Genomic DNA, 273,533 nt, shown 5'->3' with positions numbered 1-273,533 from the left:
GGCTGCTCTGCCCATACGAGCCCGCCGTGTTGGTGGGAGCAGGGAGTTGTCCGAAATGCACTGTGCCTCTGTCGGGAATGATGGAGCCCTGACGGGCTTTGGAGCACACCAGAAATCTTTCCTGAGCAGCAAACAGGGAAGCTTGAGTGAGGCTGGTCACCATCCAGAGCTGCCTGAGGAGAAACTCCTGCACCCAGGAGCTCTGGTTCTGCTGGGCGTCTCAGCCCCTCGTGGTGGCTGTGCACCCTGTCCCCAGGTGTCCCTGGGGGTGTCCCCTGTCCCCAGGCCCTCGAGGCTCTCTCTGATGGGCTGTGGGTGGACAATGAGGCAGTTTTGTTCCTTGCCTGTCCCTCAGGCTGTACCACATTGCTGTGGGTTGCTTAGTGACCAGCTCCACCGGGTATTCTTCCTGCCTGAATAGAGCTTTTCTCTTCCCGAGAAGTTGGAAGAAGTTTCTCTTAGACCTTTCCCTTCCCCCTCCTCCTCTTTTGTTTCCCTATCCTTTGGGAAGCAGGAAGGGGCTGAGTCCCACTGAGCAAGGATTCCCCAGTGGGTGAGGAGGCTTTGGGGAGGGGCTGACAGCTCCCAGCCCACGCTTTTCCCCAGTGCTGAGGCTTCCCAGAGTCAAGGGAAAGAAACTTCCCAGGAGGCTTTCCCCAGAGCCTGTTCCCTCCAGGCTTTTCTCTCAACATAGCTGACAAAGTTTGATGTTATCAGGGATAATCTTGGCTGGAGAAGGGCCTTTGCTGTGGTCTGGAGTTTCCCAGCAAGCTAAAAGCCACATCCTTTCTGATCCCAGGAAAGCGACTCTGACCTGATGGTCCCCCTCACCTCCTCACTTTGCTTCTGCCCCCCCTGCACCAAGGCATCCCATCCCACTGGGGGCTGGCAGAGGTGTGGCACACACTGGGACACATCCCCTGGAGCACAAGTCCAGCTGTGCCTCACCAGAGCCACCTGATCTCGTGGCATCGGGTCTGGAGTGGCCACAGGAAGTTGAGCGGGGTTGGAGGTGGCATTTCCCGGCCAGCTTCCAGCCTGGCAAAAACTAATGGAACGAAGCCTGTGGAGAGCAGCTACAGCTGGAGCATGCTTGGCAAGAGCCAGGACTCAGGACTGGGCAAGCTCCCAGCAGGGTCAGTGCCCGAGGGTGAAAGCAGCGCTGCCGGGCTGTGCCGCAGTAGCCCCAGCCTGCTCAGTGCCGCTGGGCAGAGCCAGTGCCATGGTGCAGGGCCACCCCAAAATCCAGGTCTCTATGGCTGGCACGACATCAGGATTGTCCCTGTGCCACCAGGTGGCAGCTCCTGTTCAGGGATCTGTCATTGTGCCGGGTCTGGCGCATCCTGATCTGCCAACGTGTCCCGCTGCTGGGCACAGCCCTGCAGGTGCCGGCAATTTATGGCCTGGGGGCTCCCTGGGGTGTGTAGGGACACATGGAGCAGAGGTTTGGTACCTTGCAGTCACAAGGTGTGTGCAAAGGTGTGGCCTCTGCTCCTGCAGCATGGCACGGAGCTGAAGGCAGCACAAGCAGAGGGACTGATGGTGGGATCAGGTCTGACATCCTGAGGGATGCTCAGACACAGCAACTCCTCCTCCTGCACAGACACAATACCCAGTGCCAGCCAGGAGCTCTGGGGGCTGGAGGATTTCAACGAAGACGTTTATTTGGGGGATAAATCCAAATCCAGGCATGTGCTTCAGCATGTCCAGAAGTTGCTGTTTTGTCAGCCCAGCTTTTTTCAAAAGCTCTTGGCAAGTACCATGAACTGTTGTTACAGCTGTGCCAGATATCTCCTGGAGTTCCCCAAGAGTTAACAGCCTTTAAATATTCCCCACCAGGTTGCAGAAACCAAAACCACTTGCCACCCAGAAACTCTCATGGTGTCAACTTTCTGGCAGGGCTTCAAATTTTTTGCTTCATTTCCACTTCTTCCCTCTTTCAGTGTGACTGCTCACCTGTACAGCAGAAGCAGAGACCACCCTGTCCTGCTGTGTGTTCACACAGCTCCTCGACTAGGGATGAAGCAGGAGGAAGCAGACATGGACCTGCTGGGGGACAGGGATGCATCTTGGGTACAAGCGAGTGGTGCAGAGCCCATCTCTACCCTGCTCCTGGTCAGTCCAGCCCTGCTCTCTGGATCCTGTTTGGGTTTGGCCTTACCAGGAGCAGGGACAAGGTGGGTTCTGCACCATGTCCTGGGGTTCAAGGTATCTTCTAGAGGTGGCAGCCAACCCCAAACCCAGCCAGGTGCTGGAGGGAGATACTGTGTGTACCACACACGGCTCCAAGGCAGCCTTGTGTCATGGTGGCACATCCATATTGTCACTCCTGTCTCTTTCCTTCCCAGGCAAGAAACTGAGGCACAGAGCAGCCAGAGCTGGATAACAGCACCCAGCTTCCCAGCATGGAGGTGCTCCCTCTGGATATGTTACTCTCGAGCTTCTGTGGCTGGCTGGATGCTGTGGGAGTGTGGCAGAGGTATGTGCCTGCTCCAGGTCAGCACAAAAAGCTCTGTTCTGGGGACTTAGCAGGTGCTGTTTATGTTCCTCAGTTGCTGAGAGGTTTGGAGCAGGCCTTGGGGGCAGAGGGTGAGAGGTTCTCCGCTGTGTGGACCTTCTCTCTTTCCTGGGGATGTGGTAGCAGGTAAATCCAGTTGGACCAGAAAAACTATTGATAATAGGGGAGGGAGAACAAGATAAAGGAGCAGCCCATGGCTTTGTTGTGCAAAAAGCACCAGCTGAGCTGCCAGGAGCCCTCAGCTCCAGGGGCTGGAGCAGGGACCTGCAGGTAAACAGCTCCAGGGGGTGCAGCAGGGCTCCTCTGCAAGGCTGAGCAACAGGACCTTGGGTGCTGCAGGGCTTTCCCAGCTTGGCCTGGTCAGCCCTTGGGCTGGTAAATTCTGGGAAGACACTTTCTGAGTCCTGGGGATGTGCCAAGATTCCCTCCATCCCCCCCATGGCAGCCATGCAGTGTCAGATAGGACCACACAGGTGGGTGGACAAGGGGCTGGGTCACCCACCCACACTCAAACATGGTGTCCCCTGCCCCCAGCTTTGGGGACAGAGCCTGGCCTGACCCCAGGGACATGTGGCTTTGAGCAGACCTCCGGGACTGGGGGATCAGCCCACATCTGCTCTACTTGGTCCAGAGCTGGCAAGAAGGGGGAAGGCAGCAGTTTGCATTGTCACCCTAATTTCTCAGAGGTGTTTCCTAGCTCTGCACCCCTTCACGGCATAGCTCAGCGCCTCCCAGGTTGCCTCATGCCCGTGGAGAGGGGATGGCCTTTGAACTGTGTGTTTGGCTTATCTGGGCCCTGGTCAGCGGTCCATGGGCCAAGGGCTCTGCCATGTGCAGGCACCTGCGATAAGAGCTGGGCTGGACCAGCAGGGCCACGGGGAGCAAGCCAACATGAGCCAGCCTAAGCCACGTCCTGCCACTGCTCCTGAGGTCCCGACCTGCCACCTCAGCCTATGGCTTCTCCCAGCAACCTTCCTGCTTTGGGGAGAATCAGGAGGGGACTACAGGGTGTGTTTCCCTGATGGGCCACATCCTGCCACGCTGGCACAGAGATCACAGAGTCACAGAACCAATTTGGTTGAAAAAGGCTTCTGAGATCATGGATTCCAATCTTTGAACACCCCCTTGTCAACTAGACCATGGCACTGAGTGCCACATCCAGTCTTTCCTTAAACACTTTCAGGGACAGTGACTCCACCACCTTCCTGGGCAGCCCATTCCAATGCCTGACAACCCTTTCTGTGAAGAAATTCCTCCTAATGTCCAACCTAAACCTCCCCTAGCACAGGGCCATGTCCTCTCATCCTATCACTGGTTGCCAGGGAGAAGAGGCCAGCCCTCACCTGGCTACACCCTCCTGTCAGGAGGAGGTAGAGAGTGGTAAGGCCTCCTCTTCTCCAGGCCTATTAACTCCAGCTCCCTCAGCCTCTCCTCATAGGATTTGTGTCCACACCCTTCACCACCTTCGTTGTCCTTCTCTGAGCAGTTTTGCTGCACCCCTGAGCCCCTTTTCCCACCTGCAGCATGGGGGTGTGGGCAGAAGGGCAGAGCACTGCCCTGAGCGTCTCAGGTCCCGCAGCCAAGCACAGCCACCACCTTGCTGTCACCCCCATCTCCAGGCATCCTCCGTGTGGTCACTTCTCCTGACTTAGGTTGTAGCAACACCCACAAATCCAAGCATGGAGTGTCAGGGAGCATCCTCAGCGGGCGCTTTGCCCGACCCCTTTTCCCCGGGCAGGGAGCCTGGCGAGAGGAGCTGCGGCCGAGCTGCTCCTGCTGCCCTCCCCGCCCCACCGGGCAGGGGCCGTGCCTCAGCCTCCCGGGACATCTGCTGATGAATTTTTCATGCTGCCACGGCCGTGCCTCCGCAGGCAGCCATATGGCCCCGCGCTCTCTGGGGGTGACACAACCACCTGCTCCGGCGGCCAGGCTCTGCGTTTCGGGGACCTGCTCTATGAGCAGATTTTTGGCACTTTCTTAAATGTACCTCTGACCTATACTGAATGAATTCGGATATATAAATCCTCCAGGAGGTTTTTGGAGATCTCATTCTCCCACCTGCACAGTTCATCATGGCAAAGACCATGAGATTTTCCTCCACCAACCTGTGGCTGGCAGCCAGCTGGTGCAAAATGTGTTTATTTTCCTCTTGTGCTCTCTAGCCATGGGGAGGGATTGGGTTCTGTTTCCAAGAAGCAATCACTGGAATAAAAAGCCCAGGCTAAAAATGATACTTGCTGGTTTCCATTGTAATTTCTTTTATGTTCTTTTCCTAATCTTTATTTGGCAACTACCATCCTAAAAGGTTTTTCACACTTATTTAACTTCTAAATTAAGCACCACTTAATTTTGGGGCATAGTCCAAAATGCATTGTAGCACAAAACAAGTGGAGCAGATGAAGAACTGTGCATCTCATTTTCACCCCGCTGAAAATAAAACCAACAGTAGAAAACCATATATCATGGAAACAGAGAGATGTGAAGAAACCAGCTCCTCCAGCCCCTGAAGCTGCCACTCCACCAGCATTTGCATGATTGGGCCATAAATGTTTCCAAATGGCAAATTCCTGACTTTCCCCAGTCACTTCCTCTGGACCATTGGTCATCCATCTGCAGCCAAGCCTTGCTATGTCCCTTGTGACTTACTTGAGCAGTTGGTAATAATTAGCTGTGGTTAACGAAGGGCCAGAGTCAAGAGCACGTGAGCCAAGGCACCGGATCGCAGGGAGCACATCCAGCGGGTCAGAGCCAACAAGGCAGACCCTGAGTCACATCGGGTCAGGACAGCTCCAGGCTGGGGGACCTCTGAGCAGGACCCCAGACTCTTAACCACGCTCTGCTGGCTCTGAGTCTTCCAGAAAATGCCTGTACCCCTGAGGGCTGGGAGCAGCTTATAGTGACAGAGGCAAAAAGCATCAAATCCCTGCATCGATGCACCCCCATTTCTCTGAGCTGCCTTTTGCTCTGGGGTACGTGTGACTCCCTCTTCCTGCTCGTCCTTTCTCAGCTTTAGCTGCAGCTGGGCATTAAGCTTGATTTCCTCCCTGTGTGTCCAAATGGTGATGATCTGTCCTGTCCTTCCAGCTCCTTGCCTGCTCTTTCCTTCCCTGAGACAGCCCATGCCCATTCCTGCTACAGCTCCCAGGGAGGGTTGTCTGCAAGTTTTCTTTAAAATCAGCCTGGCCACTATCCCTTTGTGGTGTCCCAGGTCCAGTGCCCACTCTCCCAGTGGGACAAGGCCAGCGCTGACACCATTGCCAGCCTCAGGCACAGAGCTGCTCCCGTGTTCACACCGCAGCCTGGGCACATTGTGGATGCCAATTCGGTGCCATCCCCACACAGCCAAAATTCCCAGAGGACCAGGGCTGGCAATGGAGGGTCTGTAGTAGTGGAAGCAAGTGGAGATTGAAGCAAACTCCTGTTAAAATGTGTTTGGCTTTTATCTTCCTTTGAACCTGTCTGGGCAGGCTGGAAAGGAAGCGGAGAGTGGTTGGATCTGAGGGGATAAAGGAGTGCTGGAGAAAATGCAGCCACAGTGAGTGCACCGGCCTGAGGGTGCTCAGTGGGACTTAGGAACAGGGACGGAGGTTTGGCCTCAGGTTTTGGGGCTGAGTAATGAAGGAGGGAATTTGTGGAGGGGCTGGAGGTGGGTGACAGCCTGGATCAACACGAGTGCTCAGGGAGCCACGGGCACAGGGTTTGGATGGAGCAGGGCTCACCACCGTGCTGCTCCCCGAGTCTGGTCACTTCCTAAAAGTCCACCCCCCCCAAAATCCCTACAGTTCAACTGAAAAGGCTTGTTTGCTTGCCGAGTCCCTTCCCCCGCTGCAACAAACATTTTGGTATGCATATCCTTTAGTTCACAGGCTGGTTCTTTCAGAGTTGAACCAAAATAACACCAAGATATTCTTTCAAAAAAGAAACTGGAGCACATCCTCTCTGAAAATACCAAAATAATTCATACAAATTTCCCCCCAAACCCGTTTCCCCTTTCCTCCAACCCAAACTCTTTGTCGAGCTTGCCACAAAGCCCCGAAAGGTTTTGTTAGCCGCAAATGCACGCGATCCATTCAGCCAGAACGTGGCCGGGGACCCGGGGGCAGCACCCCAGCCATGTCCCCCCTCCTCCTCAGTGGCAGCACCCCACCGGTGTCCCCCCTTGTCCCCTTCTCCCCCACATTTGCGCCCTCCTGGAGGGTTCAGCGGGTGGCTGCGGGTACGTGACACGGTGCTGCTATCGGGCACCCCAAGGTCCGTCTCGACTTCAGAGCCTGCAGTTTCTGATACGCATAAAATAACCGCAGGCGCCCTCGGACACGCTCGGAGGTGATACCGCGGGGCCGCCGGGTGTCCGTGTGGGTGCAGCCGGCGGTGATCGCATGTCTTTGAGTCGGACAAGAAAGTTACAGAAAGGGGAGCCCTGTTTGTGAGCTGTGGGTGGGTGGAGGAGGCAAAAAAAAAAAAAAAAAAAGAAAAAAAGAAAATCTCACTTCTCTTCTGGTCTGGGTAAATGTTTAATCCCCAGCTCGGAGAAAAAGCAGCTCAAAAGTGCTTTTTTTCTCAGCAAGTCTGAACCAGTCAGCCTGGTGCCTCCTCCCTCCGGCTCACACCCTCCCTCCCACCGCTCCGGAGGAATATCCCAGCCTGCTCCGAAGTGCAGCTGGGCACCCGGGGCAGGACGGAGCCAGTCCACAGCGGTGTCCGCGCCTACGGAGCTGGGAAAGGAGAGGGGCCGGGAAGTTTGTGTGCCCGGGGCCGGCTGCCACGCTCCCGCTCGCCTGCGCGGCTCCAGTGGTTGAATTACCCGGGATGGGGTCCCCGCACTGGAAAAGGCTCTGCCTTTTGCTCCTGGCAGGTTTAACATCCTCCCTGCTCCTCTACAGTCACTACTACGCTACGGTGGAGGCGCCCACCAGCCAGAGGATCATAGCCAGGTAAGGGGGGACGGGGATGGGAGAGGGGTGGGAGGCAGGGATCTGTAAATCCAGCATGAGGTACCGTGCGCTGGGATGGAGGCGGGGAATCGGGGTGCCGGTGTGGGCCCCTTAGCGCAGGTGATCCCAGCTCTGCCCCCGGCCGTGGGCTGGTTTGGAAAATGTGCTGGAAGCAGGCTCTGCCCCCGCTCTGAGTCCTGGGCACCGGCTCCTGCCCACGGCCACCAGCCGAGCCCAGGGCTGCCCACAGCGGGACCCCGAGGCCATGGGGGGGGGGGGGGTCTCCAGGGGTCCCCGCGTGGGTTCAGCCCATCACAATGCGAAGAAACCATTGCTGAGTCAAGGGACGGCTGAGGGTGAGGATCAAACTCGCTTCAGCTGCCGGCCAGAGCCGCCGCGTGTTCCGCCGGGCTGGTGCAGGATCGGAGCCGGCTGATTGTCCCGGGGGAGGTTTGGCCCCCATGGAGCTGCACCGACCCCCCCCTTGCAGGGGCAGGGCACGGCTGCCCCAGTCCCGGATCCCCCGGGCTGCCCTCCTGGATCCCCCGGGCTGCCCCCACCGCTCGCGAACTCAGGGCTGCAGCGTTTTCCAAACTCCAGCAATTTGCAACTCCCCCTTCGTCTGCCTTCCCTGCATCCTCCAAACCTCCCGAGGCACCTTCCTGAGCCTCCCCCGTGCCAAGCGGGAGGGGGTGCTGGGGTGCCCCGCGGATCCCCGCAGAGTGCGGATGAGCGGGCGGGGGAAGGAGCCGGCACAGCGCTTGGGCTGCGGGACCAGCTGCCCTGACCCCTATGAGCATCAGGTGATGGGCCAGGAGAGCGCTGTGTGTGTCTCTCACCTCCTCCCGGGTGCCTTTGGGTGCCATCGGTGTGACGGAGCCCAGCTGCCCGGGCGCTGCCCGGGAGTGGGGGATGCTATGGGGACCGGAGCCGGTCCTGGACAGGGTGAGATTTACAGCGGGATTTGCTGGGGATGCAGCCGGCTGGGCTGCCCTGGGGTTCAGACCTTCTCCCTTCCCTAGCTGGGAGCTCTCCTTGGCCGATCCCAAGGCAGAGGTCCCCTCTGCTGCTGGGCTGGTGGATCACGAGTATCTGCAGCAGCCCGGGCTGGCTGTCGGCTCTTTCCACTCTCGCCGTGCCCGGTGCTCAGCGGTGCCAGCGGCAGCGTTACCGGGAGCTGCCCGGGGCAGTCCGGCTGCGGTGTAGAGCAGCTTGATGTCCACGAGAGGGGAAACTGGGGCCCAGGAGGGCAGCAGAACGTGCCCGAGGACCACGCTGCAGCTGGGAATGGAAACCAGCCGCGGCTGGTTTCCATTCCTGTCCAGGCACAGGGTCTGTGACCCAGCCGAGAGCAGGGTGTGGAGGAAACCCATGGGATAGAAGCAGGGAGCAGGTTCCCCCACCACATGTCAGGCTAACCCTGCCCAGACCTGCCGCAGCCCCAGGTCACCTTCCATGAAAGTCAACCCAGGCTACAGCCCCTTGATGGGACCAAGGGTCAGCTTGTCCAGCTCCAGAGAGAGGCCCAGAGTGAGGTTAACACAGAGCTGACCTGTGCTTCAAAGCTCTCCTGGACCCTCCTCTTGGTTGTAACTCAACCCGTAAAGCTAAGCCCAAGCCAGAGTGTGGCCTGTTGGCTTCGATTCCCTGTGTTTACAAACGTGGCACCCCGTGAGTGCTGCTCGTCCAGACAGAGCTGTGTCCCTGGAGGAATTGGTGCTGCCCTGCCTGGGTGTGGGGCTGAGTCCGGAGCTGGAACTGGGCTGGCCGGCATTTCACACGGCTGAGGTGCCATCACAGAGCACTCCCTTCCCTCTCTCCAGTGGGGACAGGAGGGTCAGGGTCCTCACCTGTGGGTGCAGGTGACTCAGTTTCAGCAGAAGGTTTGTGTGAGCAGTGTCTCCATGCAGAGGTACAGGGGGACGAAGGGGATCAGGAGGAAGCTGATCCCCTGACGGATGCCTGCAACCTTAACCCAGGACCAGCTCCCCACAGCAACGCCGAGTCCCCCTCCAGCTCCTCACAAAGCTGGTGGCCCTATGGAAATGGGCAAAATGCCCTGGTCCCTGCAGAGCTGGGATGGAGGGAGCCAAATCCCTGGAGACCCTGGGGTTCAGCTGAGCACAGCCCTCTTCCACTCCCTTCCCATCCATCTCTTCCAAACCCCACTGGTGAGCTGCTGGCTCTGCTTGTGGCTTTATTGTTAGGGCAGATGGGATGAGCAAGGAGCTCTGCCCAGCCTCGCTGTGCCACTCTGACTCTGCACCAGGGAAAGATGCTTCCGGAGCTCAGCCCTTCATGGTGAGGTGGAGCAAGAGCGGGTTCTTGTTGCTGTTTGAGTTCCCTCAAACATCTCTGTGTGGCCCTGGGAGTATTTGCTGAAGATAAGGCCAGAGTGTGTGCTCACAACACTCACACACAGCGTTATCTTCCGGAAATGAGGGATGGCCATGGACCAGAAACGTCATATTTGTGAATGTCCTGGTGGTGAGGGAGTGCACCCAGGCTTGGCTGGCTCTGCTGCCACCGCCAGTGCCCGGGCAGCCTCAGCCACTCCTTCCTGCAGCCCCATTGTGCATCGGTTGGTCCTGGGCAGGGTCGTCATCTTCTGAGTCAACCAAGCAGCACGAGGCGCTTCACCACATCCTGGCAGGTGACGTCAAAGCGCTTGGCTCCCCATCATGCCGCCGAGCCGCTGTCTGGTGGGGGACCAGCTGCCCCACGCCCTTCCCGGCAGGGTTTGGGCAGCAGCGGTGCTGAGGAGCTGGCTGCAGCACCCACAGCTGGCAAGGAAGTGCAGGGAGGTGCTGGCACTGATTTATCAGTTCTGCACAAGTCCTGGAAGAAACGATGAGCAGGTGCCACCCACTGTGTCTGGCCATGGGTGGAGGTGGGGCCCAGTGCCCTTGGAAGGTCCGCAGGAGCCAACCTACCAGGCTGCCTGTGCCCACCTCCTTCCACCCTGGGCACAGCCAGGCTGAACCCCCTGGGGCTCCCACAGCATCCCTGGCAGCCCAGAAAGTAGCACAGCACCCTCCCACTGCCAGTGCCCAGGGCTTTGCCTTGTGCTGCAGGCACTGGAATGAGGCAGGGAAGGGGAAGGGAAGAAATAAGAGCAGGAGAGCTTGGAGAGCTGGGGAGGGGCTGGGTGGGCAGAGATGTGCATCTGGGGCTTGTGAACCTGATGGAAAGGGCTGGGGAGGTGGTTGGGCTGGGAGAGGCTGTTTGGATGCAGCTCAAGCTTGGCTGTGGTGGGTGAGGGTAACAGCCTCAGGGGGGCTGCACCTCGGTGGCCAGAAAAGGGGTGGATGACCAACCCAGGGGCTTTGCACGTAGGGACTTCAGTGCTTTGCAGGAGCCAGCTCTGGGCTTGGAGCAGGGAGGTTTCCCCAGTCGCTGGTCTGTTGGTGGGTTGGGTGGTGGAGGTGTTGATAAGCTCTTCTGTTGAGGCACATGGGCTGGGGATCAGCTGCTCTGTGAGATGGAGGCAGCACGTGGGGCTGGGCAGCTCCCTGGGGTGAGCTCCTTGCACCCCAGGGCAGCTCCCCAGGGCTGAGCCCACTCAGTGTCCAGAGCTGTGGGACACCTGTGTGGGAGAGCTTTGCTCTGGAGGGTGTGCTGTCAGTGCCTGGGCTGAATGAGCAGCTTCCAGTGTAGTCTGGTACAGCCTTGGATGGCCTTGCCCTTGCTGTGTGCAGACCCTGCTCCCTGCAAGCCAAGGGAATAGGCAGGTTTGCTCTGGCTGGGATTAGTTGGATGCTCTCAGGGATAACAGAAAGGCCCTGCAGAAAGATGCAGCTCTGCATCTCTCTGGGATGGCTCAGTTGCATCTTGATGGACCCTCCTGGGGATTTTCCCTCCCTCCTCTCTCTCCCTGCTCAGACGATCCCAGGATAAGCCTCAGGGATGAGCTGGTGGGGGCCACGCTGTGCTGACCCCTGGGCTGTAGCCTTGTGTTTGGAGTGGTGGGGGCTTTCCAGGACTCTGCTCCTGCTGGGAACCTGACTTCCCATGGGACACCAGGGCAAGACACACAGGCTTGATTTACAAGCTGCCCTGCTCTGCTGCTGGGGCTCAGCCTCCTGCACCCTCAGCATCCCCTGCCCAAAGCTGGCAGCACTGGGATAGTGCAAGGAAGGTGCTGGGACTAAAACCTGCTTGACACTGCCTTTCCATTCACGCCTGGGGAGATGCTCCAGCTCCCAGTGCCAGACCCCAGGCAGGGCGCTGGGCTGTCCCCCCATGTCATGCCATGCCCCCAGAGTGGCACGGAGCAGGATTTGGGTGGCAAACGGGTTTGGATCCACTCCTTGGCAGGGCTGTGGGCGCTGCTGTTGTTGACAGGGGCTGTGGCAGGGACAGAAACCCAATGCCTGCTGTGCCCCTGTGCCAGGCAGTGTTGTGCCGGGGGGGGAGGGGGTGAAGCTCCGCTCCCCACCTGCCTCTACCTGTCCCCAGGCTCCCAGGCAGAGATCCCGTAACAAGGAGCCCTTGTTCCTCCACAATACCCCCCTTCTGGCCGCAGCACCTGCCTCCTGGGCTGGCTGGGGGGCTCTGAAGGGCCTTTCTGTGTGGGGATGAATGGGAGCCTGTTCCCCTCCTGTGGGCTCCCACTCCTGCTTGCCAGGCTGCGACCCTGCCCACCCCCAGCCCCAGTGCTCACCCAGGGGCTGGGTCAGCTCAGCCTGGCCCCGTGGGGCTCAGGGCACCCCAAATTGCTCAGGGTGGGCAGCCCCTGCTACTAATGAAGGATCAGGGCATGCCCCAGCCACTCCCATGGCAGAGGGGGTCCCATGCACCCCGAGAGCCTCCAGACCCCGGTTGCTGATTGCTTCTCCAATATAACAATTAAATGTGTCCTGCTGGTCTGTCCAGTTTATTCCAGTCTGGTCCTCTTGGGACTCAGGGATGGTGGGAAGAGCCACGGAGGTCTCAGCAGGATTCGCCCAAGGCTGCAGACTGGACTGGCTGTGGTTTTTGGTTTGTGGGAGTCCTGGTGGTGGGACTCACCAGGAGATGGTGGCTGCACAGACCCTGCATTTTGCAAAGCCTCGTCTCTCCACTTGCAGATGGGGATGGGTGGGCACAGGCAGCAGTGGAGGGGAGACATGTGGCTCTCACAGGTGGGGGGATATTGGAGTGCTCAGTGTCACCTCCTCAGCTGAGCCCTCACTTGTCTTCTCCCAGCTTGCTGCAGCCGGAGCCACTGGTCCTGGCTCCCTCAGGGACACCACATGGAGCTGGCAGCCGCAGGTGGGCTCCTGGAGGCAGCTTGGACAGGTAAGGAGGGAAGATGTTCAGCCATCCTGGCAGGAACTGGGAGCTCCCTGCCCACTGTGCAGTTCCCCAGTGCCCAAGCAATGGATTTTTAACTCTGCCACATGTTTCCCCCATCCCAGTGGGAATTCCTTCAAGCCCTCTGCCGAGCTGGAGGAGCCGGAGCCCAGCAGAAAGCAGGTAATCATTAGCACAGCACAGTAACGTCCATGGTGCCTCTCTGTGCTGGGTTTTGTTGGTTGAAGAGCTGTGTGGGGAGGCTGAGGAGGAGCAGCTTCCTCTGGAAGGGGTTTACAGAGGAGCAACCTTGTCCCATCCACACGTGATCCTCCCCAGGCCTCCCTGCTGCCATTGCCCAGTGTGGAGGCTGGAGCCAGCATCACCCACTCCCTCCAAACCCTGGGGACTCCTGGGCCAGCAGTCCAGGCTGGAGACTCGTGGGGATGGACCCAGGCCCTGGTGGGGGGACTGTCACTGGTCTGTTCTCATAGAGCAGAGCCCTTTAACGGGGTGCCCTCACCTGAAGGTGCTGAACCTTTCACACTCTCAGGTGACTCTGTAAGCCCTGGTTCTCCCAGCCCCGCTGAGCTGGGTGCCAAAGGCTGTTTTGCCACACGAAGCCGAGGCGTGAGGCAGTGCCCCGCTTGGGTGACCCAGCAGAACGTGTGATGGACAGGGAGCATTTCTGTCCCTGGGTTTGTTCTCGCCTTGGTGCGTACTGAGGGGTGGAGGTGTCACAGGGAAGGCAGACCCAGGCTGGAGAGTGAATGGGGATCCTCCTTCCTCCCTCCCAGCCCAGCCCCTGCCTCCGCTCGGTGATGGCCAGAGCAAAGGCAGACCTCACGTTTCGGGAGATCTTCCACTTCGACACCCCCGTGCTGATGTGGGACCAGCACTTCACCCTGGAGAGCTGGAAAAGGCTGAAGACACGACACGTCCCCTATGGCTGGCAAGGCTTGTCCCTCGCAGGTACAGACCCAGCTGGGATGTGGGGCAGCTTGAGGGGACTGGGGAGCCCAGCGGAAGGGAACGGAGATGTGGGACAGGCAGAGGAGCCCTGCAGAGGAGCCAGGGATGTTGGTTTCTCCCCAGCCCACCTCCCAGGGCAAAGGGCAGAGGGTGCGGCTTTGCAAACACCGCTTGCTGCATCTTGTGACATTTTCCTGAATAAAGGCTCCAGTGTGTCCATGATTATTAACTGGGGCCGGAGGAGCTCGGATAACTCGCTCCATTGTTGTGCACGGAGATTGTTTCCCTTCCCACCCCAAACCCACTCTCTGTTCTCCTCGGCAGCCGCTGGCTTCAATCCCTGGGCTGGGATGTGCTGGGAACGGCGAGCAGGAGAGAACCAGTGGCTGTTGCAAAGAGATGTTGTCAGGAGGGGACGTGGCCACCACAGGCAGCAGCATCTGCAGGGCTGGGGCTGGAGATGTCCGGATACATCCCTGTGCCTTGTGCAGCCTTGGGTGGCCACTGTTTGGAGCAGGGTTAGGAACAGGGGGAGATACGAGGAGGTGGCACCAAGCTGGAAGAGAAGGGACTGTCTGGTGTCCCCATACCCCACCTGCAGACCTCTCTTCCTGCACGGGGGTGGTGTGAGTTTCCTCGTGTGCTGCTCCTGGCTGTGCTGTGCCAGCTCTGTGCGTGCTGTAGCCCGTGCTCACAGGGGTTGACACACACCTTTTCCCCGCTGACTGGCCACATCCTACTCCATTCCAGTGGTGGGCAGCACCCTGCAGCTCCTCAACACCTCGGCCAACCGGCACCTCTTCGACAGGGCCGCCTTCCCCGGGGGCTGTGTCCGCTGTGCCGTGGTGGGCAACGGTGGCATCCTCAACGGCTCACGGCAGGGCAAGGCCATCGACAGCCACGACCTGGTCTTCAGGTGAGGATGAATCCCAGGCAGGATGGGGCCGTGGGTGCTGGGAGATGCCAGCCCTGGACGCGTGTTCTCCGCTTTTCCTGCAGGCTCAACGGTGCCGTGATCAAAGGCTTTGAGGAGGATGTCGGCACCAAGGTCTCCTTCTACGGCTTCACGGTGAACACCATGAAGAACTCCCTCATTGCCTACGAGGAGTATGGCTTCACTCAGATCCCCCAGGGCAAGGTGAGACCCTGAGGGCTTCTTGGGGAGTTGATCCAAATTGTCCCTTCAGGCTGGGCTTGCTTCTGAGACCTTCTTCCCCTCTCGGGAGCCCTCAGTCCTCAGCTGCAAGCGTGGGCAGTGTCCTTAAACCCTCCTGCAAGTGCCACGTCTGTGTCCCTGCTGCAGGACCTGAAGTACATCTTCATCCCCTCGGACATCCGTGACTACATCATGCTGAGATCAGCCATCCAGGGCAGCCCAGTGCCTGAGGGCTCAGACAAGGGAGACGAGTGAGTAGCTCCCCAAGATTCCCCAGCAGCCCTGGTGGCGCAGGCATCACTTGCCCATCCTCACCCCACATTTGTCCCTACTGGGATAAACCCCAAGGAACTCCAGGACTCCCATGACAAAGTTCTGCCCTTCTCCTCGCCCTGCTGCAGGCCACAGAAGTATTTTGGACCGGAGGCATCTGCAGAGAAGTTCAAGCTGCTGCATCCTGATTTCTTGCAGTACCTGACAGCAAGGTGAGGGTGATGAGCACTGTGGCTGCTGTCTGGCTCTGCTCTGGGCTGGGCTCAGACCGCCTGCCTCCCTCCTCTGCTCGTTCCAGTACAGACCAGTACCTGCCCAGCATCAAAGTGCAGTCCCAGTCTCCCCCAGACACTGGAACCACCCCTGCCCTGCTGTCTGCACACAACGCAGAGGCATCTCCCCCCTGCCATTCCTGCTCACTGCAGCACAGCTCACATCCCCTCCTACACCTGCCTGTGCTCACCTTACTCCCATTCCCCAAAACAAATTACATTTTGTCCCAGTCTAACAGGAGCAAAGGTAGGGCCCAATGGGATGGTCTTCTCCTGCCTTTTATGAAAGCAGGTGCCTGGCTTGGGGTGGTTCCAAACAGCAGAGAAGTGCCTTTTACTAATCTCTGTGCAAATGAGCTCAACCTTAGAGCAGCTGTCAGAGAACCCGCCTGAGCCCTGTGTTTCACGCAGTGCTGCTGCCTTACTGGGCACTGGCACCACTGGAGAGGGCAGGGTGGGTGTGGGTCTGGGGGCTGCAGGGCTGTGCCAGCCCTGAGCCCCCACAGCTGCCGTGGCACCGTCAGGTTCCTGCGGTCAGAGCTCCTGAACACCCAGTACGGCTCCCTCTACATGCCCAGCACCGGTGCCCTCATGCTCCTCACCGCGCTCCACACCTGTGACCAGGTAAGGGGCCACGGGGCCACTGTCCTCCTGGGGAGAAGGAAATCCCCCCTTTGGCTGCTGTGCGGCTCCAGTGTGTCCTGGTGGCTGTCCTACGTGTCCCCTGTCCCTGAAAGGAGTGGTGGTGGTGGTGGTGGTGGTGATGGACCACCTGAGGTGAAGCCTTGACCCTGTCCTCTGTCTGCCCCACCTCCCTCCCCACAGGTCAGTGCCTACGGGTTCATCACAGCCAACTACGAGCAGTTCTCAGACCACTACTACGAGGTGGAGAAGAAACCTCTGGTGTTTTATGCCAACCATGACATGATGCTGGAGGCAGCGCTGTGGAGGAGCCTGCACCGTGCAGGGATCATCACCCTCTACCAGCGCTGAGGCTGGGAGGTCGCCCACAGGGGCAAGTTCAAGGACTCTTGTGGCTGTTCTCCTTTTTCCTGAGGGTCACCTTCTCCCTCCCAAGGGCTCTTCCCAGCTGGCCAGCTAGCCCACGGAGCAGACCTGCTGCACCACAGCCAGCAGTGGTGTGAGGATAATGGGGAAGCTGAAGCTGGTGGAGGAATGTTGCATTTCCTTAGGGATCAGTGTGATTGAACGTGGCCTTTGGGGCACCCAGAAGCACCACAGCACATGGCTGTGCCCTGCCAGCCCCATGAACGTGGCTATGGGGCAGTAGTGGCCCCTGTGGAGCACAGGAGGGGCAGGATGATGCTGGAAGAGGATGATGGAAAATGCCCTTCACCTTAAATGCTCGTGGTGGGACCACAGCAGGCAGGATAAATCCTTGCACTGGAGACCAAGTGGCAGGAGGTGGCACGTTTGGAGAACAACTCCCTCCCAGACTGCAGAAAGTCCCAACTCCAGCCAGCTGTGTGGACGTGTGCCACCTTCCAGAAGGATCTGTTTGCCTCCCTGGTCAGTGGCACAGACAGCAGGACAGACACACAGTGGGCCCTGTCACTGTCCCCTTCTTGAGATCTGGTGTTTTCTGACAAGGAAGGGGCTCAAAAGCCATCAGCCACAAGGAGGGTCACAGCAGCTCAGCCAGGACACCAGGAACACGTCCAGGTGATGCTGGCCTCAGCCATGTGTGTGTGGCACTGCGTTTGTCAGGCTTTTCTTGCACAGGGACTCCGTGGTGCCCTCTGAGAGGCAGCCCCACACCAGGTGGGTCAAAATGATGGTCACTCTTTTAATTTCCTTCCCAAAACCCCAAGGGAGAGGAGGGTCCTGAACCTTTCAGCTGTCCCTCATACACCAGCACTGCTCAGGGAGACCCACCTGGGGAGGCTTCTCCAGCTGGTGGGGCTGGAGGGTGGAGACAGAGCAGTGTAATGCCAGACACTTTCCCACTTTCTGTAATTACATAAATGTTGAATGATTGTTTTCCTTAACTCCTGTTTCTGTTGTTTTGATGAACTGGGTGGGGTGAGACACCCCCCCCCCCCTTTTACCTCCCACAGCAGAGGAGCAGTAACAGGGAGTAGAGACTTCAACTGGGGAACAGCTCCAGAGGCAGATGGGGATGGGAACAGGTTTAAATCATGGAGACTGAGACTGGGAGATGCGTTTGCTCTGAGCACAGCCCTTTTCCGCTTGGAATGCCATTTGCTGTACAAGGTTGGTGTACAGAGATGGCAAAAGATACCCGGGCCCTGAGCCAGGGAACCTCCAAACCCCCTGAAGCTCCCAGGAGGCTGCTTCCAGCCAGTTCCCAGACGCAGGTTAGGCTCCAAGCCTGTTCCAGATGTAATCTCTAGCTTGGGGCCCATCTTGTGTTCCCACGTCTCAAATTAACCTTTGTTCCCATCAGAGCCACCTTACGCTGGCACCACAGCAGCCTGTCAGGCCTATTTTGTGTTTCCAAACACTCAGCAAAACCTTTTGTGACACGAATGAGCCTGATCCTCACAGCCCCTGGCCAAGACACTGAAACCTCCTCAAAGCAGCTCTGGCCAAGCCTCAGGTGCCATCAGAGCAGGACAGTGCTGTCATGGTGCTGCAATCCTGCCTGGAATCATCCAGCTCACAGGCACTGCATCAGGAATTAAATATTGGGAACTACAAGGTGCACCTTTCCTTTCCCCTCTCAATAAGGGACATTCCCAGCCAAGGGTGGAGCCTGGTGCTGGAGTTTAACTCCGTTTTAAGGACTTAGTCACAGCTGTACTCCCAAGCACACCACAAGAACCGTTTGGCACCAGACCTTAGCCATAAGTTAGTTTTCTCACACTGTTCCCACTAATTACTTCTGGGACAGAATCTGCAGACAGTGAGGTCTTCGGGTTTGCTATGAAGGGTAAGCTCCCAACTGCCACTTCAGGAAGTGTTTTAATCCAAATCCTTCCTACCTGCAAAAAAACATTTCTGCCCAAGAAGGATCAGAATCATTACAGCTGGAAAACACCTTTATGAGCATGGACTCCAACCTTTACAAAAATAAATAAATACCCCACTTCAACTTGGAAGATTTTCCACAACTTATTTTATTCTGAAACAGAAGAAAGCAGGGAATCACTTTTTCCTCCAGCCACGTGTAGATCAGGTCCTGGTGGGAAAAAAAAAGAAACAAAGACAGTGTCAGAGCAGCTGGAAGATTCAGGATTTGCACTATTTAATCTGGAGTAGAGGTCCCAGGAGACAAAACCTTGCTCCCACCCGAACCACTGGCACTGCTACCCACATCCTTTTTGGTTTTAGTGCTCACTTACCCATGGTGTGGCTGCAGCAACCACTGAGCAGGAACCTGAGGCTACACACAGGTGGCCATTTCACATGACGTATCAGTAGTCACTTGTGACACTCAGTCCAGAACCACCTTCCTTCTAGAGCTGGGAAAAACCACAAACCAAGGCTGTAACTGTTTTCCTCAAAAAGTCCATTCTGAAACAATTCCTGGCCCTCTGGTCTCAAAGCATCGAGTAGCTTTTCCTTTTCCCATTTATCATTAAGCTGCTTCTCCACTTTCTTCTCCCTGTTACACCATGGAAGCCAAAAGCTCCCTGTGCTTGTCCCAGTGCCTGATCCTGCCTGGAAGACAGCTGTGCTGTAAGAGCACCCCTGTGCCTGCTTTGTGGTGCCATTCCCTCCCCTTCCACAAACCAATCTTGACTCCTGACGACACTCCCTGTCACCAGCTCTGCCGGGCAGCCTGTCAGAAGTGTTATTGACCTTCTGCAAACAAAACCAAATTCTGCTCAATAAAGCATAAAATCATTTAGCAGAAGGCAGCTGTCAGCTGCCCAAGACAAAGTGCTGTTCCAGCCTGTGTGTTCAGTGACTGTACATCAAGCAAGATAAAAAAATGCATTTCTTATCTGCCCTTCAACCTGTCACTGTTTGCATAGGGAACTTGAAAGCTCTTTACAGCTCTAAACTGTGCTATGACAACAGCAGCTCTGCAGCTGTGTCGGGGCTGCAGGGAGCTGTGCCTGGGACTGCCCTTGGCTGCTGTCACACATCACAGGGTGGCAGGACAGGGGAAGGGTTCTGTCACACTGGTGCCACTCACGCCTGTGGGCTCTTTGCAAGGAGCAGGGGACCCACTAAGGGAAGTAGCTGAGCCTCAGTGGACATTTTCCTCCTCAAGCTGAGTGTCAGACAGGGATAACAGCACATCACAGGCTCAGTGTCTGTCCCAGCCCTGGCTACACAGCTGTTCTCCCTGGGGTTTTTCCTGGTAAAACTTCAGAGATTAGGCTCAGCAGGTCACTCAATGTGTCTACAGGCCTGGCATATAATTAATGAATTAAAACCAAACAACACACAATACTGAAGAATTCAATTCTCTTACCAGCCTGAAGCCCAATGTAGCAGCTGCCCTCTGGCCAAAGCTGTCTTTGGGCAAGAGCAGCCTCAGGATTCTGCAGGACCATTTCCTCCTAAATACAAGTTGCAATGAACACTGTTAGCACAAGCGATTTAAATAAAATTTGTCCTCTTTTCCTCACCTCTCCTGAAAAAAACCCAGCACTGGATCACAGAGCAAGAATTCGACAAATTCTCCATTCAGAGACAGGCAAATTTGGTCTCACAAACTTAGCAGAGCAGAAACCTGTCCCTCAAGACACAGGGGAGCTTGTTTGCCAGGGGGCTGTCTCATTCAGACAAGGAACTTTGGGAGGTGGATGCTATTTAAATCCTTGCTTAAGAAAAAAAACCCCACCAGCTCTGACACGTTGGTGGTTTGGACCCTTTTAAGCTGTTTCAACCTGACATTCTCCTCATCATCTTCCAGAAACCTCTCAGTCTAACTTGTTCCCTGCACACAAGAATAATCTATCCATCCATGGTGTAATTTGTCTATGGGTTTATCTTGAGAAATGCACTCCTCAGACCTAGGACAGCCACATCCCCTCAGGAGGATTCCTCAGGGTGTGTCCTTCACAGGATGACCCTTTGGGGCAGGAGAGCTGCACCTCCCCACTCCCAGTAACCTGATGCAAGTTTGAAACTGTCCCAGGGCACCTCCAGGTAGGCAAACAGAGCAATTATTCTGTCACTAGGTCTATTTCTGTGACAGATACAGTTATGAGATGAGCTGTGTCAAGTGTCTCCATAATGGGCTGTCATGCAATCCCTCCTACCTCTAATCCTTCTACTCTGGCTCATCTCTGACCATGCTGACAAGCAGGGGCTCTGTTGGGCACCAACACCAGTAAAATTCCCATTCATTCTGTGCTGCTTTTCAGCTTGTGCTCTGCGGCAGCAAAGGGCAGCACACTCGGGTGCCAGCTGTGACAAAGCTACAGCCTTGACTGGCTTAATTACATTCATCGAGACGTTGGGCTTTTATATCCCTCCCAGGAGACCCAGGGTTGCAGGAGGATATGATTTGACACAGCAGAGAGAGTCTTTCTTCCATAACCCACCAAGAGGAGAAAAAACCACACTGTGCCAAGACAGATGCTGCTGTTTCTCACCATTGTGCAGGTGCACTGTCAGTCCAGTGGGTAAATCAGCTCCCCAGCCACGGGAGTGTTTTTACCCCTTCTTGACACGGTGTCGTGCTCTGAAACCGAGAAAGGGGACAAAGTTAGTTCAGATAACAAACCATTCCTTTACCTTTGTGTCTCTAACACTGAGCCTCAGAGTCACGCTTCCACAGAGGAAAGATCAAATTCAGACAGGGATAACTTTTATCATCACTAGCTCAGCTTCCAGAGCAGCTAAAGCGTGCAGGACCACCCCAAACCGCTAATCTGCTCTTGCCCTCGCAGCTATCACGCTCCTCACCCGGGTGGCACCGACACCTGCGGCTACACGTGGCTCCCCGGCCCCGGCTGTGCGAGGGGGCTCTGCCCGCTGGACCCCCGCCTCGCGGTGCTCGGAGGCTGCCCCGACAGCAGCGCCCCGGCTGAGCCGCACCCGCTGCCCATGAAACGCTGTCCCCCAGATGCCGCTGGGGAAGAATCAGCACAGGCGGAGTGAAACCCTGCGAGCTGAGCACCGCTCGGGCCAGCCCGCGGTACCCGGCGCAGCCCCGCCACGGCAGGGCCGGAGCCCGCGGAGCGCAGCGCCCCCGGCCTTGCTCTCTCCATCCACCATGGCGGGGGGGCCGGGCCACCATCACGACCCCCATGCAGCTCTCAAGCCTTCGCTGCAGCCCTACGGGCGGTTCTGGCGGTGCGCGGGAGTTCTCCGCGCAGCCTCCCGCCGTCCCCGCGCCCCTCGAGGCCGCCGTGCCCGCGGATGGCGGCGGATGGCGGCCGTGCCCACTCACCGCACACCGCTCCGCCGCCATGCTGCCTCAGAGACCGCGGGGAGAGAGGGGTGGGCCGCGGGGGCTCATGGGAACTGTAGTCCTGATCCGTGAGGGCGTATGGGAACTGTAGGCCGGCCCCCTGGGGCGCGGGGGCTGATGGGAACTGTAGTCCCGCCCCTCAGGACTAAACAGAGCTTCTGCCCCCCCTCATCCCATTCATTAGTGGCATTTACTAATTATTTATTAATTCTTCATGCCCCCTGTTCTTTAGGGAGAAATGTATGATTGTGCTTAGCACGCCAAATGCTTCAAAAGGCTGAATATGCATTAGCTCATGGAGGAAGGGGCTAATTAGTGGGAGATCGGGGATTAGTCAGAGATTAGTTAGCAAATGTATGTTCCACTCTTTGAATGTGCGACGCTTCCAGGATGTGCTGTGATTGTCCTTTGCTGTTAAAACCTGACGTGAAATCCACAGGATCCTATTTAGCTTGCATATGAAACTATAAATGAAATTGTAACTTATGTATGAAACTATGGATGATTCTATTTCGCTTGTATATGAAATCTGTGTGAACATTAACAAAGTGCAGAAAGAACCAAGGAGAAGAAAAATAAGAACTGCTAATATCTACTTTCTTGCCCCAAAGGCTTATCCATCCTTGCGGTAAAAAGCTCCAGTGGATGGGAACGGAAAGCCAACAAATGGGAATCTGAAAGCAGCCAAGTCTGAGTAGAGATGACAGCCCCAGTGTCATCCCTGAAATGTCTGGAAAGTGTGGGATTCGCGATCCCTTGGGGTGTTTGGCTCAGAGGTGTGCTTGTGGAAAGTTGCCAGGTTCCCACATTCCCTTTGCTCTCCAGAATGGCCCATGCTGTTTCTTAAAGCTTCTCTTAAAGACTCAACAGGCTGCAGGAGGCTTTTAAAAAGAAGATAATTTGCAAGAAGGCTGTAGAGAGATGCCAACGTGCTGGTATAAATAAGCTGCTTCCAACACAAGCGGCTGGCTGTGAGGTGTTCCCCAGCTCTCTGTGCCCCCTGCGAGATGCAGAAAGCCTGAAAGCTGTCCTGGCAGGGAAGAGCAGCCTGCAGAGAGTCCTGGGCTCTGACATGAGTACACAAGGGTCCTCCTGCCCGTTTGGAATGAGTGTTTGGCCTGGTAGGAAGGCAGATGACGATACAGAACAGCAGCCTTCACCGAAGCAGCCTTTGCTCCTTGAAGATTTGGCTGGCAATCTGCCTGGCTGCTTTTAGCTTCCTAAATAAGCAAATATAGCCTGTCTAATTCAACTAGAATTAGCCCTTTAAGTCCCCACGGGAGGCAGGTTTTAAAAAATAAAACAACTAAAATCCCCTTTGTGCAGCGTTCACATCCTGGAAGGAGAGAAGATGTAACTTGGATGTGCCAAGGGATTTGCCACTGTCTTGATTTTTGGGTGGAAGCCGCTCAGCCCACAGAGCCCATGTGTGCCTATAAAAGGATAAGCTCTGCCAGGTACCAAGTAATGAATGGACTCCTCAATTAAAAGCTCGGGAGAACAGCATGAGCTAAGTGTGCAGTCGATTGGCCCTAATTATTCATGGCTGCAGTGCACGGGTGATGTTTCCAAGGATATCTTGGAGTCAGAACAAAGACTCGGGGTGAAGAGGGATGGTCATTGCCTCGCCCATGGCCACGCGTTCCTAATTCTCTGCAACTTTGCCTGTGGGGGGAATTAATCGAGTTTTCTCAGCTCTTCCCTTTAGAGGGCGAGCATGTCCCACGGATCTCCGGTGTGGAACCTTCGCCGGGAGCTGCAGGACGAGGCAGAGCCTCCCCGAGGTCAGCAGGATGTGGTGGCTGTTCTGAGGGTCTGTGAACCTTCCGAGATGTGAAGGAAGTTACAGCCTGCTCTAATGGTTCTGAACGTACTCTCCTTCCTCAGGCAGCTGCAGTGCTGCTCCCAAGGGCAATTTGGACATAATTTGGATAGATTTCCTGTGGCCGATCTCCATCAGTTATGATATTTTCTTCCTCCGGTGTCTGAAAGGTTGAGCGAGTAAGAAAAGCTAAGAAAAGGGCACATAGATCTACACGGGAACTTTTAGGGGCTGCTCTCAATTTCCCTGCAGAGGATTTGGAGGGGATTGCTTCCTCCCACGAATCGTGTGAGAGATCAGTATCTGTCCTGCAAAGCTACAGCATTACCCTCTCCAAAGAAGTCTGGGCTCAGCTGTGAGGTGTTTGGTTATCCCTAGGGCAGATAGCAGGAGAATGGGCAGAATATCTGACAGAGGAGGGAAGGATGGAAAAACAAATGGAAATCAATGACAGAACCACTCCACCATCAGCTGGGCTTTGATCCCACGCTCAGATTGAAGGACAAGGTCACCTCTCAGTTTTCCACCCTTTTCCTCTCTTAGCTGCCTGTAAATCCCTTGAGGGAGAAACTCTCCATGCTTATCGGCAGTAATTTGATTTCCTCCTGATTTCTCCTCTGCCTGCCCCAGTCCCACCCTGCAGACACGGCTCCACAAAGCCTGGAGAAACAAAACATCTGGGGGTTCAGAGATGCTTTGCTGTGGTTATCTTCGATATATGGCCAGGGGGAAGCAGCCAGGGTGTTTGAACCCATTAAAAAGCCAGTTCCCCCCTGGCAGACCCCAAGCCCCCTGCCAGGCTTCAGTGTACAGAGCATGAGGAGATGCTGAATGAAAAATTTCTGTCTCTGTCAGAAATGCTGGGTGCCCAACAAAAAACAGTCCCTGGGGCTAGGGCTGGAGATTGCTTGCTGGTATTTCAGACTTCTGAGAGAAAAGATACTACTAAAAAAAAAAAGCCTGCCACAAGGTCCTCGATCCTGGTGTCAGTTGCTTCAAATCAGTCCCCTGAAATGGCAGAAAGGCTCTTTGGAGCTCAGCAGCAGACAAGCAACATCTTCCCACACAGGACAAGGCACACTGCAAACAAAACATCCTTCCCTGCTCCTGGCAGCAAAGCTCTTAAGCCTTCATTTAATATTAAATACACGTTTAAACCTAAGCCCATTCCTCCTCAGCATGTCTCGTGTGCTTATGTAGAACTTCAGCAGGCTCAGGAATGCTCTGCTGTACTTGGAGGCCTGTGTGCTGAATAACAAGAGCTTTATGCTTACAGAATAGCTGTGCAAAGAAGGGATGTCTTTTCTGGGATGGATTCTGCAGGCTGAGGAAAAGAAACCTTCCCCTTTCTCCTGATGGTGTAGAAGAAATGGCAGCTCCAGCCACCCAGCTCTTCCTCCTGCTTCTTCCCCTTTTTCTCAACTGAGTTTAGGGCACAGTGCAACAAAGCCAACGTCAAGGTACTGTTTATTGAGTGCAACAGAGAATGGATCTTGAGGAGATTGTGTCAGTGGGATGGAGACAAGCTGATCAACACCTTGGATCCTTCAGGTCTGTGTCCCAGCCAGGCAAAGTGACCGTCTCGTCAGAGGGAGCCAGATTGCGTTCCCAGCTCCGTTCCTTGGAGGAGCGACCAGAACAGAGAGCACACACAAAATGTTCCAGTGGCAGTGCGTGCACAGATAAATCCTGGGGCCAGACCGATGCATTTGTTGAACAGTAGCAGCAGGAATCCAGCTTCTTCGTGGATGAGTATGTTTAATTAGACTATACACCCTCCGAGCACACCCAGAGATGGGAGATGTGTACAGCTACACAAATGCACCCAAAGGTGGCAGGAAAACTTTAACACTGTAAAGCTACCAGGAACAGGAGAGAGATTTCCTTTTAGGCCAAGTCAGATGAGCAAGGAAAGCAGAGTTGTCCTTGCTTTGGGCAAAGAGATGGATCCTGTCTCTATTTTCTGTGTCAGCCTGAGCGATTCCAGCATGGCAAGGAGAAAGGGAGTGAGTTGGTATAAAAATACTCAGGTAATATTAATGGGAAACTTCTCAGGCCCTCTTTTATCACAGAGTTTCCGTTTGCTTTTTGGCTGATTGCTCGGCCAACCAGCCATTGGTGCAGCCATCCCAGTCTGCACTGTCCTCTAAGCAATATTTCATCTATCTGGCTCAGATACCAGAAATATGCTGGGCACACACAGAACAAACATTTTCTTGCACGTAATTAGCATAAGCTGCACCAAGGTCAAGCAGTTGTGTCAGAGCACAATGCAAATCAACATTTCTTCCTACTGCAGATGGAAAATGGAGAATTGCAAATGCTGTATCTCCCGCTCACCTCTTGCTTCCCAGCGTTTATTCCAGAGGAAGGAGATAATTGTTTCGAGCTACTTTTGAAAATAGCATCTCTGCTGCTTTCATTGCTTAATGGGAAAGAACAAGTTTAAATGATGAAAGGCCATGTTATTTCAGGACCTTTTGGTTAATTTTTCTCACCCTTGTGCAGGGAAAGCAGGCCTAATGCCTAATTTGACTAAGTCTGAAGGTAAACTGAGGCTTTTCAAGATGACAGAGGGCAGCTGATTAAAGGACAGTGCTTATTCCTCCTGCTGCCTGTAAAAAGGTTTGTTAAGAACAGTTTCCCAGCGACATCTGCTTGAAGGAGCCCTGCTGTGGGGCATCAGCCCAAAGGCCACCCAGACTCGTGTCATTTTTCCAAGAGATGTTCAAAATGAATGCCATGGGAATGCAGAAGTAGCGTGACTACTTATGGTGCATCTCCCAGCACCTTTCTGGCCACCAACCATTCGAGGGGTGCAGATTCTGGGAGCTAGAGGTCAGTTCACTGCCCCTGCTAATGGGTGTTCTTTGGAATGGAGATTTCAGTAACTTTGCTTTCCATGAACTTGCTCAGCCTGCTGTGCATCTGGAACAACCATGGGGAGGAGAGGGACCAGCTTCCTTTTGTTTGCTCCGTGTCTGGCTCCTGGTAGTTCTGCTTGGTGGCCCCAAGTTCTTGTACAGGAAGAGACCATAAATGGCCTTTTCTACCCACCCTCCCTGTGCAGGCTGAACTCATGGATCTACTTATCCTATCCTTGTCTTCAGGCTCACAAGTGTGATCTATTCAGAGTAGATCAAAGTAGATCATGTTGTTTCAAACCATTGTTTTCCTGCAGAATGTCATCTATCCCCTTGCAGATGGCTTTTATGGTCTCTAAAGCCTGCCATGGATTAGCCTGAGTTTGACTGTATAAACATTTCTCTATCCCACATCCTGCTTCCATGGCCTGTCTCATACTCACTTCTCTGTCCTTTCACTCAGTCTAAACATCCTGCAGAAAGCACCCAGCTCTCCTGGACAGCCTTCCCCGCTCCCTTTCCCCACAGGTTGCAAATAAAACTCAGTCAAGCCCAACACAGCCCCCATATTCCTGGAGACCTGCCTACATAAGGGAGAGGCTCACATGCCTTTCTTTCTGATCGAGCCACCACCACACTGCTGCGTTGCTGTTGCTGCAAGGTCGGTCTGCCTTCAGCCATCTCTCCCCCTGCGCATCTCAAGCACTCTCCTCTCTTGCCTCAGCTGTCATCTCCTCGCTGCTGAAGGAGGTGGGCGGGAGAACAGGCACCGCGGGAGATGGCTAATCTTCCGTAGCGCTTGTGCTCGGGGATGGGAGCGCTCAGCTGCTCTGGCATCCTCCTCCACCTCTCCTCCCAAGGTCAGGGGGAGGAAGCCCCACCGTGGCTGCCTGGCACCAGCGTGTGAGCTCTGCGGCCTGGGAAGTGCTGCCGGGGTCTTGGGGGGCTGTTTGGGGGAGCTGGACATGCACCCCTTTATCCCACAAACCAGGGGCTGCACCCAGCACGCTGCAGAGAGGATGGAACTGCTGCAGCAGGACTCAGGGTAACCCCGTCTTCTGGAGGGGGCAGGACTGAAGCTTAGGGGGTCACGGGGGTCCTTTCTGCTGGAGCAGCTGTGGGGCAAGCAAGGTGAGGCAGGGGGAACCAGGACAGTGTGGGTGGTACTGTCACAAACCGCAGCACCTGGTTTTCCAGAAGTTGCATGTGAAGAGCTGCTGACTTGGAGCAGCTGGCAAAAAAACTGGAAACAACCCCCCTCCACCCCAATCATTATTTAAACAGTATAAAGGTCTCTGTAAATGTTTAAAACAACGTGGTTGTGAGGGGAAGGAGAAAGACAAACAAGTTTGCTGTTTCAGCTTTGCAGAAACAGATCTTAATTTTTGGCAGGGTTTTATTCAACCAGAGGATCCAGCTGCTAGCCCAGTTTGGGAGGCTCCAAATTCATAATCACTTCCCAAACATCTTCTTCCAAGAGGCTGCAGTTTGGCATGGGCACCACCTTTGATGTCTGTGTTTGGTCAGTGCCTCATGCCATAGGATCACAGTTCATGGCCAGGGCACTTCTGCTAGCAGTCAGTGCCTGTGAGTGCTCACTCCCAGTGGTGTTTGTCTTTCCCAGACCCAAGATTTATGGTGGTGAAAACTCAGCAGGAGCCAGGGAGCTCAAAGGAGCAAGGTGCTATGGGCTGGCTGAGTGCTGGGGTATCTTTCCTACATGTGAGCAGGGCAAGAGTCAGGAGCCCCTCTTCTCCCTGAGCACCTCTCCCAGTTCCCAGCCCACTGCCCTTCCTTCCTCATCTGTCTCAGCAGCACTGCCAGCACCTGCTGCATTACCACGGCAGAAACCCTATGTAATTCCCATTTAAACACACAGCTGGCACCATGACTTCAACTAATGCAGCTTTTTGCTGTTGAAGAGCTGGAGCTGCATCCTGGTTTGGCTCCAGGATGAGAGGGAATTGGTCTGAAGCACTGGGTGTTGCAGGCTGCTTGAGATCCGTGGCTGCTCTGCAGCCTCCATGCGGATCTGATGCCCTGGGTCCCAGACTCCAAACCCTGGAGTATCGGTCCTGGAGCAGGACCATCATCAGTGTGGGCTCTCAGGGAAAGGAGGGCATCCTGCTCAGCATGAGGGAGACTTTGGACTGTGAAAAAGAGTGTTCATCCACAAGGAAGACATATGAGAACCAGGTTCCTGGGGAGCAGAGGAGGACTGTACTTCCCACCAACTTGCCCAAGGTCTCAGCTTGTCCCCAGCCCCCAGTCAGGTCTTGTTTCTGCCCAGTCCTACCTGCTCTGCTCCTGTCCAACCAGAGAAGGAGTCTGTGCTCCTGCTCAGTTTTGTGTTTGCCCTGGCCCAGTCCTGCTCAGCTCCATGCCCAGCTGTGGGGTAGAGATCCCCTCAGCACCCAGGGCTGGGTGGCTGCTCTCTGCTCTGACTTGCTTTGTCCAGTGTGTGCAACCTGTAGTGCTACAGAAATGTGCTCTGATCTCCTGCATTTGCTCTACAGCCTCTAGAATTACATTCCTGCCTCAGCTGTTCAGTCTGACAATGGACTGTGATCTGAAGATGCTGCTTCCAGAGAAACTCAAATACCTGTTGGGTGGCTAAAGAAGCTGACAGCTGACCTTGCTGCTGCTGAGGTGTGTGTGGCTGTTCCTCTGTAGATATGTGGGGAAGAGGTAAATGGTGGTTCCTCCTACAGCCAGTCCCAGCCTGGCTCCTGCTGCTTCTGTTTCTGGGGTGACCTGATCCAAAACAGAAAGACTGAGCTCAGCTGGGCTGGCTTAGCTCTTGAGCAAGGCTGCTCCTGTTGCCTGGGACTTCATGTAGTTTAGGGGGGGAAAACTCTGATGCTATTTTCAACCAAAGCCTGAAGAGTGATGTGATGGACCAGCTGCTTGTGTGCTGTCCTTCCTCCCTGGAGTCCTCTTCCACTCAAATCAGTAACTGCCCACAGACAGCACCAGGAAAAGCTGTTGCTGGGGTCTCCTTTGCTTTTCTAACTTCAGCCGGCTCCTGTGCAGAGCCTACACTGAGATAAAAGAGACTGACACAGTGTGAAACCTCCCTCCTCTTCAGCAGATGGTGTTTGTGACAGTGGACTTTGCTTGTGTTGTTGTAGCAGAACGGCCTGGGCTAGCCAAGAAACAGAAGGAGAAGCTGCAGTCTAGGCTTGCTGGAACTGGCTTGCTGTGTAAACCTGGCCTGAAAGCCTGGATCACAAAGGAATTCTTGGCTTTTCAAGGATTGGGCTTCTCTGTCATCTCCAGCTTACAAGCTAAAGCGCTGCCGTGACTTGCCTGCAGTCAGTGGCTCCAGCCACTCTGAAGCACTCCCGGCAGTTTCCCGGGAATCTCAGTGAGCAGGGAGGTGATGCGTGTTGCAATGTGAACTTCATGTTACCCTCACAGAAAACCTTAATGCATCTTAAGTGGGGGTAACCTGGTGTTGCTGCCTTAGTCTTTAGCAGATCAGCGCTGTACCTGTCCTAGCTGTGAACTCTACAAGCTTCATGCCTAAAAATCCTCGTGGTCAGAGAAACTGCCCTGACTTGAGTGAACCAGAGTTGCTGCTGGCTGAGCTTGTTCCTGCATATCCTGCTAAAATGATCGCTGAGAAGGTGAAGCTGAACCTCCATCAGACCCATTTCTGTCAGACTGCTGAGCACTAACCGCAGTGGATGATTTCAAGATAATCCTCAGTCTCAATCAGGGTGAACAAGAAAAACATATTGCCTTCATATTGTCTGAAGGCTGCCTTCTGCACCATGACTGAGGGTGGAACCCTGTTATCAGCAAGAAGCAGGTGTCAGCTGGCATAAGCCCTCCAAGGAACTGGCTTGCCAATATTTCTGTCCTTATTCTATCTATCACATTTAAGATGTGAGCGAACACAGAGCAAGTGTTGCTCCTTCAGCTGAAAGGGGCAAGAAGCCATGTTCTTTGAGGCTGCTTGTGTGTCTCAGCAGGCTCCAGGCCTCCAGAAACACTTTCCTCAATTTTCTTCTGACTATCTGTGATTATCTCCCTCCTCCCAACCCTGCCAAATCACAGCAATCTGTGAAGAAACTGGTGAGCATGGCAGGGAGACTATTGCAGGCTCTGTCCCACATTTGGTTAATAACTGGGAAGGATATTAACCTTCATGGGGAAAGGGGTTGTGTTCATCTGGGAGCTCTGCTATTCAAGCACACAGAAATCCCATGGGCACAGATACCTCCACCTGCAATCCATGCTCAGCCCGTGCAACCCCTTGTGTACTTCCCTCCTCGTCAGTCTGACTCCGATAGCACCAGATTTTTTCACAGCACTCGGGGCCAAACTTCTCTTAGTCCTGACAAGCCTCAAAAACTCTTTCACAGCAAGCCATGTGTGAACTTGACGTGCTCCATATCAGCACCATCTACCTGCCTGGTTACAATAGTGACAACGGGCCTGGGCAGGTAGGAGGACACTGGACACAGCTGGATTTGGATGCTAGGGGGTTCAGCCAAAGTGCACTGTTTCCCGCAGCACTGCCTTCAGCTAAAGATCAGATCTCTCTTCACCTCCTCTTTGACTCAAAGCTCTCAAAGTGGTGCCGTATGGATGTGATCACAATGTTCATTAGTCTCTGGCTGAGCCCCCTCATGATGCAAAATCCCTGGAGGGGATGGGCTGGAGTGGGATGGGGTTTGCTGCTGCTGAGATCTGGTGGTTTTTCCCCTGGGGTTTCAAGAAGTTTTGTTCTACCCGTGAGGAGTGCCAGGCATCAGGGGAAGATTTGTTTCTTGGCAGCTGTTCCCGTTTTGCTCCAGAAAACCGATGCTGTGCTAGGAATGCACCGTGACTAAAATTCCTCTGGGCTGCTCAGGTCAAATAGCAACAGTAGAGGAAACAGAGGACAGGAGAGCAGTTCTGCTCAGCAAACAGGAGGGCCGAGCCCTTTCATTCCCCTTTCATCCTTCCTTGAGCCAAATACCTCAGGAGCTGAGTAGTTTGAGGGAGAGGAGGAAGCTGGGGGTTAGCAGGCTGCTTCCTCCCACCTCTGGCAGCCCTGGAGCACAGGCATGCACGCTTGGCTCTGCCTGTTCCTGCTCTGGGAAGCTTTGACACTGTCAGTCTCATTGCTTTTGAGGTGGTGTCTGATCCCTGTGGAGAACAGACCATGCTCTCTCCATTTGTTTTGCCGAGGGCTCAGGAAAGCTTTCAGGATCAGAGCTTTAAGCAAGGGGTGTGACAAGCAGTGACAGTTTGGGAAAAACACAAGCAGCAAAAGGTTTTGGTACTGTCAGAGAACATGACAGGCAAGTTCACAGCCCCTGTGGGCCTTTGGCTTCCTGTTTTCTTTTGCCAAATGGAGACAGCAATCCTGTGTGCGGACAGAATCGCAGGTGGTGACCTCGTGGCAGGCAGGGCAGAGCTGGAGATGCTGAGAGCAAAGTAGCAAGCCTAGGCAGGGACTGGGACAGGGGGAGATGTTCTGCAAGGGCTAGAGAGGATGCTGTGAGGCATCTGGAAACTCAGCTCCTCCAGCGTGCTCAACTCTGTTCACTGCACCCTGGATGCTGAAATTGCTCTCAGGGCATCTCTTCCTGTTGCTCAGAGGCTGCCAGGGTTGATAGGAACCTCTGGGTCTGGAGTGTGGGGGTGAGAGGAGCCCAGATCTTGTCTCCTTGCCCTCCAGCAGCTGAAGATGCCAGGACTGGTTATGGGGCCAGCGAGCCCTGGGTGGGCACAGTGTGGAGGCACAGCCCTGATGCTCCAGCCCCTCAGCGCCACTGCAAAATGGGTCGTCCCATCAAAACAGATCTTGCCTTGTTCCCAGACTAAAAGAAGGGGTTTTGTGATAAAAAGCTGCAGCTGGTCTTTCTAATCTTCCACCAGTGTCTGCATTAACTGTCAAGACAGTGATTTCCTTGATGCTGAGCAATTTTTTTCTGTGCACGCATCCAGCTAATCAATTAAGTTTCTCAGCAGCTTCCTCCAGCATTCAGGCTTGGAGGGTGGAAGGAATTTGTTATTCTAGGCACTGTTGGAGAGGCATGAACTGTACTAAAAGCAAATTGGTTGCGCTTTCCAAGCACTGACACTCTTCACTCACAGCTTATCTTGCTGATCCTCCTCCCTCTGCCTCTTCCCTGCTCTCCTGAGCAGCTCTGGGTGCAGCCTTGGCCCCACCAGCTCACACAGAGCTGGCCTGAGGTACACCAGCTCAGCACAAGCTGTGCCCAGCTGTGGTGGGGCTGGGCTTTTGAGACCCTTGGTGTCCCAGGCAGAGGCATGGGTGTCTTCCTTGGGTAACGTCGTCCTACAGCAGGTCAGTTTGGCTGTCCAAGGGCTGAATGGCAGTGGTTTGTCTCTCACCTGCTTTCCCAGCTGCAGCTGGTACAAGGTGGCGAGGCTGGGTACCACGCCACTGGCATGGGGACATGCCAGGGTAGGTTGGTTTGTCCCTCAGTTTTCCCTCTGCTAAAATAATATTCTCTCTTGATGCTTTTATTCTTTTTTCCTTCTTGTTTTCCTCTTCCTTTGTTGCTCCTTGCCCTGCCTAGGTGTGGTCCTCTGCAGCTGGGAGGCAGATGCCATGGGATGTATGAGGAACCTCGGGCTGCGCCGAGTTGAGCACGAGGCTGAGAGAGGGAAGTGCAAGGATCCAGCAGAGTGGGTGGAGGCACCAAGAAATATGGGGAATGTGGGGTGATCTTGGGAAGATTTATGGAGGGTTGAGAAGAATCTCCTGCCAGATAGGATACACCCTGGCTCTCTTCTGGTGGGAATGGGGATGTTTTTTATGAGTGTTTAGCAATGCAGTGGCTCAAACATGGGAGTGGCAGAGTTGCCGGAGTCAGGAGGGCTGCAGAGGTTTGTTAGGAGCTCAGCCAGTTGTGTAAAACTCCTCAGTCCCCACTCTCCAGCCTGTCAGGACAGACGCACGCATCCTGCCGGGCCAAGGAAAACTTGGCCCCAGCAGAGCAGAGCCGGGTGGCTGGAGGGCAGGGATGGCCACAGCCTGAGTCCAGCCTGGCCTGGAGGTGAGCAATTTTCCATGAAGTGAAGCCTGGCAGCCTCAGGAATGCCTGCTCAAAGGCTTCCCTGCAGATTTGTTGCCCAACGTGCCATCCTGCTTGGAAATCTCAGCACAGAAGATAAGGAGCAATTGGGTGAAGAAAATGAGCCATGCCTTCAGAGGGTTATCTTTATCAGCAAGAGGATTTCAGCCACCTTCAGTCCTGTTGCTGCTAATGACATTCCTTCTGTAGGTTAAATCCCACAGATGTCCTTCTTGGGAAGCGATTTGGTGAACCAGGAAAGAGAACCCAGGACTCCTGCTGCCAGTCTTCTTTCCAAGCTGTTACACAATACTATTCTGGGGTTAACAAACCAAAAACATCTGGGAATAATCAAAGCTATTTAGGCTCTGAGAAAGCATGGATGGAGAAAGTTTGAAGGAAGCAACTTGAAAGCTCAGCACTGTTAAAAACAGTCTGGAAGCCCTGAAAATTAAAACTAGGGTAACATCTACAAAGAGTGAGGAAGTATCAAAAGAAGGATCTAATAATCTCTGAGGAGCAGAGAGCAGCCAGAATGAATTGTAATGCTTGAGCTTCTAAGCTACAGGGCATTAAAAAATTGCTTCAGAACAAACAGATCTGCCTTTCCTGCGGTTTCCACTGGCAAGAGAGCAGAGGGAAAGACCAGGGGTCTGGCTTAAAAGCAGCCTGGGGATTGGAAGTGTGATTTAAAGACAGATAATTGCAACCTCCAAAAGCCTGGTAATGGTGGTGCAGAGCCCACAGTGAGCAGTACCTGCCAGGGCTGGGTCAGGGGGGACACAGGGCACACAGCAGACATTTGGGCCCAGTGGCATCCCTGGCAGGGGGGGCACCAGCCAGTTCAGCTGGGTAAAGCAGGAATGTAACCCACAGGCTTTGCTTTGCAAGTGGCAGGATGTGTGCATGGCCTGACTGGTGGCATTGCCACCACAGGTTGTGATCCCTGGAGGATGCTCCTCACGGAGGGTGACAGTGCTTTGCTGTCTCTCACTGCAGGGATCGTGCTCAGGTCTCTTCTGGCGTGGGAGCTCAAATGATCCTGGGATCATCCTGGTGGATAACCCGGGGCTGGCAGCTGGAAACACTGTCCGTGGGGTGTCCAGCTGGCAGCAGGGACTGTGGTGCTCTGTGTGCTTGCTGAGCTGCCTGCAGCCCTGACCCTGCTCCTTCTGCAGGAACCTGGGGGCTGCTTCCCGGCCCTCACTGATGGAAATCCCCTCTTTCTGCATCACAGGAATCAAAGCCTGTCTCTGGGAAATCTCACTGCTGCTCATTTATAGAAGCTTTCATCTTGGATGGCCTCTCTCTGTGCTTTCCATTCCCTCTCATATCACTTTGCATCTCTGGCTATTCCTGCCTCTGGCTGGGTATGGGGTACATCTCTCTCTCTCCAAGAGATGGAAAGGTAGCCTGGGTGTGGGGAGGGTGAACACACTGCAGGAAGGACAACGGCCACAAGCAGCCACCACCAGAAATTGCTAAAGATTTGGGGAATCCAGATTTTCTTCATCTTCTGTGGCAATCTGGCCTCCCCAGCATCCTTGTAAATGAGAAACCACATAAGCCTCACGCTCTATTATTGCTACAGAGCATTAGAGTCCCTCATTTAGGATAAACATTCTCATCTCCAGCAGAGCATGAATAACATTAAATGAGATAGTTAAAATGTTTCAGGCCAATTATAGCCCTGGTGTAACTTCGGCAGAGTTACACCAGGGATTAATTTGATCCGGAGAGCTCTGCCTCCTGTTCCGAACTGGGATTCCAGCACGGGTAATTACATCCTGCCTCTCTGCACTTCCTCTGGAGTTTTAATTGGGTTGAATGTACTCAACTTCTGCTCTTTTCTTCAGAAAGCCATGAAATTTCCAAACTGCTACATGAGCCAAGGGAACCGTGTGCTGCCTCTCTGCCGTGCTAGTGCGGGCCAGGTCTGCCCTGGCATGCAGGCAGCCTGGCGTGGGTGCACAGCAGCCTGCACCCCACTGTACCTGCTGCTGGTAAACCCACCACCCCAATCTTATGTTGGGGGTCCAGCCCTCCCATCCCAGCCTGGATCCCAGGCCAGGACCCTCGTGCACTGAGACAGGCAGCTGGATTGTCTCCCCCTTCCACTTCCCAGCCCTCTTAGTAAATCAGCATTAATGAGGGACATTTGACCCTCTCTTTCCCTGAACAGCCTCATGAAGCATTTTTGTTCCATGAGATAGTTAAGAAACTTGAAGCAATTTCCTCTCCTTGCTTCTACTGTAGTTTTTTTGGTTGGGTTTTTTGGTTTATTTGAGAAAAGGAGAAGTTATAGGCCACACATAGCCTTTAGGATGCATCAGGAGCGGGAGCAGAGGAGAGACAGCAGGGTCTGATGTGCTGGGGATGGAGCAGACAGGGCAGTTGAGATGAGGTGACCCCAGTCCTGGTCCACTTGGTTTGTCAGAGAGACCACGTGTGCAACTGAGACAAGAGGGTCAGAGCTGGGAAAGTGCACATGCTGGCTGTGATTAGGAATTTAACTGGGGAGGAATTGAATTCCGAGGCATTACCTCACTGAGTTGGAGCAATACAGAGCCATACATCCTCCATAGCCAACTGTATACAGGGGCGACAGCAGAGGGAAGGGTGCTGGGAACGGTCTCCCTCGCAGATTTCCAGGACTTTCTGCTGCTGTGTGGTCCACTTCCCTTCTCAGAGACAAATGATGAAAACAGACAGCCCGATAAACCCCGGGGAGCTGGGCCCAGCAAGGCCCCACAGCTTCACCCTCTCCTCCCGACTGCGTGGGACTGCGGCTCCCACAGCACCTCCAACCCCCAGCTGGGGGTAGCCCACTCAACATCTCGTTCCCCTTTCTGGTTTTTCCCAGACTGTATTTTAGTGGGGACAGAGATGGAAAGAAGAAGAGCAGAGATGTCACAATCCTTCCTTCCTCCTCAAACGACATCTCCACGACAGTGTGACCACGATGGGGGGACCATGTCCATCAGCATCCCTCAGAAAACCGCTGGTGACGCCGTTCCTGACCTGTGAGAGCTGCCACCACCCCTTCTGCGTTTCTCATGAAGTGGAGGGTGGTTTTGGCCAGCAGAGAAGACACAATGAACAAATTAACCCAATTCCCACTCCCACCCACCAAGGGCCTTCCGGGACCATCCCAGATCTCCGTGCAAACAGCAAACACCTCGCCGTGGCCAGCAAGCCTTGCGCAGCCGCTGGCTACAGGCAGACTCACCCGCTCTGAGCTCAGCTGCTGGCTGTGGCTGGCTGAGTAAATAAAGAACATTTCTCATGAAATCCACCCTCTCGGAGGTCCCCAGGCAGAGAGCTGGCCTTTCCATGGCTCAGGGAACCTTTATCCCCCAAATCTACCACACTCCCCTGCAGCTGATGTAGCAAGCACTGTTTGTGCACCCAGGTTTGCAGGGCAGTGACCCTGTTCCCAGCAGCACCGTGACATTTGCAGGCACCATTTCCATCTGGCCCCATGTTGTCCTTTCTGGGAGTTTTTGAGTGCTAGTCCAGATGGGGAGAAAGGTCGGAGTTATTGATGGAAAGGTCCAGATTGAAATCTGGATTTTTGCTAAGCCCAGGATGACTGTGCCTGGGCTAACCCTGCAGATCAGGCTCCAGTGGGCTCCTCTCAGTGAGGCTCTGCTCCAGTCTTGGGGGCCTCATAGCCCCAGCATACACCCCTCATTCTCAGGGCTCCTCTCCAGCCCATTTCTGACCTTGCAGATCCTCCTTGTTGCTCATTTCTGCCCACCCACGCTGAACAGCACCTCTGCAGCTAAGCCCTTAACCTTTATTTTCCCTTAAATCAATACACAAAAGCCATTCTACAGCAGTATCAGTATGTCAGGGGAATCCAGGTGATTCATATCATCAGAGGAGCTGATTCTGCTTTTGAGGCTCAATCCTGGTAAGTTTTTGTCTTTTCAGCTTCCAGTCTCTTCAGTGCTGCCTTCACCACAGCGCTGTACTCATCCCCTGACCCCCCTTCCTGGCATTATTGACTCTCTATCTTGCTTTTAATCTGCTATAAAATGAAGGCAGCTCCAGGTAAAACCAGTTCTATTCCTCCTGATCATAAAAGGAAGGGGAAAAAAATGTTTAACATGAGCTGAGGTTGAAGAATCTTAATTTAAAAACTTGCAGGGAAAAAAATCCATTAGGAAAACTCTGCATACAATTGTGAAATTCTCACTGTGGAGAACCAAGATGCTGGGAGCTCTTGTTCATATGTCTGGCCTTACCTCCAAGGCAGGGAGGTGACCCTACAGCCCCAGGATGGGGAGAGGGTGCTGACACCAGCTGGGAACATCCTGGGCAGGAGCCACACTCCAGGCTTCTTCCCCACCATCAGCCTCTCTCCTTCCCCTACTCCTGTGGCTGTCAGAGCTGGCTGGCTTTCAGGAGGAGCAAACAGCCTGGTTTGGGTGCAAACTGGGTGTATTTGGCACTGAAAATTCATGCCAGCCGTGGTGAGGCCAGAGCAACTGTGCCCACAGGAAAGATTCAGCTTGTGACTACTTCACTCACCAAAAAACCAAAGACCTGTCTCCTTCTGTCTAACATCTACTTGCAAAAGCTTTGGGAGCTGCTTTTCCAGTTAGGTTGAAGCTGATGTTTGCGAGCCCACTGTTCCCAATGACTGATCAGCACACCCCGATAGACTTTTCCCATCAGAGCATTTATTTTTACAACAGGACACCGAGTCCTCAAACAAACGAAGGCTTGCACAAGAAATCGTCTGCCTCAGTTTGGCAGCAAACAGGAATATTTCTCTTTATTCTAAACCCAAATTTTTGTGGCTAAATAGAGCCAAAAATATATCTCACCCCGCTACTTGTCCCAGACGCGAGACATCTCTGAATGCCGAAAGCAACTCTTCTCCTGCCACAAATGGACCAAATAAACCCAGCACGAGACTGGTGCTTAGGAGAAGCCGATGTGCCTCTAATGCTGTCATCTACAGCAAGCTGCATCTGCAAACTGATCTTTTATTAATGGATTTATATCCATGGGAAAGCTGCGGAGCACGTGAGAACTCCATGGCTGGGAGCTGGACCCCCAATCGCTCCATGCCCACAGCTGGGACTGCTGGCCACGACCCAGGGCTCAGCCTTAGGCAGGCAAATTTCCTTCCTGCCCCAGCATTTAGCCCAGAGCCTGGTCCTCCCTGAGCTGTGGGAGGGCAGCTGGGTGGTGTGGGTGTGTTGCTGTCATGGGTTGTTCTGCTGAGGGTTTCGGTAGATGCCGAGGCTGGGATGTGCTCGGTGCTGGCTGCAGAGTGCAGGGGAGCTGCAGGATGAGAAGGAGTCAGGGTTAATTGGTGAATTGTGGTTAATTGCTTGTTGAGAGCTGGGACAGATGAGGTTAGAAGCCTTGGGGGATCTGCCAAAGGGAAGGCAGGGCATGGTGAGTCCCTGAGCTGCCCTGGGCATTCAGCAGTGCCCAGGGGGGAATAGGAAAGACAGCTCTGACCCCAATTTCTCCCATAGCCCAACCCAGTGTCCCCTCACCCTTGATGCCAAAGATTCCCTCCCAGAGCCAAGGCAGTGGTGGGTGAGTGACCCAACCTTTGCTGGGAGCCATAGATGGACACCCCAGAGCCAGGCCTTACTCCCTGGGGTCACTGAGCAGGACACAAAGCTACATCAGTCCCAAATCCCACACAGAATCTCAGTATGGCTGAGGTTGGAAGTGACCTTAAAAACCATCTCATTCCAACCCCCTTCTACTAGACCAGGTTGCTCAAAGCCCTATCCAACCCATCCATCAACACTTCCAGGGGCGTGGTATCCACATCTTTGGGCAACCTGCACCCCTTCCACCCCACCCCAGCTGGATCACCCCGGCTCTGCTGCCTTTTGTGTCCCTACGAGATGCTCCTGGCATCCAGGCAGCAGGCGGGAGGCCACAGAGAAAGGGCTGGGTGTGCACTCATCTGGGAACTGAAATGCTACTGAAAGTAATGCAAAAATGGGGTTTTCCCTTCCAATCCAGCCATTCGAGGTTTCAATTTCCTTTCTCCAGAGCAAGACACTTTTCTTGAGACTTCACAGCCTCACCAAGAGGCAGGAAGACCTATAGATCCTGCGTGAAACACAAAAAAATCACCACTAAAATGCTTGAAGACCGGGCTTTTTGCGCCAAACCAGCACTTCCTTCCCACAATTCCCCCAAAGTTGCATCATCCCAGGTAGCTGCTGCATCCCACCTGGCTTTTACTCCGAAGCACTGTTACGTGGTGTGAGGGTCAGAGCCAGCCTCTCTCCGGATCTCCTCCTCTCCCTCGGAGTGCCTGGGGACAGAGGAGACGGGGTGAGCTGTGGGCAGTGCTGCTGATTGCAGCCCCTGTCTAAAGGGAAGGGATAACTTGCTCCAGTGAAGGGCATTTTTGCACTGAAGAGCGGAGCCCTCAGTAACAGCAAACCCTCCTTTTCCCCATGTTCCCCCCAGCTCTGCAGAGCACCGTGCAGCAGCAGGGATGAATCTCCCTTACAGGGGACTGAGCAGCTCAGCTCCAGTCCCACAAGGAATTGCTGCAGCACAGTTTAGCCTGGAATATGCTGATTTTATCCAACAATTCTCTTCTTCTTCTTCTTCTTCTTTCTTATTTCCCAGGAAATAAATAAATCATGCAAGTCTTCCATCACCCGCTCTCCAAGCAGCTGTCCCTGTATCGCGGCCCATGCTTCCCCTGGGCTTTGGAACTGGGTCAGTGAGCGACATCCAGCACTGGTTGCTTCCCACTGAATTTCATAGAAAGCAGATATGGCCCCTGGAGCCACTTTTGGAGCAACTTTGCCTTTTCAGCATGAATCTCAGCCAGCCCGGGGTGGGCTGGAGGAGCAGGCCATGCCCAAGCACAGCCCTCAGAGGGACCAGGGTGTCTGTCAGCAGCATTTCCCTGCATCCCTCTGCCACACTGGTGCTCAGAGCTTTGCATCTTCGCTACCTGGTAGGGAAAGGATGTCTTTGAACCTCCATCCCCTGCCCAACTTGGCTGAAATAAGCCAGCAGGCTCGAAAGCCATCTGGGGGAGCAGGCACAGAGCACACAGCACTTACTACTGGGGAAACCAGGCAAAAGAGGGAGCAGCTTCATCCTGTGATTGGGCCCTTGCTCTTCTGACAGTTTATTCTCTGCCTGGTTAGACCCCACAGTAAAAGGGAAATTGTGCTCAATGGGTTGGAGACCAGATCTTGGGACAGAGCTTGTCTCATCATAAGGAACGTGGCTGAAACAAGTCCAGGGACCTCCTTAAGCTGCCAAAGCAGCGCTGCAGAGACCAGAAAGGTGGATGAAACCTGTCCCTACCTCCAGATACCATTGGCTTTTCCACTTGTGCTCCTTTGCAGTGCTAGAATTTGGGGTGACTTTCAGTAACTCACTCCAAAATCAGAAGGAAAAGCCAGAGACGCTCTCTGAGTCACTGGCATGTTGTTACCAAGGACACTAAGGTTCCTGATTTTGAAGAAGAGATTAATTACATTCTACAAATAGACATTTTATCTGCATTGAAGAGCAGCAAGAGCAAGTTCTTTTAGCGTGGCTCATTATGTATCAGCAGGTAGTATTGTGACAGATGTAGGAATGCAGTCGTATTGTCACTGGGGTTTAATCATCAGAAAGCTGTCTTCCCCGGGTCAGCTCCCTGCGAGGATTTGTAATATTTACATAGCACTTGGGGCTGGCTTCTTTATTGCTGGGAGTCTGTATTCACTCGTCAGTCTCTCATTATGCATGTGCCAGTATTAATTGCATTTAGAAATGAGATTCTAAAGCAGAAGTGAGAGCTATTTAGACCTCCATTCAGCTTGAAAGACAGCAGCCTTCTGTGTGACAGCTCTCGAGATGTTCTTGTGCTCAGCTCTCTCCCCAGCTGAAAAGCAGGTGTTGGAGGGAGTTGGTGTCAGAGCCACTGTATCAGCACTGCCTTTTGTGCATGCCCAGACATTTATATAACCGACAGGATAATGACTCCGCAGAAGTGGCACAGAATTGACCCTTCTGGTACTGGATTGAAAACAGCCAGGGAGAGAGTGGAGCTGCTCAGCTGCTGTGCAGCTATGGGGGGAAAGCGATGCTGAGCCTTTTCTCCTGTGGAAAGAAGAGGGGTGTTCCCTTGCTGGTGGGTTTGGGGGTAATTTATCGGCTCACCTGTGCCTGCAGCACTTTGGGGCTGTGTTTGTGGCCTTGTTTATGTATTTAAAGTGTTCAGAAATTCGGCTGGCACTTGTCTGTGCCTGCCTGCTGCACGCTGATTGCTCCAGCCCGGAGAAGCAGAGCCGTGTGCCACTGCTGCCAGCTGCCAGCCGTGCCTGGGCAGTGGAAATGAGGAGGTCACGGCCTCTTTCCAGAAGGAAATAAGCTGGAAGGTTAATCCAGATGATGCCAAGCTACCAGCTCTGTTTTCCCCAGCCTGAAGTGCAGAGGGCCTGTCCTTGCCTTGCCGCACAGTGTGTGGGGTGTTCTCCTGGGGGGACATCAGCACAGGCACTAAATGCTCCCTCTCTCCATGGCCCTGGCTCCCAGCCCCAGGAAAACAACCCCTCTGGGGCCCAGGGGATTCATGTGCAGCCTGTTGGGAGGGGACTGAAAAAACCAGCAGCAAAGCAAATCCACGTTTCACTTCCCAAAGTGCCTCCTTTGCTTTGCCATAGTCCAGCACTGCCTCACCGAGCCTGAGACCTCTCCAAGTGCTCTCTGTGGAGGACATCTCACAGACCTGGCTCTTTCCAACAGGCTCCTTTGTGTGACCTTTGTGCTCCTGGACTCCTGTGGGGGCTCAGTGCCCTGCATCCCCCCACGCTGGACTGGCACCAAGACCAAACCCAGCCAGCAGCATCTCTATCTCTCCAAACCCAGGAGCAGGCAGTGAGCAGCTCCTGCCAGGAAGAGACTGGAGGGGAAGAACACGAGAAAGGCAAACAGAGCAGACATCCATAGCCAGCCCTGGCCTCCAGCCAGGACCTTCTCGTTAAATATCACACAAAACAAAGAATAAATCACTGCTTGCTGAGGAAATCCAAGCACTGGAGCCCAAGGAGTCCCTCTTGACCTTCCTGTCTCTTGACAGCAGGTTAGTCCAGGACAGTGTTCCAGTTTGCTTTTCAGCTCCAGCAAGGGACAGGGATAGCAGACCCCACAGTCGGGATGTTGGGAGGAATCCTTTCAAACCTCTTTGTCTGAGGTGGTGGCAGCCAGCTCCAGTGGCCAACACTGATCCCATGGCTGAGCACCCCAGCTCTGCGAGGGTGGGCCAAGGACAACCTGTGCCATTCCTGGCAGCCCCAAGGTATATAAATAGAAGACAAGGACGTGAAGGAGGTCAAGTGAGCAGGGGATTTCACATAATCTGATCTTGCCTGTGCTGCTCATTTGTGTCCTTTGCCCAGGATGCACGCCCTGCTTCACACACGGGGACGTCAGAGGCAGAGGGTTGATCCTGCACCAAGCCAGGTTTATCCCATGGAACATGTGGGCTCCTGACATTTTCTTCACACAGGCTGTTTCTCAGGGATGTCTTTAACCCAGCAGTCACTCAGAGAAGTGCACATATGGAAAATCCTGGTCTTTCTTGCTGTATGGGGTCCTGGTGCCTGACCAGCCTAAGCCCAATCCTCTAGCTGGCCAAAATCCTGTTGGATCAACACAGGACTGGGGCTCTGGTGCCTCAGGTCTGTTCCTGGTCTTGAGGATGCTGCCTGCCCTTCACCAGGGCCATTGTGCCTTGGTCTCCTGTACCACTTCTCCCCAGTCCCTGGCCAGCAGCACATTTTTCTCTTGCTTCTGCTGCTTTTCTTTTCCAGGACATGAAACTCTGGAAACAGAACCTCTCCTGGTGTAAAGCTATCAGTGGAACGGCTCTGATTTATGCCAGCACAGAGAAAGGCAAGTAGATGAATGTCCAAAATAGATCAAGTAGAAAAGCTGTTAATAGCCACTGGTCTTTAATGGTGAGAGCAATTAATCACCAAAAGAACTAATCTAGGAGTGTACGGCTTCTCTATGGGCTGGTGTCTGCACCCAGACCAGCTGCCTGTCTGAAGGCTGCAGCAGGGCTTGGAGGAAGTTTTTCCTGCCCATGCAGCTCTGAGTGTCCCTCATGCTCCCAGGTCCATGCCGTGATGGGAACCCTCATGCTCATTCCAGCTTTTTGCTGCTGGTGCTGGCACCAGCCACATTTTGTCCCTATGCTGTGCTGCTGTCTCACCAGCCACACGATGATGATGATGATCGTGGTGGTGGTGATGAAGCCAGAACCAGGCTATGGGCCCCCAGTTAAAATGTGGTGGAAGGAGTGCTGATCCTGCCTTGAGTGGAGGTAGCCAGGGCAGCACCACATCCCTCCCAACCTCAGCCTTTTCAGCTCCAGGTTCCTTCCTATCTCCTTGTGCACAGATTTGTGCTTTATTCACTGCCTGCTCCTAAGAAGCTGACCCCTCACACTGCTCCCCTGGGCAGGGCTTGTGCTGCAGCTGGATCTGCCTGTCCAGGGCTGGGGCACAGGGCTGTCAGCACACTGCGAGCTCTGGTGCCATCATTCCAGGTGACTTGTCCCCCAGCCCGTTTCTCCTGCAGCTTCCCAAGGGATGGACTTGCAGTCTGCCAGCCTTGCCAATCCCCCCTACCCTCTGCCCAGAGACAGCCCCCACCTCTGCAGCTCGTTTGCTCGGACACTTAATGAGTGTTTAATTCAGCCAGTGCTGCAGGTAGCATAGAGACAGTTGGGGCCACAGAGGCCAGGAGATGCCTTCCCTGCTCTGAGCCTTGTTTCCCCCTCCCCTGACTCAATGGGCTCATTAAGTGCCAATTTGACCTCCCCACTTTCAGATGTCTCCAATCTCCACTGGTAAATAGATTTGTGCGTCTCCAGCGGAAACCTCCTGAGCTGAGCCTGGTGTTGGAGCAGGCGCTGCACAGCGAGCGAGGGCGATGCTCAGGCTCGCTGTGAGCACGGCCCCACTGCCACCGAGCTGAAGCCAAGCCAGTGCTGAACGGGGACAAGACTCCCTCCCAAAAGGCACGGGGAGCTGCAGGTAGTGGAAGCCGCAGCCGCCGGCACCGTGCCCATGGCGCAGCGGGGACGCATCGAGCAGGAGGTGACCCTGCCCTCCAGTCACAGTTTTGTCATTGCCTTGGTGTGGGACTGCAGCAAGTCCCTTCCCATCTGCTCCCTGCCTTCGCCTTGGAGCCAGGATGAGCGTGAGCGTGTGTGTGAACACGGAGCACAGCGCAACAGGGTGCGGGGTGGTGGCTGCTGGCTCTTCTCAGAGCCAACGTTTAGCTGATGCTCTCGAGCATTCCACACACCCAGACACTCCTCCAACCTCCCAGAACCCCAGGGATGGAGCAGGACCTCCCCAGGGCTGTTTTACACCAGCTGGGTCTCAATGGCAGCCTGGTGATGTCCCCACAGCTGAGATCACTGCTCAATCTCCCAAGCCAAGGCATGACGACAGTCAGGCAGCCAAGCTGCAGGTGCTGGACTGCTCCGTTTGGGAAACACCTTGATCAGTGCATGTAGAAGCATCCCAGTGGTTCATCCCTGGCCCTTTGCACCAGACAAACAGGAGGACCAATCCTTCATTTCCTCCTGACTGGCGCTGGTGCATGGGAGAGGAGGTGACAGCAGATCACAGAAGGCTCCTCTCTGCCCAGCTAGAGAAAATGCCTCCCGGTGTCCCCCAGAGAACCAAAACCAGAAGGAACCCAAATATCTCCATGAATACAACATAAGTTGAGAAGTGAGATCCTCCACCCCAGGACCACCCCTCACCCTCCCAGCCCCAGGGCCCTGAGGGGTCGGGAGGGGGACAGGAGAGGACGTACGGTTCAACTTTGTTGCAGAAGCGGCGCCGCAGCAGGAGGACCAGTGGACCCAGGATCAGGATGGTGGTGCACATGGCGCTTCCTCCATCACCACCAGCACCCACAGACCTTCACATCCCTCCCGGAGGCACTGCTCAGCCCAGGGCTGTCACCCGTGCGTGGCTGGCCTGTCACCCCTGCTCATGGGCACCTCTCCCCAGCAACCACCTGAAAGCTCTCAGGGAAGGTTTCAGGAGGAATTAAGGCAGGATCAGATGTAATTAGGAGGCAGCAAATGAGGACGTTCTCCTCTGACCTCCGGGTGGGAGGGACCCCAGAGCTGATCTGTAACACCTTGAGCATTGAATCGGTTTCGGTGTGTGGTGTGCTCCTGCCCTGGCTGGTCCCAGCCCTGCACTTTGGCCAGGTGGGTGCTGGGGCAAACGTGTCATGGACCAGGCCAGTTCCCACCTCATCCACCCCATGGCACCCCCAGTCTGTCTTCCTGCCCCCACCAGCCCCACACCACCAGGGCTGGGTACTCCCTTCTGCTCCCCCCTTTCCCGTGTGCCTCCCTCCCCTCTTTGCCCACCTTCCCCCTGCTCCTCTCTTTCCCTCCTGCTCCTCCATCCCTCCTCCTGCCAGACCTGCCTCAACCCGCTCCCCCCCTCCCTGGCTCCAGTAATCTGACAGGCTCAGACTTGCCTGTAATTCCCTGTGGACTCATCTCAGCCAGCTGATCCCAAGACCTTGTCTGCATCCTTCCGTCACCTGGGCTGGGCTTGCCTCCTTGTCCCCACTCTCCCATGGCTCAGCAGCACACACACCTTTCTTCACAGAGCTGCTCTGGCCCTATGCTCTCCCCCAGATCTCCTTGCCCATCCTGTTCTCTTGCCAGGGAAGATTTCCCTCCACTCTAAGCTCCACAGGCGGTGAATCACCTTCACACATCTTGTCCCAGCTCAGCCCTCTGCAAAGCAGAACATGTTCTGGAGTGACTCTGTGGGTTTAGGTTAAAGAGAACAACTGGGAAGCACCTCTGCAAGAGGGGCAGCGGGGAGACAGCTGTGTTTGCCAGGCAGATCTGTGGACACAGACATGGGGCTCGGTGGTGGTGGTGGTGCTGACCTGGAGAAGAGCCCCAGAGCAGGCAGGGAGCTGCAGACACTGGCTGTGGGGTTTTGCCCCCAGGTGGGGTTTTGCCATGAGGTTCCTCCAGTGACTGCTCTCAGCCTGTCCCACATGGACACTGTGGCAATGGGCTCTGATCCATGGAGTCTAACACTGCTGCTCATCAAAGTTGGGATGTGTCTCCTTTTGGGGCTGTGCACACCATCCTGAGGGTTCTCCCCATGCCCCAGCTCCATTTTGGCCCTGGGGCATGAGACGGGCTGACTTGGGATGGACATTGGCCTCAGCAGGGCAGCTGAGAAAAGCACCAACCTAGGCATTCCCATAACTCAGACAGAAAACAGCTTCCTCCTGCAAAAGGGTTTTGAAACCCAGAACCAAATCCAAGCAACCTTGATGGGTCTGGGTTCAGTGAGTGGTTGGGTCTGAAAGAAAGCAAAACTGAGCTTTCCAGGAAGCCTGGCTTTCCATCCCCATCCAGCCACAACCAGAGATGCCCCCTAAATCCAGCCACGGCAGGGGCCTGGGACAGCTGTTGTTAATCTTCTCCTGGTGGACATGTCCTCTCAAAGTACTCCAAAAACAACAGTCTCAAGCAGCACTTGAAATGTCAGTAAAACCAAATTCCTCTAAGGCTATCCAGTAAACAGTCCCTGCTCCTGAACTTGGGGGTTGGCCAGGAGCAAAGGGCATGGATCTGGCCTTGTTACTGGCACCGGCAGGATGGGAAACCTTGCTGAGAGTGGTGGAAGAAACATCCCAAGTGTGTCCTGCGGTCAGATGGAGACAAGAGTGAATAATTCCTTCCTGAGTGTAAGTCAGGCCGGCCGGAGGGCGCGGAGCTGCCTTATGCAAGGCACCGGGGAGTGCGTGGGGTGGCCAAGCCCCGTGTCCTGGCCAGGCGCTCTGGAGCACGCTGAGCCCCCAGGAGCATGGTCCGGTATGCTGGGAAGTCACTGGAGCCAAACAAACAGCGGCTTCTGGCTGAGCTGAAGCCCAAGAGGCTGGAAGGACCTTCTTTTCCCTGGCAGTCGGCAGCCCGGCTTTCGTAATCCCCACTTGTAAACTCTTCTCCCCTCGCCGAGACCCAGCCAGGCTGACACCAGCAAAGTCCCCATTCTTGCACCCCAGGTGCTGCCTGAGGCCCTGAGCTCACTCCTTCAGGGACTTGTTTAGGTTTACCCACCTAACCAAACAGGGCACCATCACTTGGGCTGCCTGAACCTCCCCCTGTGGGCACAAGCCCTGGGTGTGAAGGGGAGCCCGGTGCAGGAGGCAGTGCCTGAGTGCTGGCCCCTGCACTCACTTGGGTGACCTCTGCAACGCAAAACACATCTTCTGGAATCGATTGACTTTGGCACTGAGGTCACTGGGTGACCTTGGCAGCCAAAACTCGCCCCATGAGGGAACATATCCCCTGCAAACACTCTCGATTGATGCTGAGAGGTGCTCGGTTCAAAGGCAAGGTAATGTGAGCAGATTAGTTAATGCTTCTTACCCTGGCTCTTGAGAGCAGGGCTGGAATGACGGGGCAGACTTAATGGGTTTTGAAGGCTTTTCTTTTTATAATATGAATCAATGAAGCTATACAAGGAGCATGGATAATGTGATCGGAATAAGAATCAGGGCTTGTCTTTGAACCGGAGCGAAGTCCCTGACGGTGTTTACTTCATGTCCTGGCACCAAATGTGAGATGACATGAATACATTAGCTTGCTGGCTTTCCTGAGCAACCCCTGCCATGCTCAGACCAGCTTCAGGAAGGAAAAGAGCAGCAAAGAGAATCAGTTTGGAAGTGTGGACTTGTTTCCCAATAACCCTTGCTTACCGCTGAAGGGTCTGGCTGTGACAGGGGCTGTGCTCCAGGGGGCAAGAGCTGAGCACTGGGGGTGAAGGGGAAGGTGGAGGCAGTTCAGGATCTGGGGAAGTTTACCAGCTGGCAAATGCCTTGTCCAGGAAGCCCTGTGGTGCTGGATCTGTCTTCTGCTTCCTGAGTGTCTCTTGCTTCATCTCTCCCAGCTGCATCACAAGGTTTCAGTTTCCTAAAACCCAGTATGGGACTGGGAGTTTTTGCAATGTTCCCAGTCTGGGAACAGGTTGGTCTGGGTTGGAAGTGATCTCCAGAGTTGTCTTGGCAGCCTCTCACCCTGCCCTTCCCTGCCCTGCCCTGCCCTGCCCTGACTGAGAGCCCTGGGCAGCACCAGCCCCACTCCCAGGGCTCCTTTCTTCCTATTCCCCTGGATTTCCTAATCCTTGGGGGTTTTTGGTTTGTGTGGGTTGGTAGGGATTTTTTGGGGAGGAAGCCAGAAAAGCTGACATAAGGATTAAGGTCAGGGGGAGGTTGTGCTGTCCCCATCACACCCACTGCCTCCCCTCTGCCTGCTGCTGCCAAGGGTCTGCATCCCATGCTCCCTTCCCAGGTGCTGCTGCTGTCCCAGTCCCCAGCATCCCACACCTTCCTGATTCACACATGGGAGTGGTGAACTGAGGTTGGAGTGGCCACAGGGTTTGGGGCCCCCTCTGGGAGCTGGGGGCTCGGGGCAGGGTCCCACTGGAAGGTTTGCTCTGGTGGCACCTCAGTCTCTGCACAAAGCCACATTTGCTGGACAGAGGAACCCCTTGGACCCCAGAGTAGAGGAACCCTGCTCCATGTAAGAAGGGGCTGGTTTGGTTTAAGCACATTCCCCCCAGCTCCGGCAGCACCGCCTGCGGTCTGGATTCCATCGGCAGAGGAATGTCTGCTCCCAGCTTTGCCCCTCACCACAGCCCAGGTATCACAGAGCTGCCCAGGGCTGCGAGGGGACAGCAGCTCCCTGCTTTGGCACTTCCCTGGCACATCTCTTCCCAGCCAAGCTGAAGACATGGGACTGGGGAAATCCCAGTTTCTCGGTACTTCAGGTCTTTCCGAGTAAATTGGTGACCAAGCCTTCCAGCAACGTGGACAATGACTGCATGGTTAAACTGGGGTCACCCCCACCTTGGGATGGGGATTCAGGCAGCAATCCAACCCCAGCTGAGTCTGGGGGGGTCCTGCTGGCTGCAGCCCCTTTTGTCCTCCAGCCTGATCCTATAGAGACAGCTCAGACCACAGGCACTGCTGGCACAGAGCTGGAGCACCAGGATTGCACACGACCGCCCGGGATCAGAGAAGCTGGGGGTAGGAAACCTGCAATAAGCACAGAGCATTTATACAAGCTTTAGGCTAAATCCTTCCCTCCCTGGGCAGCAGCACTGCAAAGCCATTTCCTAAAGTCTTGTTATTCCTTTTCAGGCCAGGGCTTTGCAGTTGGCAGCAGGGCTGGATTAGGAAAAGGGAGAGAGAGGCCTGGCAGGCTGAGGGCATTGCTGGGTGAGCTGGGCTGGCAACCAGAGCCTTTGGTTCAGCAAAGGTCGGGGTGACAAGTCCAATATCTCCAGGTCAGGTACTGCAGCAGCCCAGAGTGGCTCTGGGAGGAGAATGAAGGAGGAACACCCAACCTGGCATGCACCACGCCTTATTCCACTCAGAATCCCAGGACTGCTCCTGTTCTGGCCAGGTTGGTGTCCTGAGGGTCTGGAGACGGGATCCTCGCTGCACCCCTGGAATCCCACCAGCACCAAGGCCTTGGGGCAACTCCCGAAGCTCCTTCCCAAAACGGCCCCTGCTGGATCTCATGTGGTGCCTTCCTGGGACCACCCCAAGTAACAGTGTCTGTCAGAAGGCCCCAGGGAGCTGACATTGCAGGGGACACAAGAAGTGACCTGTTATTCTCCAGGAACCAAATAACAAGGCTGTCCCCATGCACCAGGAAGGGTGGACTCAGCCCCGAAGGTCTGGATATGAGGTGTCTGCCTTCGCCCTAGAGACCGTGGAGAAGTCAAAGGTGGGGATCTGCCATCATCCACATCCCACATGCTGTGGAGCTGAAGTCTTGGGGTTTTTTGCCTTCACCTCCCACTCAAGGATTAGGAGCCAAGTACATTTCTCATTGCACCCAGCACATGAGAGGAGGAGAGGCAACGTGGGAGGGCACAGGGGAGTGGGAGAAGCCGTCAGCAGGTGGGTACAGACCCCTCAGGAACATGGCATGCCACAGGCAGAGGCTTGGAGGGCCTGGAAACCCATCCTCCCCTTCTGCAGCTGGGATGGAGGATTGCCTGAACAAGCACTTGCTCTCTTCATGCTGTGCAGAAGCTCTGGGAGAAGCAGGCTCAGGCTCAGCAGGGACAGGGCACCGCAGTGTCACCCCATCATGGGGACAGGTCCACAGGAAGGAGGTGGAAAGCAGGAGGGCTGTGATGCTCAGCTGGTGAGGGGAAAGGGATCAGGGTGTTGAATCAGGATCTGAGAGAGATGGATTGATTTCTTCAATATGGATTATGCAGGCTGACCCCGTCTCAGTCTCTGCACTGGCCATGGGGACCAATGTTCTCTGTCCCCCTCCCTGAGCCCCATGGCCCTGGAGTGCCCTGTCTGAGCAGCAGGCACTGTGCTGAGCTCCCCTCTGGGCCAGCAGGCAGCAATGGTGTCACCGCAGCATCTTTCTCCTTCTGGAACAAGTCGCCTCCTAACCCCAAGCCCTTGAGAGCAACACTCATGGGAAACCATGGAAACGGGTGGCAGGCACGTGACAGCGTGTGCCTGCACTCCTGCCCTTGATTTATGTCCCACGTCTGGGACGAGACACAGAAATGCAGGGCTGTTGGGATCGTTTGGGATTTTGAGGCAGCGGAGAATCACCACAGCTTTACTCCCCATCTCCTGTTTGTGGAGCAGGATGGCACATGGGAATGGGGCTGGGCTCCTGACAGGGCCAGACCTGAGGAGCCCAGAGGGGGAGGCAGAAACCTGGAAAAGGCTGGGGGATTTCTCACTTATTTTTCTAATATTTTCTAATATTTTCTAATATTTTAATATTTCTAAGTGGAGACTTTTGAGCCCACACCCTTTGACTCCTGGTGCCAGGGAGCGAGGAAGGGCACCCTCTGCACCCAGGAACCAGGTGCCAGGCTGTGAGCCCGGCGTGGGCTAGGACACCAGGTACAAAAGCATCGAAGATTCCTTTTCTTTAAACACACAGCAAGTGATAGCCAACGCTCCACCCAGATTATCCCCCCAGTGCTCATACTGGTCAGAATTTGATTTTTTCCCCTTTTTGAAAGTACTTGCACTGCACTGCAGCTTTGTTCTGGGTTTAAGCTGGGTGTCTCCGGGTTTCAGCTAAGTCTAAAGCACCTCTTCCCCTGCACCTCAAGGGAAGGTGATAAGCTTGGCTGTGCCAACCCGGGTCCAGAGGGGTTTCTCTGCTGCCTGGTGACCACCTTGGGACACTGTAGCTAATATTTGAGCTGGGGCTCATGGCTGCTCATCCCAGTGGCTAATGGACACAAAGTAAATCCAATTTCCACCAATTTGGTGAAAATCTGATGATTCAGCAGCTGCTGGCGGTGTTACTGAACAATTCCTGACCTCTGGCCAGGTCAGGCTGGCCGCACTGCTCTGTTGTCACTCTGGTGGGTTCAGAAGCTCGCAGCTGAGCTTTGCACTCGAGCTCAGGGGTTCATGGATCCGTGGGGCTCCCGGTGTGTCCCAGCACATATTCCCTGGGGGACCCACAGTGGGGGATCTGTGGGCAGCCTGTTCTCCACCAGCTCTCATTAGCTCCGCAAGAGCAAATTTGCTGACACCACCAGTCTGGCGGCTGCTAACGGGGAGGTGGCCGAGGCTGGTTTGGAGGAGAAACACAGCAAAAAGCCTCGACAGCTCTGCAGTAACAAAGCTCCAGCCCCTCCAGGGGCGCAGCCGCCCCCCAGGCCGTCAGAGCGGCACCCGCAGCCCGTCTGTCCGTCTGTCCGTCTGTCTGCCCGTCCGCCCTGCCGGGGTGCGCAGCGGCTGCGGGAGGCGGCGGGGCACAGCCGCTGCTTCGCTTGTCTCCGATCCCCCTCTGGGGGACTCGCGGTTATTACACGGCTCCGGAGGATTTTCCTGCTCTCCGTGCAAATGGACCGCGCTGTGGGTTTAACATGCCGGATTGTCAGGGAGCTGGGAATGGCATTTAGGTAAAAACCAGCCCCAAAAGCACACCCACGAAGGCGGCGGGAAGCCTGGAGAGGAGGTGTTTTCCCTTGCCAAGGCGCTGCCAGCAGCGATGCAATCGCGGAGTGACAATGATACCTTCATTTCACGAGTGCCTTAACTCGGGATCCCTTTCAGCCGGGTCCTGCCACAAGAAGGGAGAGCAAATTCTCAGCATTAAAAAGTCCCCGTGGGACAGACCCTGATCTCTTTTGGGGGGCAGAGGGATCCTCGCAGTGGGGGTGCCTCGTGCTCCCCTCTCGACCCCGACTGTCTCTGCAGCCCGAGAATTGGAGATGAGCGAGGGTCTGTCCTTCCAAACAGCACCTCCTGCAAAATCAGGGAGCGCAAAGAGGAGAGCCGGGGCAGAACTCGGCACAGCCAGCGGTTGGGCTAACTTTAACTCAGCACTCTGGATTCTGAATTTCCTCTGAGCTGTTTACAAAGGGCTGGAAAAAAAAACTTGAAGCACTACCTCCCCCCGCCAGCACCGTCCTGATGTTGCCCAGAACATCTCTCTCATCCCTCCCTCTTTCGGGGAGAAAAAAAAAAAAAAAAAAAAAGGAAAGGAGGGAGGAGTGGGAGAGAGGAGGAGAGAGGGAGAAAGTGAGCTCACGTTCACACATTGGTGAAGAGGCTGGTCTTGCAATGCCTTTGAATATTTTACTTTTAGGCAGTTCCTCGTCAGTCAGCCACACATATTCGAGGCGAGCTGAAGCTAACTACAGCCATGGACAGCACTAGGAGATCTCAAATCTAATCGCACGCATCCTTCCTCCGGGATATTTTTTAAATTCAATATCTAAACACGCCGACAGGCAGCTGCACTCACACACACGCACACACACACATCCATCCACATCCACACGTCGCAGAGCCGCCGAGCAAACACCTTGTCTCCTCTCGCAGGATATACCCGCTAACACACATCTCTCTTTATCTCCTCCTGGCTTCCCGGAGGATCCTGCCGGCTGTTTTTCATGGAGAAAGTCCAGGGAGAAATGGAGATTGAGAGATGGGAAAGAAGTGAAGAGATTTCAGACGCAGAAAAAAAGGTTATTCAAGAGATATGGAGCAGAGTATATGCAAACTGCGAGGACGTTGGGGTCTCCATACTCATCAGGTATTTGAAAAACATACCAAAAAAAAAAAAAAAAAGAAGCAGCAAATGCAACTGAATCTCTTTATAGCTGAGAAAGAGGCAGAACAATATATAGAACTGAGTGGAGATGAATGACAGCGAGTGGGGAGCTGGCTGGGTGTATTTGCTGCCTGGGAGCAGGGATTCACAGCGCTCCTCGGATTCCCACACCTTTGAGCCCGGGTGGCAGCGGCGGGGGGAGCGGGGGGAGCCTTGCCGGGGACTTTGGGGGACGCTGCTTCCATGCAAAGGTCACCTTAACCTGCGGCCGGGGCTGGGGGGGCGGCGGAGGCGGGGGGAGCTCAGCCCCGGCTGCGGGTGGGTTGGGGATCTGGGGTTTTTGCCCCCCCCACCCCAGGGAGCGGCGTGCGGATGGCACGGGTACGTAGCAGGCTGGCGGGTGAAATAATGCAAGTTGGGAGCCAAGATAAAACCCAAGCAGGTGTGTCTCCGAGGGCACCATCTGTCCCTCCGGCGGCAGCGTCGGCGGGAAGGAGAGCGCTGAAGTTGGCGGTGGAAGGGGGCTGTGGGGGGCACGGGCGGGAGAGGGGGCAGTGGGGGACAGGGAGCCAGCAGCCCCGGGAAGGGGGTGCAGAGCATCTCCCGATGGCCATGGGGCACAGACAGCAGCTCGAAGCTCTGCACCTGCAACCAGAGCAGGGGAGATGCTCTGGAGGTGAGGAGCAGACGCAGGTGGGGGGTTTTGTGTTGTCTGGGAGTACAGCCATGTCCAGGTAGACCGGGAAAGCGCCGAGTGGAAATCCCACAGGGTCCCACTGCCACTGGGAGTTTGGGGTATCGGTGGGGTATGGCACAAACAGGCCGTTTCCTTGTTTGAGAAGGGATGGGAGGACGGGCAGGGCAAGGAGAGGAGCAGGTGAGATGGCCTCAATGATCTACTGGCAAACAGCAAAGGTGCTGTCCAGAGAGTCACACCACTCATCGCTGGGGTCAGTAATGCTGGGATGTCCCTGGTCAGACTCCCACCTGGACCAAACACCGGGCACCCCAGGTGGGAGGCCAGAGACTGGGTTGTGTCCTTCCAGTTTCCTCCTGCAGCAGGGGACTGTGGGTGCGCAGGGAACCCCTTGGATGGATGTGCTGTTTATTAATAATCATCTGAAAGTTTTCCAACAGACTAAGCTAAAGCCCCGAGCCCACAGGGTATGCAGGGAGCAGAGCCTCCCTGGACATCACCATGAGCAGAGCCAGTTCCCCTCCAGGCTCGCTGCCAGCACTGCAATGGGATTTTCTCACCAAGACCCCCTTGCAGATTCCAAAATGACATTTGACCCCCCCTCTCCACATCGTTCACAAACATTTCCTTCTCTCAGAGCCAGATGATGGCCGAGCCCGTTCTCCCATGGCCCCCACCCCGTGTAGCCAACCAGGGCAGTCAGGAGGTGTGACAGCCCTGGGGCTGGGGACACCAAACCTACCTGGACTGAGTTTGGCAGGGATCTGGAGGTTACAAAATCCCCCTTAGCCCCATCCCATGAGGTTCAGCTCGGGGTTTGGCCACCAGCCACGCATGGCCAGCCCCTTGCCCAGCACCCGGATCAGGCCATGGCCCCATCTGCCGGCACTGCCAGGTGCCCACTGCCCACAGACACAAGGAGAGTGGCTGTGTGCCCACTGCTGGCACCGACGGACTCATGGCAATGCCATGGGGGATTCACCCAGGCAGCTCATTGCCTTTGGAGCCCCCATGGAGCTCAGAGCAGGGCTGGGCCTGAGGGGCATTGAGGTGTGGCAACGGGGACTGTGTGGCCGAGCTCTGGTCCCAACTCAAACTTTCCCAGTAGAAGTTTTTGGTCCAGTTTGGGATTTTTTTTATCCAGGCAGAGTTGTGGCACTGTGGTGAAGGTTTTCTCCTGCTGTGACAACAGAGCAGGACAGAGCTGCCTGCTAGGGTGAACCCTGGCTCCTTGGGAACCTTTTCATCCTTAGTCATGGCACGCGCCCTGGCACATCCCAGCTAAACCCACCACCTGCTCCCTCAGCCAGAGCTTCCCTGGGACGCTTAAAGTGAGGTCTGGCCTTTCGGTGCATGTCCCTGGGGATAGTGATGCAATTTGGGAGAGGTACCATCCCCTCCAGCAGCACCTCTTGGAGCAGCACATTCCCCTGCACCCGCATGGCACAGCTGTCCCCCGGTCACAAACCCTGTCCCCAAAGAGGGCTTTGTGCCGCTGCCCTGAGCCCCGCTGTGAGCTTTGAGCTGCACCTGAGCTCCCTGGGGAAGCACGTGCCGGAGGAAAGCAGGGCAGCCCTGGCCGGGGCTGGAGCACCGGCGCTGCCGCTCTCCCAGCTGCGCTCGCAGCTGGCAGCAGCCGCCGGGAGAAGTGGGTCATGCGTGGAGGCGGCCGGGAGCCCGGGCCGGCGGCAGCCACTTCCCAAGACATGATTCAGCAGCTCCAGAGGTCGGGGATGGGGAGGGGGCAGTGGGCGGCTGCCGGTGGGGTCGGTGCGGGGTGACCCGCCCAGCACATTTTGGGTGGGCACGCAGACAACGTGCCGGGGGCTGGGAGCTGCCCCAGTCAGCCTCTGCCTCACTAGTGCCCGCCTGGTGTTCTTGCTCACCTAGCTGGGGAAACTGAGGCAGAAAGGGGTTTGCACAGGTGTGGCCAGGGAGAAGGAAGGGAGATGTGTGGCTGTGGACCCCCTTTGATGCAACCCCCACAGGCAGAGTGGTGAGAGCAGGTAAATCTGTCAGCACTTCTCTGGTCGGGGTTGTGACCAGGCACTCAGCTGTGTCTGGTGGCAGAGGGTCTCTCCCTGCTTGCCTGCTCCATCCCCCCTCCATCCCTTCAGAGCTGCTGAGGGCACGGAATTACTTTTTCCCATGTGGGAAGGGCTGGGGGGTTGCAGCACTTCTGAAATGAATCTGGGGCCTGATCCAGGGTGGAGGCAGGGAGGCAGCACTGCCCCCCAAAAGGCAGTGATGAGGGGTCTGCAGTGCTGCCAACCTGCAGGAACCCAGCCCAGCTCCCTCTGCCCCTAACGAGCACCCCACCCCTCCATTCCCAGCCTTTCCATGCTTTGCAGATGGGGAAACTGAGGCACAGAGCTGGGCATCACGTTCCCATCCCTCGTGGCTGCTGCTGGTGCTTGAACCCACAGCAAGCCCCTGGGGTCCTGCCCTGGCACGATGGGTCCCTGTTCTCACAGGGCTCTGGGACCCCGGGGGACACAAACACGGATAATGGGGACAACGGCTGAGCAGCCACCGGATCCTGGGAATCTGCGCTCTGTGGTTGAAACTATGTCGCTAATTGACAATTTCCTCGGTGGGGAGCTTCGCCCCGGAGGAAGCAGTCTCCTCGCCACGCTCATCTTCCTCCTCGGGAGCTCAGGGGCCTCTGCAGGCTCCATCTCACAGCTGCCTTAACCCTTGCTGGAGCTGGAGCAGGAGTTGGGGCTGGAGCTGGAGTCTGGAGCTGCTCGCAGGGGGCTGTGCCTCCTGGCTGAGTGGTTCCCAAGTGGGCCAGCTGGGAGCCCTGGGCTGAAGCTCTTCCGTAGCCTCCCCATGACACCCAGGCTCATTGCTGCGCCTCAGTTTCCCCATCTGTTATTTAGGAATGAGTACTTTTTGAACCCTCCCTCAGCACAGAGCTCACAGCAGGGAGCTCAGGTGAGCCAGGGGAGCAGGGCAACCTTCAGAACCTGCACTAGCCCTCGCTGTACAGTGCAGGAGCCCCTCCAGCTCATGGCCCTCCCTCCCCAAGATCTCCCTTTTCCCCTTCCAACAGTTCATTGGCAACACTCCGAGACAGGGCTGGGAGATGCGAACACCCGGGGCTGGCCCAGCCCTCCGCAGCACCCAGGGGCTGAGAGCACCCAGAGGGGGCTTGGGACTCTCAAATCCTTTGCAGATCCCGACTAAGCCCAGGACACCAGGGCTAAAAACACAGCCTGTCCTGGCCGGCGCACGCGCTCGCTCCCACACCCACACACACGTACCACAGGCACAGATGTGGGACCACAAAACTTTATGGATCCCACCAGGGGATAAAACCCAGGGATAGCTTCTGTTAGACCCCAGGAGAACCTGCACCAAATGTTAATGCTGTGCCAAGTGCAGGCAACGCAACCTGGCTCAGCCACCACAGGCTGTGCCACCTCCACAGGGCTTCACCACCGTTCACTCCGTCTGCACTTCAGATCCATCAGCTTTCCAAATTTCCGCCTTCTCCATCACTCCTGGTGTGCTCTTTCCCCCTCAAGAGATGTAGGAGGGGAAGCAAAAGGTTTGCCAATGCAGGATCAGGCCCCTGGATTTCGACAGCTGCTTAGTCTGAGCAAACACACCTGGATTCAGACAGTTTGCAAAGAGCTTTAAAATATGAAAGCACTCCTTGGATGCCAGACGTTATTGTGAGTTCTAGGTTAAAATAGCAAAAAATCTGAGTAATGAGTCTGGCAATGCAGAAACCCTTTTTTTTTCAGCTGAATCGAAAAAGTATGGGCTGAATCTACCCAAAAATGGCATTTAAAGAAGTGATTTTGCAGCTAGCCCCAAAGCCAATGTGTTTTGCAGAGGTGTCCATAGGGAAAGGCTCCGTTGCTGCCTGGTGAAGGACACATTTCAGGGCAAAGTGGCTCAGAGAGATGCAATATCTCTCTTTGAAAAGGGCCCCCTGAAAAGACTGGCAGCAGAGTCCCTGTCCCACGGTTTGTTCCATGCTCGTGAATGGTTGTGGTCAAGCTGGGGAGACGTTCTTTCTGGGGACAAGGAGAGCCAGAGAGCAGCAGGGCTCTGCTCTGCTGGCACAGGCACACATAAGGGACATTTCCCAACCTAACAACCTCTCCATGAGCAGTGAGGGGGCGAGTGAGGGTTTAGTAAGCTCAGTCTCAAACAGCCCCTTCTCCTACGGCTGCATTGTCTCACTGGTCACAGCTCCCGGGACCAGCCCGTTTGGCTTCTTCATGGCCAAGGCAGCTGTGTGGGGATCCCTGTGGCACACCCCGTACCAACCACGACCTCGGGGCTGCCAGCAGCTCTTGGGATGTCCAGAGAACAGCCTTTCCCGTGTCCCCTGTCCCCGTGCTGCCCTTGCATCACTTGCAAGCCACGTGGGGATAGAAAAATCCCACTCAACACCCCGAGAGCGGCAAGGACATCCAAGGTGACCACGGCAAGGAAAGACACAGAGGGCGAGCAGTTTCCCCGGCCAGTTTCTCTGGCTGTGGCTAAGGATGGGTCAGTTCCAGCCGTGATGATCCCTCCTCCAGAGCCGGCGGCGAGGGCCCGGTCTCGGCTCTGCCAGCCCGCCCCGTTAATGGGGCTGCGGCGGCGGAGCGGGGCCGCGCCCGGACGCGGCTCGGCGAGCGCTCGCCTGTGCAGCTTCAGGGCTCATTAACGGCAGGGAAATGTCAGGATAGCCCTGGCAAGGCTGGCAGGCGCTGAGGGTGCCTGGGGAACGCAGAATGCAGGCTGGGCTGGCTGGCGATCCTGCCCAAGCACAGGCAGGGCTGAGTCGGGGCTGCTGGAAATCGCCGTGGAAGCGTTGGATGGGAGAGGGGGTGGTGGTGGTGGACACCAGCAACACAGAGGTTCTCCGTTTTAGTGGAACATGGGCTGCATCCTTGTGGATGTGTGTTACCCACCTCTCTACCCAACCAGGGGTCTTCTTCCAACTCCAGGGGAGGTAGGTATCCAGAGACATTTGGGAAAGCCACTTGGGCGCTGTTAATTCACTTCTCTGATGACAGCTGTCCTTACCCCTACCCTAAGGGTTCATCCATGCAGCCAAAAGCCTTTGAGCTGAACCCACACATGTGCTTGGGGAAAACACCAGCAGTGAGGACTTGGAGGAGTGAGCTGTGCACACAGGAGCGAGCAGCAGATGCCCCTGGGGGTTTCTAGCTCATGTCCAAATGTATTTGGTGGAATCTTTGCTGCTGAATCCACTCCCAGCCTCACTGGGGTGTCCTGGTCCCTCTGCCTTGGGGCATTACAGTCTCCAAGCACGGTTCTGTGTTGTGCTGGATTCTGCTCCCAAGGCTTTGCAGCGGGGTGCAGGCTTCACCTGGAGGAAGGCCAGCTCCACGTTTCTCTCGGCTGTAGAAGAACTTGAATTTAGCATTAGTGTGTGGATGGGGGCCTCGGCCCTTTTCCCTCCAGCCCTCCTATGAGGGAGCTGGAGATGTTGCCCACCACCATCTCCACCTGTCCAGGAGCTTTCAGAGACAGGACACTGGAGCAGGCAGGCACAATCCTCTTCTTGCTCATTAGGTTTGCCTTTTCCCGTCTTGCTGAGCTGTGGCACTGACACGGCTGAGACCTTCCTCGCCCTGGGCTGGGTAAACACCCAGGCAGCACCCAGAGCCTTTCCCCAGCCTGAAAAGGGGATGATGGGCTACAGGTGTCTGGGAGGAGCAGGGGGAACGTGCAGGCGAAGCGGTGAGACAGCCCTCGACATAATAAATAGCAGCATCACACACCACCTGCCTACCCATTATCAGCTGCTTTGTAGGCACCCGAGCAGAGAGGAGTTGGAAGGAGAGGTTTGAAAAGGGACACGGAGAGGCTCCAGGCTGCCTTAGAGTTTCTCCCACGTAGAGGGACGAGGCGAGAGAAAACATGAAAGCATTGGTAGGTTGAGTCACCAACCCTGGAGGGATTGAAGAGATGTGTAGATGTGGCACTTGGGGACGTGTTTTAGTGGTGGGCTTGGCAGTGCTGGGTTAAGAGCTGGACCTGGTGATCTTAAAGGCCTCTTCCAACCTAACTGGTTCTGTGGAAACCTAGAAAAAAGCAGGCTCCAAGTGCTGGCTGGGGTTCAGCTGAAGCTTCCCAGCAGATCTGAGGGTTCAGGAGTACTTTCACCCCATGGTTTGCAAACAAGGTAGGTGAAGTATCAAGGGTTTAGATGCTCAGGAGGACCAAGCAGCATCCAGGTGTCCTCTTTCCAGCTGGGGAGGCAAGGAGGTGGCTGGGTTTGGAGATTTCCTCCATGCAGGATTTGCTCTGGGGAGAGGGAGGAAGGTGGGGAAGATGGAGGAGCCACTCCTCCTTAACAGAAAACAGGTTTCCAGTAACTGCAGTGGGTTTGCACCTTAATTATTTCCTTTGGCTCTGCTGCTGGGAATGGTTGTGTCCTTAAAGTTGTTACAAGGGCAAAAGAGAGAGGAAAAGCAATCCTGACATCCTGTCCGCTGGGTCCAGATGTAGCTGGCAGAGTACAAATTAGCGGGTGCAGAATGGAATCGCTTAAAAAGAAATTTAATGAGATCGGTGTGCAGGCATCTGGTTCCTATCAATCATCATTTTGTGTGATATGCAATGGTAAATATCATCTTTTAATGACTCTGATGGAGAAAAAGAGCCTAAACCACACACGCGCGCATAATGATCCAAAAAAATTCCAGAGCCCGAGAGGTTTGAACTCTCAAAATTATCTGTAGATGGAAAAACCCCAACCAACACCTCTTCTAACTCACTGTTGTTTGAGTTATTTTATTCCTTTTATTTTTTTTTCTCATTTCCTCTGGTTATATTTAACCTTTGTGTTAGATTAATCTTCTCTGTTTATTAACAACTACCACTGAGTGAGCCTCCTTCCCTCTTCTTTGTGGTTTGACAGCTCCAATATTTGCTCCAGGTAAAAGTTCTTGCTGCATGTGCCTGCTGCTCTCCAGGGAGAGGTGGCTGCAGGTCTCTGGCCATCCATGGGTTTGCTTGAAGCAAAGAGGTTTTGGGCTCCTCTGTTTCAGTTCTCCACCAAGGAAATCCAGCAGACACAGGACTGAGCTGAGGGTTTGCTCTTTTCCATCCCCAGCATCGCTGCTGTCCTGATGGCAGATCCCTTGGGAAAGCTGTTGGGCTCAGCTCCTGTGGGGCCGCCAGTTTGAGGGTCTGCAAAGCAGGGAAAGGTTGGAAACCAAGTACTCGGATCCTTCATTGGTCCAGTCTCACCCAGGTTGGGGTATTTTGGGGGTTTAACCAGTCTTTGCTCCTGGCATATCTGGCCAAAAGTGGGGAGAGGTGGAGGTGATGGTCTCAGGGTCTCCTTTTGGCCCTTCTCTTGTTGGGGACACGCTGCATTCCTGGTGATGCAGAGGTCAGTTCCCTCTTGCTATTCCCTTCCTGCTTCAGAGCAGGAATTTTTCTCAACTCATTTCCCATGCCTCCAGGACATCCTGCCCTTCTGCTGAGATAAAATACGGCTTTTCAGGGAGCTTCCCGTGGTTTGAGGTTCAGAGGTGGAGACATGCAGGGAGCAGCTGGCAGCCTCCATCCCCTGGCTGGGGCAGCAGGTCCTGCTTCCTGTGACATCCCTTGCTCCCAGTGCCTGGGGGGATGCCTGTTAGGGGGAAAGATCCACTAGCAGGGATGGTAAAACCCTTAACTCTGACCCCAGCAGGATGATCCCTGTTGGAGCTGGAGGGCTTTGCTGGGCATCTGGAGCTGCAACAGCTTGAATAGAGGTGGGGGGAGATGGGATGGGGGCAGAGGGATGCTGAGTCCCGTTGGAAAAAATGGTCCCATTAAACCAGACTGGAATGTTTGCCCTTCTGTGGGGAAATGCCACAAATTAAATCCTGGGAATGATGCTATCCATGCAGCCCTGGCCAGCTCCATCCCCCAGCACCTCTCTGACAGCTCTGAGCTGAAGGACTGAGCATCTCTGTGGTGGCAGGAGCTGGAGACAGCCAGGCCTGGGAGTGATTTCTCCCGACAGGGACCAGATGTGTCAGGAGAAGCCGTGCCGGGGGGGAGGAGGCTGCACAACAACAAGAGGAGTTTTGTCATGGGTCCCCTCTGGGTTTTGAAAGCAACACCTTATCTCCCCCCTTCCACCTTCCTTCCTCCCCCACCCTTTCCTCGGCACACTCTTCACACCTCCAAAACCTATTTTGGGCCATCTGATGAATCCCAGATGCCTTGGGGAAGCAACAGAAGCGGCGGTGCACTCCAGGCGCTGCTTCACGCCGCTTCCTTGGCAATGCCCCCAAGCTTTCACAAGCCAAGGGAGCGGGGGAAGGAAGGGAGGGGGGAAAAAGGAGGATAACAAATTGGTGAAGGAGCCTGGTACTCAATATTGCGATTATTCATGGAGTGGTGAGTGGGGAAGAGGATCCCACCTGGTTCTGGAGACAAGCAGTGATGGTTGGAGAGAGAGGTGGGATGGGTTCAGGTTCCCGTGGTCCGGGATGGTGCTTGGGAAGGGGGTTAGGGAGGGGAGGATGCAGTCTGCCTGGAGCCAGGAATGATGGGGGACAGCCTGGGAGCACTCTGCTGCCTCCTGAGCATCCTTCACCAGTCCAGGAGCCAGGGAGAGCCCTGTAGGAGGGAGGGAGCTGGGCAAAAGCAGGGAACAAACGCTGACGTGGTTCTCTCCTGCATAAATTAGGTGGAAGAGGGTGTTTAATGTGACTCAGGTGTCAGCCCCAGCTGCAATGCTGGCATGGGTGGTGTTGGCATTGGTGGCTCCAGCCCGGTACCCTGTCACCTTGTGCCCTTCCACTCCCTGCCCCCTCCAGCCCTCCACCTCCCTGGAGAGCTCAGTATATCAGCTGCGATCGCAACTTCATTTCTTTCAGCTGCATTTCATTGGGGTTGATTTAATCTGGCAGAAAAGAGGATCCCCTGGCCCCCCAGAGGGGCTGGTGAGTGTTTGGGGTATCCTTGTGCTGGGGGAAATGTCACAGATGAGTAGTGCCATAGCCTTAGGTCCTGCTGGAGACTCTGGTGGGGCTGATCCATGAAAGCTGGAGGCAACCTGGACAAGGGGACACTGTTCTGGGTCGCCATGCAGAAATAAAGCCCATGGGACCAAGGAAGAGGGGCAGGGAGAGGCTGAATGGGGTAAAGAAAGGTTTTCATGCTCATCTCCAGCTCTCTGAGGCAGGATGTGATGTTTTGATGCATGTGGGCACATATCCAGCATCTGGCACACCTGGGTGGCATCTCTGGGCATCAAGAACTTAGCCTTGCCTCTGCTTTGTGGATGAATATCCAGCTGTGCTGACCTTGTAGCAGATGGGGTTTGGGAGAAAGGCATCAACCTGCTGGTTTTCAGACAGCTGAATGCTGCAGCTCCTGGGGAATTCAATAGGAATACCAGCCCTGGCTGTGTGAGACGCAGGGGGTGGCTTCCAGCATCTCCATCCCTCCGTGCTTGGCTTTAACCCCTCACCCTGCTCTGCCCCTCCTGATGGCATTTCGTGTCTGTTCTTTCTGGAAGGTTTTTTGTGAACTTCCCCTCGGCCAAGCAGTACTTCAGCCAGTTCAAGCACATGGAGGACCCGCTGGAGATGGAGAGGAGCTTGCAGCTGCGCAAGCACGCTCGGAGGGTCATGGGGGCCATCAACACCGTGGTGGAGAACCTCAACGACTCCGAAAAGGTCTCCTCTGTCCTGGCCCTGGTGGGCAAGGCCCACGCCCTCAAGCACAAAGTGGAGCCCATCTACTTTAAGGTAAGGGATAGGAGCAAAATAATCTTTGGGCTGCTTTAGGAGGAGGGCAGGGGAAGAGGAGCTGTGGTGAGCTGGTGCTGCCTGTTCCTTGGCTGGAGAAGCTTGGCTGGATGTGGGGACTGCTCCCCACACAGCTGCAGTGTCCCACTGTGACACTGTCCCATGGAGACCACTGTTCCCACTCACAGCCAATGCCAGAGCACCCAGTACCTCCCCCTGCCCAGGGAAACACACCTGGCTGTGTCCCGCTTCTTTTGGAAATTAAGCGTGGTAGCAGGGACTCAATTAGTTGGCTAATTAGCTGGTTAGAGCTAATAACACCAAAACGGCAGGTTTGATCCCCATGTGGCCTCTCACTTAAGAGCTGGACTTGATGATCCTTATGGGTCCCTTCCAACTCAGAATATTCTGTGATTCTGTAAATAAATTGAGGTGCCCAGACTGGGGAGATGCTTCAGCCTGCAAGCAGCTCCCTCCTCAGGCCTGGGTCTCCGCCTTGCTGCCTGGGCAGGCTGGTTACCTGTCCTGTCTGCTCCCAGGGGTGTCAACAGACCTCCAGGATATCTGTGTCCTACAGACAGCAGCAGGACTCAAGTGTTTCTGTAGGAAAAAGCTAAATTTGCTGTGAGCAGCTCCCTGGAGAGTTACTAACCCCTTGCTGGCTGTCTGCCTCCCCCCCAGAAACTCACTGGTGTCATGCTGGAGGTCATTGCTGAGGAATACCCCAACGACTTCACCCCGGAGGCACACGGAGCCTGGACCAAGATGAAGACCCTCATCTACACCCACGTGACGGCGGCCTACAAGGAGGTGGGCTGGGCTCAGTACCCCACTGCCACCCTGTGAGCGCCCAGGGGGCCACGAGAGGGGCAGGGAGGGCTTCGCTCACCCCAGGACTTCACTCTGGTCTCTTCTCAAGATCTTTGCTCAGTTTGGGGAGCCCGGTAGGGCCAGTTCTGTCAGCTGCCAAGTCACAATTTGATCTCCATGGGGTTTAAAAACAAACTAACTAAGCCAAAAAACCACAGAACCATGAAGGGTGTGGGTGGGTTGGGGTGAAGCAGTTGCAGGGGATGCTGGAAGGGGATGCAGAGGGCGAGGGGAGAGCGTTGGTTGTTGGCTCCATCTTCCTGTCCTGGCCCGTCCATCACCACCTCCCAAACCCTGCACCTCACCTGCACCATCTCAAAGTCCCTTGCACAAGTGCTGCTGCCCTGTTCACTGCCGAACAACACAACCCTCATTTTCCATGCAAAGCCCCTGGGTAAACCTGGTTTTTGGGGGCATACATGGAGACCTCCGACTGGCACCGAGAATGCTTTGCTTTGCACTTTCTCTATCACCGGGCACGTGGCAGGGCCGGCAGCCAGAGCCACTCTGGGTGCCCATCACCCTGTGCTCCAGGTGGGCAGCAGCCCTCGCCTCTCCTGTCACCCACAGTCCCTGTCCTTGGCTGGCTGCTGCAAACCCTCCTGGGGTGGGAGGGACGTGCTCCCACAGCACGAGAGAGTGGGAAGGAGGGGGACACCTTTGGGCTGCCTCCCCTCGTGGCTCGGGGCATGGTGTGTAGGTGGGATGCCTGTGCCATACGTGGGGAGCTGGTGAGTCCACCCACTGCCCTTCAGCTCCCTGAGGATGGGCTTGGGTGGCACACGATGTGCCACTGCCCTGGCAGCTGGTGTGTGGAGGTCTGTCTGTCCAGCTCTGCCCTCTCAGTGAGAAGGGGGATCAGGCTGTGACCAGGAGGGGGAAAGATGGCATGGACATATTAGGAGGGATTTCTGGGTGTGAGGAAAGGTCCCTTCTCTGTTAAAATTAATAAATACCTTGTACAGAGCAGATTCTTGCCCTCGTGGTGAAACTGGGTTCCTCTGAATAAAGTGCCTGGTAGAAATCAGCCCCTGCAGGAGCTGTGTCCCTCCCAGGGACAGCAGTGCTCCTGCCTGTGCCTGACAAAGGCTTCTCCCACACCCCCCAAAACGTGGCTGCAGGGCTTGGAGCACTCATTCCGCCTCTAACACCGACTCCTCCTGAACTTCTGGGTGAGTCTGCCTGGTTTGTGCCTCAGTTTTCCCTGCATTTATGGAAAACGGAGGAGGAGCAGCCCCGTTGCCTCCTGCCCACATGTGGTTGGATTTATAAGATTTCTGGGAACTGATTGGGCAAGGGCTGAGGATGAAATGTCAGATGTGCTGGGAAGCTTTGGAATCCTTGCCACCCAATATTTCCCTAAAGGCCTCTGCTATTTTTAGAGCTCTAGCATTAAGGGCAATGTTATCTGTTGAAGTGGGAGGAGGGTTCCCTTCTGAGATTTCCTCTGGCCTCGCTCCACTGCTGTCCTGGAGAGCTGGCAGCTCCCTGAGAGAGACCAGCTCCTCTCCTGGATGCCAGCTGGACAGGCAACCAGCCCACAGTTCCAACTGGGATCCCCACAGCTGCCTTGGGGACATCCCCTCACTGTGGGGACACAGCTGGAGGGGGCAGCAGCCACTCCCCCAGGCTGACCTCCCTCCCCCAGAGCAGACAGACAGACAGAAACTCCTGCTTTGCTCACCTGTGCTTTTAATCATCCCCAGGGACAGGTTTATTGTGTCTCAAAATAGCCCCAGGACTCCAATAATGTCACTACAGCCACTCTGGCCTTGCAGTTCTTTCCTTCCTACATCCCACACTACCACTGATGGAGAGGAGCAATGGAGCCTGGAGCAAAGGCACGTCCTGGGCATCCATGGAGAGCTGGGTGGCAATAACAGCTCGGGCGCAGCTGTCCTTGGCATGGCAGCATGCAAGATCCAGGGGCTGTAAAAGGAAGGGACAGGCACAGGGTGACAAGTGATGCTGCTTTGCTCATGGGGTGGGCTGTCAGTTAGAGTCAGCACCCCCAAAATTCAGCCCACCAGCCTGCACTGGCGAAGGTGCCAGCAGCTGCTGCCTCCAGCTCACACTGGAGTGTCAGAGCAGCTGCTCGTCCCTCGAGTGTCAGTGGAGGCATCCCTCAAACAGCTGCTGCTGCCCAGGGCAGGGATGGATGGGGAAAACCTGTTCAGCCATTGACTTCCCTCCAGTGCAGGACTGGAGAGGGATCACTTGGATCAAGACTGTTAGATGATATTTGTGTGTGCACATCACGGGACTCTCTGGAGCACAGCTTTGCTGACTCCTGCCAAGGCCTTGAGGCCAGCAGCACATATTTCTGATGAGTTCACGTACTCCCTGTGCTCTGCGGATGCTGGGCCAGGGCTGTTTCCGTACAGGGATGTTTCATCTTTAGACAAAATTTGCACATAAACCTTTGCGGTTAATAATCTCCAGGTGGGAATTTTATTTTTGCAGCGCAAACCCTTCCCCTCCCTTCCCACAACCAAAACTGGGCTCCCAGTCTGCAGAGAAGCCACTTTGGAGCGCCTGGAAATTCTCCGTGTTCCTACCCGACCTACCCGTGTGCCTTGGCTTTTGGGGAGCAGCAGCAGCCAGGTCCCCCCACCTCCCCTTTAAATGGCACTTGGTTTCTCCTTTCTTTTTTTACATCCCTAGAAAAAGCTGACCCGCGGCCTCGTGCGCCCACGCGTGCGTGTGCTGGGCTTGGGGTTTTTTCCAGGCACTTTTTCCTAAAGCACATCCAGATGTGTGCAGCTGCTGTCCCTCGAGGAGCGCCCTCCGCTCCCCATCAGCCAAATTGCAGGCCAGTCCAGTAGATGCAAACAAAAACAAGTTTATTTTTATCAGCTTCGTAGGAAGTAACATGAAGCAGGAGGGTGGCCAGGGCAAAGCTCGGGAGGGGAGGAGATGGAGATAAAGCGAACGCCCCCTCTTTGCCGCCCGCAGCTGAGGAGGCATTGCTTAAATCCAGGAACATTCTCATCTGGGGAGAGATGAAGATCAACAGAATAAGGAAAAAGTACCATTCCAGAGTGACAGGGCTGATAAATGCCATGTGGAAGAGCAGGAAGGGGGGGGCTGTGTCCTGGCTCTGTGCGCGGCTCCCCGGCACACACACATCCATGCACAGCCATTCCCTGTCGCTGCCAGCCCATTGCTCCCCCCTGATCCCACCACAGCCAACTGGGGGCCCCTTTATCCCCGTTTTGTTCAGGTTTTGCTCTCTGGGGCTTGACCTTTCACTTCCTGGCGCATTCAGGCTGAGCTAAGGGCACTTTGGGCTGAGCTCTGCTCTCCTTGGTGGTGGCAGGTAGGGATCAACTTGCAAAGTCTTTTCCCCAAGATTCATGGGTGAGAAGATGGGGGTCAGGGCATGATGCCAGCACATGTTGGGGGCCAGTTGGTCTCTCTCCTGCCCTGTGGAGGTTCCCTGTGTCCCCCAGCTCCAGCCAACCCCTGGCTCAGCCAGCACCTTGGTACTATCATCAAGGGCTGGGCTTGGAGCTGTGATCCAGGTGGGAAAGCCTTTGTGCCCCCTGCCAGAGGTAGAGAAATGCTGAGTGAGGGGGGGATTTAGCGTCCCTGGAGCAGGGTCCCCCTTGAGCACCTCGTCCTGGCTCTCTTTGGCAGCACTCGCTCATGTCAACCAACTCTTGTCCCCTCCCCTGAAGCTCAACATTTGGTCAGAGGGAGTTGAGCGCTGGAGGGAATGGGAAGCACTGGGTTGGGATGGGGCATGGATCCCTCCCACCCACCCCATCTCCCTCTCCTATGCCCAACATTCATGGCAGGTTTAGCTCTGCAGACACCTAGCTAGAGAGACCCCCCAGCACCACCAGGACCCTTATGGGCCTTATGCCACCAACCTCATCTTCTCTTGGGGGGTGACAAATCCCCGAGGCAGCCGAGCCATGAGCTCTCCCTGGGGAATCCTCTCGCATCTCTGCCACTTTGTCCCAGGAAAGAGGTCACAGCATCTCCCCATTCCCTGGAGCATGCCCAGTGACTTCAGTGGGGACCAGATTTCACCTGGCTGGCCTCTGGTGCCAGAGCTCAGCCTTCCCTGCCCCTTGCCGTAGGGAAGCTGCCCTGGCGCGGGGACGTCGGAGCGAGGGCTGCTCGGGGCCAGCACCATCGATGCCAGACAGAGGGAGAAAAGGGAAACCCATGCACTGACCTTGGACCAACTTAGGGAAAGGGAGGGACAAAACCACCCGCCTGGCTCTGACCTCTTTGCCGGGCTGCGGCGCTAATTATTTTCCACAGCTGAAGTTGTCTCTAATTGTTAGTATGTCTGAACCAGTCCCAGCGTGACCCACAGACGTGAGCTGGCGCAGTCTGATGTAACTCCGTGTCTTTCCTGTTCCTGCTGCGGATCCTGTTCATGTTCGTGTTCCTCGGTGCTTCCGTGCTGGTTTTATACCTGCGTTCCGTGTATATGGGTGTAACTTGTTTTTCTTTTTGTAGGTTTTTAGTATGTTTGTAACCGGACAAAATGGTGTTATTAAACTGAAACTTGTATCTTCAGTGGATAAATCAATCAAACCCCCTCCCGCTCTGCTTGGTTTCTTTCTGATGCGGTGGCTACGAGGTGAAGGGGTGTCAGGGGGCTGCCCCTGGGGGTTCCTGCTCACTCTGAGGGAGCTTTTTGGCTGGAAAGCAGCAGCAAAGGGAGGGGATGTGCCCACCAAGGGTGGTAGAGGTGGCTGGAGGCATATTAGCAGTGCACTCAGGTGGGGAGGGAAGGGTCTGCCCCTCCTCCAGGCTCTTCACTTGGCTTCCAGGTATGTTGTACAAACCAGCAGGGGCTCTCCTTGGAGCAGGAGCTATTCCTGTGCTTTTGGCAGTCCAAGCAGTCCAAAATACTTGCTGATGGCCACAGCATGCAGCAGCCACGACCACCAAGGACTGTGAGACTGTTCCCAGCCTGTAAAAATAACAAACAGCTGCCTGAGCAGCAGCAGCCCAGTTTTCCACGTCTCAGTCCCTGGCGGCTCCTCCTGAGCCTCTCGCTGAGGCTGGATCACGCTGTGGGGGGATGGGTTGCAGCAGGGTTGGGTCACTTTGTGGTTTCCCCCCATGGGTCTTCCCAGCTCCCTCATTTACAAAACGGCCCTCTCAAGTTTAGTTGACACTGGCCAACCTTTCCAAAGCTGTTGGCAGAGGGTGGATGGACAAACAGACAGGCTCATGCTATGGTCCATAAGCCCCATTGCCGTGGGATACAAGGCTCGGAAAACAAATTCAAGCAATGCTGTTTATTGTGCTTCTCTTTACTCCCAAGTACAGAATGGTCTTTCAAGGATGGGAAAACCCATCCCATACCAGCACCTGGCCACACGTAAGTTTAAGGGGAGCTAATCCCAGTTTAGACTGAGGCTGGGGGACACAGTTCTGAGAGGGAGGAGGGCAGAGATCGGTGCCTTGGTGGCTGCTCAGGATCTTGGGGAGCCTGGTGCTGACTTTTATCCTGTTGGGCTGAGGACAGCAATGCTGTCCTCCAGCCCTGCATGTTGGAAAAAACAGCAGTTGAGTGGTGGCATTTTTCCCTGGGCAGGCACTTGAGATACTCTGTATTCCCCAAGCCACAGTGACAAGTGTGGCCTTACAAGGGGAACCCTTGTCTTTCCCTACAGCTTCACAAACCAAGCCCAACCAGCCATGGACACAGCAAAGAGATCCAGAGGCCTGCTCATGTGGGGAGGGGAATAACTGCCTGGTTCAATCTGTCTTCTCCTGCTGTGTCTTTTCTTGTGGGGTAAAAAACCAGTTGGTGTTGTTAATGTGATTAATAAGCCATCCTCAGAGTCTCTGCCACATCCTGTACACACTTCCAGGCGGAAGTGAACAGACAGCAAAGCCTGCACACTGCTCTGCTCCAGATGGGAAACATGGTCTGGGAAACCACGAGCAAAAGGACTCGGCTCTGGAGTGGGGAGGCTGCAGTGGGGACCCGAAGTTTTCAGAACTTTGCACGCTAAGCTGAGAGTAGCCAGGCCCAGCAGTGGCCAGAGGGTGCTAAAATTGGGCTGTTTTTTTCCAACAGCATGTTGAAAAGGAGCAGGGAATTTCAGCATTACCTTGCAGGGAGAAAATATGTACACAGCCCTTCACTTCGTACTAATATTTACCCCCAGATCCTGTCACGGCAGGGTGGCTGTGATGATCACGCCGTGACCCGGACCCGGTGGCCTCGCCAGCGCTCTGCAAGTGCTGGTGGAAAAGGAGACAGGGTGGGAGGCTGAGGCTCACACCACACTGGAAAATCGGCCCAGAGGCTGGGACAACAGGATCACACCCTCACCGCCCCGTGCTCGTGGAGAGCTAAACCCACCTTGTTCCCACTCAAGTGTCCCAGCCTGGGGATGCTGCTCTCCAGGAGACACCCATCGCCCAAGGGAGCTGGTGGACATCCAGCTCTGAGAAAGCACCTTGGCGGCCCCAGTGATGTTTTGTGGGCTGGGAGATGGAGGGAGAGGGGAATTTGATCGCTAAGGCACGGTACAGGGTGTGCTCCTAGTCCACTGTCCATGCTCCAGGAAAGCCCCTCCATCCACACCACTGGCCACAAGGTCCAGTGCTCCTGCCCAGTGCCTGTCACAAGCTGGGCGAATGATGGCCCTACCATCCTGGTGCTGGTGTGGGATCAGAGGTGACACATCTGCACCGTGTGTCTGTATCCTGCTGGCAGCTGGTGACCGCTGAGGGGAGGGCCAGGAGGTCACTGTGAGGGACAGGCAGAAATACAGCTGCAGGGGGAGGGGGTTAAAAAAGAGAATATGCAATAACTGCACTGCAGTTTTTAACATGGCTATTGAAATTCCGATGAAACCCCATCCCATGGAAGCTGGCAGTAAGGAGAAGTGCTCCCATGGGTGTGGGGTGGCACAGGGTGAGAAGCCTTGGGAGACAGAGCTTGCAGATTCCCACCAGCTTGAAGGACACATCCCTTCTTCCTCTCCGTTATCTGCACCAGGATAAGAGCCCGGAGCTCCAGGCTTCGTTGTATGAACCCCGCCATGGCCACTCTCACCAGCGCGGGGGTTTTGGTGGCTCCTTGCTCTAAGAAAAGCCCCCAGGGAGAAGGAAAAAGGCAGGAAAATATCCTCACAGCCCAGTGGGGTTGACACTGAGCAGGAGCCAGCCCTTCCTTCCGCGCCCGGCTCCTCTTCAGCTGCGCTGGCTGATATGGTTTATCTGAGCAGCGCTGAATGTAAACGCTGTCAGCGCCGGCCGGGATTAATTCCCAGGAGTTTGGCAGCCGAAATGAAATAACAGCGCTGCGGGGGGGGAGAAAGGGGGGAAGTGCACAGCTCAGACTGAAAAATCCTCCCGGTTAATTTACAGCCAGGTTTCTTTTCTCCCAGGCACTCTTGAGAGAGAGCAAAGCCGGTGGCAGAGGGAGGATGGGGAGAGGACCAGGAGCAGGAGGAGGGTTCCTGCAGCAAAAGGTTGGGATTCCAGGGAGGGGGGAGGATTGGGAAACCACACTTTCCCCACACGTAGGAGCTGACCCCATGGTGCCAGGGACACGGTGGGGATGGGAGCCATGGCCCACAGCCCCCAGCCCAGCCCAGTCACCCTCAGGATCCCCTGGGTGCCGCCGGAGGAAGCAGCGCCGAAGGCACCGGGGTGCTCCTGGACACCTGAACCCTGAGAGGCAGCACCGTGCTCGGACAGGAGCCCCCTCTGCTCCCCGCTGGCCTGAGGGGCCACTCCCACCCCTCACTGTTGGGGAACAAACCAGCAAAAAACCACATTCCCGTTGAATATCCCCATCTCACACTAAACACCGAGAGATCACCCAAGGATTTCGCTGCTGGGGGGATTCCCAGCCTGAAACAGGTGGGACTTCTACTGCTGTTTATTACAAATCCTTTTCATGAATCGACAAATATATTTTCTTTAAGGGAAAGCTTTGGAAAACTGCCCCGCAGACGCTGTTGTTTTGAGGTTGATGTTCCAAACAGATCCTGAAATAAAATAATCGTCGGGCTCTACCACATTGCTATGGTTTATATTTATATAGCAGAGGGATTCGGTTTGAGGATACTTTTCTAAGGAATAGTGTGGTTTTCATTTCCTTTCTTTAGATATTTAAGTAAATAACCACAAATACTTTCAGTTATTTTCATTGTTTTCTTGGTAGAGGATTGGCTGGGCTAAAAGCCCAGCAGGGCACGGACAGGTAAATTGATTTATTTTAAACTTAGGAAAGCCCATGCCCCATCTGTCTGCCAAGAGCTGTGCATCACTTGGTGCTCTGCAGCCAGCAAATTACGATTATACTCAGGATTTAATATATTTTTATATCTTTTATATCTACCCACATGAAAAGTAGTCCCTGGACTGCATCCGCCAGGGCACTGGGTGATACCCACACCAGGTCGAGAGGTGATGAAAGGGTGCAAAAGGCAGGAAGCAGGTCCTGGAAATGGTACTGTCAGCTTTGGGAACCTGATTTAAAAATAATCCTTGTGGTGGTGGCTGCCTAGGAGGTCAGTGAGATAATGGTTGTTCCCTGCTCCATGAAAACTCCCTGTGCCATGGTTCACTTTGGGATCAGGGGCTGGCAGAGGGTTTGGGGTGATGAGAGAAGGGTTTTCCTGCAGGGCTGGGGTGTCTGCAGAGGTGCTGTGCCCACAGGTACTGAGGTGCCTGTGGAGAGAAGGGGCTCCAGCAATGTGGAGGCTGCTAACGATGCACAGGGGAAGTGTTTTGGCAGTCCAGCTTTGCTCTCTACCAAGCCCCCACCCTCCCTGGGATGCTGCAGCCCCCTGGCCCATCAGCCAAGAGGGGCTGGGGCTGACGGAGCTCTGCTTCCCCCCCAGCCCTGCTGCTGGATGCAGCCTGGCTCGGCTCCGGCGGCAGGCGGGGAACCTCTCTGGAGGTGAATCAGGCAAACACGGCGCCGCAGCCTCTGCTCAGCCAGCCGTGGATCCGCCGAGCCCCGCGCACCGGCAGGCTCGGCAGGAGGAGCACTGGGAATCCTGGATAAATAGCAGTGGGCGAGGAAGATCGCTTCTCAAAGGTCAGCGCTTCCTCCGCTCTGCCGTGAACTCGCCCACTCCCATCCCTCCTCCTCTCCAGGGCAGCATCCTCTGCCCCAGCTCCTGTCCCAGCAGCTCCCGCTGACCGAGCCCCAGAGCCGGGGGGGAAACAGGTCCCCACCAAGCCAAGATATTGCCGGCTTTGTCATCTGACTGGGCAGTCACTGGAAGGAAAATCCCCAAGGCTGGGCCATCCTGGGTTATTTCACAGAGTCACAGAATTTGCTGAGTTGAGGGAGCAGGCAGCTCCCAGCCTCCTGCCCTTTCCTGCTCCACTAAATCACTCCAGAGTCCTCCCAAATGTTTATTCTTTGGGAAAGCAATAAAAGAGGAGGAAACCCCAGAAGACAAACTCCCACCAGCCTGCCTTTGATTACATTTGATATTGTTTTATTTCTTAATACTTTCCCATTGCAGGCTGGCCGAGGAGGGAGGGTGGGAGGGCCAGAGGGCAGGAGGAGACAGTGCCCTGAAAGGGGTAAATATACAAATTTTCCCACTAATATCTGTGGCTTAGGGTGGCTCAGTCAGGATCTGAGGGTAACAGTGGCTCTGAGGATGGGTGCCGGGGTCCCCCAATTGCCCAGGCCGTGAACTCGGGGTGAGCAGGAGCATCCCCGTCTCTGCTGGGGTGCCAGGGCCCTGGGGCAGCTGCAGAGCACGGCACGGGTGGGCAGTGGGTGCTGGTCCCCATGTCCCAGCCCCTCGATGGCTGAGGCAGGGGAGCAGCAGGGACAGGCAGGTGAGAGTGACACCACCAGCTCCATCTGCCACACAGCCGAGTGCCACCGCTGCCACCAACCCTGTGATGCCGGTGGGAAAACCTTGGAGGGGCTTTTCCACGTGCTCTGCCCTCCCAGAACCAGACCTGAGTTCCCAGTTTGCCTGGCAGGAGAAACTTCTCCTGTCTTTGCCTGAAGCACCAAGAGCCACGTTGTCCGCAGGGTTCCTCGTGTCCCCAGGAGCTGGGCAGGGGTGACAGCTGTGACACCCCGCATGGCACCAGCAGACACTGGTGGCGAGGAGGTGACAGGGAAGGGAGCGCTGAGCGATGGCAGAGGCTGAGCATCCCCTGCTGCTGCCGGCACAGCTTCCCTCCCGCTCGGAGCACGGCCACGGCCTGGCCTCTGCCGTTCGCACCGGGAACAGCAGCGCGGCGCATCCAGCTGCGGGACCGGCACAGCGCCCGCAGGGGCTCTGCGGAATTCCAGAGGGCCCGGGGGATGGTGGCAGCAGCGACACGCATTTTGCAACCCTGAGGGAGGTGAGACAGCGTGGGAGCGGGACACGGAGGGTCCTAGCTGGTGGTAAGGGATGGGGCAAGGTGTGTCCTCTCCATGCAGGTTTTTTCCCCAGGGGATGAAGGGATGTGGGGCACAGCTGTCCAGAGGGGCTGTGGGGACACAAACCAAACCCATCTGCCTCGTGTGGGAGCAACTTAAGACAACCAGAGGGGACTCACATCCAGATGGGGAGCTCATAAAAAGACAACAATGGGGGGAAAAAATCCTGGAGAACCTGGACATTTTAGGAAGAAGTTGGAAAGACTGGAAAATCTTGGACTGCAGCCTTGGGATGGGAGTGTGGAGTTTTTACAACACAAAAACTCTGAGGCTGTGGAAACTGGGATCTTTTGTCCCAAGCCTCCTTGTTACGCTTCCTCTGAAAAGTCACTGGAGCTGATGCCAAGCTCCTGGAGCTCCTCCGCAGGTGGGGGCCCACACAAAACACCTTTCCCCCAGTTCCATCCAGTTCCAGCACATCCCATAACACTGACCCTTCCCAGCTGTGTCCACCAGACAGGACTGGAGGTGTCTGGTGAGGGGGAAGGTCAAACCCCCAGGATGCAGAGTTCCCTTTCCACAGGGAGCAGGCAACCTCCCAGCTCCAGGGGGTCTCCCAAAGCACAACAACGGGGTCGATGCCACAGCCTCACTGGCACCCAGGTTTGTTCAGCAGCATCCTTGCGAAGAAAAACTAGCTGCCATGCCTTCTTCCAACATACCTGAAGAGCAATAGAATGATAGAATGGTTTGGGTTTGAATGGACCATAAATCTCATCTGCTGCTACAGGGTACAAGGCCAAGGAAAGCGAGGCTGAGTTTGCCCCTGAAAATCCTCTTTAAAATGCCCTGAAACCTTCACTGCTGTGATTTCTAGAGAAGCCTGACACTGTTCAGATATCCTGCAATGCTCTTCCACATCTAGGGACAGGACCTGCCCTGACAGCAGCCCCCTCCCAGCCTTGGGTGAGCAGTGAGCAGCAGGACCTTGCTGGCTCCAGGCTGCTGGGGACAGATCCCATCCTGGAGGGTTTCATGGAATAAGAGGGATGAATGCCTCTTGCTGAGATGCCCCAGCCCTGGGCCCGGTACATCACTCCGGGGGCTTCCAGCACCCTGCACAGGACAGTCTCCCAGCACTGGGGTACACAGTGCTGTGTCCCCTCCCTGCCTTCCTTGGGGTACAGACCAGCCAGGACACTTCTGGCCAGCCTGTGGGGCTGTGTGCTCCACAAAGGGAAGTGCTCTGCAGAGCATCTCCCCAGCAGTGACGCAACACCCTGTCGTTGCTGCCTTGGGGTTTTTCGGTCATTTCTTTTGCTTCCTTATTGCCCAACGCTCAGCAGGGTTGGCACAGGTGGCAGTCACCCTCCTCTCTTCCCCTCTGTGGGCTTTGCCAGCCCGCCTGGCTCCTCCATGGAGAGACACATCCCGCAGGACACAAGCCTTGGAGCAGGATGCAGGCAGAGCCACGGCAGCAACAGGTTTTGTCAGCCGTTGTTTATCCCACCCAAAGGTTGTTCTGTCCCTTCCCAAATGCAGGGAGGAGTCAGTGCCTGGCACCTTGGCACAGGTCCCTGCTTGCCACCTGCACCTCACCCTTTGCTCACCCCTGAGTCACGGGCAGGGAACACCTCCATCCCCCGGCACTGCCCGCGTCCGGGTGTCTGTGCCCAGACACCCATCCTGGCACCTGCCGGGCTCTCTCTTCTCCACCCGCTTCAAACCACAGCTTCAAAGGAGCCGGCAGGAACAGAAAGCTTCCTCTGCCCTCTTTTCGACCAGGAACTGGGAGCAGATTTGCTGAGCATGAGGCCATGGAAGGTGGAGGGCTGATGAGAGAATGAGCTCAGCGCCCTAAGAGGCATCAGTGAATCCAAGCTGGACCCGAGCTGCACCACCCATGGTCAGGTTTAGCACAGTGGGTGTGCAGGTAAAAGAAATATAAGGGAAAACTGTAGATTTGGATAGCAAGGCATAAAATTCCTGGTCCTGCTTGGTCCCAGCTGTAAATTCAGCTGGTACTCTCCTGGGACTTTTAGCCAGCTGTGAATCAAGAATTTATTTTGTGGCAAAATCCAGGGCACATTGTCCTGTACAGACCCCTCAGCAATGCAGCCGTGCCAAACCCAATCTGCAAAGGTCTCTCCTCAGCCCCCACATCCTGCCAGCGCCGAGTCTCCCCTGCAGGGGTGGAGGGGAGCTGAATTTGAGGCTGTTGTGGAAGAAGAACAACCCAGTGCTGACGATGATGGAGCAGGTGCAGCTCCAAGGGGGCTCATCTCCGCCAGCCCCAGCATGAGCCAAGCTGTGAAGGCCGACAGGACCGGCCCTGTGGCCACTGCTCACTGCCCCAGCCCGGCCGTGCGTCACCGCATCCACCCTGGCCAGAGGAACCTGCCTGGGCCTGCAGAGCCCCCAGGGCTGTGCCAGCCTGTGCCGTGCGTGCCACGCTGCCTTGCACCTCGGAGTGCCCACTGCTTGGAAGTGCGGTCAGGGGGGCCATGCTTTAGAGTCCTAATGGTGACCAGTTCTACTAGTGATTGGCCCTAATAATGACCAGTCCTAATACTGACCAGTTCTTATAGTGACCAGTCCTAATGGTGACTGGTCCTAAGAGCAGCCAGTCCTAATGGTGACCGGTCCCGATAGCTCCCAGTCCTGACGGAGCCGCTTCCCAGCTGCCGGTGCCGCGGGGCAGAGGGGCTCATCCGCCATGGAAGATTCCCCACGGATGGAGCCGGTGCCCGACGGGACCGCGGGAGCGCCCCGGGCAGAGACCCCGCCCCAAGCCCCGCCCCGGCCCCGCCCCGCCCGAGCCCCGCCCGGCCCAGGTGGAGGCGGCGGCGGCTGCCGCGGGACCGGGACCGGGACCGCGAGTGGCACCGGCGCCAGGACCGGGACCGGGCCGAGGTGAGCGGGGCCGAGGAGGGGAGCAGAGCGGGGCGGGGGTCCCGCTGCCTCCGCGCCGCTTCTTTCTGTGACCGCCCGGTTTGTTGCTGCTTTGTGAGCGCCGCGTCCCGCCAGCTTCCTCCTCCGCCCCGCGCCTCCCGCCCGGCCCGGCCCGGCCCTGGCCCCTCGGGGCTGGCTGGGCCCTGCCCCTGCCCACCCCGGACCCTTTGCGGGGCGGGGGGCGCGGCGCGGATCCCCCTGCCCGGAGCCGTGCCCCGCGCCCTGCCCGGCGCCTCCGGGGCGGGCACCCGGACGGATGGCGGGGGCCGGGCTCTTCCTCCTCCTCCTCTCCATCACAGGGGGAAGTGGGTGACCCGGCCAGAGGGAAAACCCTGCCTGCTCCCCGGCCGAGGCAGGGAGGAAAGCTCTAACCTACTTTCTGGCGCCGATGGCCCGATAACCAGGCGGGCGGGTGGTTTTTGTTTGTGTTTGCTGGTTTTCCCCCTCCCCAGGTGAGCGGGGCAGGCAGCGCCTTTCAGGAGCGGCAGCGCCTCGACGCCGCGGGCGAGGGCAGGTGGGCAGCGGAGGGGGCCGGGTCCCTGACCCCGAGCATCTGCCTGCCCTCCCGCCCGCCGGGGCTTTGTTGTTGTAGCTGGTTTGAGGTTTGGTTAAGGGCTCTGGGACGCTCGCACGTGCTGCCTGGAGTGGCGAGTGCTGCCACCAGCCCCGCGCAGGCGAACAAAACCCTTACAGAGCAGGGGGGTCGGGTCATCCTCCGGGAGCAGAGGGATGCTATGCGTGAATGCTTTAGTTAGTTGGATTTTTGCTGTTGGTCCTCCAGGTTTGGGACAGAGGGGTGAGGCTGAGCTCTACCCCATCCTGCCCTGCCTTGCTGCCAGGCCACCAGGACTGGGCAGAGGCCATCCCTCCAGGCTTCCTGCAGCCAGGTCATGGTGCCCGCGGTGATGTGAGACCCTGCAGCTCTCGCTCAGCTCCCCATGCCCACGTTCTGCAGGGAGAAGGGGACCTGAGAGGCTGCATTGTCACCGCTGGGTCCCTGTGGCAAGAGGAAGTGTCCGCCTTCTTCCCCAGTGTGTGGCGTCATCCTTCTCGCCACGAGGAGCCAGGACATTCTCCTGCCTGCACGTTCCCAGTCCCCGGATGGTTGCTCCTGGGGATTTCCAGGGTGAACTCATCATACTGCTGCTGTCCTGGGCACACAGCCTCCAGCCCAGCTGGGGAACTGGGGAGCGCATCCTACCACAGTGCCATGGCTGTCCTGGGCAATGCTGCCCACTCAGCTCACTCCATTGTGCCCTCTGAAGCAGCATCCTTTGCCTCCTGCCTTTTTCCTAAGTGGGAAATAACCAGCTTGGAATTGTCCCACCTCCAAAATGAGCTGGAGAGTTCAACTGCAGCTGAGCCTGGGAGAAACCAGAGCTGCCTCTGCCTGTGCTACCTTGGTCAGCACTGGCTTCACATGTGGCTCCCTGGGCTCCCAGCTGCTGCACCTGGGCTCTGCCCTTCCCAGCTCCTTTGCAATTAATGGGGTGATCAGCGCCTTTCGCTGCTTGCTCATGTGGAGGGCGGCTTCTGCCAGCCCTGCTCCCATTTGCTATAAAGCAGGTGACCGTCTACCACTTCCCTGTCGTGGGGGTTCTCTGGCACCGCCGCAGCTGCGCTGGGACACCTGGAGGTGCTGCAAGCCCCGGAGTGAGAAAGGGCAAACCACAGAGTGGGGTTTGACACCACAGCTGAGCCCTGATGTAAATTCTGCGAGACGGGGCGGAGCCCGGTGTTGCTCTCAGGTGCACGTGTGAGCGCTCAGTGTGAGAGCTCCGGCAGCAGGAACAATAGATGCCTGTGGATGCTGGGAGAGCAGCTCGGAGCTGGGGGTGCAGAGCGTGGGGGCGTGAATCCGGTGGGGAAGGGACTGCCTGTGTCGCCTCTGGGGGAATGCACTCACTGGGGGAGCTGGGGAATGTGGGCTGTGTTTGTCCGGGCTGGGATGAAAGACGAGTATGTGGCTGTCCTCTGGGTCCGTGTTTTGTTCTTGGATGCTGCTGCTGTTTACAGTGAAGCTGAAGGATCCCCCAAATACATCCTTATTCCTTCCCTTGAGGAATCCCTTATTCCCCCCTTGTTCTTGAGCTGAAAACAGCCCTTGGGACAAGCTGGGAATCAGAATAGTGCTCATTACCAAAGAAAGTAGGAGACAGGTGATGGATGGAGAACCAGCTGGTGGGGGAGTTGCAGAGCTGCCCAGACCAACGTGGGGCTCATGAGGCATTTCCATATTTCCCATGGGCATTGGGAACTCAAACTGAGCCAGAGGAGCCAGTGCAGGCTTGGTGCTGTCAGAGGCTCAGCACTGAACAAGTCAATTAGTGAAGGCTGAAAATTAATTACTTAAATCTCTGTGAGCCCACAAGTGATGGGATCATGAACTCTCCTCCTCTTAAGGGGCTTTTTATCTAATGACTTTTGGTTTCCGCTGTCCTGCCGAGTGGTGAGATGTCTGATAAGACAATAAGCTCCCAGCGGAGGTGGGCACAGTCCCTTTTAGTTACAGGGATCCAGGAGTTGTGGTCATTTTGGGAGCATGCAGTGCTTTGAGTTATGGTCATTTCCTGGCCTCCGAGTCAGCATGGAAAGCTCTGTGTGTGCTGGCGGGTATGGAGGAAACCCTTGGCCCTGGTACCCCTTTTCCCCACTTAATCCTTGTTACTTAAAAAAAAAAAAACCAGCAAAAAAGCAGTTGTTTGGTGGTTGCTCCCTTAATGAGGCATTTAGGGTGGAGGATGGACCCAGGGAGGACTCCAGACCAACTCTGCCCTCTGGTTGCCACAGGATCCTTGTGTGCCCCTCATCCTTGGGACTCGCACCCCAAGGTCAAGCATTGTGGGGTGCTGGTCACATTAGCTGAGCACAGGGCAGGGGCAACCCCAAATAACTGCTCTGGGAGGGCAGGGCAGCAAATATTTATGGGATTTGCATGTGAGGGCTTCCCCCTCCACCCTCGTCCTCCAGGAACTCAAACTGGGAGAGCTGTGTGGACTTCGATGGAGAAGGAACCAGCGCCCTGCCTGTGGAGCAGCAGCGGGGTGGGGAGGCAGGGAGCCTTACGGTATAGTGGTGCCTCAGTTTCCCCACTTCTGAAACACCACAAATGAGTCAGAAAGCACAGAGGTGTCCAGTGAAACCGCAGCTTGTCACCTGGGGGGCAGCTTGTGCAGCCACAAGAGCAGGATTGATGCCGTGGCTGTGCCTTGAGCAGGGGGCAGTGCAAACCAATCCACTTGATGCTGTGCTGCCGGAGGCTGCAGTGGGACACAGGACAGGAGGGAGCAGGACAGTGCCCAGGGATGCTCCTTGGCCTTTTCCCAAGCTGCTGACATTGGATGGGAGGAAGAAGCCCACTGGTGTGGAGGGCACATGGTCTCTGTGCTGGATGCCCAGCCCTATGAGAGCCCATTCAGATTGGTGGTGTATGGTCACTCAGTGGATGTTCCTGCCTTACAGCCATCCCACAGGACCACTCCTCCCATCTGCAGCACCCATTTCGGCTGCTGTAGCTCCCAGGGCAATGGAGCCCTCCTTTGAGCAGCCTCTGTTGGCTTGTGTCTGATTGATTTATTGCTTAAAAGTAATATTTCCTCATGTATTCCTGATGTAATTCCTCTGGTCTGACAGACCCACTCGGGGCACAAGAGATGTGGCCAGTGTCCCCCAAGATGCCCAGTGTGCCAGTGCCCCCTCCCACGCCATGGTCTGGCTTCACTCCCTGTGTGTCATGCTGCAGCTTGTGCTGGGGATCTGATTATTCCTGTAATTTGCCAGCCTGCAGGAACACTGGGGCAGGGCTGGGAGTTACATGTGAGCCCAAAGGCTGCACTCTGTGCCCGTGGGCAGCCAGGGTGAATCCCCAATGCTCGGCGTTGCCATGTCTCAGCTCCTCCATGGAACGAGCAGGGGAGTGTCACCAAGGTTGGCACCGTGCTGTTGTCATATATGGCTTTTCCAAGGGTGATCCCATAACCAGTCACCTCCTGTATGTGATGACTTAACCCAGTCCAAGCTCTCCTGGGGAGGACATGGAGGTGGCTCCTTAAAAACCAGCCTCTCCAGCCCCTGCGCTGAGCTGCGTGGCTTCCCTGTGGGTGCAGCATCCCAGGGATGGGATAGCAGGCAGAAGGAGGATGAAGATGGTTGGGGAGACCCCATCTCCAGCTCCTGGCAGCTGAGAGGCTGCAAAGTGCCTGGCTGGCACAGGTCCACGGAGATGCTGTGGTGGGAAGAGCATTCCATAGGTACCAGTGAGTGTAGGATTCCCTGTGCCAGGTTTGCGCTGTGTTGGATGGGGAGGAGCAGTTCCCAGTCAGGCTTTCCTCTGCAGGGTGTGGGTCTGGGTGCTTCAGGCCTCCTGCAATCAGGAGTGGAAGGAAGGAAGCCGAGGAGTGGCCCACCCACGCTCATCTGCTGCTGGTTGGGAGGAGGGAGGAGGAGGGAGGAGCAGCTTCCCCCAGTTGTCCTGGGCCCAGGGGAGCATCGAGACTTAATGGGGTGTCTGGGGGACAGCCCCCAGCCCCCTGCCAGCAGAGGTGTCACCATCCACAGCCCAAAGGGATACCACAAGGTCCTTTTCCCCTCTCCTCAGGGAGCTGCTGGCCCTGGAATGGGAAAGAAGGAGGCTGCTGGTGTCCACCCAGGGCTCCCCCTTTGCACAGGGGCTATCAGGGCGAACAGCACTGGGAATGGCTGTGTTGGGATAAGGAGTCTGTTCATAGAGATAGGGAGCTGCAGCCGAGGGGGCTCGTCCTGCCACCAGCCCGGGGCCCAGCTTGTCCCTGGGATGAGCCGAATTCCTGCCCAGGGCTGAGCACCACCTCCCACTGCTGCATCCCACACAGCGTGGGGATGGTCAGAGCTCAGGGCAAGGGAGCCCTCTGTAAATATGGGGCATTTCTACCAGCCCTGAGCTGCTCTGGGTGGCTCGGTGTGCTCTGAAACAGGCAGCGGGGGACTGGGGAAGCCTGCAAGCCCAGCCAGAGCCCTGGCACCAAGAGCTGCTGGCAGAATGAGTGTTCAGGAGGAGAACCAGAGAATGTTCCCTCCAACCCCATTGACCTTTCATACCAAGAATTTTACTTCGAGGAAAGAAGTGAGAGTGAATTCAGTAATGACCTGCAGCACGGGGATGGCAGGCACATGGCCTGCAGGCAGCTGTCCCCTTCCCTCAGGTAAATACCGACCTGGGACCCCTCAGCCCCTTCCAGAAGGTGCAGCCAGGGCACTTGCATCATCATGTCTGTGCACTCTGTGTTTAAGCCAAGCTAATAATCAGAGTAGATCTGAGTAATTAATCAGTTCTCAGATGAAACCAAGTTAAATCAATCCTGGTAGGCTGGGGAAAAAAGAAAAAGAGCTTTCCTTGTGTCTGGAGAGTGCTGTGATGCTGCCTGTGGAGTAGCCAACCCCTCTGCTGCGCTTTCCTCGCTCCCAGTGGAGACTTTGGCCCTTTGCTCTCCCTGAAGCCGTTGGGGTGACTCAAAGTCTCCACGTGCGTGTTCCTCACTTGGCTTGGACTCCAGCCTGAGGAAGGGACCTGTGGGCTGGGGGTCCCCTTGTGCAGCCACAGCCCCTCCAGCAGCACCCACCACGCCAGCGTGCCTTTGCAGGAAGCAGAGGATGGCTTTGTGCAGCGCTGCCTGGTTGGGGTGGTTGTGCCGTGAGGGTGCGTGGACCCCAGGGAAGTGGGGAGGTGTGGGGTGGGTGGCCAGTGGCACAGAGGGACCCCAGCCCACCGGGACTTGCCGCCCACCCCAGCAGGCTGGGAAGCCTTTGGGTTTTGCTCTGCTGGGGTGGGTGGGGGTTGTTGCACTGGTAAAAATTAACGAGAGTGGGAAAGGGGCAGTGGCTGGGGTGTGGGAAATCCTCCACACGGCTCCTTCCACCCGCTCCCAGGCATGGCAGGCAAATCCTTCCCTCTGCACGCCGATGGGGATGGCGTCACCCAGGACTGCCGGGGAGTGCAGGGCCACGTTCCCGGCACCGCAGCCCTCGCAGCGGGGAAGCCCAGCCCAGGCTGCCGTGTGCAGTGGTGCGAGTGGCCCCGCTCCCTCCGTGTCCCCGTGTCCCTCCGTGTCCCTCCCCGGGGGCAGGGCTCGCCTTTATCAGCGGGGCCAGCGCAGCCCCCCCGCCCGCTCGCCGTGCTCTATCTCCCCGGCCGCTTTCCTTCCTCCTGGGGCGTGCCGTGTTCCCAGCTCGCCCGGGCTCAGCAAACCTGCTGCCATTGCCCAATGGCCTTCCCGACGGAGGAAAATGGGAGAGGATGTTCTTTTAATGGTGGCGTGGGTGAGGCGTGTGCTTTGCTGCCTGTGCAGCCCGGGGACAGGACGGGATCCCCGCGCTCATCCGTACCCCATCTGCGCACCGCTGCCGCCACGGAGATGTGGATTTAAGGCCCTGTGGGTGCCGTGCTGGCCATGTGGCTCAGTGATAAGGGAGAGGGCAGCTAACAAACCCTCTGGAGCACGGAGGGCCTCTCTAGAGACTCAGAGCGAAACCCCGCATCTTGCAGTTTTGCCACCCAGTTCCGTTGTGACAGGGTTGGGACACGTGCGGGAAAAATGGAGCGGTTTTCCTTTTTTTCCCCCCAATAATATGTTTTTATTTCAACAGCCGCTTGTGCTCGGCTGCTTCTCTCCAGATTCCAGCTCTGAGACTTGAGACTGGAAAATGGTAAGGAGCTTTTTGAAAGGGAGCAGAAGGGGGAACGGTGCTGGGTCTCTGCTCGGGTGCGTGAGTGCAGGAGCTCGAAGCTCAGAGCAGTTGCACCAACTGAGTTTCCCATCCGGAGCTCTTAATAACTGGGAGCACCTTTTAACGCGGCTCCAGCCTTGAGAGGTCTTTAACGTGCTCGTGAATCATTTATGGACAGCAGCAGCAGCTCTGCCTGATGGGCTCTTGGGTGCCAGCGGAGGCTGCGGGGGTGTTTGGGGGCTCTGTGGCATTGCTGGCCCCTTTCTCACTGCCCTATGGAGAGGAAGAGCTGGGGCTCGTTGTGCTCAGGGTGATGGGTGTGATGGGTGCTCGTGGGGGTCCCACTCCCTGCCCCACACCCTTGGGTGGCTCAGAGCTGCTTTCTCCTCCAGCTGAGCTGTGCCAGCCTGAGACATTGTTATTCCAGTAATGTCCCTTCCCCCAGTGCCAACAAGCTCGGGGAGAGAGATCCCGATCCTTCTCCGAGTATCCATGAACCCACTGCATGCACCCCCCTCCAACCAGGGCTGCTCTGCAGGGTTGTCTCTGCTGTCTGGTGCAATGGTTGTGCTTGGCTGTCCCAGTTCTGCTCACCTGGCCTTACTGATGGTCCCTATGTGTTGCTTGGACCCTCCCAGTGTGTCCTGCAGTGATGCCTTGTATAAACCACATCACTTTTTCCATCACTTTCTTCCTTGGGTGTGCTTCCTCGGGTCAGTGCTTATTGTGATTCGCCCTGGGGCTGGGAGCCAGCCCTGGTCACCTTCCTGTGCCTTTTCTGGTTGAAGGCTCAAACCTTGTCCCAGTTGCTCCCCAGTGACCCCAGCACATATGCCCTCTTGGGAGAGGGTGGGGCCTTCACCCCCCTGCTGCTGTTGGAGCACAGGCTGTGTCCCTCGCTGCTGGATGGTGACCTTCAGTGGTCAACAGCTTTGGGGGGGGAGACAGAGATAGTGGAGGATCTCTTCTTATCAGCCAGAGCAGGGGATCCCTCCTCCATGCCCTGCCCATATATCATTCCCTGTGGGTCAGCAATGGCAGCAGCCCCAGTGCATGGAGATCTTTTCCAGCCTGAAGTGACACCATGCTGCCCTCAGGACCCTTCTTCCAGCCCAAAGCACAGCTCCTACCAAGCTCAGGACATACTTGTGGCTGCCAAGTCCCATGTTTGTCACCCCCCGCTGCTGTGACCCGCCTTGTCCCCACACCAGGCCATGCACTCAGCCATCCCCGCCGTGTCAGCTCCGCACGTCGCCTCTCACTTCCCTTTTCTGCCTCCAGGACAAAGCCACCACGTCCACCCTGAGTGTCCAAGGACTGGGCTGAGGCTCTCTGGGAGCCTGCAGCCGAGCTGTGCCCTGTGATGGGGCGGCTGATGCCAGGGCTGCCGGGCAGGGAGCCGTGCTCCTGGTGGCAGAACCCTCCGTGCCGGGGCTGGGGGGTGACAGGGACCTGGGGCTGTGCAGATCTTGGAGGGCCAGGCTTGTGGCAGGCTGTGTCTGGATGGAGGTGCCGTCTGGCCCGTTCTCACACTGAGCACTCCAGAGGGCTTGGGCGCCAGCACCAAGCACGTGGTGAGCTGGAAAACACCTTCCCAGCACCATCCACTGGGGATTTCTCCGCCTGGCACAGGATAAGCCTCCTGGTGGCTCAGGATCTGTGCTTGGGGGGTGGATGCTGCCTCCAGCCTGTGTGGCAAAGGAGCCTTGAGCCCTGGGGGGCTGCTGACCTCCTCCCGTTCCTGCTCAATGCCAAATTTGCCGATGCACAGAGCCGTGGCAAGTGCTCCGGCCGCGCCGCGTGACCGTGACTGGACAGCAGGTGCCCGCCGGGCTGTGCCAGCTCTCCCAGGACTGAGTCACCTCGGAGGAGGCCGGTCCAGCCCTCCACCCCCTCTGTGTGGGAAGCGAGACCAGGATTTTAGATGTGCTGCAAACCTGCTTTGCTGGGAAGCACAGAGATCTGGGGCTGTCTGGGGTGTGATGGGGGCAGTTGGGGATGGGATTTTGGGATGGGCGTGTAAGAGTGGGGCTGTGTAAGAGTTTGGCTCCAGTTTCTGTGCTTCTGGCTCTCACCACTCAGAGCCATTCCCCAGAGCTGGAGAAGGCTGAGGGTGCCCCAGGGATTGCTCTGACCCCAGCGTGTTCCCATTCCCAGCTCTCCAGAGCAGCTGGCATCTCAGGCTCATTGCTGGCTGCCCTGGGAGGAAAACAAACAGAGTCTCCAGCTCCCCAGTGGGACGGAAGGGTTTTGCTTGCTGGGGCTGGCACTCTCCCAGTTTAGCAGCTATGAAATACCCAGCGAGGCACTCATGTTCCATGCCTGCTCTTCCTGGGTGTCTCGCTTCCTGAGAGCTTTGCCTGGCAGCAGCAGGAGAAAACTCCCTGCCTGCGCCATGCTGTTCCCTGCCACGGAGCATTGCTCTAAATGGGGGCTTTTCCTCCTCCTGCTGCCCTGTGCCAGCCGCTGATCCCTGTCCCTGGTGTCCAGCCACCTGCAGCCCTGTCCCCAAGCTCTAGGGAGCACTGAGCTCAGCTCTGCCTCTCCTGGGATGCTCCTGCAGCCCTTGCCTGCTTTCCCATGCGTGGTTTTTCATCGCAGCCTCTCCCCGCAGGAGGAATTTGGCTGTGTCCCAGGGGTCCCGTGCGTGAAGGACGGAGGCAGAGGAAGGCTGCCGTGGGTGTTTGCCATCACTGCGCAGGATCCCTGTCACTCTTATGAGGTGAGGAGACCCTCGTGGGGACCAACACTGGCTGAGCCCCCAGGGGAAATTTGGGAGTTGATTGCTCCCAGCTTTGATGCTGGAGAGGGAGCCCAGCTCCCATTTTAATGCAGGAGCAGAAGACTATCACATGGCCCAGGAGCTGATGGAGGGCAGCAGTTCCAGCTAGTGCTGCCAGCTCCAGGCTTTCCCATCCCTGGGGAGCTGGTTCTGGACTCCTGCATCCCATGAAGCTGATCCCTTGGGCACCCCATGCTCCTAAAGCAAGGCTTTGCTTGTGGTGTGGTCTAAGGGAAGGGTTGTGTTCAGGACTCCAAGTGCTGAGGGAGCTGCAAAAGTGTCCCTGTCCCTGACTCTTGCTTTGGGAATGGGCTGCCAATGGGATCCTGTTGCAGAGGGGGCTGGTGGGACCTCAGTCACTCATCTGGTTGCTCAAGTGACGTTGCCTAAGGAGAGGGTGTAGGGGTCTGGTCGTTGGGATCTTGGGCAGGGAGAAGAGCCAGGCCTGTGGATCCAGCTGGCATTTTGCAGCCAGTGGCACTGTGCAAACGTGGCAGGTGACACCATTCCCATGGCCATGGCAGTCCTGGGGGACAAGAGATGTTCATGAGGCCTGTGTGAGTCCCTGGGGAATTGGCACATGACCAAGGAGGATGAGAAGAGGTCAGAGAGGGCTGTGCCTCCCTTTTGATTGCTCTCGTAGTCCCTAATAGGATCTGGGCCTTGTTCTCTTGCACTCAGATGGAATTACTTCTCCTGCAAAGCCCTGCCTGGTAGAGCTGGCTGTGGGGACCCTCGGGAGGGGATTTCTTGAGGAATTAACCACGTCTTGGCTGTTAAGCTTGCACGTGGTGCCAGGGAGGATTCAGTCTCCCAGCCTGGTGTGCACCTGCACATGCCAGAGGGGAATGTCCTGCATCTCCCCTACTTGGGGCACCCCAACACATGGCGAGTCCATGTCCATGTGGGAGCTGTGGTGCATGTGGGGATGTGGATCAGGTGTTTTCAGGCTCTGTGTGTCCCCTGCCTGGCTGTGTCCCCTCCCTTCCCACCCTGCCCAGGCAAGAGGAGACACCCCCTGCAATCTCCCCTTGGCTCCCTTGCCTAACTGGGAGGGCTGGTGTTTCTGTGTGCTGCAGCTGTGAGCCACAGGCCTGGCCAGGGATTACTGGGATCCCTCATACTTCTAAGGCAATATTTCCAAGGCCTGATGGTCAGGCTCATCCTGGCGGGGTGTGAAATCTGGGTGTCCCACAGGCATGTGCTGGGATGGGGGGGGATGCTCTGACCTGGTCACTGTTGCCATCCCTGCCCTACTCCCAGCAGGTGACGGGGTGGTGTTGGTGACCCCGAGGGACTGGCAGTGGTTAATGTAAGCCTTCCTGTCCATCCAAATTCAGGGATGGAATGTGGGTTTTGGGGATGCAGCAGCTGGGCTCACGACAGCAAAGTCTCACCAGCACAGCCAGGGACACAGGGGGCTCAGGCTGGTGGCGTCCCACTGGTGACGCCCCATCTCCTGCTGGGACCCAGCCTTTCCTCACACACGAGCTCCTGGGGGAATATTTCTGCCCTTCTGGCTGACTCCCTGCTCTCTGCCAGCCTGCCAACCACCACCGGCCCAGGATGTCAGCTGGGGACAAGAACGGGGGCAGCCGCTCCAGCAGCAGCCGCCTGCAGAGCAAGAAGCCCCCCAACCTCTCCATCGTCATCCCGCCCCGGGAGGCGGAGGAGGATGGTGCCCACAAGGAGGTGAGTGATGGAGCTGCATCAGTCCCACGCTGGGTTTGGGGGGCTGCCCGGTGCCATCCTGTCCCTAATGCCCTGCTCTGCCTTCCAGCCCTCCAAGGTGCCCATCTACCGCAAGAGCAAGAGCCTGCAGGAGCCCCGCCCGGAGCGCCGGCCCGGCTTCCGCCGGCAGACTTCCCTGTCCCAGAGCATCCGCAAGTGAGGGCAGGGTGGGCTCCAGCCGTGGCTGGGTCACTCGGAGGGGGCTGTATCAGGACATTGTGGGTACTGGCAGAGGACTTGGGGTGGGGCTGGAGAATCGTGTCTCAGAAGGGAGTGCAAGAATCACTTTCCTCCACTTCCCTTTGACCCATAGCTGGGTCAAAACCACCCTGCTGCAGGCTAGGCTGAGACACCCCAAGCCCAGCTGCCTGCCAGAGGGTGGAAAGGTGGTACCTGGGGTGGGGGACCAGCTGTGTGACAAGTGTTCCCACCGTGTGTGCAGGGGCACAGCGCAGTGGTTTGGCGTCAGCAGCGACTGGGAGGGGAATCGGCAGCAGTGGCAGCGCAAGAGCCTGCAGCACTGCAGCATGAGGTACGGCAAGCTGAAGCCTGCCTATCGTGACATGGAGCTGCCCAGCCAGGAGGGGCCCTCCTTCCAAGCCACCGAGTCACCCAAGCCTGCCAAGATGCCCAAGGTAAAACTTGGGGTGAAGGGTCCCGCTCCCAGCTCTGCCCTCCTGGCACTCACACCTCTTCCTTCCCCCAGATCGTGGACCCCCTGGCCAGGGGCCGTCCCTTCCGCCATCCTGACGAGACTGACCGTCCCCACACACCCCACCATGTCCTGCCCCCGCTCACCCCCGGCGTTGTCTCCTTGGCGTCCTTCAACAGCATCCGCTCGGGCTACGGCCGCCTGCCGCGCAGGAAGAGGGAGTCTGTCGCCCACATGAGCTTCAAGGCGGCCGCAGCCCTTCTCCGTGTGAGTTTTGGGAGCATGGAGAGGATCATCTTCTTCCTGAGCTGGGTTTCAGTTCTGTCCTTCACCCATCATCTTTGCTTTCTGGCTTTTTGCTTTGCATGGAGACTGCTGTCTCTCCAGGGCGGGATTGAGGGGGGAGATTGGTGTTTTTAACCTGAGCTCTACTTAAAAGTAGAAGTTTTGGTGAAAATTGGACAACGTGAGGAAAAACAACTTCTGGGTTCCATTGCTGAGGAGTGAGGAAGCCTCTCCAGCAATTGTCTTGCTCCTGAGGAGCCCTGGGCAAACCTTGGGGATAGGTTTGAGGATCTGGGAGCAGACTAATTGAGAGGTCACTTGTCATGGTGACTAACGTGGCCATGGTCCAGTGCAGATTCTGAGGATCTAAAGGCAACATCTTCTGCCAGTTTCTCCCCACACAAGGGGCTATGCTGGCTGATTGGAATTGAATCCTTGCCACTTGGGTTTGGGGAGAGAAGCTCTGAGAAACCCTCAGTGCTGCAAAAGCTGAGGGGCTTCTGGTTGCTTACCTTCATTTGCTTGTGCTGCCAAAGGGACGCTCTGTCCTGGAGCCACTGGCTCCCAAGCAAAGGAGCAAGAGGAGCTTCCTGTACCCCAGCTTCATGGATGAGGACATGGTGGATGCTGCTGATACCCTGGACTCATCCTTCTTCAGTAAGGCAAGTGACATTCCATGCTGGCTGCTGGAGCTGGGGCGTGTCCCAGCGCCCTGCACAGAGGGCTGGGTGTGGAGCAGGGCTCTCACAAGGACCTCTGTGTTGGCACTTCACCCAGTAGTGTCAGAGGCATCGGTGGCTGCTGTGCCCCAGTCTCAGTGATGGCCCTTGGGCGTGACAGGGAATGATGTTGCCATCGTGGGTACATTTCACACCCTGTGATGAGCCATTAGTGGGATGTCATTGGGGATCACCCTCTCCCCCTCCCCAGGGGGATGCTCGGTCAGGGGGAGCTTTCTGACCCATTACACATATCCAAGGACACGTATCCATCCTCCTTCCAGATGGGCATGCACGATGAGACGTACTCCATGCCCGATGACGTCTTCGAGTCACCGCCTCTGTCAGCCACATACTTACGCATGCACCAGGTGGCAGAGGATGCCAGGGTGTCCCCTGAGGTGGAGCAGCCCACCCCGTGAGTACCAGCCCTCAGCAGGTGCTGCCCCTGAGGCTGTCCAGGTGCCCTGCTGCAGGCAGGACGATGTCCCCAGCCATCCCTGCCGCAGGCACCGGGCCTTTCCAGCAAGCTCCTGGGAGAATGGAGCCAGGAGGTGCTCAGAGCCTCATCTCAGGGCATCCTCGGGGCTGTGGCCATGGGGTGTTTCTCAGCTGGTTCTTTTTGGCAGGTGTGATGGGTTCCTCCTCTCTCCACAGGCAGGAGGGTGTCCGGCTCACTTCGGTGTCCAGCGGCACGGGCCCGGCCCTGCGGCGGGGCAGGCGCATCACTTCCAAAGTGAAGCACTTCGCCTTCGACCGCAAGAAACGCTACTACGGGCTGGGGGTGGTGGGCAAGTGGCTGAACAGGACGTACCGGCGCAGCCTGAGCAGCATCGTGCAGTCCCAGCTGGAGATCACCGACAGCCACCGGTGAGGGGCACCGATGGCACGGGACACCCCAACTCAGATGTGTCCCCCTCAATGCTTGGGGATCAGAGCTTGGGGGACTGCAGTGTCCCTTTGCCCAGCCATCTTTGAGCAGCTCCAATTTTGGGTCCTGTCCCCTCCAGGCCGTATTTCACGTACTGGATCACCTTTGTCCACATCCTCATCACCCTGCTGGTCATCGGCACCTACGGCATCGCCCCCATCGGCTTCGCCCAGCACGTGACGACAGAGTTAGTAAGTTTAAGAGCCATCTTTCTGGGGGGACTGTCACCACCAGTGTCCCATGGTGTCATGCTCCCTGCGAGGACTGGGAGCATCTTGGGGGGCTCCAGCGTTTGAGAGGCTCTGTGAAATAGCCAGGGCAGGGGGACGAGCAGCACCGTGTTGCAGCGGAATATGTGGTGGGAGCAGAGCTGTTGCCCTGTCCTGCCTTGCTGGTGGGACCCAGCAGCCCTTCCCTTTGGATGAAAGGGCTGCTCAGCCCCTCCTGAGTGGAGGGAGACAGGGGTGCACCCCCTCAGCACCCATCCCTTCAGTGGGAGCTGACCCTGGCCTCTCTCGGCAGGTGCTGAGGAACAAGGGTGTCTACGAGAGTGTCAAGTACATCCAGCAGGAAAACTTCTGGATCGGGCCCAGCTCAGTAAGGACCCTGCCAGACACTTGGCCCCCAGCCTCAGGCTCTGCCCTCTGCTCCCCCTGCCCTGAGCTGAGGGGGTTCTCTGAGGTGCTCCTCTCCTCAGGGGGGAGAGCTTAACCACCTCACTCCAGCCTGCTGTCCTGGGCCCCTGGGCCCTCATCCCGCTGGGACATGTGGCATCACACTGGGATGGTCAGAAGAGACCCCATCCCCTTCCCACCTGCCTTCCCTCCCCAGGATAACAGAGACCTTTGTCTATTGCCTATGGAGACCCCCTTGCCCTGCTGAGCTCTCCCTGGGCATGGCTGCAGGGAAGGGAGGTGCACAGATAAAGCATCCCCTTGACTGGCACCTCCCTCCCAGATCGACCTGATCCACCTGGGAGCCAAGTTCTCCCCCTGCATCCGGACGGATCGGCAGGTGGAGCGGCTCATCCAGCGCGAGCGGGACCGGGAGCGTGGCTCCGGCTGCTGCGTCCAGAACGACAACTCCGGCTGCATCCAGACCCTGCCGCAGGACTGCTCGGTGCGTGCCCCTGCCGTGGGCACCGGGAAGGGCTGGGGATCCCTGGGGAAGGGGGAGAAACCATCTCGGCCCTGCACTGCGCCAGGGCAGGACGCGTGTGGGGTCAGAGCTGGGCATTCCCTGCCGCATCCTCAGTCTCTCCATGCTCCCTGCAGGAGACGCTGGCAACGTTCATCAAGTGGCCGGGCAGCAACGCACCAGCCATGGGCTCGGGAGAGAAGCGGAGCTCGGGGGCTGTGTGTCACCAGGACCCCAGGTAGGAGTGGCAGCTGGGTGGAGGTGGCCCGGTCACCTGGCCATGTGTGGGACACAGCACAGGGGGCTGCATTTTCAGCTTGGATGCCTTGAATCCTCTTATCTAAGGGAATAGGGGGCTTTTGCATGCTGTAGGAGAGTGATAAAGAAGAGGAAATCAGTGGGGAAACCTGAGGGTGGGGCCTGTCCTAAACACAGGCAGCAGCAGGTGATGCTGTTGCATTGTGCTTGTCCTGCTGGGATGGGAGCATCTGTGGGCATTGGTGGGGCTGTCTAACAGCTCTGAGTTCTGCACAGTTCACCTGCAGAAGGAGCTGCTGTGGGGTGTTGTGGGCAGGATCAGGGCAGGTCCCAGAGCTGTCTGTGCATGAGGGGGTTACTGGTTTGCAGGGGGGATGTGTTGGGCAGACCCACTCAACTCATCCCCCTCCTCCCACCAGGACATGTGAGGAGCCAGCATCCAACCCACCCCATGTGTGGCCAGATGACATCACCAAGTGGCCGGTAAGAGCCCGGTGCCACCATCAGCTGGTGGCTCCACGGTGGGCAGTGGCAATGAGCCAGGCAGGGGGCTGCAGGGACAACCTGGGGCCGGACCCTGACCGGGGCTCCTCTCCCTCCTGCTTCTAGATCTGCACCTACGAGACCAAAACCAACCACACAGGCTTCGCCCACCTGGACTGCCAGATCAAGGGCAGGCCCTGCTGCATCGGCACCAAGGGCAGGTGGGTCGTGGCAAAGGGCGTGCCTGGCTTGGCTCCCCCCTCTGCCCTCCTGCCTCATGTTGTCCCATCAGTGTCCAGAGCTGGGGGGGAGAGGGAGGCTAGGGAGCCTTGAGGGATGGGAAGCATGGTGGCAGCAGGCTGGGAGCAGAGGGGGATGCTCAGGGGTGTCCTGAGTGTGCCCTGCCCCCAGCGAGCCCCCTCCTGCCCCCTGCCAGCTGTGAGATCACCACGCGCGAGTACTGCGACTTCATGCACGGCTACTTCCACGAGGAGGCAACGCTCTGCTCGCAGGTGAGCAGGGCCAGGGAGGCATGGCAGGGCATGTGGGATGCAATGCTAGCAGCCATGTTGATGCCAAAGGGCTTTAGAGTATCCTGCCAGGAATGGGACGTGGTTGGGATGGGCGTTGGGAGGGGCGATGCAAAGTGCAGGGACGTGCCCAGCTGTTGGCTGGGCTCCTGCTGCTGTGCCCACCTTGCTGGTGTGGGGCAGCAAGAAATGTCAGGCTTGAACTAGCCTCACCTGGGCAGCACTGGAGTCCTTGAGAAAGGCACATTCCAGGCAGGAAAAGAGCCCTTCAGCATCTCCTGGACGACTGGGGGTGCTCAGCCGCTCCTTTTCCAGCACCAGGGCAGTGTGGGTGCCCCACTCCATCCAGAATCCCCTTACAGCACATGGCATCATTGGCAACCCATCCCTGTGCCCCATCCTTTGCTCCCTGTGGCTCTGGGGACAACCCTGCTGCCTTTGCAGGTGCACTGCCTGGACGAGGTCTGTGGGCTCCTGCCCTTCCTCAACCCGGAGGTCCCTGACCAGTTCTACCGCCTGTGGCTGTCCCTGTTCCTGCACGCCGGGTGAGCCGCAGCCCCCATATCCCCAGGGATGGGGGAACTGGGGACTGGAGTGTCCACTGGGATGGGGTGGGAGAGAAGAGGGAAGGGCACTCCCAGACTACAGCAACATGTGCCTTCAGTGGAGGGTGTTTTGGGAGCTGCCTCATGCCCCAGGGCAGTGGGTGGGAGGGCTGGGCAGGGGTCTCTAACACAGGGTCTCTCCCCCAGCATCATCCACTGCCTGGTGTCGGTGACGTTCCAGATGACGGTGCTGCGGGACCTGGAGAAGCTGGCAGGCTGGCATCGCATCTCCATCATCTTCATCCTCAGTGGCATCACGGGCAACCTGGCCAGTGCCATCTTCCTGCCCTACAGGGCAGAGGTGAGGGTTGGGGGGCACTGCCCCAAATCCAGCCAGCTCCCCAGGGACCAAAGGACACCGCTCTCCATCCCCATCCTGGCAGGGGTTTGGGAAAGGGGCTGGAGCATAGATTCTCCCCCCCGGCAGGCTTTGCTGTAGGGAGAGGGGGAGGGGGGTGTCCCTGCCCCACGTGTGGTGTTGGCACATGCCATGTGTGTCACATGTCACCACGTGTCCGTGAGCGTGCTGGGTCCCCGGGCAGGCAGATGGCTAATCTGCTGCCAGCCAAACCCTGTCGGGCTTTAAATGAGATCATGCCAAGGGCCCTAATCCCCCCCAGGGGTGTGCCAGGATGGGGCCGTGGTCTGGGAGGGGGTGATGCTGTCTGGCTGCTGAGTCACAGAAAGTAGCAGCTCTGCCAAAACAGCACCACCCCGCTCCCCTCCTCATCCTCTCGTGCCAGGGCTCCCACTCCTGAGCCCCATACAGGATCCTGCACAGGGACACAGGAGCCAAACGCGCTTTGCTGGGGGAGGAGCTGATCCCTTGGGGACATGGGGTTTGTCTGGGGTGACACAGTGTCCAGCCCTGACTTCCCCCATCCCTGCAGGTGGGCCCTGCCGGCTCCCAGTTCGGCTTGCTGGCCTGCCTCTTCGTGGAGCTCTTCCAGAGCTGGCAAGTGCTGGAGAAACCCTGGAAAGCCTTCCTCAACCTCTTTGGCATCGTCCTCTTCCTCTTCATCTGCGGCCTCTTGCCCTGGATCGATAACATCGCTCACCTCTTCGGCTTCCTCAGCGGGCTCCTGCTGTCCTTCGCCTTCCTGCCCTACATCACCTTCGGCACAGTGGACAAGTACCGCAAGCGGGCCATGATCATCGTGTCCCTGCTGGTCTTCGTGGGGCTCTTTGCCTCGCTGGTGGTGTGGCTCTACGTGTACCCCGTGAACTGGCGCTGGGTGGAGTACCTCACCTGCCTGCCCTTCACCAGCAAGTTCTGCGAGAAGTACGAGCTGGAGCAGGTCCTGCACTGACCCTGCCAGCGGGGATGGGGCTGGGACAGGCCATGTTTTCCATGGGATGGGTCCTCCCCAGCCTGTGGGAGATGGTGGTGGCTGCTCTGGGATGGGGCAGACCCTGGGCGTGGCTCCATCCTCAGGGATGGTGGGTTTGGGGTACCCTCTGCTCGACGCTGGGGATGGAGGGCTGAGCCAGCCCTGCCTTGAACCCCATTGGGGCTTCTTCCTGATGCTGGAAAGCCATAACTGGTTTGGGGACTGACTCCAGCTGCTGCCTGTGTGGGGAGAGGGCTGAGGGAAGCAGGATTTTGGTGTATCCATGGCCAGGCTGGACTCCCAGTCCTGGGGTGAAGTTGCTGAAGTCTCCAGCCTGGGCCCTGTCCCACCTCGGTGGCCTGAGGTGCTGCAGCTCATACTGTGAACACAACCCCCTTTTTGCAGGGGCACTTTTTTTTATCCACAGCTCTTTAGGCCCAGGGTTTCCCCACTTTGGGCTCCCCGGAGTCTCTGTCGTGTCTTCAAGATGTTCAGAGCTGAGCTCCAAAGATATTTTCCAGTCCTTTTCCCTCTGAGGCCCCCAAGGAGGCTTGTGCCTTCCCACCTGGCTCCTCACTGGATGGAGAGGCAGGACTTGGGACAGGGGGCTTTTCTTTCCCTTATTTCAGTGAAATTCTCTTTTCAGAAGGGGAGGAGCAGCAAGGGCCATGTTTGTAGTGCCATGGTGGGGGGCAGACATGGAGAAAAACCCCCTGGGAGGCTTGTGTGGCTGCTTCTGGAGCCCACAGACCTCTCAAGAAGCTGTCGGTGCTCCCACCTTCTGCCTTGAGTCCCTGCTGTTTCCCCTTTCCCTTTTTCAAAGCGTGGAGACCCAGGTAGCCCTCCCTTCCTCCAGTGGTGCTGCTTAGATGGAGAAGTGCAGGATGGGGCAGTCACCTTCCCTCTTCCCTGCCCGAGGCTGCACATTCCCACCTGCCCCCAGCCCTGGGCTGCTCTCCCCAGCATCTCCTCCTCCCTCCCACCAGCCATGGCACGAAGGCAGGTCCTTCCTCGGGTCCAGGTGACCCCTCTGGGCTGGTTTGGACCCAGGCTGGTGCCAGGCTGTCTCTCCCCTGAGATGTGTTGCTTTGGTGCTGGAGGCCTCAGTGCTCTTTACGTGGGGGCAGGTGGGAATCCCCCAGTTAGGATGTCCTGGGGTGAATATTCAAGGGCTGAGAGCTTGGCTCCCTCTCCACAACCACTTGCTGAGTGAGCCCAGGAACATCTGCATCCATCCCTGCATCCCTCCCTCCACCCTGGGCCAGTTTTCAGCCCCACTCTGTCCCTCCAGTTGCTGCTCCAGCCAAAGACAGACACTTCACCTCATTTGTCTCTTTTTGATACTTTTTTTAAAAGCTGTGGGTTTTTTCCCCCCCTTAATAAATTTCTACCTGTATTTAATGAGATGCACGAGGCCTCTTCTCCCTTCTTGGGTATGGGGATGTGGCACTTTTTCTGGTTCTTTTGGTGATGGCTGGTGTGGCAGAGAGGGAGGACAAGCTGGGGCTGCTGCCCTGATGTGCCACTCAAACCCCTCCCTGGGAGGAGACAGAGTTTGGAGGGTCTCAAGCAGAAGGAGAAGCCAAACACTTGGATCCATGGAATCTCCTGATCCTGCCTGAGGGCAGAGTCACCCCTGCTTTTATCCCACCCTTCACTGAATGACCTGAGGTTGGATTTGCCCCTTCTCCCTTGAGGCTGAGGTACCCCAAGGGGTGCTGGATGTCCCCTCATGCCAGCTGGTGCCCTCCCTCCGGCCATCGTGGTGGGGTCATGGTCAAAGCAGGGCAGGAATACGCATGGGCTGTGTAGAAAATCACCACCACATCTTTTATTTGCTGCTTTCCAACAACCTGAGTTGTTTGCAGAAGGCTTGTCCTGGGCCGGCTGTGGGTCTGGGACAGGGAGGACCAAGTGGTTTGGACTGGTTCCCTGGGGAGGCTCTGCAGTGTGCAGCTGCGGGTGGCTGTGGGCTGGGAATGTGCTCCAAGGGCTCTGGAAAGATGTCTGTGGGCAGGGGGGTGGCTGCCAGGATCCCTGCCTGGTCTGGGGGCTGTTCAGGGAGGGCTTGGCCATGGTGTGCTCTGCTCGTGGTGGTGATGGTGGTGGAAAGGGGTGCCAGGCTGGGGCACATTGTTTGTGGGGGCTGTGCTGGGTGTCTCAGCAAACTGCGGTGGGTGGAGGTGCCCTCAAACCAGCAGAGCCCCCAGCCCTTCCCAGGGCAAAGCCTTTCCATCCCAGGGGGCTCATGGCCCTGCAGCCCACCCAGACCCGCCAGCGCAGCCCTGGCTAAGGCAGAGCCCAGGGAGCTGATGCTTCCAGCAGGACCTGGCAGGAATCTCTGTCCCCAGCCCCGCAGGGATGGCGTGGGGCCAGGCTGATGTGGCTGGAAGGCAGATGTGGCAGAGGGAGTAGCTGCAGCCAGGGCCAGGTGGGGAAGATGCATCACAGTGGTGGGGACGGAGAGGGGCTGCAGCCTCTCGTCCCCGCAGGCAGGCCGGAGCAGAGGCGGCTCAGCAGCCGCTGTTCCTGCGCATGAAGGCGTGTCCCCGCACGGGGTGCTGCATCTCCACGAAGGCCAGGTCCTTCACCGTCACCTCGCAGGGCCCCAGCGCCTCGAAGCCGCACTTCTGGTAGAAGGGCACGAGGAAGGCCTCGCACATGAGCAGGGCGCGGCGGGCGAAGGGCAGGCAGCGCAGGTGCTGCAGGTAGCGCCACATCAGGATGGAGCCCTTGCCCTGCTGGCGGACGGTGCGGTGCACGGCCAGCACGTGGATGTGCACGGCCGAGCCCTGCGGCTTGTGCAGGGTCAGCGCTGCCTGCGAGGGGGGGACAGGGGTTATCCCATCCTGCTTCTTCTTCTCCACCCCAAAGAACCAGGGTACACATCCACCCCATCCCTGTTCGCCTCCCCCCCATCGTCCTCGGAGAGTTTTTAATTTTAAAATGAATGTTGAGGGGAATTACTTGGCGTATTTTTTAACAGCACCGTTTAAATTAATTAATGAGAAGGTTCCTTTCCACCAGAGCAGCCCTGTAGCGGTTAGTCCTAGGAGAAGATTTTGGGAGTAGCCTCAGGGCTCCGGGGAGCTTCTCCTGGTCCCCAGGCTCTGGCAGTGCCTCTCCGAGTGCACAAGGTGGGAAGGACTGGGTCTCACCTGGCTGAGCCTCTCCTGGTCCCAGAGGGAGCCGATGATGAACGCCACGAGCCGCCCTTCCTCAAACCAGCCGAGGGACAGCTCTGGGCACAGGTTCAGAAAGTGGCGGATCTCATCCAGGTGCAGGGGACAGTCCCCAGAGACCGATATAAAGGCTGGAGGGGGACAGTGGTGAGCACTCTGGTGAGAGAGACAAAGCACATCCGGCCCAGAAAAACTCCCAGCATTGATGTAGGGGAGGGAAAGTGGGACGTGATGGGGAGAGATGGCATGTGTCCTGCTGCCTGCTAGGTCTAAAGGAGTTCTGAGGGACATGGATGGTTCCAGGGAGCAGTTCTGCTCCTCCAGAAGCAGTTCCCCATGGCCCAGTGACCGGCTTCTAACTCTGCGGATTCCAGAGCTACAGCAGCGGGTGCTGAATTGAACCCTCCCTCCTGGCATCTCCCCAGCCGCCCCTGCCCTTGGAGAGGAGGGAGAAATGGGCTGGGTGAGGCTGGGTGAGCGAAGCTAGGGTGGAGGAAATGGGGGAAGGTTGCCAGGATGGCATCTGAAAGTGCCCCTGTGCAGTAGGAGGCAGACCATGGTGTCCTTCCTCCCACTTCCCCTTTTCCTATCCTACCCGCTGGCTCTCACAGGGCTGTTTTGGGAAAGCTGCTCCTCACTGACCTGGTCCTACTCAGCATCACCTCCCAGCATCCCCACCCCAGGGTGAGCTGGTTCTCCAGCTCATTAACCACAGTTCCCCCACCTCTTTAGGGAGCCCGTGGTGGCCTGGCCGCAAGTCACGGCCACTGCATCCCTCCCACGAGGGCACACATGGGGGAATTTGCCATTACAAGGAGCACAAGAGAAACAGATGCAAAGGGATCCAGCTGATGCCACCAGCAGGACCCCCCGGGCCCCCTCCTTACCTTCGCGCTCGATCTCGAACACGCTGACCGCGTCCTCGGGGCTGAGGCAGCGGAACTCGCTGGCGGGCAGCGTGTGCCGGCGCTGGCCCCCGGGCGAGCTGCGGGGTGACCGCAGGTGGACCGGCTTCAGGAAGGGCAACGCGCTGAGCGCCGACATCCTCCCCGTCCTCCTCCTTCTCCTCCTTCTCCTCCTTCTCCTCCTCCTCCTCCTCCTCCTCCTCCCCCTGCCTGGCTCCCTCTGTTCGGGGCAGCCTCTGCCGGCTCCCACGCCCTTTATTCCGGCCAAGCTCCTGCAGCACCGTGAGCCAGCGGAAGCACCTGTTGATGACAGACAAGATGAGGCAGCTCGTCCCCCTTTCCCATAGGGGTGTGTGTATGTACAGCAAATACCCGCCCGCAGTGACCCCAGCCGCCCTCCCTGTGAGCTGGGGAACACAGGAGGCTGGCACCAGCTGTGAGCTGAGCAAACCCCGGCGTGACAAAAGCACAGTGATCCAGGTGGTGGGACAGAGCAGGGAGAAGGGCCAGGGCTGTTAGAACCGGTGCAGGTGTGGGGCTGAGCATCCTGCCCAACACTGCCCAGGCCTCGGCAGTGGGATGGGCAGGAGAACCCCAGAGCAAGTCCAGCTGCTACCCTGGGGACAGGCAGGGTGGGATGTGGCTGCAGGAAGCCAAGAGCTGTAAAATAAGCATCTATCTGTGTGAAAGTTCCCTGTGATGCTCTGGTGTGAGAGGTCAGTGCCAGGCCACAGAGGTGCCCTGACAAGGACACACATCAGGCAGCCAGAGCCACCTCCTCCAGACAGCAGGAGCTGACAGGATTTACTCCCTTCTCTGACTCACTCAGCAGGTGAGTGACACAGTTTAACCTCTGCTGGCTCTTAGGTCATGTCCACGCTCACAGAGCTGGGTCCTTGGCAGGATTGAGCAGGTGACTGAGGCTAAAGCCTCGGGTGTCCTCCCTGGTGAGGTGCCCCAGGAGCTTTGGGTGGCATGATCCCACCAGACACAGCCCAGGCCAGGCCAGGACACTCCACCTTCAACATGGGTTCCCCCAAGAGGGTCACCAACACCCGAGGTCATCCGGCAGCACCCATCCTGCACAGCCCAGACAAATCCCTTGACCTGGATCAGAGCCTGTAGCTTCAATCTGCTTCTGCTTTCACGTGTGAGTGAACCGAGTTAATAAACCCAAAGAGAACCACAAACTGAGTGAGTAACTTCACTAAGCACATGCATCCTGCAGACAGAAATTGTGAGAATGGCTATCAGAGCCATCCATTCAAACATCCATCTGAACTCAGACCAATATTCAAGCAATTTCCAGCAAAGCCAGGTCATTTTTGATTATTGTTTCAGAGGTGCCGGCTTTCCCTGCTAATTATAGGCTTGCCTCCAGCTAATAGGATTTATGGAAACAAAAGCATTACCAGCACAAACATTGCACAGGGCACCACCGGCGCAAGCTGGGAATTTTCCATCCCGAAATGCCGAGGGCTGGATGCTTGAAATGCCAGTCTTATCCCGTCTGAGGCGAGACAGGGTGGTCTCAGGATTTATTTTCAATGAATCACTGGTTTGGCTGTGGGTATGTGTCTAAGAGATCAGATCCATCAGGGAGAGGGGCTTTCCTTGGCAGGGGAATTATTTAGCATCTCCAGTTCTCATTCCAGTCACCAAGGACTGACTGAACTGGTGCTGGGAATAGGTGGTTCATGCTCCTGCAGGAGGGAAGTGAAATGGGGTGAGCTGGGGGGGAGAGTGGGGTGCTGGGGGGGTGGGGGGGCGGGTGTAGTGTTTGTAGAGCTTATTATCAAATCTTCTGGAGCTCCTCATCCTGCTAATTGGATTAGGGACTCATCTGCATGAGTAAATCCCAGAGTAGACAAGAGGGTAAACTCAGGGGTCCTTGAAAATGCAGTGGGGGTTTGATCCTGGGGGCTGCTGAGTGCTTGGGGCGAGTTCTGGGGATGCTGCTGGGGAGATGCTGCTGGATCAGGCCCGGGGATGGCTGTGCAGGGATGGCAGGGCAGAGAGGTCAGTTGAATATGGCCTCAGGCAGGGCCGGAATTTCAGTTGCCATGGGAATTAGGGAGATGGATTGTGGAATCACAGAATGGTTTGGGTTGGAAAGGACTGTTAAAGGTCAGGTAGTCCACCCCCCTGCAGTGAGAAGGGACACCTTCCACCAGCCCAGGCTCCTCAGGGGTGTTTGCTCTCCAACAGCCACCATGCAGTGCTCACTGTCCAAGGACAAGTCTTCATCCCAGAGCATATGAAGGCTGGAAACAACTGAGCCATAGGAAGTCTCTACAGGAACATCTATGGAGCTGAAGGGGTCAAAACCTCGTGTTTAAGTGTCTGCTCCATTCCCATTAGAGAAAACTGGGAAAGGGCAATCAGGTCCCTCCAGCTATTTTTAGAAACTGCCTGAGACCCCAACCAGCAACACCCTGGAGCAGTAGCCAGGGAAGGCAAAAGGTTGCTCCTTGCTTGTTTTCCTTGTATTTTTTCCCCTCCAGCACGTTATTCCCAGCAACCCAGGTTATACAGCTGGAGGGCTGATACATTCATGTTTGTTTTGTGGAAATGAACTTCTTGCTTTGCTTCTCAGCTCCCTGAAGAGTGGAAGGTCTTCTGGGAAGGGGGGATGCATAGAACCTGCAGAGCACAGAGGAGCCAGCAGTGCTCCCTATCCCTGGAGAGAACCATGGGCTCTGCACAGCCATGGGGCTACCATGGGAAGCATCCAACCTTCAGAGGTGAAGGAAACTCTGTCCGGGTCCCAGAGTAAGTGAGAAAAAATGATGAGGAAAATTCTGTCTCCATGATGATCATCATCTGTCTTCTGATGCTCCAACAAAGCCTCCTATATTTGTTCAAGTCACTTATACCCCAGGCTGAATTTCGTGCTGTGACTCCTTGCCAGACTTGCCTGAGATGAGCCCACTACGCTTGTGTGTCATAGCAGTGAACCAAGAGCTTGCTCTGTAAATTTTCCCTGCCCTGACTTGTGTTTGTGCAGCAGAAATGAGAGCATCCCCATGGTCCAGAGAGATGCTCACATGTAAAGAAACAGGCAGGTGCACAGTACCCCCCTGGCAGCATCTTTTACCAAGTTATGAATTGTCTACCTGAGTTTGGAGGTGGATTTTTAAAATTACTTGATAGCACGGAGTTATTCACCCAGTCTTAAAGTCAAATACTTTAAAAAGTGCAAAAGAGCTTAAGTTCTTCCCACCCCCAGAACACGGAGGGTTTCAGTGAGAAGAGTCCCTACCGCTGGGTTTTGGGAGCAGGTGTTGGAAGTGTAGGGGTGAGACGGGGGCTGGGATGAGAGTCACACCCTTCCCTGTCCCAAAACCACTTCTCAGCAAGCTAAGCTCCCTATACCAACCTCCCACCCCTCTGGGGAAATCCCCCTCATCCTGGGATACGGGACCAAGTCACGGTGGCCAGGGGACCACCAGCTGTCCCCAAGGCTGTCAGTGCCCCCCAGGATGTGACAGGAATGTGGGTGCTTACCAGCCGGGGAGCCCACGCCGCTCCCTGCCCGCCTGGCTCCGGGGGTGCCGTCTCAGCGCTGGCTGGAGAGGAGGATGTGGGATTTTGCCTTCCCTCCACTGTCTGCTGCATCCTCCACAGCCCCTGCTTGTATATATTTGTTATTTATGGAGCACGTGATGACATCCTAAGGAGTTTAGAACTCCGATGAAAGACGGGGAGAGGTGAGAAGCTTTAAGGTGACAGGCCAGCAAAGGGATCACTTCAGGGTCTGTTGGTTTTTTTTCCCTGGCGTGACTGGCTGCAGAGGGATAAAGCATTTAGCTGATTGCCCTGCTCTGAGGGCCGGGCAGGGAGAGCAGGGGACTCAGCCAGGACAGGCAGCACTGTCCTGTACCTGATCCTGACCTCTCCAACAGCATCAGGAGCCCATAAGAAGCCAAAGGCAGCCCTGCCCAGAGTGGATGAGCTTTCTTTGGGGAAGGATGGGGAGGCTGCTGGTTGTGCCGGGCGTGATCATTGCTTGGGCTTGAGTGGGGGGAAGTTTCTCAGGGGAATCATCTGATTCCATGTAGGATGGGGAGTCAGACATAAGGTTTCTTGTCCGAGGAACTTATTCCAAAACCCAAGCATCTCTCCCCCATCTCTCCCCCAAGCCCTCTGTCCGTGGGTGCTGTTACATAAGAAACCGGACAGGCAGAGCCAGCAATGTTTGTCCCCATCAGGACACGTGTAATAAAAGGGAGATTATCCCAGGCGGGAGCGTGATGTCGGCATCATCATTATCATTGGGAAGCAGATGCAGTCCTGAAAGAAGCCTGGAGCAGAGGGCAGAGCTGGCTTTGCTCCACTGGAGACATTTCCAGGGCAGCTCTGGACCTGCTTTAGCTTCCAGCCATGGGCAAAGTGACCTGGAGCTACGCCCTTATCTCTCTCTTTTAAGCTTTTTCGTGGAATCAAAACAGAAGTATGACCCAGCAGCTTTCTACTCTTCAGAAATGGCTTTTTGGAGCAACTCCCAGCCATTAAAGCAGCCCAGCAAAGCAGAGGTTGGCCCGTGGCTGGAATAGTCAAGCAGGGATGCTGCATTCCACAGTTTTAGCTGTGTCTCTCTTCCTGCTCCCCACACAGCTGCAGAGGGTCAACAACTCCATTAAATTAGAGCCACAGCAGTGTGCCTGGATTTGCATTTAGCAGCTCTCTCAGCATCTTCAAAGAGCCCCGAGCTGTCACTGTGGCCCCACAGCAGGGCTGGTCCCTCTGTTGGAGTACCCACTCAGGAAGACAGCAATTATCTCCGGGTAGGATTTGCAGCGAGGGGCGACATGTGGGAGGCAGATGAATCACGACTCGGCCCCCCCTCTGCCAGGGCTTGAGAATGAAGCCATGCACACGCAGCTCAGGGGCTCTTCAGCTGCGTCGTGCTGTGTCTCCGGCCCCGCCGTGCCCCATTATCCCGGTGCTCAGAGGATTAAGCTGCTTGTGGTGTCTGCAGCCCCTGCTTTGAGGCAGGGTCTGCCATCACGGGATTCAGATGGCATCGGGATCCTGTCTTGCGTGACGCCATTGGGGCGGTTTCTCTCTCAGACTCATATAATTGCGTAATTCCCAAGCTGCTTTCCCTGTTTAGCACCTTCCTCTGGCTTAGCCATGGGCACCCACATTTCCAAGAGGGTGACGCTTTTCTCCTGGCAATGGCCTAGCAGCAGGGCTCTGCAGTTTGGCATTGCTGCAAGGTCAGCTGTGGGCTCTGATTTCCTTCTCCCTCATCTCCTCCCTTTTCATCGTTCGTGCTGGTGCTTGTCGTTGCTGTAACTTCCCAGCAGGATGCAGCTCTTTGGACATAGGCGGTATTCTCAGCACTTGCCAGGCTGCCCACCTGCTGCTTCTATCCCCCAGTGCTCCCTCTCATGCTGCCAGGAGTGGTTTTAATTCACCGGCAGCTCCTGAAAAGCCAGCAGGCTTCCAGCTTTTCCTCTGGAGCAGGACATTGTGGTTTAGGAACCTGCCAGCTGCTGCTCTTTCAATATAGCAATGCAGGGCTCCTATGGAGGGTGGTCAGCCTCCAGCCCCGTGCTCTAAACAGGCCCTGGAGGGGCTAGTTCTGCTCTGTGCTCTGAAATGTTTATATCTATGTTTATATATTTATATATATAATATGAATAACACGCAAATATACATGTATATGTCTTTCCTCTGGCATATTCCTTTTGGCCCATCAGTGGCAGGGCTGATTCTCTCCACAGACACTCTCAGGGAGCTGGGGAAGGGATGAAAGGATGCTACCTCACAGCTTTTTTGGGTTCTCAGCAATAGTTAGGGGAAACAGGCTTTGAACTCTGGCTTTGACCTGCAGTAGATAAGCACATGCCTTTGCAGGGCTGCTGTATCTTGCTACTCCTCTACCTTTGAGAAAAGAGAACAAACAAGTTTGGCAGACAGTTTCACCCACGTCTGCTTGGCCATGGCAACCTCAGCCAGAAGCAGGAGATTGGGTGCCAGGACCCAGCCAGGACTCTTTTGTCCCCTGCCTGGAGCACAGCACTGCTGGTGATTAACCTCCTCTCCTTGCTGTGATCTGGGGTTTGTAACTAGGTCATGGCCACTCATGGCACAGTCCCTGGGAGGAAGGGGGTCAGTGGGGGCTGCAGGAGCTTCTCTGGGAGGAGAGGGCTGGGCAGGTGGGAAGGGGCTCAGCAGAGGCAGCCCCACCCTCCAGTCCCGGACCTCCAAGCAGTTAAGAGCCAGTCTGGCTTTGGGAAGAGGAGATTCCAGCAGTCTGGCAATTGTTGTTGGGGCATCCTGCTGTTTACAGGAGCTGTCCTGCCTTTGATCCAGCCCCAACCCTGGCACAATGCTGCTGGGAGCCAGGGGCACCCCTGGAGATGGCTGGGGACCAGATTCCACTCCCAGGGAAGAAGAATCCTGGAGGGCAAGGCTGAGCCTGGGCCAACCCCATCGGGAGGGTTGTGAGGTCTTGGTCTCAGTGGAAAGGGTGAGAGGAGGGAGTGGAGGAGGATCGTGCTCGCATCGAGTTGTTCATGAACAGGGTGATGCTGCTCTGAGTTACTTGTAGGAGAGCCAGCAGTGTTTTCTCAGGGCAGCACAACCAGAGAGGGAAGGGCTGGGAAATCACGATTCCTGCAGGATCATAGCATGGCTTGAGTTGGAAGGGCTCTCACAGACCATCTCATTCCCTGCCCACCCAGCCTCCGGAGGCTCTCTGGCCTCACAGAGACAGGATGAAGGATTGCCATGCCCTGCATCACTTGCTCGTATTTCTGTTCCCTGATGTTAATGGGGACACAGGGACTCCTGCTGAGCTCTTTGTCTGCGTGATGATGAAGATAAACCCCCAGCTGTCCCCGTGGGAGGGTCTGGAAGCATTCCCTGTGACACGAGCTGCTCTGAAAGACCTTTCCCGAAGGCACCAGCTCTTCCCAGCAGGGAAAGTACAGGGACTCTACGCGTCTGCGAAGCAGCAGAAGAGGGAAATACTGGGAGAACTGGCCAAGGAGGGGTTGCAGAGAGGAGCAGAGAGGGCTGGAAGACTCAACCTGCGCCCGAGCGCGGAGCCCCCAGCCCGACTGCAGCCCCGGGGCTCCGAGCGCAGCTGCTGCCCCTGGGGAGCCACGGGCCGGTGCCGCCCGCTCCCCCCGCCGGACCGGAGCCGCCGGGAGGCGAGAGCCCACGAGGTGGCACCAGAGCCCCGCCGCAGCCCGGCACCGGCACCGAGCGGACATCGCGGTGCCATGGGAGCGCCGACCATCCCCCGAGCATCCCCGTACCCCGGGAGCGCCGACCATCCTCCGGGCATCGCGGTACCCTGGGAGCGCCGACCATCCCCCGGGCATCGCGGTGCCCTCGGGCACCTGGCACCCTCCGGGAATTCCCCAGTGGACATCCTGGCACCCAGCGGTCATTCCAGTACTCTGTGGACATCCCAGAGCCATCCCCAGCAGACATCCTGCTACCCTGCTGGCATCCTCGGCACCTGCCATGCCTCCTGGTATGCTGTGGGTATCCCCAGTACCTGGCAGGCTGCCCGGCACCCTGTGGGCATCCCAGCACCTGCCCCTTAAACCCGGCAAGGCCTGTGCAAAGATGCCCTTCCAAGGAGGAAGGACAGAGCTTGCTTTTTACCAGTATCTACCGATAAAGGGTATCCTGGGTATCCCAGCACCTGCTGGGCATCTTGGCACCCTCTGGGCATTCTGACACGCCCTCGGACACGCAGTATCTCAGCAGGGAGACGCTGGTGATCTAACCTAAGTGCCATAAGGTGGTTAGATCACAGGGACAGCTTGATTCCAGGGAGGATGTTCTCCTGCAGAGTAAAGGCCATTGCTTCCCAAAACAGCCTTACCAGCAAGAGTTGTCTCTAAACTGAGCAGGGAGGCTGCTTGACACGTCTCACTTTGCAGAAGTCCTGCATGTTTTGCTGGGTGGTGTGGACTTGCAGAGTCTCTCAGTGGAGATCTGAACAGTGGTGTAAAATAGGAGATGCTCATTTTGACACCCAGGCACTGTAAAATCTGAAGGCCGTCAATATTGTGACAGCCCGGGCCCTGGGCTGTTGTGTCCTAAAAAAGCAATCAGTCCTCCTTCAGTGCCACTTCCTGATGGAAGCACATCAGAGCTCCAGCTGGGATCAGAGTGCAAAAACACACCCGGCTCGGCTCCTCCTAACGAGCAAACAGCCCTGACTTGTCCCCATTATAATCCCCCTGCCGTGAGCCCGGTCAGGGGGATAATGTGATTGTTTTCATGGCTATTTGTGGCTACCTGAAGCCCCACCACTGCTCTTCAGCACGTAATTGCCCTGAAGAGGGACAGTTTCCATCTCCACACATGATTGTGCCCATTACGGTATCTATATTTTATTAGTGGCTGTTGCAATGTACATTAAGGAGATGATGAGGAGCATCACTGTGCTGGATAAAGCTCTGCTTTGAAACCTCGGGAAGACATGGCATCAGTTTAAATGGAGTCAAAGGGCACCTTCTGCCCTTCTCAAAGGTCTGAAAGGTGCAATTCTCCCTGACTACAGAGGGAGAGGGGTTGGTACCTTGTCCACAGCTCCAGGTGGGCTGGATGGATGCCCTGGGGAGATGCGTCATACTCCCCCCTCCAGCAGAGCAATGGTCAGAGGGTGAAATCCTCATGCCAGAGGCACTCATGTGCTCTAGAAGGTCTGAATGCTGCCTATCAACCCTACACCTTGTCCACTTCACAGAGGTCAGGGCATATGGCCACAGGTCTGTATTCCCAGGAGCACATCCCTAGAAACAGCTGTAAACCCACAGTGGCACTAACTGGATATTGAAACTGCCTTTCCCTAGGGGTATGCTGCTATTTAGCCACCCAATGGTCCCTTTTAGCTCTATTCTATTTCTTATCCCTGGGGTTGAAGCCAAGAAATGCTCCAGCAAGGAATCACATCAACACGCTGCCTTTCTGATTAATATGATGCTGTAGGGAGCAATTAAATGCTGGGGTGGAAGCTGGGTTGGCCTGGGAGAAGACAGGGGCTGGAGGGCTTCACTGCCTGAAGCTCCCTGATTTGGAGGCAGGACAGGGATGGTTTGTACTTCTCCATCCCTTTGAGCATCCTGCTGCCCTGTCACTCACACCTTGGGGTAGTGAGGAGCTGGGCAGAGCCCCCAGTGCACCCATCACCCACACACTGCCCACCCCAGCCTCGTCTCAGCTTCTTTCCCTAAATGGCTTTAGGGCCATTTGCAAGATTGAAAAATCCCAGCAGGCCTGAGGACAGGGTTCTGGAATTTAGGAGGCAAGCATGGGCAGATCTTTATCCTGGTTGCTTTTCCTACAAGGAGAAACCTTGGAAGGTGGACTGGTAGCCAGCTGGTTGATCCAGCCAAGGCAGAGCAGTCTGGGAGGGAGAGGGCAAGAGGGAAAACACTGTTCTGCTGCTCCTGGGGTATTTTATGCAAGAGAACAAATTAGGCTGAGGATTTCAGGCATTTTCTTGCTATTCAAGCCAGTGCTGCACAGGTGGGGAGATCCAGGGAGAGAAGAGGCAGGATATGTTGTGGTAAAAGACAGGCAGTGAAGGCTATTTTGGATTCCTTTAGTCCTTTGCCTGCCAGAGCAGCAGGATCTGCTCAAAAAAACTTTTCTATTTACAAAATCTCTGCAGACAGAGGGGGAAAAATCCTTAGAGTCAATGAAGCCAAATATTCGGCTCATTTGCACACCCTAATGAGGGCTTCTAGGAGCCATGAAAAGCAAGATCAGGCTTTGATGTCAGCTGGAGAGCAGCTCCCAGCATCGAGCAGTGCCCAGTGCCAGGATGGACCCCCATCTGTGCCCAGGAAGAGGGATCTGTAAACAGCACAGCCCCCATCACTGGCGAGTGGGAGATGATGCAGGGCAGCCCACGGCGACTGAGAACTGGGGGATGATGCAGCAGTGTCCCCCCATCACTGCGGCTCAGAGACGATGCAGTGCAGCCCCCCCATCTCCGGGGACCAGGGCATGATGCACTGCAGGCTCCTCCATCCCTGGGGACGATGCAATGCCGCCTCCCCCCCATCCCTGGGAATCAGAGGAGGATGCAGCCCCCCCCCCCCCATTCCTGGGGACGATGACGCAATCCCCCTATCCCTGGGGATTAGAGGACGATGCAGCCCCCCACCCCCCCAATCCCTGGGGATTAGAGGACGACGCAGCCCCCCCATCCCTGGGGCCACTGACGCGGCGCAGCCCCCTATCCCCGGGGATGATGCAGCGCAGCCCCCCGCATCCCTAGGGATCAGAGGACGATGCAGTCCCCCATCCGGGGGGCCGATGATGCAATCCCCCCATGCCCGGGGATCAGCAGACGATGCAGCCCCCCCACCCCGGGGCCGGTAACGCAGCGCAGCCCCCCCGGCCCCGGCCCCGGTCCCCCCTCGCCCCCCGGTCCCTCCCGGTCCCCGCCCTCCCCTCCCGCCCCTCCCCGCGGTGGGCGTGGCCTGTGCCCGCGGTGGGCGGGGCGTGCCGGTGCTGTGGGCGTGGCCTGTGCCGGTGCTGTGGGCGTGGCCTGTGCCGGTGCTGTGGGCGTGGCCTCCTCTGGCCCCGCCCCCCGGCCGTTACTTGCCGCCCCTCCCCTGCCCTCCCCCTCCTGCCGGCCGCGCGCTCCCGCTCACCGGCGCCATGGCGGAACAGCCCGAGGAGGGGGCACCGGCACCGCCGGCAGCGGCACCCCCGGCTCCCCCCGCCGCGCTGCCCCTCTCCGCCCCGCCGGGCGGTTCACAGCGCCTCCTCTTCTCCCACGACCTGGTGTCGGGCCGCTACCGCGGCTCCGTGCGCTTCGGCCTGGTGCGCCTCATCCACGGCGAGGACTCGGAGGAGGACTCTGAGGAGGGCGGGCGCGGGGCCGCGGCCGGCGGCGCCGCCAGCTCGGGCGGCTCCGAGTCGGGAGGCCCTGGCGCCGGCGGCGGGGAGGAGGGCCGCGCCAGCCCGCTGCGGCGGGGCTACGTGCGGGTGCAGTGGTATCCGGAGGGCATCAAGCAGCACGTCAAGGAGACCAAGGTAACCGGCGTGGGGGGCGGCCCGCGGCCTGCACGGGCCCGGGTCCCTCCCCGGGGGGCTGGCGCCGGTTGCAAGACCGGGGCGCCGCCTCGGAGGCCTCCTGGGGCAGGGCCTGCACGGCCTGCGGGGCTGCGGGGTCGGGTGCGCTGGAGGCTCCCGAGCAGGAGGTTGCTGCCCTTTTTCCCCCGTGACGCCCGTCCTTGCCCGCCCGTGCAGCGAGCAGCCGGAGCGGGGAAGGGGGACGGTGTCCTCCAGAGGGTGAAATGCCGTTCCCTCCCTTCATCACACTCTCTCTGGCAGCCCAGCATGGATGCTGCTGCCTTGCGCTGGTGGTAGAGCATGGCTGCTCTGCTGAGGCACTGGGGCTTGGTGGCATAAGGAGCAGCGTGCCTGTGAAGGTGATTTGAGCGAACTTCCAGACATCTCTTACTTGCTGGAGTTGTAGGGCAGTGTCCCAGCCTTTATTGCCCGGTGTCGTCATTACCTGTTTAGGAGAGTCAGCAGCTGAGCAGGGAAACCTCCCCTGGATAAAGATTTCAGCAGGAAGCAACCACGGTTTGCATCTGCCCTTGTTTACGTGAGCATTTGCCCCTTGCTAATGAGGCACGCGTAAATCTGTGGCATCTTAATTATATCTGACAAGCCACAAGGTGTAGGTCTGCGCTGGAATATTCCCACTTCCCAAAGTTGGTCTGGCCTGGGGTTTTAGCCCAGGCTGACAGACAGTTCAGAGACAAAAGCGGGCGAGGGGGGCACTGTAATAGAGCACAAAGGGGCTGCCAGGGATGGGCGTTGCACTGAGCAGAAAGGGCTCCTGCACTGTCCCTGCAGGGTCCCCCTGCTCCTCTGGGCTGGCAGTGGAAAGCAGGAGGCTTCTGGAGAACCCGTCTGCTTTGCTGTCTCAGAAATGGCCCTGCACGCTGCAGGAGAGAGGGGGGACTGAGAGGAAGAAAGGTGTGTTGCAGTCCTAAAGGCATCGCTAGGATTGCCAGTGCTACAGAATGAGCTAAATTTAGGTGGTAGTGTCATTAGACACGTGACCACTTGGAGATAAGGAAAATGAAAACAGGTATTCTGAAAAGATACTGCCATGTGATGTATTTCTACCTTAAAAGAAAAAAAAAAGCCTCTTTTCTCTAAAAAAACCTCCATGATTCAATCACTGCAGCCTTCCAGTAAAATCTTTGTGTGTTGTTGCAGCAAAAATTTGTCCCAAGTTGAGTTTGGTTTTCAAGTGTCTAAACAAAGCCACCTCCATTTAGGTGCGTAAACACAGATTTAGTTGTGTCTGTTGGGTTCCCAAATCCAGAAGTGTTAGCTCTGACTTCAGTCACTTGGTAACTGCACCCATTGCAGTGTTAGAAAAAGCTGGACTGAGGAGGATCAGAAATCAAAGACAGTTATGTAAATAAACTGTCTTTCCTTTTAGTGCTGCTGCTCTGGTGTAGGTGCCTTTACCACTCAGGTAATGGACCCTGGGGAGAAGCTTCCTGAATGCTTGAGAAATTTAGGTGTACTTCTATTGATTTTTTTTTTTTTTTTTTCATTTGAAAAGCTGCCCACTAACCAAATTGAGAGGCATTGTGTACAGTCTGCACTGCAGCTCAGGATTGCTGAAAACAAACCTGATGCCACTGGAAGCATGCAGTGTGAGTGATCATGGTTTTGTGGTTATAATTGGGTTTTTTAGCTGTCTGCTGACCCAGCCCCTTTTGGGTTCCACTGATGTGTGAGAACCAGCCGGGTAAGCCTGACACGCTTGTCATTGTCTGTGCTGGGAGGGGTACAAACCATAGGCATTATATGGTTATCCTAGGTCTAAAGTTTGTTGGGTTTTTGGTGCTGTTACCTACAGGTACCTCTTTTGGCTGTGCCTGACTCTCTAGCATCTTTGGTTGTGAGAGTCTTGTGTGATGACCTTAAAACGTTGACCTGTCCTAGTCACAGCTAAACCATGGACTCCAGAGGATGCCTGTTGCTCTCTTCTATTTCCTTTTATTTCCCTTAACTCTGAAATGGGCAGAGGGTAAAGATGCTCTTGAGGCTAGGACTTTTGTGTGCCTATTTTGTGTGTTAGGTCCTGCTTCCACACAGAAGGCTGGTTGCCTGTCTACCTCCTGTTTGTCAGGTGCTTCAGGATCTGGGAGTCCTGGTGTGTGTATTGGATAGAGCAAATAACTGAGGGAGAAATAAAGTTGTTGGAAATACTGAGTCCAGTGAAACAGCACCTTTGGCTTCCAGTGCAAAGGTCAAAAGCAACTTTCTGTACCCAGTTATGATCCTTGAGCTTTCCTATCTTTTCTTGGACAGTTTGGGGTTTTTTTCATGTAGGTTGTTATTTTTGCTGTTGCTTCTGGAAGTTCAACACTTGCTGTTGCTCTTTCCTGTTGGGAATGGTAGGCAGAATGCCACTTAAACCCAGGCACACAATTACTGATGTTAATCAGTAATAGAAGCTTTCTCTTGAGATAGAGCCTAGCAGTGCAAAGCCCCACCAGCTCCTCCAGTAATTGTACATGTGAGCACATTCCTGCTTTTGGTTCCCCTGTTAATAGTCATTAGCAGCATGAAAACAATGATGTGAATAAAAGAAGAGCCAGGATTTCTTACCCTCTGGTTTCAAGTGCTTCTTTCCTGCTTTCCCTGGCCATATCACCCATTTAAGGCACTGGGAAATCACCGTTGCTGAGTATTGTAAAACCCAAGCAGACATGGAAGGAGAAAGCTTCCCTTTCCAAATATATTTGCCATCCGTGTCTTGCCTGACCCAACAAATCTGCAGAGCAATTCTTCTGGCTGGCTAAAGCCAAATCTCTGGATGTAATTTGGAAGGCAGGTTTGGAAGTACTATGAGCTGCTGTGAACACCTGATGCTTTTTCTAAATTATCAGGAGTACTTGGGACCCAGCTGAATTTTAATTTCAGGATCTCTCAGCTGTAGTTCAGCATTCCTGCTGCACACTTGAGTTGCCTTTGGGAACTTTATGGAAACATTTGAACATATTGGGTATATAGTCAGGCTCTGGGGACTTCAAAATGCTGCTGCCCTTCCTCCTGCCTCTTCCCTGAAAGCCTCAGACCTCTCTGCCACCTTTCATTTTCACAAAGCCTGGGCGAGGCAGATAGGCCGCTTGTGCAGCTGGGGCAAATGGAAAGTGCAGGTGTTGTGTTTCAGCACCTTATCTGAAGGCCTTCAGCCAGCCAGGCCTCCTGAGTTCCCTGTGCCTGCCTCTGGGAGCACGGGCTTGGTGTGATGCTGTGATACACAGGCAGTGCTGGTTGATGTATGTGTAGGGACCATTGCAGGACCCCAGGTTTGCCATAAGAGTCAAGGTGCAATTTTTAAAAAGTTTTTAGCAGTTTTTTTTGTAAGGTCCAGAATACAACTTAGTTTGGATGACTCTCTTACCTCATTCAGCTTTGTTTTGGAAACAGATTCAAACTATCAGGACTCCTCAGACATAAACCAGTGGCTGATAAACTCATTACCTGGAAATTACCTGATGTTACCTCCAGAAGGCTCTATATGAATTCAGCTCTGCTTCATCCCACACAGACCTTCTGTTCTTTTCCACCCTTTGCTCCTGTAATTTCCTAACCTCAGGTACTGGGTCATGGATCTAACACAAGGTCACAGGAGAAGTTTCTGAAGATCGTCAGGGTCTGTGTTTTCCCTGTGTCCATTCACAGCCACTCTCAGCCCTCACTGCTGGGATCCCAGCCCATCAGCATGTGCCCTTCAGACGTTAATCCTAGCTAGTGACTCTGCAGCCTGTTTACAACTGAGGGATGAAAACAGCCTTAAAAATCTTCCATCTTCAAACCTGGCGAGGTGTTGGCCATCTGAAAGTGCAGTGGAACAGTGTGGGTACATTGGGGCAGGTGAAGAGGGATTGTAGGATCCTTTTCAGGGGCCATGAGGAAATGCTGGCCAAAAACAGTGCCAAACTCTGGATCTGTTGCAGCACACAAATTCCATGCCCATAAACTATTAATAGTGAGTTTTACTGGGTGAGGAAGCTGTATCTAACCCTCTTCTTGCATCTGACATTTCAGTTAGTCTCCCGGGGGGGTTCTTTGAAACCACCTGATGTTTGTAGCTGTTAGAGACAGAAAAGGCTTACTGGAATTTTTGCAGTTCTGCATAATACAGAACCAATTAATGTGTGACCTTTCCATCCTGTGAGTATCATTGCAAGGTTAGGTACCCTTGGGTCAATTCCCTGTTTTGATTTGTTTGGCTCTTGTGATATAGACTTGGGGATCATCATTAATATTTTACTGCAAAAGTGGAATCTGGCACAATTCACAGTGTGGAAGTCTCAGGAGTACTAAATATTGTACACTGTTACTGGTTTGTGTACTGTGTGCAGAGTGAATTGGTAATTCAGGAGTTGAAAGTGGCCATCTGGGCTAAGCCATTTATTACAATTATTCCAAATGTAGACAGGAGTGTTATTTTTAAAATGGACGAAGCCTGTCCTCAAGCAAGCAGTGTTTGTGATGTGCTCTCTTCCAAGATGTGCTCCCTTCCAGTGTGCTGCTATAGCTTAAAAAAACCCCAAACTAAATTAGTAATGCTTTTAGGACTAATAAACAAACTAATGTGCACTAAAAGCTTTAGAAGGAATCAATCAATGCCCATGACAGGCTCTGAAATACCTGTGTGGGTGAGACATTTTGCTGCAGCTTTCTCATACAAGTTTTTTTATTTGCTGATGTGATAGATCTCCAGTGCAGACTTCAGCAAAAAAGGGACTTCAGGCAATTTTATAAAGTTTCTTTTTTGGCTAAAGATTCTTTATTGAAGTTAAATAAAAGCAGCTTTGACAGATGCTTTTTGGGACAAGGTCTTGCTTGCCTATGGCAGCTGTCCTCAGCTTCTCTCCTTTCTTCAGAGGAAACACATTATTTTTAATGCTCAACATCTGTGTTGGTGTGGGAAATAATTGGTGTTTGGAAAGCTAAAAGCCTCTTCTCCTTTGACTGTTTAATTACTTGGGGGATTTCAAAGGCTCAGAAGGTGATGACACCTTCCTAAATGCTACTTAGGAAAACCCTGCCTCATTTTTTCCGTTTTGCTGTTACCTCCCACCATGTGCATGCAGGGTCTTTGCCCAAAGGGACCTGTGTTTAGGTCATCCTAAGTACAAGAGCTGATTGCTTGAGCTGAAATCTTTGCACTTGCTTTTGAGGTTGGCAGTCCTGACTTTCCTGGAACTGAGAGATGTGAGAGATGATGGCTCGGCTTCTGCATTTTACATAGTGCTCCAGAGTACCAGACCTGTAACTCAGCTCAGGCTCTACCTTGTGTAGCTGATGTGTCCCACTCCTGAGACCTTTAGACCTGTGGCAAGGTATGAGAATGCTAACTCCTAGGAAAAAAACCAAAAACCTGAAGGGAGACTCCATGGTAATGTTTGGGCTTTCTTCCATTTGCTTTTAGCCTGCTAAATAGAAATGTGCATGTTTATGTCTGAATCAAAAATAGTCTGCTAACTTGAATTTGGGAAATTAAGCAAAAGTAAGTTTCTGTTAATGACAATGTCCCAGGACTGGGGGGGTTTCCATCTGACAGATATGAATGAGGTTTTTTCTTTCTGATTGTTTAATGTTTCTGTGAAGGGAGCAGGAAACTTTGAGGGGTAATGATTGTTAGGGGTGATGAAAAACATCAAATAGTGTGAAGAGCATGTGGTTTTGACAGTAAAGACGGTAGGTAGTAAAGATGCTGATTACTGTAATAGCTGCAGCACTTTCAGATGTGCCTGAGTTTCAAGTTGACAGGTGTCTTTTTAGCTTTAATTTTGTTTCTGGTCTGTGCTGACTGAATTTCAGAGGATCCTGTGCCTGTGGTGGTACAGAGCACACACAGCCCAGCTTGGTGCAGTTGGTGACTTACATGCCTGGATGCGTTTCTGGATAGAAAACATCTCTTACTGTGCGTTTCAGGGTTATTCTTACCTCCCTTATGTGTTTGACTGCACATCTGGCCAAAAGAAAGGTATGGAGTGGTGTGTCTGCTGTGCTTTCTGCCCCAGCCTTTGGGAGCGCTTGGACCAGGCTGTGGAAGAGACACAAGAAGAAATTGTGAACATTTACTGGGCTCAGATCTTCAGCGTGTGGTGTAGATGGAAACAAACGTGGTGGTGGATGTGGGCTTGATAAGTGTATGTTGGATATGTGCATGTGCAGGAGAGATAAGGTCAAGTACAGGTGATATTATCTTTGTTTTCTGCCCTTAATTGTATTGGGATTTAAAGCATCTTAATGGAGAGGCAGATCCAATAAGCACCTGCAGATGGAATTTCTTCCTCTCACAGAATGACCAAGGCCAAAACCATAGGTTGAGAGTGGGCAGATTTGAAGACAAAGAACTCTGTACCTCTGTACATATTTTTAATGCTTTACAATGCTTTTTAAAGAAATGACATCACTTTTATGCTTTGTTCAGCCTTCTCCATCAGTCAGGTGCAGGTTGCACCAGAGAAGCTTTGACTGCAGGGAGCTGCAGTTCAGTTCAGGTTACTGGGAAGACTTAAGCTAAATAGCATTGATGCTTCTATGCTGTGAGATTAGAATGTGCAGTGTGGACCTGCTGGTCTAAAATTTAACAAATTAACAGCCGATGTGTGGAAGTGGTGTCTTAGACCAGTATCTTCATGAGCCTCGGTAGTTCTGGTGGGTTTTTGGATTTGCTTGCTGTGTTAGCTGCTGGGATGGTGTACAAGGTTGCTTGGATATACAAGGTGGAAGCCAAGATACAAAATGCTTTTTATGCACATATGCTGAGACCTTGAAAGTGGGACACATCAAGCTACACCATAAATAATCTGTCTAGTTTTTCAAAGGGTTTGAACAACCCTGCTGATGTATGTTGGATGCTCTAGGTAGGTAGGCTTCTTTGGGATTGCAAAGCTGGGGTTTTTCCATGCTTTTGCCATTGTCTTTAAAATCATGACCTTTGTTTCTTTCCTCACCAGCTGGTGCTGCTGCTCTGTGTGAAAGAATGGGTAGTGAGAAGGCTGTTGGCAGGAGGTGAGACCACGGACTGGCAGCAGAGCAGGCCAGGAGAGGACAGGAGCCCTTGGTATCTTACTGTAGCTTCCAGGCCAGGAAAAACTAAATTCACAGGAGTACATTAGGAACAAGGAAACCATGCTCAGCTTGCATTTGCAGTGGTATCACTTCACAGCCTCTGGTTACAGTCTCTTGAGTTGAAGAGAAACTGCATAGCCATACCCTTGGTCCATTAAGCAGGATTGGTTTTGTACAATAAAACTGCAGCAGTGGTACTGTGTGGTTCTGTATTCAGCACGCATCAGACTCAGTCTCAGTGGTTTGCTCTTATTGCTGCCTGTAAAGCCTTTAGCTTTTCTCCATGTGAGGGAGGGGTTTGGAGACAGACAAGTGAAGAGGGCTATTTAATCACCAGCTGCAAAGATGAGGAGCTTAAGGCTTTTAACTATTTTTCTTAGCCCGGAGCTGGGAGTTCTGGTACCTCATTCCTGTGGAAGTGACTGGGTACAGTTGTCATTTGTCAGTGGATGATGAATCTTCTGCTTAGTAAAATACACTAATACTGTGAGCTGGAATTAGTTCCATCATGACTGATTTATTTTTTACCTACTTTTGAAAGGATATAACTTCTTTGAGAATAAAAGAACTTTTCATATGAATCATTTGGGTGTAAGAAACGGTGCTGCTTTTCTGCTGATAAAGGATACTTAGCAAATAAGTAGCACTTTTCATCTTCAAAGCATTTCCTGGGCTCTGATGTGGCAGTGCGTGTTGGAAAGGTGACAGAAAGTCTCCCCTCAGGTGACTCTGGGTAAGACAGCCAGCATTAGTGCTGCCAGGTGGTGTTTTCATGGTGTGTGCTCAGTGCCTTCTCTATTTGACCATTTTCAGGGCTGGAGAGCTTGAGCTGGCTGCTCAGTGGAAACACTTTTTGACATTCCTTAGTGCAGTTGCAGCTAGAGATTTGTCTGGGAAAATTACTCTCAGGCAGAGCCACAATACATTGGTTATTTGGTGTATGTGTGAAATGGGATGCTTGGGAATTCACCGCTTGGTGTTGAGTAACTCAGGTTTGATTTGGTTTCACTTACATGAGAAGCTAAGCTGAGTAGCCCAGTGTTTTAAAATTTAGTTTAGGTGTAGGTCTAGTGAGCTGGGGGTTTTTGCAAGGCTGGGTTAGAAGTGTAGTCAGTGAAGAACAGCCAAGATTAACTCTTAGTTCATAGTGGTGTTCCTGGAATCAAGTGGGTATTTCAGATCTCTTGGCTCAAGATCTGTTGTTAAAGAACTGGTCTTAGATCTCAGTCCTCAGTGAAATTGTTGGCAGCAGCTATACTGAAACAGCTGGGGCTTGACTAGCACCGATCACCTAGGAGCCTTTGCATTTTCCTTTACCCTCATGGCACTGAAATGGCCATTCTGCTTTACCTGCTGCTGGAAAGGGGTCAGAGGTCTCAGCAGCATGAGGGGCTGCTGCCCATGCCAAGTGTCCAGTGCTGCCTCTGCTCTCTGCCCTCACATCTTTGCTTTTCAGTGTTTGGAGTGAGTGTGCACAGAGCACTGCTTAGTATTTTTGTTGAGAGTTGATGGGATTTCCAGCATGGCCCTGCTTGTCCTTTGGTTTTGCCTTTCTGTCTGCTTTTGAAGATGAAAGTTGGTTTGTTTCCTCTTGGAAGGTGGGTTATGTATCTAATCCAAGTGAATAATTCTCATGACTATTGCAAGTATTACTTAGGCTTCGGTTCAGCCTCAGAGTCCAAGTTCCTTGAAACAACATCAGTCTTGAGACAAAATAGCCACATTTTCTAAATTTAGAGTTACTACACAGTGGGATAACTGGCTGGAAGTGATACATCATGAACCGCCTCTTCAGATTTTTGTCCTTAGCACATGCAACTTCTGTCAGAAGTCTTTTCTCTGTCCTTGTGCTGCAGGTTATTGAAGCTGCTCTGATTTTCCATGCTGTGGTACAGCATTGTCTTGGTGAACTGCCTGTGGGTTCAGTTTAAAGCAGAAAGTGGGAGCAGGGAAGAGGGAGGGATCTTCATCCTTAGTTTAAAACTTGATTTTGTGGCTTTTTGTTTCTTAAAGTCTGCGGATGGATGATTATTTGCTTCCTGTAAGGGATGGTCTGGTCAGCGTTTCAAGTGTATTCCAAAGAGCTTGGGAAGCTCTTCCTAGTTGTAGTAGTACATAATCACAGAACTTCCTCAACTGTGCATCTCTGTACATGGCTGAAATACAAGAAAGAAGAGAGCACCCTGTGGAATGCCACAGCAGTGACAGTGACACTGTACAGGAAACACCAGCATTCCTGGCTGCTTAGTTTAGGAAGAAGCTTCAGGATGGCTTTCTTAATTCATTAACTGATATTTTTATTGTCCTAATGTCAGTGTTGTGGGATCTCACTGTGTGTTACAATTGGACAAGCAGATCCAGAGCATGTCATTGGCTCAGTAACTACTTTTTCCCCCACCACATCTGACCCGTGTAGCTGATTCGGCTTATTGGCGCTTTTGACTCTGGGGCCAGAAACTTCCTCTGTTTAGTTTTGTGTGGTGGTGGGGATTGTGCTGGTACATGACAGAGAAAAGTGTCATTTGGTTCATGAATGAAATCTGCCCTGTAGTGATAAAGCAAAGTGCAGGGTGACTTTATTGTAACAAAATGTGTGCTGGGCAGGGACTCCCTGTGAGCACTCTAGGCTGGTGCTGCTGAGGGCATCACTGCAGGAGCAGCCTGCTCTGTCTCTCAGAGAAGTTCTATTAAAGGGTTAACTCATTGCTTTGATTCCTTGAATTAGGAACCTGTCCCAGTCTGGATGAGAAAAGTTGTAATTTCTAGCATAAACATGCAAACAGCTTACACCTAGTAAAAAGCAAATTTGGCTCCGAAATAGCTGCTTGTCTTTATAAATGTGCTATTATGTGGTGAAGCACAGTTATTTTCTCCCTTTTCACCCTCAGACTGTATATCACTAACTTGCTTCCTGGAGAGGCTCTTTCCCCACTATTCCTGCCACCCTTGTCCACACTTCCTCCAGCTGACACCGTGCTTTCTTCATCAGTTGGCTCTGGCTGCCCTGATCAGCCTCGAGTACCTTGCTGAATGCTACTAATGTTTCTTTCCTGAGCCCAAGTGTTAGATGAAAACTTAACAATTCCTACATCAAGCACTCTTTGTATTTCACAGGAGTATTAATGTGATCTGCTCTCATATTTCTTGTTCTGTTGTGGAGCTCAGAGGAAAATTAATTTATGGAAAATAGATATCACCAATATGGTAATTGCTCTGGTCACTTCAATGCATGTGTAAATTCTTTATTTAGAGGGGTCTTTCTGATTTTTTTTCAGTGTTCACACTTTGAATTTTGGAAGAAATCCGGGCTAAATTCCTGGCTTCCTCTTAATTGTTCTGTCTGTATTCTTTATTCTCAGTAACATAATTTAGCACCAAATTGCCATCCATAGGTATTGGTTACCATCTGAAATCTGTTTGTGCACAATGGTTAAAATAATTGTGATTCAGATTTCCTCTTACTTTAGTGTAGTGAATGCAGCCCGAGTGTGTTTTACACTAATTCCGTGTATTCTGCTGCTTAATTGGCACTGGGTGCAAACACACCACGTGTATTCACACCTAATGTCTCCCTCACAGGGATGCTTTGGTTTCTTTTGTTAGTGCCCCACTCAGTTGCTTTCTCTTCAGCTACAGCAGTCTCTGATTAGCATATGTACAGCCGTGCAGGGCAGCTCTTCGTAGGAAATGCTCTTTTCTGAGAGCTCCCAAAGCTGCCATACTTGCTCTAAAGTGAGCACTGCAAACAGGGAGCTGCAAAAGCAATTTTTTTCTCTTTAGTGGTTGTGCCAGATTGGAAACTGGCAGTGCTGGAAACCCAACCTGTTGGTTTTGACAAACAGTGTTTGACTTTGGCCATGGTCAGTTGGGTAGAGGTTTCATCACCCACCCGACCTCTGATAGTAACCACTGAGTGCACTTTACTGTCCTGGTGACTGACAAGAACCTTAACTTTCTCTTGTGATAATCTCTTCTAATCTGGCAGTGATAAGTGCTTGCTGTCAGGAGAGCTGTGGTGAGAAATGAAGGGACTGAAAAATCAGCTTTAAAGGTGGTGTTTGTAGGGCAGATTCCCATCTCTGTGCTCCTGTACTTGTGTCTCTGAATGAGTGTTGTGCTCTTGTGCTGCTGAGGGGGCAACAAACTCAGGGTGAAGAGTTCTTCTCCAGAACTGGGATCTTTGTGACTGCTTGGTACTTGGTTTGGGCTAGCAAGCCATTCTATAAAAGCATTTATGAGCAATCTTAGAACTCTGCTGTGTGACTCCTTTCTGCTGCTTCTTGGTGCTGGAAGAATTTGTGATGGTAGCAGCAAATTGAACACCCCAGGAGCTGGGGAGTCCATGATTCTTGTTCTGGAAAGCAGCCTAAGGAATCTTTATGAAATGCCAGTTGTTCTTGTTAGTGCTGCTAACTTAGCCCAGCTTTAGCACAGTTCAGGTTGCCTGCCTCTGATCTGCAGTGCTGGCAACGCTTGAATAAAGCCTTAAAACAAAAGATCAAGGATTAGAGGCAAAGTGACATTCAGAGCATCATTGTCCAACCTGTGTATACAACTGTGCGTAGTAGAAAAGACACCAAATTGCAGTTCTTAAGTATTTCTAACTGGGCTCTTGGCTCAGGTGGTTCCTGCTGTGCTGTAAGAGGATCAGGCACTGCTGCTGTACACAAAAGTTTGTTGTTGTAGCAGGTTGTTTTTTCGTAGCTCTTTCTTTGATTTTTGATACCATTTGGCTGCTTGGAGGCCCTGAAGTGTTCATGCACTTTGATTAGGTTTAGTTTTCTCCCCACACCTCCAGAGACTCAAAGACCCTTTCTCTTCACATCTTTTATCTTTGCTATTTTCATTGTTCACTGGGAATTAAGTTATTCAGGGCAGTAGTATGTTCATTGCTCTTGAGAGCAGTCCCTACCCTGCTCCGGATGGCTGGCAGGGCATCCATCTGCCCTCTCAATTTTCCAGTTTCATCAGAAAAAGATCCCTAGATATTCTCAAAATGCTTAAGTGGTTAATTATGACCTTCTAGCCTGGGAGTGTTGCATCTGAACTGAGGAGTGATGTTGAGCTGAGCTTTTAGGTTTTCCGGCTAGTGAGCAACGCTGGCACGTGAGCTAAAAGGGCATTTTTTCCCCCCCACTAAATTGCTTTAGGCTGTATAAAATGAAGCAGGATTATCTGTATTCTGAAGAAGGGTAAAACAAAGGATGTTTCTTCTGTTCTCATGGAAATGAGGCTCAGGGAGGAACATTGCAAGGTTAATACCTGCTTTGTGCATACCTAGTGCTGCTACTTAAGCTTACTCTCCTCTTAACAGTGCCTTTATCTTGTGCTTTCAGGAAAACCTGGCACCTGCCAAGTTCAGCTACAGTGTGATTTAGCAAAGTGGCAAATCTTCATTAGAGACCAGGAAGAGCTTTTAATCAGAAATGACAACATGCAGGCTGTGATTTGCACCCAGGCCTCAAGTGATGGGTGAAATCACCCTTCTCAACACCCACCTTGCTATAAATAGCTGTTTTCACTGGGGGCAGGTGCTACTGAAATGTCACTTGGGTGAAATCTGAGTGATGTGTTGAGTGTGTGTCTCAGAGCCGAGAGAGGCATTGTCTTTGTCGGATGTATTGAAACGTGCGTGTCTCTGCCAAGAGATGTTGTAATGGTGAGATAGATATCGATCAGAGCTGCTCTTGAAGTGTTTTGAGACTCTAATACTTCCTTGAATCATCTCAGTGCTCCATTCACAAAAGCTGCTGCTGTTAAAACGTCACGCTGTCGGGTGTGTCTTGTTTTTATCCCACCCCATTCCACCGCCATGAGGGATTTTTTTTTTTTTTAGGAAACTCGGTATACTTTTTCAATTCCTTACTTTTGTGCACATCACAAGGGGTTATTTTTTCCCCATTATTATGAACAGAAGTGTTGTTTGAGTGCCCAGACAGTTGGTGAAATCTGCTTTTTGGTGGAGCGTTAAGTATCTTCACAATTCTCTTTTTATAATTGTCCTCTGAAAGAGTGAGCCATGGTGACTTTCCCAATGGAATATTTATCCATCACGTGCTGTCTCTGCAGTGTTATTGTGGGACTATACTTCTGAGTGTTCCTGCAAGAGGAAAATTACAATTTGTCTTGATCCATCCATTCAGCCCTAGAGTGTTCCTTGAACTTTGTGGAAGAGTCTGAGATGGGTACATGTGGTAGAAGAAAAGTAGGATTCAATTGCAAATTGCTATTATTACAATCACTTTCTGAGATCATCTCTACCAATCATCACTTGGTCTTGAGATGAGAGCAGCAGCTTCTTTTTAAACTTAATTGATACGTTTTTTAAAAGCTACTGTATGAAAAACATCTTTCCTAGATGAAATAGATTTGGGACTTCTGAATTACAGGCGTCGATTTTAAGCAGACTTCAGATCTTAGGGCTGTTCCTGTTCAAAAAGTGCATGACACTTAAATGCTTTAACTCTGAGGCTTCTGAGTACCTGGCTGGAGAACTTAGACACCCAAAGCCCATGAAGTTATCCCTGTATTGGTCTGTTTCTGACAGTCAAGGAGGATTTTAGTGCAGATGCCTGTGGGCAATGGCGTTGTGGTGACAAGGTAATCCTGAAAGGATCTGGAGTACGGCTGTGGTGGCAGACTCAAGCACTGATGGGCAAGTGTGTACCACACCTCTGTGTAAATGATTTTTAGTAATTCCCATTTTTGTGTTATCATCTATCTCAGCCTGGCCTGCTGACCAGACTAAAAGCTAGGAAGAGCTCTAAATTTGGAGCTGAAGCAGCATGTGTGTTGTACGGAGGGAAGGTGCCTGCTTGCACATAGCTGGGTTTGGGAGCTTTGTTTCATTTCCCCAAGTCTGGCAAGGAGGATGGAGAAATTTGAGAGAAGATGTGATGCTGAGCAGCACCAGGAACCTGAGAAGTGCTGGTGCTGCAGTGAGGGGGTGGATGTAGTAGAAATGGTGTCTGTGGTGCTGGGTCCTGCTGCAAAGAGAGACTCAGGTCTGTCCTGCCTTAGGGAGCCTGCATTTGGATGTGATCTGGCTGCCAGACCTGCCTGACCGCTGCCTTAGTGTAAAGTCCTTTTCACTGACATTCCCAGCCAGCGTATCAGAAGAGCTGCCTGAAAAAAGGAAGGAGTTTATACCATGAAAAAGGAGAGGATGTGTTTGTTTCCTTCCAATTACAGAGAACTTTAAGCCTGATCTCTGCTTAGCTTGTTCTGCTTGGAGTGATAAGAACCAAAGGAAAAACCGTGGGATTTTCTTCATCTGTGGTTTTCTTACCCCGCCCCTGGTGATCTCATATCTGTTTAAATCTGAGACATATTTCTGTGCAACATAATCCTTGTTGTTTTGTGACAGCTTATTGTATGCACATTCTCTGTGCATCTCCTGCTTTTAACTGCTTAGTGTGTACCAAAGCAGGAGTTATTTTTACTGCTGTCAGTGGCGTTGAGCTTTGCAACACTGGGCGTATCTTGTTCTGCATCCTGCCTCCACGAAGCAAGCAGCCTTCAAAGGGATCAGGGACCTGTGCTGCTGCTGGTGATGGAGAGGGGAGAAAAATGATGAGGTTCAGCCTGTAAAAACTGTTGGGTTTTTTGAATGTCTAAAATTGCTGTGGGATTGAAAAACGCTAGATCTGAAACACGTCCTGATGGGGAGAATGCACTGCTCAGATGTGTTTTCCGAAGGCTGTGGCGGTGAGGTGTGTTGTTCTGTCAGTGCTTTTTCCACCTTTTCTCGGTTCCTGTTGCATTCCTGATGACCTCAGTGTGAGCTGCTGTCCCTGATGCCCTGCTGACAGACTGTGTCCATGTCGCTAGTGTGCCATGGGGAAGCTCTGAGCCAGCTCAGGCTGCAGCCCTGAGGGATTGGGCCTGGCTCCTTGGATACGCTGCCCCAGAGCAGCTTTACACAAATTCGTTGTCTTTTGAACTTTCTATGGTTCATTTCTGGTTTCTTGGGGACTTTCTTAGGTTGGGTTGGGGGTGTGTGTTTTGCAGGGTTGGTTTTTGCTAGCTCTGCATTAGTAGAGAGTAGCAGCTGTATCTTGAAAGCAGTTTGAATTTCCCAGAACTTTGGGACACACGGGTTAGGTGTAATCCTTACACGCGAGTTGCTGCTCTTTTTTTCTGTATTTTAATGCAGCCCATGAGTCTGCTTGTCTCTGTTCTTTTCACTAATGGCTAACAGGCTCCTTTCCTGTGGAGACAAGAGTTGAGGTTGCTGAGTGCCCCAAAGCAGCCTCCTGAACTCATCTTCCTTCTCAAATCTGATCTTGACTGCAGTTTCTCCAGGAGACAAGCCCTTGTCCAGCAAGGTAAAGCAGCTGGCCAGGCTCACTGGGGGCATGTGGAGGCTTTGGTATTCATCAACCCCAGTGGTCTGTGGAGCAAAGGGTACCCATCAAATCAGGTTGCAGGTACTGCCTGCCATTATTTGAACCTGGTGTCTTTTTTACCACTCTCTCTTGGAGCTTCTGTGAGCTGTGTTATCTGAAGAGACATGAGGCCACTCCATCCGTGCCTGCTGAACCCTGAAAAAATGCTGGAGCTGATTAAAGAGGCACATTCCCTCTGGAGATGGGGCTCGTTTGAGCAAAGGAATGTAGGTCATGGTTAAGTATATAAAATGAAAAAAGACTCCATTGTAGTGGCAGCATTTCACCATAATAATCCAGTGAGGTCCTTGCATGAATAGAAAACCTGTTCTTATATATATGCTATTTAATATGACTCATTAAGCAAGCCTAATGAAACAGCAACATGAGCCTTACTAAATGCCATGGCACATACAATCCTTAAGGCTTTGGTGTTGGCATCCTGAGCAGTTCATCCTCCTGTGTGCCATGTTTTCCCTGTCCAAATCATAATTCTGCAGTGTCAGAGCCCAAGGCCAGGGTAAAGGAGAGCAGGGAGGTTTGAGGCCCCGTTAAGTATCTGATAGGATAAAGGTAGCATTGCAGCCATGGCAGTCTGAGCCAGGCGTGGAGCCCTGGGGTAATGAGAAATGAATCCAAGTGGAGGAATTAAGTGGGATGGAAGCTGGCTGTGTGTGGAGAAGGAGGTACTCTGTGGTCACTGCTTGACTCTGCTGCAAAGGTGTGTGTTGTAACATGCAGGGGACCACCCAATGCACACCTGATAAGGGCTGTATCCCCCAAAAATTCTGACAGGAAGATGAGGAATGTGTGTCAGCAGCAAGCCTCAGGCTGGTGGTTGTTACACAGATGTTCATGATTGAGGACTTTTCACTAAAGATTCTACTGCATCAGGTGCTTTCTGGATTTTGTGCTAAGAACACAGTGGGTCATTTCATATTCCTAGCAAAAGTGTCCCTTTTGTGGCTTTTTCTGTATACACAACATACTTTTTAATCTTGACAGTATCTTGAGTACATGAGTAGATACTTGAGTGCCGTTTTCTTGGCATATTACTGTCCCCAGTTTAACAGTGCACCTGGTTTTTTATAGGTACCATGTTCAACCCCAGTGCTGCTGCATTTCAGTGGCTGATGGCACAGTACCTTGCACATGCCTGCAAAGCTGAGCAACCTTTTTCAAGTAAAAATCACTGTTGTCAGCATAGGAGTGTCCTGGCAGTGCCTCGTGTGGCTTGGTTAGAGTTGCTGCTGAGGGTTACATCTCTTGTTCAGGAGCCTGCCACATCTGAGTAGTGTACAGTGGCAATTAATGGACAGGGGCAGTTTTAAGGAGGAACTTAGTTTGTGTGTTTAATTAGGAATGACAGGCCATATAATGCAGCCTAAGGTTTACCAGCCCATGGATCCTTCCCAGAACATGGCTGGGGCTCAGCACCTCGGAGCAGTTCTGCTTACGGTTGTGCTAATGCTGTTTAGTTCATGCCATGTGACTTTTCAGCAACTCTGAAATCTGCTGTCCAGTCATTCCTTTCCTCAGTCACAGGCGTGCAGCTTTGTCCCTGTTTCAAGGCTTTTCAGGACAGTCCTCACTGTGGAATTTTGGCAGTGCTGGGTAAAGGCAGAGTTCAGTTCACCTCCATTTTTCAGAAGAGGAAGAGGAGGCAGAGCACTGTTCCAGCTGTCAGGGGAGCAGAGCCCTCTCAATCATCTTGCAGGGGTGTTTTTGTAGTGTTTGCAAATCTGCTCCACCTGTGTTTATGTCTCAGTGTTTCACTGGGGTTGTGATGAGCTGAAATCCCTCTGTTATAGCTGAAGTCATTAAAGCGAAGAACGTGTTATGTATATGGCACATAACAGAGTCTGGTGTTAAAGCAAAATACCCACTTACCTGCTGTGTATGTGCATAGCAATATATCCTCAAAAAAGGTAATTTTAGGAAGTAGGCATCAAGTGAATTACAGTTCCAGGAAATATGGGGCTCACTGTCAAGGATAACAGGCTTGGCTTAAAAGGTAAATTTATTTTGCAGAGGAGACTATTGATTAGTTGTTCACCAGACTGTTTTTATTGTTTGGTGTGTAGATGTAAAGACATCCAGATGTACAAAGCATGCACTTGGAGTCAAGCCACTACAGGGACAGGGATCGGTGGCTTTGTAATGGATTCGCTTTATCATTTGTCCTTGGTATTTTTTCTTCTTGGTTAAGATATTTGCTATTAGCACAGGTACAGTGCAAGACTCCGTATCGCATCTGTGCTAGGACCTGGTACCTTTCTGCTCTGAAAGGTGCTCTGGATGCTTTCTTTAGAGGGGATAAAAACTCTCACTGCCTGGCCACGTGGCCATTTGGAGGCAGAGCTGCTGACTTTGGGCAAGCAGACTTTTACCACTTTTTGCTTGTGCTGTCTGGAAGTGAGCACTTACTCCTCCAAGGGCATCCTCAGTAGAGCTGCTTACATCCAGTCAGATTACACCTGAGAGAGCCCAGCAAGGCAATGAAGGTGCTTTAAATCAAAGACCTTGGCTCATCTCAGACCTTAAGCTCATCTGAAGGAGGGCTGGGACAGACAGGAGGGGAGCAAATGCACTTCATAAGTGTGAAGCATATGACAAAGTTTCCAAGTCAAACATGACATCCCCCAATGCTATTTTATCATCTTCTCTAACCAGCTCTGCATTGAAATACCTTACAGGTAATGTTACTGTGTGATGTTTGTGACATTGGGCAAGAAGACACTAAAGACATTTTCCTGCTAGGAGCAGCTTCCTGATCTATATGCAAGGTGAAGGATGCAGCAAAGCATCCCTTAAAACAATTTTAAACCCCAGTTTGGAAAATTCTGAGGCTTTAGTCTTTTACATTTATGGGGAAATAGTCAGCTCTGAGGTGAGTTCTGCTAACAGTCAATCTCCCCTTGCTTGCCTGTAAGAGGTGACCTTTCAGAAATGTTTTTAGTGAAGGGGCAGTTCTGGGTCTCTCGGAAACACTCCTCGTGTTAAAAATGGAATATTTCACAGCTTCCTGGTTGGTCTAGAAGTATGTTACTCCCCTGGGGACTCTTCGGATGCTGGGTCTCCTAAACACAGAAGCCTTCCTTGGAAACTGGATTTGAGTATCCTGGGAAATATTTTTTCCCAGTAATTTGTGATTGCTCTATAGCTGTTGGGCTGTAGAGCCTGTGCAGAGCAGAGGAGCATAAAGATGTATTCCTACAGGAAATTTGTAGCTGTCTGTATGTTACCCTGGTGAGGATTAATGCAAGTGGAAAGGATTTTGCCTTTAAAACCTGTGTAAAGGAGAACTTAATAATCTGCCTTCAAGCAGGTTTAGAATGGGAACTGTGTGTACATTGTACAAAACCAGGGAACATCTGGCTTGATTGCTCCTGTGGTTCCTGTGCCACTGCTTTAAGCGTTTGCTTACACCAGGGGCTTGGTGAGTTCTGTGAGCCATCTCCAGATGTGCTGCTTGGTTGCCTAGTTCCCAAGGAAGAGATGGGGAGAAAAGAAGATTCCCCAGGCTATAACACTGAATTATTGTCACTTCAGATATGCTGCTGAATAACTGAACCTGTGGAGTAATGTGGAGAGGAGAGTGGTGTTTCCATGCAGTTGCTGGATGTTCTGCTGGGCAAATGCTGTGTTGTCTCAGGCTGCTGGCAGAAATCTGGAGAGCTTATAGTAAATGGTTTAGAAGTCAGCCAAGAAAACACCTGAAGGCAAAATGATACAGGAGTGCTGTATGATGACATTGATGAGTTTTAAATATGGTGTTGAAAGCTTTGTGCTCTGGCTGAGATGGGAAGGAAGAAAAAGTCAGTCCAGTAGACTCATCTGTTCTAGGGGGGAGAAACAAGGCTTTGCTCCAAGGGTATTAAGTCAGACTCTGCAGGGCTTTTATATTTCTGTCCCTATTGTATCATAACTGTCACCAGTTCTTGTTGAGATTTTTCTCAGATTTATTGAAAGGAATTGAAGGTTGGTTGCTTGCTTTTGTATTATAGAGTGGACAAGCAGGAGGCAGTGAATTAAACCTGCTGTGGCTGGGAGATGTTTTGGTCTTCCCCCAGCCATTCCGCAGGTGGTGGATCCACCCCTCACAGAAAGGGATGTCACAGTGCAGAGGTTGCAGAAATCCAGTCGTTAAATAACTGAGCTTCTGTAGCTTGGTGTATGGATTCAGTAAGGGCTGTTCCTCCTTTTTGTAATGGCCAATACAGCATTTATGTATAGGGGGGATAACTGAAACTCTTTCAGTGAATAGAAAATGCAGCTGAGGTTTTTTGGGCAATGATGCAATTGTGCTGCATTGTCCCAGTAGCATTCACACACTCTTCTGCAGTGTGAGCTGGGGGAGTGGCTTTGCTGTTTATCAGAAATAAATGCATGCATGGGGTACCCACACTGTCACTGAAATTTGGGTGGATTCTCTCTAGCATTCCAGAAGTTGCTTCAGCTGAATGTAAAGGCTTTGATTTTTTTTTTTTAAGCAATGTCTGACTTAACTGTGGATGCAGCTGGCTCAGAAGGCGTGTTATTTAACAGGAAGCCTTTGCAGAATGCTTGCTCTGCCTTGGAGCAAGCATTGGCCATTGTACCTCTTAAAGCAGTGTTTGCCTTTGTGCCAGGAGGGAGCGAGGTGACCCCAGACCTCTGCCCTGGCTGTGGCCCCACGAGGAGGCAGTGCCACTGGTTTCCTTGTCAGCTAAATCTGAGTGTCCCCAGAGTGGTCTTAATCACTGGCTGTGGAAACTGCCCCCAAGGCCAGCCTGAGCATCCTGTATTTGTCAGCTAAGCTAGCCAGGTCCTGATCCGCCTCTGGAATCCACTGCCCTCTCTCTCCTCCTCGGGCTGCAGGCAGCCTGTCTGTCCATGCAGCGTTCCTCCTGTGTAACAGAGCATTAAGGCACTGCAGTGTGCTTGGGGAGTGTGTTCTGCATGTGAGATCAACCAGGAATATTTCTCCAGGGGGATGCTCTGATTCCAGAGCAGGCATGAAACTCAGAGAAGGTACAAGGGAGGCTGGGCAGCTTCATGCGCTCGCTGCCTGGGATTGACTTGAGAATGTGGCATGACACAGCATTTGCTGTGCTTTCAGCTACAGCTATTTATACATTGCTTTTCAGGGTTACTTTGTCTCCTCTAGGAGATTCTGTACTTGATAAAATAATCTTGCTCAAGTTTATGGAATTTGCTGAAGTTCCTAGACTTATTTCAGTATTTTGGCTCTGTGGCAGTGCTCTGCCTCTGGATCCAAACAGGGCTGAATGTGAGGGAATTTTTTCTTTAAGATACGTCTGGATTCAGTCCCCTAAAGTAATTTGACCTGCAGAGTGGACTTGCACTGGGTCTCATATGTGAACTGAAACAGGCACACCAGGGATTTAAGGATAACACGCTAATATCTTCCCTCCTTCCTAGGAGAGAAAATTGCAGCAATTGTGAAACATTGCTGTCTGTGGGGGAAGGGACTCCTGTGAGGGTGGTAGTGGAGGCTCTGGGTGAAAGAAAGGGAAAGGAGAGTGGGCTGTATTACACTAACCATCCTGTGTCAACCTCCTACGTTCGGGTGTCGCATGGCTGACATCCTATCAAAGAGCTCTGGCTGTGTCCAGAATTTTAAGCAGCTTTATAAATAGTGTTGCTCAAACTGCCTGTGTGTGCAGAGACTGTGAACGACTGGGGTAGACCAAAATATTATTGGTTTAATTTTTGAACCAGTCCAAAAATGGGAGCAAGAAAGATTAGAAACCTGAAGTGTAGAAACACCCGTGGATTATCTCCTTCCTCTGCAATGCCAAGCGTACATCTGGGGGGTCTGTGAGAGAGGCAGCGTTGCTGGAGATGGCAGGCTGTGAGACTTGCAAGGCTCACAATGTGAATCTTTTTAAGGCATCTGAAACCATTCTTTCTCTCGTACTTGCCTGACGTCTTCCTGCTTGCAGGTTGTGCTGTGTCTGAATAATTGTGAACAATTAGAAGCTAATTTAAATGGCTGGTTTGTATTCACAGCAGCAGCAAATGAGCTAACCAGCTGGAAAGCAGACACGGTGATTTTCTGTTGATGTGTCTCCCTCTTGTTGTTCCCTGGCAGTTTTTGCAAGGTGGATTTTTTGCTGTGGGCTAATAAGGAGTTTCTCCTGCACGCTGCTGACCTGATTGCAAGGGGAGGGAGGATGCTTTGTGCCCTAGCACAGAGTTGCCAACAACCCAGCAGAGTCCAGTTTGGCTCAGCAAACGAGCCCACCCTGGTTTGCTTCAGGAATGTGGAGCAAAGGAATATTTTTTGTGGATACACTCTTTATTCCTACTCTCAAATATATAGAAAGGTGAGGTGCACCTGTTGTGCCTCGGTAATGAATTGGCCAGCAACAGTCACGCAGATTTCCTCACAGCATCCTTTTTGTCCTCTGGAATGGCAGATGGAGGTCTGAGCAGCCCCACTCTTTCCTCCAGGCCTGGCAGTATGCCCCAAATGTAGCTCAGAGTGGCCAGTGACTAATTTCTGTGCCACTGATGCTGTCCAGATGGCATCCCAATCCATCCAGGTCCAGCAAGAACCTGGAAAACCTGTTGCATAATAATTGCCATCTACCTCCCAAGGCAACAATTTGAGGAATTCTTTTGCTTCAGGTAAATAAAAGAGCTACTGGACAGACTATTTTTGCACACAAGGAGGAACACAGCTTAATTGGCAAGTTAAAACAGTGGGCTGGTGGGAATCCTGGGAATCCAGACTGGAGGCTGAAATGGGATTCTCTTCTTCCTGTCACACTGGATGGTGTCAGCATCCGTGTGAGCGTCTTCTCAGGGGATTTTCTTCTAGCAGTCAAATGCATTTCCCTTAGACCTTATGGGATGCTGCCAAAAGAGCAGCACAGCCATTGCTTTCACCTGCGTGGTCAGGTGTTCACCAGGGTGTCTGCAGCCATTCCTTAAGTCCTGTTGGAACCAGGCGTCTCCTGACACGCTGGGCTCGGGGCTCTGTGGAGCTGCTGGGCTCCTCACAGCAGTTTTCTTCCTGGGGATTGCTGGCTCTGATCTGTCCTTTGGGTGAGGCTTTACTGCGGGAGCGTTGGGGCAGCCTCTGTGAGCAGTGCTGGCTGATGTATAGGCATAATGTTGTCCACGTTCCTGCTTACTGCTCCCAACCAGCTTTTCCCGTGCCTGTAACTCCGGTCTCCTGCGGTTTTCCTCAGGTAACAGTGCCATCTGGTGCTGGAGCACTGCTCTTGGTCAAGCCTTCCTCAAATACTTAGGCAGAGGTGGTAGGAGAGTATTGCTTTTAATCAGCCATTGCCCTGTAAGAAGATGGGAGGGGGCGTTCTGTAATAATCTGTAATAATCTGCTTTTGGGACATTGCACCTGGCGATGATCTTTTTGTCTTTTAGCAGTTGATGTTCCCAAAACTGCTGTATCTAGAAGACTGAGTACATGAGGCGAGAACTGTAAACACTGAGAAGGCAGATAATTTTTTACTATAAACTGCTGCTAAAAACTAAAATCCAACATTTAGATTAAATCCTGTAACTGGTGACATCTTTGAAATATTCCCCATAGGACTCTAAGTGACTTCCTAGTCACTAAATCTTCTCTTGAAAGATCTTTACATATTTTCTATGTCTACATTCATAGCTATGTACTTTTAAACTTTACTCTTCTATATCTTTATGCTGAGCATCATTATGTTCATGCTTTCTGAATAATTTTTACTTTATTTTTTTATTTTATTATTTTTATTTCCTTTAAAGTTTTGTAAACCTTTTTGCACACACAGGGTTTGATTGTGTTCCCAGATGAAAGTCCTGGTTATTGGTTGATGGCAGTGGGTATATGGAATGTACTGTTTGAACAAACAGCACTTGATGACAAGGTTGGCTAAAGTCAAACTCTTTCATAATTTTTTTTCTTTGAGTACCAGGTTGTCTTTGCTGCTTTACCCCTTTTTCAGGCGTTTAACCCAGGCTGACACATGTGGGTTGTGTGGTGGTGGTCAGCATTTACACACCAGATAGAAAAGTGAGGCTGAGGATACTGAAAAGCTGAGAGTGGCTGTTGTTTATGCAGCTTTGCTTGTCTACTTCCAGGATCCTCCTCTCTCCCAACCACATTCTCTCTTCTGGGAAATGCTCCCAAACTTACTTCTTTTCCTTTAAATAATAACAACCCAGTAACCTTCCTGTTGTCTTATCTTCCTTCCCTTGAATTACTGCCTTGTACTTTGTTTTCAGAGTGGTGCGTTCACCAGGCCAGGCGATCTGTGTTGTAGTGTTTTCCAAAATGTCATGTAAATATGCAGAGCCACAGAAGTGATTTGTTGCCAGTAAAATAAATAATACTTCTTGGACAAGGGAAATCCAAGTAGAAGATTTTTTACTTAGCAGAAGGTTTCTGTTAGAGCCAGATTCTTCTGCTCCAAAGCAGAGCATTTACCCAGGTTATAATTAGTGTGAACTTTTGTTTCATCCGATGATTTGTTCAGACTTTTTAACTGAATTCCACCTCTTAGAAAAGGAAAATAGAATCTTTCAGTGTCTTTCTGCCAGAAGGCTCAAAGGTGATATTTGTTAGGAGGAGGGGAAGATCCTACATTGTTTGGTTGTGACTGAAGGACCAGAACTTTGCTGTGGAAGGAGTTTTGTACTTTATTACCAAAAAATAATGTGGAGGATAAAAATAAAATAAAAAACAATAGGTTGTGTGGTCAGAAACATGGTCAGGAACAAAAGTAGCTGTAAGTCCATTGCAGGTAGATGTGAAAATAGGGGAGACTCAGGGATCTTCAGCCTGGAGTTGGAAGGGACTCAGTTGAGTGACTTCAGGTTTCTGTGTCTCCATAATATGTCATAAAGACAAATTACAGAGCTGTCACTTTGTCTTACGAGAGCTGCAGGTCCCCAGGGAGGCTCTGCAGCATTGGGAGATTATCAGAACTAATGACACAGCTGCATTTTGAAGCTGCTGTGTTACAAGCCTCCCTGCACCTCTAGCAGTGTCAGAAGGGAGTAGTGATGTGGAGGCAGTGATCTGGTTCTCATTTTTCAGCTTGCCTGGTCTCTTGTGGGTGTTGCAGAGACTTCTCTGCTGCCTGCCATGAACTCGCTTGGTGTTTACTCAGTGACTACATGATGGCAGGTGCTGCCTGGCTCTGGCAGCCCTGGATACAATTTGTGTGTAATTAGATAAAAAATCATGTTCCCTTAGAGCAGGGGGTTTAGAGTTTTGTAGATGTTCAGCTGGTGACAGGCAAGTGTGTTTTAGAGCAGTGTGTGCTGGCCTGGGGCTGGAAACTGCTGTGTTCATCCCTACCACTGATGGAATCTTCATGAGCTAATCAGGAAATTCTGCTTCAGGCCATGCCTCTTTCTTGTTTCGTGAAAAAATGTTATGTTCAAACTGTAGCATCAATCCACAGTAGTTTGCAGGTAACAGGCACTACTTGGGGTTGGCTTAGTGGTGAATCTTAGCTTCTGCTGCTGTGGATGTGCTGAATGTTGGATGATTGGCAGATTCAGAGCTGCTGGTTGCATGAACAAAAGAATTGTAATCTGTGATCAGGTGACTGCCTGCAGGTAGAGCTGCTGCGATGCAAAGCTGTCTTGGTTTCATCTTAGCCTCTGTGAAGTGTTTTAAAGCATTTATTTCAGATCAGGGGAGCATTTTAGCACACCCCACACCCCCCCCGCTCACCCCTGTTCTGTCCTTCCTGTGCCTGAAGTTAATCATCAACCTGACCTTTCACAGAGGGGTGTTTTGCACTGCCCAAAGCAGCCTCATGAACAAGCTTTTGGACTCCTGCACATAATACAGGAAACAAAGATCCTGTTCACTGTCCTTCCCCTGCTTTGACCAAACCAAATGGAACTGTGTGTTCCTGAGTCACTCAAGGCTTTTGAGAGTTAGTTCAGTTGTTCATATTGAACAATTTTTTTAATCTCCTGATGCAATTCCTAAGTAACTCCTAAATATTTTCTCCTTTTGTGATTCTTTGAGTGCTTTCAGATGACAAGCAGTATCATGGTATTATGAAAATACGGAATGATGCTAAAGTAAAGAGGTAAAAATCTGTGTGCCTACAGGTTGCCCAGAGGAGCTGTGGCTGCCCCATCCCTGGATGTGTTTAAGGCCAGGTTGGACGGGGCTTGGAGCAACCTGGATCCCTGCCCATGGCAGGGGGTTGGAATGAGATGGTCTTTGAGGTCTCTTCCAGCCCAAACCATTCTATGAATTAAAGGTGTGAGTTATGTGGCAGAGCAGTGACCAGCTCTGTTGTGTGCTGGTGTTGGAAACCACATACCACTCTGGCATTTAATACTTGTGCAGGCAAAAGTTGAGACCTTGCCCCAGAAGGGTGTAGTTCTTCTGTAAGTAATGCAGGAATCTCCACAGCCTCCTGTCTCCAGCAGATTTTGAATTTTTTGTCTGGAAGAGCCACAGACTACTTGTGCTTGCCATGTAGGAGTAGCCAGGAGGTGTCACAGGCAGAACTTTTGTACCAATCAGTGCAAAAGATTTATTTTAATATTTTTGCAGCTGCATCCCTCAAGGGTTGTTTTTAAAACCCTCTGTATTGTGTAGCTCATTGTTCAGCTCTTCTGGGTAGTAGAACTTTAGTTCTCAGGAGTCTTAAGTTTCTAGTAGTCTGTCTTCAATCCCATTCTCCCATCTTTCTTTCCCATAAAAACCCAGCATGGTTGGAAACCTCCAGTTAGAAGTGAAGCAACATGTGGCACTTCAAATGTCACAGTGTTAACCAAATGTGAGCTTCCAGGGGATTCTCTGCTGTTGCTTCATCTTCTCTCCTCTTGCTTTTTGCAACTGCTCATGTGCCATGCAAGCTGATCAATGTAACAGAAATCTTTCACGGGAAGTGAACTTTGGATATGGAACATATTTTTCCAAGATGTGATGCCATTGGTGATGTGTTGATACTGAAAAGATATTAAAATATCTTGGCTTCAGATCTTCTGGGTCATTGAATTTCTGAACCTTTGTCGTCTAACTTGGTGTATCCATGCTATATTTGGACAGCTGACTTGCTTTTTTAGACACCTCATCTAGATTGAAAATAAAAACAGCTTGTGTTGAGTTGATTGCTACACTACTGTTTTAGCTGAAGTGAATTTGGGTGTGTACTCAGACCTTAGAGTTAAAAAAAAATAAGAACTGGGGGATGCTGAGTTGGGTTGGCTGCTGCCAGTTGTGCTCCCTCCTGCCCACTTCCATAAGCACCCATCCCACAGCCATTCCAGCCAAGGCAGCTCTGGAGCTGCTTTGTTTTCTCCTAGTGCCTGGGGCTGGAGCTGGTGGTGGCCAGGAGCTGCTTCATGTAGTAAGGAGGTTTCCTCTTAACCTCCAGTAAGAGCCTGGCAGTAGTCCCAGGCACAAACCAGTGCATCTGGTGGAGATTTCCAAGTCGCAGCTTCAGGACTGGAGAAAAGGATTTATTTGCTGTCAGGTTTAGAAACCAGGCATGGGAACATGCCTATGGTACATCGTGTCCTGTTTCAGGTGCTGAGAGACTGTCCAGGTCTTTCAAAATCCTTCCAAGGAGCCTGTCTGTCAGCACAACGAAGCAAGGTTTTACCCTTCCCAGCACCAGATGTTTGGATTTAGCTTTAACTGGTTATGGAGCGTGGTACTGAGGTTTGGAGAGCTCTGTGGTGCCATGTTACCTGTTGCTGCAGTAGTTGTTTTCCCTATAGTTTGCTCTTAACCTGTGGGTTTTCTTCATCTTCTGAGCGCTGATGTTGCAAGTTCCCATGGCGGCTTCCAAGCTCTCAAGTAGGTGCTGTCCATGTAAACAAAAATGCTTATGTGGGGATTGTAGGACACTGACAGTCCTGGTGACCCTGGAGGAGTGTCCCAGGGAGGAGATTAATTTTTAACTCCAGAACAGATTTAGATATTGACTTGCCAGGAGAACTCTCCAGTTCAGTTTAAAAAAAACCCTCCATCTCTGTGAGTCTAAAGTTCTAACTGTTGATGTTGGACAGAAATCAGGTACCTAGCTCATGTCTCCTCCATCACAATGTTTGTCCATTGTCACAAAAAGACAAGTGTGACATGTTTTCTATGGATAAAACCTTGGCTTGACTCAAAAGGAGGCCATAAAATGGTAATACATCTGAAAGGCATTATGATTTTTCCCCTCACACTTTCTTAGTCCCGTTGAGAGAATTCAAAATAGCTTCACGAAATTGCAAGTAATTTCTTCTTTTTAACTTTTTTTGTTTACAGTTTTAGGCATAGAGCCTGGGAGCAGTGATTTAAATGAGATCAGTTTTACAAGATGTACAAAGGGAGGGTTGGGACCTGGGAGATGGACAAGTAGCCCAGAATGAATAGAAGTGACAGGTCTGTGCAGGTCACAGCCTGGCCTCCCTGCCCTCATGGTGGCCACTACTGTCCAAGTCCTTGTTTAACTCAAGAGGCAGAAGCAGCTTTCATAGTAGATCATTCACTTCTGACTCAGTTGGATAAATGTCTCAACCATCATACAGCAGTTCAGGTCAACGTACAGAGAGTTTCATCTCCAGCGTTGTGCTTTCCTCCATTTTTTTTTTTTTTTTGTGGTGCCTTGTATTCTCATTTTTATGAGCAGTTACCACTGTGTGTGTGCTGCTTTTTCTCCTCCATCTGTACGAGCTTATTTCCAGAGCTCTTGTTTTGGAGGATGGAATTTGGAATGTGTCTGGAATAGAAAGTGATGTTGTCACCACAGCGATTGCGTTGGAGGTAGAGGCTGTGGGATCACATTATCACCTTTGAGCAAATTTTATTCTTTATTGGTCAGAAGTTGCAGTTCTTTAGGTTGGAAAAGACCTTTGAGTTCAACCCAGCACTGCTGAGCCCACCGCTAAATGATGTCCCCAAGTGCTACAGCTGCACGCCTTTTAAATTGCTCCAGGGATGGTGACTGCCACTGCCCTGGGCAACCTGTGCCAGTGCTTGACAGCCCTTTTGATGAAGAAATTTTTCCTAATATGCAGTCTAAAGCTCTCCTGGCACAATGTGAGGCTGCTTCCCCTTGCCTGGTTACTTGGAAGAAGAGTCTGATGCTCACCTGGCTACAACTTCTATCAGGGAGTTGTGGAGAAGGAAGAGGTCTCCCCTGAGCTTGCTTTTCTCAAGGCTGAGCCCCCCCAGAATCTGAGACAGCACTGGCCAAGTGTGAACTTTAACACTGTGAGTCGGCGTTGGCAGCCTTTATACTGCATCAGGTGCCCTCTTCCACAGCCAGAGTCCGCTCTGTTGCTGGGCAGCTGAGCAGAAATGTGGCTGTAAAACCATGACTGATCCAGGTGAAACGTGTGCTCCCAAATCCGTGTGTAGTGAGTGTCTCAGTGCCAAGGTCTCCCGTCCTTCCTGGTGTCCCAGTACGGGTTGAACCTGCAACACAGAGCAGTCAGCTCCTCTGAAGGAAGGTGTGTCCTGGCATATTTGAGACTGACCAACCAAGGACTGCAGGTCGATGCATTCAGGTTCCCTTCTGTGTTTGAACTTGTTCCCAGCTTCTGGTTTTGGGATGTTTGGAGCAGGGGACAGTTTGTCCATCCCTACCTCCTGTGACAACATTGCCTACCTGGAGTGCCATGTGGCAGTAGCAAACCAAAATGCTGTTTGCAGGCAGAATTACACCTTCTGTTTCTCTTAAAGTGGAATACCAAGACTCCTGCCCCATGCAGAAAAGAAACTATGTGGGAGTAGGAAAGGAAGGGATGTGCTGGCAGTAAGCATGAATGTGTTGTCCTTTCTCTTTTGTTGTTTAAAACATTCTGGGGGATGGTGACACCAATAGCTGGAGCCTGTGTGGAAGTGGTTTTGTCCACTGTTGGGTACCAATGATGTTACAAGCAAACCTGAATTGCTAATTAGTGAATTTAAACCCTGCTTCAGGTATGCAGAGAGTGACCAGGGATTTATGCCACTACTGAGTACCTCCAGTACTTATTTTGTTTGGATACACACCAACCAGGGCTAGCTGTCCCTCTATCAGTCTCAGCAGCTCCTATATTATTTGCCACTGAACTTCAGCAGTGATTGTTGCTTATTTACCTGCCACAATACTTGGCGTTGGTGGCTAGTTCAAATCATTGAAATAAATTGCTCTGGTTTTGAGCCTTGTCAGAAGGGAGTTGTTGGAGAGGCAAATTGGCACCATATCTTGCATATGTTCAATGGAGTTGAGAGGTTAAACCCAGGGAGTTACAGTGGGAGTTCAGCCCACCCCTGCCCAGGGATGTTTACACCTCACTGCCAAATGGTTTGCTAAAGTGAGGATCCAGTTTTCTATCACAGACATCTCTCTCAACCTCTGCTGTTAATTTAAACAAACAAAACCCAAACCACAAAGACTTTGCTTCAAATGACAAGTTTGTAATAAAAAATTAGGCAAGTGGATGAAAGCAGAAAGCTCCCGAGGCTTAATGAGTTCATGCTCAGTGGAAATGTCTGTCCTCTCCCAGTCTGCCCAGTTCCAGGTGTGAGCCCTGATGGCTCCCTTATTTCATTTGAGGTGAGATGACTCAGCTGAGAAGGGGAACATGGTCTTGTTGATTCTTGTTCTTTATGCAGAAAATCAGAATTTGTGTACCCCTCCTGCTGTGTGGTTTGAGAGCATCATCAACCCTGCTGAAGTATCAGGTGTTCTCCAGATTGCAGCTGGTGCCTTTTGATGAGTAAATTTGCTGTAGAGCTCAGGCACTGATTCAGTGCTGAACACCAAGAAAGCATCTGAATAGCAAAGGAAGTAAAAGGGGGCCAGAGCTATTCTGCCACTTCTTTTAGCAGTCAAGGCCCTAAGGAACATAACTGACCGCAGGCTGGGTGTGTCATCCCTCTTCACCAGGGTAAAATGTGTGTGCAGTGATGAGTGTCTTTGGTTTGCCTTATTTAACATTTGTAATAGTGAGTTTATTTTTTAAAAAGGCAACACAAAACACATATTGCATTTGAGGAGGGAGCCCAGCTTGGCATACAGGAGCATGGGACTCCTCAGAGCATCTCTGGGAAACTGCTATTTCTCATTCTTGGGGCTCTTACTGATGTACATGGTTAGAACAAAAACCCAGCCATGCTAATACTGCCTTTCATAGAGGTAAATATAGCAGCTGAGCTGTGAGGACCTATTTTAAAAGTGCTTGTGCCACAGAATTCCCTCAGTGCTGAGGGAGGGGGCTGTCCATCCCATTGCTCTGGGTGTAACAGAGGACAGGAGGAATGGCTGAACTGTTGTGTTCAATGACAGCCATTCCAGCTTACTCTGGTCGGGTTTCTTGTGGGTTTTGACAGTCTTTTGTGACAGGACAGACCTGTGAAGTATTTATTGTTGATGCTGGCATTCTGCTTACTCCTTGGCTTGCTTTTCCTTGCGACTGAGACAGGTGGGTCTGGCACATGAAGCTGAAAATAGCTGTGCTGCCTTTAAAAGCCAAGAGACCTGAAAATAGGTTAAATATAGTCCCCCTGTAGAGAAAGCTTTATACTTTGCTTTGGGAAGAATTTGTATGATTGTATTATTGAGGAAGGATCACAAAATGGGAATGCTGCTTATTTACAGCTTCTGTGATGTACCAATGTTGACTAACCCAAATATATTGCTGCTGCTGCTGGGTAACATTGAATCATCTTGATGGTCTGGGTTCTTCAGAGGCTGCATCATAGAGAACAGTATGGCTCCGTGATGTGTTGAAACATAATGCATCAATTTAAGCCCTAATGCATTTTGAAATGAAAGTATCATCATACACTTGGAGCTGTGCAGTGAGAAAACTTCAGTTACAATACCCAAACTGCTGCTCATGCTTGAGTACTTACTGGAATGTGAATGTTGCAGCCCAATTCTGGATTTTAAAAGGCTGCCTGTAGAGTACTTACTTTAACAAATAATTTTAGAAAGCTGTATAAAAATTCATGTCTATCTATATATCGCAGTGGGATGTGGGAGGCAGTGAAAACACTTCTACAATCTGGAAATGGGCTTGTGGGCTTCAGGTTTCCCACTCCAGTGTGGTTCTGACTCCAGAAGTTGGGTCTAAAAGCCTGGCTGGCTGGGTCTCTTCCTCTCTTACTGAAAAATGCAATCAAGAAGATGATAAATACTCAGGTGCTATGGTTTGATTCCGGATCCTGTTCTTGGAGTATAGATTTGTCTAATGTAGTAAAGCAGGCTGTAAGCCAGGGAGTGGGTTAGGATGAAATGCTGACAAAGCACAGTGGAGTTCAGGCTGGGGATGAACAAGGAAAAGCCAGGAATGCAGCAGTAGCAACAGGGTGGGCTCTGAAAGTGAGATGTGAGAGAGGCTCTGTCCCTGGTGGTGCATTCATGTGGCACTTCCCAGAGCACGGGGGGTGTAATTAGTATGTTTGCAGGGCTCAGAGTGATGTACCAGTGCAAATAACTTCTGGACCACTGAAATGCAAATGAGGCTTCTCCCTGTTCAGCAGAGGGAGATTTTAGCTGAGTTACTGGGAGACTGAGCAAGCCTGAAATTGGAGTTCAGTCTTGTGGCCTCCCTTAGGACATCATCCCTCATGTAGCATTCCAGTGTATTCAGTGGCAGCTGCACTTTGTAGTTTTAAGCTTGTTGAAAACACTTAATGAAATAGCTTGCAAGTAGTCTTGAGGCCACTGAAACAGCTGGATGAAGGGCCACTTCTGGAAGGGCATCACTTGGTTAATCACTGGAGAGTCATCAAGTGATACGTTCCCTGGTGCCCACAGGTCTGTGTGAGCTGCTCTAGGGTAAGTAAGGATGGTCCGACCACATCCTTTGTTGCCAGAATGAGGTCTTTGCCAGCAAGTGCTTTAGCAGGAGCTGGAATAAGCAGTGCTTTGGCTTTATCCATGGTCTTATTGATGTTTCATTATGTGCATAGACCTGAGAGCTTTTAAGTGCAGAAACAGCCATTTCTTTTCCTTTTTTTTTTTTTTTTTTTTCCCAAGATAAGTGCTTGCTGCAGTGGATTTGTCACCTATTCCCCTGCCAGCCAAGACTTCTTACTGTACAGGACCTTGCTCATGTGTCCCAGGCCAAACAGGCTTTCCACAGATATTTGGGAGTATCTTGGGTGAAAAGCATGCAGGATGAGACACAGAGCAGTGATGTGTCTTCTGTACTACATAGACTGGATGTGGGTAGGAAATGATGCGTGGTGCAGGCAGAGGAAGAAAAGAGGAAGACTTGAGGGGTTGAGTGAGTCAATGTCTGCACCCTTTTTGATGTGTCTGCTGACTTAGAGCACAGTTGTGGATGGATCCCCTGGTTGCTGATGTCAGAACTGTCAACTGGATTTGGCAAATGTGCCAAGGGGATTAACTCTGTGTATGGAAGCGCCTCAGAATCCTCCGCTGCAATCCTCCTCAGTCTGGAGGGTTGGGATACTGTGCATTTGTATTTGTCATGTTATTTCTGACTGAGTATCATCTGGGGTCACTAAAGCAAATCTCTCTTTCTCTCCTTAGCTGAAGCTTGAAGATCGCTCAGTGGTCCCTCGAGATGTGGTCAGACACATGAGCTCCAGCGTAAGTGCTTTTTTTTTTTTTTTTTTTTTTTTTTTTTGGTCTCTTTTTGACTGTGATACTGCTGCATGGATTTCTAGGACTTGCCAAATTGCCTGAATGGAGCTGGACTAGTAATGCTTTGAGCATGTTCTATTTTTAGGTTGTTGGATAGACTTAGCTGCATCCAGTGAAAATGGAATTCTGCTAAGGCTGCCTCTCTACAGTTGGATATCTGCAAAGGTCTCCTGAGCAAGCAATCCCAGTCATGGTCAGGGAAGGAGACAAGAAGCCTGTCTACCCTGCCATTCTTAAAGTTTTACATTAATCCATTCTGAGATGTGGGGACAGTGGACCTGCTCTCCCAGACCTAACAGGGAGGTTGGAGTGGGGGCAGATCCCAGTTCTGCTGCTTGCCTTTGCCTCTTTGTGTGCTCTGGTAGAGAACTTAAAGGGAATATATTCAGACACACCTCTCAGTCTACAGTAAGCAGCATCTTTTCCAGCTTCTCCCAGAAATACAGCAAACGCAACACTGCTGGAGCATCCAACACAGCCAGGTGGACAGAAAGCAAGCTGGTTCTTAAACAGCAGCTGAGAAGTGTTCCCTTTGCTCTTTCTGGATGCTGTTCTGTGTCCCAGCCACTCTGTTGCAGTCGTATGGCACTTGTGCCTATCGGAGATGTGTGGATTCGGAGTTTGCATGGGGAATACTGGGGAGGTGGTTGGGTATCGATGATCAGATGGGATGTGCTCTCTTTAGGAGCTCAGCAGGGTTGGTGGTTTCTTGCTGTGGCTCAGAGGTAACCTCTAACCCTGAGCCATATGGCCCTGCCATGTGCTTGCCTCTATCTTCTCTTGACTTGCTTCCAGCAATGTGGCTACCAAGGCTGTGATGAAGGAAGCAGCTGGCCACTAACTGCTGTAGTTGCACCACATGGTGTGCAGCCTGGTGCAGGGATAGAGAAAGCTATTCTCTGACCTGGCTGCCTTGTTTGGGTTTTTGTGGTTTTTTAAATGAAGCCTTTTTTTGTCAATTAGTAAAAGTAAACCCACCCCTTTTTCACAGAACATTACAAAGGAAAAAAAAAAAGGAATGAAAAGCTTGAATGATAATTTGAAAATTGCTGAAGCAAAGTATTTCCTCAAGAAATTTAATGGTTGTTTGAAATGGAAATTTGAAGTCAAGATATCCTTCTAAAACTGCAGCTCTATGAAAGAGTTCCAATCCAAAACAATGAGCGGGTAGAAAATTGAATTATCAGTTGTTCACAGTGTTGTACCTGGCACAGCTGGAGCCTTCAGTGTATTCTTCTCACTCAGGGGGATACTTTGAGTCCTATCTCTCAATTGTTTGCTATCCAGTGCTTCTTAAATTCATTTTAAGCTTTCAGGACAGCAGGTTGTTCTCCTCTTGGCAAACATGGATGTGCTGCTTTTGTTTGCAATTTCCATTCTCATTTGAGCAGAAATTGGCTCCCCTGGCTTGCTGCACATGTTTTGGTATATATGTACCCAGCAGTTGTCTTGCACATTTGTTTTTGTCCATTTGCATGTTCAAATAATGATATTTGCTTGACTCTTGTGGCCAGTAACTTCATTTTTTAAATTAATGGAATGGTGAGATTGTAACTCAATTTCTTACCCTCAAATGTTTTAAATGTTAGTGGTGAATTGAACAATAAACCCCTTTTATCCCAAAGAAAACCTTCACCTGCTAACAGATATATTCCAAAAATTACAGGAGCATTTAAAATAGAAAACCTGCAAGTGTTAGCCTGCCAAATTCAGGATGTGGGATGGTTGCCCTGCACCAGTTGGCCTGGCAAATGGAGAATGTGGAATTTATTCTGTATTCAACACAGTCTTTTAGGGCTTGTTTTTAACCTTGAGCGGGAAGGACTTGAAATCCTCTGTTCCTCAAGAGAGGAGAGCTGACTCAAATCCATGTGCTTCTCATCGAGCACTGAGTGTGGGGAAAGACTGCTTCAGGGGGAAATGCATAAAATGAGATCATTTTCACTGAATACAGTTGGGCCTGAAAGTCTAATCTAGCTGGATGAGAAGCAGGAAAAGTGGCAGAGTTAATTTTTCCAGGTGATATGCTAATTTGGGGAAAAGGTAAGAAGTAGGTCTGTAATCTGTCAGACACCTGGATTTTGTTGCTTCAAAGGATGCTGGGCTATGCTGTCCCTTTTAAACAAAGGAGTAAGGGTGGTGTAAAGATGCTCTTAGAAAAGGGATTGCTGAGGGAAAGAGTAGAAGGATGGGAGGTAGGAGATATGGGATTGAAGGCTGTGTTTCCAGAGCTGCTGCACTCTGGGAGGAGAGTTTGCTGTTCTGCCTTAAAGCCTTGTCTCTGGTGGGGAAGGAATCCATTCACTGCTTAAATACTCAGTGTGGTGCATGATGTCAGGGTACCAGAAGCAGCTGGAAGAAGGTCTAGGGAATGCATTTAATTGTGGAGTGAGTGGGGCTTGAACCCATCAGCTCTCCTCACTCAGTTCAGTCCCCTCCCTTTTCCAGTTCTGCTGTTGGGGTTGATGGAAATGGATTTTTGTTAACAGAACTGTGAAATGTCGGCTGGTTTCATTTGGCCCCTCCCTTAGTGAGATCAGCTAATGAAAGGATGGGTGTGTTTGAGCTGTGCCAGGCTGAGGACCTGCCGTGGAAGATGAGACAAGTTGGCAATGTCTCTTTTGGGGACTGCACTGCTGAGTGCTGCTATAAACTCGGAGTGATTCAGCAGAACCCCTCAGCCTGCAAATCTGCCTGTGTGCAGGCTAATGTTTCATGTGACAGGGAAGTAAATAAACTCATAATAAAGGAAGGTTCAGTGGCATGTGAGGGAGGAGAACTGTGACTCAACAGCCCTGTAGGTCCTGGGGTTGCTCACAACATTGATTTCTGCTGTCCTAACCACAGACAGGGCTCTGCACTTGCTCACGCATTTTATAACTGGAAGGAGAAGCGAGCTGAGCTAAACCTGTTGCTTTTGGCCATGACAAATAGCACCCAACTGTGTTAGGTGGGAGGCACCTTTAGGGTGGTGCGGGTACCTTCTCCGTGGGGAAACTCCAAGAACAGACAGAGGGTGTTGGCATACATCAGTGACTCCAGTCCTGGTTTTATTGCTTGCTATACTTTCACCATCCATTAAAGGGATTTTAGACCAAGAGACAATGTGATCCACAGAAATCACAGGTGCTGGATTGTATCCTGTCTCAGAGCTGCTGTCATGTTGGCTGCTGATAAAGGAAAAATTAATTCTGAAATGCGCAGTGCAGGGCAAGGAATTTGCTTCTTGAGTGTTTTTTGGTTCTGACTAACAGACTAAAACACAGGGCCTGAACTGCAAAGCACAGCCAGAGGATGGTGTGGGTATACTTATTTTAGCTTACTCTGGAGAAAAAGCAGGGCAGGTGGCTGTGCTGTAGCCTGGAGAAGCTGTGGGTTTGTTGAGCAGGTGCCACTTCTGAGCAGACCTCACTCATCCCACTGCTCAAATCGTGCTGGCAGCAGCTGTTGTGAAGCCAGTGTAGTTCTGGCTAACCCTTTTCAGGTGAGAGTGATGGTACAGCTCTGCTGGGCTCTTTCCTGGCAGCCTGTGCAGGCAACAAGCTTAGCTGCAGTCTGTTGTGATGGAGCTGAAGCTGGGAAAGGCTCCCTTTGCTTCCCAGCCCTTCTGGAAAGGAATGGGAGTGGTATGTGGAGCAGCTGGAGGGAATGAGCCCCTGCTGCTTTGGGGTCTGCCAGCCTGGCTCTCTCAGCCCTCCTGGCTGTGCTGGCACAGCTCAGCCTGGGGCAGGTCCTACTCTCCTGATCCCATTGTCTTGGAAGCCTCGGGGCTGCAGAGCACTGGGCTGGTGTGGTGTGAGGAGAGGACTACCAGCAGGCAGGTGGAAAGCAAGCCAGCTAAAAGGGCTGAGCAGTCTGTCCAGGAATTACCCAGGACTGTCTTTGCTCCAACTGCTCGTCCTCAAGATGAAACTGAATGAGTTGAACACCAGCAAACTTCTGAATTCCCACAAGGGCTGCCCAGGGCTCTTTGAGTGAAAGCCCTGACTAAAAACTTCCCGGGGTTGAAAGAACAGAACTGAGCAAACAAATCCACTTCTTGCAGGATATAAGCCCTTTGAGTGTTGTGCTCAAGTTCTGCTGGAGCAGAGACCTTGATGTTTGAGATAAGGACAGCTCATACCAGGGCATTTGCCATGCTGGCCCTCAGTCAGCTTTGATAATGGACTTGTGGTCTTTAATAAATAAGAATATCGATTGTCCCAGCTGTCAGGAGGCCCCGGCAGCTGCTGCCTTTGACAGTGTTTGGGTTAGCAGCCCTTCCTTGAAGGCCTCCACCATATGTGTGAGCAACGTGCACATTGTGTGCTCCCTGCCAAGCTGCCCCCAGAAGGCTCCTGACAGCATGCCTTCTTTTCTTTGGGACAAAAAAGATTAAAACTTCGTTAAAAAGTGAGAGAGATAATGACAAACCATCTTATAATTAGACCAACTGTAAATTATCTGGCTGCAAACCTTGAAATTTGACCAAAGGTGCCAGATTTTTTTTTTTTTCAGTATGGCACAAAATAAAGGCCGTTTATACTGTCCTGCAAAATTATGTGAGTTAAAGTCACAACAGCTTTAAAGAATTTCTGTTTTGTTGCTGATCTACCCCTGCCTTTGCTGACTGAGCAGTACCTGCACATTGGTCCTGTGGAGCTGCAGAGATTCACTCAGTTGAACAGAGCAGGGAGCCAGGCAGATTATAAAGCAAGTAAATACTAATCACCTGATTTAGTAAGGTCTTATTTGACCAGGTGCAGGACTCTCTGCTTTAGCAGCCATTTCAAATTCTAACTGAAAGACTTCTAACTGGGAAGAAAACACTACAGGTCTGTAATAGTGACCTCACCTTCTGAGCTCTCATAGTGTTTTGTGAAATGCCCTTGCAGAACAAGGACCTGAAGGGTAAGAGGGGGTTTAGTTTTAAAATTTATTTGTCTCTTCACTTACGACTTCTACAAAACACATACATCTGTATGTAGGACCTCCCCTAGGTAACAAACCCTTTTTCCCCTTTGTGTTTTCAGGACAGTCAGTGTGGAACTGTAATTGACGTCAACATTGAGTGTGCTGTGAAGCTGGTGGGAACCAACTGCATCCTTTACCCTGTCAACAGCAAAGACCTGCAGCATATCTGGGTGAGAACACAGCCAAAATCCACATGGGAGCCAGGGCTTGGTGGTTTGGAGGGATGCTGCTGTACTTCAAATCTGTCTTGAAGACGAAGCATCCATGTTGTGCAAGATGCATCTGCAGCTTGGTTTTATTTTAAACTTGCTGCAAGCAGCCTCCCTGGGAGAAGATGATGCAGCATCTCCTCATCTCCCCATCTGTTCTGTGTTTCTCATCACATTGCTGAGACCAAATTGTTTTGAAGGGCTAACTGGCATTAAATTCTGTGAGAACTTCTGCACTGAGTGTGGAAAGCTGGTGTAGCAACCTGACCAGGGCAGCCCATGGCTGTGGCCCAGAGCTGCTGAGCTGCGACACCACTGCTGTTTAAACAGGCTATAAAAATGCTGAGATGAGTCAGGCAGATTTCTGTTAAGCTGGAACAGTCTCAAACATATCTGGTTCTCTCTTTGAGTGGGTAGGTGATTTCCAGAGACCAGGTGGGGTAGGATTTCATCGTTCTTTTTCCTCTGAGAGAAAGAAAATTTGGGAGTAAAGAGCAGGAATGTCGTAACTCATCCCAAGTCACAGCCTGTGGGAAGACAGTAGGATGTGTGCTCCTCTGGGATGAAAAATTAGTCTTAGTGATGAAAATTGGCTCCAGCTACAACAATTGATATTTATAAGGTTTTGTTTCCTGTTTTCATCACAGCCTTTCATGTATGGTGACTACATCGCCTATGACTGCTGGCTGGGCAAGGTCTATGATTTGAAGAACCAAGTTATCCTCAAGCTCTCCAATGGTGCCAGGTACTTCTCTCCTTCCTGTGGAAGACTGTCCCCTCTGGCTTTCACAATCCTGATCTGTTTTATGAGAACAAGAAACAGTTTGGGCTTCATTTACATAGTGATAAGTTATCTGCTTGCATAATCTTCAGATGTAGAGCAAGAGAACACATCTTTCTCTGAAAACATTGAAAGTCATTGACAGCCCTTTGGAAAATCTGTAGTCTGAAAGGCGACAATTTTTTTCAATCCCAGCAGATCAGTGCTCCAGAACTAAAGCACACTGGTCTTTAAACTGTGCTTCTCCTCTGCAAAAGTAGCTGTTTAAGATGGGTGGTTGTTCCAGACTACTTCTCAGTAGGAGTGCTGCAGGGGGAATTCTTACCTTAAAAAAAGGGTCTGTGAAATTCTGGAAACTTGCAGGCTAGTGGTTTTTATCACAGATGAAAAAGCAGCCCAAGATAGAACAGCTGTTCTTTTTCACTGAATTTTTTATAAATGAAAACACAATCCAAAGTCTAGAGAAGGATTTAACCAGAGATACTGAAAGAAATATTTGGTGAAATTTCTGCAAAGCCAGCAGAAAGATCTGAATTCTGTTCCTCTTGCATGTGAGACAGTGACTTGTGTGCTAACCCTTGTGAATTCACTACATCCATTCTGCTACTGTGGCCTGTCTTATCCAGCAAACTCTTGATGCAAGGGAAGGAAGGAACCAGTGGAGGGCCAAGAGGCGTATGGGCCTGGCAGCTGGGGAATAACCCATCTGTCTTGTAAATTGAGTGTTGACATTGATGTTTAAAACACAACAATCAAATCCACAATCCTGCAGCCAGCTTTGAGCCTAGGAGAAGTGAGTAATGTGAGATGATTGGTGGATGCATCTAAGAGTTTGACTGTGTTACTGTGCAGTTAACCCAGGCTGGAAGGTTCTTAGGTGTATGTTAAACTGGGAGTGAAAAATAGCCACACATCTCTATCTGTAATGCCTGCAGTTACTGGTGCAATTTAAAACCTTGCCTGGAATCTTGTACCAGCTCCTGCACAGCTGTGGAAAGTGAGGTAACTTTTTGCAAAACCTCTTCTTAATGAATCGTTTGAAATGCCACCAGAACTCACTCTGGAAATGAAGCTATTACTGAAGAAAATATGCCCAAGTTGCCTTTAGTTCCCAGCATGGTGTGAGCAACAAATGGGACCTTTGCAGCAGACAGATCTTGTCCAGCACCCAGCCTGTTACTTAGCTTGGTTTTTTACATGCTGAATGTGACCTTTAGATACCTTTAATGCTTTTACAGCTTGTCTATAACCAGTTTTTCTCCGGACCATAAAAGCTCAGTGATGCACTGCTGGGTGCACGGCCAGACGTGCTCAGGCAGTGTCAGTCCCTCGGGTGCTGTTTGCTTTTGGGGTGGATGGCTCTGGGAATGTGACAGTCTGTCTCCTGTCTGCTTTCCAGGTGTTCCATGAGCACGGAAGATGGAGCCAAGCTGTATGACGTTTGTCCCCACGTCAGTGACTCGGTGAGCAGCTGGGTCTCCTGAGGAGTCCTTCTGATCAACTTTGTCTCGGAAACTTCTTTGTGCAGGAGGGAAGGAGAAGGCAAAATTTGTAGGCATTTATTAATCCTAAGAATTAAATGGTGTATCACAAACAGTAACAGTTTAAAGGTGATGTTAGTAATGAGCAGGTTTTGATGAGGTATTACAATGAATACATCCAACTGATTTCTGTGTAAACAGCTTGTGTAATGTGCTGTCAGATGGCTGGTGTCAAGGCAGTTCACTCACTGCTCCTTCTATCTGCACATGCTTCTAAAGGCTCTTACTCCATTTACTGCTTTCAAAAACTGTTCCTCTTCTGGAAAAAGGCATTTTGTTTAACAGGTGTTCTGCTAGAAGCAGGTTTTCAGATCATGTAAAATAATGTCTCTTGTTACCGCAGTCCATGGCATGCTTTGAATGGAGCCCCGCCACCATACTGGCATTTTCCAAATCACGTAGCAGGGAAGGTTTTGCTGGCTTTTGGGCAAAACAGTTTGCTGTGTGGTGGGACCTAACCTCTCTCACCTTCAAAGGCTGATGACAGCTTGCTTGTTCTTCCAAAGAGCCTTGCTGCACTCCTGGCAGCAGTGTTGGGAGATGACGGAGGATGACGTGTGATCCTTAGGAACTAGCAAAGCACTGAGCTCTTCTCCTTCCTAGCCTTCAAAGCAAAGGTCCCTTTGATCTAAAACTTGCACTTCTGCTGAAACTTGATGGCAGCTTGTTGAAGAGTAAATGGAATATCAGTTCAATAGGATGTGCTGCTGTGGTTTTCTGGTTCTGTACACAGAAGGAGTGGTCTGTCGCTCAATGTTCTCCAGTACCTCAGTCTCTGCTACTTGGGTTGTGCAGTGGGTTTTCTGCTCACTAAATAGATGTCGTAGCAACGTTCAGCTTCTGGTTACCCGATTTTGAGATGGCTTGTTTTGAGTCAGGCTGCCTTTAAAGAGTACATAGTCCTCTGGGGAGTCACAGCTTGGGCTGAATCACAGGCTGTCTCCAGCGTTACTCTTGATGCTGTGCTCAGAATTGCTGTGTGTTAGGTGCTTACCTGACTTAGATCTTGTCACGCTGCTCTTATCCCTTCTGACAAAGTACAAGACTCGATGCAGTTTTGTGCACAGTATTTTATCTACCCTAAACTGCTCTGTCCGCCCCCACACTGAATCTCAGTATCAGTGGGAAGGAGTTCTAGGAAAGCAGTTGTTGTGTTTACTGTCCTGTTTTTGTTTTCAAAGAACTGTCATATTAACTAATCCACCTGAGACAGGAATAATACACACTTAATTTGACAAACAGAGGAGTGAAGGCACACTCTGCCTCTGAAAGCTGTAGGTGGTTGAATTAGAGCATGGAAGAGAGATAGATGTCCTTGCCCGGCTGATCTGGGCTACCTTGTTAATGAGAACCTCTCTGTGGAAATAGGCATCTTTTGTTTCTTACAAGTACCTTTGCTTCTCCTGCACCAAGTCCTGGTCCTGTCTGAATATGTGACAGAGCAGGTTGCTATAGGAACTGCTGGGCTGCCTTCAGGAGAGGATGAGCTACAGGAGATGGGCATCTTGCAGACTTTACCTCTATAGTTAATTTTACTGGTCACAAAAGATGGAAGGGAAATGCTGGAATATTAAATCTTGGAGTCCTTTATGCTGCTTTTCTCCCCTCCATTTCCCCCACAGGGTCTCTTCTTTGATGATTCATACGGCTTTTATCCTGGACAAGTCCTCATCGGGCCATCTAAAGTGTTCTCCAGTGTGCAGTGGCTCTCAGGTGTGAAGCCTGTTCTGAGCACAAAGAGCAAGTTCAGAGTGGTGGTGGAAGAGGTAAGGACTGACACCCTGACACATGGCCACCTTCTGCCAAGCACAGTCCCAGGCTGGCTGTTTGGAGCAGAGTCAGCTTGCCATGGTAACCTCCCAAGAGCAAATGTGCTGTGGCTGTGGTGACATATTTCTCATTGGGCACTGGCAGGACTTTTGAGCATCCTAGCAAGGGTCCCTGCTGGAACCCTGTAAAGTGATCACGTGTCAGTACACTCAGAGGGCAGTACTGCTGATCATTATGGGTAGTAGGAGCACATCTTCTATTGAAACTTAATGCTGCATGCTGTCCAAAAAGGGAGAAATATTGCTGACTCTTGGGTTAAAGAAGGAGCAGCTCCAAATCCATTACCATATTTCTATGTGACATTGGACTGCTGATCTATATGTACCATAACTTCCTTCCCAAGCCACTTGTCTTTGCTTGAAGCTAAAAGCTGTAGAATCTCTGCATTGTCAGGAGTCAGGCTGTGGGGACACTGGAGTTGTCCTGGATGTGGTGAAACTGCACTTGCCCATATTAAATGATAAAAGCAGGTTTGCTGCTTTCCTCTGTGTAAACTTTCAGATCTGAGACACTGGTCTGGGAAAGTCTCTGAAAAGTTAAATTGCCTTTTCTGTCATTGCATTGTAGGTACAGGTGGTAGAACTAAAGGTTACTTGGATCACTAAAAGCTTTTGTCCTGGAGGTACTGACAGTGTGAGCCCTCCTCCCTCGATAATCAGCCAGGACAAGCTGTCCAGGTGAGATCCCTTGAAAACCCCTTCTCACTCCCAGCACCCAGGCCCTGCACAGGCTGTGGGTGACAGGCCTACCAAGTGAAGAGACACAATGCTGCCGTTTCCAGTGGGTTTTTTTTTCCGTGTTGCATACCTGCATATGCCAGAGCTTCAAAAATGCAAGATAACAATTTCTGAATTAGTTTAGCAGACACTTGAGTTACCAGGACGAGGGCAAGCATCCCACTAATGCTAAGTTCCCTCCAGCTGACAGGTGCATAGAATGGTGTCGGGCAGCAGCTTCCTTCTTCCCTTGTCCTTTCACTCCTGCTTGGAGCAGGCTGCATCTCCGTGTGGGGCTGGGGTGGGGCTCAGGGGTGCGGCTGCAGCCAAGGCTGGTACTGAGGCAGTAACTGGTGCCCTCTGCAGGCTGCAGCTGCCAGAATGGGCCGGGAAAGCTCAAAAGACAAGTCAGATGAGCCACAGCACTGTCAGCGTGGGTCCTGGCTGGGGCTCATGTGCTGGAGGGGAGTGGCTTTCAAATGACAGCAAAAAAACCCCAAATATCTCTTGGCGGCTCTCTGGGGGGAAGGGGGGAGCTCCAGGGAGAGGAGTGACTTACGTCCCATCCAAACCCTTTGTATCCCCACCCAGTCCCTGGTGAGATTCCTGCTTCTCCTTTAGAATTGTGTGCCTGGAAATTATTTAGTGTGGTGTTGTGCCACCCCTGAAGCAGCACTGTTGGTGTGAGGCCATGCCAGCCTTGTGAAGGCCATGGGCACTGCTGGGTTCTGTTACTGTTCTGTGCTCATGGCTTTCCTGTTCTGCCAGGGTAAAGCGTCTGGGGTGCTTTGACCATGCCCAAAGGCAGCTTGGAGAAAGGTGCCTCTACGTGTTCCCAGACAAAGTGGAACCTGCAAAAATCACCTGTGAATGTCCTGAGAGGAACTGTGTCCTGGGTGAAGGGTCAGTTGCCAAAAAGGTGAGTTGAGGGGTTGAGGGAGCTATCGACTGCTCTAAGCATTTCTGGTCACTGTGGCTTTTAAAGCAGAGATCTTCCTGGTAGTCATGTGGTCTGAAATGTGACTCCTGAAGTGGTTGTGAAGAGTAATGGCTTGTTGTTGCCAGCAGAGGAGTCACCTTGTGGAGCAGTCTGACTGCACTGGGTGAAGCAGGCAGCTAACACCTTGAGAGAGCATGAACAGGGCCTCAACACAGAGGTGTCACCTTGCAGGGGTCAAGTGTGCTCTGACAGCTGGGACTTAAAAATATGTTGTTTTCCTTAGCATTCTCATGGAGCTGAAATGTTCAGTTAAATCCTTGGCTGTGGTGAAACAAGGAAATTGTTTTTGCTTCCTAGGCCAAGTGAGTCATGCTATGGTCTGTACCTGCTGGCTGTGGAGCCATGGTGTTCCTAGAATAACAGGATGTCATCAGTGTGTAGATGGTGACCTCCCTGCATGGCTGTGCCTGTTACACAGATTAACTTGTGCAGCTTCTTGTGACCTCCCATAACAAAACAGTTCAAAACATGCTTAAAATAAGATGAAGGAGCAAAGCTCACTTTCTGTGAGCTAGTGCACTGCTGCTCCTGAGCAGAGCAGTGTGAGATGCTGGTTTGCAGAGTGCTCTGGTGCAGGTGAAATATGCAGAGCCCCATGGGTGCACAAAGCTGAGCATTCCCCAGGTTGGCTGGCAGCCTGCTGAGTGTTCAGGCCCAGCTCTGACCCACGTCTGCTCTCTCCAGGTGAGGCGGCTGCTGAAGAAACAGATCGTGAAGATCATGTCGTGCTCTCCGGAATCTCAGAGCACCAGTGAAGCCCCTGACAAAGAGTCTGCTGCAGCTGCTGACCAAAAATCAGAAGAGCTTAAGCCTGATTCCAAGTGTGAGCTGGATGACTCTTCCAACAGTGCACCAAGTCCTGGGGAGAGAAAGGAGGAGCAGCCTGAAGAAACAGGGAAGGAGAAAGGGGGAGCAGCAGTGCGGCAGCAGCAGCCTCCCTTTCTCCTGAAGGATGAGGGGCTGCCTGACTACCGGCTTCAGTCCATGGAGCAGGATGCTGATGATGAGGCAGCTGATGACACCGATGACACCAGTTCTGTCACCTCTTCTGCTAGCTCCACTGCCTCATCCCAGAGTGGCAGCGGCACCTGCCGCAAGAAGAGCATTCCTCTTTCCATCAAAAACTTGAAGAGGAAGCACAAGAAGAAGAAGACCAAGGTTTCACGAGAGTTTAAGCCGGGAGACAGGTGAGCTGCATTTCCACACCCACGTGCAATTGCCAAAATCTCCCTTGCCCAAGTGCTCAGATGTAAAGCACCACCTGAACTCGGGTGCAGGATGATGGTGAGTTTGGGCACCACCTGATAGTAACTGCCAGTGATTATCTTGTGATGACTGTGCAGTGGCCTGTGTGGAATCAGCTTGGTCCGAGTCCAGCTTCTGGTGAAACTGGGGCCACGTGACGTGACACTGATGCTATTCCGTTTCAGCTGTGCCTCAGGGCATCGACAGCATATCTGTGCTGTGCTAGACTCTGTGTGCAGGGAAAGAGGTGAATAAAGATCACACAGCTTAAACATGACACTAATTGGTTACCTTATTGGCAGCTGCTGCAGAGAGGCTGAGGACAGACCATGGAGTGGACAGCTTATCCTAGAGAGCTGTCTCCAGAACAGCACAGAGCTCTGGGCTGGCAGGTGGTAGTGCTGCCATGGTCTCTGTTATCCTCACCCTGCTCTGCAGAGATGTGCAATTTTTGCCAGCGGTATACTTCTTAATATTAGAGTTTTTTAATGAACAAATTGCACTCACTTCTTGAGAGCCTTGGAGGAATTAATTTCAGTAGCTTGGGGAAGGGAGCACTGTGTGTATCTGCCCATTTCTAGATAAAACTGGATCTCAGCAGCTTTTGCTTTTAATTTAGGAGTGTTTAAACTGTTTTCATGGGATGCAAGGATGTCTGACAAGTGGTCTGCCTTGTCTGTTGGCTTCCCTGGGCTGCTTAGTTGTGTACAGATCCTGCATCAACTGGCGCAAGAGAACATGTGAGAATTCTCCTAGGAAAGTGACATTATCAGTATTCAAGGGATCCAGCAGTTTGAGAATGTCATGAACTTCATTCGCATTTTGTGTAGGTATTTAGCTTTGCCTGTATGCAAGGGGAGTGGTTCCTGTAGTCCTTGTGGGTTCTGAAGAAATTAGATTTGAAGGTCACAGTGCCCAGCAGAGCAGTATCCAAGTGAGAAAAAATGGGAGTGTGTGATAGAGTTCCTGGGAACAGATCCTGGGTTCACTCCTCAAGTCTCACTCCCCCACTGAATGTCTCTGTTTTACTGAAGGTTTTGCTAAAGAGAGCTTAGCTAGAGCACCTGGTGGCTCCCTGCACCATACAGGCAGTGGGGAGAAATCCCTGTGGCAGCCCCAAGAAATTCTGGTGCTGGATCTGGGCAGCTCAGTACAAGGAGATGCAGAGACAAACATGAGACAGAGAGTAGGAAATAGAGGCTTTTCCAGCACAGACTGAGAGCCCCCAGCTGATGCTGTGAAGGGTGCCTGTGGCAGCTGGGCACAGCTCAGTGTGAGGGGCCAGTGCTGTTGAATATTTCTCTGAGGTGCTGAGGCCATCAGAGATGTTCTACCAGGCACTGCTGAGAAATGCCGAGCGCTTGGGCTGCCTGCATTTGGTCACCACATGTGATGTGTCAGCTCGTGGGCAGCTCTGGCTGCAGGGGCCAGCTCAGCATGTGGCTTTGCCATCAGTGAGTGACCTGCTGCAGCTCTGTGCAGCACACAGACCGCTGGATATCTTTTACTGAGGGTATACTGGGATTTTTATTAACATCAAGTCTTGATTTTTGTTTGAAGCCACATACACTGCTGCAGACAAGACTGCTTCATTTCCTTACTCAGCCTTTCCACTCCCATCCTCAGCTGCATGTCCTGTGTCCCCCAGAAACCATCTTGTTGCATGTCACACACACACTTGGCCTGTTACAGACCCTTCTCTAATAATTTCTGCTGTTGACTGCTGGCCCTACTAAAAACTTCATCTTAAAAATATTTCTCTGACATTTGTAAAAAGAAGGCTGGGGGCAAACAGCTGTATTTGCCTATTGTATCTTCAGATTTGATTCTGAAATGAGCATAAATCCAGCACTTGTGTAAAGGGAAGATTTAAAGTCATGGGATTTGGTTTGTTCTGTGCTGTAAGAGAGACTAAATTAGTAGAGGGCTCATTAGAACAGTGTCCAGCTAGTCTGTCCCTCCTGCCCCAAGCACTTTGCCTCCTCAAGCATCCCTGTCAAGCCCCATAGCAGAGAACCAGCATGTGGTACACTGTGGCATGTTTGGGTTTAATCTCTGAGCTGCAGAGACACATGTGTATGTTTGAACCACTGGGAAGGACACTTTTCTCTTTTAAACAAAATCTTTTTTGCTTTGCCCACATTCAGTGTGTTGCCTCTTTTCTTTTTGTTTTGTTTTATTCTCTCTGGAAGGGCTGTGATGATTTATCTTTCCAGTCATGTGTTCTTCTAGTTTCAAAGACTCCTCAGAACTGTCAGGCTGGAAGGTGCTCCAGTGGAGATGATCTCAAGTTTCAGACTATTTGAAGCTCCTGTGATGCTGCTGTCAGGGGCAGAAAGTGGGTGCTGGTAGATGCTAATTTGCCTCTGTAGGAATAGAAGTGAGCTCAGCAGGAGCTCCCTGGAAAGTCAGTCCTCCTTCAGCAGTGTAACATCTGCGGCAATTGAGAACCCATCAAAACAAAGCCTGCTGTGTAGCTGCTTCCGTGGGCTCTACGTGGGGTTTCCTGACTTGCTTCCCAGCGTGCTGATCCACGTACCTTAGTGTTGCTGAGGTCCATCTTGATCCCTGATGTTCCCTTTGGTAACTCAGTGCCTTTCTGTGCTGCCAGGGTTGCTGTGGAAGTGGTGACCACGATGACTTCAGCTGATGTGATGTGGCAGGATGGCACCGTGGAGACAAACATCCGCTCCAATGAGCTGATCCCTGTCCATCATCTGGACAACAACGAGTTCTGCCCCGGCGATTTTGTGGTGGACAAAAGAGGTATTGGGCATCAAAACAATGCTCTTAATTGCAAAGTATTGTTCAGTCTGGATCCCCTAATGTGCTCTGTAGCTGTTAGTGCTCAGTTGAGGTGGGCACCTGACAGGGACAGCAGTGATTCAGCTGACTTGGCAGGAATGGCAGCAGAGAACCATTATTTACATACCAAAGTTGAACTATGATGACAGGAAGGATGGGGAAGGAATAAATGACAAAGAGCCAAACTAGAATTTTCAGTATTTCTGCAGAGCAAGGGTTGCCCACCTTGAAAGGGTCAACAGCTCTGAGCTCTGTCACAGAATGAGGGGAGAAACAAACAGCTCACCTTGGGCTGCTTTCTCTGTATGGCTGATCTGTCATGACCCTTACATTTTTTTCATGGGGAGTTTTGGGATCCAGAGGCATCTTCTTGAATCACTTCTCTTCCCCAAACCAATTGGTGATGCTAGTGAGGGCCGTGGGACAAGTTCAAGGAGAGTGTAACAGCTTCTGGATATGAAATACTGATGCCACCATCTGGCTCTCGGCTCCTTTTCTAGCAGGGGTAGACCTTCAGCATTGGGGAGCAGAAGACAGGCTGGGAAGCAGGAAAGCTGGCTTAGCATAAGTAGAGACTGGTTTATGTGGCCATTTCTGATGAGTAATAGTCTGACTGGTCTTCTGGGTTACACACAGTCTGTGGAAACTAAAGTTACCCGTCAGCTCCAGCTCTACCATTCTAGTTTGGCAACAATTTTCACTGTGTAGGAAGAACTGTTTTTCCTCATGCCATTCACAAATGGAAGGCTTCAGCCATGAGAACCCAAGAGCTGACAGCCTGAGTCACTGAGCAAAGTCTGTGCTCCTTTGCCTGATTTGTCTGTTTTCTTCCCTGCCATTGTGACCAAAAGCTCAGAGCTCCCAGGATCCTGGGTTATATGGAGTGGTGCAGTCCGGGGACCACATCGGCCGTACCTGTGTGGTGAAGTGGTTCAAGCTGAAACCCAGTGGAGATGATGTGGAGGTAAGTGCAGGAGCCAGTGCCTGCTGCAACCAGCTAAGAGAAAGCAGCCACAAAATAACACAAGCTTCACAGATAAACACAGATAAGCCTGGGAATCAGCTCTGCATTAATTGTGTGTCCTTGAGGAAGGGAACAGTGCTCATGGGCCTGGGAGACTTAGCTAGAGGTGATGTCGCTTCATATTTGTTGATGTCTGTGAGGTAGCAAAGACCAGGCAGGAAATTTACATCCCATGGTATCATCAGGTTCTGGTATGGATGAAGAGTTTTGCTAAAGTTTTCACAGACAATTAATTTCTTGAGTTAATTATAAGAATTTTTCTGCCCCATGTCTTTGTGTGGTTCACAGAAAGAGGATTATCTATTGCATGTTGTTGTGCTTGCCTCTGCCCATAGTACTATTCCCCACAGTCACCCTAATGCCTTTTCCTTGGGATTTGTAGGAGTACTGTACTTTCCACAGTCTTGATAGACTGCAGTCTAGTTGGAGATGAGAGGGGGACTCCACACTGCTTTGCCTTAGGCTGCCAGACCACACTGTCGTAACTGAGCAGGGCCCTTTACATGCAGAAGCAGAACATGGCCTGGGGTTGTTCCCCACTTATTTCTCACAATTTGTGAGCTCCTAACTCTCCAGGAGAAATCAAAGGAAAGGTGTTTCCCATTAAATGACAAGTTTTTTGTCATATTTCCTGTTGCCTTGGATCATTTCAAAAGTAAACTCTTACCCTGTGGGCCCCAGTGAACTGCTTTGAGAAATCTGGGTGTTCAGAAGGGAATAAAACACTGTGGTTGCACATCTCCTTATCATGGTGATGTGGACCCTGAGGTGAGGGTGAGCAGATGAGACAGAATATCTGCTTCCCTTCATTGTTGTGCCTTGAGTGACATGCTGCTGGATGAGGTGACAATAAGGGACATTAGCAGCCTCTTGCAGGCTGTGGGAGCAGCTGAAAAAGGGACAAAATAAAACGCAAAGTGCTGTGAAGTGCCGAAGGTATGTTCTGGGGGTCAGTGCAGCCTCCTGGGGCTGACGTGTTGCGCTGTGTCTCGGTGCAGCTGATCGGGGAGGAGGAGGATGTGAGCGTGTACGACATCGCCGATCACCCGGACTTTCGCTTCCGCACCACCGACATCGTCATCCGCATCGGCAACTCCGACGGAGCCACGGCCAAGGAGGACGAGGTGGGTCCTGGGCACAGTGACGTGACCACGTTGCCACCAAGTATTGGTGGAGACACGTGGGAAAGTTGATAGGAAGGCTTTAGGCCACACATGGGCATCCTAAACTCCCTAGCTTCCTGATTTTTGTATTGGTGTCCCCTGCTGTCATGAGTAACACATCAGATCTCTGTCTGGTGGAGATGTAACCTTGAAATCCTTTGACCTTGATGACAGTCTGCAGCAGAGCATGAGTGAAGCTGAGACAAGAACTGAACATATGCCTGAGGGCTTTTCATAAAACTCTTGCTTAGGATTTCAGGGTAACTTGTAATAAAAGGATATTCTGTGGGCTCCTGAGCAACCGTGAAGGTGGATTTGTCATGAAACCGGTTTCACTTGGCAACAGAAGGCTGGGGTTCTGGTTTTCATCTGAGCTATGTACATGTTAATTTTGTTGAGCTGATTAATCTCCTTGGGGTAAGACGGAAGAATTTATATTGTAGAGGAAACACCCCTGGAAGGACCTCCAGCTTTTGAGCCTGCTGCCCTAAAAAAGTATTGAAAGGTGTAGTGTGGCTCTTACAGCACAAAACACATCCCAGCCTGCTCAGCTGACCTAAATAACTGGCTGCAGGGCAAGGTGCTCCTTGCTGCACACCCTGGCTTGTCTGTTCATGCCTGTGCTCTCTGGGGAGCCCCTGGTGCTGGGCGTTGGGGGGGGCTGAGGGCACCCCACTAGAGGGCACCCCCAATCCACGTAGGGCCTGCCCCTTGCTGGCACTGAAAGGCCACTGGTCCTGTCAGAGATCAGGATCTCCTGCCACACCAGCCCTCCTGCTGCTTGTGGAGGGGAGTTCTCCCCACCTCCGTGGCAGAGTTGTGTGGTTTCTGTACGTAGGATGCAGGTGTTGCTCTAGGTGGTTCTCCAGCTGGGGAATGTGTTTCTCAAATCCTTCCTGCTCTGCACTGAAGTGCCTGGGCAAGAAAAGGAACTGACAAACCACTCTTGTCTCCACAGCCTTCGGTTGGACAGGTGGCTCGTGTGGATGTCAGCAGTAAGGTGGAAGTGGTGTGGGCTGACAATTCCAAGACTATCATTCTGCCACAGGTGAGGTCCTGTTCCAGCTCCAATATCCCTGTAACTCTTAGCTGAGTGGCAAGACTTGGATTTAAAGCCTGTGTGTAGAGAGATTCACTGGGTAAGGGGCTCTTGCTCCGTTGATTGGTACAGTTCCATGTGATAGGGTGGCTTCCCAGTTCCGTTAGCAGAGGAAAATCCTTCTTTTGTCAGGAGGTCTGGGCAACTGGTTGGTCATTACTGCTCTCAAATCTAGTGATTGGGAGAGTCTGGGCAGGCTCTTTTTGCCTTCACAAGTGCACTGCATGGTCCCAGCTCTGCCCACAGCCCTGCTCCTGGCCTCCAGCACCCGGTGCTTTGCAGAGCTCAGGGATCGTCGGTTCTGACTGGAGCCCGGGTTAGTGCATTGCCCAACCAGGACACCACCGAAAGACGATTGCATGTTCTGTCTCTCTTGTGAAATGGCACCACAGTGGGGTTTTTGGCTGAAGAAACTCTTTCAGAAGCTGGGCTAGAGCCACAAATTGTCACCTTAGCTAACCTAGGGATCAGACTCAAATCTTATCCCAGGGCAGGGAGGGAAAGGGTTTGAGTGCAAGCTGAAAAATACAGATACAGCCACACTGCTAATCCACTGCCCCCCGCTGATTTGTCTTGGGTTCTTTTAAGGCTTTTGTTGTACTGTCTTGTACGCATACTTGCTACTCCCCATAGAGTTTCATCCCCTGTCTTCTCTCCTCGTTGCCTGGAATGAAGGCAGACAGCCTAAAGAATACAAGACAACCTGCATCTGTAGAATCCCATTCTGTCACTGGCAGAGCAACCACTGCCTCCACTGCAGAGATGCCTTAGCGAGTACAAAGTACTTGAGCAAGATTCCTTTTTAAACCAAGCAGCTCTGCATTAATTACAGTAGAATAGTCAATGCCTGCACTATGGCAGTGGACTGGGGCGTACAAAGCAGGCTGCTGTCTCCCTTCCCCCTGTTGTCACATGTGCTTGGATCACAGGCACAATCAGAGGTCTGATGCGTGCTCCACAAAGAGCTGTTCTCACACTGCGGTGCCAGGGCTCTGCAGCAGCTCCTGCTGTGTCACGCCAGTCCCTTCGATTCTGCTCATCTGCGTAATTATGGGAGTTGGGGAAATGTCAGGAGCATGAATTATCAGTTGGTAAAACCATGATTTATCAATGCCTGCCCATGTGCCCAGAGACGAGCTGTCTGGGTGCTTTTTCACAGCTCTAAAAATAAAGATGGCATAACTGGCTAATTAACTTTCCAACTCAGATTTGGATTAGCTTTGAGGGCAGTGAGTTTTGGTGGCTTTTCCTGCCTGCAGTCACTTGTGTTGAACCCAGCTAACCTCTGCTGGCTGCCTGTCTCTGGGTGGCACAGGACTGGCTCAACAGTGCTGGTTCAGTTGAAGGCTTTGACAAGATGACTGAGGGTCCATGTGCTTTAGCCTCTGGGGTCATATCTTGTAAGATTAGGAGGATTCTTGGGCTGTCACTCAAGTGTCAGAAGCTTGTGGATGAAATGCTCCCATCTTGACTGCAAACACAGCCCTGTAAAGGTGTTCTTGCTCCCCTGGTTCTGTGTTGGTGCTTATAGCTGGAGGAGGTCTGGAAACCTCTGCAGAGAGATCTCCTGAGAGGAAGCATGTGCAAAAGCAGGTTGTAGGAGGTGAGGCTGGATGGAGTGGGGATGTGTTCAGCTTCCAGTAGTGAGAGGGAACAGAACATTTTATGTAAGAGCTTATTCAGCAACTTGGGTGAGGCTGCATTGTCCCAGCTGAATTTTAAGCAGTAGCCACATACAACAGCTAAAGCAGCCTAGCAAGGCTCTGTCGGCAAGCATTGTGTGCCACAGGAGAGGAAAGCTGCTATGGGAATGTGTTGCTGGTTCCAGCATTGTCTCTGTGGAAGGACGGAGTGTGGAGGCAGCCAAACCAGGGCTCTGTGCCAACACAGTTGCTGGTGCAGAAGCAGAAATACCAACTCCTCACATGATACCAAATACCTTCTGAGCTCTGTGTTCTGAAACCCTGGGGCATCCTGGTAGCTGTGGGGCAGCTGCCTGCTCTCCAGGGCTGGATCCCAGACACTGGGAGGACTGCAGCCCACCTAGAACTTGCCCTAGTTTTACCCTCAAGGCCATAGTTGGAAAAGTGGACGATGGAGCTGTGTGGTTTCATAATCTGTGCCAGTATAGATGGAATGGGTTGAAACAGCCCGGCCAATCCCAGATGGAAACTCCTTTTTCATGACTTGCTTTTAAAAACAACTCAAACTGTGCTTCAGCCTAAGTCTCGTGTAACTCTGCTCTCCTTTAGCACTTGTACAATATTGAATCAGAAATCGAGGAGTCTGACTACGATTCTGTCGACGGCAGCACCAGTGGGGCATCCTCGGAGTGGGAGGATGAAAGTGACAGCTGGGAGACAGATAATGGCCTCATGGAAGATGACCATCCAAAAATTGAGGACTTTGAGCCTGAGGAACCAGCAGCAGAGGAGGTGAAAAAAGTAGAAGAACAAGTCCAGGGAGCTGTGGCTATGGCGGTTGCAGATCTTGCTACAGACAAAGCTGGCAAGGATGGAGCCCCAAAGAGCTTCCGGGAACTAAAGGAGGCCATCAAGATCTTGGAAAGCCTGAAAAATATGACTGTGGAGCAGCTGCTGACTGGCTCTCCCACCTCCCCAACTGTGGAACTGGAAAAACCCACTCGGGAAAAGAAGTTTTTGGATGATATTAAAAAGCTGCAGGAAAATCTAAAGAAAACCTTGGATAATGTGGCTATTGCTGAGGAGGAAAAGATGGAAGCCATGGTAGAGACGGAGAAGAAGGAAGAAAAAGCAGAGGCACAGACACCAGTGAGGTCAGAGTGGCCCAGTGAGACACCAGTGCTCTGCCAGCAGAGTGGAGGCAAGCCTGGAGTCACCTTCACCAGTGCCAAGGGAGAAGTGTTCTCTGTGTTGGAATATGCTCCAGGTGAGTGTGGGATACTCAGTCCTTCACTGCTGTCCCGCAGTGTTTCTTTATCCAAAACCTTTGCCTCAGACCTTTTGGATTCTGTCTCCTCTCTTCTTAGTCATTTTCACAGCTTATTAACTGGAGAGAAGGAATTAAGCCAACTTCTGTAGCACAGTGTGTTCTGGGACCTAAGCATGGCTTTTAGATAGCATCTCTAGGCACTCCTGCACCTTCCCAAGCCTCAGAAGTGTGCTTCCCTCTTTCCCAGGGTGGTAACTAATGTCAGAGGGCTGCAGACATTTTCTTGCAAGTTGCGGGATTTGTTCAGGCTTTTTTCAGGGCTGAGTTGGTTGAGAAGCAGAGCAGGAACAGCTGGTGTTCTTGTGCTGGGTGTCCTTGGTGAATGAGTGTCCTTATTCACTGGCACCAATGTTAATGGCCAGAAATAAAAAAGAGCATCTGGCTATGTGGAACATGGGTGACAGTGGAGCCCAAGGTGCTCAGAATCCAGCCAAGCCACACCTGGGAGGGAAGGGTGGCCAAACTGTTGTGAAGCTGCAGATGTGGGCAAGGGAAAATGGGGAGCTGTGCTTAGGTTTGGCAGAGAAAAGGCCATTGCTCTGTGGGGTTGTCGCAGCTGTGGGACAAGGCTCCTCGCTGGGCCACGGGGACAGTGTTGTGTGGGACCAGGTTGTGGTTGCTGTACTTTGTGGGAAATAATCTCTCCTGCCTCCTGGCTCAGCCCCAAAGCTGGTTAGCTCCTCTTTTCCACATGATGCATATTACACATGGGTAGATTTGCCTTCACGAGGAACCTGTGGCAGTTTCCAAAGGCAGGCTGTTAATCCCATTCTCTTCCTTGCCCCACAGATTCCCATGCCTTCAAGAAAATGGAGTTCCAGCCCCCAGAAGCCAAGAAGTTCTTTAGCACTGTGCGGAAAGAGATGGCTCTGCTGGCCACCTCCCTGCCTGATGGCATCATGGTGAAAACCTTTGAGGATCGAATGGCAAGTGCCTGCTGTCAAATGCCTCTGTGGTAGTGCTGGGCTCAGCATCCTGATCCCTGTCTTTGGAATTCCCTGCTTAGCCCTAATCCTTTGCATTAGAGCTGCAGGGATGTGTGCAGCATGTGAAACGGGGTTGTAATTACCCAAAATGGCTGCTTTTGCATTCCCCGAGTCAGGGTGGCAGACAAGAAGCTGCTGATTACAGGGAGCCTGTTCCTGGTGCTGAGTGGGAAGACAGGCGGGCAGCCAGAGAGGGGCTGTGTCAGCAGGGAGCAAATTTGGGATTTTTGGCCATCCTTGAAGCCCTTCTTCAGATGCAAAGGTTCACTCTGCTCTCAGGGTGCAGCTTCTGGCAGGGGAAGGTGCCCTGAGATGCATTGCTTGAGCTGACACTTGTAAGGGCCGAGTCAATCACATCCCCACTCTCCCTCCGTGTAAATACAGCCCTGCCAGGGTAAGAGGGTATTTATTTCCCAGTGCCTGACCTCCTGCCTCTTCCCATAGGATCTCTTCTCAGCACTTATCAAAGGGCCCACACGCACACCCTACGAGGATGGCCTCTTCCTCTTCGACATCCAGCTCCCCAACATCTACCCCGCTGTCCCGCCTCTCTTCCGCTACCTCTCCCAGTGCAGTGGGAGACTGAATCCCAACCTGTACGACAATGGCAAAGTGTGTGTCAGCCTCCTGGGGACCTGGATAGGCAAGGTAATGCCATCATTCGCCTGTGCCTGGCGAGCAGGGGTTGTGCTGGGCTGCTTTTGGAACAAGTCACTTCCTACCAGACTTGGCTGACATCTGCTCTTGGGTGGTGCTTGAGCTGGGATGGCTTGGGCTTTGGGCTCTGTTTTAGGTGTCTGGAGCAGATAACTGGTGTAGTTTGGCTTTTTCTGGGTCTGTATTTGGCTCAACTGTCTTTCCTCAATGAGAAGTCTGTGGTCAGAGCAGCCATAGCAGAGGTGCCAACACCAGCATGGGGTGTGTCCCATGGGTTAGGCTGTGGACAAACCATGTAGCATGGTACAAAGTCCAGCTGGAGACTTGGAACAAGCAGAGCCAGAGAAATAGGTTTTGAGCAGGACAGGGCAGCTGGGGAGGGGTTGGAATTGCTGGCTGGTGTGTAAGGTGACACCGTTCCAGACAGAGCTGGCCTGAGGGGGTGTGGTGCTGGAAAAAAATAACGGAGAGATGCATTGTTGAGATGGGACAGCAGCACATCACGTGCTTGGGGAGTCAGTTCCTTGTTCCTGCCCTGAGCCACAGGATGTCAGCAACAGGAATGCAGGGGCCTCACTTCATCTGACAGGAGTCACAGAGCAAACAGATGGTGCTTTAGCCCTTTAATATATTTGTGTGTGCATTTCAGGGGACAGAAAGGTGGACCAGTAAATCCAGTCTCCTTCAAGTACTCATCTCCATCCAAGGTAAATGGTCCTGCCAAGCCTGTGGGGCAGGAAAAGGCAGGGGGAGGAAGGGATGTTGGCTTATGGGGGGCACACAAATGGGATCTGCCACCCCAGTTGGGTTAGTGCTGCCTTTTGCTCTCACCTTGCTGGACAAAGCAGTGTCCTTATCTCTCCGCTTGAGCAGTGGAAGCAGGTGCCAGCTTTTCTCATGCCCAGAGTTCTGGCTGCATCCCAGGGCTCTGACACAATGCTTTCCCTTCTCACTGCAGCAGCCAAGCACAGAGTTGTCTGCTTGTTACTCTGAGCTGACAAAAGTGAACCACTGTGTCCTCAGCCAGTTACCAAAGTTAGTTGAAGTTGCTAAACTGGGCCTCGTTTGCAGGACTTTTTTATCCCCACTGAGTCACCCGCCCATCCTACATGGAGCATGTTTTGCACATGATGCTGGTGTTTATGCTCCTACCAAAGTAGAGAATAATCAGGGGTGTGCCTAGACGAGCCCCAGGGCTTCCTGCCATGGGGCTTTGCTCTGTGCTATCCAGTTTGGGAGCAGACAGACTGAATCACATAACTTCCTTGTGGACAACTTTCTGTGCAGGGAGCCCAGGCATGTGATGAGAAACCTTTGACACAGAGCAAGGGTTCCTGCTGACTGGAGGCAACTCCTGCTCCTCTGAACTCCCACAGTCCACCTGTATCCTCCTGTGGGGGAAGGACACCATAATAAAAGCCTTTTCTCGTTTACAAAGCCAAGGATCCAAATTTAGAAAGTGAAATACTAAATGTTTTACTGGAGCAACTTGGTGTTAGGGGGAAATCTCTCCTGCTGCCTGGGTTTTGAGAGACTCATGACCTACCCAGCTCTAATGCAGCTTGTGGCAGGCTGCCAGCAGCCTGGCAGTGCTGGTGCTGTTGCTACATACCTGTAATTTCATTAGACCAGAAGAAGCAAAGAGAAATCTTGGTAAAGGTGACTTGTCACAGTCTTCTGTGTCTCAGAACTGCACTGTCTGATGGGACTCTGCTGGATAGGGTAGAACCTGGCCAGCTCAAAGCCTGCAGCTGCAGTCTGGCCTTTGTTCTGATTAAGAGGAGGAGGAAAAGAAAAGCTTTGGTTGTGTTTGTGGGGTTTTTTTGCAGGAGGGAAGTGAAAGGAGCTATGGAACCTTTCCCTTCCTGCCCTTTTGACCTCCTCTGTTGTTGTGTGCCCTCTGCATTGTGCTGGCAGAGGGCTGTTCTTGCTAGCCAAGGAATGTGGATGCCACTCCCTGTAGAATCTGAGGTCCCCACCTCATCACACTCTGCTCCCCTTGCAACACCAGTCCTTTGCGTCCTGCAGGTTCTGGGTGTTCAGCCTGGCCTGTACTTGACCCTTGATCTTGACTCCCTTGGCAGGAGCGGACTGGCAGGAGATGGTGATTCCTCCCTTAACTTAACCCCTCGCTCTCTGTTCTCCTGGCAGGTCTCATCCTGGTGAACGAGCCCTACTACAACGAGGCGGGCTTCGACAGCGACCGGGGGCTGCAGGAGGGCTACGAGAACAGCCGCTGCTACAACGAGATGACGCTGATCCGCGTGGTGCAGTCCATGATGCAGCTGCTGCGCCGGCCCGTGGAGGTCTTCGAGCACGAGATCCGGGAGCATTTCCGCTGCAACGGCTGGCGCCTGGTGTCCCGCATCGAGTCCTGGCTGGAGACCAACGAGCTGGTGGAGCGCAGCCACGAACAGGCCAACGGGGCGGATTCTGCCTCCCTCCTGTGCGCTGGCGGCAGCCTGGCCGAGAGCCCCGGGGACACGGCGGGGGCGCTGGCAGAGTGCAGCTCGGAGCAGGGGGCGGCTGCCGAACTGTCCGACTCGGCGCTGGACGGGAAGGAGGAGCTGGACGAGTCGGAGTTCCCGACCACAACGCCCAACGCCGGCGACCTCCAACAGTACTCAGACTCGGAGAGCACAGGCCAAGCCAGGGGGGACCTGGCCAGAGACCGAACGGACGAGGGGAAGGCTGCCCAGGACTCTGCCTCGCAGCCCAGTGTGAAACCAAAGAAAAGGAGAAAGAGCTACAGGAGTTTCCTGCCGGAGAAGAGCGGTTATCCCGATATTGGGTTTCCCCTCTTCCCTTTGTCCAAGGGGTTCATTAAAAGCATCCGCGGTGTCTTGCAGCAGTACCGGGCTGCCTTAGCAGGGGCCAACATCCCAGAGTGGACAGAGGACAAATAAAACCATCAGGTTAGGGACAGGCAGGTGCAGGGGAGAAGGGAAAGCAGCAGAAAGTAAATTGGCAAATGCTGTTACCAACCAACTGGCTTCTCCTTCCAGCTTTTCTTCCTCAGCTTGGTTTGTTCCAAAGAAGGTGGTAGGCCTGATTGCTCCTCTGAGGAAAGGTTGTTTAAGCATGAGTAACTCTTTGCCCCCAACCCCTCTTCCTTCCCCCTGTCCCATGTACGTGCTCTTCTTGCAAGTTTGACCCTGCAATGGTAAGATTTGAAACCTGCACAGAAGCAGTCTTGCAGCCACGTTCCCTCTGCACTTTCATCTTGGGGCACCTTTCCACACAAGGACTCTTCCCACCCAGCGCTACACCCAGCAGTTTGTTCTGGTGGGGTTCCAGCCAGGAGAAGGGATTGCTGTAGTTTCTGGAAATGAAGGGCAATGCCCTCCCAGTCTTTTAATTTTTCTTGGCGTTCCCATGGGTTCTATGAAGTCTACCCCAGCTTATCTGTACTTAGACATTGGATTGTGTTTGCATTGGAGTTGTCTACACCATACGGAGTTGCTCTAGTCTTAGTTGTTCACCCATAGCTACGAGGTTCTTCCAGTCGGGATTGGTAGGCAGGGCCAGAGCTCTGCCCTGGCACTTGTGCTGCCCTGAGAGTGCTGCAGACTTCCCATCCAGTTCTGCAACTTCCACATCGGTCTCCTGGAGGCAAGTTTAGCCATCCCCCCACTTCTTTTTCTCCAGAGTGAGGCAAACTTCCCTTTCCCCACCATGCATGCCTGTCTTCTAGAAATACATGGGATTTGGGGTTCTGCCCTCGTTACTTGCTTAGGTACCTGTGTCTTTTGTTCCCAGCCATCCTGGCTGTCACACAGCACTACACCCACCCTGGATCCTGGCCTCACCAGGGCAGGCAGCAGCGAGTGATCCTGGGGCCTGTTGTAGATCTGGATGAACCTGGCGTGGCTGCTGCTCCCTCATCCAGCTGCACAGGGGTGTTCTGAGGCCGGGGTCACCGCGGGGAAGCCGTGTCATGGCGAGGCCCTGTTGTGGCAGCAACAGCCCTTGCTGGTTCCTGTACTGTTACAGCAGGGCTGGTTTGGGCTGTTATCAGCTCCTGCCCTTGCCAGCCGTTTCCCGTGGTGGCTTGGCTGTGGCCAGCAGCACTGTGGGCACAGCACATCCCATCCCTGATCCCAACCACGGCACTGCCAGGCACTCTGGGAAACACCTGGCGAGGGCAGCCTGTGTTTCACAGCCTGAGCTGGCCACTGTGAGCACTTTGAAGCAGTGACTTGCCAGAGTCCCCTGGTCAAGTGCCTTTCCTGAGGCCTCTGGTCCTGTCTGCACACACCTTCACTTGGAGCTGGGTGGTCACGCTCCAGCCCTGCTGCCTTTGCCTGGTGCTCAGGCATTGGAGAGGCTCCCACGTAGCATCCACGGGGAGCACAGCCTGTCAGGGAGAGTCCTTCCAGCTGCGCAGGGAGACAGTGGTGCCAGGCTTCCCGGGGAGGAGTCAGGCTGAGCACATGGTTCTGCCAGAGGTAAGGATGGAGCCAAAGCTCTCCTTTGCTTTTGCTCTTGCTCAGCATGGCTGTGGTTAGAAGCGGAGAACAGCTGGAGAATCCCAGGATGTTGGTGCGGTGCTTTTTGCTCCCGGAGACACCAAGGGCTGCACCCACCAGCCCAAATCCACCCCCTCCACCCCAGCTCCCTGTGCTTTCCTGCTGCTCCTGTGATGCTCCTGAGCCAGAGGCTGGCTGCACAAAGCCCTTCTCGTGGCCCCATCCACCATCGGGACTTTGGAAGACGCATCCTCCTCCCGGTGCTCCCGAGGATGCAGGGCTTGGCTGTGATGAAGACCTGGGCTGCAGAGCTCCCCAGACACCGCTCTGTGGGTGGATCATCTGTGCAGCAGCTCCGGCCCTGCTTCAGGAGCCCTCCCTGCCTGGCAGGTGGGAAGTCTGGCAAATCCTGCTTTGGGATGCAGAGAGGTGCTGGGAGCTGCGGGCGGGGCAGGGCGAGCTGGAGCTGTAGCCATGGCCACGTCCGGGAGTGAATGGATCCCTTTGAGCAGAGCGAGGGAGGGCTGGGGGCAAGCGGGGCCAGGGGCTGAGGCCGCTGCTCCCAGGGCAGAGGAAGAACAGGCAGAGAGTCTGATTGCAGGCAAAACCAGGTTCGTGATCCAGACACTGACATCCTCTGTCCCCAGAGCCGGGCTGTGAGAGCCCCTAGACCCACAGGAGCAGGGACAAGGGGGAGGGAGAAACCCTCTGGGGGTGGAGGAGCTGTAAGGGTTCCCCTTTTCCCCTCCTTTACTCTGCAGCTCTCATCTCACAGGGCAGGGGTTGGGCAGGCACCACGTCTTCCCCTTCACTCAAAAAGTCTCTGATCCTAGACAAGAGCTTTTGCACAGGCTGGGCTCCCTCCGAGGAGGTGTATGTTGGCCTTCTGGAAGGGGACGCTGCTCCCCCCAGCACCACTCGCTCTCTGCAGCTGTCCCAAACCCAAGCGTGCACAGAGGTTTACAAATTTTCTAAAGCTTTTGATAATGTGAAGCTCCTGGGTGATGAGGTTGGTGGTGAGCACACTGCAGCTATGTAATTTTTTGTGTATGTATGTAATATTTAAGGGTAACAAAATTTAAAAGGCTAAAACCTTAAAAAAAAAAATTTAAAAACACACAAAAAAAGCCAAAGCATGATGCATATTGTTAGCCTTAAAACTGGCTACACGACTGTGTGATGTACAAATGAGAGCAGACTGTAACTGTTTTAAGTGCTGGGGATGGGGAAGAAGCATTACAAAATCAGTTTGTAGCCTTGATTCTGTACAGTATTTAATGAATAAAAAAACAAACCTGACTATTGAGGCCATGCTTAGAGGTGTGTTGTTCACGTGCAGATGTGGATGCTTGGTTGCTTATGATATATGTATAAAGTGCTGTGTGACCATTAAAACTTTTTTTACCTGCAGATTTTTTTTGTTTGGCTAACCAAGGTGTAATAAAGGAGGGAAGATGACTTGCCATTAAATTTTGCCTCTGTGAGTAGTTCTGTGAGTTGTCTTTTTCTTTCCCCCACCCACCCCCTGCCACGCTTTTGGCACTTGCCCCTCTCTGGGGCATCCCCGCGCCAGCCTCGGGGCTGGATGGGGTCCCACTGGCTGAATCGTGCCTGGTGAGCCCAGAGGGGTCCAGGCAGGTCTGGCAGGGAGGGGCTGCCTCTGTGGCTCCCTATAAACGGTTCCCCAAGCCCCTGATTTACAGAGGGCATCTGTCAGGCTGGGAGGTTTTGTTTCCTGTGGTCCTTGCTGGCGCCTGGGGCCCATGGGTGGCTCAGTGTGTGCCCCAGCACGGCTGCTGGCGGCCCCGGTGCTCAGGGCCAGACTCGGGGCAAAAAAAACCCCCCTTTTGCAGCCCCCCAGCCTGGTAGGCCCCTGGGAGCTGTGCCCTGCCCCTCACCTCAGCACCCAGGTAAGTGTGGGATGGATGGGGTTGGACACAGCCGTGTCCGAGCCGCTGGGGGCCGAGGGCATCCCGCACCTGCCGGGTGCTGCTGGAAGCTGGAGCCCTCCCTGCTGTGGAGTCGGGAGTCCTGGCTCTTGTTTTGTCCCTCTGGAAGCCCTCCCTGGCCCCCTCAGCCTGCAGGAGCAGCTCGAGGGGCACGACAGGGGCAGTGTCTCGGTTGTTCACAGCACCCTCTGCCCCCTCCCTGGGTCCCGGGAGCTGTGCGGGAGCAGCAGCCCGGGAAGAGCCCTTTGCTGCCGTCCAACAGGTTTTGGAAGCAGATGGGTGATGGCAGAGCTGTGCAGCGAAACCGGGGAAAGGGAGGGCAAGGGCGATCCCGGCCAACCTGCTGCTGAGAGCCGCACGGCCCTCCCGGGAGGAGCCTGCAGGGAGCTTTTCAGGCGCTGTGAGCCCGAGCGGCTCCGCTCTGCTGATCCGTGTCCCCTGACAGAGACGGCGAGAGCTCTGAGCGCATCCCCTGCCATGGGCTCTCCCTCCAGCAGCTCAACAGGGTTAGAGAGTTATTGCTCAGCCTGTTTTTACACCTGGCCCGATGCCACGGGGAAAATAACTTTATTTCGGGAGGTGGTTCCCAGCTGCTGCCTGCCCTGCTGGCTCAAGAACAGGGCTCCTCTCCATGAGCAAGTGAGGCCATGGGGGGAGGACAATCGTGCTCTTCTTTCCCGGATCTGCCATCCTAATTGCATACTTTGCAGTTGAATAAATGCAAACAGCCACCACTGTTTACTCTTCTGCTTTGTACTTGAGCGCTGAAAATGAGGTTTAATTACTGCAATTTTATGCCAAAGAGGCTGAGTAATCCCCCCCCCAGGCAAGCCCCAGGGCAGGGACCTGTAGCAGGGCTCCAGCTGGCCCCCGGCAGCCCGAGAAAAGGGATGCAAGAGCCCCCCAAAGGGCCCCTGCTGCCGGCAGAAAGCCAAACCCCTCAGCTCCAACGACCCCCTCCTTGAACCTCTTCCATGAGCCCTTCCCTGCTGTCGCTCAGATGCACCGAACTTTCCCCAGGATGTCCCCAAGTGTCACCGCAGGGCTGAGCTCCCTGGATCCGATCAGCCTCAGCGGGAGGCTGAGCAGGGAGGCATCGCTGCACCCCAAAAACGGGGGTGGGTGGTGGCAGCAATGCTCCATGTCCTGCGTCCTCAGCATCTCCCCTGGGAGCATCTGAGGGCCCCTCGTTCCGTGCTGCTCCTGGCCCCAGGACGTCCGGGAGCAAAGGGCTGCGGTGCTGACCTAAACCTGTCCTCCTGTCCATGTAGCCAGGCCATGGGTGAGCCCTGCCCCTGCCAGCAGCCGTGAGCTCGGATTCAAAACCCAGGGAGGATTTTTTTTGCAAACGCTAGATATTTATTTTGCATTTCTCACAAGAATAAACTTCGCTTCTACAGGAAGCTTTGGGTAGAAACATTCTTAAAAAAGTCGGTTTATTGTATTAGATCTATTGGTCCTGACCCTCCCTGGGGGGTGGCTCCGGGGCGGGGACACAGCAATGCCACCGTGTGCGTCCGAGCTGGGGAGGGGACGGGGCTGTGCCGGCGCAGCCGCCTGGGGGCCGGGACCTCGTACCAGGATAAAACACGCTGGCATCTCGCCGGCACCGAGTACCTGATGGGGCTTGTGGCTCATTTTTGGGACAGCACTGGTGGCTGGCCCAAGGGGGTAAAGCTAAGCATGGGGGCAAGCGAGGGGATGAGCCCCACGCCCCCCAAGACCTATTGCTATGGAAGGAGGGGGTTCCTGAGTGGGAGGAAGGCTCTGCCACCCTGGCGCCGGGCCGTGCCGGCAGCTCAGCGCTGCAGGGAGGGCGAATGCGGAGCTCAGGAGCCGCTGAGGACGCGGCAGAGGCGGGTGTGGACCTGGCCCTGCACGGGCTCGCAGGCCAGCGCCTCCCCATCCACTGTCATGATGCCCGCGGCCACCCGCGGCTCCAGGCGGAACGCCCGGACGGGGACGTAGCACAGGTGGGGACAGTTCAAGTCCAGGTGGGTCCCCCTGGACATGGCCAGGAAGAGCTTCAGCAGCGTCACGCGGCTGATGCCGGCCTTCATGTAGAAGAGGTGGATGCAGCCATCGTGCAGCCGGGCCGCCGGTGCCATCAGCAGGTTGGTGCCCAGGTGGGACTGGTAGATGGCATAGACCAGGACAAACTCCTCCTCGGGGACCACGGTCCAGTGCGCGGGCACGGGCTGGCCCAGCGGCACCAGCAGCGAGTCGGGGGGCGGGGAGCCGGGCGCTTCTGTCCCCGCCGGCTGCGGGATGTGGCCATTGGTGACGGGCGCGTGGGGGTCCCGGGGTGCCGGGGAGCTGCCCTGCTCCGTGGCCATGGGCAGGTAGGACAGGCGGCCCTGGTACACCCTGAGCTTGGCCAGGCACTGCAGGGTGCCCAGGGTGAAGCGGGCGCTGCCCAGCCAGCGGTACTTCTCACTGTCGATGTCCACGTCCGAGATGAAGCCCCAGCCAAAGCCCAGGAAGGAGAAGAAGCGCTTGCCCGAGGCCGTGCTCAGAGATACCAGGTCCATCTGCGTGTTCAGCCCCTTGCACAGGATGAAGGTGCAGTTTGTCAGCAGCTTTTTCTTGGCGACGTGGTCGTAGCTGTGAGGGATGGAGAAGGTGAGTTTGGAGCTCAGGACTCCTCCTGCTGCCCCAGCATCCAGCTGCAGACCTCACCCTTGTGTCATGGCTGGGATATGTCCCAGCTGGGTGACAGTGTCCCTCAGGAACAGCTGCTGGGAGTGATTTTGCTGGGGGTGGGAGGGATAAACCAGTTCCTGAAAGAGGGAACCGCGTCAGGGCAATCCTGGTCCCCCACACCACAGGACTGGCTGTGCCTGGGGTGGGTCCTTTGGGTTAAAGCTTTACCAGTCTCTGGCCACAGAGCACAGAAAGGGAGTGGGAGGAGCAGGATACACAGGGATGACATCCCTTGCTCACAGCTGGGGCACTGTGGGGAGTGAGGACTCTGACAGGCACCCCTGGGCATCCCAGCACCCTCCCCTGGGCCAGAGCCCCACACAGCCTTTCTCTTCCCTCATCCCTGCCTGGTTCCAGTGCAGCCCCGAGTGCTGGCGGGCGCAGGGGTCAGCAGGTGCCCCATGGGGCTGGGACTCACCCTGCATAGTAGTTGATGGAGGCTGCCAGGGCGTTCCCAGAGCCTCCTGGCAGGATGCACAGTGGCTTCTTCATGGCTTCCTTCCAGTCCGGACGCTCCATGAGTCCGTTCACCACCTGCAGGGATGAAGGAGCCTGTGGTCCCCAAGGGCCCTGCCCAGCCTGGGGGGAGCAGAGCCCACGGTGCCCCTGCCCAGGGCAGCACAGAAGCCATGGCTGCTTTACTCCAAGCTTGGTGCCATCTCTCCTTTGCCATTCCCTGCCTGACTTGGTGACTCAGGGCTTGGCTCTTGCCCCAGGACCCCCCTTGTCCCAGCTCCCTGCCCAGCCCCGTGGTGCCCCTCACCTCGAACAGCAGCCCATCCCCAGACATGACCACCAGCGTGTCCCACTGTGACAGGTCCTCATCTCGCACCTTCTCATGCGCGTGGTGGGGTCTTTCTGTCGGGGAAAGTGGAGAGGTTTGAGCATCACCCTCTGTCCCTCTGCCCTTCCTGCTGCCACCCCCCAGACAGTGACCCCAGTCCCAGATGGTGACCCCAGCCAGGGATGCAGGAGGCAAGTCACTCCTCAAGTGCAACCATCCTGCAGGACCCAGAGCTGTGCTGATGCAGGGAGTCAGAGGCCCTTGGAGGAACTCGTCTCCATGTGGCAGTGCCCAGGTAGGATCCCTGGGCAGGAAGGGAGGAGGAGGACAAGGAGGAGCTGCTCACGGACTCACCGGTGACGAAGACAGTGGTGGCAATGTCGGCCTCGGCCAGCATGGGCTGCACCACTGCCTGGAAGTCATCGAGGGCACGGCCGGAGCCGCTCTGTGGGTTCAGCAGCACCAGCGCGTGGCAGGGCCGGGGCAGCACCCCATAGCTGTCACCTGGGGGGGACAGGGGGCTCAGGGTGCTGGGTCATGGCCCTGCCCTGGGAGGGCATGGCCAGCCAGGGCAGCATTTGCCAAAACCAAAAGGGGAAGGGGAACTGGCCCTCCCCCATCCTCACAAGCTCCCTGGGCTGCAACCCGACCCAGAGGCAACAGGGGTGAGCAGGGATGGGGGTCCCTGCTGGGAATGCTGGAGAGGCGGCAGAGACGGGACACAGGGGCCTGCAGGGACTCATCCTGAGCTCCCCTGCGATCAGCAGAGATGTTCACACCCAGGATGCAGCCCTGCAGCACTCCAGCCATACCAGAGTGGGGGGGGGGGGGGGGAGGGATGAGAACTCCAGGTCCCAATTCCCCACATCCACCCAGATGGAGTAGGGCCAGGACAGACAGTTGTGCCAGCAGACGGACGTTCCTGCTTCCCCTGCTCCCCACGGGGCTCAGGTTTCGCCTGCAAGGGCCTCAGCCCGGCTGTAATTACAAGCCTGGCAGGGGTCCCATCCCTCTGCCTCCCCAGTTGCTTCCAGCCTCTCCTTCCCCAAGCCCAGTGGTCCCCATGCAGGGGGACGGGGGGAGGCCACTGAGCTGCCCTGTGAGGGAGGCACAGGGAGGAGGAGGAGGAGGAGGAGGAAGGCAGGATCCCCAGGTGCTGCTGGGCACCCCAAGCCCTGAAGTGAGGGAGGGCAGCGGCCTCAGGCTCTCACAGCGCCTCTGCAGATCCCTGGCTCTGCAGGGGGAAGCCAGTTTTGGGGTGGCTGGGGGTGTCCCCACCAGCTCTGGGCCCCCTGAGCTGTGAGCCCGGCCCAGGGGGGTGCAGGTGGCCACCCCAGCACACGGACACAGCACGAGGCTGCACCTGCTGACTCAGCAGGAAGAGCTGCTGAGTCAGGACAGAGAGGCCTTTCCCAGCACTGTCCTGGGCCAGGAACCCCCTCTCAGCCCCACTGGGCTGGGGTGCCCCCGCTTCATCTGCACACCTGCAGTGATTTGAGCTGTTTGAACACGCGAGCTAAACCCTCCCCGCCCCCCACAGTGGGGACAGTGGTGGGGAGAGGTGAACGTGGGGCCACGGAGGTCACCTCCCCTGGGTGACATCTGGCATCACACCTGTCATGGCCACGAGCTCCACAAGCTGCCCGTGGGGAGGTGGGACTGGAGCATCCCATCTCCATGCCCGCGCCAGCCCTGGGAGCACACAGAGCTCTGCTGATTTCATCACCACCAGGATTATTTCCTGGCCCCATGGATGACCCAGTGGTGCTGTCACCCTCCAGGACACCTCCTTGTCCCTTTGCCAGCTGCTTGGGACCTGCCACCAAGTCCACAACTAAGATCTGCCTGTGAGAGCTCCAGGGCACTGGCTCCAAGCTGGTTTTCCCCACTGCTGCCCAGGCCCCCCCTCCCTCCCCAGCCCCTTATCAGTGGCTTCCAGACACAAAGGGACCAGCTGCCCTCAGGGAAAGCAGTGAAGCACACGGAGCAGAGGCCACTCCAGCTTGGGTCAGGGATAACAAAAAGCAACCCCAGGGCTGGGCTGACCCTGCTCCCTACCCTTTGGAGCTTCCCTGGTCCCCACAGGCACTAAATCCCCTCCAAGCAAATGCAGACAAGCCCCACACAGGGTTTGGGCTCAAGCCCCAGCTGCTGGAGGCACGTGATGGGGGGCTTTTCTCTCTTTCTCCCCTCCAGCCCTGGATATTGAAAAGCAAAGGCCAAAGGCGCTTCAAAAGCCTAAATGCAGTTTTTAACCCCACAGTGTTAACCAGGCACATCGTTTCTCACACACACACGGAGCTGCAGCTGGGTCTTGCCTAAAAATCCTGCCCAGACCTGTGGGTGCTGCCCTGTGGCCTCCTCTGGGTAGGAGGGAAAGGCTGGGACCCCAAGGATCAGCTCCTTGGCTGGAGGGGGAAAACAAACCCTGCTCAGGGCACAGAGGGATGCCATGACTCCCTCCCAAGGGACAGACTGCTGGTACCAGGCTGTGAGTAGTGACAGGAGTGATCCCAGTGACACCAGCAGCACCAGGCTCTGCCCTGTGGTGGAACTGGAGGGTGCTGGATCACAGCTGGAGCCCAGCAGTGGTGATGCACAGGGAGACAGATTTCAGCAGCATCCTGACCCATCCAACCCTTCCTGTTGCACAATGCCGGCCAGTCCCTGGCATCCCAGCAAGATTCCACTTCCCAGCACAGTGGAAAGCACACGCTTTCAGCCTCAAATGCTGAGTAGAGCAGAATCTGAGTCAGCAGGAGGAAGGGGCTCCAGCTGCTGCCACAAACTCTGCTCCAGTCCCTCTGCCCACATCCTCCCATGTGACGTGTCCTGGCCGTGCTCAGGCCGGGACCACACTGCCACAGATCCACTGTCTGCAGCCCAAGCCACTCCACTGCATCCCTGCATCCTTCTGGAAACTCTCTGGGCACAAGGAGCAAGCGTACCAGGCAGAATAAGGCTTGGGCTGAGCTTCCTGGGGCTGGATTTCCCTGTTGGGACACAGGCCTTGGGGCAATTTGTTCCCTCCTGGATGGTTGCAGTTTGGGACACGCTGCAGGCAGCCCCAGCTTTGGGGTTATCAGCTGCTGAGGGACTTTCTGTTTATGCCTTAGGGTGAAATGAGGAGGGGGAATCATCCCTGCTGCAGCATTCCACAGGGCTTTTATCCCAGAGGATGCTGGAGCTGCAATAGCACCAGGATGGGATCGCTGGTGGCTCCCCAGGTCCCCTCCCCGCGGGGACAGGGTGACAGGACTCTCTGCACGGACTCACCCGCAGCTTCCCAGCACGGCCTTATCAGCCCCGCACAGGCCTCTCTGCCGGCACGTGCGAGCCCAGGGTGTGGACGAGGGGCATTTTTAGCTCTGTCCCAAACTGAGGGAGGAGGATTGCAAATCCTGCTGGCCCTCAGCGAGAAAAGTGACTGCAAAATTCTGCACTGCCTTCTCCCATCCTCCTTCCCCCGGCTCCCTCGAGGCCCCTGCGTGCAACGAGCTGCTCCTGCCCGGCACCCTCGCACCGCCTGCTCACAGGGCGAGGGTTGGAAAGCGCCTGGAGACTTCCAGCTGCAGAGTTCAGGCTGGAAATAGAGCTGGGGAACTGGTTCTGCCCTCACCCCATTCCACTGGATTTTTTTGTAATTCTTTAGGAAGAGAGACAGAAAGTTGTTTTGTAGCTGCAGGTCATGTAAAAAAAAGGAGCTGCATTTTAAAATTCAAGCAAGGAAGAGCTGGGCTAAATGTGATTTGACAGGATCCCTCTAACCGCATGCCTCTTAATTTCCAAGTCTGATCAGAGCGACTGGACAGCCAAATAAATGAAGTAGTGCATATAATTGAATCTCTGCTCAGATGTTCAACTATCTGCCAGGACGCCCTGCCCTGCCTGCGGGAGCTGGGGGACGCGGCCCCCAAGCAGGACCCTCCCCTTCCAGACACTGACAGCTCCCGAGGGGAGCAGGATCAGAAACTCAGACCTCACCAGGCTGCCCTGAGATCCCGCTGGACCGCGGGGGTCCTGGGGGGGGGTCTGCCTGCCCCCAAATCCCAAGTGATGGATGGGACCTGCTGGGGACAGCGCCTGGCTCCCATCCTGCCTGCGTCAGCAATGATTACTTTTTTTTTCCTTGGATCATGCTGCCCTTTGGAGCTCTGGAGTTATCGAACGGGAGCAATCGGGGGGAGGGGGGGTGCAAAGGGCCCCCATAGTGCGACCACGTCCCTGCTGCCCCTTCAAATTAAGGGTGAAAGGGGAGAGAAACCACCAACCCCTGCGCGCGGGGATGTCCCTGTCCCCCCCCCCAGACTCGGGGGAGGGTGGGGGTAGGGCGGGGGTCCGAGTGACCCCACGGGGACGCCGGTCACCCCCCGTCTGTGTCCCCGCCGTGCCCCCCGCAACGCGACACCGCGCAGCGCCCCGGCTCGGGCGCAGCCGTCCCGCGTGGGGCCCGGCGGCGGAGCGACCCCGGCCGCCACCCCGACCCCCGCACGGCCCCGGCGCAGCCCCGAGCCCCGCGGGCAGCGGTGCCGGGCGGGCGCGGGGGAGGCTCGGCACTCACCGTCCTGCGCGGGCACGGTGGGCACGGCGAGCTCGCGGATGCGGCGGCTCCAGGCCTGGGCGATGCGCAGGTTGCCCTCGGCATCGGGACCCCGGGAGACGCGGAAGGTCCGCTCCAGGCGCTGGCGGGCGGGCGGCCCCCAGCGCGGCCCCCGCAGCGGGTAACACACCAGCGAGAAGCAGGCGGCGGCCGCGGCCGCGGGGAAGGCGGCCGAGCCCACGCAGTCGGCCAGGCGGAGCGCGGCGTCGGGACCGGCCGAGCCGCCCGGGCAGCCGCCGGCACGCCGCACCTGCAGCTCCCGGGCCGTCAGGGACAGCGAGCAGGCGGCGGCACCGGGGCCCGGCCCCGCGCCGAAGATGCCTTGAAGCAGCACCGGGCCCCCGCCGGGCTCCGGGGGAGCGCGGCGGCCGGCGGCCATCGGCGGAGCGGGCGCGGAGCGGAGCGGGAGGCACCGGGGAGCGCCGCCCGCCGCCGCTCGCTGCTGACGCCCGGCGATGGCAGGCGGGGCGGCCCCATTCATAAAAATTTAACCCACCCACCCCCCCCAGCCACCTCTTCCCCCGCCGAGGGGGACCCGTCCCGGGGCTGGTCCGGTAGCCCCCACGCCCCCAGCAGCTGCCTCGGTTTCCACAAGCGCCGCCCCGCGCTCCGGGTATCGCTCCGGGGGGGAACCGGCTCTGCAGACGGGCGGGGGCAAAGCGACGCCGTGGGTTTGCCGCGGGTGGTTCCGCGCTGCCAGGGTGGGTGTCTGGCGTGGGTGCTCCCGCGGTGCTGGGGTTGGCAGGGAACAGACCCACGGTCACGCCTGGAGAGGGGAGGCAGAGCGCCCGGCAGCCACCCCCACCCCAGTTCCTGCACATCATTCCCAGCAAGGCACGGATGGGCGCTGGCAGGTGCCCCTGGAGCCCCCACGTTGGACTGAACAGCGTTTTGATATCATTTCTGCATCTCTCCAAGCACGAGAGGAGTGAAGCGGGGGCCTGGAGAAATCGAGGCACGGCGAGGCCTGAGGACAGTGGGCAGCCAGCTGGGGACACTTCCAGGAGGGAGGATGGAGAGGGATGGTGTCCTACCCATTACTGGTGGCTCGCCATCAGGTATCCGTGGGGGGTTGGAGGTTGCCATGGGCATGAAGTCCCGTGGAGGGAGGTGGGCTGTGCTGTGAACCCCACCTTGGGGCACAGAGCTCTGGGGACAGAGCCCAGGGGACTGGCCTGGAGGGTGCCAGCAAGGCTGGGGGCTGCTTTGTGTTCACGGCAGCTGGCAAAAATCATTGACAACAGTTTTTGCTGGCAACAGGACTGAGCTCACCCTCCCGAGGGACTGCTGGGCTCCAAGGGGTCTGGCCCAGCCCAACAAGGATTTTTTTTTTTTTTTTTTGCCAACCAATTCCCCATGAATGTAGCTCTGCCCTAACCTTGAGCTAGCACCTCAGGGAGGCATCATTCCTCACACTTAGGGCAGTTTAATTAGCAGTGAGCCCTCTGTCCCTGCTTAAACCTTCTGGAACTGGCCAAGAAATTGCAGGGAGGGCACAGGATGACCAGCTGGGCAGATTAACATGGTTGAGTCTTGTTTTCCCAGAGCAGACCTATAAGGAGAGCCAAGATGCTGTGACTTGGAGCGTTGCGCTTTCCAGAAAGACTTCCCTGGCTGCTGTGGGCACAAAGGGATGCTCAGAGGGGCAAATCCTGCTCCCAGCCCTGATGCTTTTGGCTTGGGATCTGCAGCATTCACAGCTGATTCTGGGTGAGATTCGTTCTCAGCCGCTTCCTCGGCTGCTGCCATGACACAGTCCAGCGTTTGTAAACAGCCCCGAGGTTCCTCAGCAAGGTGTCATGGGAGGAAATAGCTGGATGCTGGGCAGTGCAGCGTCCTGACCTGCCCCTCACCCTTCTCAGTGACTAACCCGCTCCCAATTTCCGCTCAGGAAGGCGTGAGTCGTGTTGGGAGGATGTGAGAGCAGCTGTCCTATTGCTCCTGGCAGGTGCCGCGGGACCATGAGGCTGCTTTGGGCTCTGTCTTCACCATGTTACATCCGTCCAAGGCCCTGTGCCGCAGGGATCCCCCTTTGTCCTGCCAGCCTGTGCTTTAAATAGGAGTGGAATGCCCGTCCAGGCTCTGCTGGCCATGCTCGTGCTGTGGCTGAAAGGGGCTGAGAATGGCTTCAGCACAAGGTGTCGAGGCCAGCAATGGGTGCAGGAAGGGTTGGCATCCCATGGCAGGGATGCCAAGGGCTGGGTAATGATGGGGCTGCAGCCAGATTTGTCTCAGATGGGGAATGGGACTGGCACAGGCTCAGCCTCTGTGATGGCAGGAGAGACACAGATAGGGCTTTTCCCTCCTAGTTCTGGTCTGTGGGGACTTCCCAGAAGTCTGACCTGATGCTGTGCCACCCTTGGATGCCGTGGCCAGCGCAGTGGCCACCACCAGCCCCAGGTGGGTCCCTTTGCTCCCCCACAGCCACAGGCTGATTCAGCCCGGTCCCACACAGACACCACTTGTTTGCCTCCAGACGTGATGTCTGACACGGAAGTGGGATCACTTCCTTCTCCATGCTGATAACCACGCATTTGGGGCTATCTTAATTATGAGAGCCTTAACAAGGCCCCTCGACCCCACCAGCAGCCCGAAGGGTGCTCAGCAGCTTCTGGGCTGTGGGCAGGCGACTGCCGGTCGGGTTTGTCCTGATCGGCTCCATTCCCGCCCGCGCGGCGCTGCTCAGGCCGTGTGTGTGGGAGGGAAGTGCCGGGATGCGACGTGGGGATGTGGCACGGAGCTGGCGTGATGGGGTGACAGCCCGTGGAGAATCCCCCCGCCTCCTTCCTCATTGCAAAGGGGACTCGCCCGTGGAGCAGAGCGTCCAGCCCGTCCGTGACCACCAGTCTCCCTTCAAGAGCAAACATCCCTCCAGCTCCTGTCCTGGGAGGCCCCCTGGGGTATTCCCAGACTCCGCAGACATCATTTGGTGGAGAAGGCTTGTAGATTTGAAGCACCGTGCCCTGGTTTTGCTGGACAAGGTGGTGCGTGCCCTGAGTTTGGGGAAGCTGAGGCAGAAACAGCAGACAAGGTTTGGTTTGAGTTGTGCAAGAAGCCAAGGGTTAAATATGGCAATAACCTCCCTCAGCTCCCTCCAGCCCCGGGCTCCTCCTGCTCCTGCCCCCAGCTGCTGGAGGAGCTGATCGCCACTGGGAGTTATCCCGGGGGAAGAAAGCACAGAGCCTGGGGGCTTCCCAGGCCTTCCATAACCCTTCGTGCCCCCGGGGGCTGCAGCAGAGACCTGGGTCTGTCGCTGCCAGGGCAGGCCCGGATTTCGGGGTCGCACTGCCACATCACAGCCCCAGAGGAGACGTGTAGAGGACGTGGCTCTGTTGCAACATGAACTGCGGCGTTTCCCTCCGAGGCACACAGCTCCTCCACATCCCTGCCCGCTCTGCCGCGTCCGCCGGCAGCCACCGGGGGACGGGAACGGGACGGGGACGAACTCCTCCCGGATCCATCGCTTTTAGCATCGTTCCCACTGCTGAAGGTACATGTCTCAAGGTGGAGCCAGAAATAGCACGGCTGGCGCTGCATCGGGGCTGGCAGGGCTGCAGGCTTGGCAGGGGGACAGGCACCGACTGCAGCAGCGGAACTTTCCAGGAAGCTCCTGTGGGAGCGGCCGGTGCGGAGATGGAGCCGTCTCCTTGCAGACCCAGGCCCGGGGCTGGAGATCAGCCTCTCTCAGCCGTGGGGCTGGGGCTGACACAGGGGAGCAGCACAAAGCAGGAGGGGGCACAGCTAACACAGGTATCTTCTGGAGGAGAGTGACTGGGATCACATCCCACCTGAGCTAGGACACAGATCTGGGCTCTGCCACTGATTTGCTGCAGAGCTCGGGAAAGTGGCTGCACCTTCTACCTGCCTCCATGACCCAGGGGTGACAGGTTTTCCCCAAAATCCAGCTTCTCTCAGGGCCCAGAGAGGATTCTCAGCCTCCAAGGAGCTCAGGTTTTTGTGGCAGCTCCTAAATCACAGCCAGGCTCTGCAACTTGTTGGGGGCTGCTCCCCAGTGCTGACCCTCCACTGAGCTCGGCAGCTGCCGGCACAGCCCGGGACGCACCGGGAAGCCCTGAACAATACCGACGAGCTGAGCTCATTCCTCCCAGCTGATAATTTGCTCAAAAATATTTCTGAGCTCAGGCCTCCTCAGGGAAAACACTCTCAAACGCCAGGCAAAAAGCTGCTGAGTCTGAAGAAACCACACACACACACCACTCGCTCGTCGAGACGTCCCCCCGATGACAAGCCCTGGCGTCAGAGGGGCTGAGGCCAAAGTCTGCCGTTTGATCTCCCCCTTCGCTGGGGGAAGCCGAATTTCAGGCCGTCCAGGGGTTTTACCACTTCCCGGTAGCGGTTTCCTGCCATGATGTGAGCGCAGGAATTTTTGGGAGGTGAGTCAGAGGCTGCAATGAGAACCACCTGGCTGGGGCTGGGCTGGGAGGCTCGATCCCGATCCAGGGGTGATCCCTGCTGCGATGCTCGATGCCTGCGGGCAGCATTCCCAGAGTGGAATTACTTACGGGGGTTACAACATCCCATCACAGACCCCATTTCTGGCCTGGGAAAGAAGAAGAGGGATTTGCTGCCTCAATTCCCACGGCTCCTCCTTCCTTGCCGGGCTGGGATCGGCACGCTCCGGCCACCCCACCCGGGCTCCAGGGAGAAACTTGGGTAAGAAAAAAGAGCAAAACCTCGTCCAGCTCTGCAGGAAGCCGCCTGGAATGGCTGTCCCGCCCCAGCACCGTGTTGTCCCGAGCACAGAACTGCCCCAAAGCAGCGCCGAGGCTTGGCTTTCCCTGGGGAGCAATGCAGGACTTGGCGGAGCTGCGAAACTGCCCTCCCTGGTCGCTGAAATGAAACATATAAAATGAGTTCCTGCTAAAGGAACCTCCCAGGTTTTGCCTGCTGGGCTATTAAAGTTCCATGACCCCGTGCCCACCCTCTCCCCAGCATTACTCAAACCCCTCGGCGCAGAGAATAAGTGAATCCAGTCCAGAGAGTGAGACTGAGCCGGGATAAGCCTTTGGAAAGGAGCTAAACCTGCTCAAAGCCGGCACTGTTCCCTGACCCGCCCTCCTAATCCTGCCTGGCTGATAATGGAATAATAAAGGGCTGCACGGCCTCGCTCTCTGCTGCTCTGTGGGGGAGGTTCCTGCTGCCCCTGTACATGCCAGGAGCTGGGATATTAATGACACCCTAAGTAAACAGAATTGCTCCTTTCTTCTCCTTTGCCTGGCTGTAAAACCGAGCGTGACCTTCAGCCCGCAGAGAAATCAGAGTCGCTCCCCTTGCCAGGAGAAAGGCTGGTTGTGGCAGTGATAACACGGTGATCTCTGCCCGCCACCCTTCCCGGGCCTGATCCCAACCCTGCAGCTCCAACAGCGATCCCGGTGGGACTCGTAGGGCCACCCCTGCGAGGCTTTGGCCTCTCCCCGCAGGAATGAAGCCGGTGATTCACTGAGGGGGAATCTCAGGAACACAGAATGTGTGATTTTGGGACACCCAGCCCCTCCGAGGTGTGCACACCTTGTCTGCTGTGTCAGGGGCCGCCCTGTAGCCGAACCTACAAACTTGTTGCACCTGAGCCTCAGCAGCTGGGGAAAGGGCAGGGAAGTGACAATGCCGACGAGATCCATTCCCTGTGGCCGGGATGGATCTGAGCACACACGGGACAGCAGGAATGGTGACAGGAGGAGGGTGCTGGGGGACCCGGAGAGCAAAGCAGAGGCTGAGGGCACTCAGAGGCCACAGCATCATCCCTGGGATGCTGTGCTGAGGCTGCTGAGCGAGGAGCCAGCTGGAAAGGGGATAAACAGCTCTTCCTTCTCCACATGCCTGGTTCCAGGCAGGGAAGGGCTTTATAAAGGAGGGCAGCAGCAGGTCTTTGGTGAGGAGAGGCTGAGGGAGGCTGAGTGCTCTGCAGAGGGATATGCCATGGCTCCTGCAGTGCCAGGATTCCCTCCCCACCCTTTGGGCATGTCCCCCCTGCTGGGTGTCCCTGCAGCAAGATGTCCCTGGCTCCCCTGGGAACTGCCATTTCTCTGGTGGGTGCAGGAGGAACATCAGGAAGCAGCCAGCTTCCTACGTCACAAAAACAGTCTGGCTCCCCCCAAATTTTTTGAAGGACAAAGGCAGCACCCCGTGAGGAGTGACTGGCTATACCGTGGGTGCTGTGACTGTTCTCAGCCTGGTGTCAGGGTGCCCAGGAGGGGGTCAGGGTGCCCAGGAGGGGTGTCTGGGCTCTCTGGCAGACGGATGCTGCGGATTCATCCCAGGATGATGCCAGCCTGGAGGTCTGATCAGAATCCCATGCCTGGCTGTGCTGCCTCCTCCTAGTGAACTCGAGCAGCTGATGCTGTCAGCTCTTGCCTCGCCTTGGGGGAACGAGCCAGGATGTGGGAGTCAAGCTGGAATAGTCCCTAGAGCTGAACTGGAATAGCCCCTGCTCTGACAAGGCATGGATTTAGGACCTGCAGGAGGCACAGCAGGAGGATGTGGGGCTGGAACTGCAGGGAAAGGTAAGGTGTCAGCAGGTGTGGTGGGGAGAGACAGAACTCTCCGTCCTGGTGCTTGGGCAGTGGTGGCATACAGAGGGGACGTGGACAATTCTGTCTTGTTTGCATTGAGGGTGTTGAAGACAGACAACCTTTAATGAAGTGTCAGCGCAAGGGGACTGATGGCAGCGCTGCAGCTCCCAGCTGAGCACGAAATGTCTGCGACAGGGAGTCACTGCTGGAGGCACCGTGGCCATCACGTGCCAGAGCAGCTGGAAAGCCACTGGGTCACAAAGGGAAACCTCCTTCATGTCCTGAACGAAGCCCACCAGGCCTCTTCCTCCCTCACTCCCAGCTGGGAGGACACAGGCCAAGGGACTATGGTATTGCACAGCGACTTAGAGAAGTGCCAGGAAAAACCTCTCCCTCCAGGGTGAACCAAGTGATGTGGGGCAATGCTGGTGATTAAATTAATGCAGTTTGCCTTCCCTGTGATACATAATTTCTGTCATATATCATCATTTCTGCTGCACTGTGGGGTGCTCTGAGCCATCCTGACCACAGAGGATGGATCCCAACAGTGTTGTCAGCTCCCCTCATTTTCCCAGCTGCCAAGGCCAAGATGTATATCGTGTATATATATAAAAAAAATTATAACAAAATGTACATACGTTCAGTCAAGTTTCGCCTCCTCCTTATATATATATATATATATATATACATTCTATGCATATAACATATATAGCATATAATATACATTTTATGTATAATTACTATGCACTTTCATAAAAACTGCATTTTATATGTGATATGTGTATGTTATACATTTAATATTTTATATACGTTATGTATTTCACATATAAACCGCGTACATTATTTGCATAATAATATATGCATTAATATATTAATAGACGTACAGACGTTATATATAAGCACACTCTAGAGCACGGAATCTGCCAGATGGGTTGGAGCTGCACTTTCCTGTTTAACTAAGCCATTTAGTGCCTGCACCCGCGAGGAACTTTGTCCCCATTCCGGAGCAGGCAGCGGAGCGCCGGGCAGGGAGCGTTCCCTGGGGAACAAGGTGCGGGAGCCGCGGGCCAGGCCGGGCGGCTCCTCCCGCCGCCCCCGCCACACAGCGGGGCCCGAGCGCTGCCGCCGCCGCCGCGCTTCCGTTTCCCCCGCCGCCATCTTAGGCACGGGCACTTCAGCCGCCGCCTTCAACCCGTGCCTCGCACCGCCGGGCAGAAGCGGGAGGCGGCCGCGCTGCGGGCCGCCCTCGGGCAGCAGGAACTGCGTTTATTCCCCCCGGGAGGGACGTTTCTGCCGCTTTCCTCCCGAGGTACTGGCGCTGTTCGGGCAGGCGGTGAGGGGACGCCGCGAGGGGGGAGCACGGCTGCGGTGCCCTCACCTAAGATGGCGGCGGGGGCGGGCTCTTCCCGCCGAGAAGATGGCGGCGGAGGGAGAGGCGCTCTGGCCGGGTGGCGGAACTCGCTCGGCTGGGTGAGGGGAGCGGGATGGGACCGTCCTCCCCCAAAGATTTCCCTCTTCACGGGGACTCCCTACCCCGCCACGGAGACCCCGGTCCCGCCCTGCTGCATCACAAGGAACCCCCCCCAACCTTCCTCCTTCAGCTCACCCGCACCTTCTCCAACCAAGGGAGCCCCTCGCCACCTTGCTACCCCCCTAATTTTGGGGTCATCCCTCCCCTGTTGCATGAGGGGCCACTGCGTGAGCGTGGGGTGGATTGGGGTTACCCGCTGCCGGTCTACCCCTCTACTCCCCAGGGCAGCTGCTGCTCAATTTTATTTTAATAATCATAATTTCCACCCTCCCTTTCATACTTTGCCGCAGGAATGGACCAGCAAGTCCATAGGTAGCGGAAGGGTCCCCACCCTCCTCTTCCCCCTCCTCCTCCCCACCCCTTAAGGGGCGGTGATCGCGGCGGAGAGGAAAGAAAAGGATGCCACGGAAGCTGTTGTTGCCTTATAAATCTGTTTTTTCTCACTTTCGAGCTCCACGGGGGTTGCATGACTCTTTGGCGATGAACGCGGCCAGAAGTGGCTACCGGGTCTTCTCGGCCAACTCCACCGCAGCCTCCACCGAGCTGGCGAAGAAGATCACGGAGTAAGTTGCTTTCTCTTTCAAGTTTCTTTCTCCTCCATCGCTCCCCGGCGCAGGCAGAAGCCCTCCCGAGCGGCTGGAGAAGCTTCTGGCATCCCCCCGCCTTCCCAAGGCGTCTCCTGCGAACACCTTTGGGGAGATTTTGCACTGGGAATCTTCACCAGCTCTGCCTGACCCAGCGATGAAATGAACCCGCCGCTTTCTTCCTTCTTAGACATCCATTTCACTGCTGGAAAGGCTGGGCTGCAGCAAAGGCTGTTACTTTTGGGGAGGGAGGAGGTGAAACGTGTCTGGGCAAACCTCAGAAAAGCGTTTTTAGCAAGTTTGGGAGATGCTCAAAACTTTCTCCGGCTCCTGACCTTGTTTTCTCAGCAGCTTCGGTGCCTGGGGCACGGGAAGTGTCCATGCGCACCTCGGCACAGCAGCTTGCACTGATCCACCAGAGTGGAGTTTGGAGAGGTGGGAGAGCTGGGCAGCTTGTGCTGTTTGGTTCAGGGTAAAAGTCTGCCCCTTTTTTCTTCAGTCCATCAGTTTAGGCAGAGTTTGACCTTGTCTTGTCCGGGACGGATGCGCTGGGTGCTGCTGAGTGAGGGGTGTGACAGCTGCCTCCAAAATGGGGCTCTTGGTGCAGAGAGCTCTGAGTTTCCCCCAGCACTTGAACTTTGAGGTCGAATGAGTTTGGTTCAAACTGGGGCAGTCCCAGCCGAAGGGACTATTCTGAGAAGGACATCTGTGTATTGGGCTGTCATCTTAGAACAGGACTTGGATTTTCTTTCTGCTGTTTCTCAGCTACAGTTCATAGGCAGCTGCTCCCAAAATCGAGGGGTCTCAGTGCTTGTTTGCCTGCTGCAGCTGACAGCGTCCCAGTTATCCTTGCTAGATGGCTGCTGTCCCATTCCCATCTCCAAGGGCATGCTTAAATTGGAAACAGGACTTAAGTACAGGTGTGCTGCCACCTTAAACTGTGAGAACGCTTTGCTATTCGTCCCGCTCGCTTAATAAACACTGTGTTCAATCCTTAGCACAGATTATCTCCATGGAGCTAACTTGGCTGTTTGACTGGGAGGTGTGTAGGATAATAGTGATGGACTTCTTTAAGTGTGAGGCTAGGAGGAAAAGCCTTATGTTTGGGAGTGGAAAGGTTTTCTTTTTTTTTTTGCTCATGTATTCTTGCTATATTTGGTCAGGTCTGCATCACTTTCCCATCACTGAACTCTGAAACTAATGTATCTCTCTATGAAAAAGTAAGTTTTGCTGCAACAGATGGGACAGGGTTTTACAGGGCTTGTCGTGTTGCGTCAACGCAGCACAACAGAATTCCCCTGGGGACGAGCTCTGAGTTCTCAGGACTGAAGGAGCAAACAGGCAATCCTTATTTCTTGCTCTTTGTCTTAAAAATAACTCCCTTCTTTTTAAAGATGAAATGAGAAGAGACAGGGAGAGGCTTCCCCAGGCCATGGCGCTGGATGGGATGACGTGCTGATGTTATCCTAGGGATGCTCTGGGGGGGGGGGGCGGGGGGAAAGAAGCAGGATCTGGATCCAAAGTGACCTCCTGGCTCCCTCTTTGATCTGTCACCGAGTACATTTCTAATAGGGGCGATGTGGGGTTTTTCCCTTGGCTCTGCCATCGGTGGGATGTTGGATGCTCCGGTGGTGGCACGAGCACAGCCCTATGATACACAGCTTCTGCTTAACTGAGGCTTAAGGACGTTTATCTTTGTTGTGGGTGCAAAATCTGGAACCGTTCACGGGACAGATTTGCCCACGGTAAAAAGTCTCCCAAAATTAAAGGGGTTTTCAGCATCTAGTGCAGTGGTTTTGCACTGCCTTCCCTTAGGAGCTCGAGGGCTGTTTCAACTGATCTGTAACACATCCCTTGTTCTTTCAGGTTGCAAAAGATGTGTGGCTGCTGCCTTTCCCCCTGTTTCACATCCCAGCCTGTTCTTTGCTGGGGAGGTCAGTTGCACCTTTAAATAGAGTTGGAGCAATCTTACAAGGGTGAGTCTGTCCTCTAATATTGTGCGTTCTTTTTAAAGTTTTTTTATGACCTTGAGTAAAAGTAGTAAAAGAGCTTTAAAACAGCACACAATATTAGGAGTAGGGCTCCTTGAGACACCTGTCCATCTGGGCTCTGTTCTTTACCTGTAGGTATTGAGCTTAAGATCTCTACTTGAGTAGTCCTAACTTCTTTTTAGAATCTCAAGTCCTGAGAGGAGCAGTGTGACACTGACCAGCTTTCAGACACCTGATTTATCTCCTCACTTTGTTTACTGCAAAACTTCCAGAGCTGCTTTCATTTCAGGCTCTGAGCATCACCTTCTGGCACAGTTCTGATCTTCCCCTTGAGCATTCTCTGGCTATGGAACAGTGACTAATGGCCAGTCTTACTTTCACTTCAGGTTTTCAGAGCTTTAGTTGATGGTAGTGACTGCCAGGGAGAGAAGATGGATAATGAGTACCTTGTGAAACTTGAAATAATGAAGATGTTCCTTAGATTCAGCACCACTGAAATGTAAATAAACCCATATATTTACTTTTCTCTTATAAATTGAGAGGGATGATTATTTTAAATTCTTTCTGTGATGGAAAGAAAACTCCTGCTGTAATTAGGACACTTGGCACCTGATTACAAGCTGCATTTGCAGGGGAGAAGGATCATTTCTGTGACCAGTGCTGGTCCCTAATGGGCCTGTGTGCTGCTGGGGGGAGGGAGGTCTAGGAAGTCTTTTTGATCTTTAGTCCAAGAGATGCATTTAGATCTCCCTCTGATTGCAGTGCCCGGCTCAGAAGGCACAAATATTACATTCTACTCACTGCTTATGTGTTTGGGTTGGAGGGGGTTGGTGATTGAATCTTGCTAATGCCTCCCCAGTGCTCCTGCAGCTCCGCGATGTGGGATGTGATACTGTCTCACTGCCAACTGTGAATGTGAGTATTCCAGAGATTCACTCAGTTTGCAGCATGGAAAATGCTGGTGATCTGAAGATAAAGCATTGCCATGAGCCTAAACAACATGGAATTAGGAAAACATGGGGATTTGTGTTGTGACCTCTGGCTGCAGGGAGCTGGGTTACAACGCTAAACCCAGGGTGGTGTTTTCTGTGACTGGGTGGGAGGTGAGCCCTGCTTTGGGGGGAGACAGTACATTCAGAGGACTTGCAGCAGCCTCCCTCAGCTGAAGGAGGATTTCTGGCAGGAAATGTACTCTTTAGGTCATCTTGCCAGCACATGAGAGGGTGGGCAAAGGGGAGTCAGAGCATCTCTGTGCAGTTTAAATGGAGCACAGAACATGGCTGAGCAGGCTGGGCTCATGTGGAGCTTCCTGTGCTGGCCAGCACAGCTTTAGGGGAATGGGGGATTTAGGGGAATGGGGGATTTAGGGGAATTCCTTCACCAGGAATGGGCTGGTAGGAGTAGAGGAAAATCTGCCTGGTATTTGCCAGTAGTTGGGCTGCATGGCTTTGGTGTGGCTGGAACAAGTGATTCCAGTAGCAGATGAGCAATAGGGACTGTTCTTCAAATACCCAGTCATGCTGGGTGGATGGAGAGAGGCAAAGGAGAGCTCAGATAGTTTTAAGGATATCTGAACAGATTGTATCCAGGAAGCTGCCATTCCCTTTCCCTTTCCTGGCTGTTCTCGTACTGGGGGATTAGGAAGTGCACGGCAGAGCTGCCATTGTGCTGGCTGGACCATGACTGATCTTCATTTAAAGATTTGCTAAAGTTTGAAAAGCAATTCAGAGTCAGGCTGTGGCTTGATTTGGCCACAGTCGGGCACAGCACAGACCCTCTGTCCTCTGCTCCAGCTCCTTCTGAGTCTATACTGGTTCCTGGAGTCTGTAGATGTGGGGAGAGTTGGGAGTTTGCAGAGCTGAGACCAGGGAAAGTGTTTATAATGAAGAGGATTATTGCCAAAATAAAATATCATCATTAAGAGCTTTGGGTGCAGATTTCTCTTCAAATTGCATGTTTGCACTGTGAGCTGGCCGGAAGCTCCCTACAGAGATAACCTGACAAATGTCTTGGATTCTGGTCACAGAGGGGGAGAAGGAAACACAGCCTGGGCTGAGGGCACTTCTCAGTGACACTGAAACAGGCTCTTGTGGCACAAAATACTGTGAGTACATTTGCCCCTTGAAATTTGATTCAGCTGAACATGGAGTCTCTTTGGCTGTCCTTTGTCTAGAGCCTGGTGCAGTGGTTTTTGACTGTCTTTAGTGGAGCATTTTAAAGTACAATCTGATAGAGCCTCACAGCGTTTCCTAAAATATTGCAGTGTGTCACTTCCTCATTAAACTATAGGTTTATAGGACTCCTGAGCTGTTCGCATTTAGATGTGAATTTGAGACAGGTTTTATAAACACTTTTGTATTCAGGGCTTAATATCCTCTTGGCATGTTTTGAGACTGCGGAAAGTTAGATCATCCTTCCTGAGAAGTGTTTACAGAAAGATTCCAGATCAATAGGAATTTTTACTGGCCAATTGCTCTGAGTAGGATTTTTAAAGCCATAAAGAGGGTTTTTTTTCTCTTAGATGCTGTCATGCCCCAGAGGAGTTGCGTTAGTGATGGAGCTGGTGTGAGGATAGCAGCTCATTTTGCTTGGAGATGTGATTTATCTGCAGGACCTGAAATGTTTTTTTTCCCAGAAGCAGCTTTATCTCTGCTGGGCGTGTGGTCTGGGTTCCTGCAGTGGCACTTTCTCTGTCCTAGTGCAGGTCTGCCTATGTCTGCAGACGAGTGATCAGAACCGTGGTAGCTCAGGTTCATGGGATTATGCTGTTAGTCCTGGAGAAAACAGTTCTTGCTGTCAATTCAATTCCTCTATTCCCTAAAGCAACAACCAGTTGGGAGCTTCAGGATGGAGAGGATTTAGAGAGAAAAGAGTCAGGATGGAAGAGAACACAAGGGAAGGGTAATAGGAAGGGGAAATTTATCTTTGAACTCTATGGCTGCTTCCAGGCTGTGTGGTCGATAAGGCTGTGCCCTGCCCTTGACTTCCATGCAAATATCCCTTTTGATAAAAGTCCTCTGGAATCCGGTGCTTTACAGCAGGAGTTGCACCAACAGTCCCCTCTTTATTGTCCTTCATTCAGTCAAGGTTTATCAGACTCCTTCCCTGGCTGGTATCTTGTCTAACCAAAGCCTCCAGGAAGGGATTTGGTGCAAGGTGTGCCCCTGGGGGTGCACATACCTCAGCTGCTCTGGGGGAGCTGCCTGTGGATCCTGCTGTGCCTAAGGCTCCTGGGACTCTGGAGCGCTGCAGGCGGGGCTGGTCTGGGTCTTTCATGGGCAGTTTTATCTCATATCCACTGCTCTTGTTTACTTGCAGTCAACAGTTGGAGCAGAACTGGGATTTATTGTCTGACCAGAGCCACTCATTCCTCTAAGTTGTCATCTGTGTCCTGTCTCTTCTGCTGCTCCCTGCACCCAGGTTTGACAACTGAGCTGTTTTAGTGCCCTAAGCCAAGCTGTTTTAGTGTCCCTCTTGCCATGGGGGAGCAAACTTGCCTTTCTGATTTCTTGTTTCAGCAGCACAGAAACTGCATTGCTGCTGTACAGCGAGTAGGAGAGCACTGGGCTCTGGTTTCTGCTGGCTACATTATGGAATCATGAAATTGGAAAAGACCTTTTAGACTGAGCACAGCTGTTAACCCAGCTCTGCCAAAGCCACCACTAAACCACATCCCCAGGTGCCACATCTACATGTCTTTTAAATCCCTCCACAGATGGTGACTCCACCACTTCCATGGGCAGCATGTTCCAAGGCTTGACAACCCTTTCAGGGAAGAAATATTTCCTAATATCCAATCTAAACCTCCCCTAGAACAATGTGAGACCCTTTCCTTTTGAGCGCCACAAATCTGGTTTTGTTTGCCACCACTTAGCACTGAAAGTGCCACGTTCCAAGGGATGTTTTGATGAGATGAGTCTGGCTGGACTGGTTTTGAAGCTTTCTTTCCTGCCATGAGATTCAGGGCTGACTAAGACCACTTGCACAGTCTCTCCACTGGATTTTTTTTCCCTGTGCTGAGGTAGGATTGTGCTGTCTGCAGTGAAGTCAGGGCGCACGTGCCTCCAAAGGGAGCTTGCAAGACTTGTCGTGCAGTTGTGGAGGAACAAGTGTGAGTCATTAAACATTTCCCACCACACACTGATGTAGGGTGAGCATGTGTGTGTGTGTGTGTGTGTATGTTTCCGAGCTTGTTTGGACTTGGATGCCATAGCAGTGATTAGGACTTGGTGGTTGCAAATGCCGGGCTATCCTCATCAGGACAGCAGGATCCCACCTGCAAATCTCATCTCTACTGTGGGTCTGTCCCTGAGGTGCCCAGGATTGCCTTTACTTGACCAGCTGCCAGCTCTTTTTGAAGATACTGAAGGTACTGAGGATGCCTTTGCATTGCAGCTGCAAATTTTAACCCAGCTGGGCTGAGAGGAGCCCAGTTAGAGATGTGTGAGGCTTGCCTGGCCTGGGCTGCAGGGTGATGCTGCCGTTGGTACCTGAGCAGGGCTGGTGACAGTCTGGCACGTGCAGCTCTTGAGGTGGCACTTTAGTCACTGGCCCAGCCATTGCAAAACGTGCTGCCAGACACACGGTGGGGAGGGTGTGTGTGCCAGAGACGTGCTTTGGAGCCAGCTGAGCAAACAGATCCCATGGCATCCGAGTGTCTGTTACCTCAGCTGTCCCAGGCACACTCTCCAGGCCAGCTTCTAGCTGGGACCTCCAGCTTTGGCTCACAGCTGAGCTGATGGGACAGAAGCGTGCCAGGGTCAGGCTGTGTTGCTCTTTCACTTCTGAAAGCACAGATCTTTGTGACAATTGAAGTGCAAGGCTGAGTTAGTGGGTAAGGAGATGGAGAGAGACCGACTGCTGAAGGCTGTAGACCAGGAAAAAAACCAGCAGCAGATGTGGGCTCTTTTTAATTTAGGGTTAGTCCTGATCTGCAGAATTTTGGCACATATTCAGGTAAATACAGTACAAGTGCAGACAGGAAACTGCTGCCATAATCAGCGTGGTGATCAAAGGTATTCTTCAGGCATAAACTGTTTCCTAATTCATTGTGTGGCCATGGCCGCCAAGCAGATCCTGGGAGAGGAGGGAATTGCCCCGTCTCCATCTCACTTGGCCCAAGTGTCTCACTTCTGCAGGGTCTCACAGCTGAGGCTCTGGGTCAAAGCACAAATGCCTTTAAGTACTTACTAATGGATTACTTGTCAGTGCAGTTAAATGCTGAAGTGTCACCTGAGGGAAAAGTCTGCATTTTGGAGCCTTTTAAAATACTCTTCAAAGTGAGTCTTTGTTTTGCAAGAAAGAAATTGAAAAGGGAAGGAGGGTGACTAATCTTTGTTGTGGTGAGTGTTGTAGATTTGATATTTGAGAAGAGGAACGAGTAATTTGAAAAAATGAAACTGAAGTTAAAATCTCATTAATCAGTTGAGTTATTTCAGAAAGAAGGTTCAAGGAGGAAAAAAAGAAGGAAAAGAGGTGGGAGTCAAAAAAAGTGACTCAGGTGCCATTAGTTGAGTCTGAGTAAATCATTCAGCTCTAGTTGCATGTCAGACCTGCCCAAGGGGGCATTGCACAGGCTGGCAAGGTGTCCTTTGCCATCGGGAGTCACAGCCTGTGCTCAGTCGTACAGGCTTTGGGTACAGCAGTGACCTGCTGCAGAGTGCTGTGTCCCAGGTCCCTCTCAGGGACATCGGAGGGAAGGAGACCCCCAGAGAAGGGGAGGTTGTAGTTCTGCAGCCTGGCTGGCTCACTCAGCTCCCTCTTGGGTGGTGCTGTGTTTTGGTGGTGTGCAACGTGGTCCAGTCCCTGCTCTGCAGCATGAACTGCTGGGTTCCTTCATTTCTAATGTCCTTTTTTTCTCTCCAGGCGTCTCGGTGCTGAGCTGGGGAAATCTGTGGTGTACCAGGAAACCAATGGAGGTAAGAGAAATCTCTTATTATTTGCAACTGTTTTCGAAATGCTGGGTAACTCCATTGGCCAGACCTGTCTTAAGAAGCGCAGTGATTCAGCTGTGATGTTACTGCTGCTCCTAGCAGTGCTAAACCTCCATGGCTGGCCTTGGACAAGGCAATTAAACATGTTCCTTGTTTTCCCTTGTTATCTTGTTTGTTTGCCCATCTGCAAACTCTCCTCTAGAGTCCTGCCTCAGGTTTAAGCTGCTGCCAAATCTTTTATGCTCCTATGCTGAGCAAAACATCTCCAGGTTTAAAAGTAATGCCCTGCTTTTTCAGTGTCTGCATTGTGAACTTTTAAATTATCCCTTTCTTTCAGCCCTTCCCTGCCACACAGAATTTGCAGCTGCCCTTGCTTTTAAAAGTGCAAATTCATGGCTGTGCTGGGGAAAACGCCTCTTGGAGGTTGCTTTTGTTTTTAAGGAAGTTAACACTCTGCAAGTGTCCATTTTCAGATGCTGGGCTAAAGCATAAGGATATTGACCAGCAGAGTTGTGTGGCCAAGGGTCTTTTACTGTTTCAAGACCTCTATTGCCTTGTTTGCAAGGGAGAGCAGAACCAGAGAGCTGCTACAGGCTGGAGGAAGGGGTGGAGGATTTGTAGTAGTGCTGCTACTCTTGCAGCCTGAATGGGCCTCACAGTGGGAGAGCTGCTGTGGTTATGGTTGGGCTGGCTGGTGCGTTCCTGCCAGGGAGAGCTCGCTGCCCTTTGGGGTTGTTTTTAAATCAGGTTGCTTGCTACGAGGTTTGAATTAATTTTTCATCACTGCACAGCAGATCAGTCTGCTCTCAGCAGAGTCCTGTAGGGTTACTGCCAGGGCAGGGCAATTAGACTTGGAATTCCATAGCAGAGGAGCTGTTGCTCTCCTTTTCCTTATTCCTGCCCTCTAGCTCATGACTGTGTGGGAAATGAGTGGCTAAGGCAGGCACCGTGGGAAACCTGGAGTCATTGCTTTGGCTTTGCAGAGGTGCTTGGGGCTCAACTTCTGTGTTTGAGTCAGGGACTGTCGGAGTGGTGCTCAGCAGAGACCCAGACTTCCAGCCTGTGTCAGTGTGGAAATGTCTTGACCTTAATAGTGAAATTGGGGAGTTCTTGCTCTGAACTCGGAGCTGCTGGTGTTGCCTTGAGCTCTCCAGCCCGCATGGAGCTGATCCCATGTAAGCTGTGAAAGAGCAAAGTGCAAAAAGTGCTGAGTTACCTTCTTGGAAGTACTGAAGGTTGTTCTGCCTTGGGTGGTTAATTGCTCACTAATGAATGTACTGTTGACAGCTCTCAGCACTCCATGGAGGCGTGAAATGGATTTCTCATTGAGAATTAGGTAAATTGTCTTCTAAATTTTACAATTCTAAATTCTAAAATTCTAATTTCTAAATTCTAAAATTCTAAAGAAAAAAATAAACAGCTATTCAGCCTTTTTGCTTTGTAAATACAGCTAACCCACTGGCATGTCATGCCGGCTCTACCCGGACCAGCCTTTGGAAAATCCACTTGGCTCATCTGTGTATGTATGTGCACAAAGGGCAAGGGAGCAAGTCCTCATCTGCCCTGACCAGGGTTGCTGCTAAAACATGGTGTGTTGTCACTGTCAACCTGGTGTTTGGAAACAAAACTGACTCTGTTTTCCATCCTTTTCAGAAACAAGAGTTGAAATAAAAGAGTCTGTCCGGGGACAGGATATCTTCATCATACAGACAATCCCCAGGTGAGGCACTCGGGGCTTGGTTTTGCACCTGGGATGCGTTTGAGTACCTGGATCAGCAGATGGTTCAGTGGTTTGCTCACTGTTAACCACACAATAACCAGTGGAACTCTTGCAGTGTTGTCATTGCTCTGACTTAGATGTAAGGCCCCAAGTAGTGTTAAGCTGTTAACATTCCCAGGGGATTGATTGCAACACTGAGATGCTTCCCATCAAATAGCTGGAGTGTGTCACTTGAGGCAGGAACAGGAGTGACTGATGGTTTCCACTGAAACATACATCCCTGGTCTCTTTGCGTTGGTGGCCTTTCAGCTGTTTGGTGATTTCTGACTGGCATTTTCATCCCGGGATGGATGATTTCCTCTGCCTCCCAACCACCAAGCAGCAGAGCCAGCAGCAAACAGCAGCTGCTGCTTTTGTTACAGGCTGGATTACTCTTCCTCTTTTGCTGTAGTGATGTGAAACTGAGCTCAGGTGGGAACCCATAGCTTCTCTAATGTACTTTTACAGTTCTTGGTGATGGTGGGCCTTTTTGGGTTTTGTTTTGGGCTGTTCTAGGCTTGGAGTAAGAAAAGTGCTGCAAGTAACCAGGGGGTGAAAAAAACCGTCTGTAACCCCAGGAACTTTGCTCCTTGCTGGCTCAGGAAGAGTAATGGGATAGCACTAGGGTGGTGGGAAAGGAGCCTGCACTTAAATGATAACTGCAAATTGACCTACTGTGAGTAGGGGAGGTGCTGTTTTCAGAGATGAGATACTGATATTAGCAAAACAAGGATGTTCCTGCTCTGATAGCTTTTTCCAAGTTACCAAATTCTGCTCAGATTTTGGAGATCACAAGAAGAAATAAGTAGCAGAGCTCAATTGTAGCTCAAAAGTAGCGGGGAGCTGAATTTCCTAGACACAGTATTTTGCCTTGCTTGCCAAAGAAGTGGAGCCCACTGAGAATTCAAGTTCATTTCCTCCATGAAATGCTTGGCCTGTTGTAAAGAAATCAGGAGGACTACTAGACCAGCTTACTCGCTTCTGGAATTCCTCTTGCAGGCAGAAATATTTTCTTAGGACTCATCTCTCTCCAGAGAGATGCCCCAAGTGTTTCCTCCCTCAGGGAGCAACTAAATCTCTGCAAGATGAAAATGCCCTGCTGTAGGATTATGTTTCGGGTGAATGGTGTCATTCTGTTGTCCCTTGTGAGGGAGTTCTCCGAAATAACTTGTAACTGAGAGCTGAGTAAACATGAAACAGATCAAGTGTTCAGAGAGAGGTAACTCAGAGCATTAGGGACAGGAACAGTTTTGGGAGGGGAAAACCTCCCCTTGCGTTTAACTTGTTGATTCCCTTGTTTTTCCATTAACTGAATTCAGTGTTTTGGGCCAAGAAATGGGTCTTTTTTAGCCAAAATGTTCAAGGCCCTCCAGATGAGGAGCCAATGTTGTGCAGCCAAGTCATCTTTCATTCCTAAACTGCAGCTGTGCCTTGCTGCATTGCTAGAGAGGACAGGTTCAAGGACATCTCAGTTTTGCAGTGGGTTTCAGGGAGCTTTTCAGGAAAGTCAGAACAACAACTGTGTGGAATAATCTAAGAACAGGACTCCCACACTCAGTAGTGGTTTGAAAAGAAAATATTAAGACTTGTTAGTATAGAGGGAAACAACCTTGTTATGCTGCAGTGTGAATTCACAGTCTGCATCTTAAATGCACAGAGAGAACAAAAACACCTGACTATTTGATATAGGCTTTCTGTCCTAAAAGCTGTAGCACAACCAAAAAAAAGGTGCCAAGGACAGGTACCATCCAAGACTCGTGTGTGGAGTGGCATTCGTGTGAGGGAAAATCAAATAGCTCATGTTTAGATGGTAGAAAAACAAACGAGTTGGTGGTTTTGTGATACCCTTAAAGGCAAAAGGAGCCTTTCTAGTGCTGAGTGTTGGTGCTGATTGTTGCAAAGTCCATGGACAGTGTCACATAAGGTGTTTGCTCAGCCTTGAGAGCAGGGGTGTGCAGGGATGGCCCAGGCAGGGATAAGGAGCTGCAAGGGAGGCTCTGGGGTGGTAAGCAGGGTGTGGGGGATAGCTGAGCTGTCTCTGAGTGTCCTGGTAATGAGCTGCCAGCCCCTGTGTGAGGTCTTGGCTCAGCCCTCCCAGCAGTAACTGACTGAGCATCACTTCAAGGCCAGAGATGGGGAGGGCAGCAAGGAGACTGGGATGCTGCCTTGGGTACCTGTTTTAGAGATGCTGGGGCTGGGCTTCCCCCACCAATGTCATTTTCCCCAACTGCTACCCTTGGTTGGGGTCAGTGCCCCTTGCAGAAGAGCAGATCAGTGATGGCTCAGCATGAAGCCATCTCAGCCCACCCACCCTGGGCCCTGCTGGAGGGACAGACACATCCACTTCTGCCTAGTACCTGTGCCAGCTGGTCTGCAGGAGCTTCCCAGAGCTCAGCTTGGGATCCTGCTTGAATACTGGGAGAAGTACCTCCTTGAATAACTTCTCCATCAGTATGGCTACTGGTGTCCTACAGCATCACCAGGACTGCTGGTGCCTTTTGAATCCCACTCTTGTTCTCTACCTGCTTTCCATGTGAATATGTGTGTATTTTCAAAGAGTAAGTTGAAAAATAATGATGAAAAGTACTGAATTTCTCAGATGAACTTTAAATAGGCTGCAGTTTGACCACTTTGTTTTTATATGACACTGATAGTAGCATCTTTTTCTTCTCTCACAGCCCCACTGACACAGCTAAATCTCCAAAGGAAAGAAACAGTTCTTTGTTTGCTTGTTGTCCTGTGTGGCAGGGGGCTGTGTTTTATGTAATTCTTGGCTGGGTGCTCCAGAGCCAACAAAGCTTTCTTGTGTGTAAATGGCATTGTGTGTGCGGGGCTGGCTGGGCCAGCAGGACAACAGAGACCCTAGAGCCTCACAAAAGAAGAGGCACAAGTGGAGGTTAATTTCCAAAGGAAGGGAGAGCAGTGGGGGAATGGAAATGGTCAGAGGTTTGTCACGGGTCATGTCCGTGAGCAGTTGGAGAAGCTGTCTCTAGTGGCTGTCTCAGGAGGAAAACAGGGCCTGAGCAATGTCTGGGTAATGTCCAGAAAGCTCTGTAGAGCTTTAGGCTGCTCTGTGCTGTTTACTCCTCTGCTGCTGTGTGGAAAGATGGCCCAGTCAGCCCCTGTCCTGTCACCATGGGCTGAACAGCTGAGCCACTACAGCACTGCCTTCCTGACTGGACTGGGGACATGGTGCGTCACTGGGGGCTGTCCATGCTGGAAACCCCCAGGCAAGGGGGTCTGTGTTGCAGGAGTGCCTGTCCTGCCATCTGAAGCACAGGTTCTCCAGTTCCCAAAAGTTCTTGAGTCAGTCTGTGACGATGCAGACAGTGTCTCTTGGTGTTGGTCTTAAGGAACTAAAGGGGAACTAAGGGCTTGGCTTTTTCCCCCTTCCCAAAATTAATTAAAGTGCAAATCAGTACACTCCTACTGGGTCACTCCAGTCATTGTGGGGAAGCAAACTGTAAACGGGATGTTTCAGTCTCATGACCAGTGATGGGACTCGAGGAAACAGCATGAAGCTGAGTCAGGGGAGATTTAGGTTGGCTATCAGGAAAAGGTTTTTCACCCAGAGGGTGGTAGAGCACTGGAACAGGCTCCCCAAGGAAGTGGTCACAGCACCAAACCTGTCTGAGCTCAATAAGCATTTGGGCAACACTCTCAGGGACAGGTGGGATTGTTGGGGTGTCCTGTGCAGGACCAGGAGTTGTACTTGATGATCCTGATGGGTCCCTTCGAACTCAGCCTATTCTGTGATTCCTCTGCCTACGCTGCTTTTTTGTTTTGTTGCTTTTTCTTTCAAGAAACAGTCCTTTAGCATTTCCTGTGCTGTTTTTCCTTCCCTCTCTAGATAAGCTAAAGAGTGTGGAGATGCTGACCTCCACCAAAGTGCCATGTCTGGAGTTTGCACTCCTCCAAATGCAGTATTTCTTAAGGCAGAAGAAATAACCTGCCTTACACTGTTAAAGAGGAAAATACCCTAAGAAATCCAGTGTGGATGAGGTTGTGTTGGCTGCATGTGTGCTGCTTCTTTAAAGGACTATTTTATTTTAAATTACACCGTATCAAGTGACATTTGTTCCAAAGTAAATTCTATACAAGGTTTTTTTTTTGTCTGATGATGGAGGGAAATCATCATACACCTTCTGTTAGGTTATAAAATCAAATTCCAGTCCACAGCTCTTGAGTGCTGGCATCGTGTCCTGTGTGTGTAAGAGTTGACTGTAATTTGTTGTGGCGTGATGGAAGGAGCTGCGTGGCTGCTATCTGGGTCTGGCATACATTAGCCTGAGATGTAGCATCATTTCCTTGGAATTTTGGTGAGGGTGGTCTAGGTATAAATGGAAAAGGAATTGCAATGGAAAAACACCTGCTAATATTTGGAATTGTGTTCATATCTCCTAGAGATGTGAATACTGCTGTCATGGAGCTGCTGATCATGGCCTATGCACTGAAGACTTCCTGTGCCAGGAACATCATTGGGGTCATCCCCTACTTCCCCTACAGCAAACAGAGCAAAATGAGGAAGAGGGGCTCCATAGTCTGCAAGCTGCTGGCTTCAATGCTCGCCAAGGCAGGTGAGTGTCCCAGGGAGCAGCAGCACGGCAGGCTTGGTTCTGCTGGGCATCCCAAAGGTCATCTGTCCTTCCATTCTCCTGTTTGATGTGGGGATGTGCAGCTGAGATCTTGAGCCACATTGAGGGAATTAATTTTCTTCAGCTTTCTTGTGGTGCTTTGTAACTTGCACCTGGGGAAGTGGCCTAGAAATGTTATAGTGAAATACAGGGTCAGGCCAGTGCTGTGGCACCACGTGCCTGTTTCTCATGATGTCTGTGGAACTTTGCGTTAATCTGTTTATGATTATTTTATGACATGGCATAATAGCCTGAATAATAGCTAAAACAGTCTGGAAAAAGGAGGTATTGAAGGAACTCCAGCCATGTGGGAATATTTTCAATAAATTGTTGTCTTTTTTCCCCTTTAGGTTTAACACACATTATCACTATGGACCTTCATCAAAAGGAAATCCAAGGCTTCTTCAGCTTTCCAGTAGACAACCTGAGAGCATCCCCTTTCTTACTTCAGTATATACAGGAAGAAGTGAGGTTACTCTAGTTCTATATATATCAACTTGTCTGAACTCATTTTAACGTGAGGGCAGCATTGGGCCTCTGCTTAAATAGAGGTGGTGGTGTCAGTCTAGGTCAATCCTTCTGTTAATGCATTCTTTCTCAGGGGATACCTATTTCCATGTTTCATGGAAAGATGTTACACTTCTGTGATTGGATAGAAACTGAACTGCAGCACAAGCAGGAGAGGAGCTTGCTCTCTGTGGAGTTAGTGCCACTTGAGAGATGCTACTTGTACTCCTGCCTCTGATCACCTCTGAAATCCTGTTAAACTGCCTCCCCTCTCTCTTTGTGCTGTGCTGGATTTCTGACTGCTCTGAATTATTGATAGGCTTTGTCTTGGGCTGAGTGTAGGAATGCTGAGCGCAGCAGGGCTGGGAGCAGGGCAGGGAGGTTTTATTCTCCATGTGCAAAAGGTGATTTATTCCCACGTGGTGAGAGCAAAGCTTCCCTATATGGGGAGGGTTAAACATAGTGAACATTCCCACCTTTGCAGAATACACAAATACTGATGTTGAAAGCAAGTGCAGTTGCCTCTAGTTTCTTGTCACAGAATGAAAATTTGGGTCTGGGAAGGAGGATGGTTGAAATTATTCAGCCATGTGTCAAACCAGTTACTCCCTAGCAAGAAGGTCTTTTTTAAATTAATTAACTTTTTATCACATCCAGATTCCAGATTACAGAAACGCAGTTATTGTAGCCAAATCTCCTGGTGCTGCTAAAAGGTAAATGGATGCTTTGCTGGCTGGTTAAAAGTTACTTGGAAAATACATGAGCTGGTGCAAAATATACCAGGGAAAGTATGGGAGGGTGGCAGATGGATTGACAATCTGGTCATAATTCCTTTGTGGCTGGAAATGGGCTGGATGTGGTGCAGATAGGCAGCTGAACTTTTTATTCCCACCCCCATGGGAGTAAACTGTGGAGGTCTCAGTGAGATGGTTCACCTCAGGTCAGACTTGCTGCTGGAGTTTCAGCAGTGCCTGATCATCTCAGAAAGTATTTCGCATATGGAAGAACACAGGAGTGGGGTGGGGGGGCAGCCAAGGGGTAGAGTGGGCTTTGGGATACTAATGAGGAATGAAGAGTCACTTCCAGTGAAGTTTCTTGCAGAGGAACAGCCAGAGTTGCAGCCTTTGCTTGCTGTTGGCCTGGGAGAGACTTGCTGTAGTGGGCTGTGGAGCTGCATCAGCCCAGCACCTTCCTGAGAGGCTGCTGTTGTCTTGCAGGGCTCAGTCTTACGCCGAGAGGCTGCGCCTGGGGCTGGCAGTGATCCATGGAGAGGCTCAGTGCACAGAGCAGGACATGGATGACGGGCGTCACTCCCCTCCAATGCTCAAAAACGCAACTGTGCATCCTGGCCTGGAGCTGCCACGTAAGATCAAGTTTCTCTGCTTACCTTTGGGGGGAAAAAAGAGAAAAGTTTGGTGGGCAATTTTTGTTGATTTATCTGTGTGGGTGTAACCAACCTAAAGGCAGTTGGACCAGTGGAATTTTTTTTCATGGAAAGGTTGATATCAGTGCGTTGTAGGAGAAGTCACAGGGGAAGGTTTTTATTTAACTCCTTCTGGCCATGCAGAACATCAGTATTCTTCTCCTTGACTGTGCCTGCTCCGTAGTGTTAGACTGACAAACCTCTGATGAAGGTGGTGCTTTTACAGCAATTCACTGAGCTCATGAAACAAGGGAGATGTAAAAGTGTAAGCAATGAGATAACAACCACTGAGACAGGCTGTTGGCTCCACTCGGGAGGGGAGCGCTGGTCTTTGTCTTCCCTTCTCTGCAACCTTTGTTAGTGCTGGAAATTTCCTTCATCTTGGCACCCAGGTGATCATGTTCCAGTGTCTGTTTTGACAAGGTTTTGAGGTTTGTGTGGCTGGGGTGAATAGCTTCTCCAAGAGCATTGTTGATCTGCTTCCGGAGTTCTTGGCGATTGATTTGGGAACAGAGGACAAAAGAAAAAGAGGAAGCTTGTGTTCTGGGAAATGCCATCCTCGGGATTGTTTGTATCCCTGCAGCAGTCAAATAACAACAGTGCAATGAAAATCCAGCTCCCTTTTTGGGAGGATTTTAGCTTTCTAGGCAGGTGGTGGTAGGGCAGAAATTGGGAGCGGGAAGGTGGCTCAGAAGTGCCCGTGGGAAAGGCTGTGAGCAGCTGTGTGTGGCAACACCAGCAGTGGTTTGGGCTGCAGGTAATCATCTCATCTTTGGAAATTTAGGGAGAACATCAGTTTGTGGGCAGCTTGTAGAGGGGAGGCAAGGAAGACTGCAGGCATTTTACATCACCCCAGTTGTGCCTCACTGGAATACAATCAGTTAAACAGTGCTTTTGTTACTGGTGAAACTTCTCTTGGGCCTTGGGGGGCAGGTGGGGTTTGGCAGTGAGGTTTGGAACTTTATTGTTCTCCTTCTGACAAGGGGATTTTTTTCATGTCCTTCCAAGAAAGCAGGAATTTGCATGGTTATTCTTCACTTTCTCCTTCCCCTCTTATTCTGAAGAGGATGCTGTCCTCCAGAATATCAGTAGCTGATATTTGTCTGCTACAGAGGAATTGATGTATTTTTATTTCCAGCCATGTCACTTCAAAGAATCTCAGCTGTGGAAGGTTGTGCTGCTGGAGAACCCTGTAAATGGTTTCTCATACAGAAATGTGCCCTTGTCCAGTTTAATTATGAATTCAGTGGAAAATTGTTTTCAGTCCTCAGTTATCCAAACACAAACTAATTTGCTGTGTATCACCACTTCCTTATTTTGTCTTCTGCTGCACAAACTCAACACTTGACCAATGACCTTACATCCCTGCATGTGTAAGGCACAGTGTAAAAGTCGAGCTGTGGCCTTGGCAGCTCTCTGTCATGGGGTGGATTGTGGGGCAAACTTGTCCAAAACTCTCAATAGAAGTTGTTTTTCTCTGCAGTTTTCTGACCTGAGAGATAACTGGTTTTGAGTGAGCTGGGTTCTGGAGATGCAGAATTCTGAGGTTATCTGTGTCTAAAAGCAGTCTGTGCATCCTGGTTGTGTCACAGTCTCTGCCAGACAGAGGTGAAAGTACAGCTGGGATGGCAATGCTGTGAGTGTCTGTACTGACCCTCTCTGCTATGTCTCATTTCTTGTCCAGTTCAGTCATTTGAAAAGCATCTTCCCACCTCAAATGTCACATAATTCCAAACTCTCATTCAGCTCTCCCTTCCTGGTGGTGAAAGCTCTGAGGGCAGAGTGTAGCAGGGTTCAGCTGTGTGGTTGGTTGTGAAAGGTCAGACACATGCTGCTGCTCAGATCTGAATGTTCCTTACACCAAAAATGTCCCCAAACCCTCCAATGGTCAAAACAGAACCAGTCTGTGAGTCTGCCTGGCTCAGCAACCAAACCTGGGCCTGGCAGGTAGAAGGTTGGGGATGTTCCTGGGAAGCAGCTGAGACTTCTCATGGAGCATCCCACTCTGGGCTACAACCAGATCAGTGTGGAGCATCCCAGACTCGGCAATTGAGGCTCCAGGCAGTTGTGTTAGAGCCAGGAGAGAGGTGAAACCTGTGTCTGGGAGCAGCCCCAGAGCCCCACAGCGATGGCTCGTGCTTTGTGCCATTCTCCATGGGCTTCCTGGTGAATTGGCCGGGCTCCTGCGTCCTGGCATGCACCTTCTCTCCCTGTTCTAGCAGGGATCATGTGCCTCTAATTATTGAGTGCTAGGCAGTGTAATGGCTTATTTATTGTCCTGTGAGTGTGGCCTGATGTGATACTCTGATTTGTAGGGAGCCACAACAGAAAAATGCCAGAGGTGCTTCTAATTGCACTTAAAATGCTGCGCTAAAGCGGCAGCAAGAGCCCACGTCACTGCACCCCTGAAATCAGAGCCTTGGGGACAGGACATAACTCCAAGGTTGTTCCCTTTGATTGTGTGCTTTTGTGTCTCAGAGCTTGCAGCTGGCTCGGGGCTGTGCCTTAAGAAATGTGTGTGGACTCTTTGCATGTTTCCTTGAGAAAAAGAGTGGGGCACCATCTGTTAAATCATTTCAGTGGCTTTGGAATTCAGTACTTTATACAGAGCTAATGGTTTGCTTGAATCCCAGAGCCCAGCAAACTGCCACAAAGGGAGTTTGGGGGAAAAACTGGAGTGATCATAGGTCTGTTCCTACTTCCCTACCCCCATCTTGCCTGTGTTTAGGCTGGGCACAGGGATGTTTTCTGTCCTTCCAAGGCTATCTACACAAAACAGTTCATTCTTGAGCAGCCTTTTGCTCCCAGGCTCTGTTGTAAATGCAGCATTATATTTCTTGGTGATTGTCACTTTAATTCACACTGTCGACCCCAAACAATTTATTTTAGTGTTTCTTAACCCTTTTTTGGCCACTTAATTAAAGCAACATGTTTACACACCTGGGAATGCTGCTTCTTAGTGCCTTAGTGATCTTGCCTTTAACATGTGGTACTTTGGTGTATATTATGCACATTCGAATGAAAGTGTTCTTTGATATTCTCGTTTTATTAAAAAATGGTGGTTGGTCTAGTTTTTTCTCTTTTATTTTTCCCCCTCCAGAAGCTACAGATACCACAAACATCTTTTCTTACTCTCCAGAAAAAGTCAGCAACTCTTTAACCTAAACTTGTACATGATCCAAGAGGTTACACCAGGCAAAAGTACCACCGTGGCTTATTTCTGTTACCCTCTTCTGTCTACAAACATAGAGGTTTTGTGTCTGGGAGGAAAATATTCTTTATTATTTGAATCATTTTGCAAGGCACCTCCTCATAGCAGTTCTGACTTGCACATCTTGGTATGTCCAAAGATTTTGAAGAAGAAACTGGCTGCACTAACCCTTGTGTAGACTCTCATCACCTTGGAGCAGTTGAGATTTGATGTGGTTGTGGGTAGATCTTTGGCTTGCAATTTTTTTTTCTTTTTTTTGCAGAGAAAATTGAACAAGGAAAAGGGAGAACACCTCTTTAAGATCCGGGTAGGTCGACACGTTGCCTACCATTCTTTAAAAATAAACCAAAATTGAAATAACAGCTTTTAAAAAACAGACAGAGATGCAAAGCACTGCTAATGTTGCTGGTTGCCATATTAGCCTTTAAGCATAGCAAGAAATGTGTCTGCTTCCTTCATGGAGTAGAAGGATACTGATTTGCTGAAACTCCATGTCTCTGTGAGTAAAATAGTGCTGAATTTCAGCTCCCCAGGCCTGTTCTGTTTGCGTAGAAAAAATTCCCCTGACCTGGCTGTTGTAAACAGAGATGGCACTCATCTGTGGATACACATGGAGGATGGGATGGCAGCCAGGTGGAATCCTTTTGACACTTCACAGCTCCCACCAGGAGCTCTATTACTGTCCAGACTAGATAGTAAACTCATAACTAATCTAAGCAGGTCGGTAGTGCCTGTAATTGAAATTTATGATCTGCTTATCTCTCGTGGTGCTTAATCTTCATTTATTACAAATAATCTTCCTTCTCATAAGAATATTTTTCCTTCAGGATTTAGACGTGACTTTGCATTTGATAGGAGAACTCAGAAATAACCATGCAAGGGAGGCTGAGGAATCTGTGCCATGAAGAGCTGTTGATTAACTCTTCAGTCCAAGGTAGCTGTGACTTTAACTGCAAAACCTGGCAATGAGTGATGGGACTTTGGTCAAAACAGAATTACTGGACACCTTTTATACAGTTTTGGTAGGTTTATGGAAAACCAGCCTGTGGAGCAGGTCATGGATGTGAACAGCTCTATACAAGAATCTTTGAAGTTGTGGTCCTTACAATTGCTTTCGTCATATCCCTCAGTGTGACTCATTCACCCGGCTGTGCTTGCACTCTAAGCATTCCCAGGCACCCATGAGATATGGGAATAGTACTGGATCATCCTGCTGTGCAGGATGGGGAGTTTAATGTAAGACTTTTTTGATGAGGAGAGCAGAGATCAATATTCAGACAGGCTTCTGGTGGTCAGTGGCTTGTGTTCTGCTGCTCAGGTATTACATTGAAGTGGATTATCCTAAAGGAGAAAAATCTTGCTGTGTCTGAACTCCTTGAGGCCCTTGAGAAGCCTCTGTGGCCAGAATCCTGGCAAGACCTGAGCTTACAAGAGGGGCACCAAGTGCCTTGGTAGGACACTTTGCACTCACTGTGGAGAGCATAAAATAGGGGTGTGGGGTGTGGAGGTGGGCCAGGTAAGTGTTAGGAAATGTTGGATGTGCCTCTTGGCTTCAGTGGTTAGATCAGTCCAGATTGTCACCTATTGACACGTCTGCCCACCACAATGTCCTTTCCCTGCTGGAAGTTTTTGTACCAGCACCCCGTGGCAAATGAGAAGTTTGGCAGATGGACAGCAAGTCCCTGGCCTGTACTGGAGGCTGGTTGCTGTTTGGTGTAAGTCTGAAGGCTGTGTTATATCTGGATACTCTCAGGGCGTCCTAGTTCAGAGCTCTGGTATTTTTATGATGCTGCTGGAATTTTGGCAGGATGTGGTTTTGCATGAAACCTGTCAGTGCAAAAGTAGTGTCAGGAGGGAATGGAGCCTTATTTCCCAGCACATCTCTTCACTGTGTGTCAGGTAGCACAGCTTGTCAGTGTATCCTTTGATCCAATTGCTGGTTGCATTGAGCTTGTTGAACTGAATTTCAACTGGATTTTGTCCTACTCTTTCCATTAATCCACTTAAAAAATAATCAGCAAATTTGTTTCTGCAAACTTCCTTAAGCTTGCTTTGCCTGAGCAAGTGGTATTAAGGTTCTTACACCCTCTCAAAGACCCTTCTGTGTTGGGTGATGTGAGAAAGCAACTGAGCTGCAGTGCAAGTCTCTTATCCTGCAAATGATTTACTGAGCCCAAGAGGTGAAAAGTTGTACCTTGTAAAGCACCTGCCCTTTGAGAGGTGCTGCTTGAAAAAGCCCATTTGTTGTTCTCAGTTATGGACTGGACCCTTTTTCAAGTCCTGTGCTAGAGCACAAAGAAAGTCTCTGATATTGCCCATAAACCAGATGCTGCTTTGTAGCTCTCCTTGCACAGGGGTCTGTTAGAGAGTTGGAATTGCTTTCTGTTTCTGAGGTCAGTACAAAATCCCTACAGAAACAGAGAATTTCCTCTTTATGCAGCAGTGCTGTTCATTTGAGGAATTTGAGGATGGTTAAATGAGGGTTTATCACTTATGTGGGTGTCAGGATTGTGTAAAGCACGTCTGTGTCTGCATCAATGCAAGATGTTTAATGGTTCAGCCTCTTGTGTGGTGGAACTGTTGGGGTTTGACTCAAGCCTAACTCACCTGGACTCCTTTTTTTCCTTCTTCTTTAGTGATGATGGCCAAGGAGAAACCGCCAATAACTGTGGTTGGAGATGTTGGAGGAAGAATTGCCATCATTGTGGTACGAGTGTGAGGGGAGCAGGTGGGAGGTGGTTTCCTCACAGCATCTTCGCTTCAGCTGCTCCATCCCTGAGGGTCGGAGGGATGGCTGGTATAGGAGTGGGAATGTGTTTGTTAGACACTCTTTTCTCCAGTAGTGTTGGTGGCTTTGGTTATTTCAACTTGCTGTTGAAAACCCTTTACACTTCAGCTCTTTAAGCCCTAAAATCTCCTTGCTCCCTTGATTCGAAGTGTCAGATGTCTGATGAATAATGAATAAATCTAGGGCATACAGAGAAAACTCCTGAAGTGTTAAAAAACCTCAAATAAACGAATAACTTGCTGAGCTTCTCTTATTTGCTATGCCATGCTGCAGTGTAAGTAATCAACATGCAGCTCCTACCCCATGAAAAAATACACCTTGCTGATGATAAACTGTGAGTGCATGTGCAGGGACGAATCTGTTTCCAAGACATAGCATTTGTTCTCCACACTAGCAAAAGGGTCATTAAACCAGGGAAATAGCATTCACAGATTAGTCATGCACGTGGCTGTCCTCAGCAACAGCTGAAGTAGACAGGGATTCTATTTTTCATCTGTGTGCATGGCCAAAGCTGCAGTACTGTGCAGATCCACTCCTGCCCTGCAGGCTCTGTAAACTTCTGGTTTTGATGTTATTTCTGTTTCTCCTCAGGATGACATCATCGATGACGTGGAAAGCTTTGTAGCTGCTGCAGAGATCTTAAAAGAGCATGGAGCCTACAAGATTTTTGTGATGGCTACTCATGGGCTCCTGTCAGCAGATGCCCCCCGTCTCATAGAGGAATCCTCCATTGACGAGGTGAGTCTGCTCTCTGGACTGCAGAGGAGGGGCTGGCACCAAAACTCAAAAATTGATGTCCTTCCCACCACACGTAGCTCACGTCTGGAATTACTCATTTAATCAGGTGCTTTCAGTTAGCTGGTTCTTCACTGGAACAAAAAAAAAAAAAAGTGTGGGTGATTAATACTTGCTCAGATCAGATCTGCTTCCCTGAGTGTGTTTTCTCCCTAATGCAAGTTTTAGTCATCCCTGCCTGGACACTTCCTTTGCTGCAGCTGGGGGTGTGTGGCTGCAATCTCACTGTGCAGCCCCTCTCCCCCAGCTGGTCAGGGGCTGCTGGTACATGAAGAGGACAGGATTTCAAACCTTAGTAGCAGATCCTGTGATCTGAATGGACCCATCAGCCTGTTGGAGAGTGCTGGTTATGCTGGTCCCCTCAACAGACTGTCACAGAAGGGACACCATTTATTTTAACCTTTTTTTCCTAATATGCAAGGACTTCTCCCCCTGAACTGTGAAACAGAAGTACACACCTCTCCTGGAGCCAGTCCGGGATGCCTCCTCCGGGAGGCCGAATGTTTCAGCAGCAGACAAATGTTTCCTTTCCTTTCTGGCCCTCCATAGGTGGTAGTGACCAACACTGTTCCTCATGAGGTGCAGAAGCTGCAGTGCCCCAAGATAAAGACTGTGGATATCAGTTTGATCCTCTCGGAAGCCATCCGGCGAATCCACAACGGCGAGTCCATGGCCTATCTCTTCCGCAACATCACTGTTGATGACTAGACCTGAGCCTGCCCCTGTCCTGGATTCCACAAGAGAAGGAAATCTGCATGGAAAGGCAATACCATAAAACATAGGCATATCACAACTGTTTATTTTTGTAGGAGCGTTGAGGTTTTCAGTCTCATGGTCTTGAGCCATGAGATCTAATAGAAAAAAAATCAACCTGACCAGCACTTTACAAGTGAATAGAAGGGGCCACTGGCAATGGGGAGGATTTCACCTTAATTATGAGAGATGGAGAAATGAGGTGGTCTTGAATTTTTAAGTTCCTTTAATGATTTTTTTTTTTTTTTTAGTGTGTTATCTCTTGCCCTGTAGGGGCAGACAGAAAAGCTAAACAGAAGTAGCTGTCAGCTTGTGAGAAGGGAACAGAGACTGCTCATTGCTGTGTGGGCAGCGAGAGCAGCCTTTGGGGTTGTTTCTGCCTGTGTCTCACCCCAGAGCACGGAAGGGAACGTTCAGGCTGTGCTGCTGGCAGGATTGAGCCAACAGCAGCTCCGTGCCAGCTCAGTGGCCTCTCCTCTCCTGCACAGCAGAGCAGAGACTTTCATCAAAACTGAGTTAGCGGAACATCCCAAAAGGACAGCTTAGGGCAACCCATTGGCAGGGCTGCTCCCATCCCTGGGTCAGGGAGCTGGGAACAGGCTCCTGTGTGTGTCCCAGCAGAGCAGGGAATGCTAGTTAATATGTTGGCCTTTTCATTTTGTGAGCTTTGGATCATTATTGCTCTTCAGTGACGAGTCACGTGAGTGTCTTGGTCCTCACTGGAACACTTGTCTGCACTGCAAAACCAGGCACGATTTTTGGAGTTGCCTGGGGCTGATGAATTTGTGGCAGTCTCGTGGGGAAGGGAAATTGGAACAATATCTGCTTCTAATGCAGCTGTGCTCTCCAAAACACTAACACTGAACCTGCAATAAAAAGTGTAAGATTTTTCAGCTTTGGTGCTTCCTGTGAATCCTGTGCCCTCTGAAGAGCTGCTGTGTCTATTCAGTGGGGCTGTTGCTGTAACAAGGCTCACTTGGCAGCTTGCAGCCTTCTTCCACAGGGAAGGTAGGACTGGCTGATCACTCCTTTCTTGAGTGATCCTAATTTTTGGGTGGAGGGGACACTTGAGGAAGCAGCACAAGATGCATGTGGAGGGCTTTGTCTCCAGGATGATATAAGGATAAACTCCCAAACTGATCTTTCCCCTTGATGAGACAAACGCACTCCAGTAAAACCTACACCACTTTCTAGTCTGCTGATGTGAGGAACAAATACAAGCTGCTGGAAGCAGTTGCTTCAACAGCACAGGGATTGTTTAGTTGTTTAGTTTTGCTTATCCTTATTCTACACTGTCATCTTCCATTCCAATATCTAAAATGTGCCAAGGGGTCAGCAGTGACTTGAACACCAGGCAAGCAAACAGACCTCGGCACAGAGTGCTTGGACCACCTTCAGTATCCAGTATGGATTAAACCTTCAAGCCAAATTCCATGAGGGATGTGCAGGACTGGATGAGGTCTCAAAGCTGTTGATGGGTTTTCCTGCATTTTCAAAGTACCACAAGCAAATCTCACCTGTACTCTGTGACCACAGCCTGGCTCCTCAGCCTGGAGAGGTAACATGATGCTGTACTGCAGGTACTGAATGGATCAACTGGAGCTGTGGAGTCCTTGCAGATGTCTGCACCCCCTTTCTTCTGAGCCAGTGCTGGACAATGTTCTTCGTCCTGGAAGCCAGTGTTAAAAAAGTGTGGGCAGTATTGCTGTTCTCTCCCCTTCAAAGTGCTTGTCAGACCTGCCAGGAGCAAGGGTGGGGCTCATTGAGGGTTATTGCCCATTCAAGCTTTCTTTTGCTGGGCTGTATTTGGGTAGAAACCATGGAATCACAGCACCATTGAGCAGAGGGTTGTGCCTGTGTGCCCTGGGCCATTGTCCTGAGTGAATATTTTATGGTTGCTTAAAGAATGACCAGCAAAGGTATTGGCAAAAGCAAGTTTAGTATAGAAGTGAAAGTTCCACAAAGATGTTGGCAAGGTTCACTCTACTACTTACTAGGTGTTAAAAGCAAACTAAAATCTAAAATCAATCAATCTAAACCCAACATAAATCCAAAAATTATCTACTTTGAGGCTGGGGAGGAGGGAAGGGTAAGAGTAGGAAAGGGCAAGGATAAAAAGGAATCACAAGATGAGTCATGAGGTTCAGAGTAGACCCCCTTGCAAAACTAAGCCCCAGACTTGACCAGCAGTTTAGGTCCAAAGATTTAACAGCCCTTAACAGCAGAAGGTGTTAAGCTATTGATAATGCTGAAGTTAAACAATGTAACAATTTCATACAGCGTTTACTGAAAAATCTAAAGTACTTCAGAATCCAGGAGAGCAATGTCCATGGTATATTTGCTGTAGTGCATTCCCACTCACACACAGACCTGAGGGAGCCTGTACAAGGTACCTCTGAAAAATTCCCCTCGAGCTCCTGGAAATACTCACAGCAGATGTCTTTGCATCTTCTCAATGGGCAAAGGGTTGAGCCTCGAGGAATGGTCATAATTCCTTTTCATCCTGGCCACAATTCAGGTCAGCAGCTTTCTTTGAAAGTTTGATAACAAAAATGTTGCTCTGCTTGGGTTGTTATTCAGGCAAGAAAAATTATTTTCCAAGGCTGTTTGTTAAAAACCAGGAGCTTGTTAGCACAAGTTCCTGGGAGCAGACACTGTTTCTGATAAGATTGGGAGTTGCTCAGCCCAGGGGCTGTTCTCAAGGCCAAGGCCTAACAAGCATTTCTCAGATCATAGTGCAGCTCAAGAGCGAGGGGGAGGCACCACCACAATCCACCCCGTGACTAAAGACAACTTCTCTTGCTCCACAGAGTGGCTATGTGGTCACCTCTTGCCTCTGTGCCTATAAACAGGGATTTATTATGTTCAAATTATAAATTGAGAGAAATTTTTGAGCAGGTTAGCTAAATACTGTGATTTTTAAGACTGTTGAATGTGATGGAACAATATTGTGTATGCAAGGACATCTGTGGGACAGTGCTACCTGTCTAGCTAATATAAACACTCCCAACATACAGAACAGTACATTAAGCATAAAATGACAGAAATCTGGAATTCCTCTTGCAGTGGGTGACCACCCAAACACAATCCCACCAGTGATGTTCTCCATTTCTCATCACTCTTGCCAAGACGTGGTGTATCTCTTCCATATTGTGATAAACAGTGATTAGAGCTCTGTGTCCATTGCTTCACACACCTTCCAGCAGTAATTTTTCCACCAGTGCAAGGTTCATTCCAGTGGGGGGAAGCAGGAAATCTTGCTGGGATGTGTAGGTAGAGCGTAGCAATTCATGGGTTGGGACAGAACTGAATAGTTGAAGTCACATCCCCTAACTTTGGAAAAAACTACAAACACAAATGTTTGAGTGGTGGCTTATTTCTGTAGTGGTGAGGTCTGTATGGAATCACAGATAGTTCTCAGCTCTTCCCAATGTATATGAGTTTCAAGGATTTCAGCAGGCCCTATTTCAAAGTGACAAACATTTTGTTCAGTGCCAAGACAAATATCTTGGGCATTAGTGGTGTTGCTTTCACAAATAAATCCCTGTTGTTCCCGTACAACACACACATCAACATTGACAGCTTGCCATTTGTTCCCATTTTGTTGGGCCCATACTCTCTGTTGGATTGGATTGTATTCCGTAGTGATTTAACCCCAGTGCAATGGTTGGGTAGATGGGGTTTACCAAAGCACTGTGTATTGTTAAAGCAAAAGCTGTGGCTTTACTGTTGGTAGGGTCAGAAGTGAAGTTAACTAGATGCCACCAAGGTTGAAATTCTCATTAAAATTCGTTTGCATTATCTCTGATTACCGTTTAAATTTCAGTGGTCAAGGTACCTCCATAGCTTTCCCTTACAGTTGCTGCTGCAGTAAATTGTCTCCAGCACTGAGCTTGGATGCAGCTGTAAACAGGGAGACCCACAGGCTCTGGAATGAGGAGGAGAGCAAAGAGGAAGGAGCCTATTAGCTGTGCCCATCTTGTTCTATCTCCTGCCACCGCCTCCCAGGTGCAATGCTTGGACACCTGGGCCTGTGGGATCTGCCTGCCCAGGAGAGCAGGGAACCACTGCAGGGAAGCATGAGAGGCCCCTGTGGTTCCCACCCTGGCAGACATGGAGAAGATAAGGAAGAAAGTGGAAGCCGGTGAGAGAGACATCACCAAAACAGAGGCTCTTCCCAGCCCCTCTGGGTGCTCCCCCCAAGCCACCCCTTTGTTTGGGGTCTGCATCCCTCATGCTGCTGGGGAGCTGCTGCCCCTTCTTGGCTGCTGAGGATGTGCTGAAGGCCAAGCCCTGCCCGCAGTGCCCTGTGCCAGCCTGGCTGGACCCTGCCCTGCCCCTGGTTCTGTGCAGACCATGGTGGGTGCAAAGGACCTGGTCCCCAGGGAGCCTGCCCTGGGGCTCACCCCACCATCCCCCTCTCCTAGAGTGCCAGGAGTTTGGTGAGGAGCTCAATGAGATGAAGGTGGAGCAGTCCCACATGGCAGAGAACATCTGGACCATCCAGGAGTTGCTTGACTTGCTGAGCTGCCACCAGTGTTCCCAGGAGCTGCCCCTCACTGCTGCCCTGCTGCCCCTGCCCTGCAGCCCTTGGAGGTTCCCAGCGTGAAGGGAGCCAGGAAGGAAGAGTGGGAAGGGTGTCCCAAGAGTGGAATGTGGGTGCTCATCCCAACCCACCCAGAGCCCCCCACTCCTGCCAGCCTCTCTCCAGCCCCAGAGGAAGTGACAGCATGGTGTGCTGGACACGCTGCAGGATTTCCTGGTGGGCAGCAAAGCAGGAGAAGGAGGAAGAGGAGGCCGAGATCTTCCAGTGGTGCGGGACTGCAGCCCTCAGTACCTCCAGCCACTGCGTGCCCCAGGGTCTGTGCTCCTGTTCCCTGCACATCCCACCAGGAGGCACAACCTGGCACAGGCAGAGCCAGGGTGGCTCCAGTGGGCTCCCTGTTCTCTGCTCAGAAAGGGGCTCTGTTCAGGGTGGTGGGAGAAACAGCAGGAGCTGGTGAGTCCTGGGGCTGCACTGACATCCCAGCACAGCCCCTCTCTGGTGCACGTGAGCACCCGAAACCCTCGGCTGGGGAGGAGCCTTTTGGAATTCAACAAAGGCACGTCCAGGTTCATCCAGGATCCCCCAGCACTCACAGCTCCATCCCGTGGGTGCAGCCAGCATGAGGCCACCCAGCAGCACGGACCCTCTGGCCAGCAGTGTGGCTGGGACTCAGGTGAGTGCCATGGGGACAGCACTGGCCCTGTTCCCTCCCGCTGTCATAGCCAGGGGCTGTGTGATGCCCTGGCTTCAGACCCACTTAGCCAGGGATGGAACTGTGGGGATGCTGGTGATGCTGCTGTGCCAAATCCTCCCAATGGCAACAGGTTTCTGTCATTCAGGGAGGCACGAGGAGGGGGCAGCTCCAGGATGGAGCCCCTCTAAAACACAGCAGCTGCTCGTGGCTGCCTGGGACACACAGGGATGGGAGGTGGAGGGCACAGGCTCCCACACCTGCCATCCCAAACAGCCCTCAAACCTATGTCCTTGCCTGGTCAGCACTCTGGACCCCTCTGATGTGTGCTGGGAAGTCAGGTCATGACCTGGCTCTGGAGAGCATGTGGCTGTCCTGAGAGGGTGGTCCTGGACCTTCGGGATACCCTGGGGCTGTAATAAGGCAAAACAGCACCAAACAATCAATTAGAAAGTTGGAGGTTTTTGGCAGCAAGGATTTAAACCTTGTGATAGGTTGCACGGACTGTGGTGGCAAGTTTAAACATTTCTCAACAGCCAGCAGATTAAATTTCCCTGGACAACCTGTGGATTAAACTTCCCCAAGGAACAGCCCACAGATTAAGTTTATTTAAACAGCCCACGGATTAAAATTCTCTGAACAACACGTGGCAACTTTTTGGAACAGCCCATAAATTAAGCTTCCCTGATGAACAGCCTGTGGAGTCAACAACTACCCCAGTGAAGAGCTCATGGGTTAAATTTCCCTGAACTACATGTGGAAACAGCGATTTCTTAACAGCCCATGGCAGCCACAATTTCAACTTTCAAGGAGAGGGAGAAAGGAAGAAGGAAAGGAAGGCAAATAGAGGTAGAGGAAGAACTCGTGTCACCAGCCTGGGTTCCAGCACCATCCCTGGTCTGGTTCCTCAGCATGGTGGGTGCCCCACTAGCCCCTGTCCATTGTGGAATTTATAGATTGGTCCTTGCACAGCCACATTTTGTTATTCTTGAACTTTTCAGAACAGGGCTGGGGGTTCTTGTGGTTTCAGTCTCCTTCCCCCATCAGATGCAAGTGCAATGCTGTCTCAAACTTGTTCTTTGAGGTAGTTTCCCAAGATACAAAGTTGGTCCCAGAAAAGCACTATCCTGCCTCCAAAAGACCCCCTTTTCCAGCTGAACCTTCTCTCATTATTGTGCTAGCATTCCTTTTCTCTTCTGCCGAGTCTTTGAGCATTAGCTCTTTCAGGTTTACATTAACTCCTCCAGGTTTTCAGTCTCTCACATTTATCCCTTTGCCACACTGGCATTCCACTAACTTCCCACTGGTTCTGTTTCCAAAAGAGAAGCCATTCAGTACATCCTTTAAATACAGCATGAGGTGGTGGAACTGCCATGCAAGATCTTCATCTGACCCCAGAGAGCACTTGCCCACTTTTCAGGGGTCACTGGGTCCTCTCTGTGTCCCTTCTTGCCTGCCCAGGGAGCCAGGCTGTGTCCCTGGAGTCCCCGTGCTGCTCCTGGGCACAGGCTGTGTTACCAAAGTCTTCAGCCCCAGCTCTGGGCTTGTCTCATGTGGGGTACCCATGCCCAAAGCTTGGCAGGGGCAGTCTGACCCCTGCTGCCCTCCTGGGAAGAGGAGGCAAAGGGGAACAGGTTGATGGGCGGAAGTGCAGCAGCAAGGGCAGACCCAGGGCCCCTCAGCCTGTCTTCAAGGCCCTGGCTCATGGAGCCAAACTCAAGTAGCCCCTGGGAGCCCAAAGGCAAAAGCTGCTCAGCCCATGGAGAACCCCCAGCTCCCACAGCCACAGCACCCAGCCCCATTTTGGCCTTGCCACCAGCCCCAGTTCCCACAGGATTGGGCTGCTGGGGATGCCCCTGAAGGAATTGCCACATCAGTGGGTTTGGGAGCTTGCCTCTGTGGATTCACCATTGTCTAGTATGAGCTGCAGCTTTTTCCCAGGTGGGAAACCACAAATAACCCATTTCCCCCATGGCACCCCCTTTATTCTGTAGCCAGCCAGTGGGTTGGACTGTGCTGTGGTGGTGGTAGGATCCCCCCAGGAACTCACCCAGCCCTCCTGTGCTCAAAGCTTCTGAGCCTTACCAGAGCAGGGAGATGTCAGTGATCCCACTGCCTGGTGGTCAGACCTGCAGGTTTAAAAGGGAATTGCTAGTTGATGATTTTTGTAAGGATTTGTCTGATGGATCACTCTAGTTCAAAGATTTTTCCCAGTGTTTGAGTCTTTTACTTTCTAGGCTTGTCTGGGGGCTCGTGTTTATCTGCTTTGCCCTGCTTGTATGGCTCTTTGCTTTGGAGTGAGGTGCTGAAAAGCTGTGTATTGATGGAGCCAGCAGCAGCCTTCCACCATCCCCACATCCAAGGGAGAAGGGAAACTCTCATGCTTTTGAGACCTCAAAAATGAATGACTGGAGGTGCTTCCTCTCTGGGTCAGGCCTCCTCCCGGAGTGTTCTGGAATGCTCCAGGCTGCATGAGAACATGCATCACCTCTCCACAGGGCACAGCCCTCCTGGGCAAGCTCAACTCACCCTACAAGCAGCTCCCAGGGTACCACCTGCCCAATGTGAGCTGTCCTGGGAGTTATTTTGGGGCTGAAAGTGGTAAAGGCTGGAGGTGGTGTGGCACATGGCCCCTGAAGGTCCTGTTGGTTGCTGGAACCAGGACACTGCCAGCAGTGGGGGACAATGGGGACATTCCACATGGGGCTGGGCCACTGCTGTGTAACAATGGGCACTCTTTGGCCAGGGCAGGGGGACACTGTAAAGAGGGACACAAGTGGTATGGGCTCTGGAACAAGGACAAGACTGAAAAGAAAGGAGCCTGCTGGCTGTGCTCCTCTTCCTCTACCTCCTTCTACCACCTCCTGCCACCTCCCCTCCTACCTGCTCCTCTCCAGAGCAATAGCATGAGAGGCTGCTGTTAATGGCAGCTCTGTGGTTTTGGACAGGTCAGCAGCAATGGCAACGCTCACCCTGGGCCAGATGCTGGATGCCGCCCTCGGGGCACCAAAGACAGAATCCATTGACTTCGAGCAACTGCGCAACCTCCTGAACGGGATGCTTCTGCACCTGGGCCTGCGGGATCTGGCTGTCCAGGAGACTGGGGAGCCACTGGAGGGGGCTGAGAGAAGCCCTTTCTCTGCCTCTTTCCTTGAGGAGTTAATGCAGAAAGTGGAAGCCAATGAAAAAGAAATCGCCAAGGTAGAGGCTCTTCCCAGCCCCGGGTGCTTCTCCCAGGCTGTGCCCTCCTCTGGGATCTGAACCCCCTCATGCTGCTGGGGAGCTGCTGCTGAGGATGTGCTGAAGGCCAAGCCCTGCCCAGGCCAGGCCCTGCCCTGCCCCTGGTTCTGTGCAGACCATGGTGGGTGCAAAGGACCTGGTCCCCAGGGAGCCTGCCCTGGGGCTCACCCCACCATCCCCCTCTCCTAGGTCAGAGCTCTGTGCCAGGAGCTCCGTGAGGACGTCAATGTGATGAAGGTGGAGCAGTCCCTCATGGCAGAGGACATGCAGAGGATGCAGGAGATTTTTGACCCGGTGAGCTGCCACCAGTGCCCCCAGGAGCTGCCCCTCACTGCTGCCCTGCTGCCCCTGCCCTGCAGCCCTTGGAGGCTCCCACTGTGAAGGGAACCAGGAGGGAAGAGTGGGAAGGGTGTTCCAAGAGCAGAACCCAACCCACCTGGAAACCCCCACTTTCCTTCTGCCAGGGCTGCCCCGGGGAGGGCAGAAGGGCACCACTGCCTGCAGGTCAGGCCAGTGGTAGAGGTCACTGCCTCCCTCAGACAGGGCTGCTGAGGCATTTATGAACTAAACAGCCATCAAAAAAGTAACCTGGGTCCTGGGAAGGTGGGGAGACAAAGGTCCACCTGTGCAATACAGCCACAGCCACTTGGCAGAGCCCTGTCCAGCATCCCTCTGTCTTGTGGCCAAGTTAATTTGCAGATGTTCCTTTTAAATCCTGCTCCTGTGTTCTGACTCCTGTCCCTGTCCTTGCCCCACTCCAGGAGAACTTCCAGAATATGCTGGATGACCTCCGTAACCAGGCGTTGGAGAGTGTCGTGGTATGTCCTTGAGCACAGCCAGGGCCTGCTCCAGGGCAGGGTTCCCCCACATCAGGGCATGGTCCCCAGAAATGCTGGGGGGGTCAACGCTCCTCTGGATCCCATCCTGCCCCCAGTTACACGGATGGCTCTGATGCCTTCCTTCTCAAAAAAAAGGCTGGAAAAGAAGCTGATGCTCTCCCCAGCCTCAGAGGAGGCGAGAAACATGGTGTGCTGGGACGTGCTGGAGGACTTCCTGGTGGGCAGGAAAGCAGGAGGAGGAGGAGGAGGAGGCCAAGGTCTGCCAGTGGAGCGGGATCACAGCCCCCTGCACCTCCAGCCACTGCGTGCCTCGGCACCTCTGCCAGGGTTGCTCAGGAATTCTCTTCCCTGTGCATCCCACCAGGAGCAGGACCTGGCATAGGCTGAGCCAGGGCAGCTCCTCAGCTGGCTTAATGCATGCTCCCAGCACGTTTTCTGCTCAGAAAAGGGCCGTGTTCAGGGTGGTGGGAGAAACAGCAGGAGCTGGTACCTCCCTGGGGCCAGGCTGCATTGACATCCCACCACAGCTCCTCCTTGCTCAGCATCAGGCAGGACCACGGCTCCCTGCCCTCCAGGTCTCTCTGGAGCAGTGGCTGGGATTGGGGGACAGCAGAGGGATGTTATGGGGGGAGGTCTGGAATACTGAATCCCGTTGCTGGAGGGAAGAATGCCTCGGTGTTGTATTTGATGGCATCACTCAGGTGTTGGCTGATCCCCGGGGTTGGCTGCTAAAAGCATGGGCACAGAGGTTAAAAGGGCTAAATGAGCTGGGGAGGAACATTTTGAAGTTCAACAAAGGCAAGTGCAGGGTCCTGCACCTGCGCAGGAACAACCCCAGGCACCAGCACAGGCCGGGACTCACGGGCTGGAAAAGCAGCTCTGTGGGGAAGGAGCTGGGGGTCCTGGTGGCCAACGAGCTGTCCGTGACCAGCACTGTGCCCCAGGGGACAAGAAGGTCACTGGTGTCCCGGGGTGCGTCAGGAAGAGCATTTGCAGCAGTTCAGGGAGCGATGCTGCCCCTCTGCTCAGCCCTGGCGAGGCCTCCCCTGGAGCAGCGTCCAGTTCTGGGCTCCTCGGGATGAGAGAGACACGGAGCTCTTGGAGAGGGTCCCATGGAGGGCCACAAAGATGATTTGGGGACTGGAGCATCTCTGTCCTGGGGAAAGGCTGAGGGAGCTGGGGCTGTTCAGCCTCAAGAGGGGATGCTGAGAGGGAACCAAGGCTGGGAGGGCAGTGCTAAGCATCCATGGAGGGATCTGTGCCTCAGTTTCCCCAGGAAGAGCTGGGTCGAGAGGCTGGCTTGGGAATGCTGAATGCAGCCCAGTGTGGCAGCCAGCCCATCCTCTCCTTCCCAGTCTGCCATGACAGGCGAGGGCGGACAAGGCTCCCCGGACGGGCAGAAGGACGGTGGCCTCATACGCACACGCCCGTGGGATGACCAAGGGCTGATTGTCATCGGCAACGAAAGTACCTCTGGGCACAGCTGGGGAGGGACCCGAAGGGTGTGAGGGCACAGCGGGCCGGGCAGGGGGCCTGCAGGCTGCTGGGTTTCCCCCCAGCCATGTTCCCCTGACCCTGGGGAGCTCGCTCTGGTCTCTTCTTCCAGTTACCCTCCTGGAAAGGCCCAGGACACCCACACGAAGGCATGGGGACAGCCGGCCCGTCAGCCCTGTGCCCCACAAGGCCAGGGCACAGGACAGAGGGAAGGATTTGCAGGAGGCGAATGCAAGCAGCCACTTGGTCTCCGTCGGGGCAAATGACACGGGACAGAACGTGGGACGGAAGGGCATGGGATGGAACATGGCACAGAATGACACGGGACAGAAGGGCATGGGATGGAACATGGCACGGAAGGACATGGGACAGAATTTGCGATGGAGCGACACAGGACAGAATGACGTGGGACAGGATGACATGGGACAGATCAAGGACAAAGAGATCAAGACAAGCATCCCCAAGGCAGAGGCTCTTCCCAGCCACCTGGATGTTCCCCCTGAGATGACCGATGTGGGAGAGACCAAGGATGGAGGGATCAAGGATGAAAAGATCACAATAAGCATCTCTGAGGCAGAGGCTCTTCCCAGCCACCTGGATGTTCCTCCTGAGATGACTGATGTGGGAGAGACCAAGGATGGAGGGATCAAGGATGAAAAGATCACGATAAGCATCTCTGAGGCAGAGGCTCTCCCCAGCCCCCTGGATGTTCCTCCTGAGATGACCAATGTGGGAGAGACCAAGGATAGAGAGATCAAGGATGAAGAGATCACAATAAGCATTTCCAAGGTAGAGGCTCTTCCCAGCCCCCTGGGTGCTGCCCCCGAGACGCTCTCTCCTTTGGGGTCTGCACCCCCATCTTGCTGCTCTTAGACCAAGGTCTGGTTTAAGCCCAAGCTCACAGTGGCACGGGGGGCTTCCCTGAGGGAAAGAGATGGAGCTTGGGGGGCAAGAGTTGGGACTGAAACACTGCTCTGCTTGCTCAGGCTCCTCCCCACATTCAGAGAAAGAGTGCAGATGGCTCAGGAATGCATCCAGGAGCCCCTGGCATCCACCTCCCTGCACAGCGGGTGCAGTCAGTACGAGGCCACCCAGGATCCCAGACCCTCTGGGTCCCATCTGAGAGCGTGGCTGGGACTAGCAGGTGAGTGGCATAGGGACAGCAATGGCTTTGGGGACAGCACTGGCCCCGTTCCCTCTGGCTGGGCCCGTGTGGTGCCCTGGCATTGGATCCATTTATCCAGTGATGGAACCGTGGGGATGCTGATGATGATTTCCTCTCAGTGGCAGTAGGCTCCCGACACCCAAGGAAGCACGAGGAAGAGGCAGCTCCAGGATGGAGCCACTCGCAGCCGAAGCTGGACTGTAGGTGCAAAGGCTTTCGTGACAAGTGTGGGGGACAGTGGCTTGTCCCCTGGCAGGGCTGGCACGTGCAGTGCCAGAGCCAGATCGTGACCTGCCCTCCTGGCAGGGCACAGGGGGGTCGTGGGTGCTGACCAAGCGAGGACACAGAGTGTGGGAGCCTGTGCCCTCCACCTTCCATCCCTGTGTGTCCTGGGCAGCCACGAGCAGCCACCACATTTTGGAGGTGCCAGTGGGACCAAGGCGAGCGTGTCCCAAGCTGGGAGCATCCCACTCCAGCAAGGGGTGCAGGAAACCCCCCCCCTTTGACCTTGCCACCAGCCCCAGTTCCCACAGGACTGGGCTGCCCCTGGGAGAAATTCCCCCATCAGTGGGTTTGGGAGCTTGCCTCTGCGGATTCACCATTGTCTAGTATGAGCTGGAGCTTTTTCCCAGGTGGGAAACCACAAATAGCCCATTTCCCCCATGGCACCCCCTTTATTTTGTAGCCAGCCAGTGGGTTGGACTGTGCTGTGGTGGTGGTGGAGAATCCAGGCTCAGCACCCCGCGATTCCCCTGCAAATGCTGGGACTCCCTGCAGTGCCGTGCCCAGCACTTGGCTCTGCCTGCACAGGCAGGGCTGCGTCCCCCAGGAGCTTGCCCAGCCCTTTTCTCCCTGTTTTAGGACGCTCCTAAAGGTGCCCTCTTCCGAGTACTCAACTTGTGACTCAGTTGCGCAAATGTCTGGCCGATGAGTGGCACCAGCACGGGTGCATCGGGGGTGGGACAGGGGCAGATGGGTGCTGGCAGTGTCCTGCAGTGCCCGGGGTGGCCCCTGTCACCCACCTGTGGCCCCTGTCACCCTCCCCAGATACTCTGAGATCATCCCGTCCACGCCACCGGTGTCCCCTGGCCTCTCTGGGCGCCTGCCCCATGGGCTCAAGCAGTTCCACGTACAGGAGGACAGGTAGGGACATGGGGACCCATCCCTGGCCCCTGGGGTGTAGGGGAGCCCTGTCCCAGCAAGGAGACCTCTTCCCTGGGGGGGGGGTGGAGGGGGCTGGAGCTGCCTGGGCAGAGAGGAGCTGCAGAGGGTCAGCTGGGCCTGCCCCAGCTCAGAGGGGTTTTACAGCCCCCGTACTGTCCTGTCTAGCCCAGGTCTCTGCCTCAGTGGTGCTGAAGCCACACGGGATGAGTTTTGTCTGGTGTCAGCCTGAGCTCAGCTTGGTGGGGACTTGGTGCCTCCTGTGAAAGGAGTTCCCAAATTCAGGCCCGGAGCTGGGACAGCCCTGCTCCTGCCTCCTGGTGTCCTCTGCAAAGGGCACCAGGACCTGTCACAGCAATGGGCAGCGCTTGGGGCTGTGGTAAAGGGCAGATCCTGCAGGGGTGAGTGGGCAGGGGTCTCCTGCAGCAGCTGGAGGAGGGCGAGCACCCCCCGAACCCCTCCCTGGCACAGCAGGGTGAAGCACAGGGTGCCAGGGCGCTGGGCACTGAGCATCGCCGTGCCCTATCCCACAGGGAGCAGGCAGCCGAGAGGTATTCCCGCAGATCCCCGAGGTACTGTGGGGGCCAACACACCAGCACCTGCCCGGTGCAGCCCATGGAGCCCCTCCTCCCCGACCCCAACAAGGTAGGGATGGGGAAGGTGGAGATACAGGCAGGGGACACCGAGGCTGGGAGGGTGATGCTGAGCATCTGAGGTGGGGGGGACCTGTGCCTCAGTTTCCCCAGGAGGAGCTGGGTGAGGAGGCTGGCTTGGGGATGCTGAATGCAGCCCGGTGTGGCAGCCAGCCCACCCCCCTCCTTCCCAGCCCGGCGCGTTCGACCTGGTGGGCAGGGACGGACTCGTGTACCGGGGCCGGACTCCCGTGGGGATGGACTGAGCAAGCGACTCCAGCCTGCAGAAATAAAGGGTGACGAGCAGCCGAGCACCTGGGCGTCCTGAGTGGAGTGGCCCTGGAGCAGGATCTTCCCTCAGGCACAAGGAGGGGCCGGCAGCATCCCTCGTCCTGAAAACAGCCCCTGTGGAACCCCTCCCACGGTCTATGTCAGCCCCTGGTGTCCTGCACCCCCTGGCCCTCACGAGCCCCACTTGTGCCCTGCCAGGGGAGCCTGTGGCCCCAAAGGGGCTCTGGGGCAGCAGCAGGAGGAGGAGCTCGTTTGCTGCTGGAGAAGGGGGAAATGGGGACCTCAGAAGGGCAGCAGCAGAACGCAGTTCGATGCCAAAAGCAAACCCCACCCCAAGCCGCCGGTTTGCTGTCGCTTATCCCACGGGATGAGCATCCCTGAGCTGCCTTCCTCATCTCCGGGTGAAGAAAGCCCCTCTGCCACCCCCTTGTCCCTCTTGCAGCGCTGCCACTGACTGAACGAGGAAGGCACAAACCCCTCTGCTTCCCAGCAACCAACACACCACAACCCCTTGAGAGGGACACGTCCCCTCCTTCCCCTTGTGCCGCCCCCAGGACTTGGGGCTGCTTTTCCCCACCCACCCCTCACCGTGGCTGGGAGGAAGCCCCAGGGTGTGCTGAGACCGAACACAAGTCGTGTCATGAGTGGGGGGGTACCGGGCAGGGAAACCCCGATCCCTGGAGCAGCACAGGGGGACTGAGGGGTGTCACAGCTGGGGACACGCGGCTGTGTGCACAGGGGGGCTGGGGATGTCCCCGCCACACACAGGCAGTGACACATCCTGGGGGGGGGACACAGAGCCAGTGCCACCTCTCGGGTGTGTGGGAGGCTGAGAAACGCTGAGGGGAACCCCAAAGGCACCTGGAAGGGACCCAGAGCTTATTGGGGACATCCCCTGGGGGCTGCCCCGTGGAAACCCTGCCCTCCTGGTGGATGTCCCCAAACCTTCCCCCACAGGGACAGACGCCACCCCTGTCTGCCCCACTGTACTCCACAGGCACCTTATTTCCCAGGGAGTTCCTCCTGGAATGTTCTCCCTGGTGGGTTCGGTTTTTCAGGGGAAAACCAGGTGCTCAAAACCTGCTTTGGGGGTGCTGAGGTGGACACAGCAGGATCTGGGTCCCTCCTGTAGGGTAACTGAGAACACTCTGAGCAAACCACAGGGCACCAGAGCAGAGCCAGCCAAGAACCATCCTGCACTCCTGGCCGGGGTTGAGTGGCTTAAAAACAAACACCTCTGGCACCAATTGCATTTGCAGGATATGGCCCAGCTGGGGTGGCCTCTTTGGTGATCATCCCCCTGGCCCCATTTGCTGCCACCAGGACAGCACCCTATAAACACCCCCACGCCCCTGCACCCCCGAACACACCCCCAGCCCCCCATCCCTCCTCGGGGATCTTTGGAGAGGTAAGTAATCCCAGATGGGGGATTTTTTTTGCCTTTTCTCCTTGGAGTTTGTGCCATCCTGGGGACCTCCCCAACCCTGCAGGAAGCTTTGGGCTGTGCCTTGAGCCTTCCCATCTTTTCTGGCATTTGCAGAGCTGCTGTGTTCCCATTTTTGGGGTTGTACCCCAGCTGGTTGTTGCGTGAGCACAGTGGCCACGGGCCTGGCGAGCTCCCACGTCCTCTGGCTGGTGACCCTTCTGCAGAGGGGGGAAACTCACAGGGCATCATCCCCTCCCCAAGTGCTCCCACAGTGCCGAGGCCTGGGGGGGGGCTCATCCATGGGGGGGTGATGGGGCTGGGGGGCCCAGGTTGCTGAGGGCTTCTGCAAGCTGTGGGATTTTGTGAGGGGACAGAAAGGGGTGTTGGCTGCACCCCGTGGCACATGGGGGCTCCTCGCTGTGCTGGCACAGCACCCCCATGGCCCTGGGTCTTCCCTTCCCTCTGATCCCCCCTCTTTGGGGACAGCAGTGGTGGCTTGTGGAGGCAGAGCACGGACTCGGGGCAGCTCCTGGGGGACTCAGTCCCCACTGGTGACACTGTGTCACAGAGGGGTCACCCCGATTCTCAGTGGCCTGCCAGGGACATCCTCCCAGCAGAGAGAAAAGGCAGGGACAGCTGGTGTTAAAAAAGTGATTTTTTTTTTTAATTTTTATTATTTTTAAATTAATAAAAAACCTTCAACCTCTTTTTTGCTGGGTCTTTTTTTCTTTTTTTTTTTTTTTTTGTTTTTCTGTTTGTTTTTTTTAAGCAACATTGATTTGAAAACTAAAAAACCCCCAGCTCCCCCGTGCCTGGGGAAGCGCCACAGAGGGCGGTCACAGAGACAGGGGGACATCACCTTGACAAACCCCCAGGCCCTGGGGGTGCTGAGGGAGGGAGGACGGGGTTGGGGACAAGTCCAGGGGGGGTCTGTGCAAGAAGCCGGGCTGAATTTCGGGAGCTAGAGAGGTGCATTTGCTCTGGGCACTGCAACATGTGCCCAGGAAAGCCAGAGCTGGGGAGGGTATCCAGTGGCTCCACGTCCGTGTGGCCGTGATTTGGGGTGCCAACAGCTGCCTCCATCCATTTATTTTTGTTACTCCTGTCCTCCCCTTCCTGCTCCTGCCCCGATGTAGAGATGCTGGGTGGGGGTAGAGCCACAGGGAAAACCCCCCAGACACCCAGCAGCTGCCTCCACGCTGCTGCTCCTTCTCTCTGGATTTATATACATTAGATATATTTATATATTATAGTTATATATCTTAAAAAAAAAAGGGGAGGGGAGTAGAGAGCAACCAGAGGCTCTCATAGGTCAGTCCCTCCCTGGCAGCATGTGCTCCCCCCCCTAAAAATAATAATAAAACCTAGAAAATTATTCCAGTGCGTTTCTCGGCGAGCCCCTGCTCCCAACGCCCTGGCCCGGCCACCCCCCGACCCCCCCAACCCTCTGCCAGCCCCAGCCTTATCTCTGACCATCCATGGTGGCCACGGCTTTCTGTGGGGGGGCAGCGGGCGGGGGGGTGGGCGGCCAGGAGGGCTGCGGGTGGTGCAGGTGGTGGTGGAGGCCGTGGGTGGTGGGCGAGGACGGAGGCAGCCAGGCGGGCTGGTGGCTGGGGGGCGAGGAGGCCCAGAAGGGGCTGAAGCTGCCCGGGGGGGAGCAGGCCATGGAGGTGATGGGGCTGTTGCTGCTCTGCAGGCTCTCCGAGGTGCGCAGCTTGGAGAACATGGCCAGCGCGTCCGGGAAGTTGGGCGGCGTGGCCGGCGTGTTGCTGGGGGTGCACATCTGCAGGGCACAGGAGAACGGGGGTGTCACCTCACTCACGGGGGCTTTTGGGGGTCCCAACCCACCCACAACAGCCAGAGCCATCCTGCCTGTATCCCACACCTGGCACTCCCCCAGATCCAAGGGTTGGTGTGGCCCCAAGGGTCTGCGTGGCTCCCCCAAAGGTGTGGGGGCTGCCTGGGGAGAGGCTCCAGTGAATCTGGGAAGGACATTTTGGACCATCCATGATGCTCAAAGCTCATGGATGAGGCAGGAGTAGCACAAAGAGGTCCAGTATGGTGGGTGAGGAGGCTGCTGGGGTCCTACCTGGCCCCACAGGACCCCCCTTCCACCCAGTTTCCTGACCTCCTTCCCCTTCACACCCCATTAAGGCAGAGAGAGCAAAAGGCAAGCAGGGCCCCCCCAGTTCCTGGTACTGCCCCTGCCTTCTTGGTACCCGGCTAAATTTAGCATCTGGACAGTGACAGATCCGTCCCTTTTTCCAGCAGAGGAAAAATCCACCAGGGAGGACCCAGCCCTGCACAGAGGCTCAGGGGCTGGCACAGGGACCCCAAATCAGCAAAGAACGTGCTGAACTGAGAATGGGGGAGGTGCTAAAAGGGGAATAGGGGTGTGTATGCAAATTCCCATGAGGCTGCACACACAGCAAGGGGCTTGTGGGCAGGGGGATGCACCGGCAGGGGATGCCTGGACATGGGGGTGGTGCATGCACAGGGGGACTTCACCCCTCTGGTTAAATCCATCCCAAATCCCTGTCGCCCTCCTGGAGCCACAGCTCCTGTGGGATGCCTGTGGGGACTTTGAGCAGAGTTAAGGGGCTTGGACAGTGTCTGCTGCCTTCAGCAAGGGGGGATTGAGACGTTTCTGATGGGGAATAGCTGCTGCCTCTCCCCCTTCCTGGGGCTCATCCCAGGATTTGCTCCTGGCTGGTGCTCAGCAGCCTCCTGCTGCTCCCCAGCACCGGCCAACACCTAAATCCCTCTTACAGGTTCCTCCTCATCCCCAACCCCACCACTTGTAGTGATGCTGGGATCAGAGGAGAAGCGGCCAAACCCTTGCTGGGGGGCCCAGGCCCCTGAAGTTGGGGTGCTCCCCCAGCCTGGGGGAAGCAGCAGCTGGCTCCCATCAGCCCGTGGAGCTGGGGCACCCCAAAAATGCAATCATGGCCTGGCTGGTACTAAACAGGTTCGTAGTTAACCAGGGATATTCCTCCACAGAACTCGTTTCAGAGCTCAGCCTGAAGTGATGCTAATCCAGCTTTTGCTTTTTTAAATTAACCCATAAATTTGGCAGGATCTGAAAAGATAATTGTTGAAAAAGCAAAAAAAAACAACAAACCCCAAAAACCTTAAATTCGCTGTGTTTTGGAAAAAACCCACCACCACCAGAGCCAGCCCTGGAATGATGCTGGACACAGCTCTGAGCTTCTGGGGTGATGTCTGCGAGATTAATTTGAAATATTAATTAAAAAATAAGAATTGCCACGTAATTATTGCCTTCCTCCTCCAACACATCTTGAGGAAAGCTCTTGGCTGTCAGAGGGTCAGTCACTGACACCCCAAACAGCTCTGGTGAGTCCTGGCCCCACAGCCTGGAATCTGTGGGGCTTTGGGGAGTTGTGGGGAGCCCCCCATGGGGTGGGGGTGATGGGGACAAGCCCCCCCCTCCCCCCCCCCATCAAACCACAGCCACACTCGCAGCTTTGTTCTCTGACGCTTGAAAAAGAAATAGAAACTGCAACCACAAAACTCCCCATCTCACCCCTGCCCTGAGCCGTGTGGGGCATTTCAAACTGCACAAATCAGGATTCTGGGGGGAGGGAGGGGGGGAAGGAAACACTGAAAAAAATTCCCCAAACCAGGAGTATCTGGGGAGAAGGTAAAAGGTATTTTGACACCACGTGGAGCACAGGGTGTTATGGAAACGTTGTTGAGGAGGGGGAGAACCGAGTGGCTCGGCTGATGGGGGGCACGGGGCCTGTCACGCTGGGGTGAGTGGCGGGTCCCTGCGCAAGGATGGGGCCGGGGTGGGTTTCACCAGCCCTGCTTTGCATCCCGCTTCCGGCAGCCGCCCCACAGGAATTGTCCCGATCAGGCTTTCGGTGTGAAAACACAGCGAGGCCTGGATGTGCCCGCGGCTCCCGCTGCTCCCCCGGCCCCTCTCCCACCGGCAACGGGGCTTTGCCATCAGCAGACCCTCTGCAAGCTCCCCGAGGCGGCACGAAAGCGTGCGGGGTGGGGAGGAATTGGAATAAAAGGGGTTTTAGTGGCAGCTGGCCGACAAAACGACTTTGTCCGAGGGAAAGGGAGCGCTCGCTGCCGGCAATGCCGGGCCGGCCGGCGATTCCCGATGGAACGCGAAAAGGGGGAAAATTCGGCTTAACCCAGATCCGCCCCTTCCCCCAGCTCGGCAGTGTTTAGCTCCCTCAACACGGGGTGGGGGGGGGGGGGGGGGGCGGCGGGGGAGAGGGAAAACAAAAAAGAAAACCCCCCCAAGAAACACAAAACAAAACACCCGGAGGGGAACAACTTCCTCCCTTTGGCCAAGGGGATGTGCCCTCGGCCAAGGTCAAGTGCCGTGGGGGGAAAGGGGGCAGCCAGACGTGGCCCCCCCGGCCCGGGGAGCCCAAGTTACAGCGCGATGCTCGCCGAGACAAACTATTTCCTGGCAGACATTTTAGCTCGTGTTTACATTCTCCGGCTGCGTGTTCCTGCGGGCGCCCAGCAATATGGCTGGCAGGGAGCTGACAGCTCCGAGGGCTGGGGGCTGCACCCCCTCGGGGGGCTTGGGGGGCCTGATTTGGGGGGGGCTTGTCTGGGGGGGGTTGTGGGGTGGGTGGTGCTTGTAGGGGTGGGCGGGTAGGGGGGGATTGGTCGGTGCTGGGAAGGGTCTAGAGGCGTTTTTGGGGCTGGGGGCGTTGGGGAGGGGATGGGGTGGTGCAGGGGGGAGGGAGGGGCAGGGGTCCCACTTACCATCTGGGGGGGGTGGTGGCTGCTGGGAATGTTGGTCTCCTGGAAGAAGGCGCTGAGGGCTGTCTGTGGGGACAAGCTGTCAGCTCCAGCCCACCCGAGACAAAGGGGGAGGGAAAACACGGACCCCCCCAAAGCTCACCCCGCAGCCCCCCGCTCTCTCCCACCCCCGCGGGACCGCCCGGCGGGGCACCCGGGGTGCCCCCAACCCCCGCCAGGCCTAGGGGCTGCCCTTCACCGGACCCACCGGAGATCGTGTCCCCCACGTACACAGGGGCTCCCCACGCGAGGGGGGACACCCCAAACCCCGTGTTTGCACCTCCCCCCCCCTCCCAGCGGCACCCCCATCCCCAGATCGGAGCCCGAGGGAGGGGCCGCGGCCCTGGGCCGCAGCTCGGGTTACGGCCCGGGTATAAATAGACCCGGCGGAGCTCGGGGCCGATTCCCCCCTCCCCCGGCCCGGCGTGGGTGCCGGGGGGTGCGGGCAGGACCCCCCCAAAACCCAGCCACGCGTGTCGGCGGGCCGGGGCCGCACGGGCCTGCCCCCACCCCCACCGCCTTCCGCCCCGCGGCTCTGCGGGCAGGCGGGCGTGCGGATTGGGATCTGGGGTGTCCCGGTTCGCGTGCGGGTTATCCCGATCCGTGCCGGTGGCGGCCCGTCCCATACCTCGAACTGCCAGTGTGCCGCCTGCAGCAGCTGCTTGGCCTGGTCGGCGGCGCAGCCGGCCGCCAGCACGAATTGGTTGATCATCACCTGGTGCCGCAGCTCTTCCATGTTCACGGACATGGCGGGGCGGCCGCGGCCCCGGCCCCGGCCCCGGCCCCGGCCCCGGCCCCGGCCCCGGCCCCGGCCCCGGCCCCGGCCCCGGCCCGCACCGCCCGGAGCGCCCCGCGCCCGCCGCGCCCGCCGCGCTTCACCGGGGGGACCGGGGGGGGGGCGCCTCTGGCCCCGCCCCCGGGCGCTGATTGGTCACCGCCGCGCCCCGCGCCCCGCCCACCGCCGGCTTCGAACCTTCCAGCTGCCCCGGCGCCTCCCCATTGGCCGCCGCCTGTGTTTTGGCTGCAGGCGGCGCCGCGATTGGCTGGGGGGCGCGGAGGCGGGGCCAGGCGGGAGGGAGCAGGGGTGGGCCGGCCGCTGATTGGCTGAGGGGGGGTTTATCGTGAGGCGTTGGTGACGTCACGTTCATTGAGGAGGTTCATTGAGAGGGGCTCGGCTTGGGGGCGGGTCATGGGGGGGGCTCAGTTAAGGAGGTTCATTAGGGGGGAGGGGGCCATGGAGAGGAGGGTCTATGGGGGGGTTCAGTGCTGGGGGAGGGGTATCATGGAGACGGCGGGCTCCCCCCCTCTCTGGGTACCCCTCTTGGGGGGGCCGCCCCCGCGGGGGCTCCACCTTAACCCCCTGCCTTGGCTCCCCAGCAAGGCTCCCTCATTTCCTTAGCAAGGCGCTCCCAGCACCCCGTCTCCTCCTTCCTGGGAACCCTGTTGCCTCATCCGGGGGTTCCCGCTTAACCCCCCAGCAAGGTTCCCCCGTTCCCCCATCAAGGCTCTCCCTGCGCCGCCCTCCTGTCTGGGAAGCGTTTACCCCAGGGATGGGACCCTAGCCAGATACCCATCCTCTTCATCCCCATGTCCCTCCCATGTAAAGGCTGCAGGGTTCAGGGCAGCTCCCCGTTTGGGGGGGGGGGGGGGGGGGGGGGGGGTTGGGATTTTTTGTTAATGGTTAAAATCCTGATGACTCTGAGCTCCAGTCTCAGCCTGCAAGGATGAACTCCCTCCCCCCTGGTGTGCTTCCCCTGCACCGCGTTTGGGGACCTTAGTGGGATTTGTGTGATTTGTGCCTTGAAATGTTTTGATTAAAAAGGGAAAATTGGCATTTAAACCCCAAATGAATAAACAAGGGACTTTGCAAATGCATGGTGCGAATATGGGTTGATCTGGGAAGAGCCACTGGAGGTTTGGATGTGGCAGTGGTCACCAGCTGGCCATGGGGAGAGGGAATGAGGAGGCAGAGGCATGGAAGCTTGAAGTTGCCTCTGCAGTTGGTTGCCCCCAGCGGTGAGGGCCTGTGTGGGGCTTCTGCAAAGTCCTGGTGGTCCCATGGAGGTGAGATCCAGCAGACAGGGTTGCAATGGAGAAGCAATGCCAGTGTTTGGTTCCCGGGATATTCAGGGCAATCCCATCACTGGGATACAACGATGGGTATGGAGGGTCCTGCTTGCCCAGTAAGATTTTGGTAACTTTGTTTTCTTGGTGCAAAACCAGCCTTGAAGCAGATGGAGGTGTGAGAGGAGCAATTCCAGATGTAGGGACCCCAGACCCAGCTCCTGGGGAGCTCTCAGAACCTCCTGCTTGTCAGAGCCACCCCCTCGTGTGCACAGCACAGCTTCGAGCTGGGAGCAGCCAGCCTCGGGTAGCACCTGCCTGGGAAACCCATGGGAACACTGCTCACGGGCCCTTGGCATCCAAAGCTGTGACAAAGTAGTGTTAGTGACATCTGGAAAAGTCAGCAGGACTATGAGTTCTTCCAAATGAACCCCCTTTCTGGGGCAGGATTTGCGGTCACCTCTCCATGCTGAGATACTCTTCCAGATGTGCTGTCCTGCCACTCTGCTGGGACACTGCGGGTCTGGGGTCACCCCTCCAGGCAGGGGGTGGGCTCCCAGCACCTTCCCAGGCAGGAGCTGAGGAGCCAAGGTGGTGGCAGCCCTCGGCACCACTAATGAAGGGTCACCCCCTCCCCAGGCGTTGCCACTGTGGGGCTGCACAGAGTCAGCCCAGGAGGGCAGGGGCTGGTGGCTCCACAGTGTGTGCCAGTGGCTGCTGGGGGAGCTGGGAGTGGACTGGGAATGGGCTGCGTGTACAGACAAACATCTTCTGCTGTGGGTGAGCTGCTCACCTTCCTGTTATAACATTAACTGCTGTGCTCTACTGTGAATCAGTTTCCCTCTCGGCACAAGGAGGCAGGAGCAGGATCCTCTCTCCGTGTCAAACACATCCCAAATCCCACACCCGGGCAGCACGAGCTTCAGAATTGCATCTTGCCCAGCAGCACGTGCATTTCGGGATTAAACATCGCATTTTCTCTGGATTCTCCCTCCGGGTTAGCCCTGCTGGGGTTTCTCCTGGCTTTATGCGTGCTGGAATCTGCGGCCGGGCAGAATTGGGAGGGACCCTGCCCTCGAAGCCGTATCGCCACCCAGCTCCTGCCAGCGCTCCCGCGCTCCACTGCGGCACTGTCCTACAAAATCCTGTGCTGCAGTAATCGCTGGGAAAAAAACCACGAGCCGTGCATGCAGGCAGCAGCTCTGCGTGTAATGACTGCCGGGTTATGGATCTGCACAGGGATAACTTTGAATTATTATCTGCACTAAAACCCTGCAGTCTGCTGGGTGCTGGTAATGAAATGTGCTGGCTCCCTCTCCCAGTTTCCCGCTGTCGGTGCTGGCTAGAGCGAGGCAGGGGAGCAGGGCTGGCAGCTCAGCAGTGCTGGGCTGTGCTAGATTTTTAAATGATCCATGTGCAGAACAGGATCCCCAAAAATGTGTGTTGGGGTGAGCAGGGATCAGTCCCTAGGGTCTCGGGGCTCCCAGCTGGGTGCCAGCACTGAGAGCTGGAGCGGGCTCCGGGTGTGGATGTTGTCTTCGGCTCCTCCTAGAACCATTTAGGTTGGAAAAGACCTTTAAGATCATGGAGTCTAAATCCTCCTGTTCAGCCGGTGCTGCCGCTGGCACCCAGCCCAGGTGTGACATCCAGCAGCATGGACATGGTGTCACTGCTGGGGATGTGGGTCCCGGTGTGACAGTGAGAGGCAGACAAACAGGGTACAAAGCCACCCCGGGCTGCTCTTTGGTTTGGCTTTTCTCAGCTGCCCTTGGGGCTGTGTGGGTAGGAAGCAGCTGGGGAGGGGGATCCATGTGTCCCTCTGCAGGGAGGGGATAAAGGGGGGAGTCCCGGGGACGGCCTTTGCTCGTCACCACTGAGTAGCCGAGGACATCAGGGCACCCGATCCGCCTCCCTGCACATCTCCCGTTTGATATTTATAGCACTCGTGTTATCAACTCAAATCAAAATCATGTGATGCTCCACTAACAGGCGCTGCCGGACTAATTAATCACCGGCAGGTTTAAGTGAGCGGTCAAAGGGTCCATCCTTCCTCTTCAGCTCCAAGTGGAAAATGAGTAGGTGACCAGTGCTTCCCAATAATTTAAGGCTGGGGGAACTGGGTGGGAGGTGATCTGTTGGGGTGCATTGGAGCGGACAGGCAGCTCCCGGCCTCCAGCGGCTGCGCCCGGCGGATGCAGCTGCTCCGGGTGTGGAGCGGAGCTGGGAAGGCAGGATGGGGAAGATGGAGCGGGGCTTTAACCTGCCCCATCTCCTGTGCTGTGCACCCCTGAAGTGCTGCTGGAGGGGATCAGTCCCTGTGCCAACAGCTGCGCCAACTCCTTCCCCCTGTGACCTGTCGGGAAAAGTGGAGGGCTTGTCCTTCTCCCAGGGGACACGCCAGCGGCAGGGGGTACAGGGACAGAGGGACCGTGCCCAGTCTGTCCCTGGAGGTCCCTGAGCTGGCATTGCTGCTCGGTGTCCCCCAGCTGGCGGGGCTGGGGGCAAGGACGGGAGGAGGGTGGGCCGTGGTGGACAGAGGTCATTGAGGGGTGACTGAGGGTGGCAGATGATGGCGAGGAGGGCCACTGAGAGGTACTGGAGGCAACTGGGTGACACAGGGGATAGCAGGTGGGTGGCACTGTGGGCACGCGTGTGCCACTGTGGGGGGACAGTTAAGTGGCACCTGGGGGGGGACCTCGCTGGGTGGGTGGGGGACACTGGGGAGGCAGCGGCAGCATCTCGTCCCCTCACCCCACCACCGAGCCGGACCGAGCCGGGGCGGGTCGGGGCGTGCCGGCCGATGCGGGCCCCGCCCCGAGTGTCGCAGCCCCGCGGTGCCGCGGAGGCGGCGCCGGGCGCGGCGCAGAGCGGAGCGGAGCGGAGCGGAGGATGCTGCGGGCGGGGGCCGCCGCCAGCCCCGGTCCCGGCCCCCGTCCCGGTCCCGGGCGGGAGGACTCCCCGCCGCCCCCCGCCCGCTGAGCCCCGGCCCGGCCATGGGGGCTCTGACCAGCCGGCAGAACGCAGGGGTGGAGGAAGTGGATATCCCCGCTAATTCCGTCTACAGATACCCCCCGAAATCCGGTGAGCCCCCGGGGGGTCTCGCGCCCCGGTGCCGCCGATGGGGAGGGAAGGAGGGGAACGAGCCGGGTGGGCGCAGGGCACGACCTTGCTGCGGGCGGGGGTGACCCTGCGCACCCCAAAGCAAACGGTGACGCACAGGGGGGGGCACCCTAAAAATCTGGGTCTGGTGCGGGGCACCCTGCGGGAATGCGGCGCGGGAGGGATGGGGGTCACTCCTCTCCGGGCTCCCCTTTGCCAGCGCACCCGTGTTCCCAAACTTGGCTGAGTTGACGCGACTTTAATGCCATTATTGTTATAATTATTTCTGTAGCCGCGGTCTGCGGCACTGGGCTCCGGAGGCGCTTTTTATAGCTGGTTACTCCGGTGCTGGCTGCTCGGCAAAATCCTGGGTTTAAATTCCCGGGAGGACGAGGGAGGCTGGGGTGGGAGGGATTGGAGGGGATCCCTCCTTCCCAGGGCTCTGCCCCATCGTAGCACCCCAGCCGCTGCCGTGGGGAGCCGTCGCCTTCCCGGCTCCTGTCCCTGCCTCGAGCCTTGCTGGTGATGCATCTCCCTCTCCCCAGTCCGGCCCTGTCTCAAACCTTGTGCATGACCTTGGAGAATCCGTCCCTCCCCTCTGTGCCTCACTTTTCCCTGCAAGGGCCGGGCTGAGCGAGGGTCCGAGGGGGGCACGCCGGGGAGGGAGGGGTGATGGGCTCCAGCCCTTGGGTGGGCAGCGCTTCGGAGCCGCAAAAATACCGGCACCGGTTGGTGATGCCCCGGAGCACCGTGCGTGCATGTGAGGAGATTGCACAGGATCCTTGCAGCACTAAATATTATTAATAGGGAACTATTTTGGTGGTTAATAGGATAAGGAAAACGCTCGGATCGTTAGCGCTGTGACAAATTACTCGCTAATTACAACTAAAGACCTCCTTAGGAAGAATTACAGTTAACACAAACCCTGTGCTTGTCCTGAAAAGCCGTGCTTGCCTCTTTTTTTAAATTTTAATCTAAAATAGGTTGCACAGCTGGCTGGAGATGACTGATCCTTGACAGCCTGGCTTCCCACAGGGCTCCCCCAGCTCCCCTTTTTACGTGATTTCAAGGCCTCTGTCCTTTTGATGCCAGGTGAGGCTGGACCACCCCATCCATGGGATTGCTCTTTGTAGGGACGGTGTCTCCGTGCATTACAAGTTTTTCCCTTGGGACCCCGTCTTTTTTAGGGGCTCTTGAAATATCTGGGTATGAAGGGGTGGAGGGTGCAAGTGCACCCAGCTGATCACTTCCAAACTCATCTCAGCTGGCAGAGGTCACCAGGCTTAACTCCAGCTTTCAGGGAGAGCCCGGGGAGGGCTGGTCCCACCGCTGGGATCTGGGCAGAGCTGCAGGGGGATGGTCCTGGTACTGCCCAGGGTGCTCGGGGAGAGGAGCAGGAGGTGCCCAGGTGGCACAGCCATCTGCACTGGGACAAGGGCAGGCTGGTGGCCCTGGGAGATTATGGCTGGTTTGCCTTTAATCCGAGCGGGATTTGCCTTCAGTGCTGCCTGCAGCCGAGGGAGGACGTGCCGGGCAGCGGAGCCCATTCCTCTGTGGCAGCAGCGCTTCCCTCACCTCGAAAGCCACCTGGAAACAGCCAGTGGCTTTAGAAATGTGGTCCTGGAGGGGAATTTCACGAGACCCTTGGGCATTTCCCGCTCTCTGTGGATGTGGCTCTGGGCTCGCTCGGGATGGCCAGTGCAGCTTGTGGGAATAGGGCAGCTGTGTCTTGTCCCGGTTAAGCATCTCCCCATCCTCGGGGTCCCATCCCCTCCAGACAGGGTGTCAATGGGATTAGTTAAACCACTGTTTTTGAAACAAAGGCTGGGATTTACTTCAGTGGCTGCCACTGGGAGCAGGAGCCAGCGGGGGCTGTAGATGGAGCTCACCGCCTGGCTACTGGGATGGCTTTTGGGGCACGTCTCCAGCTTTCAGCCCCTGTCCCCGGCTGAGGTTAGCACCGAGCTCCCCTGGAGCACACGGGACTATGAGCAGGGCCCTGGCTGGGGGCAGGAGCACAGGGATTAATCCAGCAGTGACACCCCCGGCCCTGGGGGCACAACCCCAGGTGGTGGCACAGCCACGGTGGGCGAGGGCTGACGCAGCAGGGCTGTGGACAGGGTTTGGCGTCAGCTCCGGCTGCCGCTGGCTCTGGCTGCCCGCTTCAGAGCACGGAATTAAATAATGGGCTGCCCAGGGGCAGAAGCACCCAGAGCCTTTAACCAGCCCTTCACAGCACCCTGTGCTGGCACCCGCGGCCACAGGGTGTCCCTATGCCAGCGCCGTGCCATGGCCACCCGTCTGGGCTGACCGCAGGCTGTGCAAACCCGGTGCTTCCCTCACCAGGAGCGTGGGGATGAGCTGGAAATGAGCTTTTCTGTTTTAGCAGCTTTGGAAAGTGAGGCTGTAACATTGGAGAGCCAGAGGCTGTGGTACCAGAGCCCAGCAGGGCAGCCATGGCTTGGGGAACAGTGCAGGACGTGTGTCACTGCATGCCAGAGCCACAGGGACACACGAGGGTCCTCACCCTTCTCCTTCACCTGGACAAGGTGGCAGCACTGGCACTCACGGGGAAAAGGAGCTGGCAGCTGGTGCCAGATGTGTCCCATGTGCTGGTGCCAGGAGATGTGCAGGACACAAAGACTTTTTTTTTGCCAAGAACCTCAGGCAATTTGGGTTTATTCCTCCTTTCCAGCAGCCGCTCTGCACAGCCCTTCCCGAGATGTGCCTGTCCTTGACAGGCTCTCCTTCCCCGGGAGTGGGCGTTGGATTTACAGCCAGCCCATAATAAGGTGGCTGGGAAGGTGCTTCCCTCCTCTGCCACCCGGCCGTGTCCAGGGAGTCACCGACACGCTCCTGCCCATGCCCTGGGCTTTCCTGTGCTGCTGCTTCCCTGGAAAAGCCTGGCACGACTCAAGCCTCTTGTTTAACAGCAAGGAGGACCTTTGCTGGGAGGGAGCACAGAGCTGGTTCTGTTGCTGTCAAGAGGGAGTTGAGGCCCCTGGGGGATGTGCTGGGAGCCTGCAGCACCCAGGGATGCTCCCAACCCCTGCAGGGAGACTGGGTGATGGCAGCATGGTCCTCACCTGCTCTGCCTATCCTACAGGAGCCCCCAGCACCCACTAAACTGTGGCTGGGCCAATCATAGAGAGCCTGTGCTCCATTTTCCAGCTTTTTCCCAGTGCCAGGGTGGCTTTTCTCCATGTTTAAATGTAATTTTTTTGCCATCTCCTGCTCTTGCTCCAAGTCAGTGTCAGGAAAAGCTCTGCATGGCCCCATTCTCCCCTGGCTGTGCCGTTGCAGGCAGCTCCGAAGGCACTTTGCTCTTGGGGCTTTTTTTTTTTCCATGTGGCCGAGTCCTTCCAGGCGAGCTGCCTATAAATTATGTACGTGGAAAATGGGACCTGAAAGCAGCAGGCATCAATAATTGATGGTCGACGTTCGCTAACGGGCTCGCTGCATCCGGGCATCCCTGCACCACGGGGCCTTGGGGCCGAGCTGTGTGACCCCACTCATCCCTCCTGCCCAGGAGTTAGATCCCCCCCTACTCCTCCCCCTGGGCTTTGGGCTCAGTTTTGGGTTTTAAGTGCAGTATTAGAGCCTGATCCAGCCTTGGACAGTCCCTGCCTCTGCTGGAAGCTGATCACGAGCTCTGACCTCAGTCCCCACAAGCAGAGCTTCAGCCCAGGCTTGAGCTCCTTTATCTGTGGTTCCCAAATGTTTGGGTTTGGGGTGTCCCCCGGGGGGGTGCAGATGGATCTGTGCTGGTGGGTTTGGGGTTTTTATAAGCCAGAGCCTGTCCCTGTCAGGATGCAGGACACTGTGTCCATGTCTGACTGACTCCTGGTGCTTCTGCTCACCCCTTGCTGCTGCCCCATCCCTGTCCACCTTTCCCTTTTTTCCCGCCTCAAGTCCCAGCCCTCCTGCCTGGGCAGTCCTGTGCCACAGTGTGCTTTCCCCACACAGCCCAGATCTCATGGACAAGGAGCAGGCACCAGCTGGCTCCTGGCCAGGCTGGGAGGAAATTCTTCTCTAGTGGAGAAGTGCCTGACCTGGGGGCTGCTCCCAGCTCGGGGCCAGGAGCCAGTGTTTTGGCTCTGTGAGGGAAGAAGGGACCCTGGTCATTGCCCAGCATTCATCAGGCCAGTGTGGAGCACTGCAGGGCAGGTGCTGACCTCCTGGAGGGTCTACAGGCCCCCAGAATCCTCCCTCCTGCAGGTGAGCCCTTCCTAGGGAAGGCTGCAGGCTGAGAACTGACAACAGAACTCGGTTCAGTTGTGCTTTGCCCACCTTCCTGGTGGCAGCTGCAGCAAATCTGGGCAGTGTCTGGCTGTGGACACGCTGCCTTGGGTGGCACACGAGATCTGTGACATCAGGCTCTGGGCAGGAGCAGCCCTGCCCGTTCTGGGGGCTGTGTGCCTGGTCCATGCTGCCCTTCCCGGCAGCATCCCTGGGGGTGCAGGAGCCAGCCTGGCTCCTCCGGGGCTCGCAGGGCTCTGGGTTCTCTGGGGTGCAGGAGCCAGCCTGGCTCCTCCAGGGCTCGCAGGGCTCTGGGTTCTCTGGGGTGCAGGAGCCAGCCTGGCTCCTCCAGGGCTCGCAGGGCTCTGGGTTCTCTGGGGTGCAGGAGCCAGCCCGGCTCCTCCGGGGCTCGCAGGGCTCTGGGTTCTCTGGGGTGCAGGAACCAGCCTGGCTCCTCCGGGGCTCTCAGGGCTCTGGGTTCTCTGGGGTGCAGGAACCAGCCTGGCTCCTCTGGGGCTCGCAGGGCTCTGGGTTCTCTGGGGTTTGGGAGCCAGCCCGGCTCCTCCGGGGCTCGCAGGGCTCTGGGTTCTCTGGGGTGCAGGAACCAGCCTGGCTCCTCCGGGGCTCTCAGGGCTCTGGGTTCTCTGGGGTGCAGGAACCAGCCTGGCTCCTCTGGGGCTCGCAGGGCTCTGGGTTCTCTGGGGTTTGGGAGCCAGCCCGGCTCCTCCGGGGCTCGCAGGGCTCTGGGTTCTCTGGCAGGTCAGGCTGTGCCCCTGCCTCTCCTGCCTCCTCGGGACATGAGCTGGTGTTTATGCCCAGGATTAGCTCTGCTCTGCTGTCCCAGGAGCCGTCTCCTCTTCCTCCTCACGGACCAGGATCCGTCCGCTCCTGCCAGTGTGGGGATGGCTGAAGGTCAGGGTGACCTTGGGTGGCTCCGGCCGTACTGGGGCTCATAGGGATTTCCCAGAGAGGGAAAGGAGAGCAGGCACTGTTAAATCCCACGGATGGAGCAGCCCCCAAGGCCAGCGCTGCCATGGGGCTGGGCCCCTGCACCAGCCTCTCCTGCCCCGGCTCTGTGCCCAGGCTGGGAACGTGGTGCTGAAGCGGGTGGGAAGCGGGCAGGGAGAGGGGAGGGCAGGCAGGGAGTGTGGCTCCTGGGCAGCCTCTGCCTGCCTGGGGGCTCTCATCGTGTGAGCTCAACCAGAAAGACTCCCAGCAAGGTGACCCTGGGGACAAAGTCACCTCCGAGCCATCGATCTGGTGGCTTCGTGCCGCTCCATCGCCCGGCTGGAGCCCCCTCCTCCCCCTCCGCTCAGGCGCTCGCTGTGTTTTCATTCCAGGGAGTTACTTTGCCAACCACTTCATCATGGGCGGGGAGAAGTTCGACTCCACGCACCCCGAGGGGTACCTCTTCGGCGAGAACAGCGACCTCAACTTCCTGGGGAACCGGCCCGTGGTGGTGGGTACCGGCGGGGACACGGGGCTGGGGGGCTCCGGAGCGCAGGTAGCGTGCCGGTGGTGGCTGTGTGTCATGGGGTGTGCGGTGGTGCACGGCTGCCGGCTGTCCCCCTCCACGGGCAGAGCCTGCCAAGCCCGCCTGGAGCGGGCTGAGTGGATTCTCTGATGGCTGATATAAGGGTTGCTGCAGCCTGTCCTCCATCGAGGACTAATGGTGGAAGGATTTTGGGCTGATTTAATCCAAATTCTTTCTCATTCCCTCTCCAAGAGCTGCTTTTTCTCTTGCCTTCCCCATCTCATCCAGGAGCTGTATCCCAGACAGGAGGGCACATGGTAGGGGATGTGACGCAGAGGTGCTGGTGTGGTTCAGGGTAGTGGAGTAGCTTGGACAGGAACAGGTAAAATTACTGCCCAAGCTCTAGCAAGAAAGAGGAAGAAATAAAACAGAAATAAAAAGGCTGGGGTAGGTTGGGGCTGGGGGCAGCACGGGTGGGTTTTGCAGTGCTGGGTGCTGCCAGCTCCAGCTGGTCTCAGGGCATGAGGGAACCTGGCTGGTGTTCCCTACACCCCAGGCTCCTGGAGATGGTTTTTGTGCTTGCTGCCTTTGGAAAGGGAGGAAGTGAGAGCAGGGGTTCAGCCACGGGAGGGATGTCCCCCTCTCGTCGGGGTGCCTCTCAGCAGTGGGACTGGAGCAGTAGGACTCCTCCTGCCTGGTGGTGTTTGAGGGGTCAAGTATTAAAAAGATTCAGAGTGAGGACTTAAAAGGCACCAAAGCTTTTCTGTTAAGTTGAGATAAACTTGCCTGGTGCTTTGACCCAGCTCTCAAGCATTGCCTGCTGCCAGCAAGGTTCCTTTTTCCTCCTTGGAATTGGCTTTGGTAGTGTTTTGGCAGCATCGTGCACTCCTTCAGCAGGGAAGTGTCCAACCCTGGGCTGTGCCAGAGCGGGGATCCCGGCAGAGCCAAGGTCAGGAGCACCCAGAAAGCCCAAGAGCACTGGGTGGGCAAAGGCAGAGCCTTTCCCTCCATCCTCTGCGCTTCCCTGGAAAATGAGAAGTCAGCACTCAGGGTCTCTTCCAGCAGCGAGTGTTGAGAAATCCTCTTGATTACAGTAAAAGCCTCTAAACTGCCCAGTGAGCAGTTCCCATGTCAGCAGCCCTGACAGCAGAGCAGCAGGGAAGGCAAAGGAACAGCTTGGAAACAGCAGAGAGAATTAATACAGCATCATGAGCTAAATTGTCTTGCTCCGGTTTAATTACCAATGGCTCTGGGCTGCAGAGCTGTGACCAAGATCCCGTCTCCCAGGGGAGCAGGGGGAGTTTTGGGGGCCCAGGGAGGAGCTGGGATGGATCTGTGTTGGTTCTGGTCCAAGCCTGTGTCCAGGCAACACTTGGGCCTCTCTGATGCTGCCTGCAAGTCCTGTCCTGGTGTTTCTTGGCTGCGATACTTTTGCTTTCTGGCCTTCTGTGAGAGCCCTGGTTGGGCTGGAAACATTAAAGACGGCCACTGCTTTTTGGTGGGGGATTTATTTTGGGTTCCTTGGGGTTCAAAGGTCAGGAGATCTTGGAAAAATTGTGTCCCAAGTGCTCTGTGAGCAGAGCACTTTGAGCTATGAACAGCGCTGCTGCCACAGGGATGTGCAGGGCAGCCGGAGGCTGTGCAGCTTCTCCCCTCCATGGATACATGATAATCTGGATTTTCCAGCTGGAAACAGGTTCCCAAGGGGGTGGGAAGGGTGTTGCAGGTTTAAGTAGCTGCCACCATGCAGCTGAGGAGCAAGAGAAGCTGCTGGAGGCACACAGAGAGCACAGGGGAAGCCAGGAACTGTTGAAACGTGCCACTGGGTTTCCCTGCCCACGCAAACCTGCTGGGGTCTGCTTGTAGAAAAACCCCAAGACAGACTTTTGAGGGTGGTCTTTATTCCACTTTAAGAGAAGCTGGCCTGCACCAAGTGTTGCTGTAGGCACGTGGATGACACTCTTAACTTCACTGCAACCGTTACCCATATTTTATGTTGTGTTTCAGCTTGATTTAAAGTGAGGAGATGCAAAACGTCCTCTGAATGGCCCCTTTCTGATGTGCAAAATCTGGCTTGTAAAATTTAATTTAAAAAAAAAAAATCCAACCACGCCGAAAAAGTGCTCTTCACACGTGGGAGTGAAAGAGCCCGAAGTGGTTTCTGCAGCACAAAATTTGCCTGCGGCACTTCCCCATCCTGCCCAGCCCAACGGCCCCTGTGGGTGGCACCCAGGGGACCCGGCTGCCCCTTCCCTCCTCTGTCGCCCACCCCTGGCTGCTGCAGCAGGAGGGGGGGTGCACCCATGGGTGCTCTCCCTGCCAGGGCTGGTTTGGCTGGGTGAGGTGCAAAGAAGCAATTTTGGATGACTGCATTAGTTTGATTGCAGGGGATGTATCATGACATGGCACAACATGTCATGACACGGCTCAGCTCCAGCCTGGAGCCTGTTCTCACTCTCTCCCTTCCAGCTGCAATGGGTGACTCTGCAGGTGCTCGATTCTGCAGGTGCACGTTTAGTGACTCATAAAAAAGTTTGTTAACAGCAGTTTGATGACTCTGCTGCCCTTTTCCCCTCCTGGAGAGGACGAGAGCAGTGGGATGCAGGGATCCCACCATCCAAATCCCATCCACCACAGGGAGGAAACAGGGACACTTGTGCCTGTTTTTTCTTGGCTGATGGGCAGCGAGGGAGCTGCAGCCTCTCTCTGCCCAGCCTCATCCAGCAGCCTAAAAATCCATCAGCAGCCACCTGCCCTGTGTCCCACATCCCCCTCATCCTCCAGCCAAAGGAACAAGGAACAGCCCCGCTCTGTGTACCCCCTCCCCAGTGAAACTGTCCCTGCTGTTCTGGGCTTGCTGTTTGTGAAGGGATGTCCCTGTCACCGTGCTGCGTGGTACCCAAATGCCAGCGGGAGCTGCGGGTGCTCAGCACCCATCAGGATGCCCAGGCCACCCCAATTCCCTCTGTAGGGTGTTGGGTCTGGGTCACTGGGGGGTCCACAGCCAGCGTAGCCCCCCCACGTGCGTCTGCCTTCACCGGTGTCTCTCTCATCCTAGTTCCCTTACGCTGCTCCACCTCCTCAGGAACCCGTGAAGACCCTCAGGAGCTTGATCAATATCCGCAAGGACACCCTGCGCCTCGTCAAGTGAGTCTGGGTGCCCACAGGGCTGAGCCACGGGGAGGGAGGGTCCTGCTGGGTGCTCCCAGGGGATGGATGGTGGGCACGGGGCTGCTCTCATTGCAGCAGGGCGGATGGATGGAGGGGATGAGCCGCTGCTCTCCAAACGTGCCCTTCCCCTCCCGGCTCCCGCATGCCAGCACAGGCAGTGCCGCAGGATTAAAGGAGCTTAGTGCTGCCTTTGAAGTGCTTTGCTTGTTCTTCCTCCCCCACCTTCCAAAGGCTTTGCTGGAGGGAGGCTGGGGATTGCGGCAGGGCCGTGAGATTTGGGATTACGGCTGAAATCCGTCTGCGGCACTTCCCAGCCTGCAGGCGTGACCTTGGGCATGCCGGGCACTCCTGTTGTGCCTCAGTGTCCCCTGATGGAGGGCAGCAGCCCCTTTTGGTGCTGAGGGGATCAGTCCTGGAGCACCCCAAGGCCCGTCTCCTGGACCCTCTGTGCTCCCCAGGTGCTCGGAGGAGGTGAAGACCCCGGGGGAAGAAGTGAGCAAGGCCAAGGTGCACTACAACGTGGAGTTCACCTTCGACACAGACACCCGTGTGGCCATAACCATCTACTACCAGGCAACCGAGGAGTTCCACAACGGGGTGGCGAGGTGAGGGGCCCCAGCCAGGCCTGTGTCACCCCCCAGCCTGGCCTGTGTCCACCCAAGCCTGGTATGTGTCCCTGGCTGATGGACATGGAGCCTTCCCCCCAGAGCATCTTTCCTCTTCAGGACAGGAAACAGCTGAGGGTGGTGCTGGGATTGGAGGGAGGCTCCTTGTTTCGCCCAGGTGCCACCACCAGGTGTTTGCCAGCCCCTGCCATGTCCTTCCCTGTCCCATCCTGCTCCTTCTTTTTACCTTCAGGTCAGAACAGAGGCCAGGGGAAATCATTGACTCCCCCCCCAAACCCCTCCAGGTTGGCTGTGGAGTTGTCCCTGTCCCCTCCTGTGCTGTGTTGGCTGCCCTGTGTTTATTTCACCCTGTGGATTATTTTAGCCCTTTTTAGAACTTCTTACCTCAGCCCTAAAAGGCATCTGGGAGGGGAGGAGTGACACACACGCAACCCCTCCCATTTTTTGGCATCTCCGTGATCGGGGGGGGGGAGCAGGAGGAGTGTGGGGACACCCGTGGTGCCCTGACTCTGTCCTCTCTCCACGGGACAGCTACACCCCCAGGGACAACAGCCTGCAGTCGGAGACGGTGCACTACAAGCGAGGGGTGTGCCAGCAGTTCTGTGTGCCCTCCCACACCATCGACCCCTCTGAGTGGAGCGAGGAGGAGGTGGGTCCCCCCCGCCCCCGACATCATCCCATGGAGATGGAGGTGGGGTGAAGCCTCAGCACTGCTCCATCTCACCAAGCCTCCCCTGTCTCTCTCCAGCTGGGCTTCGACCTGGACCGTGAGGTTTATCCCATGGTGGTGCAGGCGGTGGTGGATGAAGGAGAGGGTGAGGCGGGTGTTCCTTGCTGGGATGGGCTCTCCCAGTTTGCTGGCATTGTGATGCCAGCTGGGCAGAGCCTCCTGCTTTTCCTCACTGCCACCATGGCTCTGCCTGTCCTCCTGCGTGTCCCCTGAGCCCTGCATGTCACTTTGTGTCTTGCAGAGCACAGTGGGCACTGCCATGTGCTGCTGGCCACCTTTGAGAAGGTAAGTGCCAAGCTGGTGCCATCCTCCCCCTCTTACCTCCAGCACCCACCAGGTACAAGAGCCTGGAGAATCCCTGGGAATCGGGATGGTGCTGCTGGGCTGGGGATGTTTCGGGCTGCTCCTCAAATTCTGGGATTATTCCCTCATTTTAAGCACCCCCTTTTGAGGCCTTTGGGCTCAACTCCGTCTTCCTTCCTCCAAGAAGTCTCCAGCTTTGCAATGTGTGTGACCTCCCACAGCTACCTGGTGCTGGGCTGTCAGGAAAAGCCAGAATTCCTGCAAAATGGGCCTGTTGGGAGCAAGGAGGGAGCAGTGACAGCAACAGGGTGGGTGGGTGCTCTAGCACAGCAGCCCAGGGGTGCCCACCAATGTGCTCTTTCCCCTCTCCAGCACAGCGATGGCACCTTCTGTGTGAAGCCCCTCAAGCAGAAGCAAGTGGTGAGTGTTGGGGTGTCCCCGAGGTGGTGGCAGCCACCCTGCACACCCTGCAGGGGAGGCACTGAGGGACTCTGAGGAGACCCAAAAGCTCCACGCCTGTCCCAGCCTTGCCCCTGCCTCCCAGGGAGTGCAATTTCGAGGTTATCAATGCAAAGAGAACCCCTGGATGGTGGGGGGAGGAGGGCTGGCCCAAGGAGGGGGCTGGGAGCCGCAGTGGCTACGGGCAAGGTGTGTCTGCTCCTCACCCCTTCCCCATGGGATTGCAGGTGGATGGAGTGAGCTACCTCTTGCAGGAGATCTACGGCATCGAGAACAAGTACAACACGCAGGACTCCAAGGTCTGTGCCTGCATCCCCCTGCCTTCATCCCAGGGGTCTTCCCTCATCCCTTCTTCCCTTCCCCTAGCACGGGTCTGGCCACTGAAACATGCTCAGGGCAAAAGGCTGCAGCACAGCACGGAGCTGGTGATGCCTGGGGACACTTTGTGCTGGCATCAAAGCTGCTGGAGGCAGAAAGCTGAAGGATTGAGTTTTCCCCCTGTCCTTTGTGGTCCCTTGGGGGAAGGGTGTTGGTTTAGATGGGGAGCATGCGGCTCAAGGGATGTGCCTTATGCTCTGCTCTAATATGTGAAAGTTGGGGGTGCAAGTTAGGGTTTCTGTTTCCTTTGGTCTTATCTCCTGGGGAGGAGCAGTGAGGTCCCAGCAGGGCATTTAAGAGCAAGCAGCCCATGGACACAGGCAGAACCCTCTTGGAGCACCCAGCCAGTATTTTAGAGCACCCACCCTGGTGCCACGGGGGCTGGGGACCCCTGAGGCTGAGCAGTTCCCTCCTGTCCCTGGGGCAGGTGGCCGAGGACGAGGTGAGCGATAACAGCGCCGAGTGCGTGGTTTGCCTGTCGGATGTCCGGGACACCCTGATCCTGCCCTGCCGCCACCTCTGCCTCTGCAACACCTGCGCCGACACCCTGCGCTACCAGGCCAACAACTGCCCCATCTGCAGGCTGCGTAAGGGCCGGGGGGGAGCTTGGGTGGGCTGGTTGGCATCTCTGGGAACGGGCTGGCATCTGCCACCCTCCCGTTCTGCAGTCCCGCTAGCCCCCCTGGGGATGGCCCTCTTGGGAAATGCGGTGTCGTTTTTTGACGGGTCTCCCTTCAAAGCCTGGGTTTCATCCCTCCCTTTGTTCCCTGCTGCCGCAGCTTTCCGAGCCTTGCTTCAAATCCGAGCCATGAGGAAAAAGCTGGGCCCCCTCTCGCCCACCAGCTTCAACCCCATCATCGCCTCGCAGACCTCCGACTCCGAGGAGCACTCGGTCAGTGCCTGGCTGAAGGTGGGACCCTGGAGTCTTCCACCAGGGTGGGGAGGTTTGGGGATCCGTGTGTTTCTGAGGGACAGGGTTTATTTATTTATTTAATGCAAATTCATCTTGCAAAAAACGCTGGGTTGATATCGCAAAAAAAAGAGAAAAAAAGGTATTTGGCAGGGTGTCCATTCTCTAGGTTTGAGCTTCTCCCTGGGGCATCTTGATCCCACTGGGAGTGAGGGGATCAGCAAAATGGCCCAGGGAGGATCCTCACCCCTTCTCCCCCTCTCCCCAGTCCTCGGAGAACATCCCCCCGGGTTACGAGGTGGTGTCACTGCTGGAGGCCCTCAATGGGCCGCTGACGCCGTCGCCGGCCGCGCTGCCCCTGCGAGCGCTGGGGGACCCCCCGGGCGTGGGGACCCTGCCCTCCTACGGCAGCGATGGCCCCCTGCCCCCCCTGAGGGCCCTGTCACCCCTCGAGCGCCTGCCTGACTGCGGTCCCCCGGGGCTCAAGCTGAAGAAGAGCATCTCCAAGTGAGTGTTGGGGTGGGTCCGGGAGTCTGGGGGGGTCTGGGGGCTGTGGGCAGGGGTGAAACCCTCTGCTTTGCCCCATTGGCCAGGTCCATCTCACAGAACTCCTCTATCCTGCCCGAAGAGGAGGATGAGAAGTCGTGCACTGAGTCAGAGCTGAGGGTCTCCAGGAGGAGATCCCCAGCCCGGTGTGAGGAGGTGAGCACTGTCCAAAACGTGCTGGTGAGGAGTTGAGGCACTGGGGGGGCAGCAGATTTGGGGGAGGCTTGGGACCAGAGACTGACTGGGGTTGCCCCTCCTGGCTCTTCTCCATCCATAAGGATGCCTAGAGGAGATGGGCCATCCATGCTGAATATCCCCTATCCCCTCCCCTCCCCATGGGCTCCTCTTCCAGGAATGTGGTGCAACGCCAGAGAGTGAAAACCTCACCCTGTCATCATCAGGAGCCATTGACCAGTCCTCGTGCACTGGGACACCCCTCTCCTCCACCATCTCATCCCCAGAAGGTACAGCATGGTGGGGTTTCAAAGGCGCTGGCAAGGCAGGAGAGTGGCATCGTGATCTCAGGACTGTCACACTGTGGGGGGATGCAAAGAGGGGTGGCATGGCCCCTTCTTACCCTGCCATGGACATGGGATGGAGCCCCAGAGCGTCACCTCTGCTTTGTCACCCATACACCTGGAAATGGGGATCACGGGGCCACCAGTCACGCCTGCTTTGTCACCCTTTAGACCCAGAAAGGGGGGGGGCTGTGAGCCCTGGGGACCTGCTGCTGGCAGCTTTGCACCCATCACATGTCCATGGCATGCAGCCAGCCCTTGCTCTGCACCCCACTCCTCCTCATTAGCCCCTCTGCCATTAGTGGGTGCTGTGCTGTGCCTCCCACCAGTGCGTGGGGGAGTCCAGCGGCCCCCTCAGCCCGTGCTCTCTCCCAGAGCCCGTGAGCAGCAGCCTGGCTCAGTCCGTCATGTCCATGGCCTCCTCCCAGAGCCAGCACTCCCAGCTCAGCACTGACACTGTGTCCTCCATGTCTGGCTCCTACATCGCCCCTGGCACGGAGGAGGAAGAGGAGGAGGAGGAGGGGGACGTGCTCCCTTCGCCCGAGGCCGCCAGCGCCACAGCGTCTGATGGAGAGGTAGGGACTGGGAGTTGGTGGTGGCGGTGCCCAGCTTGGCGAGCTTCCCTATGGGATGTAACTCCTCCTCCAAAACCACTGGCACCAGACTTTTTTTGTTTTCCTTCCATCTTTCCCACCTTCCTCCTACAGTCAACACCTGTGGAGTCCCCGGATCTAAACTTTGTCAGCATCTCTGCCGAGGAGCGCGATGCCGAGGTAACCACAACCATCCCACGAGGAACTGGGAGCTGTGGTGTCGCCCAGCACCGTGGGGGGATCCCAGTTGTGCCCATGGAGAGGGAAGCTGGGCAGCTGGCACCACATTCCCCCAGGGCTGGGCTGGGGAAGGGGCTGCCCATGCATCCATGTCCCTGCAGGCTGCCCTGGGGATGGATGGGGCAGTGGGGTTGTTCCACTGATCCATGGAATCCCCAGGGCCAGGGATGTTCCCTCAAAGGGACCTGGGAACAGCCCCTGGCACAGCCTCAGGCTAACACTCGCTGCCTCTCGCCTGTGCCACAGGGCAACGATGTGCTGGAGGACGAGGACGCCTCTCCCACACAGGAAGACGGTAAAAGGCCCTGGGTCGTTGTTGTCCCCTCGCTTTCAGCTCGGTGTCACTGTGAGCAGGGGGTGCTGTGCTGTCCCCAGCTTCCCTGCTGCCATCAGGGAGAGCCCTGGGGGACTCTGCGGGCGCTGGAGACAGGGAAACATCTGTCACAGCAGGGACACCCACGGGTGGGCTGAACAGCAGTGGGCGGGGGGTGCCAGCCAGGCACGGGGACCCAGAGAGCTCAGTGTGGGACGTGGAGCAGTTGGTGTGCAGGATCCAATGGTTTTTCCAATGAGCCAAGTGGGAAAGAGGCTTCTCTCTCTCTCTCTGTGTTTTTTCCCTTACCAAGGTGTTTTCTCAAATCTCTGAAACTTTGCCCTGTAGAAATCAGTGTCTGGGCTGATTGCCATAGGAAGGGGCTGCAAAGCTGTTCCCTCTGGGATGCTTTCCTCACTTTCTTTGGCCTGTCCTGAATGTGTTAAGTCAACACACGCACATCGAGGGCTCCTCTCGCCTCCTCCCTTGAGCTCAGATAGCCAAGGAAAGAGGTGGTCACCTCCATGCCATCGGCCACCAATGGCCCTGGATTGCTTTTGGGCAATAAGGAGGCCCACAGTGTGCCCCCTCCCACATTTTCAGGTCTCTTTTTAGCAAAAATATGGCAAAACTATTTCCCCATCCAACCTGAACTCTCAGCCAAGCTGGAAAGCAGGAACACCCATGGAACACCCATCCCCAAATCGTGGCCTCTGACCTGTAGAGAGGCTCAGGCTGATGGGGAGACTCAAGTATAACAAATAGGAACAACCAAGGGCTGTGGTGGGCATCCATGGGCATCCCAACAACTCTGGGAGCAGGATGGCCTTTCTCCTTAGGACACAATCCTGCGCCTGTTCTCAGCAGGGCTACTGGCATATTTGGGAACATCCCTCCTGAGGTTCAGTCACCTGCATCTGATGGATGCAGGTAAGAACCTGGGGGCTAATCTCTTGTAGAAGTGATGCTAAGAAGCAGAGTTACCTCCCTCATCCCCAAAAGCCTCCATCCCCCCCTGCAAAAGCTTGGCTACGGCTTCTTTTGCCCCACGCATCCAGCTACTGCCTCCTCCTGGCATCCACGCAGCTCTCACTGCACTGCTGGTGCCAGAGAGGCTCCTGCAGGAGGTGATGGGTGCCACCACGGCCTGGCTGTGCCAGAGGGAAGGTTTGGCTGAACCCTGGGCAGGTTCATGCGTGTACCCATGGCCGCATCGTTGCTGTTCCGCTGCCCTCCGATGTGGCCGGTGCGAGGAAAGGAGCAGCTCGGGCTGTGCCCAGGTGTTATTGTCCACTCTTCACCCAGTCCCACACAGATGCATCATTTTTATCTCATTATTGGTTTTTTTTTTTTTTTTTTTGAAAGAGGCTGGGGAGGGGAGAGGAAAAGCCCCAGAAATCCCACCCCCCAGTGCTAAAAAGGCGACGTCGAGCCCCAGCCCGGCCGCGGCGTTAACTGCCTTAACTCCCTTCCAGGCCCGAGGACAGGCGCTTTCCTCGGTCTGAGGTGTGACAATAACAATGACGTGGGCATCGCACACGTGAGAGCGCTGGACAATAAACTGTGCTCTGAGGCCTGCTTACCTGGTGAGTGGCCGTCTGCTGAACATGAACTTGGGGTGGGGGGGACAGTTCCACTCTTCCCTGCATCCCCCCAGCCCTTTGCATCCATCCCTCCTCTCCCATCACCATCATTCCCACCATCCTGGCCACTGCCATCCCCGCCAGGTTGTCCTCACTGCACCCCTCCACCTGCCCCTCTGTGGGGCTGAGCACCAGACACGTCACCACCCATAGGTCAGGGTGGCCTGTCCGGACTGGGATGTCCCCAGGGGGCTGCAGACTTGCTTTGCTGGGGTTCTCTGTCCCTTGGCCAGGGGGCTGCTGGCACCCCAGGGGGCACCAGTCCTCCTTAGGAAGGTGGTTGTGTGGCACAGCTGTAGCCTGGTCCAGGCTTGTGGTGGGCACAGCAATATTTTGTGTTGGGATGTGATCCACAGGCAGTCCAGCTGTACAGCAGGAGCTGCCTGCCTCGTCCTCCTCTTCCTCCAAGGCCAGGGGGATGGGGTGTGTCAGCTCAGGTCATTGTTCTACAGAGCCCCAACATTCATCCATCTTTCCCATTTCTTCATGCTTTCTCCCTCACCCTCTTCCCACTTTTGTTTCCTCCCAGCCTCTCTCCATCCCTTTTTTTTTCTTCCTTCCTCCCAGGCTCCTCCGTCTGCGTGAAAGTTCATGTTCGCTCTGTGCCAACACGGTTTTCTTCACCCACGCTTGTGCCCCTTCCCTGCCCAGAGTTGCCCAAAGGTGACAAATGTATTGAAGACCTCTGGCCCCTGTGTGGAAGGGGGCAGTGGGCAGGGGACCCTCCCCAGCCTTGCAGGCTCAGCTTCCTCAACCTGTGTGTGGGGAAACGAGCCAAAAAGCCAAGACCACACCCTCCGTGGGGTCTCCATCAATACATTTGTGGACAAGCTGGAAGCAACTCTGCCCCTGCCTTGCCCCTTCAGCTGACTTTGTGGCAGGTCCCAGACTTGCAGCAGGTGCTGGAGAGCCAAGAGAGTGGGTGAAACCCACTGGAGGGAGGGGAAATCCTTTCTTTCCCCCTGCTCCTTTGGGAAAGCCTCCTCTCCTGCTGCCTCGCCTGTTCCTGGTGGTTTCTGTGCTGGAGAAACACAGCTGAGGCTCTTGGGGAGGAACAGGTGCCTGCCACAAAAGCCCTGTGTCCCCTCCATCACCCTCTGTCAGCAGCTGGCTGAGCCCTGCCGGCCTGGGGGGCTGGGGAGGGAGCTGGGGGTGTCCCAGCAGCACCTCTGCTTTGCTGGAGGGCCTGGCAAAGCATCCCTTGTCTGTGGCACCAGCCAAAGCCATCCTTGACTGCATCCCTCTTGGTTGTGCCGGGGGGAGGATGAGGAAGGGGGAGCTTTGCAGCCCAAATGGCTCCGGCACAGGGTCAAATTCTTGCTCTGCTGTGATGAGTGCGCTGGCCTTGTCCCCTGCCTGGGCTGGGGTGCAGGATCTGGCCCCTGGGCTGAGCCTAGCCGAGGATGCCCTCTCCATCCTTTGGCCACCACGCTGAGGGCAGGTGCAGCCCTCAGCATGAGCTGTGCTGTGCGAGTGGGGTGATCCAGCCTTGGCATTTGTGTGGAAAAGCAGAGGGCTGCCCCTCGTGCTGGGACCAGGGGCAGAGGAGGTGTAGAGTGGGGGCTTTGGGGCTGTCCCTGGTCTCCTGGGAATGGCAGACATGATGTTCTCCATCCCTTCTCGCTCTCTGTAGGACACAAGGCATTTTTTCCACATCCTAAGGGACAGTGATCACTGTTGCCTGACTTTCCTTTTTGAGTTGTTGTACCAGTTTGTGTAGATCAGGATGTTCCAGCAGTTTTTAACCAGGGTAATGCCCATTCCAGTAGGGTTGGAGACAAAGTGTCATATAACACATCTGACATCCGTTCTGGTGCACAGTTTTTGGTAGGGGATAGCTGAAGTCACACCCTGCTCTACAGGTGAAGTTACAAATACAGATTCAAGTGGTTACACAGCTGGGTCTTGGTGTCATCCACTGTTAAGTTGTCACAAGGGGCTCGTAGACATACAGACCCTTGTCCTATGGATACTGAGATGGATTCAGGGTCATTATCAGGAGACGTTTCGAAATGATAGACACAGCTCTGTGTCCAAACACAGCTTGGGCTGGCCAAGTATTGCTTTCACATATAAACTCCTGTCATTCTCTCACCACACAACCATCTACAGCAGTGGTTTGCCATGCATGTGTGTGGTTGTTCTGAGCCCATGCTCAGTGCTCCAATGGATCTAATCTGATTGCTACCACAAGGATTTGGTGCCTGGTATGTACAGGAGCACTATGTATTGCTAAGACAAAAGCTGTGACCTTACTAGTGATGGGGACATAAGAAAATTTGATTAAAACCCGCCAGGATTGAAATGTCCTTTCAAATTTCAATGAATAAAAGTCCCTTTTTCCATTCTATGATTATCCCAGCACTGTAGAGGTAGCCACAACTGAGCTGGAATACAGCTGAGTGCTGAAGACACTTTGCTTTGAGCAATTCCCAGAGCATCAGCCAGCTGGTCATTAGCATTTGGATATTTTTGATATTTGAAGCTGACCACTGTGTGTTTCCAGGAGCGGCTAAGGAAGGCTTTAAAGGTTGATCTGTAGTGTCCAAGTTATTAATGGTTGCACCCAATTGATCAGTTAGAGTTTCAAGACTGATACTGTTCAATACCCCCATTCCAGTTCCCAATACATCAGTTAAATGTGCGAGGTAACAGCCTCTGGTTTAGCCAGGAAAACCACCTGGTGGAGGAGGTACCTGTAAAAGGTGAATGTTTTGGTCTCATAGCAGAAACATTGGTCTGCATCTCTTTAAGGACTAGGATTAAGCAATATTTGTTATTGTTCAACCAATTTGACCTTGAAATGTTCAGAGTTGATTTTATAGGTTTTTGAGAAGTTTTTGGAGCAGTTGTGGGGGGGTGTGCTGGGCACCCTTAAACCCTCTAGGGTACAGTCAGCTTCTATATCATAAGGAGTTCAGATCAGTTTTGTGTCTTTAAATTTACAGTCATTTAGGCTCATGGTGAGACAGACTGGGGGTATTCCATGTTTTGTGGGTTTGTTTTGGCTGTATTCTAGAAATTGTAGAATTGTAGAAATTCTTAAAATTTCTAAAGGCCTGTACCCAGTGTGTGACAGCCCTGTTCACTGATTGCAGGGAAGGCAGTTGCATGCTGGCCCTTGAGATCTGTGGTGTTCAAGAGTCCACATCTAGGACAGTCTCCAAGCTGGTGACATTTGATAATGATGTTTTTGTCCTCTCTGTAATGGACGAAGGTGCGGGACGTGGTTCCTCAAAGCTTCTTTTGAAATCTCTGCAGATTTCAATCTGATGGGAAAGAGCTTTGAGAGGAGGCAAAAGGCCACATGCCAGGGATTTTAGGACACGAGGTTTAACTAAAACCTATAGATCTGTGTCCCTGTGTGGATCCTGCAGAGGGTTGCAGGGGCTGTCCCCAGGGCTCAGAGCATCCTCTGGCCACGGCCACAGCCTCTGCTGGGGGCAGCGTGGCAAAAGCAGCTTTGGAAAGAGAAACTGAGGAAAGGCATCTGCCAGAAAAGCTGGCACCAAGGGGGGAGGGCTGGGGAGCTGCTGTAGAAAACCTGAAAGCAGGGCTCTTGCTGGTTTAAAGCTGCAGATGCTCCAAGCTGTGAGCAGTGGGCCGGGCGAGCTGGTTGGGTTTCACCAGGATGGAGTCTGGGAGCTGCTCTGCCCAGGGCAGGTCTGCCAGCTGCTGACAGCAGGGCAGACCCCTCCAGCAGCACAAGGGGATGGGAGGTGGGTGGGTACAGGGCTGGTACCCTGCTCCAGGACCAGAGTATGTCCTGCTGCCCCAGCCCTGCTCCTCGGCAGCCTTGCAAGGGTGCACTGAGCAGAGCTGGGTCTCTGCACTGGGGCATTGCAGGGACTTAGGCAATATCGGGCTCTTAATGGGATTTCTGTGTGCATGTACACGCGGTCCTGTTTAATTATCCATCCCCTCCGGGATCTGCAGACTTAACATGCCTCGCTCTCCAGCCTGAGCTCGCCATGAAAAGCCAGTCAAAATGGCAGCTGTCACCTCCCATAAATCAGCAGGCAGCAGGATTTTGTTGCTTCCCCTCTGAGAAAGCCTCAGCCCTTGGCCTTGGCATGCCCTCACACAGTCCCTCTGGCTCCGGACACAGGGCTTAACCTCGCTGGAGGGTGCAGCCAAGCTGCCTTAGGGGTGCACCCCCTTCCTAAGGGCAGCACGCAGCCTCTGATGGGTTTGGTGGTGGGACACAAGCCACAGGCCGAGCTCTGCCATCACCCTGCCCCAGCTGGAGGGTGCTATCTGAACTGGGAGCCTGCAGCCGGAGAGGAGGCATGGGGGACCCAGCTGCCCCAGCACCACAAGCATGTCCACCCCTCGGTTCCCCTTGGCACGAAACCCTGGGAGGCTCCACGCATGGGGACCCCTCGCCCTGTGCCCGGCAGCAGCTCCCCGGCCCCCTCCCGGACCCGTTCGCAGGCGGCGAGACCCGCAGGCCCCCCGGTCACCCCGTTTGCTCGCTCGTGTGCATGTCCCCGTGTCCCCGCGCCGCCTCCGCTCCCGCCTTCACCATGTGCCTTCTGGTCTCTCCTGCCACGCAGCCGCCGTGCCGGACTCCTGCCCCATTAACATTGAGGAATAGGTGAGACCCTGAGCCCCCCAGAGCTGCGCCCACCTCGTGCCCCGTCCCCCGGGGGGGTTGGCGCTGGGTTGTCACTCCTTGCTCCGGCGTTGCTGGCGGTCCCCTCACTGCCCAGGCCAGGGGGATATCGCTTTGTGCCTGGCCTGCAGCCCCACAGGGCACCCTCGCCGGGCAGAGGGGGCACAGGCAGCCCCCCCTTCGTTTGGTTTATTGGAACCCAGCAATGGTCGCGCTGTGCTTGCCGTTCGGCCCTCAGCGTTCCTGAGAAACTGGGGGTTTAAGGGGCTCCCCCAGCCTGGAGAGGTAAGAGCAGGCACCCCCCAGCCCTCGCTGCAGCCAAAACCCAACGGGGGGAGCTGGGGAGGTGGGAGTTACTTTGGGACAGTAAATCGCATCCCCCATGGAAAAATGAGCCGAGCGCAGCAGTGGGCTTTGGGAGCCCCTAACTCCCGTTTTCTGCCCCCAGGCCCAGAGGCAGCCAACAACAACGTGGGGCTGCAGCAGACCTGGCCCCGCCGCCTCCCCGGCCCCCGGGACCCGGAGCAGGCAGCGGCCGCCCTGCCCGTGTGAGGGCTCAGCCCCGGCGGGGGCACAGACCCCCTGCCCACCCAGAGGGACCCTGGTGTCCGGGCACCGTGGGCATCGCCACCGCCACCCCTCGGCTGTACCGGGACTGTTTTTCAAAAGAAAAGACGGTAACCTCGACTTTTCCGTGGGGGCTGAAAGCCATGTCACTTTGGAGCGCCCCCCCCCCCCCCCCCCCCCCCCATTAGCACCTTCCCATTCTCCAGCCCTAACGGGGACAGGCTGGGGTCCCCTCGTGCCCCCCGGTCATCTTACACCCCCAGGCTCCTCTCCTCCAACGTGTGGAGCAGACGGGACAGGGTCACCTCACTAAGGGGGTTCTGGGATGTGGGTGGGTGGGGACAATGGGAGGATGGTGTTCAGGGGTGTGGGTTAAAGGATGAGTGTTGGGATTGGCATCCTCGGTGCATGAGCTGGTGACTTTCATGGGGGCCAACCCCCGCCCCCCCAAGTTTGCTGGCCCATGCCCCTGCCCTGCCGTGGGCTGTCCCCATGCCGTGGGATGTCCCCGTTAATGCACTGGCAGTGATGGTGCCCTCAGAGCTCCCCTCCCTCTGCTCTCCTCCTGAGCAGCACCTGGGCTCCTGGCCCTGGCCCCGAGGTTGTTTTTCCCCAGGGCATGGAGCAGGGTGGCAGGGGTGGGCAGGAGACCTGGTACCGCCCCCAGCCCGGTCACCAGCCCCTGGGGCATTGATAATTTTTCCTCTCTGTCTTCCGCCCTGCTGTGAGCTCAGGGCTCTGGGCTGCGCCCTTTCTCTGGAACAAGTGCCAAAAGTGTCCCCCCCATCCCACCCATCCTGCCCTCCCCATAACACTTTGTAGCAAGGGGTGGATGAGGGTGTGGGAGCTGCCCCCCATCTCCATCCCCATCCCTCTGGCCAGCATTGGGCTGAGAACATAAGCGGGTTTTGTTCCAGGGGCAGACACACAGGGATTGTAAAGGAGTAGGGATAAAGCCACAGACCTTGGGGGCCACTGGCAGAGGCCAAGCTCCACTCCAGAGAGCATCAGGGACAGTAAGAAACCACTTTGAGGAGCATCAGACCCTGCATCCCAATCTACCGGGCTTTGGAGCTGTTTGGGGCAGCCCAGGGTGGGAAGCTGAGCCTCCCTTTTCCCCACCTGGTTTTGTCACATGGCTGTGGTAGCAAAGGCCACCTCCTCTTTGCAGGAGGCAGCTGCGTTTCAGAGCCACCTTAGCACAGAGATGTTCATGCACTGAAGGCAGCGTCCCTGGAGGGGTGTGTGTGGGAAGCAGGTTGCCACTGCCACCCCCACGACAGAGCACGGGCTATGCTGATGATGGCTGTGGCTCCTAAAGAGGGCTGAAGCCCTTTTAGGGGCTGGGGGGGTGTGTTCTCTGCCTGGCTCACAGCCAGGGCCATGGTGGCTGCTTGCTCTGTGGCCCCAGTGTGGGTCCTGCCAGAGATGGGTTTGGAGCCGGCCGTCCCACTGCTCTCTCTTCTGGGCTGGCTGTGCCTCCTGTAAGCTCAGCAGCTCCCAAATTCCTCCCTGGGAACCCAGTGCTGGGTGCTTGATGTGAGGGGGTGGCAACTCCAAAACGCCATCCTGGGGCATGTGAGGTGGGAGCTGCAAGCAGCAGGGAGGGCTGATGTGGCGGGGACAAGCCTTGCGCCCTGTTTGGGGACGTGCTGGGTGTCCCAGCCCCAAGGAGCCACCAGCACCGCACAGGGAGAGCTTTGGAGGTTCCCCATCATGCTGAGCTGAGAAAACCACGGCAGCCATCTCTTCCCTAAGTCTCCAGCCTGGGCAGGGGAGAGAAAATCGGGCTGATGCTCCAGGGTCACCTGGTCTACCAAAGCCCAACGTTCCTCATGGTTTCAAAGGGGACAAGGACAGCTGGCCTGGCACCCTGGCACAAGGTGCAACGGTGCTTGTGGCTGCCAGCAGAACGAGGAGGTCCTAGGAGTGACCCTGAGGGTTTTCTGGCTTCTCTGAGCGGTGTCCCCACGGCTGCAGGAGCAGCCAGACAAGGTCACGGCGCTGCCCCTCGCTCAGAGCGCCCGCGGCTGCGATGGAGAGGAGCCGGGAGGATGCTGTGGCCGAGCAGTGCTGCTGCCTGGCTGTGAGCAAAGAATCCATCCTCTGGGTGGCACAGGAGAGACGGGATTTGGGCATGGGTGACACCAGTGCCGTCCTCGGCCACCCAGAAGGGACAAGGGGCAGGCAGGAGCATGGGGTGGAAGGTGACAGCCCTTTGTCTCACGGGGCAGCCCCTTGTTCCAGTGACCCTCGTGTCAGGGATTTAAGGAAGGAAACCAGATTGCTGCTTATGATTTTGCTTTGAGCATGTTTTGGATTTTAAGAGTATGTTTAATAAAGGGTATCTTATGTCGACAAAGTGTCCAGAGTCATTTCGTGATTGCAGGGTGAGGGCAGTCGGGGTTTGGGGGGCTTGGTGTGTAAAGACCCTTTTTGGCTGGGAGCACCCACTCACCTGTCACCCAGGTACCTTCTCCAAACCAGCCCAGCTGCTTCAAATGTCCTAAAACACTTCCCAAGGTCCCTTCCAACCTACATTCCCAACCATCCTAAATCCTGCCAGGATGGAGAAAGGACAAATGCAAACTAAACCTCTGCAGGAAGAGTCTGGCATGGGGTAGAGGCATCTTCCTGGTGTGTGGTATGGGTGGCCTCTGTCACTGCTGGGATGGATGAGGACACCCAGAGGGAACTTTTCCTGGGGCAGAAGAGGAGCAACAAGGAGCTGGGAGCTCATGCAAGAGAAATCCCTCCAGTGGTGGGGAAGAAAATATGTGCTGGGAGCTGAAGTCTTAAAGGTGAGGAGGGCTGTAAGGGGGGTTATAATTTGGGTTTAGTTGAGGAAGCTGATGATGGTGGGGGGAAGGAACTTGCAGCTGAGTCAAAATCAGAATCAATCAGATTGGAAAAGACCTCTGAGATCATCGAATCCAACCCATGACCGAAAAAGCTGGGGGGGGATGGCTTGCACGTGGTCAGATCCTTCAAAGGATCCCTCCCTGGCCTCTGTTAAAGCCCTCGGCATGGCAGTGAGGGGGGCAGGGATTTCTTAGAGAAGCCTGTGGCTGTAAAGTTTTGAATTAAATAAAGGCAGACTCCATCCTTTCTTTTTGGAGTCTCCCAGCCCTGCTTCAGCTGTGCCCTCATTGCTGTGGGTGCCTCAGGAGCAAGAAACGGGATGGGGGCACAGGTAGGAGGAAAAGGGCTGGGGTTGCCCCTGGAGGGGCAGGACTCAGGTTTGCATAGACTCACAGAACGGTTTGGGTTGGAAGGAACATTGAAGATCATCCAGTTCCAACACCCCCCACACCACAGGCAGGGACACCTTCCACTATCCCAGGTTGCTCCAAGCCCCATCCAACCTGGCCTTGAACTATTCCAGGGATGGGGCAGCCACGGCCTCTCTGGGCCACCTGTTCCGCCACCCTCACAATAATTTCTTCCTAAAATCCGATCTAAACCCACCCTCTTTCAGTTGGAAGCCATTCCCCTTCGTGCTATCACCACACCCCCGTGCCAAAAGTCCCCCTCCAGCTTCCTTACGGCTCCCTTGAGGCACTGAACAGCCGCGATAAGGTCACCCTGGAGTCCCCTCATCTCTCCGGGGCTGGGTTGGGGGGGTCCCGCAGCATCCCTGGGTACCACCCCCCGTCCCCATGGCAACGCGCGGGCCAATGGCGAGCCCGGAGGATGTTTACGGGGCGCGGCGTCGCCGCGGCAACGCGCGAAGCCTCTCGGAGCCGCTACTTAACCCCGCGCCGGGGCGGCCGCGGCTCACGGCGGCTCGGCGGGCACGGCCCGGCCCGGGCACACCGCAGGCGGCCGGCACGGGGCACCCGGACACCCACGGGGCTTCTCTTTCCTCTTATCTTTTTTCTTTTCTTTTTTTTTTTTTTTTAATTTATTTTTGTATTTTTTTACCCTACCCCCCCTCCCCCCCCCGCCCCCTCCGTCTCCTGTTTTTCCAGAAGCTTCTTACTCTGCCGTGAACTTTGGCTGTCGGGGGCCGACACCGGGACGGGGTAAGGGCATGCGGCGGAGCCGGGAGGGCGCTGGGATGGGAAGCGCTGTTAGGGGCGGTGGGTCTGCGCGGGGAGCGGCTCCTGCCATGCGCCCTCCCGGCGCTCTCTCCTGGCCCAGACACTCGGGATTTCGGGTTTACATCCACATCCCCTACACAGGACTCCCCAAAGTCTGAAGCTGTCGTCTTGCTCTGACTGAGAATGTGCTTGGGGTGGGACCCCGCCAGCTCCCCCACCCCACCCCTGAGTTGTTTCTGGGTACCAGGGGAAGGTAAAAGCAGAAATAGCATCAAACTGAGAGAAGCTGCCTGCGAGGGGGGAAACTTTAAAGTATTTTGTCCTGGTGTTGAATGCTGAGCGTTAGTCCTGCGAGTGCCAGGTATCCAGAGATGTGTGTCCCCAAGAAACAACCTCGCTTATTTGGATGGCAGGGCTGGATTTTGGTTGTTTGAGGGGGTTTTTGTTGGTTTTTAAAAATTCTTTGTTCAGCCAAGAGCTCGCTGGGCAGCAGCTCAGTGGGTGACACTGAGGTGTAGGAGTTTGAGGGAATTTCCCCAAGGTTCAAGGGTGCTAAAGCCCCTCGGGGGAGGTGTTGCAGGTCCCTTGCACAGCACGCCAGGGATGGGTCTCACCCAGCAGCTCCAGGAGCACCCAGGGCTGTCAGAGAGAGACTGCACCTTGGGGAACCTCACCCCTGTCCCTGTTGTTATTGCAGGATCTGCCCCATCCCTCCCCTTCACGTGCAGCCTGGGGAGCACTGAGGGAGGCATGGCGTGGCCGAGCCGAGCGCTGAAAGCCAAGGGCAAATTGAAGTGCGTGGAGGAAGACCTGGATGACAGCCTGCCAGACCTCATGTGGCTGAGGGACTTCACAGTGGCCCAGACTGGCCTCCCCCAGTTATACTCTGGCTCGGACCCCCAGGACTGTTACATGATGAGTGAGAGTCTGTTCAGCCTGGTTGATTTTGAGTCCCCGTGCTCGCCACTGGCTGCTGACCCGGCCTGCAAGGGCACACGCCACACTCCCTGCACGCCCGTCTCCTCCTCCACCTCCTCCACCACTCACCACGACGTGGCCATGCCCCCTCATCTCACAGGGGACATCGACTACAAGACCAACCCCCACGTCAAGCCACCCTACTCCTACGCCACTCTCATCTGCATGGCCATGGAAGCCAGCAATAAACCCAAAATCACCCTCTCTGCCATCTACAAGTGGATTACTGACAACTTCTGCTACTTCCGACATGCCGATCCCACCTGGCAGGTAGGAGATGTGGAGCCTTGGCCACTCTCCCTGCAGGGCTGAGCAGGGCTTTCCACAGCCTCCACCCTGCAAGACAAGATCCTGCAGGGATGCTGGATCCCACCAGGAAAAGAGCGGCACAGGCCGCCAGTGGGGAAGGGACAGAATGGGAAAGAACTTGGCTGGGCACAAATGCCACGGCCACAGGGGTGGCAGAGGGAAGGAGCCGTTCTGGGCGAGAGCCCAGGACCATTTTGGGAGCAGGGTGGTACTGGTTGGGCTCCTGGCACCTGAGACTCCTCTTGGCTTCAAGGCAAAGGCCTCTCTGTCCCTACATTCCTGGAGCTCTTGTGGGGTCCTGAGTCCCTCGGGGTTGAGCACACATGGAGAAGTTGCCAGGTCGAGTGTGCCTGGGTGCTGAGGATGAGGAACAGGAGAGGGATGGAGATGCCACTTGTTGGACAAGTCTCTCACTGGGGAGGTTCTGAGCAGAAATGCTGCTGCTCTCCAAGCAGGGCAGAGCACTGGGCTCCTGGCCCCAGGGACAGGCCACGGAGGCTCCATCACTGGGATGAGCTGGTGACATCTGCAGAGGGAAGACCAAGAGTGGTTAACTTGGGCTGCTGTCCCCAGCTAGCAGGAGCATGTCCCTGGCGGGGATGGGACAGCCCCCAGGCTCACCAGCTTGGGAGCAGCCTGGAGCCCAGGGGCTTTTCCCAGCCACCTTGGCTCGCCACCCTCCTCCATCACGCGAGGGGACCTCTGGCACGTGAGGTTTTCTAGGATGTGGCAGGGCTGGAGGGCCCTGCGGGGCTCAACCCTCTGCTGGGGTCGTTCCCATCCCAAATCCGCAGTGTGTCACTAATCCTGACGGCAGTGCCCATCCAAGCAGGGCTGGAGAGCCCCACTGCAAAGCCCAGGCATTGCCCACCTTCTCCCCAGGCAGGTGGGTCTCCAGTGGCTCTTGAAGCCCATCACAGGGAAGGGAACCTTTCCTGGTCCCCCTCCAAGGCCATCTTGGTCCCCCTCTTACACTCAGGGGACCTATGAAAGTGATTTGGAAGCAGGAGCTGGGCGCCAGCAGGTTGACTTTCTCCTGCACACTTCATGGCTGGGCATTCACACCATTTTTAATTAAATGTGTTCATTAAAAAAAGAAAGAAGGTTTTCAATCCCTCTCTGCAGAGATGCAGGGGGTACCCTGGACTGTTGCAGGGAGGAATGATAAATATGTTGACCGGCTGAGTAATAATTCAGCCTGGGCTGAGTGAAGTTTGGGATGAGGAGGAGAGATGGGGAGCAGAGAATTCAGCTTTCAAGTCTCTGATCCTTGTAAAATTTCATTACACAGTAAAACTGGAGTTACCACAGCCTGGATTGTGTGGGGGAATATCTGTGTTCCTCCTTCTTCTTTCTTCTCTTTTTTCTTCTTCCTTTTAAAAAATCTTTTGTTTCTTTTCACTTTTTTTTTCCCCCTTCCTTTCTTTTTCTTTTTTTCCCCCCTTTTCTTTCTTTTCGAGGCTGTGCTCTCATCCCCTATCCCGATTCCCGTACGTGAAGACAGCCTGGAAAGGTCATGCCACCCATAGTCTGGGGGGGAGATGGATATATTCCTGTGGGAGCTGAGTGCTTTGGAGAGGAGCCAACAAACCCAAGGAGCTTCAGCCCAGAGGAGGGTTTTGTTGTGTGTGTGCGTGTGTGTGTGTGCATGTTTTTCAACAGCTCTAAGCAATTGAGCCTTGTTTTTCCTATTCGGCACTACGGATTATGGATGAATAAGCATAAAGATATCCAGGCAACATTAAAAAAAACCCACCACCTCTACCATATCCAATCTCTTAGTACAGTCCTGGCTTTGTGGAGTCCAACGCTGGGTTATTTACCCAATAACTGAGTTTCCTTTCTGATTATTCACATCACTCCAGGCACATTCAGGGTTTCAGAACAGCTCGACGGGAGCAGAAACTCCTCCTTTTCTTTTTTTCCCCCCCTCCCCTTTTTTTTTTTCCCCCTCATCTTATTTGAGCAGTGGCTGATGAAGATGCAGTGATTTCACACTGAGCTTCCCTGGGCCAGGAGGCACCTCTGGAGACACACAGGGTGGAACAGCCCACGTGTCTTTCTGGGTTCTCCCGTCGGATTTGTGCCAGTGTGGCTGGGGGAAGGCACGGTGCTTATGTTTTGGCCAAATATTTTCCTCTCAACACTAACAATAGACACAGATGAACTCAGGGGTGCCAGCAGGGCCCTGATGTTGCCACCACCCCACAGTGCTGCCCTGTAACATGGGCATAGACACCCACATCTTCCTCCTTGGAATGAAGGAGGATCCAACCTCCTCCAGCCTAGCTCCACGCCTAGAGCAATTCAAGCCAGTTTCACCCAGTGCTCTGCATGATCCAAGGCCCCATGGCCCAAATTTCCAGCCAAGGAGAGTTGCCCAAAAGCTTCCCCCTGGGTGGCAAGTCCTACCTTGAACCCCTTGGCTCCTGCCACCTTTGGCTGGATGAGACAGGAGGCAGGAAAACTCTGCTGGAGACTCAGGGGGGAAAACTCAGGGGTTTGAGGGATTTCCTGCTGGGCATGTAGCCTTGGATGTCTGGATGTTGCCAGTTCTGCTTTGTTCCAAGGTCCTTGCTGAAAACCTCCAGCAGCCTCCCCACGCAGGTAGGTCCCGCAGCAGCAGACAAGCATTCAGCCTTGGTTTCTTTCTCTTTTGGCTCCAGAACTCCATCCGGCACAACCTCTCCTTGAACAAGTCCTTCATCAAGGTTCCTCGGGAGAAAGACGAGCCAGGGAAAGGTGGATTTTGGAAGCTGGACCCCTACTATGCCAACCGGCTCAAGTACGGGACTTACAAAAAGCGGAGGATGTCTCCTGTGCAGATCCACCCGGCCTTCTCTGGAAGAGTCCAGAAAGAAGCACAGCACGTTGGCAGCCCGGCCACTTCTTGCTGCAGCTCCAATAACGTCCTCGAGGCCAACGTGGCATCGCAGCAGCTGCTCAAGGAGTTTGAGGAAACCACCAGCAGCCAGAGCTGGAACCCGGGGGGTACCAAAGCGGGGCAGAAGCGCAAGCAGCCCTCGCCCCTGCCCACGGCCAAGGCGTCCCGGCTTCCCAGCTCGGCCCTGATGACCCAGGAGGAGCAGACTGAGCTGGGATCACTGAAAGGGGTCTTTGATTGGGAAACTGTCTTTAACACCAACCTCAACGGAGATTTCTCCACTCTGGTGGATATGGAGCTCCCAGCTTCCATCAACCCTGTCACATGCGAGCCGGACTGGACAGGACAAGGGCAACACATGGAGTGTCCCCAGGGGCAGGAACAGATCGTCACCGAATCCAACCAGTACAGCCTGGACTTTAATGAAACCCTCATGGCCACGACTTTCTTGGAGCACCCCTGGGATGAAGGGACAAGCGATTACCTCTCCAACTGTGTCAACATTGATCAGGTGTTTGAAGACATCGATGCCTCTTTGCTGGCAGATGTCATCAATCTGAGCAGTCTGGCACGCCTCTTGTAAGACTTTTGTAGGATGCTCTCCCCAAGCTGGGACTTACAAGGGACAAGATTTCCTAGAGATGCCCATGGTGACTTTTACCATGAGCTTCATTGTAAGGTTATTCCCAGAAACACCAGAGAAAAAACCCACCACCCCAGGAACTGCCTGCTGTGTCTCTAAAGGGCACCTCAGAAGTCTCTAGTTTTCTCAAGAGGAGGAAGTTAACACTACTTATTTTTTTACATTTTACTTTAATAAAAGAAATGTGAATTACGATGGGTTCTTTTCCATCAGGGCTAAAATTACCTGCAAAATCCCATCTAAGACCTGAGATTCCTGGTGGCTTAGACTTGATAGACTTAAGTGCAATTTCCACACCTCTTTGTCTCTCTGTTTCTCTCTGTCTTTCCTTTTTCTGTCTCAGTGCAGTTGGTAGGTACAGTATGATAATTAGCTGGTAAGAAAATACAGGTCCCTTCTGGATTCTCCAAGTTCAACATCCCAGCTGACTTGTGCCTAGGGAAGAAGAAAAGGTTTATAAATTCAGCAAGTGTGCCTCTTTAGATGTTTTTATATAATCTATTATATATTATATATTCAAAGAAATCTATATTTTTTAGCACTAGAATTTCTTAAGGGGGGAGGGGAAGACTGGAAATGCAGTTTGAGAGTTGTTTTATATTTTCACTGTTTAAAGGTTTTGTGTTCACTGTTCTGTAAAACAAGACCACCCAAGGGAGGACTCCTGCACCAACAGGTTTTGTGAAGAATCCAGGAACTGGCCCTGGCAGGAGAGGAGGAGCAGCAGGGACCGGGGTGCTCCCAAAACTGGCTTTTGTATTTTTTGTACCCAAAAAATCCTTGCTGCAGTTGCCAAAGGGTCTGGACCACCATGAACCCTCTCTTTCACCCGCTGACATAGCCCCTCTCCGCTTTTTTGGTCTGAGGCTGTTGCTCTTCACTTCTCCAGCTCTCCCATCAGGCTCCGAGCGTAAGGAAAACCCCACGGCCTGGCCCTCAGCTGGTGGCGATGGAGCCGCTCCACACCGAACGCTCCCAGGTGGGACCGAGGAGGAAAGAAATCCACATTCAGGCTCCATCCAGGAGCGCAGGCCGAAGACTGTGCGTGCAGCAGGCTCTGGGGACAGCAGTGGAAATGAAGTCCCATCCAGCCAAGAGAGACATCAGGATTGACACCAAGAGAAGCTTCGGCCCTTTGGCTCAGTGTGTGGCGAGAGCGTGGCAGGGTCAGTGCAAGGTAACCTGGAAATATTTTGGGAGCTGCTGAAATTTGACTTGAAGCTCTCAAGAACCGGATTCTTTGCCTCTCCTTTGCTGTAGGCTGTGAGAGGTAGAGCAGCCATTAGGTAGGAGCAAGTAGAAGCTGGAATTGTAGTGGTGTGTCTTAGACTTGGCAAAAGAAATGGAAGATTGTAAATAGATTCTGTTTTGGTTACAAAAGCACTTAGGAGGGGCTTTGGGGTCGGTGTAGTTGTTTGTATTGACAATGTTTCTTTTTACTCACTGTTTTTCTTCTGTTTTCCTGCTTTGGGGATTATGTTGGAGAACTACAGAGATACTTGTGCAATTTAACTTTTTTTCATGCAAAGTTATTTACAAATTAAAAAAAAATAATAATAAATAAAGAAAAATGGAGAAGAAAAAAGCCCTTTTGCCTCCTTGTTTCCTTTCCCCAGCCCAGCCCTGCTTGTACACCAGTACCAGGACACAGGAGTTCTCACCCACTTCCACAGCTGTGCAGCAATTCCCTGTGGGGAAACTGAGGCATGAACCACCCTCAGTGAGACAATGGTTACACACCACCTATGTGACACAAGTATGATAATTAGCTGGTAAGAAAATACAGGTCCCTTCTGGATTCTCCAAGTTCAACCTTGTGTCCTGAGCCCTGGGAGCTGCTCCCAACCCTGGGAAAAGCCTTTCCTGGCCCTGCAGGGAGCTCCTGGGGTGGACAGGGAGGATGCCTCTGGTTGTGCCATGTCTCCACCTGGCCCTGTAGATGCTCCAAGATGCCCAAGTGGCTTCAGAGTCCTTCTGGGTACAGGCTGGGGACAGGAGCAGCACAGAGATCCCCCTCCAGACCCTGCCTGGGGCTCCTCCAGCTTGGTGCTTTGGGTGCACCCACTCCTGCCTATCCCATCCCTCTTGCCCCGAGGACACAGCCCTGGCCTTCTCCCCAGCACATGAGGAGCACCCTATCAGCTTCCCAGTGAGCTCCTGGATCCCCTCAGCACCAGGCACTCCAGCAGCCAGTCCTGATCCAGCCAATCTCAACCCAAAATAAGGCCTGGGCTCGGGACAGACACTTGCCTTGGTCTGTGTGTGCTTTGTGCTGGGAAGGGAGGTTGCTGCCCTTGGGAAAATGTAGGGTTACCCCTGGGGGAACAGCTTTGGTGTGTCTGGGTTGGAATTTAGAGGCAGATTAGGGCTTTCCTTTCAGCTTTGGGATATTGGGGGCCACAAATACCAGAAGGCATTAGGGAATTCCTTGTCCTGGCTTCTCCTCCTCTGAGCTCCTTGTTGGAAGCACTGGAAGAGCTGCTCCCTTCTTCCCCCCAGTACTGGTGGCACTTCAGGGCTGGAAAAAGCTGGCACTTCCCCTGCCCCTCAGTCCACTTCTTTAATTTGTTTTGCCAGGCACAAACATGTAGTAGAGTTTTCAAACCCCCTGGAAAAGAGAAGCCTCCAGCATCCCCACCCTGCCAGAGGACTGAAATAAGCAACCTTGCCAGGAAAAAATATTCCAGCCTGCCAGAGCCAGTCGAGGGGTTTAAAGTGAGAAAGGGTGAATATAAAGGAGGCACCAGTCGAGGCCTGAAACAACCCCGTTTTGTTCAGCAGCTGAAAGCAACCAAACCGACTTGGACGTGAATTTTCCTTTCTTTCAGCGAGATAGTTTGGAGGGGGCGGTGTTTTTTCAAGCGGCAGCCAGGAGGTGCGGGAGCCGGGGGTGCTCTGGGCGGTGGCATCGCTTCCCGCGGGACGCGGGACACAAAGCGCGGCTGTGCTCGGGGCGAAGCTCGGTGCCAGCAGCGGGGTCGGGACCCGGCAGCCGCGGACCTGCCCGGGCTTGCCGGTGGCAGCGGGGTTGCAGCCGGGGCTGGGGCCGGTCCAGCCCCGCGGGCTGCCCCGGCTCGCCCGGCACAGGGGCGGGGACGGGATGGGGACCCCGCGCTGGCAGTGTCGCCCCTGCTCTGCTCCCAGAGCACTCCAGAGCTGGCTGCGTTTTGGGGCATCCACCAGCACCCACCGAAGAGGGTCTGGGAAGAACCCAGCTCCAAAAACTCTCGGCAAGCTCAGCTCGCTGCCCTAGTGAGGTCCTTCCCCAGCTGGTTATTAAGCACATGGCAATTATTCCTTTATTATTTATTTCTGCTATTTCCCCAGCCGTCCCCTCATCCATCATCCCTCCCTGATGGGCAAACATTGACACCTCAAACCAATCTCCCGCTCACAGAGGGAGAAAAAAATATACACATAAGCTCTTCTTTTCTCTCCCT

General features: G+C 54.1%; 10 protein-coding genes, 4 long non-coding RNA genes and 1 other non-coding gene across 28 annotated transcripts; 8 read left to right on the top strand and 7 right to left on the bottom strand.

The window, feature by feature from the left end:
* The first annotated feature begins 7,067 nt into the window (after positions 1–7,067).
* ST6GALNAC2 (ST6 N-acetylgalactosaminide alpha-2,6-sialyltransferase 2) lies at positions 7,068–17,408 on the top strand. The gene is made up of 10 exons (XM_048323942.1): positions 7,068–7,452; positions 12,640–12,732; positions 12,852–12,909; positions 13,524–13,698; positions 14,449–14,614; positions 14,698–14,836; positions 15,002–15,105; positions 15,256–15,339; positions 15,924–16,023; positions 16,225–17,408. The coding sequence occupies exons 1-10, from the start codon at positions 7,328–7,330 to the stop codon at positions 16,390–16,392; spliced, it is 1,212 nt and encodes a 403-aa protein (XP_048179899.1). The 5' UTR covers positions 7,068–7,327; the 3' UTR covers positions 16,393–17,408.
* Positions 17,409–18,479: 1,071 nt separating this feature from the next.
* Positions 18,480–21,821, bottom strand: LOC125335924. Its single transcript, XR_007207589.1, has 5 exons — positions 21,737–21,821; positions 20,937–21,025; positions 19,808–19,895; positions 18,726–18,845; positions 18,480–18,562 (listed from the first exon to the last, which is right to left on the bottom strand). It is a non-coding gene; the product is annotated as an uncharacterized LOC125335924 (long non-coding RNA).
* LOC125336070 lies at positions 21,095–21,170 on the bottom strand. Its single transcript, XR_007207644.1, has one exon. It is a non-coding gene; the product is annotated as a small nucleolar RNA R38 (small nucleolar RNA).
* A 13,905-nt stretch (positions 21,822–35,726) lies between the features above and the next one.
* On the bottom strand, positions 35,727–36,873 carry LOC125335700. The gene is made up of 3 exons (XR_007207523.1): positions 36,713–36,873; positions 36,027–36,164; positions 35,727–35,937 (listed from the first exon to the last, which is right to left on the bottom strand). It is a non-coding gene; the product is annotated as an uncharacterized LOC125335700 (long non-coding RNA).
* A 1,278-nt stretch (positions 36,874–38,151) lies between these two features.
* LOC125335699 lies at positions 38,152–45,554 on the bottom strand. Its single transcript, XR_007207522.1, has 3 exons — positions 45,322–45,554; positions 39,701–39,784; positions 38,152–38,781 (listed from the first exon to the last, which is right to left on the bottom strand). It is a non-coding gene; the product is annotated as an uncharacterized LOC125335699 (long non-coding RNA).
* Positions 45,555–53,086: 7,532 nt separating this feature from the next.
* Positions 53,087–69,483, top strand: CYGB (cytoglobin). Its single transcript, XM_048323526.1, has 3 exons — positions 53,087–53,608; positions 63,823–64,054; positions 64,736–69,483. The coding sequence occupies exons 1-3, from the start codon at positions 53,466–53,468 to the stop codon at positions 64,898–64,900; spliced, it is 540 nt and encodes a 179-aa protein (XP_048179483.1). The 5' UTR covers positions 53,087–53,465; the 3' UTR covers positions 64,901–69,483.
* An 8,603-nt stretch (positions 69,484–78,086) lies between these two features.
* On the top strand, positions 78,087–97,770 carry RHBDF2 (rhomboid 5 homolog 2). The gene is given in 19 exon segments (XM_048323882.1): positions 78,087–78,179; positions 87,535–87,642; positions 89,245–89,465; positions 89,467–89,589; positions 89,876–90,068; positions 90,140–90,352; positions 90,907–91,032; positions 91,374–91,507; positions 91,747–91,959; positions 92,100–92,211; positions 92,543–92,617; positions 92,978–93,139; positions 93,295–93,395; positions 93,835–93,898; positions 94,025–94,119; positions 94,335–94,410; positions 94,873–94,973; positions 95,181–95,334; positions 95,924–97,770. Coding segments are annotated over 17 exon segments (2,559 nt in total). The 5' UTR covers positions 78,087–78,179; positions 87,535–87,642; positions 89,245–89,268; the 3' UTR covers positions 96,344–97,770.
* A 403-nt stretch (positions 97,771–98,173) lies between these two features.
* AANAT (aralkylamine N-acetyltransferase) lies at positions 98,174–105,148 on the bottom strand. Its single transcript, XM_048323883.1, has 4 exons — positions 103,959–105,148; positions 100,434–100,751; positions 99,523–99,677; positions 98,174–99,183 (listed from the first exon to the last, which is right to left on the bottom strand). The coding sequence occupies exons 2-4, from the start codon at positions 100,588–100,590 to the stop codon at positions 98,878–98,880; spliced, it is 618 nt and encodes a 205-aa protein (XP_048179840.1). The 5' UTR covers positions 100,591–100,751; positions 103,959–105,148; the 3' UTR covers positions 98,174–98,877.
* Positions 105,149–111,059: 5,911 nt separating this feature from the next.
* Positions 111,060–173,484, top strand: UBE2O (ubiquitin conjugating enzyme E2 O). Its single transcript, XM_048323581.1, has 18 exons — positions 111,060–111,476; positions 144,433–144,492; positions 149,559–149,669; positions 150,356–150,453; positions 151,889–151,952; positions 153,653–153,796; positions 154,428–154,537; positions 155,345–155,495; positions 156,261–156,763; positions 159,433–159,587; positions 160,478–160,590; positions 161,649–161,774; positions 162,772–162,861; positions 165,165–165,822; positions 166,675–166,811; positions 167,316–167,519; positions 168,178–168,235; positions 169,680–173,484. The coding sequence occupies exons 1-18, from the start codon at positions 111,099–111,101 to the stop codon at positions 170,432–170,434; spliced, it is 3,915 nt and encodes a 1,304-aa protein (XP_048179538.1). The 5' UTR covers positions 111,060–111,098; the 3' UTR covers positions 170,435–173,484.
* A 1,798-nt stretch (positions 173,485–175,282) lies between these two features.
* Positions 175,283–182,427, bottom strand: SPHK1 (sphingosine kinase 1). The gene is made up of 5 exons (XM_048323962.1): positions 181,995–182,427; positions 177,788–177,937; positions 177,413–177,507; positions 177,068–177,183; positions 175,283–176,550 (listed from the first exon to the last, which is right to left on the bottom strand). The coding sequence occupies exons 1-5, from the start codon at positions 182,410–182,412 to the stop codon at positions 175,776–175,778; spliced, it is 1,554 nt and encodes a 517-aa protein (XP_048179919.1). The 5' UTR covers positions 182,413–182,427; the 3' UTR covers positions 175,283–175,775.
* Positions 182,428–182,552: 125 nt separating this feature from the next.
* On the top strand, positions 182,553–189,339 carry LOC125335986. Its single transcript, XR_007207609.1, has 2 exons — positions 182,553–188,554; positions 188,664–189,339. It is a non-coding gene; the product is annotated as an uncharacterized LOC125335986 (long non-coding RNA).
* Positions 189,340–189,597: 258 nt separating this feature from the next.
* Positions 189,598–218,273, top strand: PRPSAP1 (phosphoribosyl pyrophosphate synthetase associated protein 1). 7 transcript variants are annotated; one of them, XM_048323524.1, is made up of 11 exons: positions 189,598–189,872; positions 190,546–190,657; positions 198,535–198,587; positions 200,256–200,322; positions 204,766–204,938; positions 205,346–205,461; positions 206,160–206,215; positions 206,720–206,865; positions 212,773–212,843; positions 213,516–213,662; positions 214,269–218,273. In XM_048323524.1, the coding sequence occupies exons 2-11, from the start codon at positions 190,575–190,577 to the stop codon at positions 214,425–214,427; spliced, it is 1,071 nt and encodes a 356-aa protein (XP_048179481.1). In that variant the 5' UTR covers positions 189,598–189,872; positions 190,546–190,574; the 3' UTR covers positions 214,428–218,273. The 7 variants fall into 7 exon arrangements, with proteins under 7 accessions (XP_048179481.1, XP_048179478.1, XP_048179480.1 ...); XM_048323521.1 differs by lacking the exon at positions 189,598–189,872 and adding an exon at positions 189,960–190,033; XM_048323519.1 differs by lacking the exon at positions 189,598–189,872 and adding an exon at positions 190,053–190,406.
* A 12,360-nt stretch (positions 218,274–230,633) lies between these two features.
* Positions 230,634–235,548, bottom strand: UBALD2 (UBA like domain containing 2). Its single transcript, XM_048323967.1, has 3 exons — positions 235,377–235,548; positions 234,713–234,775; positions 230,634–231,740 (listed from the first exon to the last, which is right to left on the bottom strand). Exons 1-3 carry the CDS (start codon positions 235,494–235,496, stop codon positions 231,420–231,422), a joined length of 504 nt encoding a protein of 167 aa, XP_048179924.1. The 5' UTR covers positions 235,497–235,548; the 3' UTR covers positions 230,634–231,419.
* A 3,287-nt stretch (positions 235,549–238,835) lies between these two features.
* RNF157 (ring finger protein 157) lies at positions 238,836–263,598 on the top strand. 7 transcript variants are annotated; one of them, XM_048323483.1, is made up of 21 exons: positions 239,710–239,893; positions 245,491–245,609; positions 248,683–248,771; positions 249,254–249,400; positions 249,953–250,070; positions 250,170–250,236; positions 250,393–250,436; positions 250,827–250,874; positions 251,141–251,212; positions 251,719–251,878; positions 252,071–252,183; positions 252,470–252,708; positions 252,795–252,903; positions 253,100–253,211; positions 253,641–253,840; positions 253,973–254,038; positions 254,345–254,393; positions 255,887–255,997; positions 256,622–256,717; positions 260,611–260,651; positions 261,118–261,204. In XM_048323483.1, the coding sequence occupies exons 1-20, from the start codon at positions 239,806–239,808 to the stop codon at positions 260,649–260,651; spliced, it is 2,088 nt and encodes a 695-aa protein (XP_048179440.1). In that variant the 5' UTR covers positions 239,710–239,805; the 3' UTR covers positions 261,118–261,204. The 7 variants fall into 7 exon arrangements, with proteins under 7 accessions (XP_048179439.1, XP_048179437.1, XP_048179440.1 ...); XM_048323485.1 differs by lacking the exon at positions 256,622–256,717; XM_048323481.1 differs by lacking the exons at positions 260,611–260,651; positions 261,118–261,204 and adding an exon at positions 240,895–241,003 and having other exon boundaries at positions 239,824–239,893; positions 256,622–259,711.
* Positions 263,599–263,644: 46 nt separating this feature from the next.
* On the top strand, positions 263,645–271,663 carry FOXJ1 (forkhead box J1). 2 transcript variants are annotated; one of them, XM_048323487.1, is made up of 4 exons: positions 263,645–264,037; positions 265,208–265,261; positions 265,977–266,527; positions 269,233–271,663. In XM_048323487.1, exons 3-4 carry the CDS (start codon positions 266,030–266,032, stop codon positions 270,031–270,033), a joined length of 1,299 nt encoding a protein of 432 aa, XP_048179444.1. In that variant the 5' UTR covers positions 263,645–264,037; positions 265,208–265,261; positions 265,977–266,029; the 3' UTR covers positions 270,034–271,663. The 2 variants fall into 2 exon arrangements, with proteins under 2 accessions (XP_048179444.1, XP_048179445.1); XM_048323488.1 differs by lacking the exon at positions 263,645–264,037 and having other exon boundaries at positions 265,181–265,261.
* The last annotated feature ends 1,870 nt before the right edge of the window (positions 271,664–273,533 follow it).

Source organism: Corvus hawaiiensis, chromosome 19, assembly GCF_020740725.1.
Source record: "Corvus hawaiiensis isolate bCorHaw1 chromosome 19, bCorHaw1.pri.cur, whole genome shotgun sequence".
NCBI lineage: Eukaryota > Metazoa > Chordata > Aves > Passeriformes > Corvidae > Corvus > Corvus hawaiiensis.
This window is presented reverse-complemented; position numbering and strand designations above follow the sequence as displayed.

Coding starts and splice junctions, on each gene's coding strand:
- RNF157 (XM_048323480.1), top strand. CDS start 239,806: ATGGGGGCTCTGACCAGCCGGCAGAACGCAGGGGTGGAGGAAGTGGAT. Junction 250,071..250,169: donor CTGAGTGGAGCGAGGAGGAG/GTGGGTCCCCCC, acceptor GTCTCTCTCCAG/CTGGGCTTCGACCTGGACCG. Junction 254,039..254,344: donor CCGAGGAGCGCGATGCCGAG/GTAACCACAACC, acceptor CCTGTGCCACAG/GGCAACGATGTGCTGGAGGA.
- UBALD2 (XM_048323967.1), bottom strand. CDS start 235,496: ATGTCCGTGAACATGGAAGAGCTGCGGCACCAGGTGATGATCAACCAA. Junction 234,776..235,376: donor CGGCACACTGGCAGTTCGAG/GTATGGGACGGG, acceptor TTGTCCCCACAG/ACAGCCCTCAGCGCCTTCTT. Junction 231,741..234,712: donor GCCACCACCCCCCCCAGATG/GTAAGTGGGACC, acceptor TGTGCCCTGCAG/ATGTGCACCCCCAGCAACAC.
- CYGB (XM_048323526.1), top strand. CDS start 53,466: ATGGAGAAAGTCCAGGGAGAAATGGAGATTGAGAGATGGGAAAGAAGT. Junction 53,609..63,822: donor GGGGTCTCCATACTCATCAG/GTATTTGAAAAA, acceptor TCTTTCTGGAAG/GTTTTTTGTGAACTTCCCCT. Junction 64,055..64,735: donor TGGAGCCCATCTACTTTAAG/GTAAGGGATAGG, acceptor CCTCCCCCCCAG/AAACTCACTGGTGTCATGCT.
- UBE2O (XM_048323581.1), top strand. CDS start 111,099: ATGGCGGAACAGCCCGAGGAGGGGGCACCGGCACCGCCGGCAGCGGCA. Junction 154,538..155,344: donor AGCCAGGACAAGCTGTCCAG/GTGAGATCCCTT, acceptor CTGTTCTGCCAG/GGTAAAGCGTCTGGGGTGCT. Junction 166,812..167,315: donor AAACCTTTGAGGATCGAATG/GCAAGTGCCTGC, acceptor CTCTTCCCATAG/GATCTCTTCTCAGCACTTAT.
- AANAT (XM_048323883.1), bottom strand. CDS start 100,590: ATGTCGGCGCTCAGCGCGTTGCCCTTCCTGAAGCCGGTCCACCTGCGG. Junction 99,678..100,433: donor GTTCGAGATCGAGCGCGAAG/GTAAGGAGGGGG, acceptor GTCCCCCTCCAG/CCTTTATATCGGTCTCTGGG. Junction 99,184..99,522: donor ACCAGGAGAGGCTCAGCCAG/GTGAGACCCAGT, acceptor CCCCCCTCGCAG/GCAGCGCTGACCCTGCACAA.
- ST6GALNAC2 (XM_048323942.1), top strand. CDS start 7,328: ATGGGGTCCCCGCACTGGAAAAGGCTCTGCCTTTTGCTCCTGGCAGGT. Junction 12,910..13,523: donor CGGAGCCCAGCAGAAAGCAG/GTAATCATTAGC, acceptor CCTCCCTCCCAG/CCCAGCCCCTGCCTCCGCTC. Junction 16,024..16,224: donor CGCTCCACACCTGTGACCAG/GTAAGGGGCCAC, acceptor CCCTCCCCACAG/GTCAGTGCCTACGGGTTCAT.
- SPHK1 (XM_048323962.1), bottom strand. CDS start 182,412: ATGGCCGCCGGCCGCCGCGCTCCCCCGGAGCCCGGCGGGGGCCCGGTG. Junction 177,938..181,994: donor CACCGTGCCCGCGCAGGACG/GTGAGTGCCGAG, acceptor TGTCCCCCCCAG/GTGACAGCTATGGGGTGCTG. Junction 177,508..177,787: donor CACCACTGTCTTCGTCACCG/GTGAGTCCGTGA, acceptor TTTCCCCGACAG/AAAGACCCCACCACGCGCAT.
- PRPSAP1 (XM_048323519.1), top strand. CDS start 190,247: ATGAGGGGCCACTGCGTGAGCGTGGGGTGGATTGGGGTTACCCGCTGC. Junction 205,462..206,159: donor TTCAGTATATACAGGAAGAA/GTGAGGTTACTC, acceptor TATCACATCCAG/ATTCCAGATTACAGAAACGC. Junction 206,216..206,719: donor TCTCCTGGTGCTGCTAAAAG/GTAAATGGATGC, acceptor GTTGTCTTGCAG/GGCTCAGTCTTACGCCGAGA.
- FOXJ1 (XM_048323487.1), top strand. CDS start 266,030: ATGGCGTGGCCGAGCCGAGCGCTGAAAGCCAAGGGCAAATTGAAGTGC. Junction 266,528..269,232: donor ATGCCGATCCCACCTGGCAG/GTAGGAGATGTG, acceptor TTTTGGCTCCAG/AACTCCATCCGGCACAACCT.